Below are 223,770 nucleotides of genomic sequence, written 5' to 3'. Positions count from 1 at the left end.
TCATCTTTTTTTTCCTTTAATGAGGCACAAGAGAGGAAAACATTCAAGCAATTCCTTCAGTATTTTTGGTAATTGCTGAAAAATGCTGCAAAATGAAATGAGGACATCACAGATGACCTGACGTCATGCAGATAACACCCAAGTGGTTTATAAGTGGATTATATTGCATACAGCTCCAAAGGCACCCAAAGCGCTTCACAGTGAAGTCCCACACTGGCAGTAAACTACATCTGTAGCCACAGCTGCCCTGGGCTAGTCTGACGGAAAGTTGGCTGCTAATGCCCTCTCGGACCATCACATACAAACATTCATTGGCATTCATACACCTGTGTGGGCAGCCCTGGGAGCAAGTTGGCTGACGTGTCTTGCCCAGGGGCACAACAACAGTGACTGGGTGGGTGCTCCACCTCCTGAGCCCCTGCCGCCTTTGAACATGAACCTATTCATTATCTGACAAACCAAATGGACTAAAAAGTTGATGGTTTTCTGGCAAAGCTGGCTTACGTAACGTGGTGAAAAATAGCCTCCGTTGCAACGCTTTGTCCAAACAAACAAGGGTGAGCAATCACAGCAAGGCCTAATTCGGCTGTCAGGAGAGCTGATGTAGTGCTCCAACAATGGATTACTGTACGGGACATGAGACCTCGCCGCTATCCATCTACGAGACGTCCACACGCAGGCAGTGGTCTCATTCATCACTAATCTCATTTTAAAGGCTCTCTTTGCTGCAGGGCGTCAACAGGAACACTCACGGGTACGAGTCGCTTGTTCACGTGGTTCACGTCTGTCCTGCCTCGCTAAATGCAATTGCAGGACTCATGGAACGAGCGATGTCATGATGTATGATGATGGACGTTTAAAGAAGCACGTGATGCCGGTGAGACACTCAAGCGCTCAAGAAATGGCCCCTGGATTTGTGTACTTTATTGTGTTCCCGAGGTCGAATGCACAGAAAAGGGAAAGAAATATGTGTTCATACGTGTTCATGCAGTTCCCCTTTAACATGCATGACATCCAACGTTTGCAAGCGCATCAAGCCTGTTGGGGACCCAAACACAAAACTCACCTTTTTTGAAATTTAGAAAAAAATAGCCCATGACGGTCATCGCCTATCATGACAGGGTGCAGGAAAATGTCTCAGGAACCCATGTTGAAAAACATGTTTGGGAAACTAATTTCAACATCAAATATATATGCTGTATATATTTTTTTATTATTTTTAATTCATCAGGGGCTACATGGTGGACAAGTGGTTAGCGCGCAGGCCACACAGCTCGGAGACCCGGGGTCTCTGCCATTTCTGTGTGCCGTTTGCATGTTCTCCCCGTGCATGCGTGGGTTTTCTCCGGGTACTCCGGTTTCCTCCCACATTCCAAAAACATGCTAGGTTAATTGGCCACTCCAAATTGTCCATAGGTATGAATGTGAGTGTGAATGGTTGTTTGTCTACATGTGCCCTGGGATTGGCTGGCCACCAGTCCAGGGTGTACCCCGCCTCTCGCCCAAACACAGCTGGGATAGGCTCCAGCACCCCTGCCACCCTCGTGAGGATAAAATGAATAATTCATCAAGTTTTTGTCAGTGTCTTTGAATTGTCATGTGTAGGGGAAAAAAATCAAATTTCAATGTCAAATTTCAGAAATCTTGCTCTTCTGCAAAAAAAATAATTGAATGAATTGCAATTATGTCAAGTCTTTGAATTATGTGTGGAAAAAAAGGTTTAATCATCAAATGTCAGAATTGATTATTAAAAAATATATACAGTTTTTTGAAAAGCATTGCTATGTTATGCTGCAATGCAGGACAAACCCTCACTGGAGAATTTGAAATTGAAATTTCCATCCATCCATGGGTATGCAGGTCTGCTGGAGCCTATCCCATCTGACCTTGGGCGAGACTGGTTGCCAGCCAATCACAGGGCACATATATGCTAACCACTCATTCCACCGTGCGGCCCTTGGTATGAAGTTTTACAATTTTCAAGTACTGCACTTGTATTATTTGGAAGATGACTTACTTTACAGAGAGCATGAGCATCGGCGTATTGCACCCAAAAATACTCATTTTCATCTATTCATTAACTTAAGAAAAAATGTTTGATAAGTGTTCAGATGTAGCCAAATATATTTGGCTGCTGATAGCATTGCCTTCCCAGATGGCGCATGGCTGAACATGGATGTTTTTAACGAGGCGGTGGTGACAAATCACCCGGCTCTAACACTGACAGCGAGGAGGAGGCGCAGCAGCGTCCTCGTCCTGACAGAAATGTCCCCCTGAGTTGTGACTTGGTGAAGTAATCTGCTAATGCGGCCTCTGAGGAACAATCGTGGGAAAGTTAATGGTGGTAAGTGTCTGAATTCATGTCTTTTCCTGCTGTAGTATTCCCGCTTGGAACGCTGAAAAGCCATGTGGACAGAACGTCTAACCTGGGCATCTTTGGGGCATTGATCTCTCCAATTTGTCACTTTGCCGTTGGAATTCAGCAGCTCCACTCTATTCCAGTTTTTCAAAAATATATGAATGAATAAATAATGACGTTAGTGGTTAAATATGGTCTATTATTGAGCATAAAAGTGGCCGAATGAACTAAAATACAAATACAAGGAATTCAAAGAAGGTTGTGAATGATATGTAGTATTCTACACCGGTCACTAGGTGTCAGTAATGTTACTGTAATGTTTAGTGAAGCATGTGTGGCACACATGGAACAAACAGCTTTTAATGTAGGTTTGAACATCTAACAACAGGCACAGTAATCCATCATCAAAACACAGGCTACCGTTACGCCCATTACCTGTGCCAAGCTACAATTGAACTCTGTTTCCCCACCGTCACTTCCTGTCCACTAGTGGTGGGCAAAACCGTTCATTTCAGTGAAGCGGCTCATTCCGATAAGACAGTGAAGCACGCAGATTGTCCCGCCCTGCAAAAGGACGGGACGGTCAACTGAATCTCCAGCCGATCAAAAAAAAGTATTTTCAACTGAAGGGACCGAAGGGGTATTTTAGGGGCGGGGACCTCGTTCATTCCGTGACAAAAAAGAAGTAGTTGTTTTGACCCGTTAGTTGGTGACCGACACAACACTACTGTCCACCCACCACTCAGCTTTTGTAGGAAACTAATTCATAGCAACACACACAAAAGCTAAATCCTTTATTATGAGCCATTTGCTTTATGCCTCTGGTCAAAATAAATATGCAAGCAATGGTTGGCTTTGGTTTTGATTCCGGTTATGACAAAGTCAGTGAGCCCGTCCAAAGACAATGTATCAATAAAAAAGCAACGTAGCAGTATAACAATTTATCCACATACACAGACAGTGTATCAGTCAGTAGTGCATTGCTAATGGATGCCTCCATGTTCCCATTGCGCTCCATTGTGCTATTATATAATAATAAACACCCTCAGCGGACTCAGCCCACTGACGGGCCAACCAGCTTCCTCACGTTGCCAAATTTATCTCCGACCTCCCGGGATGACAAAAGCCTGGAAATTGGCTGCCTTATTTGTAAATGAGGCTACAAAATGTAGGCTATTCCCAGACAAAAGCAAAATGGATCTCAGTCTCTCGTTGTACACATAATGAGGTGGAGGAAACTAACAATCCGTTTGGAGCATTTTACCTCACCTCTTCATCCATTCTTTGCTGACCTTCATTCGTTCCTCCACGGTCACTGGTGTCATTCTTTCTTGGGAGCTAACCTCCATCCATTGCGTGGTGTTTTACCTCCATCCTTTCTTGGTGACTGAGCTTCTCCCAGCCCCACCCGGTACTAGAGACCCACGACTGCATCCATTTCAGGGTACCTTCCATCCCTTTCTGGTTCCATCCCTTGGTGTAAGCTTTTATTTCCCAAACGCTGCAGACAAAAGTGATTTTTAAATGACCAAATGATCAAGTTAATTAATCTATGCATCTATCTATTAATCTATGATTGATTCATCATGATTAATCACACATTCACCATGTCTAGGAGTCTGCATTGGTAGACTCCTGGCTGCTGCCATCATAATTCGAGCACTACCTGTCTCTATAGGGCATGGGTCTCAAACACGCGGCCCGCGGGCCAACCCGCAGGACACTAGTTTGAGGCCCCCGCCTTGATATGAAAGTTTAATGTTGATATGGATGCTGTATGGTATCATGTACCCAGAAAAATGATTACGTTTGATTCATGTTCATGTTAAAGGTTAAATAACTGTTAATAGTGATCCTCCCTATCCGTGTGGAAGTGGTACGTTTTTGGCTATTTAAGTTGAAAGGAAATAAGTTGTAGGCTAGCGTTTAGGTGGCTAGCTCTCTAGTTTGCGAGTTAGCATGTGTCTCAAGACCCTGCAGTTGCGCAATATGTTGTCAATAAAAAGAGTATAAATGTGACTATAGTTGTGTTTTGTCATGTCTACAGGGCTCTAATAATGCTTTGTTCATTTTCATCTGAAAAAAATCATTTGTCTACCCACCAACTATATGTGCTTTTCTCTAACATTCTGACTACATTTATAGGTCAGAAAAGTGGAAAAGCTTCTTGGGTCCCCTTTAAGATTTTCAGATTAATAACGAGGGTTAGTGGAAATGTGTCAAAACTTGCACCCCTACTGTATTGCCTGATGCACAGGGGCCAACATACTCCTCACCTGGTTTCCGCCACACATGCCTGACACGAATAAGTTTATCTTGTCGTCTTTAGAAAAGGCTTCCTTCATGCAGACCAGTTTGATGCAGAGTGTGAAATGTGGCCTGAGAACCGCTGCCGCAATGCTGGCAACACTTACACGTCTACTTTCCCAAAATAACCTCTTAGCCACTTAGCTCGGCACTCCACTTCTTTGGTGGACGCTAGTGAGCTCTGAGTGGAACCTGTAGTGTTAAACTGCTGTATGGTCTTGGTCGCCATCAATCTTGGCCACCAATGGTCTTCTAGCCTAGGACATCTTTATGCATGAAGAAAACGATTGTTTTTCCCTCGTCCTCCTGGAGTTCTTTGCCATGAGGTGTCAAACTCTCGGTCGTCGGTATTAGAGCTTGTGAGAGTGATAACGAGAGGGTGTTAACGCCTAATTTGACACACCTGCTCCCCATTCAGTCACATGACTCTACATCTTTGCATTGTTGATGTTCTCCCAACCTCACTAAGCTCTTCTGCCGATCTTCTCTCCCCTTCCATTCCCTTGATGATTGACCTACATGCATCCATTCCTGACCTCCATCTATTTCGGCCACTTAGTTCTATTACAGGTCTATTTCTGGCTCCGTTTGACCTCCATCCACCCCCCCCCCTTCCCGGTCACTTTTCCTCCACCCATTCCCGAGCACTTTAGCCTGAGCCAATATCCATATATTTCCAACTGACGTGGCCTAAAATACGCAGAAGGAGGTGTCAAAGTGGGTGATTGAGATATGTGGATGTTTGGAAAGTGTGAGGGTTGAAAGCCATTTTTCACAGCATCATGTTTGAGCATGAATCATCTCTCAGCGGCTTGTTTACAGTTTCATAGCAAAGACGAAGTGTATGGTAGCGCCGACGGCAACGAGCTGAGGCCCTGAGCGTCCTGCATCTTTCCTGTCCTGGATCCCGGCCAACCAGCAGCCTTTTTATTTCCAGCTCATTTGATTTGGCTGGGGGGGGGAGTAGTGTCTTGGTGTCCAGCCAACTCCCGACCAACACTGATTCACCCCCCCCCCCCCCCCCCGACCTCCAATAAGGAACGATGTGGTGCCGTTTAATATGGGGGGGGAAGTAGTGTCTTGGTGTCCAGCCAACTCCCGACCAACACTGATTCACCCCCCCCCCCGACCTCCAATAAGGAACGATGTGGTGCCGTTTAATATGGGGGGGGGGGAGTAGTGTCTTGGTGTCCAGCCAACTCCCGACCAACACTGATTCACCCCCCCCCCCGACCTCCAATAAGGAACGATGTGGTGCCGTTTAATATGGGGGGGGGGAGTAGTGTCTTGGTGTCCAGCCAACTCCCGACCAACACTGATCCACCCCCCCCGACCTCCAATAAGGAACGATGTGGTGCCGTTTAATATGGGGGGGGGGGAGTAGTGTCTTGGTGTCCAGCCAACTCCTGACCAACACTGATTCACCCCCCCCCGACCTCCAATAAGGAACGATGTGGTGCCGTTTAATATGGGGGGGGGGTGACTTCTGTGGGTAACCTTCACATCAATACATCTCGGGGGGGGGGGCATTGGGATGTCAGTCGCACAAACGGATGCTTTGTACGAGCATTGTGCATGCGGCATTCCCTCGGGAAGGTCGTTGGCGTTATCCGATGAGTTTGCACCACAGCACAAATGTTGGGAATGAATGTTGCAACTGCATAGATTAAAACACCCCCCCCCCACATATTTATTTATAAATACTACATACAGTATGTTCCTTGTCTAAGGCAGATTACATGAAGTCAGAAAACATTCCTCATTTCATACATTTACAGTGAATGTATTGACTCAACCATTTAGGTCCACTATGTGTTACTACCATATACGTATAAAGAGCTTACAAAGAAATAAAACAGCCACCTCATTCTCATTTATAACATTTCTACTGAATATATTGAAAATATTAGCACTTCCACTGTAGCTATTATCCCACGCACAAACGCAAACAAGAGCGATCTTGATGTGCATAACTACATCCCGTCAAAGCTAACTAGAGCTAAAGATGTCTTTAAAAAAGAGACATTGGAGGAAGGGGTGGGGGGGTGGGGGGTATAAATGTCAAATGAAATAAGCCATGTCTACAGCCTACATGTGCGGCTTTGCACCGCCTATTGGAGCACCACGACATCCATTAAGAGTCTAACTACATACTGCTAGTGTGTCAGAAGACATGCCAAGGAAGATCAACTAAGCCATTACGTGTGTGTGTGTGTGTGTGTGTGTGTGTGTGTGTGTGTGTGTGTGTGTTGTGTCACCAAGTGTAAATAATTCACCACAATCGTGTGTTACATCCCGGAGAGGATTTAAAATTGAAACATGTTCCAAGTTAGAAGAAGAAGAAGAGGAAGAGTAGGAGGTCCAAGAGTCAAAGCAGGCAAATTACAATGCGTTCTAGTACAAGTGTGACAATGCAAGGGTCCCCAACCAGCAGGTGGCAGCCAAGTCATGGCCCATTCCTCACTTGGTAGCGACCGCAGAGATAGGAGGTATTAAAAATCATATTTCATTTACATTCATTTCTTTTTCGAGCACTGTCTACATCACGAGTCGTAGTATATTCAACATGTTTAAGTGTAATATAAATACCAGGAACTAAGTGCATACATTAAAGTATAATGCCATTTCAATAATAATAATAAGTTGCTGTTTTATTGCAGTATTACTGTCTCTGACACTGCTTTTGAGCTCCTTTCACCTTTCAAATTTCTCCTCAAAGTAGCTGAATTGGAAAGTATATCGTATCCAACAAGACAAGAATACCCTAGCAACAGAATACAAATGATACTTTTGTACTTCTACTTCTGTTTTTCTGTCGCTTTATAGATTCTTCAATGATTTCAAGAGAAATCCCCTTAACTAATCACAAATAAACTAAAAACAAGCTACAGCCGCATGTTGCAAATTCACACTTTTACAGAAATGAATGAAGAAATGAAGAAATGATCGGCGTTTCCTGGTAAGCTATTGTCTATTATTAGTCAAAACATATTGAAAAACAAGTGATATGTGGTATTCTTACCTTACATTACAATACCTTAAAACTGCATGAAGTTAAGATGGCATGTCTGACATGACAGAGTGAAAAACGTTCTCCTCCCATTCTGTGTGGATGTGGTAAGTTTTAAATGGAAATAAACTTGCAAGCTACCGGCTGTGATGTAAACAATGACTAATAGGACAATTATTTCATGTCTACCGGGCTCTAACCGTATTAAGAACGTTTCTATGCTGTAAGACGAGACGACACGCAAGGCGTGTTGGCGTCAATTCTATCCAGTGACACATCGACAATTGCAGGTAAGCCAGCCAATGACAGAGCAGGGAGGCGGGACTTGCCAATATAGAAACCCAAGGAACAGCACTTGCCGACTGAGTTAATGAAAAGTGGACAAATTTGAAAAGTAAAGCCTTGCATGATGGCGTTACGGCAAAAAATGATACTTTTGATGGATTTCCCCTCACTGTGTTCCTTGGAATTGTGGTGCCAAGAGGGTTGGGGACCGGCATGTTAATGAGTGCTGACTATCCTACAGGCTTACTATATGCTCAGTATTCTGCATGAGGTCATCGATAAGCAGCAGCAGTGATGAATGGGAGTTCTTTGTGCCTTATTGCTTTTCCCGTTAATTCCACATTGTCTCATTCCCTGAGTTTAGCAATCCACAGAGGCGCCGTCGTCCCCCGGTTCCCCGCCACCGTCCTCTTCTTGCACGCCTCGCTCGCTCCCTAGCTCCGCCTGCTCCGCCTGCTCCGCCGCCACGCAGCGCAGCGGGCGTGCGATGACGCAGGGCCGCACGGGCACCGCACTGGCAGCACGCAAGGGGCTGCGACTGTCGCGCTCAAACTCCTCCTGAGCGCGCTGGATCTTGCGGTTCCGGAGCCTCCTCTTGTGGAAGTGGAAGGTGGCCACAGAGACGAGTACGATGCCCGCCAGCACGGCCACCAGCACCAGCAGCGCCAGCGTGGATGAAAGTGGCGGGAAGACGCTCAGCTGCTCCACGCAGGTGCCGTTGTTGGCGGGCGCCCGGAAGAGGCCGAGGCAGCGGGGGACCGGCGCCGACGGGCCGGGCGCCTCGGAGCTGAAGGGTGTCATCCGGCCCAGCCTTCCACAGCCACTTGCCACTCTCTCTTCAGCGTTTGTGCTGCTGGAGCTGGGGGCTCAGCGTGGGGACGTCGGGACGCGCATGGGCCCACCTATGGGGGAGGGAGGTGAGAAGCAATAGAACCATGCACTCCTTGTAAAACAAAACAACACTAAAACACGTCATTGCTGCCTTTGAAGGCAGGGGTGTCCGAACGTGTACCCTCCTCTCGCCCAAAGTCAGCTGGGATAGGCTCTAGCATACCCCCATGACCCCAAAGAGAACGAGCGGCATGGATAAAGAATGGATGGATGTTTGAATCTACTAATTTCATTTCTACGTTACCTTGCATTGCTCCTCTCATCGCCACACTGTTCTGCACTGTGTGTACGCTCGCCGCCCCGCCGCCTCCCACCGAGAGGCGAGAATTACAGTATGACTGACAAAAGGGATTCCTCCGTTCATGACGTTGTTTGATAGAACACGCAGAGGTCCTGAAACCTCTGAAAGAGTGACCTCTCTTCCTGCATGATATCTATATCTATATCTATATCTATATCTATATCTATATCTATATCTATATCTATATCTATATCTATATCTATATCTATATCTATATCTATATCTATATCTATATCTATATCTATATTAATTTATTTATTATTGTAAGAGTCCGAGTGCCCACAAGAACGAGAAATCTGACCACGTTTTAATCTTGTGAGATCTTGTGACAACATGACGGATGAACTATCATAGAAGGTAATTATGAATACTCAAGGAGCTATCACTCTTTGGCTGCAGATGACCACCGCTTACAATATGTATATACAATAGTATATATTTATATATATATATATATATATATAGAAGGTAATTATGAATACTCAAGGAGCTATCACTCTTTGGCTGCAGATGACCACCGCTTACAATATGTATATACAATAGTATATATTTATATATATATATATATATATATATATAGAAGGTAATTATGAATACTCAAGGAGCTATCACTCTTTGGCTGCAGATGACCACTGCTTCCAATATTTTACCGATAGTGGTTTAAAAGAACAGCTTGAAGAAGGAAATGTCAATATTAGCCACAATTAGACATGAAATATTTTGGTTTGGCCCAAATGAAATAACTGGTGTGCGTACTTCAGCTGGATCATTAGGAACTGAACTTTGCCAAAACTTGCCATATCTGAGCAGGAAGAAGGCGGGATATAATCCACATTTGAAAGTTAGCGCCCCCCCCCCCCCCCCCCCCATGCATAACCCAGCCAAACAGCAGCTTGTTCATTTAGAGCAGTGCTTCTCAAACAGTGGGTCGGGCCCCTCTGGGGGTGACGCCGTCAACTGTCAGGGGGGCCGTGGGAGGCAGGGAGAACTTTGAATATTAGTGCAGACCTGCCAACATGCACGGATTTGACTCTTCAATATGCATGTATGTTTTCAGTTTACAGTTTACCAATATGTATTCTCAATACATTGCAGTCCTCCAGTGGGGGCATGACAGGAAATAATCTGAATTTGAGTGACACTTTGGTGTCATAACCTTTTTTTCCCCTGTTCAGTACAGCCCTGAACCTGTTTTTGTGATGTTCTGATGTGGCCCATGTTTTACTAGATTCTTAGAATGTGCCAAAAAAAAGAGCTTTGTGACACAAAGAGCACCTGGGCCGCACTTTGGACATCTGTCATTAAACGTAGTAAAGTCAACTAAATGACTGAAAGGCATGATGGAGGTGAAGGAACAATAGAACAGAATCCATCATGTATTGTAACAGGCAGGCCTGCTCCTTCCTTTCTCCTGCAATGCTGCATCTTTAGGATCTTTACGACTCCAACTCCAATCACCGATTGAAATCAAAGAATCATCCAAAACAAAAGCTTACCTGGTGTAAGAGTCAGTGCAGGGAACAGTCCTCGCTGTTGTGTGTGAATGCAGTGACGCATTTCATACACTGATGAGGAGGAGGAGGAGCATGAGGATGGTGCTGATGCTGGGCTGACACCATCCACCGCCCGTCTCCTAATCGCTGCAATCCGCTGATAGTGCACGGGAGGAAGAAGAGGAGTGGGTCAGCCTGCTTGAGCACTCTCCTAAAATGCGCTCGGAGCTGAGCTGAGGTCTGATTTTTCCCAAGGAGAGAAAAAAACAGGTCCCTCCTCCCTCCTCTTCCTCGACTGCTCCCCTCAGTATGTGAAGGAGGATCTGCAGCTGCATTAAAGCAGGTCCCGTGGTGCTCATGCAGGTGGCGGTATGCTGCTTTTTTTACGTATATACACATTTACTGTATATATTTTTTTCTTGCTCCAGCAGTGTTTTATTACATGAATAAACTTTGCCCATTAGCGAAATGCATGCTAATGTGTGCGCCAGCTAAATTGGAGCACCATGCATGGAACGGAATTCCCACACAGGGGCGTGGTCAGTCAACGCCTGCCATTGTGTGCTTTTCAGTGAGGCCATTTTATAGTTTTAGGGATTCTTTCTTTCTTTTGATTACTTGACTTTTACAGTTTACAGCAATCCTCCTGTGCGTTGTAGCCTTAGAATAAAGCTACAGTAGCTTGGAGTCCAATAATTAACCCTGCACATCTGTCTCTCCAAATTATGATCTGTCTTTGCATTATGCATTAAGTCTTGAACTATCCAAGAAATGACAACTCTTTCTGAAGCTATAGAGTCTCTGAGCTTTCCAAGGATAAAACACTTCGTACTTCAAATTTTGGTTTTTCAAAAATATTCATTCATACATTCATTTTCTACCGCTTTTCTAAAGCAGGAAATACATGAAAATGCTGCACAAAGAGGTGCAGAATCTGGAAGACCTAGAAAGCTGTCTATGCAGGTTATCGTGTATAACTGCTCTGTAGGCGTCGGCAACCCAACGTAAAGTATGTTGGGTTGAAAAAATGAGCAAAATAGGTCCCCTTGAATTAAGTGTTACATATTGCCATTTGGGGCTGCACGGCGAACGGGTGGTTAGCGCACAGGTCTCATAGCTAGGAGACCCGAGTTCAATTCCCTCCTCGGCCATCTCTGTGTGGAGTTTGCATGTTCTCCCCGTGCATGCGTGGGTTTTTTTTCCGGGTACTCCGGTTTCCTCCCACATTCCAAAAACATGCTAGGTTAATTGGCCACTCCAAATTGTCCATAGGTATGAATGTGAGTGTGAATGGTTGTTTGTCTATATGTGCCCTGGGATTGGCTGGCCACCAGTCCAGGGTGTACCCCGCCTCTTGCGCGAAGACAGCTGGGATAGGCTCCAGCACCCCCGCGACCCTCGTGAGGATAAGCGGTAGAAAATGAATGAATATTGCTCTTCTACACTACCTCATTTTCAGACATACGGAATTGTGCAAGTGTGAAGATGATGTTCCACAATGTAACAAATAAGCCGTTCTATACCGGAGCATACTATAGCACTTTCAGAATTTGCTGTGTCTTTGTTGCATGACATTGTTGGGCACAACAGTACTCTCTCTGTGCTCATTTATTTTGCAGCACTTGAGTCCAAGTCATCATCATCATCACGTGTTTTTAAAAGTACATGCAGGATGTGGAGGCCAAGCGTGCTTGTTGGTATTACACAGCGCGGAGGAGGATTCTCACAGTCATTTCCTCGTCGTTCCTTAAGACGTTGCCAGCGGGGCAGCATGAAAAATGAATGGCCTTGGGAGTGTGTGTGAAGGTCCCACTATGATGAACTCACTGAAGATAAGTGCATGCTGAAACATTCATGCAACCATTCATGCCCAGTTTAAAGCCATAGGCAGATGTTTTAATATTCATGTGCCGTCAAAACATTATCTGCCATTAGCAAAATGCTTCTTTCAATCTCTGAAGTTTTTTCAGGCGATGACATGAAATGAGGGTTAACGTTTTTATCTTTTAATTCACAAGAGACATTTGCTCGGAAGCCAAGTGTAAAGAAAGGAATTCATTGAGGGCTAAAGTGATGCCCTCTAAAGGCCGTGGGCAGCATAGCTGGGATGACATGGGCGCTTTTTAATAGTGTGACATCATCCCGATGATCCAAAAGTCCAAATCAGTCGCCCCTTGCATGTTCAGTCATTGGTCCCTCACAAATATATACATAAACCATTTGTTTTCTGTGGTTGGCCTATTTTTAGTCCAAAAACATGGAATGACAAGTTATATGTAGCATCCTGGTTGCTAGGCAACAGTGATGTTACATTGATGAGACATGGCATTCTTTCACACTGCATGTCCGACATGAATGAAGGTTTTTGTCCTCTTACTTTGTCCTTCTTCCCCACTCTGTTTGAAACCCTTTCTTAAGGTTGGAATAAACAAGTTGGAGGCTAGCTAGTTAGCTCAGTAGCATGTTATATTTACATATTTATTGTTTCTGCAATGCAGATTATAGTTGTGCAAAGGGATGTAAACAAAGAATAATAGGAGTGTCTTATTTCATGTGTACAGGGCACTAAGAATGATAGAAAATGAAAATGTTTCTGGAAGGTGATGAATAGGTTTTATATATGAAAACATTCCATTGATTAATATTGAATACTACTTTGCAGAAATTAAGCTATCATGGTTGGGGGTTAGAACCAATAAAATGAAACTGATAAGCGTTACAATCTTCCCTCGCCATTTTGCGGTTCAGTTTTTCAAAAATACATTCATCAATAAATCATGCTATTTCATGGCTATTAGTCAGATTATTAGTTAGCCATTAGTTCTTCATAGTTCCTCAGTAACTGCTGTAGTTTTGTGTACCTTATTGTAAATGCAAGGAATAAAGTCATAATGTCTTATTTTCTCCTAGTTAAACTTTATGTATTGTATAGATAATGTATTGATTTGTATTTGTTTTCAACTGTGTACAATTAAATACAGTGGATGCCTTGGTTAACGTCTTCAATCCGTTCAAAAATGGATTCCAACCAAAGCAATTTTTTCAATAGAAAATAATGTAATCCAGTATAATTCAATTAAAAATGTTAACACAAAACACATTTCATAGACAATAATTGTAGTTTTACATGCAGAATATGCTGCAAAAATAATTCGAGATGAGCGGGCAGCAGGGCCGCATGGTGCATGAGTGGTTAGCATGTTGGCCGCACAGTCAATGAATGCTTAGATTTTGTTGTTGGAACAAGAAATGAGCGTTATGGATGTAAAACGAGACAGGCAGAAACACCGAGTGTCACCATCAATACGCCAACGGGTTTATCGACTGTTATGGAGGAACCACAGTAGATGATGATGGTCTTCTCTGTAAGTGGTCAAATTTGGATGTCTTGCACCCTTATCTTGGTATACGGTCCATGGCCTTTATATTTTTAAACAAACGCTGTTGCTTTAAAATGGAGCCCATGGCCAAGATTTAGATTTGTGTGTGTGATTCAAGATGGCGGCTTAAACAAACCGCACGCTAAACAAGCAGATGAATGAAACCATGATACAATTTCAGGGTACACCCTGGACTGGTGGCCAGCCAATCCCAGGGCACATATAGACAAACAACCATTCACACTCACATTCATACCTACGTATGGACAATTTGGAGTGGCCAATTAACCTAGCATGTTTTTGGAATGTGGGAGGAAGAAAACCCACGCATGCAAACTCCGCACAGAGAAACTCGGGTCTCCTAGCTGTGAGGCCTTTATTATTAATTGATTCATTTAATTTCCAAATGTATTCTATGTTATGACATTATTTAAATTTTATTCTTGTAATTTTAGTACTTTATTTTCACATTATTACTATGTATTTTATAAAGATTTTTTTCTATCCATAAGCATAACCAACTGTGACAAAAAGAGGTCAAGAATGCCCCAAAATTCGAACAATCCTGAAGACAAAACTATACTAGACTTGACAAAAGTGGTCCTACAGAACAGATGGAGGCTTTAGTTAACTAGTTGACTAGTTGAGGTGAAATTGAGTAAACACTAGTAATTGAAGTGAACTGTATGTTGCATCAGATCTCACATCAAGAAAACATGATCAGCGTTAGCAGGCTTAACTGAACTCCCTTCTTGTGTAGCCTGGTTAAATTAAATAAGCTGTGTGATCACATCACATCAAGTGCAAAATGTTTCCTAAAGCTAATAGTTGAAGGTGGTGTCGTCTTTGGTCTTACTGATGCTGATAATCCTGCCGGCAGGGCCGATGGCTGACGCTTGAAGTCAGCATCTCCTCTGAGGGATTTACAGCATAGCACATCCAAGAGCTGCAGACGGATGAAGAGGACGCAAACGAGGTCTTTAAGCTCGTTAAGGAGTTCACGATTCAGCAGCAGATTTACAGAGCAAAGCCTCCCCCTCCCCCACAAGGTCAGCAAAACATTCCAAATGTAAATCACCGTGTTTGGTGGTTTTTTTATGAGAATGAAGGTCTGAATTATAGTTAGAGTGTGCATATGTCAACATGCCCTTGACTGACTAACATGAGGCTCCAGGAACTGATTGTGAGGATTGTGAGCATCATCAGCTGGCCGTTTGATGGCGAGTCATTCTGATTTGCCATCCTTGCTGTATCAACTATTCCACAATTTGGCGTCGCCCATTTGTCTAGTATATGTGGATCAAATTAGTTAACCATTGGAGAAAATTGGGGCTGCACGGCTAGGAGACCCGAGTTCAATTCCCCCCTCGGCCATCTCTGTGTGGCGTTTGCATGTTTGCATGCGTGGGTTTTCTCCGGGTACTCCGGTTTCCTCCCACATTCCAAAAACATGCTAGGTTAATTGGCCACTCCAAATTGTCCATAGGTATGAATGTGAGTGTGAATGGTTGTTTGTCTGTATGTGCCCTGGGATTGGCTGGCCACCAGTCCAGGGTGTGCCCCGCCTCTCGCCCCAAGAGAATAGGCTTCAGCGACCCTCATGAGAATAAGCGGTAGAAAATGAACGAATGGAGAAAATTTGAAGGACTATTTCGGCTTTGAAGGACGCCTGGAAATGGCTATAAAGACCCGATGACGGATGCTTCAAATCGAAATTGCATGACCTCCTGTGTCTTTTCAAGCGTAGGTTCTTGAAACTTTTTCGTGACTTTACTCAAGACATGCTCAAGCACGCTCACTGAATTTCTGGGGCTGAATTTTCCAAAAGCTAATATTATGTTGCTTGGTGTCATTAAAGGGGAACTGTACTTAAAATTTTGCCCGTCATTCACAATTTTTTTATTTATTTCCTTTTTCTGTGCATTATAACGTGAGAAAGCGAGTTAATATGAGCTAGCGAACAACACACATCATTGGGACACATTGCGGAGTCATGAACACTGACCTTAACTGATGAAAGTGAGGCCTGCAGTTGTTTGGATGTTGTTGTGGGGTCTTTTGTGACCTCTTGGATGAGTTGTCGTTGTGCTCTTGGGATAAATTTGGTTGGCTGGCCACTCCTGGGAATGTTCACCACTGTTCCATGTTTTCACCATTTGTGGATAATGGCTCTCACTGTGGTTTGCTGGAGTCCCAAAACTTTAAAATGTTTTTATAACCCTTTTCAGACCGAGATCTCTCATGTGTCAACAGCGGGGGCAATTTCTCCCTTAATAATAAACATTTTCATGTGTTGAGTTGTGATGGCGTTGACTAACATTTAAGTGTAACTAACATGCAAAAAAAAGAAATTGGGAAGGGGGCAAACACTTTTTCACTTCACTGTGTATCCGATTTAATTTCTGAGGTGTGGTGTTTGAATGTGTGTGATGTACTCACTTTTTGTCCTTTAAAAGGCTGGGAAAGGCTCCAACTGTTAACAGCATTCCTCCCATTAACATTCCTCCCCTCACGACTGAGAGAAACATCTTCTCAGGTGTCCAAATGGGCTGCAAGTCCAGGTGGCCATTAATCAAACATAGCCACCATCTCTGTATGGAAACGTGACTTGAGTTGAACACGTGATGGGAATCAGACGTCGTCCTTCGTGACACCTTTGATGGATGTGTTAGGGAGTCTTGCGCCTTTTGCACGACTCCTCGATGAATGTTAAAGGCCTCCGCTTATAAAAAGCCTCATTAAGATGGTGAAAGTCCATTTTTCACACTATTTGTCCTCCTCCAAGGGCTCCAAAGGAGGAGGAACATTGACAGTCTGCAGGCTGCACCAATATATCGATGGACATTGTTGTCTAATCAGTGTGTGTGTGTGTTGATATCGTAGCACACAAAGGAGTTGCGGTGAAGCTGGAGGCCATCAGCAGCATTCCTCTTGATATTCCTGCCACGCACACACACATACACGCACGCACGCACGCACACACACACACACACATACACACACATACACACGGCTGCTTTCCCTGCAAGTCTCTGTCAGCGGAATTCAAATTAATTGCAGAAAAGCCTGTTTACCACACATGCACACACACACACACACACACACACTTACACACGCTTACACACGGCATTATGCTTGTTCATTAGGTGCGTGATGCAAATGGCTTTTTGGAAGCAATGAATAGGGGGCATGCAGAGGGGAAAGAATTCTCCACAAATGGATTTATTGTATTCCTTAATGACGCTGTCACGAGGATTACTGTGCCTGTGTGTGTGTATGTGTGTTTTAAATGCAGATTGTACATTTTTCCCTTATCTTAATGAAACGGCATGCAGGAAATGACCAATCTATGTTGTAGGGCTTCAAATGGAGCTATAACAGTGATGTGATGTAAAATAGCTGCAGACTCTGTAATCACACTACAGGAGCCACAGCTTCCTGGTTCGTGCACGGGAGAAACATGAACCCTTCCCACACTGTCACCCTTCACAGCATCAGATACTTTATATGAAATCTGGAGCGTTTGAAAAATATATTGCAGCAACATATAACATAGCACAACATTAAATGGCAAATGAAACGATCATGGTATTCAGAGGAGTGTTGCTGTGACACTTTTTTTTTCCTCAGTGAGATGGTAAACACAACACGTTACTTATGTTGATGACAAAGGCAGACGACCATAAAAAGGCACTTGAGGCTCTGTGATGCGAGCATTGCCTGCACATTAGCTCACACACAAGATATGACACCTAAGTTGTATGCATGAACAAAGCCCACACCTTACACACACGCACACGCAATGGCACCCACACATGATGAACAATGCTGTTCCTAAGCAACTGATCCTGGCCGCTGCGTGGGATTCATGTGTTCGCTCTGTGCTGGGGGGGTTGGGGGGGGGGGGTCTAGGATGTGGAATGCCAAGAGGGATCCCACTCACGCGGCCGTGGGAGCGCAAAAAGGTCTTCACGTTGTCCCCCTCTCACTGTTTACGATGAAGGCTGTTTAGTGTGTGGGATTATCTTCTGGCATAATGACACTAGTATAACAGAGGGAGGGGGAACCCGGTTCCGAAATCCACCCCCTTCTACAGGCACTGCTTATTATCCCCAGAGCCTTGTTTCTATCTCCTGCAAGTACTCTCTATTGGGTTCCATATTGACATTTATAGTGTAAACGTGTGTGTAATTGATCTTTTTATATAACGACAAGGCGGAAGATGAGGAACTATAGATAGTTGATACCCCCCCTAGTCGGGCTTTTGGAAGCTTTAAAGGCTTATTTTCAGCTCTGTGTTTTTAGCTGTTTTAGCTGCCTGGATGCAATTTTCTCGTTGATACACTCACTGGGCCTGATGGCGTACGCTACATGCATGAAATCACTGGGACATGTGGGCATCGATAATATAGCAATGGTGTCCGGTCTTTTTGAAAACCGCCTTCTTGCAGTTTTCGTTGTTCTGGGAAGATGGCTGCAAGATTTCGGACTGCGTCTCTGGGGGATGTGTCAAATAGCCTTCCACGATTCCATTTTTGTTACGTTGTGTGTGGGTTACACTGGTTACATTTGCAACACGGACACATATTGTCAGGAGTTTTGTTACATACATGGACTGTACATGTTTTGGATGTAGCAATGTTTGGTGCACTGAGGTGTTATACTTTGGGAATCACAGCAGTTGAAATCCTTTTTGGATTATTTATTTGGATTATTACTTTGTGACAAACGGCCGAGTGGTTAGCGCCCAGGCAAGTTTTTGTCAGAGTCTTTGAATTGTGATGTGTAGCGGAAAACAATCTAATTTCAATATCAAATTTCAGAAATCTTGCTTTTCTGCAAAAAAAACATCTTTAATGAATTGGAATTATGTCAAGTCTTTGAATTGTGTGTGGGAAAAAAAGTTTAATCATCAAATGTCAGAATGAATTATTAAAAAATATATCGTTTTTTTGAAAAGCTTCTTCATCAAGGATTGCTATGATATGCTGCAATGCTCAACAAACTCTCACTGGAGAATTTGAAATTTCCATCCATCCATGGGTATGCAGGTCTGCTGGAGCCTATCCCAGCTGACTTGCCAGCCAATCACAGGGCACATACGTATATGCTAACCATTCATTCCACCCTGTGATTGGCTGGCCACCAGTCCAGAGTGTACCCCGCCTCTCGCCTGAAGACAGCTGGGATAGGCTCCAGCACCCCCCTAACCCTTGTGAGGATAAGCGGTTGGAAAATGAATGAATGAATGCTGCAAAAACACATACAAACCCCAAGATAACTGCCTTAACAAAATGATGTAATGTCACAAAACAACCAGGAAGTTAGCCAAAAAACAAAATGATCAAAATTAAAACTCTCATACTTGTAGCTGTTTGTTTGTTTTAAGATATTTAGTAAACACTCTTCTTTGTCACAAAGTAGTGGGTTCATACAGAGGGTGGGCTCATTTGACGAGGGGCGGGTCAGAGGTGGTTTCACGTCCATCAGGAAGGTGGTTCTCCATCAAGACGTCACGAAAAGCTTGTTGGAGTGCCTCGGCTCTCTACAGTGGCAATCAAGCGAGGGAATTTTTTTCTTTTTTTTCACATTTGATGGAACACACATCACCGTTGGAACATCTTTGAAAAGTCACTTTTGCACAACCTTTTCAGAAAAATATTATTTTTCAGAAACATATTTAACATAATATGACAAAACAAGTGTCAGTTTGGAGTTTAAAAAAGTGTGAAGATGTGCTGTATAACAAAGTCTGTTTTTTTGCTGTTGTGTTATATCAACATACCATCCACATACATCCCATGCATGCTGTCATATGCTGCTACCTGAAGCGTGCACTGATCCATCACGGTGTTGGATCTGTCCTGACACCCTCTTGACAGTAGGAAGTGCAGGATGCCTCACCATTGCACAGACAGATGGAGCGTCCTCGGTGTGCATTTTTTTGTGTGTCCTCTGGCTGTCCTAGCTTGGCTTTTTTTTTTAACAGCTGTTTATATTTGTCTCTTGATATCTTGATCCCGGAGGCTTGGGTGTTTGTTAGGATGCACCACCCGCTCTCTTTTCTTCCCCGCTCTGCTATCAATTATATTAACAGCACCCTGAAGCTTCCTCCTAGCATGTTGCTCCATTTTGTGACAAGAAGCCTCTCTGGTGTTACTTTATGGCCTCCCCCTTACATTATTATTGCACCGCCCGTGTAATAGAGTGCACACTTCATTCCACTCCGACCTTTCCCTGGAATCTAATTTGTCTTTGCAACACAGAACACTTTCTGTTGACAATGAAATATTTTATGGTTTTGCTGATGTCATCACATTTCTGTTTTGTCCCCCCACATACCCACTATCCTCCGGGGAGCAGCGTACAATGGTATTGACCAAACACAAGTTGGTTTATGTTGGGCCTCCCACTACTTTGCTGTGTGCATTTTGTATCATAGCCGGGTCGTCATGCAGCATGTCAGGTTCACCCTCCACTGGCACATGGACCCAGAATAGCACACCTACATTCATTGTTTGTTACATTCCAGCGCCTATATGTGCCATGTCTAAGCACATGTCATGAGGATCCTTGGGAGAAACGCGGCCATAAATCATTCATCATTTCAAGTGAGCGGCTCAGGCACAAATACATTGGACAGGCTGTACTCATGCATGAAGGCTTCCTCCTCTGGGGGCTGCTGGACAGCAACTGTTGTTGCGCTTGTCGGCACAAAGTGGTCAGAATGTTTCCACTTGTCAGGCAAATGTGTTTAGAAAATGTGCTGATTCTGTTTCTACTGGTTTTTCTAAGTCCTAAAATACCGGGTATGGCTGATGTATTTCTATTTTAAAGTTGAGTGATTTGTTAGCATGTTTTAAATATTCAAATGAGGTGCATACTGTCTACAAAACAATTGATTGTGAAAGACTGTTAAGTCCGGAAAACCACGAAAATACCAAACGGTTTGTAGCTCCAGTAATGGTTTTAAATGGCTTGGCTCGACGTAATTGTGTATTTGAAAGTTAAAATCTGACTATGACTAGATATTCTAATGATCCCTAACGCAGAGAGACGTTCCACGAATATTCCCACGTTGGACCAATAGTAGCCCGTATTTACATTTGAAGAGCTTCCCGAAGACAACCGGAAGTACATCCGGTTTGTCGGTGTAGTCGTAGTGGATGTAATTGTGCATTTATTTCAAACATTAACATTTTTTAATGATTGAATAGCTAAATTTGTAATAGTGTATAGGGTAGATACGGTACCCTAAAATTTCCACGTTAGAGCAATGGTATTGCATTCGACATTAATGTTTTATTTTGAAAATGTTTCGAATGCGGAAAACAACCGGAAGTTTGTTCTCTATTTACAGCTACTCGGCAGCCGACTCTCTTGTTAAACTTGGTCGCTTTTGTAGCTCGGATAATGGCAACGTTTTTCGGCGAGGTCCTTTCCGTTTACTCCCGGGCTGTGGAGGATGACGAGGAGGAGTTTGACGAATACGACGAAGACGCCCAAATCCGCAGAGAGCTGGAAGAGAAGAGGTAAATGAGGTTAGCTCACGAGCATGAGGACGGAAGTGAGTAAGCAGAAAGTATGTTTGCATCCCAAATACGGTGGTATACATTAGCTACATTATGCCACATCCAAGCATCCATTTTGTAAATTTAAAGGGATTAACTATTAGAAGCACACTGGCAAATATTACAAACAGGATTGACTATGTCAGATATATGTAATCGATTAAATATTATTGTTGAACTATGGATACAGTTCTATTCATGTTGTGCAGATCTATTTTATGTTATGGCTGATGGGTCTACCAAAAATGTATGCTATTTTCTAAAGCTGTATCCCCCCTTTTTTTTATAGGGAGGTCCATCTGCATTGGGTTCCTGATGTATCTGATTCTCTTCAAGCAGGAAACAAGCTGCAATGTTCTCAATTACTCCTCGCTGTAGGCCACAATGCTGCTAGTAAGCACCCAATTCTTTTTATGCAGCGCTTAATTCTAACATGTCAACACAGACAAAACAAGCCTCCCACGCCATGTGAGCCGTGATTGAACACTGTTGACTTGTCTTCGCAGGGTTTCTGTCTGTGTACGTTCTCACCTCAGCAAAGTGGGATGTGGTGGGACACGCGTCCATGTGGAACGAGAGGAACCGGGCTGGTACCGGACAAAGTGCCGATCAGTCGGGCTGCGTCTTCTACCGACACAAGGATGACCCATCTGTGAGTTAACGTTACTGGTTTGGCTGACGATTTTATCAACCTCACAGCGAGGAAAATTCACATATGAAACAGCTTTACTCCCATCTTGGAGCAAAGCTAAAGCATTTGTTTATGATGGGAAAAGTCGGAACAGAAGCACTGACACCCGTGATGAATGACTCACCGGTAATCTGGTGCCTGATGCATAAACTGCTAAAACTGCTAAAACACTGATTTACAACCTGACAGTCTGCTGTGTGGGTGTGGGTGTGAGCAGGTTGTTTTGCAGCCTGCTGTTGTTTGCATGTGATTTAATAAAGATAAACCCACTGTGCACCTTGTGTGTAATAGCCCAACGCTGCTGAGGAGGTTCCTGATTTATCACTTTGTTCCCTATCAGGTGTGCTGCCTTCAGGTGTACTGCAGGGATCTTAATGACCTTAGATTTTTATACAGTTGTGCTCAAGCCACATTTACACTTGCACACGTTGTCCCGATGCAATTTTGTGTGTCAATGAGTGAATTTCTCGTAAACAGGTGTGAAGGAGGCTATGTGGAAACTGTGCTTGGCGTTATTTTCATGAACGAGTCATGAACACACCGTGATCTGTGTGAAAATAATGCAGGCGGTGTGTAACAAATTGTCATTCATATGAATGGGTTAACTTACTATGGAAGCGAGGGCAGATGCCTCCTCTTGTGTGGCCTACCATGGGACAAAGCGGGACCAAATAATGCTATGACCAGTAAGTGATGGGGACACCCATGCGGGAACAATGTGTGTCGCGTGTCGTACTCTAGACGTAAACAATACTAACAAAAGAATACATACGTCATGCGGGAGCATGTCAGTGTGCACCATTTTCGGTCATGAATTGCGTGCAAAATGTGTAATTTATACGCAAGGTATTCTTCACGCTTTTCATGCGTGCCATCTAAATGACACACATCGTCACGGTAAATTGAGGGACAATGCAGAGGCAAAATGCGTGCAAGTGTAAACACAGCATAGCAGATACTCTAATAGAGCCCTTTTTCTTATTTGCTGAATTTACAGTGGATTAAAGCACTATACATTCAAACGTATAATGCTTTAATCCAACAATGTTAATAATCATATCATATGGTCATATCACCTTGTACTTTGGTACGAGGTACATTATTTAAAAAAAACCTTAAACTGTATTATGGAAAGCAGGAAGTGAACAAATGTTACCGATTGTAAAAGTACCAGATGGAGGGGTAGGATTTAATAATCTTTGCTTCTTCCTACTCCTTTTGGACATGTGGAACTGTGAACTGATTATGTGATGCACTCAATTGTAATCTGATGCATGTTCAAATGAAATAAAACCATTACCATTACCATAATCATCTTGTCTGCTCCTTTGGCAGGTTCTAATCTGCCAGTTGACCTGCTATGTTGCAGAAGACCAGCAGTTCCAGTGGACTGAAAAGGTACATTTATCTCATTTTCAACTTTACAAAGAAGACATTTCCTTCTTCGTGTGGGTGGCATGGCTCAGGTGGTGGTTGCTGGTTCAATCTTCCGTCCGTGGCCATGTCGAAGTATCCTGGGACAAGATACCGAAACCCCAGTTGCTCCTAATGCTGCGTCATCAGTAGCTAAATGTGGTAACCACGTCAAAAGCACTTTGGGTACCTTGAAGGTAGAAAAGCAACAAAAATACTACCACCATAAATGCTAAGGCATTTATTTACCTATTGGTAGCAGGCGATAATTTAAGAGAGGCGTTTATTTCCTAAATATGGAAAACTCATTATATGATAATAATTAATTGGACAGCATGAGAAAGTAGAAAGGAAATATGGAAATATTGTATTGGGCTGATGAGTCTTACTATTACTCCTACAGGTGTTTGACTCCCTCCAGCAAAGAGAATTGAATGTAACAGTTCTGTCAGACAGTTTCATGGCAGAGTACAAGACGGCTGACTACCTTTGCGGCAGCTCAGCACCCTTCCTGCGCTCCCTCCACACCGGCTCTTTCACCGGGCCGCATGTCTGTCGGTCACTGGAGCAGCCCAACATACTCAGTGGACTTCCAGCTGCAGGTAGTATCACAAAAACACTTTGTCAGATTGTCGTCTCTGTAGAGGTCTGATGGACTTTTTTTCCCTTTGTGCTTCTTTTATTTTTAGTACTGAATCACTGCCAAGTCCACCGCATTGCCGCTGTTGTCTACCAGTGTTTCAGTGATGTCATCGGCCCAGACTCTGTCACCATGGAGACCTTCAAGCCAACACTAACCAAGCTTGGCAAGTCTGTACATGTGAGTTGTTGCTCTTTCTGGACACAAAAAAGAATAATGTGTCCTTCCAGGTTAATAGTCCATGTGTTTTGTTTGTCTCTCCTTAGTTGGATCCATCTCCAAGCTCAGACGTCGTCCGCAAGTTTGTCAGAACCAGCGACCTTCAGAGTAATCTTTACATCTGAAGCTATAAATGTAAAACTCTTGTTTGTATGTGGCAAAAAAAAATCATATTTTAATAATAAAAACGGTTAACAACAATGCATTTGTATGATGTCATGGCCATCATAAAGAGGTATGGCGAAACATCCATCCAACCTCCACACCAAAGGGGGCAGTAGTGCGCCACTGAGCCGAGTCGGAAAAACGCCAAGTGAGCGAAACTTGAATCTGTTTATCTTCGCCCACTTCCCTCATTTTATTACAATTTACAATTTGTAGAATTACAATTTAACATACAACTAGCTAAAGTTGTACCTTGAAACAACTAGAACGTCAAACGGTCTACTCCCAGAGAAAGCGTTATTCGCGACCATGTTTGGTTGCCAGGCGAAAACGGTTCGGGACAAAGCTCCGATCCGGCGAAGACAAGTGCACCGAACCAACCAGGTGATGGCCGAGAGAAACCAGGCGGTGGTGGCAGTGGGAGCCTGGGTGGAGGACGGAAAGGAGTTTGAGGAGCATCCGTGTGTAAGTGACTGCTGAAGTTTGTCTTCAGGCTCTCTCGAATAGCCGTTGGTTCAAGGCCCGACTGTCTTCCTGTAATTCTTTTCACACGTTTATGCAGTTAGACTGCTCAGAAACAACGTGGCTGTGTTGGCGTGGTTTCATAACTCTTCTGTCTTTGTTTCTCAGGACGTGGCTTATTTCACTGATGAGCTCCAGGCACAAAAGATGAGGGAGCGCGAAGAGAAGCTCCGTCGGTTTCAAGCGAAAGTGCGCCATCGTGTGGCTGCCATCTGCAGGCGGCGACACCAGGAAGCACAATCTGGGGTAACTTTGTCATAGAGATCATTTTGACTCACATCAAGGGTATGTTCACATCAGTCGATTCCGTTCTGCTAATCCGGTTCGTTTGGTCAAGCGTAAACACAGCCCACAACCAAAAAGTATTTATTTATTTATTTAATTAGGTCCGGAGCAGAGTACCGAACTCCCCAAGTGTGAACACACCCTTACACATGAATAAGTTTAAATAAATCATACAATCTTCTGAAATTATAGGTGAACGTTGACTGGAGAATCCCCAAACAGCATCACCCCTGGACTCAAAGGGAGACGGCCATTAAGGAGGTACAAGCATTAACTTTCTCTAGAGCCTTGGTTCCCAATGTGGGGCACACGTACCCCCGGGGGTATGCCAATGGTGATGTATGTGAATAAAAATGAAAAAGATTTGTGCCTAACTCTCACAATTACGAGTGCGCCTGAATGCCCCACTGGGCAAGGAGAAGGGGCAGAAAGTTGAATTGCTCTGTCTAGCATCATTTGATTGGAACAGCAATATAAATGAAATCATCATTGGGAGATTCAACACTACAACATAATCATCAAACTTACTGTAACTATTTGTTCATATGATTCACACAATGAGCATCTTTATGTTCTGTGCCGTGAGGCGTTCGTGCGCACTTGCAATTGTGAGTTAGTTGCTAATTGTCTTTCATTTTCATGTGTCCCCTATGACAATTGGTGAAAGTCTACACTTTCACCAATTAGAAAGATACAACAGCATAAGCCTTTTTTAGTCCCTCAATGTTTCACAGTAGTTTCCCCAGTTGGTGCTGATGCTGCGTCATCATAGCTAAATGTGCTAACAGTGTCAAAGTGCTTTCAGTGCCTTGGAGGTGGAAAAGCCAGAATGGATTTCTTCATAATTGTGATGATTGTAGATGACTTCTAATAAAACCCCACATTCAGCATCCAATTTGAAAAGTGGTACAAAGGTTCAGTTTTGCAAATTACCGGTTCATGTTCTAAACAACAAATGAACTGCAAAAACGTCCTGAGGCATTAATTGATCTCGATTCCTCAAACCATGTGAATGGCGACAGTACATTACCAAATACAGTCAGTATTTGATAGATAGGTGTGAGAAGTGATTTTCTGCCTTGAATTGCTTCTAAATGTGAATGACAGTGTCTGCCCATTTTTTTTAATGATGTCATCAATGTGTCTCACTAAAATGTAATGGCAACATCCTTGAACGATTAACTACCCAACATTTAACACCCAGAATGAGGGTGCTTAATTTGCATAGATAATCCTCCTAAAGCTCATTTGAACATTTGTAAGTTGTTTTTGGGGGAAATATCTGTTTGTCACTTATATAGGAGGGCCATTAGTAAGCATTTCTCACAGGACTGCAATATACAGTGGTGTGAAGAAGTGTTTCCTCCCCTTCCAGATTTCTTAATCTACTAATACTAATGTCAGTAATAGTCAGTGACAACACAACGAAACACAAAATGCAGTTTTTAAATGACATTTTTTATTATGTAAAGTGGCCCCTAAACCTAATACTTGGTTGGGTCACCCTTAGCAGCAACGACTGCAATCAAGTGTTTGCGAAAGCTTGCAATAAGTCTCTTAGAGCGCTGTGGCAGAATTTTGGCCCACTCATCTTGGCAGAATTGTTGTCATTCATTTCCAGCATGAAGCGCTTTTTTAAGGTCGTTATTGCAGAGCTGCTCACTGTCCTTTGTCAATCCAAAGCTGTGTCCTTATCAGTGTAGCCCAGCCAGGGAGTCAGGAATTGTTGCATTCTGTCCTTGAGGGACCTTTTTCGGAATAATGAGACAATGATGAATGCATCTCTGATGTTTCCAGCTCCATGACGGGGCGAGGCAGGTCAGACTCAGACTGGCAGCTCGTGGGACAAACCTATGTGACGAGGTGACACCAGAGCTTCCCGCAGACGACTGGAACATCACACACGTTAGACATGTGAGCTTAAAAAAACCCCAAAAACGTGCAAACACTTCCTTGATTGAAAGTTGTTATTTTCTGACAACAGAGTGCTGAATCCGATGTCCCGTGGGAGGAGCAGGAAGCACAGGAGGATTACAATGTTCAGGAGGAAGATGAAGATGAAGATGATGGAGATGATTTGCTGGTCCTCAGAGAAGAACACAAATGCCCGCTTGTTCGGCACCCAGCGAGCAGGAGTAGACGTGTCGTGGTGCGTGTGCATGTACAGTACATGACTCTACCTTTTAACCTCTTAGCATATAAATGGCCGCCTTCACTCACATGATAACCAAAACTTTGTGATTCATGCTCCACTCCACTCCATCACTTGACTTATGACTTGTTAAATATATCCCTGGAACTTCACTTTTTTCAAATAACTCCAAAAGAACCTAAAGACTTAGTTTAGAGATCTGCTTTTAAGTTCCTTTTATTATAGCATTTTTTTGTACTACAAGTACAAAATCATGTGTTAAGAAAAAAATCGGCTAGCATCAGAGCCATTCCTATTCCTATCCCAAATACACAATTAGGATTACTGCAAGAAACAAGATTCACAAAGCTGCCCCTCTCAAACCTAAACGCAATGGAACAGGCTATGTCTGATAATATTGGCCAATATTAGCATCAAAATAGATATTGGATCATGTCCAGATCATTTTTTCCTAATGAGACCTAATCAGGCTGCACCGTATGTCCGCATTGTGCAATTAAGATTATAAATACGCACTTTGTAATGGCTGTAAAGTGTTGCGTTACTCTTTGTGTGTAGTTATTTTCTGTCATGCCCACCATAAGGGACAGAAATCACCCCCCACCCCCAATTTGAAATACTAGAGAAAGTGATATTATTAATTTATCTGAATTGTACAGACTGAACTGGAAAATGAAACCAACAAAATGGAGAGCATTCAAGCGTTCTCGGGAGTCAAATGTTGAGTACAATAAATTTGTCTGCATTAAAATGAAAGCCTCCCATGACCTCCCCCAGGGGCGTGTCCTCCCCACTATTCAAAATAACCAAATAACCCGAAAAATAATTGAATTCATCAGACTAAATGACCAGCCCCTGTCAGCGGTGGAGTGACTGCTCTCTCACCTCACTGCATGGTACCTGAAAGTCCTGCTAGAGCCTCATCGTCTGTGAGTTTCATGAGTGCTGCATGTTGTCTTAAAAAGGTAGAACAAGTGTGTTTTTGTCTAAATGAAGGTCATTTAATGGTTCCCTTTTTCATATGGCTATTGGCAGGAGTGCAAAGAGGATGCTGGGCCCCGTTGGGTGCCCCACTTTTTTTTAACATTTATTCTTTGGGTCCTTAGTAGTCAGGGGACCTTGGAATGGTCCTAGCTTTCCCCCCTTGTACGGCACCATGGGCCAACAGCCCTCATCAGAAATACATTTGACAAATTGCACTTATGTGATCAATCAATCATGGATGATTTGTATTCTAATCGACAGCAAAAGAAACCCTGATTAGGGCATCCCTGGTAAAAAAATATATATATACGTATATATTTAAAAATGTCAAAGTAGTCCCTTGGTGCAAATGTTGGGATCCCATAGAGGTAGATGATAATGTGTTGTGATGTTTCAGACCAGACGTGAGCGGGATGTGGACACACCGGAGTCTGACGCTGATCTCAAGTCCAGCATCGGAGTGCCGAAGTTCCTGCGGCCTCTACCGGATCAGGAAGAGTTGAAAAGACAGGTATCGGCATCTTAATAACAATCCACACAATGCCATGTTTTCATATGCATCTGTCCTCCCTTACAGCGTTTGTCTCAGTTCCTGATGCACCGCCGCCACTGCATGAGCACTGAGAGGGAGCGAGTGAAAGAGAACAAGCAGCACAGGAAGCACCTGAAGAAGACGGCGAGGTGACGAGACCACAAGAGTGTTTCTGTTGTTGCTGTGGTGGTGCATATAAATTCACTGACTGGCCAAAACTGGCCAATCTTCTACATAGACACTTTATTCATCTCCAAGAGAATACCATACAATACAGTATGATATTATTCAGCTTTGATTGACACATTGGTTTGTATTTTAACAATAAGTTTATAATTATTATGGTGGACTTTTGGAGTGGGTGAAAATATTAGAAATAGCTCTCCAATGACGCTGATGTCGGTCAAGTTTAAGTTGCAACTCATACCTGAATTAGAACAAAATGACCACTGAAGTCACTCAAACTGTACACTGAACACGTGAAGGACATATTCATTCAACAAACTCACCACTGACTTTTATCCCTGTGGTTGTTTTGCACACTGACAGGGGCGTTGCAAATGAAGGGGAGACTGGTAGAGACTGGTAGGAGGATGTCTCAATAATGAGACGGTTATGTTGCATATTTATCACTGTCTATTCATAGGAGCACATCCTTTCACATGTCCCAGAATACCGTCTTCATCCCTGATGATGGTGGTGGTCATGGTCTTTTTACGGAGCTACTATACGGTATCTGCTAGGAGCTGTGTTCTTTATTTTGTGTGCTCATCAACTCTTGTATTTGAACACACAAAATAAAGCCAAAGATGTCCAGTGGGGTATGTTGTAGTCATATTTGCATGCATCTTTAGTTTTCTTTGTCACTGCAGAGTTTTTGATTGATTTTGACTCATTGAATGGCACAGGGGTACCTGAATTAGTGTTTTATGGTATTGCATACAGTACTAAAGTATTTTCATACTCATCGTTTATATCCCATCGTTTACATCTTCTTGCCTCTCATAGGATCAAAGCAGAGAAGGAAAAGGCTCGCCTGGAGGAGGAGCGCCGGCTGGAGCAAACACGGCAGCTGAATGAGGTCAGACAGCGGCTGGAGGAGCGAGAGACGCTCATCCTGGAGCACCTCAAGCTGGAGGAGGAGGAGAGAGCCGCCAAGCTGGAGAGGAGAAAAAGGTCGGAGAAGGGGAAAGTGACCACCAGGTAATCTGTCGGCCATCACCTGAGGATGTTACAATGTGTTTATTATATATTGCTAAGTTTATCATGCATTGTGACCTTATTTAGTTCAACGTTTTGATACATGTAACCCAGGGGTGTTCAAACTTTTTCCAGCAAGGACTGAAGCGCTATGGTCACTTGGACACATTTGTTTGTACGTTTAAAGATACTAAAACCAATGCGGTGTGTATTGTGTATAAAAATACCCATATTAGTTTTGTGTTATAGGTGACAAAGCAGTTTAGTCTCATCTAATATATTCATTCATTTTCTACCGCGGGCGTGCTGGAGCCTATCCCAGCTGTCTTCAGGCAAGAGGCGACTGGTTGCCAGCCAATCCCAGGGCACATATAGACAAACAACCATTCACACTCACATTCATACCTATGGACAATTTGGAGTCACCAATTAACCTAGCATGTTTTTGGAATGTGGGAGGAAACCGGAGTACCCGGAGAAAAGCCACGCATGCACGGGGAGAACATGCAAACTCCACACAGAGATGACCTTGGGTGGAATTGAACTCAGGTCTCCTAGCTGTGTGACCTGTGCCTTAACCACTCGGCCGCCATGCAGCCCATATTTAATTCATAATTAATTTCCTTTTTACAGTATGTGGAGGGCCAGAAATTGCCCCTTTGGATAAACGTCATGTACACGTATACAATACTGAAAAAAATGGAAGGATTCCCAGTGGGTAACATTGTTGTCACCCAAGATTGACAGTTCCTAAAATATTAGAAACAGCTTTCAGTATGATGCACCGCAGGTGTATACCACAATAAAACTATGATAATTACCTACAAAACCTTTGGAAACAACAGTATTTTTGCTACAGCTCTTATGAGAAGTAGATGTACGTAAATGTTATTATTACAGTTCATGTGGTTGTATACAGGTACATCGACGCCCTGAGAGCTCAACTGAAGCAGCGGATGTCCAACAAGAAACTGGACCTTCCTCCCCTCTGCTGCTGTGCATCCTCCTTCTGGGACTCTCACCCGGACTCGTGCGCCAACAACTGTATCTTCTACAACAATCCCAAAGGTACAGACCTTCCCCTTCTCGGATTGAAGTACTTTAAAAAAAAAAAAAAAAAGTTCTCACAGAATCCAATTTCTCTCTTCGCAGAGTACGCACAGACGTTACATTCAGCATTGTTGACTCTGGATCTACAGTAAAAGGATGTGAAGGGCTGACAACCACATTGGGTCACTGAGATGTTATTATTTGTTGTATAAATATGAATATGTGCCTTAAACCCGCAGTGTGTCGAATGACCTGGAGGGGGGCGACACCGGCAGTCACATTTGAAATTGACAGCACATGGATGTGGTTTGATAGATTTTAATAATCCTCCTCATGAAGGCAATCACCTTTTTTTTAAATAGTGGATTGCTTTTGTGATTAATTGTTCCATTATGATTTTAGTAATTATTTTTTCTCCATTGGTTAGGGTCATTTCTTGACAAACCCCCAAACCACTGAGTACTCAACATAATTGAATTTGTCATTCATTGAATCAAATTACAAATGATGTACATGTCTCAATGTCCAAGTCCATCTTTGCAAATGATCCATTCCAGTTAGCCTACATTTAGCACAGTTAGATCTGGTTCATCTAAACCCAGTTTTGATTCTCAGGTCTAATGGCTCTTCTCTCCAAACATGTCAGCATTTTTTCATTATATGAGTCATCATATGCAACAATAAAAAACAATATCCTGTAATACTGTATATGAATCTCTTGAAACATTAGATTGATTATTTGACAGTCTGGTGAAACTAGTAGGATAGAAAGACAGACACAAGTGTGAGAATGCCCAGGAGGGTGTTTTATTTCCAACTCTCTCGTTGACATATAATTTTACTTTGTGTGTGAACAAAAAAGACTTCAATGTCAAACCTTGGAGGCGACCGTTACCATGAAATGTTTCACTTTTATATACGATTTTGTGTTCTGTTAGACACTTGGGTTTGGTTTTGGCATGAATGAACCGTTTTGGGAGCGATATGAGCTTCTGCAAGTAAACTATGGTGTTGGCTTTAAGACTGTTTGGCCAAATGATCTTATAATTTTGAGAATGTAATTCCTGTTTCAAGGAATGAGCCAAAACAATAGAGGGAAAAGTAATATAATCTGATCATTTTACCTTGGGAACCTTGGTTAGCGTTAGCATTTTTCTCCAAGGCCTCTATAACATGACATATAACATGTAATGTCCCTCTGATGTACTTGTACCCGATCCTATCCATCCCGCTCACTCCCCATGAGAACCTCAGCATCCTCATCTCTGCTACCTCCAGTTCTGCTTCCTATCTTTTCCACAGTGACACTGTCTCTAGACCAAACAACATGGCTGGTCTCACCACAGTTTTGTATACCTTTCATTTTAGCTGAAACTCTTCTATCACTTTTCCCCACCCGTTCCATCCTACCTGCACACGCTTCTTCACCTCCTTTTCAATCTTTCAACCTTCCCATCACACTACTGGCATCTGTGAGTACACTTCCGTTCCTATCCTTGACCACCCTAACCTGCTGTATGTCCTTCTCATCTCTGTCTCTCTGCCTTGCCAACCTGTAGAGATCCATCTCTCCCTCTTTACTGTTCGACCTAGCGTACAAGTCATCATAAACCTCCTGTTTGGCCCTTGCCACCTCTATCTGTCTGTACTCCTGTCTACTCTCGTCAGTCCTCTCAATGTCCCACGTCTTAGCTAACCTTTTTCGCTGTATACACTCCTGTACCTCCTCATTCCACCACCAAGTCTCTTTGCTTGTTTTCCAGATGACACACCAAGTGCTCTCCTACCTGTCTCCCAGTTATCTGGAAGCACCTCCTGACCACCCAGAGCCTGTCTCAACTCCCGCCTAAAAATCCTACAACACTCTTCTTTTTTCAGCTTCCACCATTTGGTCCTCTGCTCTGCCTTTGCCCTCTTCATCTTCCTCATTGGGAGTCTTTCTACACACCACCACCCTATGCTGTAGTCAACCTAGGTACTCCTACCTCCACTCTTATATGTAATATGTTTCGCTTCTTTCACCATCATCCTTTACCATCCAAAGTCACCCACCATGGGTTATAGTTGAAAATGTACACACATATATATGCTGTAGTCAACCTAGGTACTCCTACCTCCACTCATATATGTAATATGTTTCGCTTCTTTCACCATCATCCTTTACCATCCAAAGTCAACCACCATGGGTTATAGTTGAAAATGTACACACATATATATGCTGTAGTCAACCTAGGTACTCCTACCTCCACTCTTATATGTAATATGTTTCGCTTCTTTCACCATCATCCTTTACCATCCAAAGTCAACCACCATGGGTTATAGTTGAAAATGTACACACATATATATATATGTGTGTGTGTGTGTGTGTGTGTGTGTATATAAAATCACAAAATATTCTTTATTAGCATCCTTTTAGTTAGCTAATCAAAATGGTAACCAGAACCGGAAGTTACATTGCTCATCTATGATGTCATCAGCAGTCGACTCAAAAATTTTGGATAACACAAAACATAGTTTACATGCATAAACAATTCAAAATGCATATAAATGACGAATGAGACTAACCACCACCTTCCTGTTTTCAGAAGATTCAGTGTGACCTTAAATGTTCCTTTATCCGTGTCGTCACTGGTATGTATTTATATACATTTGGGTTTTTTTTGTCAAATTGTCAAAACAATGTTTTAGAACAGTGTAAAAATGTTGGCTTTCTGGAACAGATTAATTGTATTTACATTATTCCTAATGAGAAAAAATGATTGGGTTAACGTCCCTTTCGGTCAGAGTCAGACCTTCTGGAATGAATGAATGACTCTAACTAAGGTTCCACTGTGATTAATGGGTGTTTACTTGAGAAATAAGACACATGTAGATTCAATACATGGAAGGTCTTCCGTCTTTCTTAAATAGGCTTGAACTCTTGCTATAATAATAAATTACATATAACGTGTAATAATATATCGGTGTTTCTTGGCTTATATGGCGTGTCATAGGGATGTTGATTTAATGTGTAATGTTTGAATAAAAATAAAAATGTGAATCAAAAAGTAATATATATATATATATATATATATATACACACACATGTATTTGTATATACAGTATTTTATAATAATGCTCTTTGCCAATAATACTGCAGTTTCCGACTCTCATGTTACAGACGTCGACTACTTCCTGTTCAATGACGTCACTGGGAGCTGATCACATGGGCTCCGGGACGCTGTCTGGAAAATCTTGTGGAATAACCAGGTTATTGCTAATAATAACTGCGGTACTATACTTCATTATTCACTCTGCGCGTCTGTGGGAGTTTTTTTTCACCCGTGAAAAGGCTGACTCTCCTGGCCGCGTATATAAGCTAAATCGGTCCATTATGGAGAAGTGCTGGATGTTTACGGACTGTTTCCCACACCAGGAAGCCCGGCAGCTGCTACCTAATGCCGGCAGCAGTTAACAAATATTTATTCCGTTGTAAGCCTGTGCCTCCACATTCGTTCTTCTCGGGGGAGCGAAACAAGTAAATGACTTTTTAGGACTACAACCGTACCTACACGGTCATTATCAGCAGCGACCACGGTGCCTTCACGGTTTAATATACGAGACGACATGTCCGGGACAAGACTCTGAGTGTTCCTTTGTACGCCTGACGAGAATTGTTTTCATCGACCATGAAGACGTCCCTGGCACCCGGCATACGGCTCATCACGTCCTTTTCTCGTGACAGCTGGTGAGTTTCACATTTCCTATTGTTCTCCACATTTCACCAGCGTGCCCATGAACGCCGCACTCGTCCCATACCGCCTCGGCTAAGAGAGCAAGGCAAGCTCGCCTTATAGCTTATCTCCAAGCGGTGAATGATTTGCTTAACCACATCAATAGGTCATCAATGTCTTTATATAATATTGGCGTAATAACACAATTTGTTATACCGACTTACAATGCATCGAGTGTTTGCTGCGTTGACGGGAGAATCCATTCTACCAAACATCGTGATTTTTTAAAAGCACCACTTTCAAACGGTTTACTCCTTTATCGGCACAGATTTAACCTTTATCGGATCGATACGCTTTGTACTCGTAGTATTTAGGGAATCCGGTCAGAACTGGAAGCTGTTTTAGTTTCTTCGTGGCATTTAAAACTCTTCATTTCACTTCTCGTCTTAGATGCCGGACAACACTGATCAAGCTAAACTTTTTGTAATGTTTAGTTCTAAGGACAGCAACGCGCTTTGCTATTGGTACTTATAATATTTAGCTATTACCAAGTTAATATAGTTATTACTACAATTTAGGAGGACTGTTATATTCGCATGTTAATATTGTCTCTGGGTATATTTATCAGTGACTTGTGTGTTTGCATAGCTAATAAATCACCTGAAGCGTTTCACAAGAAAGAATTTGATCGAGTTAAAAATACAATGGTACAAAGAGGAAAACAATGTGAACAAAGGACTTTCTATGAAAGTGGTGTTTTTTAAAAAAAAAAGGGGTGGGGGGGTGGGGGATGGGGGGACATAGATGGCTTCTGTTATTGAACCTCTGCAGTCATGGTTTGAGTCCATATAACAAAAAATGAAAAAAGCAGGCAAATAAGCAAGTCAATGTAATCATTATTTTTAAATAATAAGCCTGCAAGAAATCTCATCTTCCTTTTGCAATGTTTGTTAATTCAATCAAGTTCTGCTACTTTGCAGGTACCGGGGCTTTATTCTTTTCCTCACCTTCCTCTTCTACACTGCCTACCACTTGTCACGCAAGCCTATCAGCATTGTTAAGGTAACTGGGACAAGTCAGCTTGTGTTTTGCTTATCTTGTTGCACTTAACCCTGTGATTTATGTCACTAAAAGAACACATCAGCATCCAAATTCACACTCAACTGATGGGTCAACATCAGTGACTGTTGACCTCACAAATGGACCAATTGGAACCCAACTATTTCTCTTTTGACCCCTTGTAAGCGTCTAATGGATGCTAACTTGCCTGCCTCTGTGTTTCTCAGAGTGAACTTCACAGAAACTGCAGTGGCGTCATCCCACCACCAGGCTTGAATATTACCAACAATGTCACGTGGTGTAGCTGGGCCCCCTTTGGTGAAGTGCTTAGTCAGACAATGCCAGACAATACAAGTGGCTTTAATTAACAAGTTGCATCTCTCCGCAGACCAGGACAACTATAAAACACTCTTTGGGGCCTTGGATAACTCCTTCTTGGTGGCCTACGCCATCGGCATGTTTTTCAGGTGCGTATCTGCTGCTTTTAAGCTGCACACGTTTACAGCACACGTACTGTATGCTCTGCTCATGTCCATATAGCGGGATCTTTGGAGAGCGCCTGCCGCTGCGCTACTACCTGAGTTTTGGGATGCTGATGAGCGGCTTGTTCACCTGCCTGTTCGGCTTGGGATTCTACTGGAACATCCACTCGTTTGGGTACTACGCCTTCGTCCAGGTACACCCGCATCTTTTGTTGAGCAACACCAGAGCTGCGTCTTTCCAAAGACAAGAACGCTTAGTTTTTTATGTTTCTTATTGTGCTTTACAGTTTTCTAATATTTTTGCCCTTCTCATGAGGTAACCAAAATATTTGAAACTCACATCTCCGCATGAAACACAAGAAAGACCACAGCATTAAACAAATAACCCTCTCTCAGATATTAACTGACCGTTATTATTTTTGTAATGTAAGAATTTGGATTCAGCTGTTTCTTATAAAATGAAGACAAAATACAAAGTACACATTTTTATTAATATTAATTGAAATTATCCTAGAAATAAAGAATACAATCTCATATATTTTTCTAATTTTGTAGCGATTCAGCATGCTACAATAATGAATAATTGTTTTTTATTAGTAGTCGTAGCATTATAACAGTTCTGAATGGATTTAGAGGAAATTATCAGGAATTGTTGGAAATCGGATCTGGAAGAATTGATTAAATGTTGCAGGTGATCCGGGATGATCACTGTCTGGATTCAGGAAGTTTTTAGAAAAGATTTAACATTGCAAGATGGGACAATATTAGGTATTTGGTATATAACACCGACAAAAAATGGTCAGACTCATGGAAATAAAAATACAACATTCTACACACAGGTTCTAGAAAATTTGACTGATCCAGATAATGGAATAAATGTGGTTACTGTGATCAACAATAGGAAAAAAAAAATAGGGGACTTTGGGAATTTTCATCATAGGAAGACAACTGTTGAAGCTATAATTATGAAACTGAATGAATGAATATAAGTATATATATATATATATATATATACTATGGAATCTGGAGTGTGCCAACGGATTTGTTGTATCTTCAAAAGCTACAAAAGCGGAACTACAGACAGAAGAAAACCACTAGTACAGAAAATGCGATAACTACTGAGCTGACAATATTGATAGCATTATGAATCCAATTGCTAATGGTATATTTTCATAATAATAATAATAATCTAAATATGTAGACAAAATACATGTAGGAGTAATATTTATGGGGTAATCACAATGTGTTGCGCTTTCCGAGTGCTTTTCTAGTTGTTACTCTGTGTTACAAACATCGCCACGCAATAAGTTAGATATGGTAAAACCAAAGAGAGTATAACGTGATTTTTGATCAATTTTTGATCATTCATTCAATATTGACTCAGTTTAATTGTATTTGCTCATACGTGTTCTTTCTGCTATTACCAAATAGCATTATTTAATTTTACTTAGGTTCAGAGATAATATGTTTCTATCAAAGCATCTTTTTCATATAATCATTTGATCTGTAACTTTTTTTTAATGATGTGCCTTTCCCAGAACAAAAGGCAATAGTATCATCCACACATAATACCAATTTAAGTCTTTTGTCATGTTCCAGATGTCATTGATATACAAGTTGAACAGTTTTGGTCCCAGTACTGAGCCCTGGGGTACTCCACATGTAATATTTAAACTTACTGTTTGGTGGCGATAAAAACAAAGTATGATTTTGTTGTTTGAATTTTATGATAAGCGGCATAGAAAATATATGGATGGATGGCTGTGTCATTTTGATCACGAAGCCTCCTCATGTAGCATTGCTGTTAACGTTTAAACGGTCAAGAAAAATGAATAATGTTGAAAGATGTCATGGTCTTGGTCATCAGCTGACTCACAGCTGTGTCACATGACTACAGCAGGAATGATCGCTATTTTGACTCATCAATGTGTCGCCCCCTGCAGGTGATGAACGGACTGATGCAGACAACGGGCTGGCCCGCTGTGGTGGCCTGTGTCGGCAACTGGTTTGGAAAGGGGAAGTGAGTACGGGGGTGCGGGGGCTCAGTTCTGATGAGTCTGCATTGTCTCGGGTTTTTTTTGCATTTCGACATGTCAGTGCGACCAAGCAGCTCCAAATTCACACCCTGAGTGCAAACACCGCCCAACACATCCCGCACATTAGAATGAGCACACACTTCATTTCCTAGCATCCTTCTAATGATCCAAGCCGCATCATTACTCCGTTGAGCTCACACGCGAGTGAAGAAAATGCTCTTGTGTCTGTTCTAAATGAGTGAGATCCTAACTGGGACATTGAACTATGAGCTTAGTCAGCGCTTGTATGACCAAAAGCCAAAGAGGAACTCCTCCAAATGAGTCTCCAATGTTCAAAGGTCACAATTCCACGTAGCCTTAAAGCAGCATCATTGTTTGACACATGTAATGTTTGTCCAAGACTGTCTCAGGCAGTGTGTGTGTGTCTCGAAGAAACTCTATTGTCCATTTGATCAACATCCCACAATGTAGGACAAGAGGGCACAAACATGACTTTTTTTCTGCTTAATTTATTATGTGTTGGGTATGGACACCCAGCAGACTCCTCTCGCTGCTTGCATTATCAGGCGTGGCTTCATCATGGGCGTGTGGAACTCTCACACCTCGGTGGGCAACATCCTGGGCTCGCTCATCGCCGGCGTCTACGTCTCGTCGTCGTGGGGTTTGTCCTTCATCGTGCCGGGTCTCATCATCACCTCCACCGGCATCCTGTGCTTCTTCTTCCTGGTGGAGAGTGAGTTTGTGCTTTCCAACACTCTTTGGGAGTTTAACAAATATTTTGTTCATCGTCTTCCTTTTTTTTTTTCAGGACCTGAAGATGTGGAGTGCAGTCAACCTCAGCAACATGTAAGAAACCAAACATTAACCTACACGGCTGCATGTGCTGAAAATATCACACGCAAGATTGTATCTGTGTATTAGAATGACTTGGAAAGTGGTGAGACTGAGCCTCTCCTGCAGAGCTCGCCACAAGGTGATAATGGTTCCATCACCACAGTGATACCGGAAATCAACCCTGAACGCTCAGAGGCTATCAGTTTCTGTGGAGCTCTCAGTATACCCGTGAGTGTCCGTTTCCCCTATGATTTGATTCAATGTTTTTCAATCAATTCAACAATGTTGAGTAGGTTTTGGTCTCCATGTCAGGTGATTTTAGCAGTATCGCATGGTGGTAGCTGGAAGTAATGTGCTTTTTTTGAGGTTATAATTGTGTTCCTGCAGGGAGTGGTGGAGTTCTCCCTCTGTCTGCTCTTTGCCAAGCTGGTCAGCTACACTTTCCTCTACTGGCTTCCTCTCTACATCTTCAACGTTGGTCAGTGTTGACCCTCAAGCACTTATTTCAGTGCTTAATTACAGTCACTCACTGATATGTCTTTGCCTTTCAGCCAATTTTGATGCCAAAGAAGCCGGAGACATGTCAACGTTATTTGATGTAGGAGGAATTGTGGGTAAGTCGTGACCTCATTTTTACTTTTCGGGTGTCTTGAAATTGTATGCGTCTGCCATGTGTTGCAGCGTGGCCGCCATATGTATGGATTGTTGCAACATGTTGGTCAGCATGTCCATCAGGTGACGGCCATGTTTGTGGTGTACGTTGCATCATGTGTCGGCCATGTTTATGGTGTTTGTTACACCATGTCTGCCACGTTTGCTACAATTACACCAGGGTTGTTTATTGTGTTGCATCATTTTTGTGGAACATTATGGAATGGGTATCAGAATATTCATTCATACATTCATTTTCTACCGCTTATCCTCACGAGGGTCGCGGGGGTGCTGGAGCCTATCCCAGCTGTCTTTGGGCGTGAGAGGCGGGGTCCACCCTGGACTGGTGGCCAGCCAATCCCAGGGCACATATAGACAAACAACCATTCACACTCACATTCATACCTATGGACAATTTGGAGTGGCCAATGTGGGAGGAATCCAGAGTACCCAGAGAAAAGCCACGCATGCACGGGGAGAACATGCAAATGCCACACAGAGATGGCCGAGGGTGGAATCGAACCCAGGTCTCCTAGCTGTGTGGCCTGCGCGCTAACCACTCGGCCGGCATCAGAATATGTCCTTGATATTTGTGGCTTGTGTGGCAGGATGCCCACCATATCTATGAAATGTGGTACAGCATGTCCACCATGGTTGTGCAGTGTGTTGTATTGTGTGTCGGCCTTGTCATGTGTCGGCTATGTTTGTGGACTTAGGTGCGTCTTGTTTTGTCCGTGTTTGTGGAGTGGGTTGTACCACATGTTTCTGTGTGTTGCGTTTTATGCTTTTTGATGTCGTCCATGTTTGTTGTGTGCATTGCCGTGTGTCCATTGCGTATATCCACCTACAAATGGAACAGTTCGCCTCCAGATGTCAGCGTGTCAACCATGTGACTGAGTATGTTGTTGTGTTTCACAAGGCGGCATCATGGCGGGCCTCGTGTCTGACTACACCGGTGGTAGAGCCACGACTTGTTGCGTCATGTTGCTCACGGCTGCGCCCATGGTGAGTGCTATGGCTGGTTTTCTGCTACCTTCGTGGTCTCTTCATAAAATAAAGCTAAATCTTTTTTATATTGCAGCTTTTTCTCTACAATTCCATTGGGCAAAGGAGCCTTGGCACGACAATTGGTAATCCTTTTTCATCATATCCGTGCATCAGCAAACAACATTTTGGAATGTTTCTGTGGGATTTCCATGTCCATGTTATCTAGAAGAATCCATTTTCCCTTCATGTGCAGGCATGCTCCTTTTATGTGGAGGCCTGGTCAATGGACCTTATGCCCTCATCACCACTGCTGTGTCCGCTGACCTGGTAAGTCACCCATACACCGCTACAACCGCACGATGAAACATTTTTGTTATACTGATGCATTATGGTGATTTTTATCATTCAGGGCACACATGAGAGTCTGAGAGGCAACTCCAGGGCTTTGTCAACAGTGACGGCCATCATTGATGGGACAGGCTCAATAGGTATGAGCCTCCATCTTTTTCCTCCTCTTTTAAATGCAACTCTAAATAACCACTGTGTGTTCAGGCGCTGCGTTGGGCCCCCTACTTGCTGGACTGATCTCTCCCACCGGTTGGAACAATGTCTTCTATATGCTCATCTCCTCCGACCTTCTGGCCTGCCTGGTGAGAACACACGCGTCATGGTGTTACGGGTCATTGCATTAGCCTGGACCCACTCATAGTTACCCTGGAGCCGGGATTTCCAGGTTTTTCATAGTCATTTCCACCGTCACACTTTCTTTCTTTTCTTTTCTTAATTTATTTCAGACATGCATACTATGTTACATTATTCTTTCTCACATATACACTTACAATATCTATTTATTTATTATGTATATATATATATATATATATATATATATATATATATGTATATATATATATATATATATATATACACACACATATATATATACATATATATACATACATACTTTCTCATCCAGACGCACACATGCGTACATTGGGAGGTTTTTACAGTGCAGGGATTGGAACATCATTATAAGCTAAATGATGGCAATTGCGTGTGAATGCCCTAATAACCATGGGACAAAATGCTACTATGTTAAAGTTAGCATGGTATGTACAATATCTCCTGATTGTTGGAACGGTTGGAATATGTTGAGAAAAGCAGCAGAATTGTTTGTCATCGTACAGCAGTGATGGGCTCGAGAACATCGATGCATTTGCACATGTGAAGCACGCACAGCCCGTGTCACATGTCACATGATCATTTCAGCTGCTGTTTCGCCCGAGGGCGTTCACTCAAGGAACTCTTCAGGATGAAACACTCTTAATGTACAACATAATCATTTGAAGTGTGAAGTCACTCTGATAGACGTGTGCGTATTGACTCATTCAATCCTAGCCTTGATTTGGACTGATTTGCATAGTGCAGGGGTTGGCAACCCAAAATGTTGAAAGAGCCATATTAGACCAAAAACACAAATATGTCTGGAGCCGCAAAAAAATTAAAAGCCTTATAATGAAGGCAACACATGCTTTATGTATCTCTATGCAAATTTCACCACTGAGGGACGAATGAAGGCATATCTTATATTACTCTGAGTACTCTGCTGTACGATACCGTCTCAAGTTTAACTTCATCATAATATTAATCAATTATGCTTTGATGAAATTACAGAAATCCAATTTTTGATGTAATTTTTATTTTGAGGATTTGAAAAAATAACAAATGGAACGTGCATAACGTGCCCCTTATCTGGGCAACAACAGAATGCAATAAAACGCAACCTGCATTTATAAAAATAAAACAGCAGCCTTTTGAAAAGGTAAAGTATATCAAATCTAATTCATACAGTTCAAGTTGGATTTCTGTGCAAATGCCAAGCAAAGTCAGTGCAAGGGTAAAACGCAGCAGCTGTCCTCTTCCAACCTAGCTATCGTGGTGGTAACTTGTCGGGTTGGTAGGTAGATGAATAAAGTATCTACCTAACCAACGTAGCTATCCTGGTGTTAACTTGGTAGGTAGGTAGGTGGGTAGATGAATAAAGTATCTACCTAACCAACGTAGCTATCCTGGTGTTAACTTGGTAGGTAGGTAGGTGGGTAGATGAATAAAGTATCTACCTAACCAACGTAGCTATCCTGGTGTTAACTTGGTAGGTAGGTAGGTGGGTAGATGAATAAAGTATCTACCTAACCAACGTAGCTATCCTGGTGTTAACTTGGTAGGTAGGTAGGTGGGTAGATGAATAAAGTATCTACCTAACCAACGTAGATATCCTGGTGTTAACTTGGTAGGTAGGTAGGTAGATGAATAAAGTATCTACCTAACCAACGTAGATATCCTGGTGTTAACTTGGTAGGTAGGTAGGTGGGTAGATGAATAAAGTATCTACCTAACCAACGTAGATATCCTGGTGTTAACTTGGTAGGTAGGTAGGTGGGTAGATGAATAAAGTATCTACCTAACCAACGTAGATATCCTGGTGTTAACTTGGTAGGTAGGTAGGTAGGTAGATGAATAAAGTATCTACCTAACCAACGTAGATATCCTGGTGTTAACTTGGTAGGTAGGTAGGTGGGTAGATGAATAAAGTATCTACCTAACCAACGTAGATATCCTGGTGTTAACTTGGTAGGTAGGTAGGTAGATGAATAAAGTATCTACCTAACCAACGTAGATATCCTGGTGTTAACTTGGTAGGTAGGTAGGTAGATGAATAAAGTATCTACCTAACCAACGTAGATATCCTGGTGTTAACTTGGTAGGTAGGTAGGTAGGTAGATGAATAAAGTATCTACCTAACCAACGTAGATATCCTGGTGTTAACTTGGTAGGTAGGTAGGTGGGTAGATGAATAAAGTATCTACCTAACCAACGTAGATATCCTGGTGTTAACTTGGTAGGTAGGTAGGTAGATGAATAAAGTATCTACCTAACCAACGTAGATATCCTGGTGTTAACTTGGTAGGTAGGTAGGTAGATGAATAAAGTATCTACCTAACCAACGTAGATATCCTGGTGTTAACTTGGTAGGTAGGTAGGTGGGTAGATGAATAAAGTATCTACCTAACCAACGTAGATATCCTGGTGTTAACTTGGTAGGTAGGTAGGTGGGTAGATGAATAAAGTATCTACCTAACCAACGTAGATATCCTGGTGTTAACTTGGTTGGTAGGTAGGTAGGTGGGTAGATGAATAAAGTATCTACCTAACCAACGTAGATATCCTGGTGTTAACTTGGTAGGTAGGTAGGTAGATGAATAAAGTATCTACCTAACCAACGTAGATATCCTGGTGTTAACTTGGTAGGTAGGTAGGTGGGTAGATGAATAAAGTATCTACCTAACCAACGTAGATATCCTGGTGTTAACTTGGTAGGTAGGTAGGTAGGTAGATGAATAAAGTATCTACCTAACCAACGTAGATATCCTGGTGTTAACTTGGTAGGTAGGTAGGTAGGTAGATGAATAAAGTATCTACCTAACCAACGTAGATATCCTGGTGTTAACTTGGTAGGTAGGTAGGTAGGTAGGTAGGTAGATGAATAAAGTATCTACCTAACCAACGTAGCTAGCTTGTAGCTAACTTGTCGTCAGTGTTATTCAGTTCCAACCTGACTTCAGCAGAGAAGGAAAATGTTACTTGTTGCTTCAAACCAACTTTATTTAAACATTCCAGCCCGAGGCATTTCACACCAGACGAACTTCCTGGTTCAAAGGTCATGCAAGTCCATCCTACATAGCTGTCCAAGGCAAATGCCTGTTACACTCGGACCCGAGCAACAAAACACAATATCATAAGTGTCGTTCCAAATATATACTGACGAAAATCAGAAATGACTTATGGAATATGTGCCTATGACAGGATTGTGTTCTTACCGTTTAATGTGACTCCTGTTTTCGGACATGACTGGTCAGCTTCTCAACATCGGGCATGTAAGATGAATGCAATGAATACAAATGATTCGGTCCAAGAAACGTTGAATCCTTTGTTCTCCTCACTTTTTTTCCTTTGGGATCCATGGCCGCCGGTTAGTTTACAAGCGCCACATGCCTGGCAGCCCGCCATGCTGATAGAAACGTGTGTCGCACGCTATGACGCAAATCTTCGTGGACAGAAATGTGGACATTTATTATTGACTCTTTACTATTTTTGCAGCATTGGAAAACGTTAATTCCTTCTTCCATTTTCAAACATGTTTCAAAAAGCTCCAGGGAGCCACTAGGGCAGCGCTAAAGAGCAGCAGGTTGTCCTGCCGGGGGTCAGAATATTGTGTTCTTGGCTCATATAGACATTCTACTGAATACACCAAAAGAAAGATTAGACTCTCTTCTTTCAACTGAAAAAAATGTTAGTTTCTACCTTTTCCTGTTCTTTAGTCATCAGCATTAGAACATAGGTAAGTTTCAGCAAAATATCAATTCTCAACAATAAAATGGAGAAATAAAGCTTTCACTTTGACACAAACGTCGCCACATATATTTAGCCAAAACGTCTAAACAACAATGGCACAACATAAACCCCTCAAAAAGTTGTTTTATATGAAAATAACCACTTTCTAAACAAACATAACACCATGAACTATTTACAATTTTCACATTTGCACCTGAAGTTCCATTTCAATGTGTGTTTCCCTTCAATGTGTAACCTCCGTCACGCAACACAGCAAGATGCCTTTTCACTCAGTGCTTCTGCAGAGCATGTATTTCAATGGGAAATGACATTTACAGGTCGTGTTGTGGCTTTTCGGGGGGGCTTCAAACTGCAACAACCGTGCTCTGTTCTTTTGTGGCGTTGCAGCGTGACCTCTTTGTGCCGCTAATTGTTTTTCATTTGTTTCATTTCACTGGAGGAACTTCATGTTTTCTTTGTTTTTCTTCAGTTTTTGTCCAGGCTTGTTTACAAGGAGGCTCAAGTCTGGTGTGGACGTCTCCCCAGAATCAGAGGGTCAGTATCGCCTAAACTCCCCCGTGATGAAACTGGACACTTTTTTGGTTTTTTAGGGGTGGGACACACCATTGATAGAACACAGTAGTGCTATATTTTTTGATGCAGAAGTAATACACTAGTCCTACTTATTATTCATTCATTCATTCATTCATTCATTCATTTTCTACCGCTTATCCTCACGAGGGTCGCGGGGGTGCTGGAGCCTATCCCAGCTGTCTTGGGGCGAGAGGCGGGGTCCACCCTGGACTGGTGGCCAGCCAATCACAGGACACATATAGACCCTAATTATTTTATTTTTTTTAATATGCAAGTTGTATGTGTCACAATAATAGATTTCAATATTTTGCAGTCTTTTTATGCTCTCAAATTGAGGCACTCCTTATGTTGTTCCTTTCCCCCCAACAATGAGACACATACTAATGTTGGTGTCTTTTTGCAGGTACAAGGAAACCTAAACTGAGGAGCAACACAATGACCTTGCTTTACTTCACACGACCTCACGGCTAAATGGAAAATCAATCAAGGCACTAAAACTGACGATTGAAGCCTTCATTTTTTGTCAAGGAGAGAGTTGTCTTTGTAGAGACACCTTTTTTAATGTCTAATTGCTCATTTCAGTGTGTTTATTTGAATATTCTTTTATCATTAAAGTGTACATAGGCCTATGTGACAAACTGTCATCTTGGAGGTCCATCTGTGATCTCATAAGGGATGCCGAGTACATAGTCAGCCACTAGGGGGTGTACTTACATCATGGTAGCATTTTGGCCACCGCCGTGAACTACAAGCATAATATATTGTTAAATTAGTACAGCTATTATGAAATAGTAAGACATTCATTCATTCATTTTCTACCGCTTATCCTCACGAGGGTTGCGGGGGTGCTGGAGCCTATCCCAGCTGTCTTCGGGCGAGAGGCGGGGTCCACCCTGGACAGGCCGCCAGCCAATCACAGGGCACATGTAGACAAACAACCATTCACACTCACACTCATACCTATGGACAATTTGGAGTCCCCGGAAAAAAGCCACGCATGCACGGGGAGAACATGCAAACTCCACACAGAGATGGACAAGGGTGGAATCGAATTCAGGTCTCCTAGCTGTGAGGCCTGCACGCTAACCGCTCGTCCGCCGTGCAGCCAAGTAAAACAATCTAAATATATTTTAAAATCATGTGTTTAACTATTTGATTTAAAAGCAAAATTGAACTCCCATTACATCTGTAAGCATCTGTACCTCGTGTTTAAACGTCGTTTGGTCCAGAGGTATTGACAAGACAATTGATTAGTCCTTGTGAAATCCAGCTTGTTTTTGATATTTATTTTCACATAAACTTAAAATTGTTAAATGCTTATGACAATGGCGTCCACCAAGTTGATAACTTCTAAATGCAAAAAATGTCATTTGTTAAAACCCATTTGTCTATCGGGGCGTCCTTTAAATAACTACAGTGACCCTTTTTCTGACTACTCTGAACTGTGTGACTGCGTATTTATTTAGACAGGCCGGCAGATGACAATTTTATTGTAGACAAATCAACACCTGACATTCACCCATCCCAGGATAAAGACGGTGGAGAAGAAGCGCTTCTTAATGAATATGTACATTTCATCTGGTTAAATAGTGTGACAGTCACGGAGCTAAAAAGCTTATGAGCTGGACTGTATGCCTCTACTTCGTCTTCTTCATCCTTGTTTTCTTCTACAAGACAAAACTTCAAGCATCTTCTATGGGTGCTGCCTCCATAAACGCTTCATTGTGCATCCTTCTCGAGAAAATGTCCAAATGGTTGCAGTTTGTATTCCTCAGTGGGGATACGTGGTAGAATTCCATGTTCGGTACCAGGATCTGCAAGGGCAACAACACAATCACTCAAATAATTCAATTAGTGCATTCATTCATTGACTCTATTGTTATTCCATGATGGGATTAATGGTCCTGTGTTTCCTGGAATTAACACGGGAACCAATCAGGATGCCTTGCTTTAATCTGATCTAAATTATTCTGAAAGGGGACCTATTGTGCTCAATTTTCAAACCCTTTGAGTTGTGGTTTCTATAGAACAGCTATACGCAATAACCCGGACAGAAACTTTCTAGATCTTCCAGAATCTGCACCTATTCCAGCTATACTTCCTTGGATTTGTGCTTCCTGACAAAATAGTCTGTTTTAATTTATTCCACCCACAGCCCGCCTCCGGCCACACCCACTCCACTGCGATTGGTCCTAACTACAAATGAACCCCACTTTGTAATATAGTGGGTGCCAGAGGCACTCATTGTCGGACACACTTTGTCAGCGGTACCGCTGTTGCCGTGGCGCTCAGAAGCTGGATGTGAGGGCGCCGCGTTTACGAACTGCAGACAATCTTGCTACGGGACTACCGTATTCCATACAGTGAGCACTATGGTTCTCTCACACCTCCGTGGACGCACAGCGTGTCCGACATTATTGTACCTTTCCCGGCGAGAGCGTGCTGCTTCTGGCTTCAGCAACAGTTTGTCGGATATTTCATGTTCACGAAAGCGGCTGTTCACAGATGAAAATATTTTTCTCTTGCTCCAATAACATCTGCTTGAGCTTGCCTCGTAAACAGAGAAGCAAAGCTCGGGGGAGGGGTGACATCACAAAGGAACAGTTTTGCAACGCCCTCTGAAACCAAGCCTTTTGAGCTATCCCAAACTTTCACTTCCAAACGATGATATTGCTAATTCTAGCAGTACTGTACTTTTTCATAAAATCAAAAAAATCCTTATAATATATATAATATATATATATATATATATATTTGGTAGCAGTTTACATTTGACCCAGTTTGTATTTGTATAGTTGGCAAAGTTCATTTCAAGTCCCCTGTATTTAACAGCATGGAAAACAAAGCCTTCCAACGGTAAACATAATAAGGGTTCTCACCCTGGAGTGCTGTAAGGACCCTGGTTGACCTGAGATGTTAGCGAGGCCGCAGACAGGCTGTTGGGAGAAATGTCACGGCTTGTGCTGTTTGGTGATGAATTTGATGAAACTGTAATTTTAAAAAAAACACCATTTCTTATCAAATTCCCAGCACGCATGTTGAATCAAACTTTTACTGCAACTACACACCTCCACCTGAAGCCAGGGGGCTGTAGGATCTGGACACTGCGACCTAGATTAACACAAATCCATTGTTAGCAGTGTTGCCAGGGACAACAAAAAAATCCAATATGGTTACTAGTCTGCATGGTCACGAACCATCCTGGAGTTGTAGCCCTGCGACTTGACGGGTAAATTGGCCACAGGGCAATAGATCCTCTTCTCCTTTTGACGCCGGTTGCAGAACCAAACCCGAACTACTTCTTTCTCCATGGCCAGCTGCTCTGAGATCAGCGTTATCTCCTCTGAGTTGGGTTTTGGGTTCTGCATGGCAGTAAAAATCCAATCTTACAGTAATGTATGAATTAAATTATTTACACTTGGACTATGGACGGGTCGTCTCGACTCGACCTTCTACTCACATCAAGGAAGCGTTTTTCCAGCGTGAGCTTGATGTTGGTTTCAATGCTCGTTCTCTTTTTCCTTTTGCGTCCGTATCCCTCCATCAGAGGGGGCAGAGAGGTGGGGTTGCTCATGGAATCGGACGGTGAATTTTCTGAGGTATAAAAACGTGACTTTTAAAGGTCGTCAGTTACAAATAGTGCTAATCTATCAGTTCAGAGTACACTTTTTAGAATTCCACGTCCCCTTTTTACCCTCAAAGGCCACCGTACGCAGTCGGGCTGATACAGTCAGCACTTAGTTGGCTAGCCCTACCGAATTAGCGTTGTACTTTAGATAACAGGTTAAGTGGCATAATGAAACGACAGATTTTGCACTCACAACAACGTGGGTCGCTCCTAAGGACGCTAAATGAATAGGACTGGTGAGTCTGCTGCAAAGGATTGGAACAGTGTTGAAGTACGCGATGGAGCGAAAGTCCGCCATGATGGTGAGCAACAGAGCCGGGCTGGGTTAGGCTCCCCCTGAGCTGAGTGTAAAAGTTATGCAATGGACGTACACGACGAAACGACTGAATGATATTTACTGAGCTGTGGAGGACTAAATAGCATTGAAGGAAATCAATTAATGAATAAATACATCGTCCACCATGGACAGGGGTCTCATGTTTTTGATCAAGAATCAAAAAACGTCTGACTGTACAAACAAAAGGCTTATTTTTTAGTAAAACAAAACTGCACCAATTTAATAATCTCGTGCTTTGGCGCTAGATTCTGTAAGAATCAATATATTTTGGTCCTTCCTTTCACTTTTAAATGTTCTGTTTTCTTGATCAACTTCTTACTTTTGAGCAAGCCATGGTTCTAGTTGAAGATTAGGGAAACTGTTGGGCGGATCTTTCCTGGAAAGTAAACTAACGATTTAATTGGCTCATTTTGTGTGACGTCATGTTAACGTTGATAGTTGAAGTAATTAAACCCCCAAACTGCCTCTGTGAGCATGAAAATACTGTGTTCACATATTTTTTATTCACTTGAATATTTATTTAGCTATCACCTATTCACTTGGTCACGGGTCCATAAATGGCCATCACTGGGTCCGGATCCAGACCAAGGTCTGCCATTTGGTGATGGCTGCTCTACGGTATCACCAGTACAACATAGATGAATGACATTACTGCATACCTGCGTCACTCAGCCATTTCTCCAGCAAAGGTTTGAGTTTGCACATATTCTTGAAGCTCAGGTTGAGGGCCTCGAAGCGAGAGATGGTTGTCTGGCTGAAATCGTTGCCATACAGTTTTCCCATGGCGAGGCCGACGTCACCCTGTAACGGATGAGAAACTCACGATGGACTTGCAAACATGAGAGGTGTGGACTCGTCATTCACACTGAATTGGTAATAAATGATTATTATATTACCAATTATTCATTCATTCATTCATTTTCTACCGCTTATCCTCAGGAGGGTCGCGGGGTGCTGGAGCCTATCCCAGCTGTCTTCAGGCGAGAGGCGGGGCACACCCTGGACTGGTGGCCAGCCAATCACAGGGCACATATAGACAAACAACCATTCACACTCACATTTGGAGTCACCAATTAACCTAGCATGTTTTTGGAATGTGGGAGGAAACCGGAGTACCCGGAGAAAACCCACGCATGCACGGGGAGAACATGCAAACTGCACACAGAGATGGGCGAGGGTGGAATTATTATTATATATTATAATAATTGATGATTTATAAGTCCTAGAGCATAAAGTGTGCGGCCTAAAATAAACTTTCCTGATGAGCAGGCTAAAGGCTAGACCATGACTCAGATTCCATCAGTTCTAGTGATCGTTTGTCATGATCATTCATTAGTGGGGAGTACCTACTGCATATATTTACAATGTAGAATGCCACTAATAAGTGTATGAGGTATATTATATAGGGTTTGAGTGTTATGCGTGCGTCTTAATGGCTTTTTCCTGAATGCCTCCGAATGGCTGGGCTCTACCGTAATTGCAAACGTCCATAAAAGCACCACCACTAACATGGCGCGGCCTCTGGTACCTGTGTGAAACCCAGTTTGATGCGTCTCTGTTTGAATGCTTTGGCAAACTGCTCCAGTTCCTCCAGGTCACTGGGTTCCTCCTGAGGTGGCACCGCCATGTGCTTGGGCATCTGCAGGTGGGTCAGGTCCATGTGATTGTCCATGGACGGTCCGACCAGGCCTGAGCGACTCATGGCCTGGATGGTAGACATGACACAGTTAGAATTTTGGTTAGTCTCTTCAATCTCTGCTGGGCAAACGTGACGGTCGATCTATAGACATGTTTGATTAAGCAGATGTATCCCACAGTGGTTACCTTCATGCTAATGTTAACAATTAGCAGTTTTTCCTGCCTCGTCTTAAACATATATGTCTGTATGTTACACTTTGTGTGTATAACTGTTTCACAACATACCTGTGGAGTCAAAGCCAGTCCAGGCTGGTGCTGAAGTAGACCGCCATGGTTCGGTCCAGGAAGGGACATCAGATTCTGTTGCAGAAGAGCTGCAAAAGGAAGCCATTTATGTTAGTGGCATTGACTTATATCAACATATATTATTACGGCACACGTCCACGGTTGTACCTTGATGGCTGTTGGTGTTCTGCGAGAGCAGGTAGGGTGGAGGAGAGGACAGGTGAGATGGTTGCATCAGAACCAACTGCTGCATGGTGTGCAGCGATGTCAGGTCCTAGTAGTAGTCACGAATGAAAGGTACATTAGTCCTATCCAGCTTACTATACCAGTACCAGTACCATGTGCGAGTAGAATCTGACACCAGTGACTACAGCCCTCACATTCCAGCATGACAGCGGATGGGGTCAAGGTACAGTAAACCCGGGTATACTGTGGAGTAGTCAGTGTACAGCTTGTGTAGCAGTACAGATTAACTACGGACACCAACTCCTGGCAACCTTAGCAAGTAGCAAGTAATTGTGTTTTGTCTGCAGTCATGCATCGTGGTGATAGCGCCGTGGTCTGGACTATCATGGCGGATAAGGAGCCCAAACACACCTCCAAGATGATGAAGTACTTTGCAGAGGAGTGGTCAAATCCTGAATTGAGCACCTGTGGGGGGGTATCCTCAAGCGGAGGGAAGGAAGGTGAAGGAGCATAAGATCTCCAACATCCACCTTCTAGTCCCAACCATGCACCTGTGGTCAATTCCATGCTCAATTTTAGGATTTAGGATTAAGGCAGTGCTACATACGTAACAACGGTGCTCTTACCCAATATCCCAATTTGTACATGTTGAAGAGTGTTGCCAGATATTTCGACAAAATGTCAGTGTGTTGAGTCATTTTGGAGTCCATTCTCACAGATAACCACATCTCCCCCAGTGCTTGCAGCACTCCCACAGCTGCATCCAGACTGTGACGCGACCGCCACCATGCATGACAGGAGACACAATTATCATGCAACACCTCTTGCCAGCTTTTTAGACAATGATGGCTTTGTGATCATAGAATAAATAGCTGTACGTTGACTACTCTAAAGTATAGCCATTTCTATAGACTTGTCCCTTGCTGGCTGAAATGTGAGTCGCTGTAGTTTACTCTCATATGGTGATGGTTCTTTACCCCAGCCATCTGCCCTCCATGCATGGGAAGATTCTGTGTCAAGTGACATGTTTTCAGCGAGGAGTTCAAGTGAGGTGCGTCGTTGATGTCCTCGGTTTTTATCTGCACACGCGAGAACAACCATGCAGTGACATACACAGTCAAATGTCATATGAAGTACAGCGTGTTAGTGTGACGGGTGTACAGCTTATGTGACGGGTGGACAGCTTATGTGACGGGTGTACAGCTTATGTGACGGGTGTACAGCTTATGTGACGGGTGTACAGCTTATGTGACGGGTGGACAGCGTGTTAGTGTGACGGGTGGACAGCGTGTTAGTGTGACGGGTGTACAGCTTATGTGACGGGTGTACAGCTTATGTGACGGGTGTACAGCTTATGTGACGGGTGTACAGCTTATGTGACGGGTGGACAGCGTGTTAGTGTGACGGGTGTACAGCTTATGTGACGGGTGTACAGCTTATGTGACGGGTGTACAGCTTATGTGACGGGTGTACAGCTTATGTGACGGGTGTACAGCTTATGTGACGGGTGTACAGCTTATGTGACGGGTGTACAGCTTATGTGACGGGTGTACAGCTTATGTGACGGGTGTACAGCTTATGTGACGGGTGTACAGCTTATGTGACGGGTGTACAGCTTATGTGACGGGTGTACAGCTTATGTGACGGGTGTACAGCTTATGTGACGGGTGTACAGCTTATGTGACGGGTGTACAGCTTATGTGACGGGTGGACAGCGTGTTAGTGTGACGGGTGTACAGCTTATGTGACGGGTGTACAGCTTATGTGACGGGTGTACAGCTTATGTGTACAGGTGTACAGGTGCTGCACATGACAGAGACGCACGTTCAGTCTCTCCAGGACCAGTTTGGTCGCTAAACAAGATACAACGAGTGATAGACTCCCTCCCCTTGGGCGAGCCGGTATGCAAATACACCTAACCCCCCCCCCCGCCCCTCTCACCTCACACTCACCACCCCCTGAAAGAAAAGCATGGCACTTCCTGAGAAAACAAACACATAGAAACAAAAGTTCCTGCTGCCAAAAAGAATGTTTGGAGAAGTATCCAAATAGCTGCAAACTATTTGAGGTGATGCAGGAGCGCTGAGAGGAGAGTCATTATTGACATGGGCGGGGGTGGCAGCGGGAGGGTGTGGTGCGGTGTAGTCGGTGGGGTATGGATGGGGTGCTGGTGGTTTGTCCTGAGGATGTTAGCTGTCCAAAAAGACATTGTCGCTATCACGGGTGCTTCTCATTTTGCTGGATTTATTCATGTTGCTTTTTCTTTGTTTTCATTGACATTTACAATATAAAGAGCCCAAATGTATGCTGGTAGAAGTGATTTGCAAATTGTGGCTCGTGACCCTTGAATGGGCCATAGGTTTAAAGTAAATTGATTTAGGGAACAATTTCTTTTCTAAATATTACCTTCATTTTGCTGGTATGACTGGTAAATGAAATGAAAGAATTGGTACCATTGTACCAAGTATGAGGTCATTTTGCTACTATTACTGGTGAAGGAAATAACTTAATTTGGGGACAATTTTATTTGTAATTTTTAGAATAAATAATAAATAATGATTGGGGAACAGTTAAATTAATAAATTAATATTAGCTTATTTTGCTGGTATTAGGCCATTTTACTTGTATTACTAGATCAATGGAACCACGGGTAGCATCATTAATTTATTCTGGAAGGTCAAACTCTAACCAAAACACACTCTAACTGAACCAATTTAATAATGTAAATCTAATGAGTCCATTTCAGAAGGACAAAAACACACAATTCGTTTTTACAGTCTTACAATTATAATTTTACATGCAGAAAACAATTCAGTACGTATAAATGATGAAGGCAATTTCACTGTACTTTTACCTTTGCTGATTGTTGCCAAAGACATGACGTGGCAGCGAGATCAGCACAAACACCACTTTTGTGTTTTGCCGTGAGTTATTTCCTGAATTCACTGGAGACAAATGAAGTTTCAAGAGCTAGCATTTGATAAACGTGGTGAGAAACATTATCGAATTCTAGAAACAAGTCACAGCAAAACTGTCTGTCATTTTGCATCAATCACGTCTTCAATGTAGGTGAAAGTCACCTTAAATGTTCATTTACCCCTTTTATTCATCATTTATATTTATGTAGAATTGTTTTCAGGAATGTAAAACTATAAAAACATGTTTTGCAGTTTTTGAGACTTGTGGCGTAACTGTGCTAATTTGCAAAAAACTACAGTCAACCGCTGATGATGTGATAGACAGGTGATGGCGTTGACATTTTGTTTTCTAGTAGATGCAAGCTGCTAACCGACATTTTGTGATAAAAAATATATGAATATATATTATAGCGTATACGTATTATAGCGTAATAATAATATAGCGTTATAATATCTTAAGAACATAGACTCACACAGTGTATTAATAACATACATTAACCGAAAAACATAATAACACGCTAACCAAGTAACCAAGTTTCCACAGTTAATGAAATGAAATAATTGACTGAAGGGGCAATTTCATTTTGAAATGCAGCGGTACTTCAGTATTTGTACACCCCGGTTTCTGTAGGACAAAATTTTGACATGTCACTTGAATCTGGTTTATTTATGTGTGTGTGTGTGTGTGTGTGTGGTTTATGTGTTTATAGAATGCAAGCAGAAGAATGAACGGGGAAGTCTGTATATGTCTACTTTCTTCCTCCTAATAAGCACTGTGCCCCTTGCGCCAATGAGGCGTTCAAGCGCACTGTGCATTTCTGAGTGGCTTTCAGACAGTCTGTGCGTATGGCTGCAGATCTTGCAGCACGGTACCAAGGTAGAGTCGGTTACAATAGGATTGGAATGTAAATGTTCCTAGTCAACCCAGGTTGCAGAGGGAATGGTTTATGTGTGACACACAAGCGGTAAGGGTAGGATGAAATAAAGAGAACGAGAACCAAAGCAACATTTATGTCAGAAACAGATGAAAACTTTGCCCTCAAACACCAGGTTTTGACCAGATGAGTTTTTTTTTAATAAAAAAAAAGTGATTAGGTCATTTTTGTAGCATATCATAGTACCATGTAGTTTAAAAAGCAAATCACTTTTTTTTTTAAATGTTGCCCATCATTCCCAACCCTTATGTGAAACTTGAACACATATTTCTTTCCCTTTTCTGTGCATTATAACACAAGAAAACAAGGTAATATGAGCTAGCTAACAATGGACGTCATGGGAAATACTTTTTTTGACACTAAAAAAAAATGACATAACTGAGTTGTATATTAACCAAGCAAAAGCGCTATTATTATTGTGGCAGCTAACACGAAAAACTCAATGCCTCAACGCTAGTCTCAGCGTCATTCACAGATGGAAGGAGTTTCGCGACAAAGACTCAACAAGATGCTAGTTTGTCAGCATTTTTTATCTGAGATCCGAGGAGTGGAGCACACATCTTGTGCTGGAAGACACAGCAATCCCACTGAGAGTAGACATAGTAAGTGTCGCTAGTATATCTATGCTCATGTTGTTGACGGAAATGATATGAAAGTAATGAGGAAAGGAGTTCATTCATTCATTCATTTTCTACCGCTTATCCTCACGAGGGTCGCGGGGGGGCTGGAGCCTATCCCAGCTGTCTTTGTGCGAGAGGCGGGGTCCACCCTGGACTGGTGGCCAGCCAATCACAGGGCACATATAGACAAACAACCATTCACACTCCCATAGGAAAGAAGTTTCGGTAGTGTTTTAAATCATCACAATACGGCATGATACCATAAGTATTACATGTTATCATCAATGTACTTGTTGCATGATCATGTATATGTATGTACATGTATATCAAACAATAAAACGCATCATAGTAGAAATAGGTGCATTGTTACTTAGCTTATATTAACTTGTTTTTTGTGTTATAATGGACAGAAAAGGGAAAGAAAAAGTGTTTATGTTTGGGAATGATGGGCAAAATAAAAAAAAGTGCAGCTCCCCTTTAAATAATCCCCCCCCCCACACACACATGAAATATAATAACCATTCTGTCACTCACTTGTCTGTGAAATCCAAGTCCTTTTGGCTCTGAAATGACAGGAAAAATGTATTATTACAATAATAATAATAAACAACTCAAACTTCCTCTCTAATAATTCTGATAATTACATCACATCATTAAAATCACATTTGGATTATTATAGAGGTAAGAAGGTTTATTTTCCCATATGTTATTTTGATACACGAGAATGTCATAATATTAGAAACAGGCCTCCAACCATTTGATGTTACATTAAAACAAACCAAAAAACACACACCAACAGTCGAGTTTTCTTTTATTTTACAGAATGAAAACATTTGTAGTGCAGGGAGCAGCAGAGGTCAAAGGTGTGTCGCTTCAACTTGCCATCATTTGAATGTCAAATGACACTCTGTGTGCGTGTGTGTGCGTGTGTGCGCGTGTGTGCGCGTGTGCGAGAGTCGCTACTGAAGAAGCACCATCATGCAAATACCGTTACAACCCCGCCGCACCCCTACCTCTACCTCCTTCACCCCCCCTCCCCCCTCCACCCCCAGCACAAGCAGTGCCAAACTTCCAGTATGAAAATGACCGTGAAATGCAAATCAGCTCGAACTTCACATGCGCGTGCACACACACACACACACACACACACACACACACACACACGCACACAATTTCAGTGTGTTGTAAAGACTTGAACTTGAAATAAATAAACGGAGACCAGGTTATTATTCTAAAATTCATTATCATTATTATTCATTGTCTCATTTTTAATGACACCAAATGAATCCTTTTGTGTCACTTTCACAGCCTAATTAGTAGAATTATTATTATTATTAGCACTCACCGCTGTCTATGAAAATGTATTTTTTTCATTGAAATTGTACTTTTTATTTGTTTGGGATAATAAAATGGACATACATGTGCTCCATTGGATAGCAATTGTAATTTGTAATATCTAGCTATAAGTATAATATACAATATGGAATTATGAGACAATGTTTATGTTTGTTTTACAAGTGTACTTACTGTTGAAAGTCTTATCATACATGCTTTATTACAGCATTTATTTATTGCCATATGTGTTCTTTATTACTGAATAATGTCCAGTGTTAACCATGGCTTCCTACTCAGACATGTTGAATGATGTACCTGTAAATACGTACATGATAAATACATGATGTACTTCAAAGTAACCTTTGTATGCGCGTTGCGCCACCATTACCATAGCTGTACACTGTATGTCTTTGCATTTGTGTATTTACCTCCATAATAACGGCAGGTATGACTAACTATTAGCTGGGTGATTAAATTCACCCTTGGATCTGGGAGCCGTCCAACAACGATTAAAAATATTGTAAAACAACGCAAACATTGCGATCAAAGAAGACTCAATTAGACTGAAAGAAAATTCATTTGAAACGTCAACTCAATCGAGCCTTCACTCCAGGCGAGGGCTGGCACCTTTTTGATATTCTGAAATTGTTCCGGAATTGGGAGAAGAATACATATTTGATCTGAGGCCACGTTCCAAACAGCTTTGGCAGCAGCGACACTTTAAGCCACGCCCCTTGTCATCATTTCAACACCAAGTTCATCCATGCATTGATGTCCTTTGCTGTCCCAAATATAAACATGTGCTGTATGTTTTTATCTGCAGTATTACTATTTACTACCTGTTTAGCTACTAATTGACTATTTTTCTATTCATTTATTATTCATAGACCCATCGAGAGCCTTATTCATTTACAAATATCACTGGTGGAATTTTGACGTTAACATTATGATGCATGTTAACTTCATGAATAAATGTTTACATGTCCTTTCTAACTGAGAGGGAGGCGGCAAAGGTATTATTTATCCTTTTTTTTATCCTGTCTTTTACGAAGTTTGCATGGAACTCACTGCTAAGTCCCACGATGCATTGCAATAGTTAATGCCACTCACAATTGCACAAACTATGGGGAAGTATGGGGGCCTTTAAGGGTCAAAATGAATAAAAATGTCAATAAGTCAAATGTTAGTCACTATGTACGTACTATCTTCCTACTTAACATACACACATTGTACAGTTAAAAGTGAAATATCTGATTGGAGTTTTATTCATATCAATTTATACAATGGCTAAGATATGACTGAGAAAATGACAACTAATAGATGAGTGGTTAGCGCTCTGGACTTTGGAGCAAACACCCTGGGTTCGACTCTCCACTAGTAAGCATCAGCATTCGTCAGGAAGGGAATCTGGAATATAAAGTGATCAAGCCATAATCAGCATAATCAATATAAGACTCCGTAATCAGGAAAAAGCCAAAATGCCAGTGAAGCCTACGAGTGGAGATTCAAACCCCGGGCGATAGCTCCAAAGTCCAGAACGCTAACCACTTCACCACGGCATCTCATCAATGATATTTTTCATTTCCTCAGTCATATCTTCCTTTCACAAGGCAGTATTATCCATCGAGTTCGCCAGCAGGGAATCCAAAACCGCATTGTCAGTGAACACCTCACAAAATCCTCAAGAAAGCGCCAGACTCGAGGAAGCAGAAAGCTAAATGGAGGACCAGGAAAAGCAAGAGTGCAACCATCTACGTATATAAATATCAAAGATCAAACCACCATGATTGCAAATGGAGGATATAGCCAGCCCACAAAGAAAGAACCATGCCGATTACTCAATAATTACAGAGTTCAAGAACTAAATGACCAATTACGGGTACCTCGATTACAAAAAATAGTCAAGGATTTTTGTTTCTGCCTCCCGGAATCTAAATCTAGCGCAAATTATTGAGATTAAAGTTAATATATACCTCATTAACTTTAATTATGACCTCGGTCCGATCAATGTGTGGCAGTTTATTACAAAGGTAACAAGTCGCTCGCCAATGCCAACTGGCCAAAAAGCCCAGCGCAAATGAAGATCCACAAAAGGGGCTATCTTTAGACCATGGCTCATTTATCATTGTATCACTGCAGAATGATACACAATTTAAAATGGCAGCAAGAAATGGTAGAAATAGAGCAAAAGGCACAATGAGAAAAGACTGAAATGTTGACGCCAACAACCAAGAATAACCCAAAGGCAAAGCATTAACTACGATATCTAGCACTTTTTAATTTATTTATAAACAGTCTGGGATTGATCAATTGACCTACAAAAGCACCACGGTGTCATCCATCAGAGCCAAGAAAATACACTTTGTTCTTATGCACAATGGCAATTTAAGAAACAAGACGCTTGATTATGGAAAAAAAGAAAACCAATGGGTTGTTCATCATCAAGTCAAACGTCTTATTTTCTCTTGTGCATTAAAAACGGTTCTTTACCCAAGCAAAAATGTGTGTGTTTTATCCGATTCATGAAAGGAATATTCAGTAGAATACTCCATGACTAAAATATTCCATAGCCACAGTCCTACATTCGGTATCATTTGACATTTGATACCATTTTGCTCAACAAAATTCGGAGTCCTTGTGTCTCCAGTCAATGACACCCACAGTACAACACCAAAGTCGTCAGGACATAAAGACCTGGAAGTGGATCCGAAAGCAACCGGGACAGTAGGAAGAAATGTGTCTTTAGTTTAAAAACAATAATAATGATTATTATCATTATTTTTGCTTTGATTGTATGGAAGAATGAAGTAAATAGTGACTTGCTGCATGTTGTATAAGGAAGTGAACATACTGTATGTATTAGCTATGGATGGGATACAGACAGGGGGTGGGCTTAAATAATTATGGTGCTTCTTCCTACTCCTTTTCGGACATGTGGAGTTGTGAATTGTAACATGGAGCATTCAAGGTAAACTGAAATAACAACGTCAGTAAAAACTTGAATGATCGTTGCATGTCCCACTAAAGTATGAGACACCATGAGACACACAAGTATGAAACACCCAGCGGTTTCGGAAATGGCATTTTGGCAGCATTTAGTGGTGAAGATGTTTGTCAAGTCCACATTGCGCTACAGCAAGACAGAAAGCGGCCATATTTGTCTGTATGGCCATTGTTTGAGTGAATGTTCTGCATTTGTGTTGACTGTTCCCTTTTTCATGTTGTGTTTTGTTTTGTCGCTGTCCTCGGCCACGGGGCCCAAAGCATTTCTCAGCAAATAGCCTCAGGTGCATCCTGGTGTGGCCGCCAACTGCCACTACACACACAAATACACACGCACACACACACACGCACACACACGCAGGCCAAAATGATGCTTGCGTGTGAAATACGTATAATGATTGCATGCTAAAAAGAGATGCTATGCAAACTTGTAAGCGTCCTCCGTTGGTTAAATCTGTTATTTTAGTATCATTGTCATTTTTGGGTCATTTTTGACATTTTGAAATGCCAAACAGAACTGTGAGTAAAACCAATGCATTCAGGCAATCAGGCATGAACATACCCTCTGTCAATTTATCATACTCATAAATCCTTCAAAATATACCTAAAAAGACTTTCTCGCCCTTTTTCCAACCCAAAATCGTCTTAACAAAGCAGCTCCACAGCATGCAAAAATGACCATTACAATAAATCACAGATTCGACAGCATTAGAATAATGTTCATTCTTGCAGGACTGAGCTAGTTTTTGATTTCCCTGCAGCCACACAAGAGGGCAACAAATGTCCAATTCAGCCCAAAATATGGATTTCAGGTATATAAAGATATTTTTCCATAGCGTCCTCATAAATACAAGGTGCACATGAATGAAAATTGAGTGCGGTGTTCTCACCTTGCTGCTCGGCCTGAGCGTCCGACCTCTCCAGAGTGTCTGCGCTCATCTTCCTATCTGCAACGATATACACAGCTGATTTTCCTACACCATTGCTTACATATTAAGCAGGACAATGAGGGCGCTCAGGCCGGCCAGGAAAATCATTTTGACTTTATTCTAATGAGCCCTCCCCGGCACAAGACCACACCAATCTCCACTGGTGTTTATAATATTCATGGGTGAGACGCCACATGCGACGTAGAGGTGACTATTCGTTGTTGCTTTTCTGAGATAAAATAGAGGCTTACCTCACTCAGGTGGATGATTTGTGCCGTCTGCCTGGATTCTCAAGTGCAAACTGTGGGAATGGCCAAAAAAAAAGTTTGGGAAATCCACCGCTGCTACTACTTTGGCATTTTCCAAAGTGGAGGAGCGCTCACCTGTGCAGTACACTCCGCACTGGCTGGCTGAGAGGCTGATTTGCATACGCCGCCATGCACCCTATCCAGCCACAGACAGTTTGCATAAAACAACAATGGGACTTGCTGCCAAAGCGCACACACTCAAAGTCTCTCTCGCTGTCTCACCTGTGTGGAAAATACGATAACAACGTCGTGCTATCATCTAAATGAGTATTACTGATGACTTCTCTTGCCATGTTGAGGCCTCCGCACTTTGTGGCGCCACCAATGACCACCAATCCAGGACTCCCACCTGAAATGCAGCTTTTTATCAACATCATTCAATATTCAAACAATATGCCAATTCATGTGTTTTTTCGTGGTGAGCTGTACTACACTGTACTGTTTGGAATAGTTTGCCCCTTGCAGCTAAATAAGCTAATCACAACATTGGAAACCCCCTGTCCTGCGCTTTGAAGTGCACAACCACACTAATATACTTTACATACTGTATTGTTGAATTAGCACCCCTCTCTGCAAACTGCAAGCAAAGCAACTTTTGCAAAGTTGCCTAATAAAATGTCCAAGGGGTGTGTGTATACTGTATACATGTATGAATCTTGAAATGTTAATAACTGTGCGTAATTATGTCAATGTTTAAGTTTGCTCAAACGTTGCCAATTGAATAATGAAACAGAAGTCACATATGTAAACATTTTTTTAAACCTGTGGCAGAGCGATTTTAATAAATTGAAATTACAGTGCATTACAATAATAGTAGTTTTTTAGGAGTAATGAAATATTGAACTTAACATAAACAGGCAATCGATTTCAAACATACAGGCTTACAGACAATAGTAATGTAAACATAACTGTACTCATGGTCATTACAAAGAACAATACTGGAAATACAATATCAAATGAGAATAAACCTGTGAGGGGTAACTATATTGGGGTAAGAGAAAAATAAAATAATGGCCATTTCACATTTAGTCATTGTCAATTGAGTAGAGAGTAAAGTGCAAAATAAAAATGAATTATACAAAAAAAACGTTAGCATAAAACCGTTAATGTGTTACAATGTTACAGTATTGCTCCTCTTTAATGCCATCTACAGGCTGTGCACGTTACTACCACAAGGTGGCGATAGCGTTCGTTCAGCTGCTCGGTGCATGCAATAACAGCGAAGTGAAGAAAATGCAGCGCTCCGATTGGGCATTGCTAAGGGACAGGCGCCTTCGTTACATTGCGTCTGCAGTTGACGGCCAACTTGGGAAGGTTTCCATCCTGTCCGCTTTGACGTCTGATGGCCGACATTTTTTTACGTTTTCATGTAAATGCATAGCACCGCAGACGACGCTTTGGCTCTCCTACAAAAACGGAAGATGTAGGTTAAACTGTTTTTTTCGACGTCGTTTAAGCAGTGGGGGACGTAAGAAAGACGAGTCTGGTAGGTGGGCGACACCAGCTAGTAGCCATTAAGCTAGCTGGCCTCTCACTTGGACAAATGAATCTTTTATTAGCGGTGACCTCTCATGTTTCACCCTTTATGAATACACGCTGCCGTTTGATTGTATGCTAACCTTGCCGTGTGGGTTGCTAATGCTGGACATTCTATCGGAGCTGACATTGACAGCAACCGTTACACAGTTAGTATCTCACCGGCCACAACATTGGGTACACCTGCTTAATCTCATGCAATCCACAACTTCTATAATATAACCACGAGGGCTGATCTGCCATTGTAAGTACATTAAATTGATAACCTGTGTTACTTCAAGGCAAGTAAACACACAATATTTGCAAATCATTAGATTGTATCCTCTCTCTTAACCTCTGCTTCCCCAATTCACAACCAACCTTTACAGCAAGTAATTTATTATTTGTACGTGCAGTCTTTTATCATTTATGTGCTTTATGTAGCCGTACAACAGCCATGATACGGTTTAATACACATAAATGAAAGTATTTGTTCATAAATATGTATACAGTGTATTCAAGTTTACATTATACATTACGTGCATCATAAAAGTGAGCCTTTCCATACGATATCAAATCATTCTGTTTTCAAAATATATTACTTTTATCTTGGTGCTAATTGCATGGTCTGTCCCATAGAGATTTACAACCCTGGTAAGTTCAGGGGGTCCTGGGAAAAGCCTGAATAGCAGGGCCCGCTGGTCTGTCTGTCTGGCCTGTTACTGTACTGCCGCTGTTATCGTTACTGTCATGCTGATTGTATTTTGTTACGGTTGTGGTTTGTTGTCTCTGTAATGTTGTGCGTGACACTCGTGAAGGACCAATAAATGTACTTTAATCTATTGCTATACTGCAATGCATCTCACACACATGCATTGCAGTGGAAGGGCTTTTAGTGTGATTGCAATGGGGAAAAAGAGCTGTTATTCGCCATTGAATATTCAAGTTAAATGCACAATACTCATCTTGTTATTATTTTTTTTGCCCCCTAGACTACTGTGGTGGTCCTTCCGTCGGTTAGCATCTGAGATACCGGACTCAAACTGGCGGAAATGGATGAGCAAAGTGTTGAGGTATGTGTCAGGCAAACAATTCAGCTGTCGTATTTTAATAATAATAATAATAATAATAATAATACATTTTATTTGTATAGCGCTTTTCAAAATACTCAAAGACACTTTACAGAAAAATGGAGTTGAATAAAAACAAGTAAAAGATACGTTAAAATACAACATTCATTCGTTTATACACAGTTAAAAGATGAGTAAAAGCGGGGAGGGGCGGGGCACAGCAGTCAGCTATAAAAAGTTAGACATTAAAAACAGATTTAAAGAGGTGGGTTTGTTTTTTGAAACTGGGAAGGTCAGGGCAAGCACGGAGTGAATGGGGCAAAGAGTGCCAGAGGGTGGGGGCAGCGATGGAGAAGGCTCTGTCACCCCAGGTTCGGAACTTGGTCTTACAGGGGAGTGCCAGGAGGTTGGAGTCTGAGGAGCGAAGGGGACGCGGGGGACGTTGTTACACTGTTAACATCTTCATGCTTGCTTTTGTCTGCGTGCAGAGCATCGCTGAGGTGTTCCGCTGCTTCATCTGCATGGAGAAGCTGAGAGATGCTCGCCTATGCCCGCACTGCTCAAAACTCTGCTGCTTCAGCTGCGTACGAGTAGGTACCTCCAATTTTCCATTCAGTTGATACGCTTAAATTCATTCAACTGTCATCTCTTCCTGCTTTGACAGCGCTGGCTGACAGAGCAGCGTGCGCAGTGTCCGCATTGTCGGTAAGCTGCGAGAAATAGCCTCTGAAGGCCATTAGCATGTTGAGTATTCGTGCTGTTGAAATGTTGTTCTCGCACGTGATTGTGGTTGTGTTGTGCATGTGCAGGGCTCCGCTGCAGCTGAGGGAGCTGGTGAACTGTCGCTGGGCCGAGGAGGTCACACAGCAGCTGGACACACTGCAGCTCTGCAGCCTCACCAAGCAAGAGGACAACGACAAAGACAAGTGAGCCCATGAAATCATCATATCAAATGTTACTATAAACATGCAGTTGTGCGGAGCTTTAATGAAGGCCTTACCTTTTGATAAATGTATTATGTTACCTGTGCAGATGTGAGAACCACCATGAGAAGCTGAGTGTCTTCTGTTGGACCTGTAAAAAATGCATCTGCCACCAGTGCGCACTCTGGGGAGGAATGGTAACCACAACTGGAATAACTGCAGTCTATCCACCTTGCCCTCTGTATTGTACTCTGCTCTGCCGTGCATCCAGCATGGAGGCCACACTTTCAAGCCTCTGGTGGAGATCTACGAGCAGCACGTCACCAAGGTGAAGGAGGAAGTGGCCAAACTGCGGCGACGCCTCATGGAGCTCATCAGCTTGGTGCAGGAAGTGGTGAGCACACATGGTTTGCAGGGGTGGGTTGCACCATGACAATTCTCCATGAATGGATGGAATACACACTCGATTACTTCAACCTTTCTATTTGTTCATGTTGTCATATGCGACAAATAGTTTAATGGTTTATTAGTTGACAACATAATACAGGGGAACCTGGGTTAGTGTCATGAATTTGTTTCAGAAGATCCAACTCTTAACCGAAACGTATGTTAGCCAAATCAAATTTTCCTTTTTATTTTTATTTTATTTCCTTTTTTATTATTTTAAAAATAATGTAAATCTTAATTAGTCCATTCCAGACTTTATTAATTTCACATTTTGTTTGCTAACCAGAGATCAAGGCGACACTCAGATTCCACTGTACAGGGTGACTTAAAAGTAAAATACATATACTCATCGAGTATTATTTTAAGAAGTAGTAGTAAAGCGTTTAACATGAGATTTTTTTTTTTTTTTATTTAAAATGAATTTGCGATCGGCTTTTGAGCCACCCAATTGGTTTCAACTGGAATTCTTGTGGAATGGAAGACATAAGCTCTCTGATTTGTATTTAATTGGTTTATTTCACAACATTCTAAAAACATGCATGTTGGGTTAATTGGTGACTCCAAATTGTCCATATGTATGAATGTGAGTGTGCACTGCTACCATCCACTAGATGGCGCTAAAGTGTCAAATGGAGCTGTCAAATGACTATGATAAGAACCTTTTAAAACTATTTGAACAGTGTGCGTGCTTGTGTGTGTCAGGAGCGAAATGTGGAGGCTGTCAGGGGCGCCAAGGACGAGAGGGTCCGTGAGATCCGTAATGCGGTGGAAATGATGATTGCTCGTCTGGACAACCAGCTCAAGAACAAACTCATCACACTCATGGGTAGGATTTGAGGGCGTCTCACTCCTAGGCACCCTAGTTGGAATCTCACACACAAACATGCACACTGTTAGTGCAAGTCTCCCAGCCTGCCCATAGGCGTGCATCTAAAGTTCCAGTCAGCCGTCTTAACACAATGGTGCAGACTCCCTGCTGATAATAGTGAGAAGCTCCATTTAGCTGCGTCTGATATACACAGTATGAAATATTCATCCAGACTGCATGCACTCAGGCCCACATAAACACAAGACGAGCACCCACTTGCACGCACCCAGCCAGCCCTCCAGCCAACCTCCATCAGGGCTTGTGACGTTCTGCACTGAAGTGCTGCTGAAAATAGAAACACTCTCCTCCTCCTCCTTTCCTTTCTCACCCACCACCCCCCCACCCTCCATCAGGCCAGAAGACGTCCTTGACCCAGGAGACGGAGCTGCTGGAGTCGCTCCTGCAGGAGGTGGAGCATCAGGTTGGAGACTCCTCCTCCATTTATGTGGACCTGTGTTGTTGTTTACATACACAAAACTGTAGCATTAGACTGTATCCTTTAATAATGGATGGAACTGTCAAACTCCACTGAGATTAGGAACAATTTTGGGGAAAAAAAATTGTGTAATTGCACGACTCGTGTGACGTCATGCGTATTGCAGGATAAAATTTGTGTATTATGCGTTTGCAGTTTGGCATTTTTTCTCTCTGTCTAACTGCAGTAAATGTTTTACATTTGCACAACTGAAACTGTTCATGTACTACTTGAATTTTGTAGTGTTTACGGAATATAGGCATTGGGTAACTTAATTTTGCAATTTTTATGTCCGATGGAAAAATACCTAAAAATAAACAGCACAGTTGCGCTGTGTTGTTATTATTGTTTGATAATAATAGGTGTAGAAACAGCTCCAATATATTATATACATGTTTTTGGCGGTGTGTGTGTCACAGCTTCACTCCTGCAGTAAGAGTGAGCTGATCTCCAAGAGTCCGGAGATCCTGCTCATGTTCCAGCAGGTCCACAGGAAGCCCATGCAGTCTTTCGTCACCACACCGGTCCCACCCGACTTCACCAGGTAAAATGTCAATGTGACACCTTCCAACATCACTGAATAGTTTGTTGCTGCAAGCAATAATGGCCGGCCTCTGTGTGCTTCCAGCGAGTTGGTTCCCGCCTACGACTCCAGCACTTTTGTCTTGGTCAACTTCAGGTAAGCTGTCCAGCACCCTGACCTGTAATCCTGCAACAACTGTATGATGCATTCATACTGGCACATGAAAATGGTCTTTTTGTCATTGTGGATACACAATACACAATACTTTTATGGGCTGTCCTTAGGGTGTACTCACACTAGACCAATCATACCCTGCCTAAAGAACCGTATGCACTAAAACACGCTTCCCCTCTATTTTGGCATGATTGGACGCGGTGGGCCAGGGCCTTAGGTGATTCCATGAAATTGTATATACACTTGTGTATATACGACATAGCAAAGTCAGAGAATGACTGGAATGTGACCACACTGTGCACATTATTAATTAAAACAACACAATTCATAATAATACAATAAAAACACTCAAAAGTCAGACACTCACACTCACATTCATACCTATGGACAATTTGGAGTGGCCAATTAACCTAGCATGTTTTTGGAATGTGGGAGGAAACCGGAGTACCCGGAGAAAACCCAGGCATGCACGGGGAGAACAGGCAAAGTCCACACAGAGATGGCTGAGGGTGGAATTGAACCCTGGTGTCCTCGCTGTGAGCTCTACACGCTAACCACTTGACCGCCCCACGACTACATTCTTGTGCATAATAAAAGTGAATCATTGCAGTTAGTGACAGCAGAGTGGAATGAATCCACAAAGTCATATAAATTCCAGTTACACAGCAGAATGGAACAAATCATTTTAATGAATGCAATGGCCATTTGTTCCATGTACACCGAGTGGGAATGACATTAGTAGATACATTGGCTCAGGAGGTAGAGCAGGTCGTCGAGAAAGGTTGGTGGTTAGATCCTTGCTCCTTTCACCAAGTCAATGTGGTTTTGTCCCCGGGGCAAGACACTCCACCCACCTTGCTCCTGCAGCCAAAACCAGTTCCAAATTGTAACATATCATATTCGATACTGACAAACTAATGAGGCTCTTTCAGGAAAGTGAAAGTGTGAGTTCATTATGTTTGTGTTCTGCAGCACTCTGAGGCAGCGAGCCGACCCTGTGTACAGTCCTCCTCTTCAGATATCTGGCCTCTGCTGGCGACTCAAAGTCTACCCGGTGAGTTCCACCTGATGATATTTGATGATATATTCATTGTTAGATGGAAAGTCCGTTCTGTGCAAAACCTGATGCATCTCTCTCTGGATTCTTCTTCTGTCAGGACGGCAATGGTGTAGTTCGGGGAAACTACTTGTCTGTTTTCTTGGAACTCTCTGCTGGACTCCCTGAAACATCAAAGTGGGTCTCAACAGAACAGCAACTACTTCCTTCATCACGTCTCTCCTTGTGACGTCACCATGGTTCTGCTGTAGGTATGAGTACCGGGTGGAGATGGTCCATCAGGCCTCCAGCGACCCCAGCAAGAACATCATCCGTGAGTTTGCCTCTGACTTTGAGGTGGGCGAGTGCTGGGGCTACAACCGCTTCTTCAGGCTGGACCTCCTGGCCAGTGAAGGCTACCTGAACATGCAGACGGACACTCTGGTGCTGCGGTACGCTCCCATCTGTCATCCTGCTCGCATTGGCAGCATTGGCGTGGTTGTAACTCTATTTGATGTGTGTAACACTTCAGATACCAGGTGCGATCCCCCACCTTCTTCCAGAAGTGCAGAGACCAATACTGGTACATCAGCCAGCTGGAATCGGCCCAGAGTGGATACGTCCAGCAGATCAATAATCTCAAAGAGGTGAGACGGAGAGAGCATGAGTTGATGTGCTATTGTGCACGCTATTGAATGAGTGTCTAACGGTAGAGAATTAACAGGATCTGTGCTCGTATTCCACTTTTCAGAGGCTGGCCATTGAGCTATTCCGCCATTGCTCCTCACGCAGCTCCTCCCCTTCCGACCTGAGGCTGGCGCCAGCCTCTGAAAGGGACCCCCGTGCCGCCAAGAGCGACGGCGACATCCAGACCACGCTGAACAACGGCAAAAAGGGAAGCGAAGACAACGAGAGGGTCCAGCATCTTGATGACTCCAACGTAAGGATTCACACTCGACCTCGCTCTGTCCAGATGATTGCTGACGTTACTCCAAAGGCTTCCTGGTTATGCTCAGGAGCTGTCTGATGGTGACCTGGAGGTGGACTGTCTCACAGAGGAGGAGGTGAACCCGCTGGACCTCAGCAGCACCTCGGGGAGCTCCACAGCCACCAGCAACACCGAGGAGAACGACATCGATGAAGAAACCATGTAGGTGACAGTGCTGCAAATGTCACATCTTATTGTAACCCAGCTTGTGTTTCTCGACCTCATAAAATGTCCCTTCATTCTTATGGTTTGTCATTCAGGTCGGGAGAGAACGACGTAGACTTTATCGGGAACCTCGACACTGAGGAAGGAGAGCTTCCTGATGACCTGGATGGAGCCACTGGTAGAACCTTACTTCCATTTTCTCACTCTGTGTGCACGTGTGTGTGTGCATGTGACGTGTCCTCATAGAAATGTTCTGTGTCTCATCATCATCATCATCATCATCATCAGCACCCGATTGAGTGACTTATGTCGTATCTTATTTTTGGGCGAACAGCATTTAAGCAGTTAAATGTAACATCTCTAGACTGGCAGACCGACTGGACAAAAGCCTCGTTCTCCTCCTCAGCTGACTTGTGTTGGTGTTGAAGGCATGAAGAGTATGAGTCACTGTTGGCCGCCGATATAGAAACACTTGGTGTGTGCAACTGTGCATGGGGGGGCGGGGGGTGTGATCACATGTGTCCATCTGGAATCTGCAGTTGTGACATTTGTGGCACCAAGACTACACCAGTTCTTAAATATGATTATTAGCTATATTTGATTTAGTTTTATCAATGTAATAACATTATTTCTTCATGTCTTATTAGCCATATCATTGCTTGCTTTAAATGTGATTATAATGTACAGTGCTATTTAAAATGGATAGTTAACACCCACTGTAATGACATTTACTGGCTATCATGAACGCCACAGTTATAGGTGGTGCTGTAATTCACATGCGAGTGAGGGAAAAAATTCACATTTTTTTCCCAAATCTGGGAAAAGAAATGAGAGGAATGACCAAAGCACACGCTTAAAATGTGTGGACCTGTCGTCAGAAGCAACGCAAAGGTCGTATTGTGTTTAATCATCTTCAGGTGCCACCAGCACGTCTCTGCGCTCGTCTCATCGCAGCTCCGCCATTGGCCGCGGTGCCAGCGGAGGGGGTGGCGCCACCGCCACTGGAGGTGGTGTGAATGGGTCAGGTAGCCTCCTTGACATCGACCCGGCCGTCCTGATCCAGCTGCTGGATCTCAAGGAGCATAACAACGTGGAAGCTCTATGGGGGCTTCAACCTCGTCCGCCCGTCCCCCTCCTCCACAGCCAAGGTGCGGCAGGTCGTTCTTCATCTTGTTCATGACAACAGTAACTCGAAGAAGATCCCTTTTCCGTTCCAGCTGGTTTGTCCTCCAGGAAAGAGCGAGAGCGTCGCCCTCAGGTGGTGCGGCGATCCGCCCCAGACTCTGCAGTCCTCATCCGCCTCAAAGCTCAGATGGCCGAGGTCCGTAGCAAGATGTCGGACGTCAAGAGCCAGGTGCTGGAGGCTCGTGGGTCCGCCGAGCCCCAGCCGGGCCCATCTGGAATCTTCAACGCTGAGGAGGTGCCATCGCACCACATCGACCCGGAGACGTCCACCGCTCACAAACACGCTGAGCTGGCCCAGCTGGTGAGAGCGGTCCGATCCAGGCCCGGCCGCCCAGGTGAGAAGATGCAACTCTTCTGTTCAGATTTGCACCACAGACACATTTGTATTGCATGTACTGCATGTATTGCATGTATTGCATGTACTGCATGTACTGCATGTATTGCATGTATTGCATGTATTTCATGTATTTCTATTTCCAGGCAGGAAATCCTTGTCGTCCGCCCTGGAAGGCAGTGGTGCTCCAGCTGGGAAAGGCTGCAGTCCAGAGGAGACGGAGAAAGATGTGAGAGGAGCGGAGGCAGCCACAGAGATCAGCCCGCATCCAAAAGATGCTGCAGACGGTTAGTCGTTGTCTTGGCAACATCATATACTCGATGCTTTAAAGCATTTTTTGCCTTACCATTCAGTCCATTTCCTGTCTAGAATCCCCTGCTTTCCACACACCGCATGGCCCCCCAACATTTACATGTGTGTGTCTGCTCCCTGCCCACTGGTGTCGCTAAGTGGAAAAAGGGTGAAAAGGCTCTTTGGAATGACAACTAAAATAAAGGTGTTCTTCAGGAGGGCTGAAGGCAGCAGACGGTGCCCAGGTCAGCTCCTCAACAGAGCAGGTGTACACGCCCAACACCTCCAGCGTCAGGGACCTCTACTCCATGGTCACGTCCATCTACATGGCGGACAGCAAGAACTGCGGTATTCGGACCCCAGGGTGCGACTTCCCTGCTTTCCATCTCAGTGCAACCACTGCTTCAAGTTTCTTGGCTTAAAACGTCTTTTCTCCCACAGGTTGGATTCTGAATCCGAAAGCTCGGGAAACTCCCATCAGTCCTTGGAGGGACCCTCGTCCTCCCAGCCGCGGTCCAGCGATGACGTACACTTTTCCTCAGGTGTGTGTTTTCATGACAAAATATGTGATGGAGGCCACAAAATGTAGAGAAAGGAAAATAACAGGCTCTAGGACAGAGCCCTGGGGGACACCACAGAGGTAGCTTCCACTCAGTGCCATAAATATGCTTGTCTCTTATGTCCTATTCCCTATCTAGACCCGCCCCCCTCCATCCTAGTGGTGGCGACGACCAGCAGCGAGAGTGACACCGAGGAGGAGGAGGAGGAGGATGACGAAGTAGAGGCGGAGGCTCTGCAAAGCGCCACCTCACGGCGCTACGACACAGGTAACCATGGCGACACACTCACCACAACCAGCAGTACTTTACATCGCTTGGAAGTGCTAGTGTAAATGCTCTAATAGTAGCCGGGGGGGGGGGGGGTATTTTTGCTGAAATGCAAAGAAGTGAATCTTGTTAATCGAGAGCAGGCTGGTACGATTCTAAATATATATACATTTTTTGGGAACCTGAATTGCCTCCAGCCACAACTGTTGATGCAAGTATCTTTTGACCGACTTCCAAGTCCTGGCAGTTATTTGCTTTTGCAGACGCCGCGTTAATTGGAGCTTTTCCAGTATGCTACGTCTTCCACTACATTTCTAGCAAAGTGTCATAAGTCAGGCCTGATGGTGTTTTTTATCTTATGTACCTTCAGGGGAGTCCTTGTGTGACGACATGACTGACAGGTGATCCAAACCCCGCCCCCTCCTATCAAGATGTTTCAATATACAGCTGTGTATATATATATATATATATATATATATGGTTTATATACAAACCATCATCACTGGATGCAAATGTTACTTGATTGTTGTGTGTTACGTTTGACTGCATGATTTTCTGTCACACTTGACATAGTTTAGCCTCGTTTGGCCTCACGGTGCTTGCTAACTTTTGTGTGTGCGTGTGTGTGTGTGTGTGTGTGTGTAAAGCACACCGCAAGCTCGTCTTTTAAGAGTTATCTTCTGCAGGGTTTGATCCAAACGCCAGCAGTGACATTTTAAAAAGGCTAAACGAGCACTGAATCACGTTTAATAGCCAGCGTCTTGCTGCTTCCGTGCTGTTAACAAAGGTCGAGGTTGAAAAGTTGATGTTTCGGCATGTAAAAACATCACTGTGGAAGAGACGGCGCACACACGCTTTGTTGTCATGGAGATGGAAAATCAACATTCAGACAAACAAACATGGCCATTTTGGACAGATGGAAACGTCGCTGTTGAAGTTGTCTTCCGCTTCTTCTCTACTGGTTACGTAAACACTGTTGACTTTTTCTTCTTTCTTGGAACTTTTCTGCACTTTACAAGCATCCATTCCCCTCCTCAATGAGCCATACCACTTTGTCATCATCTTATTCTTTAGGATGCTCGCTTCATGTTTAAAGGTCCCAATGCTGTCATGTGCACTGCTTGTTTTGCAACACAAAGGAACAAAATGGCAGCCAGAAGCTTCATGTGTGTGTTGACAATTGAGCCCAGGGAACAAAGCAATCCCTTCATTGACTTTTTTCTTTTCTTTTAAGAGATGTCATTTTGTTTTTCATGTAATAAACGTCATACTTGAACAGCCTCCTTGTGCCCATTATGTGTATGCTGTGTGTGTGTGGACCACAGGTTTGATTCCCCGTGGCTATTGTGTTCTTTGTGTCATCTGACGTTGTAACGACGAGCAGTTGCAGTGGTCGTGGCAGGCAACACCACTGTCCTATCCTCAGTGCAGTCAGGATTGTAGCAGAATAACAGAAAGTAGCCTGGACCACTGGACTGACCGTGTCTCTTTTTACAGAAACAATGCGACTGCTGGCTTCTTCTAAAGCGCTTTATGTAAGTCACCTGTCAGCAAAAGTCATTCTCATTCTGCATTTAAATCACTGCTGAGTGACAAATGGAAGTATACCGTTCATACGTCCACGTCCGACACATATTGCTCTGAGATGTGTAACAGCTATGAATGGTTCACACACATCTATGTACAGATCTATCACAAATGTATCGCTATAACATGATATATCATAACTCATTGCTCTATAGAGCTCACATACTGCCGAGTTTAGTTAGGACATACAGGTGCATAGCTCTATCACAGCTCTATCTATATCAGTTGTATATAACAAAACTAGCTCAAGTGGATCTATACACAGCTCTATCACAGCTCTATCTATATCAGTTGTATATAACAAAACTAGCTCAAGTGGATCTATACACAGCTCTATCTATATCAGTTGTATATAACAAAACTAGCTCAAGTGGATCTATACACAGCTCTATCTATATCAGTTGTATATAACAAAACTAGCTCAAGTGGATCTATACACAGCTCTATCTATATCAGTTGTATATAACAAAACTAGCTCAAGTGGATCTATACACAGCTCTATCTATATCAGTTGTATATAACAAAACTAGCTCAAGTGGATCTATACACAGCTCTATCTATATCAGTTGTATATAACAAAACTAGCTCAAGTGGATCTATACACAGCTCTATCACAGCTCTGTCACAGCTCTATATCAGTTGTATATAACAAAACTAGCTCAAGTGGATCTATACACAGCTCTATCTATATCAGTTGTATATAACAAAACTAGCTCAAGTGGATCTATACATCTCCAGACTGATCTAACAATCTAGCCAACATAGATCTATGAAGAAAGATCAGGATGAACGAGTATGGATGTATGGATCATAGCTCAAACAAACGTATAAACGTAGAGGTAACATAGTTGTTATAAACCTGTCATATATGTATGAATCCCCCCCCCCCCCATGGCTCTGTCTAGCATAGATCTTTGTGGTGCGCAACGGCCTTTGTCACGTGGCAAACCCTTGCGCGCGTGCGTGGTCACATGATGAGCTGTCAATAAAAAGCGCAGTCATGCTAGTTGTAGTAGACTTTATATACATGATAGTTAGTCACCAGTTACATGTTACATGTATTAAATATTTGTACTAGAGAAACACATACACGTAGTTAACCTGCTTCTTCGTCTTCTTGTTCTTGTTGTCATGGTGACTTTGTCTTCAAGACAAGGGGCGCCGTACTTCTTGTCCAGCAGACAAACAACCCAGACAACCTTGATATATAGAATTTTTTTTTACATTTTAACGCAGTTATTGCTTACAGAGAGAAGGAAAAAATATTTTCTGTGTTTCACGGAGGGCTCTTATACAGGCAACACAAATGATATCGTATAAAATTGTGAACTGCCAATACAGTATGTGAATTACGGTAAAAAGAACATTTGATTTACTACATGCATCCAAAGCTTTTATCTCTCAACGTGAGCTCATAAATGTCCTCAAATCTGCAATCACGTAAGTAATTGATAGACGTTCTAATACATTTGTTGACAGATAAAAGCCTTTTGTTTGCGTCACAGGAAATATTACCGTAATACACGGGGTAAAGTAGCAATCACAAAATCCTTGTTATTTTAGTTAGACAGTGCCTACTGCCTACTGGCATGTCGGGGGGTTGAACACCACCTTACAGAGAGTGGATATTACTTAGAATTACCAATGGAAAGTCTGCTAGGAAACTTATTGCTCATAAAGTTGACGTTGTAAGATTACATTGGTAACCTGTCCATTAGTCGCACACGTGATAGATATCTGATTGGCAAGATGTTGTTTAAGGCGGCAACACGCTGCCGGATGTTTGTTATTCAACAAGGAGGAAAAAACACTGCACCTCTTTGGCAAACAGATGGCGCTCTTCTAATAATGACCTCCCAAACACACTTTACTACAACACTTTGTGGCTGCTTAGCCTAATACTGGTCTTTAGCTCGAGAGCTAAAGCTAATCATGTGAAATTCATCACTGAGGACAGGATAGCTTTTGCCCGTTTTGTGTAACAGTAAAGTCTAGAATTAGGAATCAAATATTGATTCATTTGGCCGCAAAACAGTCGATTGCGGCCAAACGGGAGCTAATTATTAGCTCTGGCTGGCTCGCCCGAGCTAACACGCTATCCCTGCAACTGCATGAAATGAAATGACGTTTATGAGAAAAATCTTCACACTAAATCAATGAAAGCTAAGCTGAACACGAGTGTAAACACGAGTGTAAACACGAGTGTAAACACGAGTGTAAACACGAGTGTAAACACGAGTGTAAACACGAGTGTAAACACGTGAAGGGACAATATTCATTTGAGGGAGTTAAGAGGTACATGAGTATTAGTACACGGCAATCGGTCCTTCTTGTCATGTTAAACACTGATGGCCGATTATGTGGTTATATTATTTATGGACGAGCATTCGAGGATGCCCCAAAGCCTTATGGCCGACCGCGACGTTAGCTCTGTGGTACGTAGCATCATGGACGTTCACATGGCAAGATTCTTTACGGACAAAACACGCCGTTTTCCCAGCGCAGAATACTTAGCGAGAAAAGAACTGGATATGGCGATGTTCCCCATCGAAGCCTCGCATGAAGACCGGAACGTAGCTTGGCTTGTTTTATTTCAATTGTTGTGTACAAACAACTAGCACTACACTGCCGCTCAAATGAAGATGCCAACAGTGATGTATTAGCGAGTTTCAGGGGAGAAGGCACGTGTTTGCAATTTGCAGCACTAATAGCATAACGTATCTATTGGATACCAGCCTTTGTCCTTGTCCAAAAAGCCATTAAACAACAGGACTAAGTCCGCATGAACGCATAATAATCAGGTAAGTGACTGCTAATCTTTTATAATCCAGCCTTTAAGTGCTTTTATCTGTGGACGAGCTGTGTGCGGATAACGGCCGGGGTCGGTGGTGCGGATAACGGCCGGGGTCGGTGGTGGTGGTGGGGCAGAATGGCGCATGCCCCTCAGTGTAAACAAACAAAACAAAAACCTGCAAGAACAAGAGGCAATGCCATTAGAAGCTTCATCGGACGCTCCGTGTGTTCTGCGGAAAAATGACAAATCGCCATCCTGACTGAAGAGTCCTAAAAGTGTGACGCTCAACTTAAGGAGGTCGCACTCGGAAGTGGAGCAGCTAGTGTTGTCGTACAATGATAAACACGTACCAAGTTCTTTGTTTTTATTTGAAATCTATACTATGTATATCTTTTGTAAACTGCTGATATTCAGAGATGCGGGTACATGCTTGTCATTGGACAATGAAAATGCAAAAAATGTCAGAACATAACGTATGAAAATTTAGCGCGCTGAAGCCAAACTGTTCCAAACGTCTCCCAGCGAGCCTGTAAACGAGCGATGGCATCGCTGATTATTTGATCATTGACCATTTGGCTGATGGTGCAAAGCCGATGGTGGTTTAAAATGTTCGCTCATGGTTGAGCTCCATCCACGCCGTGGCACAACTTCTCCACAGGCAACATGGTTCTGACTCAATATGACAATGGCTTGGAAACGGGAGTTCAGAACACTTTGGGTTGTATCCTATTAGAAGTCATATGTGGAGGAATGGATGATTTGATGGTTAAGAATGTGAACAATATGAAGTTGTAAAGTGGACTTTTTTTGGAATGGCCTGAGAAGGTGAGCCGAGCGCCCCCTGGTGGTAGCTCGACTGATGACGTCATGAAGGAACTTTGGAGCAAAGCTTGTTTGGTGTTGACAAACAGAACCACTCAATCTTCACGTTACGAATGCAGGGGCCACAAGCACCTAAACTACCCAAACAAAAACCAAAAAAAACGGTGTTGTTGAAGGCAGAGGCGGGTAGGCTGGATTAGGAGGCGGGGCTTGACTAAAGGAGGGAGGTGCTTCAGATGGTGGCATCACGGGGCAGTCGAGGCATGGCCCCGCCCGGCCTCCAGGCGGCGTAGCGCTGCACATGCGCCTTCAGGCGATCACGTGGAAAAAAATCTAGCGGCTCCATGAAGCTGTGCGGCCACCTGAGGCCACGCCTCCCGCCAGCGAGCCTGCGGTTCCGCCTGTTGACCCGGCCCAGCAGTGAGGCGGTCTGGGGCCACAGTGGGTCCGTAAAACTGGCAATACTGGACTCCTGGTAAGGAAGGCGGGGCCTGCGCGTGAGTGGGCGTTTCTCAAGTTGACTGGCGTAGAGGCCCAAAGAGATGCGCCCCCCCAGCGCCGGCCCCAGGAGGCTGAGGCTGGTTCTGTCCGTCAGGGAGTCTGTGCGGTCTTCGTAGCTGAGGTCGGCGGGGGCCGAGCACTGCTGCAGGGGCCAGCCGCCACGGCTTTTCCCCCCGTTGTCCGCCGTGCTGCCCCCTTCGCCGCCGCCTCGCTCGACCCTGCCAGACTCCTCTTCCTCTTCCTCCTCCTCTTCTGGCTCCTCCTCCGGCTCGGCCGCTGGCTCCTCCTCCACCTCACCTTCTGCCATGCCCTCCTCCTCCTCGTCCTCCGTGCTTGTGGGCGGCGGGGAGCGGGGATCACGCAGGAAGACCACGATGACGGTGATGTTATCGCTAGAACCTGCGTCGCGGGCCGAGGCCACCAGCTTGTGGGCCACCATGGAGGTGTCGCCAGCGTTCTCCTGGAGGTGGTCGCTGACTACCCGTACCGCCTCATCGGGACTGACCGTGTCCCAGAAGCCATCGCAGGCCAGAATTAGGTAGTCCTCCGAGCTGTCCAGAGGGAAGACATTATGGTCTGCATCTCCGCAGATGTAGGGCTTGTGCTCCGAGTCGCCTGGCAACAGCAGCGGGACGTTAGCTTGTTACCTCATTTGTGATTGGATCAATCTGATCAGTGATGGATTACCGATGGCTCTGGATACCGACAAACTGCCGTTAACCCTCCATGTCCCGAACCAGATGACGCAGCCACCCAGGGCTTCGATCCTTTGCTTCTCGTCCTGGATGATGGAGTGTTTAGTTAGCTGACCTCAACGGTACCATCCTGTGTGAAGACCTCACCTCACGGTCTGGTTTGTGTGGTTTCATCAACTCCACCACCTCTCCCCGGCGCACCAGAATGACCTGCGAGTCCCCGAGCCACGCCACATGCAATGTCCGGCCGCGAAGGAACGTCACCACTCCCGTCGTGCCGCAGCGCAAGTTCTGCCAACGTGACAAACAACAACTTCAGCAGGAGGAGGGGTTTTGCCACATCGCGTGACATCACTGCCGACGTGCTCACCTCCCGTGACGCCTTCTTCACAAAGTGCTCGTCTGTGATTTTGAAGGCGCGGCGGAGGGCCTCCCCAGGGTCCTGGCTTAAGGATTCCTGCCGTGCTAGGTTGACGTGGAGGTGGTTGGCAGCGTAAATGGCGGCGTCCACGCCACCGTGTCCATCAAACACGGCAAAGAACGCTTGTTCTTCCTGATCCTGGGGAACAACACACAAACATGACAGCCAACATACACACATTAACTCTTGAATGTTCTCAACTCCTGTTTCAACACCAGTGTTCCAGAGGAGTTGTGCCAAAGCTGATGATGTGCTTTGGCGGCACACCACAAACAGATTTGGTGCTACCTGTTCATCCTGGCTCACACCTGGTCTACCAGAGAATAAGAAGATGTAGCAGAAGGGATCAGTGATGCCAAGTCCACTTAGCTTGCCTGTTTCCTGGGATTAAACTGCTTTAGAGCGAGCGGCAAAGGTATATATATATATATATATATATATATATATACACATACGTATGTATGTTCAAGTTGAAGAACACAAATATATCTTCTATTTCTAGAGCTGTGGCAATGTCAGGAAAGTTACGTATTCTATTTATAGCGCTGTGGCAATGTCAGGAAAGTTAAGTATTCTATTTATAGCGCTGTGGCAATGTCAGGAAAGTTAAGTATTCTATTTATAGCGCTGTGGCAATGTCAGGAAAGTTAAGTATTCTATTTATAGCGCTGTGGCAATGTCAGGAAAGTTAAGTATTCTATTTATAGAGCTGTGGCAATGTCAGGAAAGTTAAGTATTCTATTTATAGCGCTGTGGCAATGTCAGGAAAGTTAAGTATTCTATTTATAGCGCTGTGGCAATGTCAGGAAAGTTAAGTATTCTATTTATAGCGCTGTGGCAATGTCAGGAAAGTTAAGTATTCTATTTATAGCGCTGTGGCAATGTCAGGAAAGTTAAGTATTCTATTTATAGCGCTGTGGCAATGTCAGGAAAGTTAAGTGCAGTCTTCACTTTTGCGTCTGATTGCATAGAAGTGTGGTGCATTCAAGGAACACCAAACAAAGTGCCAATTCTTAAAACATTATGAATGAAATGAAGACAAATGTGTAAACACTGGAAGCTTTCTAACAGACTGACATGAAGGCACGTATCGCTCTTCTCAACGAGCAACCAGTGCTGCCGTGGGCGCTTTTTATGTTTTTCACTCACCTTTGTGCCTCTTTCTTACAATTATATGCAAATGTAATCATGGTCAGTAGATGTCGCCCCAACCTATAACTGCCACACATAGATTGCACTCCTGTGAGAAACACTAGATAGATTAGATGCTGAAAGCCCAGTTACGCATCTTATGACCATTTAATGGAGCGGAAATCGAATCTGCTGCCAGTCTGCAACTTCTACTTTACTTTATAGTTATCATAGGTGGTTCTCTTCCACAGTAATTGCATTGTCAAAACCATAAGTTACGAGTTTGAGTTCGATAGACATTTTCCCATATGATTTTGTCACTTGTGGTGTTCCATCGTAGAATCATTAAAGCATGCATCACGTCATGCGTTTCTGAAACTTTCCCGATTCCAAGACATGGAAGTTGAAAAGCCTTTAAGGCAGGCGGACAGATGGTGGCCACTGAACAGCTTTGTTTGTACGGTTTTTAGGAGCGGCTACCTGAATGTTGAAGAGCGTGTTGAAGTCAGGGATGATGACGTGCCTGTCCTCCATCTTGCGCCTCATGTTCTTGATGGCATGGATGGAGGTCTCGTAGTACGGCTGCGGGCGGCGGCGGTAGGGCAGCTCCTTGGTCCAGAGGCCGCACGTATCGAAGAGTCGGTTGAAGATCAGCCGAGCCAACTTTACGGCCTCGATCTCTAAAAACGCACACGTTGAATGAATTAGTCCTATGGTGGCAGTCAAGAACCCTGTTATATAATATATACAGCTATATTTGACCACACAGTCATTTATTAAGTATATTTCATAACACAGCAGCAGCAGAACAAATGTAATACACACAGGCCAGCGAGGTGCCACTCTATTTGCCTCACTAACTTGGCCGCAGGAGAGGAACGTCCAAACAAACTCCATTTTTTACACTTTATAAAACTATAGAACACTACAATCTAGTGCCAGCCGCATGGTGGACAAGTGGTTAGCATGTTGGCCGCACAGTCAGGCGATTAGGAAAGACCACATCAGTTTGCATGTTCTCCCCGTGCATGCCCCCCGTGGGTTTTCTCCGGGTACTCCGGTTTCCTCCCACATTCCAAAAACATGCTAGGTTAATTGGCCACTCCAAATTGTCCATAGGTATGAATGTGAGTGTGAATGGTTGTTTGTCTATATGTGCCCTGGGATTGGCTGGCCACCAGTCCAGGGTGTACCCCGCCTCTCGCCCCAAGGCAGCTGGGATAGGCTCCAGCAGCCCCGCGACCCTCGTGAGGAAAAAGCGGTGGAAAATGAATGAATGTATTTTAGTTCCTTGTATTAAGTCTAGTAACGTAAGTTATGTTTTGATTATTTCTTATTTTTCAAAAGCAGTCACTCTGGGTACTGGCCATTTTTGATGATTTTTCAATATTGTGTTCTAGAGCTATATAGACATGCTATATACCAGAAGGAAGATTACACTCTCATCTTTCAACAGAAAAAAGGTTGTTTCTACCTTTTCCCATTCTTTAGTAATCAGCAGTAGAACATAGGTAAGTTTCAGTTCTCAACAAAAAAAGGGACAAACATCTGAAGCATAACTTTCACTTTGACAAACATTTTGCCAAAATATATAAACAACTATGTCAAAAGGTAGTTTTACATGTAAATAACAGTTTATTTACAAATATAACACTATTAAGTATTTGCAATTTTCACATTTGGAACTGAAGGGTGCTTGTGTATGCGTTTGTGCACACGGGTGAACGTTTTCAAACTACCCGCCAACGTGTACTCTCTTCAGACTTGGTGCCTTTTCACCTCCTGGTTGCTGTGCAGCGTGTATTTTCTGCATTTGGGAGGGATGCATGCTGGGCTCTTGGAAAATGCACTTCTGCCAGCTTAAAAGATGCTCACCCAACATGCTCTCTTTTATTGTGCAGTTGCATCATCACCTCTATTTGTCTCTAGCGTCTGCATCCTCTTTGGTTGTGAATGAGTTAATATTTGCTTCAGCATTTGTTTTTGAGCTGTTTGCAAATACTGTGCAGATAGATTTATTTATTTTTTTTAGTAAATACGACTAAAACTGGTACAACAAAAGCATCATAATGGAGGGAGAAGTTGGACAAAGCCCTGGTGGTAACATACTTGTGCATGAGTGAGACATAATTTGTGTCTGTGTGGTGGATGGTGCCTCACGTGGCAAGGGGTCGACTCCGTCTTCTACGCTCTTGATGAGGTGGTGGATGGTTAGGTCACTCTGCAGGATGCTATCCGATGTCGCTCTGGCCAAGGCCGCCGCCAGAGAGCACGGGCAGTTGCTGTGTGTAGGAACGGAGGGATGACACGGTTAGCATCTTCTGAACTTAGATCAGTTTATTTGTGAATGTATGGCAAGCATGAGGCTGACAATTTAGTTCCTTTGGCGACTTTACAATCAAGCCCAAAACAAGAAACAAAACATAACACAAGCCCAAGTAATGGGCAAATCTGGCAACGCTGGAAGACATGCTTTGTTTATATGTGATGCAATATGTCAACCTGAAAAGCCAAAACTTTTGGGAGGCACTCCCGCATGGCCAATAATTGCAGTGGACATCATGCTGAGGTGTGAAAACCAGAGAAACCAAATCATTTCAGTCATTTGACTAATTTGTGCATGCTAACATACTGACAGAGACAACCACCGACTTCAGATGTCTCCCAATGCTGCTACTATGTATACAACTGGAAATGAAGTCACAGTTAAACCCATATATTGGATTTTAACACGGTTGATAACCAACTTCCTACTTCATAACATGACATCTGATTTAACACAACCTGCCTTGGCTAAAGTAGCATTTCATGTTTTGCACAATAAGAGCACAGTCATATTTACAATAACATGATGCCTACTGTTGGCCTGGAGTGCAAATACAGTAGATGGCTGGATCCTTTATCTAATCTACTAGCACTATAAAAATCACTTCACTACACATCAGTCTCATAACCATGTGACAAAAAACATTGTCAACATTCTTAATTGTACACAAGTTCAAGCTAGGAATCACATTTGAATGCATGGAGGAGCAGCCCCGGAGAGAGAAACCACGATGAGCTTAAAAAAAAAAAGATAAGATACGAGGGAGGCAAGGCGGGTGGGGTCTCCTCCATCTTTCCATTCATGGAAACCCCCCTCCATTCTCCCCGTCTTTTTCTTGTCCTGACTCGCACCACCACTCGTGGTCCTTGTGGTGGGCGGAGGGGAGTTGGGGGGGTGGGATGCTGAGGTGAGGAGCTCTGATTGGCCAAGGGGGTCCCATCGGAGTGGAAGCCGGTGCACCAATGAGAGCTCGCTGACGCTCGTGCATCACGGTGAAGTCATGTGGCACGTAGGAGGATTAAAGAAGAGCTTAATCTCACTGCAACAGCTCTGCTGCTCGCAAGTAGTCACCAAAATAAAATCAAATAAAAAATCATATGTTTGTATCAAGTAAGGTTGACTCCTATATAAATACATGGCCTGAGGTAATAATGTCATTCGCGGCATAAATGAGAGCTGACATGTGTGAAAATTGAATTAATTATACTGGCTGATGTAGTGAAGCAATGGGGGGCGTTTGCATATCATTATCACACTACGAGCGGCACGAAGACGGCAGATGGATACCATGAAGCCACATACCCCTCAACTGAAGTCATACAACACTGGCGTGGAAGCAGGAGCACCTTTGGATGCTGACAGAACGTGAAGAGGGTTAGGAAAGCAGCATGTCAAACATAAGATGTTTTATACTTGTGTGCACCATGTAAAAACTATAAAAATACACCAAAATTGCTATAATATTGTACATACAAATACTAAAAATAAATGAAAGTAAAATGATTACAAAAAGATATATTTATTATTCATCATTTATTTGTATTGATTTTGATTGACCTCAAATTGCCGAAACCTATTCCTGGAGCATTATGACAATGCGCATCTGTTAGCAGTTTTTGCAGAAGTCCAAAACCAAAACCAAAGTCAAACAAATAAAGTTTGCCAAATCCGAAGGACAGCTTGCTGCATTATAACCAACTTGAACGTCACTCGGATAAAAACAGCTCATTGTTATTGTGCTTAAGCCGCGTTACCAAGGTAACCAGCCGAGTCATCTGCTGCGAAGGCCACAGTTGGAAGTCTTCAATCAGTTTTTTCTGCAATTGTTTGACGACTAATGCTTTTTAATGAACACCGTCATGTTACATTAGTATTTTATGTTTTAAGACAGATTCACCCAGCCAAGCCCTGCTTTCATTTAGAGTTCACCATATCTCCCATGATGCTTTGCTCTCCACTGGGGTCTCCTCCGCTAATGTTTGCCTTACAATCACGAGGGAGGCTTCAACAAGCTGGAGAGAAAAAGAAAAAAAAACGGGGAGCTCTGTCAGAATGTGTTAGGGGATGACTCATGCATGCGGCGGACGTTTTTCTTTTCTCTTCTTTTTTTTTAACCATTGCATGATTTTACCCTGCAATGGAGCATCAAGGTTGTTCCCATGGCAACACAGAACCAATTGACAGACAGTCCATGATGTCAGCTGTCCTGCTGCCAACCCCTTTGCAACAACACACTCCATTTTTCTTCTTCCAACTGAAGCTTCTCACCTCCACTTTATTTTTATAACAGCCTTAAAAAGACTTTCTTTGGAATTCATTATGCAAATACCAAATTAAAATGTGGTTTGAAAAGGAAGGACGCTGGTAATTTGTGTTTGTGGCAGAAGCAGTGTTGAGAGAAGGCGCTATTCTCAAGAGGGGAAGATTACATAATTTGCCGAGTGCCAGTTAGCCCTTTACAACAGCGACTCCCTTAAGAAGGCGGTTGGAGGACTTTGATGAATTCATCGGTGTACGCGCACGCCATGTGGCCCTTTGGTCTGTTACTGGGCCTTCTGGCATCTTCATGGTGACTGGCAGCAGAGCTTCAGTGGCGCTGCTACACGCACAGGCCAAAACATTAGGTACAGCTGCACAATCTGAATGCACCATTTATGTCTGAATACTAATAGTATTATAGTATTAATATAATACTAATAGTTTGGATTTATTTGTGTAACTCTTCTACACTGCCGCACAAAATAGGGTGAAAAGTTGTCAAAACGAGCACCCCTACTGTGTTGCTTGTGCTATTATTTTTCTAACAAATACGCCTCACCGTAGCACCGTTAGTAACCTCCTACAAGTTTGACTTGAAATTTCTCACACACCTTAACTCTACAAAACACTCTACAAAACACCAGCTGTTACTTAATGGTGTTTAGCCTGACAAGCAAGTGTGTTATGTTATGGCTGGATATACTGTCCATGCTATATAGACACAAATATAGCTGATTATTTACGCACATATTGCAAAGCCCCCCTAAAATGTTCTTAAGCCCTCCCTAAATAATTTGATATTTTTTATTGATTTGTTAAAAATATGGTATTTACAAAATTTCATATAATAGGGCAAAAGCAAGCTAATAAGGGGCTAATACTAGCAATAATAATCAGTAATCAGTAACAATCAGTAATAATAATCAGAAGAATAATGCTAGTAATAATAATAGACTAATTAATAATATAATAATGATTATATAATAATGATATATATTAGTAATGATTATTGGAGTTTGCATGTTCTCCCCGTGCATGCGTGGGTTTTCTCCGGGTACTCCGGTTTCCTCCCACATTCCAAAAACATGCTAGGTTAATTGGCCACTCCAAATTGTCCATAGGTATGAATGTGAGTGTGAATGGTTGTTTGTCTATATGTGCCCTGGGATTGGCTGGCCACCAGTCCAGGGTGGACCCCGCCTCTCGCCCCAAGACAGCTGGGATAGGCTCCAGCACCCCCGCGACCCTCGTGAGGAAAAGCGGTAGAAAATGAACGAATAATGATTATTACATAATTGATCTTTGTCCACTGGACAGAATGGTTGCAGAGGTTGAGCGGTGGTTTTGTAGGGTAGATTGTGTGTACTTGTGTAAATTTAATGGTGAGTATCTCTACTACATCTGTCCAAAAGTGGGAAAGTTATATCCCGGTTCTTGTTTGTTATTTGTGTTGGGGATTTTTTTTAATGTCTACTACATTCATTCATATCCTGTGCATCTCCAGGGGGCTCAGCCCCCCCGTCCTCAGAACCTAGTGACACCCTGAATGTAACTAATGGCTTTTGGATGAGTTCATATATTGAATATACTATATCAATATTGTCATTTGCAGAGCGCTCTGCTTCGTCTCAAACAAAAAGCTAATTTTTGCCCCCTTTGTTTTGCTCTCTCAGCAGTTCTATTTTAGGTGCACCTCTGGATGTTTGCACAGTGGTGCTGATGTGACACTTCCAAGCAGCGTGGAAGCAACGGGCCGACCACTGTAGGCTTTTTTTCGATGCCTCGTGTGGGGTCTGTATACATCTCATATTAAAGCATGTGTGTGTGTTAGGTGGTAGCTAGTCTACAGAACGGGCTCCTCCTAAGGGAGACCACCCATGTTTATTCCTCCTTTGGGGTTCTTGAGCAGGCAGAGTACTACACTTGAACAAAAGCCTGGAGGCAGGATTGCGTAATCTACCAGCTGGATTAACATGGAACTCGTAAAGCCTATAGGGAAACACACATCCTGTTCTGACCTGAACTCTGGCAGGACCTTCACCTCAAACTTAGTGATCACTTGTGATCAATGGTTCCGTCAGTGTCTTCTTCTCTTCTTGCAGTTGGCAAGACTAGTCATGAACATTCAATTCTGACCCTCCCAAAGCAGCAAGACCACTGTTACCAAATCCAAAATGAAGGAGTATGAAAATATTTTGGAACCTTCACAACAAAAATTCTACCAAATTTGTACTATCCAGAACCCAACAGTACAGTTTGGGGGAAATGAGGTTTGGGGATTTTTGAGAATTTTGCCCATTGTCCAAAGTCCTCATGTCAACACATATTTCTTTCCCTTTTCTGTGCATTCTAATGAGAGAGAACAAGTTAGTATGAGCAAGCTAACAATGTACGTCATTGGATGGGTGGTAGCTATTTTGACTCCGACTAATATGTAATACAGTATCTTGACGCATTTTGATTTAAAATATTACCGAAACTTCTTTCCTCGGTGCACTGATTTCACGTACTAGCCCAGGAGTTTACTCGACAACAGCAGCACAGAAACAGCGACAAGACTTACAATACCCGCTCTGATTGGGATGGCTGTGTCTTCCAGCACAAGACATGTGGTCCAATCCTCTAGGAGCAAAGAAGCATCTTATCGAGTCTCTGTCACGAAATCCACTCTTCCGTCTGTTCTATTGCCGTCTATGATGTCATCAGTAGTTGTTAACACAAATCAGTATTATAAATATGTTTATATGTGCATAAATCAATTGTAAATGAATACAAATGACAAATTAGACAATGTGGAAGCGATACACCACACGGACACCATCTTCCTGTTTTATTCAGTTGGAGCTTTCTTTAGTTCAATTTGGAGTACTGGGGTGAGAAATGAGTCATGACAAGTCATTACAGAAAGGAAGATGGTGTCTGTGCGGGAAAAACTATAAATATATGTTTTGGCTCTCTGGATCAGAGGTATTAGAAAGATAAATCCAATTTCTTGAAATCTTTTCTTAGAGTTCTTCTAGAATGAATTAATGATTCTAACTAAGGATCCACTGTACTCCATTACCTTCTATACACACAGTATATACATAGACATACGTACATATAGTACATATACTGTATATACGTATAGACACACACACACACACACACAATCCCAACAACAACCGTAGAAAAAAAGATGTTGACTTATGAAAGCAAGCACTGTGAAGTTGACTCATTTATCATTTATGGTACCTTGTGATATTTAGTGACGTAACCCAGGAACACTCAACAATGCAGTGAAGCACCTCCTGGTTGTCAAGAGGTACACGCTCGCTTGATCTCGACCATCTGCCCCCGCGCAGTATTACAGTCTATGGCTGTAAATAAGTAGAACTCCTCCTAATACTTTGATTTATACTTTGTGATTACAACCATAGAAAAAATGCATCTTATGTAATGTTTGGAGTTAGCAGAGAAGTTGCAGTCCGCTCAGAATAGCTCCCATCCAGCCATGCACTTAAGTGAAGCGTTTTTAGTCCACCCACACGCACGCGCACGTGCACGCGCACACAAACACACTTTGTAATTTTCTGCTTCCTTTTGACCACAACTTCCTCAAACAGCACAAGCGTTGCAGAGCGCACAAATGTTTCCTCACGATCAGACTGGTGGAGTCTGGTCTACGTATAAGCCTGGCTCCTTCGCATTCAGCTCACCTACCAGCGATGTAAAGCATGAGTCATCATTTGAATTATGGTCTTCTTTGGCAGCGTCGTGCGAGACCATCTCACGCTTAAATGTGTGCGTGTCCCAGCTGCTGCAGAATGGAAAAAGGAGGACACTGCACACTTTTTTTGAAGGTCACCACACTGCCAAAAATGGGGCCTCTCCAGATTTGAAGTTAATTATGGCGCCTCCTTCAGAGATGTCAATGTGAGTCACTGCTGCAAAGGCGAGTGAGGCTTTATTCTAATTATTTCGCAAAAAACATTCAGTTGAGCTTAGGCAGGATAAACGTGCTGTGTTTTATAAAGCAGCAGGACAGAAAGTCTCTAAATTCAAGTTTAAACGTTTATCTGATTTTTTTTAATCCTATTGCCTGTTTCTGCCACTCTTCCACAAGTCTAGACAGGAGAATCCTACATGCCTCAAAGGTGACTCAACAGCTCAAAAGAAGCAGCAGAAAAACGCCGTGCTGCACGCCATGTGAAGGTCTCCCATTAATCAAGTAGGCCCTACTGGCAACACGCCATTTTTGTATAGCTCTAATGGTAATTGCTGTGTTTTGTCCACGCCTTTATGATCCAAGAAGCAATTTTATGTATATACTGAAACTCTGCCCTTGTCCAATGTAATAGATGCCATATATCATGTACAACAATGTAACACAAGGTGTGGAAAAGGACGACACAAACATTAGCAACACCAGCATAGCCATGTGAGCTTCAGTGCTAAGATGACATTCATTATTTGAACATCATCATCATCATCTTGGATCAGACTATTCACTGAAGGGAAAATAATGAAACAGCTCCACATCTGTACATTTATCTTCATTCATTCATTTTCTACCGCTTAGCCTCACGAGGGTTGCAGGGGGTGCTGGAGCCTATCCCAGCTGTCTTTGGGCGAGAGGCGGGGTACACCCTGGACTGGTGGCCAGCCAATCCCAGGGCACATATAGACAAACAACCATTCACACTCACATTCATACCTATGGACAATTGGGAGTGGCCCATTAACCTAGCATGTTTTTGGAATGTGGGAGGAAGCCGGAGTCACCGGAGAGAACCTGCAAACTCCACACAGAGATGGCCGAGGGTGGAATTGAACTCGAGTCTTCTAGCGGTGAGGACGCCAACCACTCGACCGCCGTGCAGGCCTAGATTTATTTGAAGAAGTGTAAAGGCTGTCCTCTGTTAAGTGGCGGGTGTATACACCGGCCAGGCTCATCTAGCAAGGGGCGGGTCAGAGGCAGTAACATGCCATGAAAAGCGCCAACTTCAAAAATGAGCTTTTGAGTGTCCTTTTCTCTCTAAAGTGGAGCAAACGAGTGAGGGAGATAATCGATTTTTCCCACGTTTGGTGCTCAAACAGGCTCTAGGGACACATTACTGCTCGAACATCATGAAAAAAATCACTTTTGTATAGCAGGAAACCTTTAAGAGAGATAAAATGTAGAAGAAATGTCAAATACCTAATACCAGCAATGACTTTGGGCCTATGATATACCATGATTGTCCACCAAGTGTTGGAGAAAAGCTGCCTAAAGCAAATACAGAGGGCTCATCGATTGCCAGTGATGGAGGAGCAGGAACTCAGACTGCCCTTGGTGGTAATCCCAGCGAGACACTCTAATTAAGGGATTAATCCTGCCACTAATTTCAAAGGATAGCCCGGGATAGCCCGGTCCGGAAGTGGCCTGGAAGATTGAAATAACCCTCCCCCCGAAAAAAGAGGAGAGGATGGACGTCCGACATCCAAAAGCACACAGACGTCATGAAGTTCTGACCATTTTTTCCAGTATGGACTTTATGAAATGCTTTGAAAAGCGTCCATCAAAGTATTAACAGTCTGGAATATGCCCCCTTTACTCAGACTTTACTCAGGGTTAAAGTGGGTCGGCTTGTTTTATGTCCCGTTTATAAACCGGCCCAGAAATACCCCAGGGTATAAGACAGGCTAACCCACTTTAACCACGGACATAGTCTAAGAATGAGTCCACCCTCATCGTTGGTGCAGGAAAACTATAGGGGGTGTCTGTTTTTAAAAGTTGATCTAGGAAGGCGAACAGTGATTTCCCAGAAGCCTCGGAGGAGGTGCGTCTCTGTGGACCAAATCTCCTGGCTTCTTATCGCTCTGATTAAACCGTGAGAGAGCAAGCAGACAGACAGATGGCAGCATGAAAGCAACAAGACAGGACTTTGTGGAAGTCCTGTCTTGTTGATTTTGGTGTTGTGGACTCTCGCTTTTAGATCTGATTGTACTGCTTGGCTTAAGACTTTCCAAAGTGCACTGGACGTCTTATGTCTGAGTATGTGAAAGTAGTTCATCTTGAAAAGGAGGTCAGTTCATTGCGACACAGTACACGTGGGACCTGAGCGGATGGTCTGATTTGACGTCTGTCAAGTGACAAAATCAAGTCAGCATCCAGCTGCAGTCCAGATCACTGCTATGGTAATGCACATCCCTCATGACATTGTGGAATCCTTGCATCTGCCAGGTCTCGCCGTGACCTCTAATGTTCCGCATAAGCAGGGGAAAGGGCAGCCACGCCGTAATGGGGAATGTGCTCAAGAGGCTGTTCGGTGAATACCGCTTCATCCCACAAGCAGAATGCTAATGGGGCTTTGGGGGAAATAAAAAGCTCAGGGCTTAAGATGCTTACAAGGAAACAACGTTCCACCAATAGTGGGGACCTTGAATACAGGTGTGTCCCACATCTTTCTCACATTTCTGTAAAAATAACAGTTCTTATTTGAATGTCTGTGTGTGTTTCTGCCATAACTTTTTGGCACCCGGAGAGTACAGACGTCTGTCAACAACCATTGCTCCCCCAATATTGTGATTCACGACAAAACAATAATCTTACATTTTTTGGATCAGTCATCCTACATATTTTGTTGAACCTGTTGGAAATTGTTGACATTTTAATTCAGAACCTGCGTATTTTGAACACAAACGGCAGCAAAAACCATTACCCTCAACCTAATTTAAAATCCAAAGCCTAAATTGAAACTCTAGTTTCAACCTAGTTTGAAACCCTTACCCTAAATTTGAAAATAGGGATGTTCCAATCTGTTCATTAGGATCAGGATCGGCTGTATTTTGAAGATTGGATGAAATGGGCTTCCGCCCTGAGATCGGGCCGATCCAGTTGCCATACAAGGTTGGTAACTCTGGGCCAAACTAGGTGCGCTAATGTGCCTTAAAGCTGGTTGCCACTCAGCTCCCACCGCCTGCAAAAAGGACAAAACGCGAACCGTGGTGAAGTTAGTTTCGTGTTAGACTTTGGCTATTGTTAGACTTTGGCTCCGTAGCGACAGCAGTAGTTCCCTCCTCACTGTGCCCAGGCTGCTGTGCCAGGGTGCAGGGATCTCACACAGGAAGTGCTGCTCTCATCGCTGGATGGGACGATGAATAAATTACTTTTGTGTTAAAGAGAGTTTGTTATACATACATCCTAAAAACACAACAAATTGATCTATAACCATGTCAAATGATTAGTCCTATCATAAAAGGATTTTGCAGGCCCATATTTTCCTGTTTTCTCTTTTATTGGATTCAGGACCTGACTCAGAGGTCTGTTACAAAAGCCAAACAATATTGTTGGCCACCATGTGTAATAAAAAGTTAATGCTTTGAAGAGTTACTTTCAGAACCGTATTCAATTCCACAAATTCATGGGCAAAATCGGGAATACCAACTTGAAAGATTTATTTACGTCCCTGTATTAGCGGCAAGACACTGCAGCTTCCAGCAGCCAGCCTAAGGAAATCCTCATTAAAGAAGTCTGGTGGTTGTTTAACACAAAGCAGGCTAGTCCTTGAACGAGAGGACAACTTCAGGGGGTTGCCCAGTTGGGAGGTAGAGGTGCACGGGCCACTGCTGAATGCTAATAAGCTTGAGCGCTCAGTAAAACGGCTCCAAGCAGAATGACTCCTGCTAAAAATCAGTGAGGCTTTTCTTCCAATGCAAAACAGGGAGGTACATTATGATTGGTCAAATATCTTGGCCAAATATGGAGCCACTTGTTGTGCAACATTGTGGTAAGAAGACAGTTTTAATGACTCTATGGCTTACCATTCATCCGTGACATTGCAGGGGTTTTTTTGACAGTGGCCTTTAACGCGTCCGGCAGCTCTTTCAACTCAACCTACTTGCCTAATTGTAATGTGTGCGCGCGTGTGTGTGTGTGTGTGTGTGTGTGTGTGTGAGAGAGAGGGAACACCAGAGGAAGCCGGATCAACCCTGCTGTGTCTTAACAGCTGTGGGAGACGTTCAAGAGAGACTCTCCCCTCAATTACTATCTTTCAACTGTGCGTGAGCGTGTGTGCATGGTCTTTGTGGGAACAGTTTAGGATGGAGACTTCTGAGAACATTCTGGCCTGTTAATTAATAACAGCACAAGCACAAATTAAAAAACAGGAACAAAGTCTCTGCGTGGAGTGCAACTTCCCATTGCTAACACCCTCTTTCTGTTGTTTAGACTGGTTGAAACTGAATTTACAGTGCCTCTGCTGGTTGCTGCTAAGTAGCACGCCACTGTGTTCCAACTGCCTCACAAGGTCATTCATTCATTCATTCATTCATTCATTCATTATCCTCATGAGGGTTGCGGGGGTGCTGGAGCCTATCCCAGCTGTCTTGGGGCTTGAGGCGGGGTACACCCTGGACTGGTCCCCAGCCAATCACAAGGCACATATAGACAAACAACCATTCACACTCACATTCATACCTATGGACAATTTGGAGTCGCCAATTAACCTAGCATGTTTTTGGAATGTGGGAGGAAACCGGAGTAACCGGAGAAAACCCACGCATGCACGGGGAGAACATGCAAACTCCACACAGAGATGGCCGAGGGTGGAATTGAACCCTCGTCTCCTAGCTGAGGTCTGCGTGCTACAGATTCATCATGTGAACTATAATGTTCCTATAATGCAAAGATGTTCTGTCCAAACACTGCTCATTGGCATTAAAGCTGCAGACACACAAGTGGGGCGTACTAAAACCACTAAATTCCAGCACCAAGGTAATATTTTGGACAACACATTCCCAGTGCACTACTGGGGACCTTATTGGGACCTTACTTGAATGATTTCATACTTTCTCTCTGTGACTTACTACTGCGTCTTGCATAACAGTCATGCACAATAAAGCACATTGTCTCCTGCAGAATTTTCTTGGGCTGCTGTTGTAACGTGTGAAACATTTGGCTATAAAGCAGACTTTCTATTCACACGGCCTCAGTGGCCAAAGAAATATGCACTGGTTTGGGGCAACGGCAGCGCATGATCTTCTTTTCAGGTGGGACTCACTGCTCTCGAGAGAGGGGGAAAAAATTGATGAAAACTTGACTGGCCTCATTTTATGAAGATTCACCCTGAACTCCCTGAAGACCCAGAACACCCCTAAACTGATTCTAACAAGTCCATCCACCCCCCCCCACCATCCATTAAAACACAGAGGGGGTCTCTCCTCTCGCAAAACTCTATTATTAGCTGTTCATCCCAGAGACAAACTAATGACACGTTGGACGAATCACCAGACCTGCTGCCTCCGACTCTCATTATCACTCACTGCGCTGCTAACAGTAGACGGCCATGTAGGATGCTGGCCACAACAGCCGCACGCCGTCGGTCTCCTTCAGTAACTCCATGAAGCCGTTGCCAAAAACATTTTCAAGTATGAGACTGAGGCCCACAAGTTATCAGGAGTGCAGTACAATCAATCAGTGCAGGTTCAGGAGCAAAATAACAGTAATAGAAGTTGATTTCAAGAGACGCCAATCAAAGATGTTTTTATATTGGGAATCTTGCAAGGTCAAGTATGTCGAATGCCGAGAAAGTGTCACCGCTTCACTGTACTTCAAATGTAAATATGCTTTCAATATGAAAATATGCTTCAAAACTGCAAACACCTTACCTGATTTTGAGGCATCTTCAAAGGGTAGGTTTTATTTTATTTTGTTTTATCATGCAGCATTTAACTTTGCTTGTATGTTAAAACAGAACTTTAGAAATTGCTAGTATTTGTCGTCTCCCAGCTACAAAATAGTAATTAAATTGATTAAACGTTGTTAACGGGCAAAATTGGGGGTTGAATATTTTTGGACTTTGTCACTTGCTACATCGCGGTTGAAACGGGAGATCAGGAAGAGATGGGTCGATTTTCTACTTGGGCATCTCTGTGTGGAGTTCGCATGTTCTCCCTGTGCTTGCATGCATTTTCTCCGGGTACTCCGGTTTCCTCCCACATTCCAAAAACATGCTAGGTTAATTGGCCACAGGTATGAATGTGAAAAAGTAACTGATTTCATTTAAAAAAATCCAATGTTACAAATTGAAATGCTGTTTGAATTTGGTAAGCAGACGCCAGACTGGATTTCTCCTGGATCATGCTTCGCAGCAACACTGAAAAAGACGTTCAAAGGCGTTACTGCAGCCACAGGCAAATGAAAGGAGGATATTTCCCAGATCAAGCTCAGACAGTCAACTGGAGGAATTTGGTGAAAAGCCATTTCACAAAGCCAGACTGGGCACTGACGCCAACACGACTGATGCAAGTTCAGCCAAACCTGGTTTAGGAGATTCGCTGACATCAGGATTCCCCCTATCGTAAACAAGCTTTGTGTGGGTGGCTGCTGATTGAAAAGACAAATGGTTTTCTATGAACGAAAGAGCGGGACAAGACTAGACAAAACAAGGATATATGCAGCACATGTTGAAACAGCAAGTCATAATGAAAAGGGTTATCCCAGTTCAATAGCAATGCCAGTTAAAAGGTCAAATCAAACTATGACTTGGAGGAACAGGAAGAGGAAGTCCCCTGTCGTCCGGGGGCTGTCGTCATGCTAACGGAGGAAGTGAAGAGGGTGGAGTTGCGCTTTGGGCTTCCAACACACAATAACAAAATGAACAGTGGCGTTGCAAACAACACTGATGCTCGCCTTCAGGAAGAAACGCTTCTTCCTCAGGAAACTGACCTTTTCAGTGACATGTTTGAAAACAATATGTTGATTGCAGTAGTGTTTGCAGGAGACATGGATGTTGCCGCAGATTGTGATGTGATGAAGCAAAACTATCTTTGAGGAAAGCCCACCAGTAGAGCCGATGAAGGCAAAGTTTGGTTTTCCTAGAATTTCCCCCTTGTGGGACTAAAAAAAGGTTTATACATTTGGAATGTTTGTACAAAGTGCTTTCTTGTGATGGTTTTTGTTAAGTAAACAACCTGCTGCATGTGATTTTACATGTTTGGACTGACAAAAACACCGTACCAAAGAGGTAAGTACTTGGAGCACAAAGATACAACCAACAAACTTTATACATTTAGCACGTATGTACTTTAAATGCTCAACATGCATCAACACAACAAGGAACAGGACTGGCTTATGAATTGGCTGACCATAATTACCATTTCATTGACCTAACTCAGTCATAAGCTCAAAGTGATTGCTGCTGCCCCCGAGATTAATTGAGATCTACCAGTCTGGAAAAGGTTATCAAGCCATTTCTAAAGCTTTGGGACTCCAACAAACCACAGTGAGAGCCATTGTCCACACATGGCGAAAACATGGAACAATGGTGAACCTTCCCAGGAGTGGCTGGTCAGTGGCCGAAATGACGCCAAGAGCACAGCGACGACTCATCCAAGAGGTCACAAAAGACCACACAACATCCAAAGAACTTCAGGCCTCACTTGCCTCAGTTAAAGTCAGTGTTCATGAGTCTACCATAAGAAAGACTTCCTGGCAGAGTTCCAAGATGAAAGCCACTGCTGAACAAAAAGAGCATGAAGGATCGCCTCAATTTTGCCAGAAAACATCTTGATCATCTCCAAGTCCTTTGGGAAAATTGAGACAAATTTGAACTTTTTGGAAGGCGTGTGTCCTATTACATCCGGCGTAAAAGTAATGGCCGTAACAGAATAGCATACCAACAGTAAAATGTGGTGGTGCTAGTGTGATCTAGTGTGGTCTGGGGCCGGTTTGCTGCTTCAGGACCTGGACGACTTTGATAAATGGAACCATGAATTCTACCGTCTACCTACACATTTTTAAAAGGTGTGGCTGCTTTTATTTAGTCATGGCACTGCACCATCAATTACATGTAGCGGAAACCCTGAAATGATCAAATTTATATTGGTGAGGCCGAAGGCAGAGGTAGTTTTCTCAAAGCATTCCGACTAAACAGAGTTCTAAACAGTACAGCTGCCATGGTTCTTTGGGAACCTCGGGAACAGTTTACAAAGAATGAAAGCACATAATAACTACATCTTATTGGCAATTTGTTTACATGCTAATTGCGGTTTGGGACCCTGATAACAGGTGTCAGAGTATTTTTAAAAACAACACCATTGCCAAGCAAACAACAAGGGCAGATTACTAGACAGTAGTTGCGGTGTTTATGATACCATTCCATCAATGTGTGCATTTACTACACCGCTTCTATAATGCAAGCTACTTACGGCTAATTTTAAACATGCCTCGCCACAAGAGTTGCTTTATAAGACACACTGCCAACTATCCATTCGCATGTTACTGACTCACATTAGATAAGATAAACTTTATTTATTCCAGATTGAAGAAATGTCACACTTTCATATATGCGAAACAAGTGTGATTAGTGACACCTGGCATCCTGCTACCAACACATGCTCTCCAACACCCAAGTGCAGTTGTGGGCCACCCAAGCACGGTTGCACCCCCCCTTGCCATCGGGTGCCCTAGATGCTTTTTTTCTTTTCCCAGCACAGTTTCTGCACCTATTTTGGATTCTAAACCAGGCCAGCAGGCAGAGCATCTCATCTCACTTTTACAGTTTTTGTCACACACATTCAATTCGGCTCCACGCCTACAGTATATGAGGTTGTTCATCTGCATCACACACCCCTTCCTCCATGATTTAATGCTTAGATTTTGCAGACCCTTTGTCTCCGACGTTATGTGGTGGCAAATAACATAACCGGTGGGGGTTATTTTTAGCCTGCGAGAAGATGGTCAGGAGCGATGGCGCTGGCTTCCTCCCCCGCGCCTATGCAATGATGACGTAGGCCTGTTACGCAAAATCGGGGGTTCACCTTTTTTTTTTTTTTTTAAATTAAGTTGACCTCCAGTATAGCGGAACAACACAAACGGATACAGACGGTAAAAAACAATAGTTTGGACACACCCAGCGTGGTGTGAGGTTAGCGGGCATGTCAACCAGACCAAGTAGCAGCCCCTTCTTGCGGCTTTCACATTCGCGACTTCACACGGAGGCAGTAACAACAAAAGAATTATATTTATATCGATATAACAGAGAAGATGTCACTTAACTATTTGTAGAGGTGCTGCAGACACAAGTCGAGACATTCCCCCTCCACCTCGTCCTCACACACCAGGTCCGTCAAGGGGCGCGCAGGCGGCGGGGCGCTCTCCTGCACAGGCGGGCTCATCTCCTTGAGAAAGAGCTCCAGGAACCGTCGGAAGTTTTTCTCCTCTGCTGCAGAGCCGGCCATCCTTGCTCATTCCTGGACACAACACACTCACAGTCACTCACAGCTCCGCCGTCAGTACGTTAACTCGGCGCTGGTGGCTGGTTGTCTTCGGGAAGACTCGGTGCAAGCGGACCGAACTCGACGGTGGACTTTGGGAGGGAGCTACCGACCTAGCTAGCTAGCTAGTAGTACCAGAGTCTACCCGGTGGAAGGGGGTGGGGAACTAACGGCGTGTCTCGAAGCGACAAGGGAGGTACTACCGGACTAAAACGTTTCGAGTGCCACTTCTCCCATTCACTGCCGAGTGAAAGCAAGTGCCGCGTTATCAGGGATTTCGTCTATTCGGGAGGCGGGTACGTCACGGGTGACGTTGACGTCGGGGACGTGAACGTCGGGGACGTGAACGCGCGCGCACGCACTTCTGCAACTCTTTCAAAATAATCTACAAACACATCAATATACAATGAATTAACTCAACGTTTCATGTTTTAAACATTGATACATGAAAGCGCTTGTTCTAAAAAAAAAAAACAAAAAACGGAACATTTTACATGGGGCGGAACAGTATGTTGTATCCAGCCGAACATATTACTTTAAAAACCCGGAAGTGGAGTTGGTGCGTCGCTGTTTTGATTCCCCAATTGTTTTTGTCCAAGATGAAGGACAATATGGCTGTGAGTATGAAGTCTCTTCTACGTGTGTTGGAGGACGCCGAGCACCGGGACGATGGGTTGTGTGTGGTCGGCATCTTCGGGAAAAGCAACATGCAGGTCGGCGCTCTGAAGGAGTCTCTCGTCAACAACCTAGCAGACAAGCACATCTTCTCGGTTTTCGGCGGACCGGATGATGGCAGTGGCACGGCGGACAGTGGCATTCAGGCTTTCCACAACCAAGACAACCGGGTCCTGTACCTGCTGCTCTCTTCCGTGTGCGACAGCCGCCAACTGCTGCGGGCTTGTCAGTCTCTGAGTGCGGGGGCCGGCCACGCGGACTCCCACGACTTCTGGAAGGGCCTGGACAGGCAGCACTGCCTCCACCTGCTCTACATGTTCTCAGTGTGCCACGTCCTGCTGCTCGTCCACCCGAACCACACGTTCGATGTCACCTACGACCGGCTCTTCAGAGCTTTGGACGCCCTGCGACAGAAAGTGTTGCCTCTTATCCGAGTGGCCATCAAGGACTGCCCGGTGTCCAAAGAGTGGAAGGTGAACTGTCGGCCCTGCCCTCCAAGGCTGCTCTTCGTCTTCCAGATGAACGGAACTCTCAAGGTGAAGTATTTACTCATACCACCATGTGAAAATAGTTTTAACTATTTGAACACACATTTCTATTCAACTCATTAACAGGATCCATTCATTTCTTTGAAGGTGTCAAATGGTTCCGAGTTGGGCCCTCACCCTGACAAGCCCAAGAAGCACTCCCCCAGGAGGCGCCTGCAGCACGCCCTGGAGGATCAAATTTACCGCATCTTCCGCAAAAGCAGAGTCCTGACCAACCAGAGCAGCAACTGCCTGTTCACTGTGCCGGCCAACCAGGCATTTGTTTACGTGGTGCCGACTGCCGATGAGGACCCCGTGGGCTCCCTGCTGGGCCAGCTCCGCTCTAGCTGCACCGTGTGCGAGCAGGACTCAGGCACGCTAGTGTTGGGGCCCAGGCGGTACCAGCAGATGAGGCGTTCGGGCTCCGGGGTAGATCTGTTTGGAGCATCGGCGAGCTGTCAGCTGGTGGACTGCAGCTTGAAGGAGTTCCTGTGGCAGCATGTGGAGCTGGTGCTGACCAAGAAAGGTTTTGACGACAGTGTCGGTCGCAATCCTCAGCCCTCGCATTTTGAGCTGCCAACCTACTCCAAGTGGGCGCAGGTTGCCTTGAGACTCCACCAAGTCCTTGTGAGCGGCGCCGAGGAGGACATGGCCGAGTTGGCCGCCAAAGTGCAGAGCCAGCTGAAGGTGCTGGATGCGTTCCTTGATGCAGACACCAAGTTCTCGGAGAACCGGTGCCAGAAGGCGTTGCCCCTGGCCCACAGCGCCTACCAGTCCAACCTCCCCCACAACTACACCACCACTGTTCACAAAAACCAGCTGACTCAGGCGCTGCGGGTGTACAGCCAGCACGCTCGCGGCGTGGCATTCCAGCGCTACGCCTTACAGCTTCACGAGGACTGCTACAAGTTCTGGAGCAATGGACACCAACTGTGCGAGGAGCGAAGCCTTTCCGACCAACACTGCGTTCACAAGTTCCACCTTCTGCCACAGCCAGGTGAGCATATTGGACCAGGAACAAATATTTCATTGATTTGATATTTGATATTTACCTGAGATCCCTGCAGGAGAGAAGACAGATGTGGATCACAACCCCCCCATTCTGAACCACAACAGCAGGGGGCGCTCTACAAGCTCTTGTAACTGTGGAAGGAAGCAGGCTCCACGGGAGGATCCCTTTGACATCCAGACAGCAAATTATGACTTTTACCAGGTCTGGAATCCTGATCCAAGGACTTGACCTTCAATTCGTATTTGTACTCGCAACCCCTGCTTTCTTTCATAGTTGCTGGAGGAGAAATGCTGCGGTAAGCTGGAGAGGATCGACTTCCCCATCTTCCAGCCGAGTACTCCCGACCCAGCTCCAGCCAGTAACCGGGGACAGCGCCCTCCTTGCGAGGCTTCGGCATCAGGTGATGTGGACAGACTGAAGGAGTCCAGCACCGCCCAGAGCCACACTCCTGGAGACACCAGCCTGAGCCTGGCCCTCAGTCTGGGCCAGTCCGCCGACAGCCTGGGGCCTTACGGCGATGGGGACGCAGCTGAAAGCCAAGTCCAGCAGAAGCGGCCAAGCCTGGCGGATCGCCAGCCCTCCACTGTGGAGTACCTTCCTGGTATGGTGCACTCTGGCTGTCCTAAGGGCCTGCTGCCCAAGTTCTCCAGCTGGTCCCTGGTCAAACTAGGCCCTGCCAAGTCGTACAACTGCCACACGGGTTTGGAACAACCAGGTTTCCTCCCTGGCTCTTCCTTCCTCCTTCCATGGGACTTGGTGATCCGCTCTCGCTCAGAGGAGGAGTCCGGACTGGAGGCTTTGGACGGGGGTGCCTCCTCATGGCCGGCGCCCAATAAGACCCTTGTGAGCAAGCGAGGGAGTGCCGGGGGTCTCGGCAGGGGTCGCAGGAGGGATGACACGGCGCGGGCCTTTGTGGGATTCGAGTACGAAGACGGCAGGGGAAGACGCTTCATCAGTTCTAGTCCTGATAAGATCGTCAAGGTGCTGGGCCCAGGTGGTGCCAAAGACCCTGCCAGCAGGGTGCTGAACACCGACATGCCGCTGTACATCCCGACACCCTCCCAGGGGCGTGGCCTGAAGCCCCACTTTGCTCAGCTGATTCGTCTTTTTATTGTGGTTCCTGACGCTCCGCTTGAAATGAGCCTCAATCCTCAGGTGAGCAAAGCAACTCTCCTCAGGTAGCGACACGTTTTACTGTTAATCATTGTTGATCCCTAACTTTTTGTAGGTCCAGCCCGGTCCTGCCCCATGCCCGCTCTTCCATCCCGAGCAGGCAGATGTGGTGTTGCCACCCGACAGCTTCTGGGTGCTGCGCTTCCCTTTTGCCTACGCCACAGAGCTCGGCCCCTGTTACCCCCCCAAGGAGAACCAGCCCCTCAACAACTACAAGGTCCTGCGTGGGATCCTCAGAGCCACTACGGCTAACCCTCAGTGAACCCTGATGCTGACCCCCTTCACCGGACTAAACTCTCTCATAATGTTTCTGTGTATCACGACAATATATATATATATATATATATATATATATATATAATAAACGACAATATATCAATCATGACTTGAAGGAACTGATTGTGACGACTTGAACTCGCATTTATCGCTTTGATTTATGTACGTACGCTACGCCATCTTGCTCCTCGCCTTCACGCCATCTTGCATATCTTGACTGCCAGCTGGTTCGTTCATAGTAGAGGAGTGCCATGGATGCTCACTGAGTTAACTGTCAGGAAACACCCCCCCCCCCCCCCCAGCGTTTTGGTATAGAATTACCCATCGCTCACAGTATTCAGTATTAATAAATGAAATATTTTCACTGTTGACTTGTTGATGACTTTCTAAATGTTTTCAACATTATTAGAGCCTCGTATACATAAAATAGCACCCCCTATTATTCTTTGTTTATACCACATTGTTAATGCGCAGGCTATGGGATGACATGCAGGGACATGAGACTACCGCCGCTTTAAACATCGCAAAATACCAAGTTAATTAGTTTACCTCCAATTTATTTATTCTGAAATTAAGGAAAGGTTTCATACGGAGTGGAGAAAGACAAAACTTACCTGACCACTTCCACACGAAATGGGAGAAGAACTTGTTTTCACTGTCAATTTGGACATGCCAGGGCTGATCATGAAGTGTTAAGGTAATGTCTCATCAATGTAACATTACTCATGCCTGGTGACCACAATACTTTTCAATGTTTTTGATGAATAATAGGCCATAGTCAAACACAAAACCGTGATCATTTATGAATGAATTTTTGAAAAACACGGTGGGGTGAGTTCGAGATGTTTGAACCCCAAAGTGGAGAGGGTGACTGCATTAGTAAATGTGAACAGGGTTTGGAAAGTAGTATATTAGTATTGTGAATATAGTGCTAAAGTCTTAGACCACAACCACCTGTTTTGGTAACTATCGAAATAAAAGGTCCAACTTGCCCAAACCAGTTTTTGAAGTGATTAACAGATGCTACTCTTTACTGAGTCCTACTGAGAATTTCTTGTTTCTGGTTTGGAGAGGTTTTGGGGAATTTTGACCAATGGTCTGTTACTTTTTCACACTCCCCCTTCTTGCTTTTGCACATTGTCGCTCTACTTGAAACTTCACTAACAGCCAAATAATAGTAAATAATCCTAGCTATTTTTCAACTGGGTCAGGTCATGTACATATATCACATACCAACAATGTAACATGAAGGAGTGGGACACCAAGACACCACATAGCATATCTCTGTGAGCTACAGTGTCAATACGTATGACACCCATATTTTAACAGCAACATCATAAAACTAAATGATCAAACCCTCAACCTCTATAGCTGATTGACAGTTGCCAGAGTTCCAGGCTGGATTTTAATTCAGTCATTCCTTCATTTTCTACCGCTTATCCTTACGAGGGTCGCGGAGGGTGCTGGAGCCTATCCCAGCTGTCTTCCAACCCTGGACTGGTGGCCAGCCAATCACAAGACTAATATATCTATATAACAATAATTACGTCTGTACAAAAGCGTTTTCTGCCCAGAAACAAGCGATGATGAAAGGAAGGACCTCGCCATGCAGAACAGGATCAGGTTGGTGATGCGTTGGCTCAGTTTTCCACTATAAAATAAACTGTCTCTCTCTTGGTGCTGCAGAGCTCTACACTGGGTCAACATCCAGATGCTTTGTGTGCCGATGGATGAGGAAATCCCGGAAGCGTCAGAAAATGTGGTTAAAGCCATAACAGGTCCATTTTTTCAGTGCTCTTCAATACAGTCATTATGGTTGTGGAATTATTGTTATGTTTGTGTGTTTTTCCTTCACAATTTGTGTGATGACAGCATTTCCTCAAATAGTCGACTCTTCTTTAATCAACGCTTTGCCTCGATCATTCAGACTTGCAAGTCAAGTTTATTGATTTATATACACATATATTTATTTATAGGTATACATATATCGACTCAGTAAATCTTGAATGAATTAAATCAGTAAACTTATTCATTCATATCTGTTTGTACGAATACAATTATTCCATTCATTCATTTTCTACAGCTTGTCCTCACAAGGGTCACGGGGTGCTGGAGCCTATCCCAGCTGTCTTTGGTCGCCAGCCAATCCCAGGGCACATATAGACAAACAACCATTCACACTCACATTCATACCTATGGACAATTTGGAGTGGCCAATTAACCTAGCATGTTTTTGGAAAGGGGAGAACATGCAAACTCCACACAGAGATGGCCGAGGGTGGGATTGAACTCAGGTCTCCTAGCTGTGAGGTCTGTGCGCTAACCACTCGACCACTGTGCAAAACATGTCTATATTGATTTTTCTCAGTAATGGCATTAGATGTCATTTTGCTTAAGGAGAAGTAGAATGATCCCCAAGGCATGCATGATATATATATATATAAAATACTTGTTATATATATATTAAATAGTAACTTACCTAATTATTGTGCACAGAGTGTATTGTATGTTTTTGTTCTTCCTTATGTATATTCAGGCATTACAGGACATGTTGTTCCAGTGGATCTGATAAGCAACAAGGAAATGGGTCGCTCTAAAACCTGCGTGCCACACACACACATGCATAGCCTGAAGGAATGTGTGTAATAACAATACGGTTAATAACAAAGCTTCAAGGTCATAAAGTACTTTTTGTGTTGTTTTCCATACTGTTGCTTGAAAGTTCATCAAAGCCAAATTTACTGTACAAATAATTTGTCCACGAGTCAAAATGTCACCAACCTAAAACATTTTCAGATTGTCCAGTCTTGCAGTTAACCACCGTGCAACCCAACGAAAATCCGCTTGCGTTAACACTGCCTTGCTGTCATATCAATTTGTGGAAGTCATTGATATTCAATTGAATATCCTCATATTGCTTTGGGAAGCCAGATGTTTCCCCATGAGTTTCCTGTTCTGTGGTTATCATCACATCTTTTATAATCTATACCACTAATGGGGATTTTTAGCATTGCTAAACTTCACACAAGTGACCTTCAGAGAACAATTGTACATCCATAAATCTGGGCAAGTGTGTCAAGCAACAACAGCCGTAAAAGAAGCAAAAACAAGACTTGAGGGTGTTTTCTACCCCCCCCCCCCCAACCCCACAAGAGGACAGGTACACAAGAGGCGGTGATGGCAGGGGTGGGGGATGCACGCAAAGAAGCCAGCCCACTTCTGGAACAGAGTCTACTTCTACTTCTCATGTGCCAAAGTTCACTTACCAAGGCGAGACAACAGGAGGAGAAGGAAGACCTAAAAGGACTGGAGTAGATGATAGCGTTCTAAAGGTGGCCCAAGAAAGACCAGAGCGGACCAGCAAACACCTGACAGGATGTGAGTAGACTCGTTCATCATTGCAATGGTTTTACTACGCAAGGTTAACTTTCAACTTCTACGTACACCAACCTTTCACCTCGTCTCCTTTTTAGCGTCCTCTGCTCTAAGTGTCTTTTCAGTGACCTTCAGAAGACAACTTTGATTTCTCATGTTTGACCTACACACCTTAGGCCTCAAATATTTAGTTAGTTAAAACGTATGTTAAAACGGACGACAAGACAGTAGAACACTGTGTAGTGTGTACTATGTGTACTATACAACAATAGCAAAATAAGACAATTAAAAGTATATTGTATTGGTTCATCATTATTCATTCATTTTCTACCGCTTATCCTCGCGAGGGTCGCGTGGGTGCTGGAGCCTATCCCAGCTGTCTTCGGTGGCCAGCCAATCCCAGGGCACATATAGACAAACAACCATTCACACTCACATTGACAATGGACTATGGACAATTTGGAGTGGCTAATTGACCTAGCATGTTTTTGGAATGTGGGAGGAAACCGGAGTACCCGGAGAAAAGAACACGCAAACTCCACACAGAGATGGCCGAGGGTGGAATTGAGCTCGGGTCTCGTAGCTGTGCAGCCTGCACGCTGAGGTCAAACTACAGTGGCTTATCATATTAATAAGTTGTAACTTCAGATCAAGGCATGCCAATAACGTACGTAGCAACGCAGGCCGGAATGCATAAACCAGCTTCAGCTTCAGTTTTGGACTGACCTGGTCTTGTTCTTGTTCTTGGTCTTGTTCTTGCTCTTTGAACAGTCAGTCCTCCGGCGATGCAAAAGTGAAAGAGGTGAGAGGTCCCTGCGTAAGAAGCCAACGGTGTCATGGCGGTCAGGAAGGCAGAAGTAAGGCGGCGGATTGTGTCCAAAGACGGGCACAACAACGTTCGCATTGACAACGTGGAAGGCATGGTGAAGCTGTACCTCCACGACATCTGGACCACAGTGGTGGACATGAAATGGCGCTACAAGCTCACCCTGTTCGCCTCCACCTTCGTCATGACGTGGTTTATCTTCGGCGTGCTCTTCTACTTCATCAGCATGGGCAACGGCGACTTTGAGCCCATGTTGAGCTCCAATCACACACCCTGTTTGGAGAACGTCCAGACGTTCACCGGCGCCTTCCTCTTCTCACTGGAGTCGCAGACCACCATCGGATACGGATTCCGCTACATTAAGGAGGACTGCCCGCTGGCTATCTTCACCCTGGTGGCCCAGCTGGTCATCACGGGCCTGGCAGAGATCTTCGTCACAGGAGCCTTCCTCGCCAAGCTGGCCCGGCCGAAGAAGCGAGCAGAGACCATCAAGTTCAGCCAGTCGGCGGTAGTCTGTCGCCGCCAGGGCAAGTGGTGCCTGATGGTGAGGGTGGCCAACATGAGGAAGAGCCTGCTCATCCAGTGCCAGCTCACAGGGAAGCTCCTGCACTCCAACGTCACAGAAGAGGGAGAGAAGACCCAGGTTCACCAGACTTCAGTAGATTTCTTCATGGGCTCTAGCAGCGAGTGTCCGTTCCTCATTCTGCCGCTCACCTTCTACCACATCCTAGATGAGCGGAGCCCACTAGCAGGCCTGAGCGCCGAAAACCTGCAGAGCCGTGACTTTGAGCTGCTGGTGACCCTCAACGCCACCATGGAGTCCACGGCAGCCACGTGCCAGAGCCGCACGTCCTACGTCCCCCAGGAGATCTTGTGGGGCTATGAGTTCAAGCCCGTGCTCTTCAGCACCGCCAGCGGCCGCTACGTAGCTGATTTCAACTTCTTCGATAAAGTACAAGTGAGCAGTGACATCGCCTTCCGCAACAACGACGAGAAGCTAAAATTGGAGGAGGACTACAAGAAAGAATAGCGAATTGGGGACTTTGAAAATGTTATGCTAATGTTTGTTGCATTTGAGACAGCTGGCAAGTTGGAAATATCACGGCTCAGACTTCAACACATTCCAGTCAAATAACAAAAAACATATATACACAAATATTCCAGTTTTCTGGAATGCAGCAAAAGTACCCCCTTATTTGGAAGATATCTTCCTAATATGTCACTTCCAATTTTGATATTGGTCTGAATCTGGCTTTTGACTGCCAGAAGTCGGACATATCCCACAAAACCTTCCACATGTCAATAAAAACATGGCTGGCAACCACAGTACTGACAACAATCGGAATCTAACATCTAACATAAATTGAATGGAAAGGGAAATGTTATGCACATATCCATGGTATTCCAGACTGTATCCCACTTGGGAGCTTCCAACCATGACAATATTCTGAAATCCAACCATATTTTTGTGGTAGTCCATGGTGTAAAAAGCTTAAAGGGGACCTATGATGCTCATTTTTCACCCTTTGTATTGAGTTGTTGACTCCTATAGAGCAGCTACACACAATGACCCTCACAAAACTTTTCCATCTTCCAGAATCTGCACCTATTCCAGCTGTATCTCCTTTGATTTGTGCTTCCTGCCAAAAGGGTCTAATTTATTCCACCCATGACCCACTTCTGGGTATGCCCATATCGCTGTGATTGGTCAACGCCCAAAGTGCTTCCTAACTATGAACAAACCCCACTTTTAATATAATGGGTATAGTTGACAATAAATTCATGTTTTACCACGCTTTTTGAGCCAGCCCAAACTTCCCAAATACGCAAACCTCTGTAATTAATGTCATGAATTAATTACAATGTAATTAATTTATGTGATTAATTTTAAATAACATTTGTATTGGTCTGGAAGCGGTACACAAAATATTAGCAGTTAGCATTGCTGCACTGTCAAATGGCAAATAAACATGACAAAAGTTCGAGTAAAAGTTACTCACAATGCTAATTGCTAAGCTGTAGCAGCCTAGCCTCGCCTAGCATAGTGTAGCTTAGCATGTGGCAGAACGAAAAGGGCAACAAGCCTATCATAGGAAACTGACATCTTTTAACATCCCATCCCCCGTCTAGCGCTAAAAAGGACAGTTTAGGTCCATTTAGCAAACATTCATTCATTTTCTACCGCTTATCCTCACGAGGGTCGCGGGGGTGCTGGAGCCTATCCCAGCTGTCTTTGGGCGTGAGAGGCGGGGTCCACCCTGGACTGGTGGCCAGCCAATCCCAGGGCACATATAGACAAACAACCATTCACACTCACATTCATACCTATGGACAATTTGGAGTGGCTAATTAACCTAGCATGTTTTTGGAATGTGGGAGGAAACCGGAGTACCCGGAGAAAACCCACGCATGCACGGGGAGAACATGCAAACTCCACACAGAGATGGCCGAGGGTGGAATTGCCTGCGCGTTAACAACTCGTCCGCCAATTTTTGACATGATTAATAAAAATGTAGTAGCAAGTTATGATTGAATCCTTTTTGACAATTTCGCTTGTATTTCTACTTTTGATCAGCCTATTTCAGTTTGATGGTTGTTTGTATTCGGGATAGGCTCCACCATACCCCCGCGGCTCTTGTGAGCATGAGCGGCATAAAAAACGGATGGATGGCAAGAAATTGCTTAATCAACATTTTTTTGGTTTCCTTTGAAGATCTACGTAGAACCGCCTTAAGATCCAACAGTTGAAAATGTTAAATTCTTGCAATTTGTTCTTAAAATTTAGTCCACAGCAGAATTCACTTAGCCAAGCTTAGCACGTAACAGTGAAATGAACAAGCAATCAGGGAACAACAAAATGTCATTGGTCTTGTTTGGCAAGGTACCAGTTCCGTTTTCCCCATGCCATGTAATGAAACAAGAACGTGTCCACAGTTTTGACTGGCACTGACAATGAAACCATAGTTCTTCCACTTTCATTCTAAACAAATCAAAGCATGAATGTGTTTTGTCTTTATTGTATGAGAAACTAAATCTCTCTTTGTGCATAGTGTTAAGTGAAACATGATGAGTTTCGAGGCGTTGAATGGAACCAGACCGGAACTGGTTTGTCCCACTTTTTTTCTTTTGGTGCTCACCTGTTGTGGCAACAAGCTACTTTGTCCAGACAAAGACTGTATTCAGTTGAAACAGTCGAAAGTCCACAATGATCTTTTACTGACATGAAAGTAGACTATGCAATATATGTCGAAAAAGTCTCACTCGGAGTTTGGCTGTACGATTGATAAATCTGGACAGGATGGTGGGAATCGAGCGCAGGATAGAAGACAGTGTCAATGCTCTCCCATTCAAATTCTCAACTGAATTGCTGACATTTTACCAATGCTGGTCCAAAAAGAGAATTGTTTTTCACAAATGTCCGAGGTAGCTGAGATTAAAGGTCAAACACATGCACGGTTGTTCAGTCGCTGTTTTAGGCTGAGGTTCAAAGGTCAAATTGAGAGTCCATTGCTCAGCCCATCTTCAAGCCTCTTGTCAGAGCAAGAACCCTTTGCCTTGTCGTGCAATACTTAGCAGCGTCAGGGCTGGTCTACACAATGTGCTTGAAAGGGTTCAAGTGCTTCAATGTTCCTATGAAGGGATCATACATGTAGAACATCCATTTGTCCGTATGAATAAATATGAGGAAGTAAGCGAAAGGTGTCAGTGAAACATGGATGCTACATGACCGTACAGGTGCACTTCACCTGTCAGAGGTGAGTGTTGTTGGCAAGGTAAGATGTCCTAAAAGCGTCCTGGGAAGGAGAGGCCTTCACCTGGAGCCAAAGCAGAGCTTGGTCACAGACGAGAAGAAGCTCTGGCTCTTATTGGGCTCGGGCTGATCTCTTAAGGCGTCCAGGTGGACTTTTAGGTGCTTGAAAACGGCGTCATCGAAAGATGGCTCATTCGCCACCACGGCCTCAACCAGCTTGTCTGGAGAAGCATAGTCCACTAGGAGCTTCCTGACCACGGGCGTGATCACCTCCTCCAAGTTGGCCAAGGTTTGGATGTGGTCGATGTGCTGGGGGCTGATTTCCTCCATGGCCCTGGATGACAGATGCTCAATGACCGGGAGGAGGGCGTCTGTCTTCAGAGATTTCTTGGATCTGCTTGGGAGGCTCTGTCCCAGCTGCGTGGTCAGCGTGTAGGCCAGGAGTCGCGTCAGCTTCGCATTGAAGGAAGGGGTACGCTCCCACACAGGAGACAACTTCGACAATGGGCTTTTTGAAACATCTGTTCCCGACGTTGCTGGTATGTGGGGAGTGGCCAAACCCGACACTGCTGAAAAAGTCGTTTGAGAGTCCATTTTGGGAGATGTGGTGTCCTCCACCACATGGAGCCTATTTTTGGGGGTTATCACCTTCTCGGCATCTTCGTCTGTGTTGAGGGCGGTCACCACCAGTTGGTTGATCTCGTTGACGGCACCGGACACTTCGTCGGCGTACGTCTCTTCATTTTGCTGCTCCGTCTCCATCCAGAGAACCAGCTGCTGCAAGAACTTCCATGCAGCGTCCTCAGTCATGGCGTACAAGACTTCTGAAGAAAGGGTCTGACCGTCCCAATGTTTCTTACCCGGTCGCCCCCACAGGAGCGAGTCCATAAAAGGAGTGTTGCAGCGGCTGGAGGGCACCTCGTATACTTCACTGTGACAAGACATGATGTACTCGTACACTTGAGAGGTGAGTTCTTCAGAAAAGCCCTTCAACTTCTCATCCATATAGCGCTTGAGTTTGTCCTCACGAGCTTCCGGCTCCATCTGGCTGAACTCATCGAACAGCTTGGCCACCTTCTCCTGGATGGACTCGAACTCAAACTTTGGACGCTGCGACGACCTGACATGTAAGGTGCTGGTCCTGAAGGCACCTTTGGTGTCCCCTCTGGAAGACTGTGCGCTCTTCTCGTCTCTGCGTTCTGGCTTGAGGGCCACCAGACATGCGTCTTGGTTCTTAAAGGCTCGTTTTAGTCCTCCCAGCATGCGTGAAAACTGCAAGCGTGCAAACTTGAAGAAGCGGAACCTGCGCTGTTTGACCTGACCATCCACGCTGGGCTTCTCCTGCGACTTGAAGAAATTCTTGACTTTGTTGGCGATCAGCTTCAGGTTGAGGTTGAAGCGAGTCAAGCGGCTTTCCATGCAGCCAGATGTGTCTCCTGAGCCCGGAGAAGGTTCCTGGATGATGCTCTTGGTGATGTCCACTGCCGCCAGCTGAGCACTCTCTTGGGCCACCGGGTCCTCATCTTCATTGGTCATCTTGCCCTTGTTGGTGTTGCACCACTTTAAGAGGATACCCCTCACAGCGTCCGTCATGTCGTTGTTCTTCATGGTAGAACGTCCACACAGCACCACGCAAGGCGTGCGCGCCCGAGCAAACACCTGCCTCAAATACTCCACAGCCTGGCGAAAGATGGAGGACAGGGTGCCAACGCTGGACATGCTGCTGCGGATGAAGAGGGTGGGCTCCGACGGCCACTCAGTGGCACTCTGGGCCACGGACAAGGCTGAGGTCACCCGATGTTTCACCTCCGACTCCACCAGCGTGGTGAGCTCCCCAGCGCCCTCATACTTCTGGGGTGGGAGGTCGAGAGCGGCGGCGAAGGTCTCGGTGATGCACTCGCTCAGCTTCGGACTGCATCGGTCGATGGCGTAATTTACCTGAGCCTGAGACTCTTGTCCACGTAGGTGCTCGTTGAGAGCGGGCAGCAGGCGGTTCATCACCTCGGAGGAGATCTTCTGGATCACATCACTGATGGTGTCGGCCAAGATGGCCATGGTTTCAGAATCCGGAGTACCCGCCACCAGCAGAGTCCACTGAGCCGCAGAAATTTGGTTGAAGCGGGTTTTCACCGCCTCCAGAATGGCGTCTACCTTCAGCAAACTTTCATCCTCCATCACGGATCACGTCAGGGGTCCATTTGCACCGTAGAACCATACACACACACACACACACACACACACACGGGGCGGTTCTGTCAAAATAGTCCCCCGCTGCAGCGTTGGCCTTGAACTTTGTTCAAAAGGTGACGTCACTACACGTCTTGCCGTGGTCTCCTACGATGCCCCTGCTGACGTCACAGCGAGCACTGTGTTGTGCTTCTGTGTTTGCTCACCTACTCGGCACCTGAAACGATTACGTTGAAATGACTTTCACTTCTGAGGTAAGTCCATCCATCCATCCACCCATCCATCCATCCATCCATCCATCCATCCTCTATGCCGCTTATCCTCACCAGGGTCGCGGGCGAGAGGCGGGGTACCCCCTGGACTGGTCGCCAGCCAATCGCAGTCTAAGGTAAGTATTAGTTCAATATCCGTTCTAGTTCATGTGGAGGTTAATCCAGCAGAGATGTGACCGTTCGCATTTCGCCCTCAGAATCCACCTTTAACTGGTCAGACATGCAAGCCGCTAAAATAGTGAGGACACCATTTTTCCCCCAAAAGTCCCATCCGTCTGTCAAAATCGGTGCATATACAATATGAGACGTGCATTGTTGGCGTATGACGTCACCCTTGGTTGAAAGAATACATCGTTACACCCGAGAACCCGACAGAACTACAAAGAACTACATGGCCCACAGAGCCAGCCTGTGACGTCACAGCCGAGCCTTTCAAGTGATCCGTGATGGAGGATGACACTTTGCTTAAGGTGGACGCCATTCTGGAGGCGGTGAAAAGGCACTTCAGCCAAATCTCCGCCGCTCAGTGGGCTCTGATGGTGGAGGGGACCCCGGACTCTGAGACCAAGGCCATCTTGGTCGACACAATCAGCGAGGTGGTTCAGAGGGTCTCCTCGGTGGTTGTGAAGCGCCTGGTGCCCGCCCTCAGGGATCACCTGCGCGGACACGCGTCTCAGGCTCAGGTAAATCACGCCATCGACCGATGCAGTCCGAAGATGAGCGAGTGCATCACCGAGACCTTCGCCGCCGCTCTCAACCTCCCACCCCAGAAGTATGAGGGCGCCGCGGAGCTCACCACACTGGTGGAGTCGGAGGTGAAACATCGGGTGACCTCAGCCTTGTCCGTGGCCCAGAGCGCCACCGAGTGGCCGTCGGAGCCCACCCTCTTCATCCGCAGCAGCATGTCCACTGTGGGCACCCTGTCCTCCATCTTTCGCCAGGCTGTGGAGTATTTGAGGCAGGTGTTTGCTCGGGCGCGCACGCCTTGCGTGGTGCTGTGTGGACGTTCTACCATGAAGAACAGCGAAATGACCGATTCCATTAAGGGAATCCTCTTAAAGTGGTTCAGGTCCAGCAAGGACAAGACTATTGGCGAATACACCGACTCAATGATGGAAGAGCAAGCTCAATTGGCAGCAGTGGACATCACAAGGAGCATCATCCAGGAGACCTCTCAGATGTCAGGAGATGCTTCTGGCCATGTGGATGGTCAACTGACTCGCTTCAACCTCAACCTGAAGCTGGTCTCCGACAAAGTCAAGAATTTCTTCAAGTCGCAGGAGAAGCCCAGCGTGGATGGTCAGGTCAAACAGCGCAGGTTCCGCTTCTTCAAGTTTGCGCGCTCGCAGTTTTCACGCATGCTGGGAGGACTAAAACGAGCCTTTAAGAACCAAGACGCATGTCTGGTGGCCCTCAAGTCTGACCGCCGGGAAGAGAAGAGCGTGCTGTCTCCCAGAGGGGATGCTAAAGGTGCCTTCAGGACCAGCACCTTACATGTCAGGCCATCACAACGTCCTGCGTTTGAGTTTGAGTCCATCCAAGACATGATGGCCAAATTGTTCGATGATCTCAGCAAGATGGATGCGGAAGCTCGCGACAAGAAAATTGCACGCTATATGGATGAGAAGTTGAAGGGCTTTTCTGAAGAACTCACCTCTCAACTGTACGAGTACATCATGTCCTGTCAGAGTGAAGTATACGAGGTGCCGTCCAGCCGCTCCAACACTCCTTTTATGGACTCGCTCCTGTGGGGGCGACCGGGTAAGAAACATTGGGACGGCCAGATCTTTTCTCCTGAAGTCTTGTACGCCATGACGGAAGACACAGTGTGGAGGTTCTTGCAGCAGCTGGTCCTCTGGCTGGAGACGGAGGAAAGCGAGGAGACGTATGCTGATGATGTGTCCGGTGCCGTGAGCGAGATCAACCAACTGGTGGTTACTGCCCTCAACACAGATGAAGATGCTGAGAAGGTGAAGCCTCCTAAATTGCAGATGACACGTGAAAATGTGGACCCATCTGAAGAGGAAGCAAATCTAGAAGAGTACTCTCAAGAGAGCATTTCAGCACCTTCCCGAACACAAGACATTTCTAAACGCCGTACAGAGACATTAGACATGCCGCTATTGAAGGAGTTAACTCAACTCCTGGCCTACACGCTGACCGCCAAGCTGGCACAGAGACTACCGAAGAAAAGCAAGAAGTTGCTGAAGAGGGACACCCTCCTCCTGGTCAGCGACCATCTGTCATCCAGGACCATGGAAGAAATCAGCCCCAAGCACATAAACAAAATCCAAACCATGGCCCAGTTGGAGGAGGTGGTAACAGGTCTGGTCAAGAACCTCATGGTGGACTTTGGCACTTCGCAAAAGCTGGTGAAAGCTGTGAGGACGAACAATACGTCTTTCGATGACGCCGTCTTGAAGCATCTCAGAATTAAGCTGGACACCTTCAAAGATCTACCCAAGAAAAATCCATGTGTGTGCTGCTACCCTTGTCACCGCCAAATCATAACTTAAAGCGTAAATAGCTTCTAATATCAGCCCACCTTGAACAAAAGAAGCAGAATGAGCCAAGTTGACATAAGTGTGGCAAGGAGCGTGGCAAGGAGCGTGGCCAGGAGCGTGGCAAGGAGCGTGGCAAGGAGCGTGGCCAGGTCATTGAAAGCGGAGTACGCAGCACAAACATGCAAAAGTACCACATTGTTGCTGAAAAACTGCATCAATAAATGTTATTTGTCCGAGAGGAATCCTGCAAAAAGAAAAGCACATTCAATCATTAAATGACAGAAACCAGTCTTGAGAGGGCTTTATTTTGGTTTTTTAGTCTAAATCTTTACTCTTGCTGACACTAACCTCTGCACAGCTTCAGAGGGAAGTTCTCTGTGATTAGATGGTCGTCGTGTAGTACGATGACAACGTTGACTTCGAACTCTACGGGACAAACACGTGTTGGGAGGTGAGGGTGCAGCGGAGGCGTGTCAACAGCAAGTATCTTAGTATACAGATCAAAAACAGTTGACACGACCACATCAAATGTCCTGCACATGTGCCTTCCTCCACCTAGCGGATAAATGACACTCATGCTTTTTAATAATCCATCTACCCATTTTGTACCACAATGCGGGTGGCCATAGGCAATGCCAGCTGTTCTTCTAAAGTCTCCTGGTGATAGACCAAAACTTGATTATTGGATGATAGCGATAGCCTACCTGGGTCATCAAGAGGTCAAGAAGTAAACTTCCCGTCTTTAATGAAATTCATTCATTTTCTACCGCTTATCCTCACAACGGTCGAGGGGGTGCTGGAGCCTATCCCAGCTGTCTTGGGGCGAGAGGCGGGGTACACCCTGGACTGGTGGCCAGCCAATCACAGGGCACATATAGACAAACAACCATTCACACTCACATTCATACCTATGGACAATTTGGAGTGGCCAATTAACCTAGCATGTTTTTGGAATGTGGGAGGAAACCGGAGTACCCGGAGAAAACCCACGCATGCACGGGGAGAACATGCGTGGGTTTTTGTTTAGTGTTAAAAAAAAATATTATAGGACTCACACAAAAATACATTTTAAAATATGTGGCTTTGATGGCTGTCTTTGTCGAAAAGGTTCCCAACCTCTGTTTAAGCGTGACACAAACGGCGGACGAGTGGTTAGTGCGCAGGCCACACAGCTAGGAGACCAGAGTTTGATTCCACCCTCTGGCATCTCTGTGTGGAGTTTGCATGTTGTCATGTTCTGTGCATGCGTGGGCTTTCTCCGGGTACTCCGGTTTCCTCCCACATTCCAAAAACATGCTAGGTTAATTGGTGACTCCAAATTGTCTATATGTGGCCTGTGATTGGCTGGCCACCAGTCCAGGGTACACCACGTTTTTTTCCCCGCTGATCCAGCAGTAGAAAATGAATGAACGAACACAGATAAAATCAGTTTATTAAATTAGCAATTTAACGAGGAACCTGAAAAGTCCAGTTGCGATGGAGTCAATGCTGAATTTTAGCACCAGAAAAATAGAACACATTGTGTTGGTGACCTTGGGAGCTTTGAAGGAACATGTCATTTAACCTTGCTACATGTTGCCAGCTGAGAGGAACAAGCCCTTTTTTATATTTACACACCGACATACATATTTAAATATAAATATTTATATAATATATTATATATATTTAAGACACCGATATTGCTAACAAGTCCACTGACCGACTTTGAAGTTGGTGGTCTCCAGGGTGGGACAGGTGAACAACCTGGGAAACACCATGTAGATGGGAATGGGCAGTCCGCGGCACACATCGCCTTCAGCTATCTGGATGTTCTGGATCTCTGTGGCGTCTCGGGCGTAGCCTTCAGCGCAGCCTAAATCAAATGACGTCGACACACGAGGTTCTCGCAAGAGGGAGCTGGGGTGGGGGACTCACCGCAGGTCTCCACTCGAACAAGCTGTAGTTCGATGCTCTTGATGGGAACGTCAGAGCAGTCCACCACTACCTCGCCAGTCAACGGTTGGCTTATGATGCACGTGGTGGAGTCCAGGTGGCCTCGGATTAGAAACTTGGGGAGTAAACTCCGCTGTGGATAGAGACAGGAAGATGAGTGTACAGCCATGAGCTCTACAAAGTGACAACAAAAAATGTTTTTTTTTGTTTTTTTTTTTAATAAAAACATTTCTGGCACCTCACGGATGTTCTGCAGGGTGTCTGGAGTGATGGTGAAGTTGATCGGGGTGGCTGCAACCTTTGCTTTCTGTGGCTAAAAAAAAACAAGAGTTTGACACAACAAATACCTGCACACAGTGTCAAATCCCCCAGAAATTCAAAATATAAGAAATGTTATTGAATTCAAAACGACAACAAGCTACAATGCCAAGGATTTGGTTTATTGGCAGAATTGTGTGAAAACCCCTACGTCCCACATAACCTTATAGGCTAGAATACATGAGATTTTGCTGTGAATCATTTATAATTCAACAGAGAAGCAATAAATGTATATTAGTATGACGGTAAACTGTAGAAACTCTGAAGTCAAACAGCCCAAAAGTGGTACATTTTAGAGTAAAAACAAAATTGTTCTTAAAACATTTTAAGTTCAGTTTAAGTTTAAGTTGAAACCATCATCACAAATTTTGAGCAAATCTTGAGAGAATTCAGCTCATAGAACATCTAAAGAATTTTGTTTTTTGTGTTTTCTTTTCATGGAAAAGTGTGATGATAACCACAGAAAAGAAAGCAGGAAGATAAGGGTTCATAGGAGAGGGTGTGGTTAGGCAATAAACAATAAAAACAAACAAACAACGAACAATAAAAAAAAAAAAAGTCAACAATTTTGCCAGGCTCTATAAATTGACATGTGCACAGGCTGGATGACGGGAAGCTTGTGAAGTTAGTTGCATGTTAGACATTTGTCTAACCGTTGCTGTTAATTTCACTTTGGCAATTGAATATTCAACTCCATAGCAACAGCGGCAGTTCCCCCTCACTGTGCCTGGACTGCTCGCTCATGGTGCAGTGAACTCGTACAGGGAGTGTCACTCTTATCTTATCCAATTTTAGCTTTTATTGGATTTTATACGACTAAAAAAAAAATCAAAGATTTTGTTCAATAGTTTGCAGGTCATGTGACTGAGGCACTCCAAGTCACTTCGTAGTATCATGTACACCAGGTTTTACATGACTTGATATCGTTTACATTTTTAAAAAATCATGGAGTTTGTTCTAAGGCTTCAAGCGCATGTCACAACGCTAATTAAACCACTTCATATAGGTTGTATTGGTCTAAGAGTAATAGTTTGGACCGTGTTGGTTCTCTGTTGGAATGAATGGAGAGTGAACCCTCCTCTCAACCATTCAACCTCTTTTTTTTTTACTTTTAGATTATAAAGTGGTTTATGTCTCTTACCTGACTGTGCACAATGAACTCACAATTCCTGCTCAGGTCTTTGGCCAGCAGGGAGCGCTTCAAGTCACAGCGTAGGGTGTACTGTGCGGACAACACACGATTGTTTCTTCAAATGTTTCTTTATGTGGATGTATCCCTGTGCTTACCTGGATGTTGACAAAGACTCCGTGGTAGGTTTCGTACAAGGTTTTGTTGCCTTTTGTAGTCAGAGGGAACTCAAAGGGAATCTCTGTCTTGCCCCCTGGGATTTTCCCCGCCTTGGCCACCTCAATGTTACAACTGATGAGCGGAATAGGCTGCAAATGAGAGCGCAATATTAAAACAATGAGAATCGTTTTAAACACGATTTGATAAGCTCACTATTGACTTCAACATGTTTTAGAAATTGCCCTGCACAAAACTAACAATTCCCAATGTGCAACAGTGCACTACTGGGTATTTCACTCAGTTACTTTGTGCATTTTACCTTGACAGACTTGTAGAAAGCCTCTATGACGCCCACACTCTTGGAGCTCAGCTGCAGGTTGACCATGCCATCCATGCTGAGGGAGATGCCGTGATGTTGCACAGTCTCCTTGCAGGACAGAACAATGATGCCGGCCACAGACTCCTGCACAGGATGTGCAAATGTTTACCACCTTCAAATGGTCTTTTTGCAGCTACTCGCCCATACATACTACTGAGATGAAACCAGGGAGGCCCCTTCCAAAATGCAGAATGTGCGCTCTGTGCAGGGAGCATATTCTCTGCAAATGTGCAAAGGAGGTGCATCGGAGCACCAAATCAGTCCAATGAAGGAGGAGAAAAAAAGACGAGTAAGCTGACATCTAAGCGACGGTCAATTCTGCCACAGTCATTCGGAGAGTCCCTGGTCCCTCGGTTACCAATTCCTCTTCAATATTGTATCTGATTTACACTGTGTCTTTAACCACATTGATTCATAAGTCGAGTCCAACCTAAAGCCTTTTAAAATCATGGATCAGACCTTCAGGACAATAAGGTATGAAGGATGTAAATTCACTTTAATATCAATGGCAGATGAAATTTCCTAAAAATCTGATGGTGCGAAATATGTTGATTTTGCGCTGGAATTACTGTGTACATGCAATTTGTAGTGCGGCATGGAAAAGTATCCAATGTGCTACTGCATTGCGAGTGTGAGGCTTCCATTGGAATTTCTTCCCTGGACTTTGATGACCCCCAAAATTAATAGTTACTCTGCTGACCTTTAAACAAATGTCACAGCCTAAGTTATTATATATTTTGTAGTACGGTTGTACAGTTTCTCTTCATATAGTTTTATTTTGCAGTATTTTACGTACTCCTATTATTCCAAATAATACATCTAAAGAAATTCAGGTTAAAGTCAAATCCTATAGTCATACAATTTATGCGTGCAACCCAGAAAGTACCTTTAATGTACACACACCTTACAGGTCCAATACAGGAACCTATACAGGCACTGTTGTATTGTGTTGGGTATCTTACCGGGAATTAAAACCCTAATAACATTTTTGCAGCGACATTCACACAGTGCGGGTGTACCCAATACTTTAGCCGGTTAGTGTATGAGCAGAAGCTATTTTCAGTTTTCCAAAAAGCCAAGTTCAACGTTAAAACGTCAATTTCAGCGTAAAAAAGCCAACCAGCTGCCTGTCACGTGCCAGGGAGACGATACCTCGTCCGGCTAAGGTTGTTAGCTAGCCGGTTAATAAATGTGACATACTTACCCCCTCATGGTACACTTTGTTCGCTCTTTTAAGCCGTATGTCCAACGTGACGCTCATCTTCGGCGGCACGCGTCAACCACCTGGTTTAAATCGCTGGTTACATACTCTTTCGTCGGAGAGTAATTTGTTGGTTACTTCCGGGTTATAAGCGGAAGCAGCACATATCTCACCAAAAGGCTTCCTGTATGTTTGTTTCAACATAAAGGCACGCTTATGCAAATTGAGATTGTCTACTTGGTATTTCCTGGCACGAATTGTGTAGTAATGTAGGTATTATGCTTTTGTCGTAATGGGTCTACACTTGGGACTAAATACCGAACGCTTTCCGGAGACAAGGAGAAGACAAAATTGAGCCATAAGTTTATTTTTTTGAAAAGTAGTAGAGAACGTGTCATACCGAAAATGATGAACTAGGTAAACCTAACTTTGTAAATGATTTTTGAGTATCCTACAGAGAACGAGTGAATTACAAGTGGTGGACAGTGACTTAAGTTAATAATTACTAATACAAGGCGTGCTCGCTGTGACGTCATCAGGGGGTCGTGGACGACCACAGCCAGGAATCTGGCGCTGGCTTGTGATGTCACCTTTTGTACAAAGTCAACGGCCGACGCTGTAACGGGCGACACATTTGACAGAACCGCTGCGTGCGCTCCTGTATCTGTATGCTTCAACGGTGTGTAACGTATTTGGTGGATGAACGAATGGACAACTCGGCTCACCTGTGACGTCACAGCCCTGCTTGCAACAACCGAAGTCATTCGAAATGGAGGATAAAAGTTTTCAGAGGCTGGACCTCATTCATGAAGCGGTAAAAACACGTTTCAGCCAAATCTCTGCAGCTCAGTGGACTCTTCTGGTGGCGGGAACCCCGGACCTGCAGACCAAAGCCATCTTGGCTGACACCATCAGTGATGTGATCCAGAAGCTCTCCTCTGAGGTAATGCATCGTCTGCTGCCTGCTATCAGCGATCACCTGCGCGGGCAAGAGTCTCAGGCTCAGGTAAATCACGCCATCGACCGGTGCAGTCCAAAGCTGAGCGAGTGCATCACCGAGACCTTCGCCGCGGCTCTCGACCTCCCACCACAGAAGTATGAGGGTGCCGGGGAGCTCACCACACTGGTGGAGTCGGAGGTGAAACATCGGGTGACCTCAGCCTTCTCCGTGGCTCAGCGATCTACAGAGTGGCCGTCGGAGCCCACCCTCTTCATCCGCAGCAGCATGTCCAGTGTGGACACCCTGTCCTCCATCTTTCGCCAGGCTGTGGAGTATTTGAGGCAGGCATTCCTTCGAGCGCGAACGCCATGCATGGTGCTGTGTGGCCATTGTACCATGAAGAACAACGACATGACGGACGCTGTGAGGGGTATCCTCTTAAAGTGGTGCAACACCAACAAGGGCAAGAAGACCAATGAAGACGTGGACCCAGTTGCCATAGAAAGCGCTCAGATGGTAGCAATGGACATCACCAAGAGCATCATCCAGGAACCTTCTCCGGGCTCAGGAGACACATCTGGCTGCATGGAAAGCCACTTGTCTCGCATAAACCTCAACCTGAAGCTGATCGCCAACAAAGTCAAGAATTTCTTCAAGTCGCAGGAGAAGCCCAGCGTGGATGGTCAGGTCAAACAGCGCAGGTTCCGCTTCTTCAAGTTTGCACGCTTGCAGTTTTCACGCATGCTGGGAGGACTAAAACGAGCCTTTAAGAACCAAGACGCATGTGTGGTGGCCCTCAAGCCAGAGCACCAAGACGAGAAGAACGCACAGTCTTCCAGAGGGGACACCAAAGGTGCCTTCAGGACCAGCACCTTACATGTCAGGCTTTCGCAGCGTCCAGAGTTGAAGTTCGAGTCCATCCAAGACAGGGTTGCCAAGCTGTTCGATGAGTTCAGCCAGATGGAGCCGGAAGCTCTTGAGGACAAAATCAAGCGCTATATGGATGAGAAGTTGAAGGGCTTTTCTGAAGAACTCACCTCTCAAGTGTACGAGTACATCATGTCTTGTCACAGTGAAGTATACGAGGTGCCCTCCAGCCGCTGCAACACTCCTTTTATGGACTCGCTCCTGTGGGGGCGACCGGGTAAGAAACATTGGGACGGTCAGACCCTTTCTTCAGAAGTCTTGTACGCCATGACTGAGGATGCGGTCTGGAAGTTCTTGCAGCAGCTGGTTCTCTGGATGGAGACGGAGCAGCAAAATGAAGAGACGTACGCCGACGAAGTGTCCGGTGCCGTTAGTGAGATCAACAGACTGGTGGTGACCGCCCTCAACACAGACGAAGATGCCGAGAAGGTGATAACCCCCAAAAATAGGCTCCATGTGGTGGAGGACACCACATCTCCCAAAATGGACTCTCAAACGACTTTTTCAGCAGTGTCGGGTTTGGCCACTCCCCACATACCAGCAACGTCGGGAACAGATGTTTCAAAAAGCCCATTGTCGAAGTTGTCTCCTGTGTGGGAGCGTACCCCTTCCTTCAATGCGAAGCTGACACAACTCCTGGCCTACACGCTGACCACGCAGCTGGGACGGAGCCTCCCAAGCAGATCCAAGAAATCTCTGAAGACAGACGCCCTCCTCCCGGTCATTGAGCATCTGTCATCCAGGGCCATGGAGGAAATCAGCCCCCAGCACATCGACCACATCCAAACCTTGGCCAACTTGGAGGAGGTGATCACGCCCGTGGTCAAGAAGCTCCTAGTGGACTATGCTTCTCCAGACAAGCTGGTTGAGGCCGTGGTGGCGAATGAGCCATCTTTCGATGACGCCGTTTTCAAGCACCTAAAAGTCCACCTGGACGCCTTCAAAGATCAGCCCGAGCCCAATAAGAGCCAGAGCTTCTTCTCGTCTGTGACCAAGCTCTGCTTTGGCTCCAGGTGAAGGCCTCTCCTTCCCAGGACGCTTTTAGGATATCGGACTTTGCCAACAACACTCGCCACTCTATATGTAGTTTCACCCTGACACATTTGCTCTCCTTGCTTACACATCACTTGAAAATGTAGTTGAAGCAAAGACAACATGAGCTCTTTGGCATTTAAGTTTGGGAGAATATTTTCACTATTTGCATGTCACTGTAAGGTGGGCAGTAGTGCCCCCTGCATGACGCTGGACAGAACAAAGGAAACTCTGCTAGGGAAAATGTTGTCTAACATTAAAATAAATAAATAAAGAGGAATTCTGTGTGGTTGGGGGGGGGGGGGGGGGGTGACCACAGATGTCATACATTTTAACCAGACTTTTATTGGTCATAAATTGTAGTTTTAACTACAAAAGTGAACTCCTACAGTTCAAGGTTACACTACAACATAAAATAATAAAAAAAAAAAGTCATCACGGTGCTTGGCGCCTCCTACCAATCAGCAAGGGGAAGTCACTCATCAAGGTTCGCTTCCTGCATGTGGGACAGCTACTATTTTCCTTCAGCCACGATGTGATGCACTGAACACACAAATACAATAGTATACACATTTATAACAATATAGTACAGGTATTTAAGATTATTTTGTAACGGTGGTAAAACTAGTACACATGCTTCAACAGTGATAAAGATCGTATGCATTTAATGTTACGGTTTTAACCAAGCGCCCGTCAAACTACTAAAATGAAGTGTCTCCTTCCACTCACCTTCTTATGAAAGGTGTGTCTGCACTCCAAGACACAGTGGTCCAGCTGGTTCATTTCTTCATGGCAGATGATACAAGGGTCGTCCAAGTTCAGCTGCAAATCACACACATTTACAAACTAACATCAGCTTACCCGACTTTTGGACTTACCGCAAAGGTGTCCTGTGGTTTTTGGTTCTGGCCCCGCTGCCACACTGAGGTTGAGTCCACCGGAGGGGGCATAGCAGAACTTCCTTGCTCTGTTGTCTTGGATGTGGCGCCAGTTCTGAGCTTCTCCTGAGAGGACACACATACAAAGTTGGTGAAACGTATTAATCTAGCCTAAATCAGAATTTAAAATCTAAAGCTCTACCTGATGTTTCAGGATCAGCTGGCTCACTCCACTGACCACATCCTGTAAGCCCATGCTGCTAAGACTGCCACCATTGGATGAACGCAACTCCTTAAAAAACCTCATTAAATCCGGCCTAAAAAAAAACGATAACCTATTAAAAAGTGGCTGAAAAGAAAAAGAAAAAAAGAAAAAATGCTGAGGCCAGCTTTTATCACCTGGTGTAGTTGGGGAAGATGGTGGCCAGGCGCTCCATGGCCTTGTCGAACACTGTGTTACTTGCAGGTGGAACGGGTCTGGCCAGGTGTTGAGTGTCGGCAGGGGGAGGGGTGGGTGCCATTCTAAGGCCAGCCATATCAGATGAAAGCTGCGACGTTCACAAAAAGGCGGTAAGTCACTGCTCTTTTTAACATGTGATATTAAAATGTTATCTAAATATTACAAATTTTCATTAAAATGATTGAAAAGGTGTGTATAACACTAAGTTAAGGCTCCTCTCATGCGAGATCATTTATAAGTGTTCACGCTGCATCTTACCAGAGAGACTTGGGGATCAGGCTGACTGGTGTTACTGAGCACATCTTTAACCCTTTTGCCAGATTTGACTTGCTCCATTTGCTCCTTGTACTGAGTCTGTGGACAATAAGTCAAGTCTTTCAGCACGCCGGACGTCATATACAAAAACTAAGCAAAAGCACAACCCATTTCCATCTTTCAGTCAGAGGGAGGATGCACACACCTCAACTGTGGCGATTTTCTTTTCCAGCTCTTGCATGTTGGTTCGCCAGTTTTGTCTGCTCACTTCCAGGGATGGAAATCTGCCAGAGGAAACCAACGCCCCAGCATCACTCACATGTTGACAACTAGGACGTTATGACTAGGGATCGACCGATATGTTTTTTTTCTGGGGCCGATGCCGATACCGATTTTTTTTCCATCACCCTTAGCCGATGGCCGATTTTACTTGGGCCGATACTGCTTTTGATCCCTCAATTTACATGAAAAAATGACCATGATAACATATTACAGATCTCATGTTAAAACAAATATTTATTGAAATGTAAACACACTTATGAACACAGTAGGATTCAGCTTTCTTAAACACATTAAAACGGCATTATCAACTTTAAAAGGAATAAATATTCAACCATGTGCAAAACATTTCTGTCGTAGTTTAAATTTATCTAGCATCCATGTGATGACTACTCTTCCGCAGCGTGACGCCCCCCCGCCTCCACACACACTGACGCAATTTAGTACGATATATAAAATATTTCTCTCATGATTAAAGTTGGTGTTGTGCACGATAAAGACCTCTCATAAGCAGACACGGCTGCTCCAATTCCTTCTGTGTGTGTGTGCGTGCGTGCGTGCGTGCGTGCGTGCTCTGAGAGAGCGGATGCCTGACTGTAAATCATGCGGTGGAAAAATACATTGGCGAACCCCCGCGCGTATCAGCCGATACCGATACAAGGAAAAAACGCAAATATCGGCCGATCCTTAGTTATGACTTCTGCTACTTACCGCTGTACATTTTCATCCAGCTTGGCCAGCAGCACCTTGGCGTTTGCCCGCTGACTGTGAAGGCTGTGCAGACGCTGATCCCGGCCGCTCTCCAAGATGGACAACTAATGGAGGATAAATCATTACAGTTGAATTTGTAGTATCATACAATTTACTCTTATTCACAATGGTTAACTTATTAAAGATGGTGATCATGGAACAGTCTTCTCCAGTGGCGGAGACAGTACTCAATGTGGAGCTTTTCACTCTTTGACAAAATCCTTTTAAGTTTATACAATACACAATTCAATGTGGCTGATGAGCATATTTTACCTGAGCGGTGTGGGACCTCTTGGCAGCTGCGGCAACAGAGGCTTTGCGGCGCTTGACCTCATCCTCCAGACTCATCTTCTCTGCTGCCAACTGATTGCTTGAGGATCAACAAGACACCAGTCAGCGTGATCCCCACCAGTTTGGTCAAATCAAAACATGCTTACTATCATCACATTCAAAACAAGTTTTCACCATGGTACAACATGTACCTCAGCTCGCAGAACGCGTTTAGCTCCTCCTCATAGCTGGCCTTCTTTTTTCTGATGTTTTTGGTTAGACTGTAAGCAGACAAAGCAAAATAGGTCAGGGTATAGCAAACGGGGAAGCAGAGGTAAGCGACGCTTGCTAACACCGTATTATGGCGAAACGAATGGGACACATCCACTCAACTCACCAAAATAAATGTAAAAAAAAAAAAGAACGGCTTTTACAAGTGGACTGGCTGCCAGGACTATGCGGGTGAGATTTTCTCTTTTTCGAATGAGAAATGAAAAAGTGGGGGCCGGGGTTCGATTCCCCCCTCGGGCATCTCTGTGTGGACTTTGTATGTTCTCCCCGTGCATGCGTGGGTACTCCAGTTTCCTCCCCTATTCATGTTAGGTTTATCGGCGACTCCAAATTGTCCATAGGTATGAATGTGAGTGTGAATGGTTGTTTGTCTATATGTGCCCTGGGATTGGCTGGCCACCAGTCCAGGGTGTACCCTACGGCTTGCCCGAAGACAGCTGGGATAGACTCCAGCAGAAAAAGTGTGGATTGAAAGTGTGGTTTAACTGTAAATGTGGTAGATTCTTTTTTTGTGTATTTTCATTTAGACAAATACAAATATAGTGCCAGAACAGGCAGCAGCAAGAAAAGGAAACAGGGAAGTAGTGTGTGTGTCTGTGTGTCTCTCTCTCACACACACACACACACACACACACACACACACACACACACAAAGTAAAATACTACATAACATTGCGTATTGTGAATATTTGACTAATCTGCATTATATGACCACAAAACAGCATGATTTATTTATTATTTGAAAAATGTGAAGCCACAAAATTTAACCAGTGATGTGGCGAGGGATGACTGTATATCTAAAACACCTCCAATAAAATTATGACATGTGTAAAAATGACAGCTAGGATAAACCACATGAAAATAAATATAAATAAAAATCGGCACTACATATGGATGTAGCAGCTCGAGTGCCAGGGGAAGGCTAGGCCATTGAGGGATTTCAAAACAAAATAATTTCATAAAATGAATCCTAAAATGTGTGGACATTACCTGGCTTGCTCCTCCACCAGCTGATCTATCTCAAGCTTGAGTGCCTTCAGCACCTCCTGGTTGGCCTTCTTCTCCTTCTGGTCCTTCTTGATCTCCTCTTCCAGCTTCTGCTGGAACAGGGTCAACTCTTTGTCCGTAACCTTGAAGTGGGTGAGAAAACCACCAATGTTGGACTGGACACAAGTCACTCCAAGTCATTCATCTCATTGTTCTAGCCCAGCTGACCTGTATGTTGGCAGTGATCTCTTGGATCTCGCTCTGCAAGGCTGACAGGCACTCCTTGTGCCTCTGGTCAACTTCTTCATGGTCATTTGCCATTTTCTCCATTTTCTCCTTCATTTCCTTAATGATCTTGGCCTTTTTGTTGAGATCACCCTGGATTCATGGTGGGCACCGGGGTTTAAAAAGAACCAAATTCAACAATGTCGAGAGAATACAACACCCACTTACATGGCAGCTCTCATAACGTTCCAAAGGCTCTGTATTTATCGCCACACTGTCCTTAGTCACCGGACAAGTCTGAAGGAATGCAAAACAAAGCAATTTAAAAGACATCAACAGTTGCATAGTCAGTGACATTGAGCTGTTAAGTGAAGGGTGAAGTTTGATGTTGGCATTTTTCACAACTGAAGTAGTGATGCACTGCTCAAATGTGCGATGGTGGTGGATAATGAAACAGCTCTGACCTGTGTTTCAGAATGTTGCTTCAAAATGACCTCCTCAGTCGGAGTCAAATTTAATCCACTTGAACCGGAATATGTTTCCCAGGAATCGTCCACTTCAGTCGTATAAAGATCCAGGCAGTCAAAGTCGTTGGGGGAGAGCTTGGCATCATCCCAGCTACTAACATGGCCTCTACCGACGAGGGGGAAGAGGTCATCCATATCAACAGGTAAATGGCGAGTTGGGAAAGGGTCAACGTCATAAGGATGTGGTGCCGAAGTCTGAGTTGATGAAAATATATTCAGAGCCTCCGGTAGGTGCCGTTGACGCTGCTGCTGCTGCTGCTGCTGCAGGCTGACGGCATGCTTGGCTAGGCCGATACGACTCCCCATCTTTATGAAGCGAAGGGACTCCAAAAAGAAGGGCTCAAAACCGCCCGCCTTGTCAATCTTTGCATGAGCCATCGGTGGGAAGTTTTCCATCTCCTCAAGCAGCAGGGGATCGTCAGCGGGGAGGGGGCCGTGTGCTTCCAGAATTTGTGCAAAGTAGCTATATTAAGATGAAACTTTATTAGTGGATAGTAAAAATAGGTCCTCCGTTATACAAAATTGACTGACTAGCAAATTTGCTAATTAGCATTAAAGGGGACATATTATGTTTGTTCCCACTTTTCTGACCTATAAATGTCTTTACAACGTTGCCTTCTTGTGGTAAATGATGTCCAAGTTTCAGATAATGAGGTTAACGCATATGGAAGTGAGCCCTGAAAGAAGTTTGGGGCGGCTCAAAACGTTAGGTATCAGAGGGCGTGGCATAATTGCCCCTTTGTGATGTCACAAAGGAGCAGACCTCCTTATAAAAAGGTGTGGCTGTTAGCCAGTAGCTTTTCACTTAGCTTTTACACTTTTCAATTTGCGTTCCAAAGACTATCCATTTATCAGCAACCCCTATACCCACTATATTAGGAAGTGTGGTTCATTCATAGTCAGGAAGCACTTTGGGTGTGTGACCAATCAAAGCAGAGTGGGTGTGCCCAGAGGCGGGCCATGGGTGGAGTAAATTTAAATAGAACACTTTGGCAGGAATCACTAATCCAAGGAAATACAAATGGAATCGATCTATAAAGTTTTCTGTGTAGCTGCTCTATAGGAGTCCACAACTCAATACAAAGGGTTGAAAAATGAGCATAATAGGTCCCCCTTTAAAGCTAAAATGCTGTGTTCCCAGTAGGGCTTACTAAAAAAGCACTCAAAAAAAACTGTAGTTTCCAGAATCAAAGCTAGATTTTGGCCAACACACACACACAAAAAAGTGATGCTGCAACTTACTCATACATATTTTCTTCTGTGGGATCAGGATTGTTGTCCAGAAGCTTTTTGAAATCCCTCTTGTGTCTTTGGCCGCTATACTGGTCCTCAAACTCGGCCACCTGCGCTTGGAGGTGCCTGGGAATGCTGAAAGGTTCGCTGGGGTCGAGGCAGTATCTGTGGACAGAAAAGCGGGGCAGAGTAATGAAAACGTCTTTTTCACCCAGCCCGCCACTATCTGCAGTGCAAACTTACATCGGATCTTCTTGGTCCCACTGGTCTGTTGGCACTAAACTTTGCCACCCGGACCAAACAGGAAGACCCTGCGGAGAGAAAATCAGAGTTTCCCTACTGGAGATGACCTAAAACATGTGTGGGTGTTCTTGCCAAGACTTGGCAACGCAACACGTCCATCTTCAAACCTTTTGCTCTTTCTTCTTCTTCCGGCCTCGACTCTTTACACCCATGGGAAAACTCTGAAATGAGACACTTCATGTCAATTTCACTTTCAATAGCTAAAAAGACATCATCAGAATTTGCCACACTTCTTTGGGTATACTTGCACCATCTAATGCATTAATTTTTATAAAAATCTGAGGGACATTTTGGGCTGTTTGTTTTTTGGAATACAATTACATGGCAGGGTGAATTAAATGGTGTTTAACACAGGCTGCAACATCTACTGAGATCAGGAAAAGAACTGAAGAATTTGTGATGCAAGTTTTGTGGTGCAGGTGTACAGTAATGTGAACTGGGTGTCTTACACTTAGATTTTGATCAGACTTTTTAAGAACTGAACAGTGTCCATCTGGAAAACACAAACAGTAAAGTTAAAAATGTGAGACGTCAAAAAAAAAAAAAAAAGACGTAGATTGTAAATACATACCGATCATATCAAAATATTCATCCAGTAAAATGTTACAAGAGACATAAAGGTCCTTATGCTCCTCCAGAGTCCATATAAAGAGTCTCATCTCATGTGGTGCTGCCCGTCTCATGTATTTATTGAGGCCCTTGTTTGAAGTAAATTCTGGGTTTGTGACAATCCTCTCAGAAATCATCTCCTGCAGTGGAGCAAAACTCAACAGCAAAGTCAGGTCTAGCTCTTCCAGGTAGTCTGCGTTGCGCTCAATGAAGGATTTTGCGGCATTCAGATCTGTAAAATATATATGTATACACATGAAAAAAAAACAAAAAAACACACACCTGCTGGATGGTCATCACTCTAACTAAATTAATGTACCCGCATCGTTGAGCCGGCCCGCCCAGTGACTGAGGTCCACGCTTATATCCAAAGAGTTGGACAGCAGTTGGATGAAGACACGAGCCCAAACACGATTCTTCCTTTCCAGCAAAAGCGCCACAGCTTGATCCAGTGTCTCCAGCTTCTCCTGCTCCCAGTTCAGGATCTTCCCGGCCAGCTGGTTCCCCCGTACAGAGTCCAGTTCCAGCCAGGGCTTTAGGCACGTGCTCAGGGCCGACACGGAGAGGCCTTTTTCCTGGCGGAGCAGCTGCATCATCTGACTGATCTGTAGGAGTACTCTATCCCGGTACAGCAACCAAGCTGATCACACAAGAGAATGTTGCATAATGTTACCACGCTTTAGTGGCGCTGTAATATTGTACACGGCAGAAACAAAGCTGGGTCAGCTGTTTGGAGACAGCAAGCCACAATGATGCCGACTATGTTTTCACACTGTACCTTGTTGCTGGCTCTGTGCTACGGACTTGTTTTTGGCCGGTAGAATCTCTGCACCAACAGTCAGCTTCTCTTCACAAGTCAGCTTATTATGATTATTCTTTGTCTTCAGGTGACCCTCCTCCTTTGACTTAAAGTTCCTCACTCTGAAATTGAAGAAGGTGGGCTATTTTTCTCTTTTTATTACAGTGCAACACAAAAAACAAACAGTATGATATCATTTTCCTCTAATTGTGCAAAACTTAAATGGGAGAATTATTAACAATTATTTTAGAGAGACTGTTTTATGCAAGGATTGTGCATTCTTGTCTGCAATGCACATTCAACTGCCTTGTATAGTAGGTGTGCTCTATAAATAAAACTTGCCTATGTGGCATTTCCTATCCTTTTGTGGTTTGTTTTATTGATTTTGACAACCACAAATGTACAATACAGCAATAATGATAGAGTTAATGATACAACACATGTTGACATAAAGAGATCAATTTTCTGTCGATAAGGACTTAAGCGGTCACTTTACTAATAAGGTGGACCGCGTCTCAGACGAGTTCTTTACTCAACATCACCAGTAACTTGAAAAATGTGGAGGAAAAACCAGCTCACCGAGTACAAGACTTCTGATTCACTTTTGGTTTCCTCTGCGTCTGCGGCTTTGCAATGTCATTTTCAAACTAACAAGACAACCAAGAAGCTCGAGTCAATGCAAAATATGAATTAAAAAAAAAAAATCAAACAACAACTCCTGTAGACCAAAGCGGAATCCCTACCTTACATTTGACCAGGCCTGTTGGGTCAATGATTTTGATGCTACAGATTTGACCAAAGCAGTCTGGAGTCAGACATGGTTGTTCCAGAAAATCCTAAAAGTACAAGAACTGTGTTTAAAGAACATTTCCACCGGAGCCTTTAAAAAATGTTACCTTATCAGTCTTTTCAAAGGGCGATGAGGTCTTAAGCGTCTTCCAGCAAGCGCTGTGGTATTCTATCAGGCACTGCTGGCTGCACTTTATCTGAATGAAGCCCTGTTAAAAAACATTACAACATTTAACATGTCTTTTTTTTATATTTTAAAAGTAAATGGCTGCACTTACTTTAAAATCCGGGTCAGTGAAGTAAATATTTTTGCATGAGCCGAGGCATTTCCCAAGTCGACAAGTGGCATCGGGCATAGGGGGAAATTTGCATAAAGCTATAGAATCCTCCAACATTTTCTATAAAATGAGATCAGAGAATTCAGTTTAAAGGAGAAACCGCTGTGAAGTTCTAACGGATACATAGTTCTTAAGCAATACTCAGGTGGTAAAGTCACCATAAATGCTCCAATGAAAGCCTCTACTGAATGAAACACCTCCTCCTACAATCCACAAGAACTTCATTTGAAGGAGCAAGCCTGGTCAGCAACCAGCAGCTCGCTCTCTCTTTAGTTTTAGTTGGCGTTACATTTGCCATGAGCAGTCAGACCCTTACTGCTATTACAACATTGGTTCAGTTGGCTGCTGTGTTGTGCAATATAGTCGTTAATAAATGATCAAGTGATCCAAAAGATCTGCGTCTTTCTTCCCACTTTGTCATCTACTCCAAATCATTATCAAAGTAAAAAATTTTGAAGTAATTGGAGTATTTATGGTCTGATGATCTTACATTAAAAGGTTCCGGCTGGGTTTCTTTAACAATCTCTTTGGTTAAAGGCCAGGTGAGAATACCCGGGGTTATGCGATTCTTCACCATCTGCAGAGAATCCTCAAAGTATTCCTGAGCAACATCAAATCTGATTTGAGAGGAGAACAATATGAGTCGACATGGCTTGAAAGTACCCCAAAATGTAATGTTAGTAGTATGAGCTGTACCTGTTCTCTTTGAGATAAAGCCTCCCGTGGGCGTAGTAAACCAAACACTGAAAAATCCTCTCCTCATAGGATTTAATCTTCTCCAAGAGCCGTCGTGCTTCTGCAAGTTCCTGTTGTACAAAAGCGGAGACTTTCCATCGAGAATATTCAAAGTCCAAGGTATTTCCCGCACCCATTTCAATTTTTTTTTTTATGTTAAATCATCATAGTTGAAAAGATGAGTACAGGTGTATCCCAGTTAGTATTCCAAAATGGCTTAGGTTTCTGGAGTTACCTCAGTCTTGCCAATTTCTGTCAGGGCTGACACACGGCCATAGAGCAACAGCTGCACATCCAACGCGGAAAGACCAAGGTCCTATTAAAAATCAATAAATAAATATAGGGGGATGTTAAATACAGGTCTGGACTTGTCAGTGGTGCAGCATCCATCAGGCAGTGCAGGACAATATAGGGCACAAACTGAGAACACAAACGTTCCTGTTATCTACAGAGGCATCTATTTACTTTAAAAAAATTGTCATCAGGTGGTCCTCTGGTTATGCAGGAGTTTCTTAACTAGACTGATGTATGTAAGTCACCCACCGCATACAAAGAACACCATGACCCACAAGGGCTCACTCTGTTCGTTCTATGGGACAAACGCGCCAATGTACAGAATGAACCCTCTTCCTGTTTAGAGGCGGGAGATGAGGAAAACAGACACGCATGCACTTGGAAATATACACTTTTTCAGAACGAGAAATCTTGTGCGCCCTATTAAAGACAAAAATGAAACAATAATAAAAGTAAAAGCCATACATAAATCACACCATAACAAGGCAAGTAGGGCCCTGAAATGTTCACCTTGAGAGATTCGTAGAATTCGTACAGAAACTCTGGTGAAAATTGACAGTTTTAATGAAATGTCTTAATTGTGAGGATAGGGAACGTATGCGTGGAAATATTTCCGCAGTGTTCAATTGTGAGGACATCTCTCAAAAACGAATGCGCCCCCTTCACAAAGTAAACATGGCAAAGCAGCCACCTGAAACGTCGACAGAAAAAAATCTGAAATTCTGAAAGGAAGCTGGTTAGGTTGGCTTAGTTTAGCAGAGCATTCTAGTGCAGCTGTGTGCACGTAGCACTGTACCGAGTGTTTTTACACCATGCTGTGTTTTATCAGGTTAATGCAACAAAGCATTTAAGGATGCCGCTGATGTCGTCCAAGTTCTGAGTGAAATAAGGATGAGAGCCACGACTGGAGGAGGCACGTTTATTCTCGTCAAAGCTCGTCCCACTTAATACCCCACACTTTAAAACAAGAGTGCTGCATGGCACATTATGTCTAACTGTGCTAATAAAATAAGGGTGTCATAAACGGCTTATATTAATAAAGCGATTTGAACCATAAGCACGAACAGAGGCGGTTTGTAGGAATGTGTGCAGAGACTGACATCCCATTTGAAAAGTTAGCGAAGCTACAGCCGTTTCTGAAATACTTATTGTCCAATGATGTATCGCATCAATAACTAAGGATTTTTGCATTTAATTAACAGACATCTTATTCATTGACACAAATAGCACACTCTTTGGTGGTAAAAGACTAAGTGGAAAAAAAGTAAAATACTGAATTCTAAAACATTACTCAATTTAGGAACAGAATTTGAGTTAGCCATTTCTCATTTTACATTTGAATGTCTCAGTAATCAATTTTGTTGTACTTCTGCATAATGACAATGAAATTCTGATGACCTTGTGTGAGTTGGTGTCCAGTAGGGCCAGCGCCTGGCCAAAGCCTTGCTCGGCGTTGTAGCTGCACAGGTTGCTCAGGGCAGTGTGGGCGTCATGCACAAGAGATCTCAACTCTTTGCACATTGCAGCTTTATTTACCACTGGCTGCAAGAACAACAAAATCACAACATTATTTACAGTCGGGCTGTCATTTGGACTCTTAAAGGAAATCATTTTTACCTGCTGTTGGTTGGGTTGAGTCTCTCTGCTCTTGGGTTTCTTCTTGGGAGTTCCAGGCTCTTGCGGTGCTGTCTTTTTTGGAGTGCTGGGCTCTTTAGTTGTGGCGCTTGCCGTTATCTTTTTTGGGGTGCTTGGTGCTTTAGCCGCAGCTGGCGGTGGCATCATCTTTTTTGGGGTGCTTGGTGCTTTAGCCACAGCTGGCGGTGGCATCATCTTTTTTGGTGTGCTCGGTGCTTTAGCCGCAGCAGCCGGCGGTGCCATCATCTTTTTTGGTGTGCTGGGTGCCAAAGCCGCAGCAGCCGGCGGTGCCGTCACCTTTTTTGGTGTGCTGGGTGCCAAAGCCGCAGCAGCCGGCGGTGCCGTCACCTTTTTTGGTGTGCTGGGTGCCAAAGCCGCAGCAGCCGGCGGTGCCGTCATCTTTTTTGCCAAGCTGTGTTCTTTATCTGCGCCGGCTGGCGGTGCAGTCACCTTTTTTGCTATGCTGGACTCTTTAGCGGCAACTGGTGGTACTGCAGCCTCTTTAACTGTTTACAAGACAAAAGCCGAATGAGTGTATGTACTGTGAAGAGTGGAAAATATCCCATCTCCTAACTAAGAAAAGCAGACCGCCAAGGCCAAACAAAAAAAGCAGATGCTCCACTCAGTAGTGGCAGTATTAACCCTGCTAATGGGTCAAGGTTTTTGCTTTTCTAAAAATTTGAATGATTAAATTTTTGTAACTAATTAATCACGATTAACTAACATTGAGAACTGTCAAACATGCCCACTTTTATTGCATTTAATGGATAAATTATCATATATTAACAAATCCAAATGAACTGAATTCAAGCTAAAAACATGGCACACAAGTCAAAATATATTTGTCTAACGCTAGTCTCTAAGAGTAGAACATTAGAATCACACTTTAAACCACGTTATGAACAAAGAGGCATTGTATGTTTTCAGTGTAATTTCCAGCATACTTATGTTTAAGAAAATATTCAGTTTTGATATCACTATTTGAAACGGTTGTAGCTTGGAAATGGTTAGCGATAAAGGCATACTGTTGTCACTCATCTAATTTGCATATGATGACATCACCATGCAAAGATGTCAAATCCCTGACACCCAACAGCGTTTTGTTTTTCATTTTTTCCCTTTCCTTTGAACTGGAAGTTGGATACTCAAAAAATCCAGAAGAATAAACAAACCATTTCAAAACAACAACACAAATGTTCATACATACCTTGGTGGTTCTCCTTGTTCATTTGATCTGTCACCTGGAAACATGAAGGAAGGTTACGGTCAATTCAAACACAAGCAGCTTTGCAGATCACAAATATTGTTTGTTGCCAAGATGTGTATTCAAATGGATGTGTCATTTCACAGAAGGGCGTGCAAGTTTTGTTTTGAGTTAGTCATACATGACTATCTAGTTTCATTCCAGTGAGATCTCACTCACCTTTGTCTTATTACTACTACTCCCACCTCCTTTTCCCTTCACCGGCTGCTGTGGTTCCCCTGCATTTGACTTAATGGACTCTGCTTTACTGAAATGATAAAAACACGAATGATCATTAAAGGGCTGCAATTTGCGTTTGCACCATGCACTTACCTTGAACATCCACTTTTCTTTGGTGGTCCCGCTGTAAAAGAAAAATACAGTTTTGTCCAACCGCTGATTGCACTACTAATCCACATTGCAGACCAGGCGTGTCAAACTCAGTAGCACAGGGGGTCAAAACTCAAAGCCTACTTTAGCCTACTTTTCATGGGCCATACTGGACATTTGGCGTGGTTGTTCATTCCGATGAATTGAGTTTTGATGGGCCAACTCTTAGTCATTCTTTTAATGTCTGGGCAAAAGCTACTGTATTTATGTCAACACAAAAATATCACAATATGCAAGATGTGTAACCTGGAAGAGCAGCTGTGAAATTGGCAGTTTTAGCATTTCCCAGCATGCTTTGCTGGAGTTCAAATGACTCCACCGTCTAATGCCCCTTTAAATGTGTTATTTTCTACAGGGTGCAATAGTGCTGCCATTTTTACTCGTGTACTGTAATTATTTAGACTTTTGGTCTGAATCTAGCAGCCTTATTATGAATGGTTGTGAATTTCGTGCTATACACAATAGTTTCCACTTTTAACATTAAAACACCAGTGGAGGAGTTGCTCAATTACACAAAACGCTGTAAAGCACTGTCTAATATGGTCCGTATATAATGCCATTCCCCAAACGGTTCAGCGGGCCGGATGCAACTACAGTGGGGTCGGATTTGGCCCCCAGGCCCGAGTTTGATACGCGTGTTGTAGACAGATATGTGTACCTTTGTTGCCCATTGTTTCACTCATGAATTTCTGATGCTGCTGCGCCAGGTCTTTGACTCCCTCGTAGTCATTCTTGCACAGACTCTGAGCTGACTTGTTGGCTGTGATGGCCATGTTGACCTCACCCAACAGGAACAGGGCCTCGCAGTAGCGGTAATGACCCTGGAATCAAACTCAGCTCGTCAGTGTCGTTATGACAAGCACTAGAGAGGCTTACATGAAAAAGTGACTTTGTAATGAATACTGTTCTAAGTGATTTGTGTTCTAGGAGCCAACTTATGATCCCCAAATGTGACAAAAACCTACCTTTTCCCTCACTTGTCTGCTACACTTTTCAGACAAGAGGCGTCCAAACGCTCACTGTTAAAGTTATGAACACCCATCCATCCATTTTCTGTACCGCTTGTCCTCACAAGCGCGCTAATCCACTTGCGATCCACAGCTGCTGTTGGAAACTCCCTAAGCAATCACTGTCTTGTTGTCATGCTGCCAGTTGGCTGCAGAATCACTGTTCTTGGACCAGGACTTGAGCATTTGCACCTCCTCGATTCGCTTTTCATGTGGAGTATTGTGATGCAGATGCTTTTGTCACATTCCAACATGTTAAACCCCTTTCTCCTTGTCAGCATGTCGTTACAATGTTCCTATGCTCCTGCCAGTCTACCTCTGACTCTGAAGTTGGGCTTCTATCCAGTGTACACAAGACAAGGAAGAGTATGCATGTTGTGCCCCCACCCTTTCTAAGACCTTCAGGATTATACAGAGCCTCATCATTCAGCGGAGCAGTGAAATGTTGTAATGACATTGTAGCGTCACAATAGGTCTTGTGTATGTCTACATTTTGTTCATACGCATTCCTTATGTAGCTCAAAAGGTTACATATGGTCTTCAGTGTGCTACCATCAAATGTTGCCAAGTGTGGTATCAGCTTCTCCTGATTGGTTAAGAGGCCTGTTGTGCACACAATACTATACTGCAGTCATCCTAAATCGTCTGTGTTAAGACGCATACACATCTAATTGGCCCAGAGTCCCACCATGGAACTGTGATATTGTTTCGGAAAAGCCATATATGTTCAATGTCTTCTCATGACACTTATGCACAATGGCTGTCCCTCCTGCACAAAAAGTATACTGGCTTAGTTAGTTAGTTACCAAGGGGTCAAACTGAGGTTAACACTCCAATCACAGAGGCTACTTGGGGTCATCATTCAGGTATTAAAAATTATATATAAAAGTAACGTTCACACTGCAGCTAATATAGAAATGCTGACATTATTAATGGTCCTGTTCCTTAACATTACCTTGTGAAACAAAGCATAATTATAAAACTGACAAGCGTACCTTTGCCCAGAGCGGTTCTATCAAAACAGCTCGTTTTCCGTCGAAAGCAGCTTCTCTGCAAGAGCAAACCACCGTGCATGAGTAAAACTTGCCATTAAGGGATACAACCACTTTTGTTTGCTTTTTTTTTAACCAAGCTAATGTGTAATGATGTATATATTATATTATATGTACTTACAGGTATTTCTTACAGCGGATGTAACAAAGCGCCCGGTTAGCAAAGATGACGTAGTTTTCAGGGCTTTGAGAGAACAAATTTATTTTGACACTGTAAATAAAATATTCATAGATATGCCCACTACTTACCAACATCTGATGGCTTTGGAATAAATGTCCACTGCTTCTTCATACTTGTGCTTCTGAAACAGATCATTTCCTTGCTTCTTGAGGTCATCACTAGCCTGTACGAGGAAGGCAGCACATCACAACATCATCAGTAAATGGAAGCACAGTGGTCAGAAGTGGTTCAGATCTCAGCACTGTTAGGAAATTAATTGGATTTGCTTTGTAAGTCCATGCGTACATGTTAAGATGCCGGTTAGATGTTCCTACAGAGTTTGCGTGGACTTACCGCAAGGAAGGCCTCAGGAGGCTTGGTTCGCAACTCTGCCATGGTCCGCTCCAGGTTTTTTGCCATTCGGAAGATGAAATGGGCATCTGAAAACGTCACACAAAAAGGTTTTTACTGACTCACATTGAGAAGACCAGAAGCTCCCTTGTACTACCACATAAAAGCCTTTCAATCCTGGGAAAAGGAGCCTACATTAGCCCGACACATAGAAACGGATCAAAGAGATATGACAGCAATAGATGAGGTGTATGGGTACATTAATCTGCAATGGAATTTTTCCAGTACAGTACACCTTGAAGTAGGGGGAAAGGAAATGTAACTATTTTTCAATTAGACGGTGTCTCCTCTACTCCAAGTAAAAATTTAGGCTAACAGTGGTTTTTCTGCCATGCCCTCACTGGGGAACATAATTTTTTTCCCCACAATTGTCACACTTGACTGTTTCAGATCCAACATTCTTAAATATTAGACAATGATAAACAACTGAACACAAAATGCAGTTTTTAAATAACTTAAAAATCCAAAACAACAGTGTGGAAAGAGTGGTTGCCACCTCTATTAAAACATAACTGTGGTTTATCAGACCTGAGTATCATTTCTCTCGAAACAACCTGTCCTGATTACTGCCGCACCTATGAAGAAATCCCTTCAAATTGGACCTGCCTGACAACTTTAAGTAGACCAAAACATCATGCCGGGATATAAAGAAATTCAGGAACAGATGAGACAAAGTCATTGGGATCTATCTGGGACTGCAGCGAACCACAGGGATTTTTGTGTAAAAAAAAATGTGTGCATTTTGTGTTCCATTGTGTTGTCATTCACTAATATTTTAATTAGTTTGTTACATTTCAGTGCAACAAGCAAAAAATACAAATCAGGAAACGGGCAAATGCTTTTTCACACCACTTTATACTGGATTGAATAATTTTGGAATTTTCTGCCATATTATATTTATTATAATTTGTATCATGTTTTGTTGAGTGCTTAACGTGCAGGCCACTTAGTGAGGAGACCTGGGTTCGATTCTCCGCTTGGGCATCTCTGTGTGGAGTTTGGATGTTCTCCCCGTGCATGCGTGGGTTTCCTCCGGGTACTCCGGTTTCCTCCCACATTCCAAAAAACATGCTAGGTTAATTGGCCACTCCAAATTGTCCATACGTATGAAAGAGTGTGAGAATGGTTGTTTGTCTATATGTGCCCTCGGATTGGCTGGCGACCAGTCCAGGGTGTACCCCGCCTCTCGCCCAAAGACAGCTGGGATAGGCCCCGGCATAACCGCGACCCTATTGAGGTATAGCGGTATACAAAATGGATGGATGGATTATTCTGGATATGCCATTATGTCACCATAATTTCCAGCACAAAGGGTTGGAGCAGAGGGCTGGCCATTCAACTTGTCAATCACTGCCCACTGTGTGGTTTCACACAAAAATCTCAGGTGCACTAGCGAGCCTAGTTATTCATAATTTCATCCTTTTGAAAACAGAGGTTATGATCTTGGAAAATTTCCATACATTTCCAGACTTGGAAATGTATAAACTCCACACTTGCATAAGAACCCTGCTCTTTGCTTTTTTGTACACTTCAACATCATGCAGACAAAGCATCCCAGCGTAAGACGTACACTCTTTGAAGATGAAGAGCAAGGCTGTGTAGCAAATGTGGACATGACCCAGATGCATGACATGAGCTCGGATGTCAGGCTCTTCCGTCGACGCTAACCATTCCAGAGCTTCCTCGAAGGCACCTGGGCATTGCTGAGAGCACAAACATACAAAGTCTTAGAGACCACTTAGGAAATCGAATTAGCAAACCTCTTGGAACATAAGCTAAGATTTTAGAATTTTGCCCATCATTCACAAACCTTATGTGAAACATGGACATTTCTTTCCCTTTTCTATGCATTACAACATGAGAAAACAAGTTCATATGAGCTAGCAATGCATGTCATTGGGATATGCCCATTTCCACAATGAAGGCCTCGAAAAAAACCTCTAACAACGTTGAATCGTTTGATATACAAGCTGTGATCACGCAATAACACGTACACTATTGATAACATGCAATACTTACTGTATCTTGCCTTGTTTGATGATTTAAAACGCTATTGAAATGTCTTTCCCTTGGAATATAGACAAAGAATAGTGTACTAAGACTTACCTCACTAAACCTGGTACTTATCAAGATGAGATCTTTCGTGAAGTCCTTTTTAAACTGTAAAAAAAAAAAAAAAAACACATTTAAATGCACATTAGAGACAACCTTGACAGTTATCTAGACAGTGGGTGCACTTATCAAATCCACAGCACAGGAATGAAAAGCACCACTTGGGTACAACATGAAAACATACATTAACATCAATGGCATTGTTAGCATTATAGCAACGTTATATACAGTATATCACCATAGTAAGGGCCACTATTCCTCTCTTCTTCAGTCGCTAAAGTGCTTGCTTGTGTGGGTTTTTTGTTTGCCTTGAGATAACTTTTGCTGTTAACTGGAGCTAGGCACTGTGCACACAATGATTAGGCAACAGCGATGCTATGAGCCAGTGAAAAATGTTGCTCTTGATAAACATTTTGATCCCAGTGTGGCCCTGGAGGCCATTTGCGGCATAAAATAATCATGATTTAATTGGAGTTTTATTTGACATGTAAAACAATTAAGAAAAACAGCAAACATGAGGGGAAAAACTGGGAAAATTGTGTGTTATGACAACAAAGATTGAAATGTTGATATGAAATATTAAAGTTAAAGGGAACCTATTATGCTCATTTTTCGGCCCTGGGCTCCTATAGAGCAGCTACACATGATAACCAGCACACAATGCTTTATAGTTCTTCAAGAATCTGAACCTATTCAGCTGAATTTCTATGAATGCGTTTTTTAAATGCATTTCTTTTGCTGGTTGGGAATCAGGAACTCCAACCATTTGGTGCCTGATGGTGGCATCTTCAAGAATTGTAAACAAATGTGGCGTTGCCATTCGAGGCGCAGCGCTCGGGGGAGGGTAGGCAGAGACTGTGTGTGTGTATATATATATATATATATATATATATATATATATATATACACACACACACACACACACACACACACACATATACATACATACACACACACATATACATACATACACACGCACACACACACACAAAGAAGTCCACCCCTGTGACGTCACAAAGGGGCAGTTTTACCACACCTTTTGAAACAGAGCATTTTGAGCAATCCCAAACTTTTCAGGGCTCACTTTCAAATGTGCAAACCTCATTATCTGAAACTTTGGCATCATTTAACACGGAAATACTACATTCTCACAACATTCATGGGTCAGAAAAGTGGAAAAAGCATAATAGGTCCCCTTTAAGAAACGGAAATTTATAAAACAAGCCTTTCTATGGTGGCCAAACAATTGACTTTTCTACATAACTAGTGCTCCATGTGAAATTATAACTTTTGTTAGAGATATAGTAGGCACCGTACCAAAGAGTTAGTTCATCCATAATCGGAATAATAAAGATGAAAGTTGCATCTCAGTGTGTAGCTTCACACGGCAAGGGGGAGCATGAGAGAATCAGGGAGGGAGCTTCAGGTCAGCTGATGTCATATGACATCTACAAAGTAATGTTTACACGGGCCACCCAAACTACTTTGCCCATCTACCAGTAGCTCCCAATCAATGGCCACCCTTGGGCCACACACGCCATGGCTTTGTTATACTAATACACATCAGCAGATACTGCTTACATTCATTAAGGCCTCACATTTATACATCTTTTGGGAAAACATCCAGAATAATCATCATATGCTCCGAATACTCACAGTTCCTATCTCCACAGCTCTGAAGATAGCTTCCAGGGATTCAATCTTGAGTAGGTTCCTCAGATTGAAATGGGCGGGGTCCCTTTGCAGGACACAGGACATCAAATAGTTGCCAAATTACAAAAAATCTGAGCATGAAATAACATCACACACTTGAGAACATTTCCTCCTGCTTACAATGGATTGATGAAACCTAGACCTTTGGCCCAGGTGACAGCATTGTGGGGGCTGTCACTTCGTAGCAGAATGTGAACCCAGAAGTTGTGGAGCCTCATCAGGTGTGCTGCCTCCTTCCTGATATCGATGGGAATGCAGTCCCATTGTGCAAAAACAAAAACTACAAAACACACAAAAATACGTGCAAGGTACAGTTTAGCTTTCAGAATTTTGCATACATTTCACTCACTTAAAAGTGTCAGATTATGAAATGAAGAGGTTTGCATTCATCTGCATGAGAGTTGGATTTTACCTGCAGGGTAGGCTGTGGTGGTTGCAGGATCATTTCCCATCCCCTTAGTTGTCTGAGTGGAGAAAAATATATATATACTGTATATGGTAACAGACAAAATGGGCCATAGACATACAGTATGTCACAACGGTGACTACAGCCTTCACATTTCATTATATGCTCTCAAGAGACGGCTTCTAACATGTAATGTTGCTCTGATGTACTTGTTCCTGATTCTATCTATCCTGGTCACTCTCAATGAGAATTCCAGCATCCTCCTCTCTGCTACCTCCAGTTCTGCTCCCTGTCTTTTCCACAGAGTAGTCAGTGTACAGTTTGTATATCTGTGCTATCAATACACAGCCATTATAGTCTAATAGCTGGCAACACAAGCACCTGTGAAACTGCAGCTCCCCCAGTGCCTGCAATGCCGGCTATCCCTGTTTAGCATGCAGCCCCAGACCATGCTACCATAACTACGATATATATGTATATGATTGATTGGAGGCAAGACAATTATCGTGCTGTCCATCCCGGATAGTGTTTTTTTGTTAACAGTAAAAATTGAAGCCACAATTTTTGCCTCAGTTTGTGTGCATTCTCTGGTTAACATACAACATGGCACACATCTACACTGCACTCATGCAATGTATTAATAGCAAACATCAGAAATAAAAGTTATGTCACCTGTCCAAGATGTCATCAACAGTTGACACAAAAATGTTACTAAGTCAAACATTTTTATAGTTTTAGAAGTATAGATGTACGTGCAGAAACATTTCTAAATGGATATAAATTCAAGGGCTAAATCAACTTTCAAGGTTACTTGTACCTTCACAGTGTTGCAGCAATACATCACATGAACAGCCTCCTTTTGTCATAATTATTTCTTGATTTCAACAGTGTCATTTGTAACATTTTATAGCTCATTTTGTGTTAACAGTATTGATGTGAGAAACACTTGATTTCAAGAAGTAACTCGTGACAAAACAGGAAGATGGTGGCGGTAGAGCTCGCTCCCACATCACGTCTTCAGGGACAGTCACATTAAGAAATCACACTTTCAATTAAGTATCCTTAAGTGTTCATTTATATCCATTTGGAATGATTCACTGCATGTCAAATTGTAATTGTAAGACTATAAAAACATGTTTTGTGTTAACATTTTTGGCTTTCTGGAACCGAATAAATTGAGTTTCATTAGCTGCATGGCTCAGGCGGTAGAGTGGTGGTCTCCCAACCTGAAGGTGGCGGGTTCAATCCCCTCGTGATCATGTCAAAGTACCCTTGAGCAAGATCTTGAATGACTTGCTCCTAATGCTGGGTCATCATTCGGTAAATGTACTAACAGTGTCAAAGTGCTCTGAACGCTTTGAGGTGGAAAAGCACTACATGTGAAAGACCATTTAGCATTTATGTCTTATGGGAAATATTGATTGGGTTGATGTCCATTTCGGTTAGAGCCAGACCTTCAGGAATAAATTAATGACACCAACCAAGGTTCACTGTACTCACTTTAGGAAGAGTGTACAAACTGTATGTTCACATAATGCTTAATGACAACTTACAATCTCAATCTCTGTAATGGAATCATCGTCACAGTCTGTGTACTCAGAATCTGAGTCGGTCATCTTCTCAAAATCTGCAAGAAAACAAAATCACTTACAGCCATGTTGGTTATACAAAATGGGAATCTAACGCACACTGATCACACTTTTTTCAATTGGTGGACAACAGAAGCAATGCAGCTTTATGGTACTGATGTAACAATGACCAACTGGTTTGTAATATAAAAATATGAACCCATCAGACAAGAGGGGGCGGGGGCTATATCTAACCACCTATTGAAAAATTAACATCTTTAAGTACAACACTTCAGGTTGTCTGCTTGGGTCTCCTTTTTCAGTGCTTCAAGCATCTGGCAGTTGTGGTAAACTTTGGCATCATGCTCAAAAAACTGAATTTAGTTTTAAAGGTTTGTATTTAATGAGGCATCAGTTTGTAAATTAATACAATATTTGGAATGTACAAGAGGAAACACTGAACATGATGAGCATGTATAAGTCTTTCTTTGTTTACTTGCCCGACTTCATCACAATCAAGCAAAAATGTACCATGTACCACTTCTGTCCTGTATTGCATTGGTTTGCACCGTTTTGTTAAATAAATACTTTGTATATAAGTCTCATCTTGCTAGAGCTGCTGTGATTACCGTAACGCCCCCTATATGATTGTAATGCGCAGTTTCGAAACCGGGCAAGCCACTGGAATTAGATGGTTGGAGACTCAATGCAATTTTTAAAAATAACATTGTAAATCTTATCGCCAGCTACAGCTGCTATGTTGATGGGTCTAAAAAACTAAAGTGGAAACGGTAAGCGAGCTGGCTTAAAAAAGCTCAACGGACGGTACACGGCCCAAGGGAGATATTTTTCTGATTTGTCGTACAAGAAGCACACAAACTACACTGGAAATGGGGGGAAACAACCGGAAGAGCCTAATAGCGATCCCTTAGTTGCGCAGCATCCTTACGAATATCGTTTTGGAAGAAACGAATCTGATCTGAAAGAGCATCATTGACAAAGCAAATAGGTTCCCGAATCCTATCCGAAAAACGAGAGGGCCTCCACTGCGAGCCAAACAACTATATTTCCGATTATAGGCGAAAAGTCGCTTCGGCTAGTTTTGGCTAGCTTCAGGTGCTAGCAATTAGCACACAAGCTAATAACGCCCACCATCTTACAAATACAGTGTCGGGCTCTTTTGAAACGATGAGACACATAACCTAAAGTGTATACTATAAGTGGCTGATTGTTTGTTTCGTAAGCTTTTATGGTGTAACTACCAAATGTAGTTCAACACCATAAGACAATTCAACATCCTCTTACCGCTTTGCTCGTCGATTGAGAGCCACCCGGCCGTGCGGCCAAGAAACAATAAGGACAGCTAGGATTACCGATTAAGAATCTTGATATAAAATGCTTTAAAAGTTGAGAAAAGCGCTTTAGTGAGCTCAATGAAAGTGTAAAACTGAGCCTCCGTGGAACACAGGGCATCCAAGCTAACGTGCGGCGCTTTTTAACTGACCGTGACGTAACATAAATTTAAAAAAAATGGGAGGGGCGATGACAACACGGCCCTCAACTGTGACTTTTGTGATATTTTACATATATTTCATATTTTAAAAAATACTTGGAATACTTGGGATCTAATTGTAATCAACCATGTAATAATTATATGATTACAAAAACAAACCTCCGCGTTTTTCTTCTTCTGCTTCCGCTATTAAAAGGAGGGATACCGTTTGGTGCAGTACCGCCATCTACAGACCATCTTAGAACACTGTAGTCAGCCATTCCTGCCAGCTGCTCTGTTTGAATTCCTCTATTACAATAATAATAATCAAGGAGGAGGAGTATAAGATAGGAGAGCCGAGTCAGCAGCCACTTCCGTAACATGCCCTATGTTGGTTTGGACGCCATTTTAGAGTGCTGAATCCAGAAAAACATGCACACTGCTCAGCCACTAATTGTTCAAATAGAAGGACCAAAAGTCAAGTTCCCCTGAAACAAAAACAGGTATTGGTGAAAAAAATGTTGAAAATTTATAACACTGGTTGTTGTAAATAAACAACAATATATATTTGTATGTGTATGTGTATATTGTATGTGACTCCCACACAATAGAGCTTTCAAGGGGACTTATTATGCTATTTTTTTTGTCCCTTTTCAGAATTGTGGACTCCTGTAGTAGAGCAGCTACACACGATAACCGGCACAGAAAGCTTTTCTAGATCAATTGTATAGCCTTTTAGTATGTTTGACACAAAAATGGTTTAGGATTTTTATTGATAAGCCTCTGAGCTTCCACAGCTTTCACACAGTAAAACAATGAATCATTTGTCGTTCAGCTCAAAAGCATCCCTCTGCCCAAGAAGGCGGTGGAAGATTTTTTTTGAATAAAGGAAAAAGTTTCTGCTCTGTTCCAGGTACTGTGCATTGACAATACGTATCACCAAAGCTCGTTGTATGGCGGGAGACTCGCAGGGGTGATGCTGCACGTCGTGACTAACGTTTCTCCCTGCCTCGATCACCAGCAGACCCTGTGTGGCACCGCCATCACTTCTGTTACCAGCCCACACAATGTCATCTCCGTGACCCCCTTTTGAAGCGGACTCATCTGTTCTACAACCTCCTCTTGGGTTGGTCTCATTTAAAGTTTCTCCTAGAGGACCGGAGCAGGTCTTGTTGGTTACACTGGAGATGTTGGCTGCTTTTCTTAGATTCTGTGGTGCTGAAGGTGCAGTCTCTTGAATGTTCCTATGAAGGTAGATCGTGTAGCCCTGCACCAGACGGTTAAATGCTGTCTTATAAGACAAACGAAGGGACTCCGCTGAGCCTGGTGGCACAGAGTGAAGCCGAACCTGTTAAAACAGAAACACAAAGGACGAGAAAAAAAATCAACTCCCAGTCACTGAAAATACACACATTCCAATTTGCAGACTTCATTCATTCATTCATTCATTCATTCATTTTCTACCGCTTATCCTCACGAGGGTTGCGGGGGTGCTGGAGCCTATCCCAGCTGTCTTGAGGCGAGAGGCGGGGTACACCCTGGACTGGTCGCCAGCCAATCACAGGGCACATATAGACAAACAACCATTCACACTCCTATTCATACCTATGGACAATTTGGAGTGGCCAATTAACCTAGCATGTTTTTGGAATGTGGGAGGAAACCGGAGTACCCGGAGAAAACCCACGCATGCACGGGGAGAACATTCAAACTCCACACAGAGATGGACGAGGGTGGAATTGAACCCTGGTCTCCTAGCTGTGAGGTCTGCACGCCAACCACTCGACCGCCGTTCCACCCAATTTGCACACTTGACTGCTGTAAAGTATGTACACTTCGGTTTACAAAACACACAACCTTCCCAGTTGTTCCTACTTTCCAGTGCTTTTTTTCTGATTGTGTACACTCACCAGTTGAATAGACTTCCCATTTTAACCATACCACATACATACTGCAGACATACCAGTGGTCCTGCACTCCTGAGCAGGCATGGAGACTCAACTGTCATTTGCAACACTGCTACTGCCTATGTGTGATGACACCGCTAACTACTGGCTCGGCATGCATAGTACAGTGTTTTTTTAGTGTATTTATTGGTTATTGTTCTTTCAGCAATTTATACCGGACTTGGACATTGGACTACATTGGAACAAAAAAAATATTTAGTTTTTATGTTTGTACCGACCTGGTGGATCCTCATGTGTAGATGAACAGCAGCCCCAGTCAACCACTGCTGCATGGACACAGAGCTCATCCTCTTCTTGGTGGTCATCCTCTGGAAATGGTCCAGCAGCTCCAGTTTGAGCCAGTTGTCGTAGATCTCCGTGGTCTCAGCCATGGTGTTGTGGTCGTTGGCAATACCAGGAATTAGCCTCAGGTAGTTCTGAATAATCAGGCCGATTCTTGAAGAAGCACTGATGCCAAAAATCTTCTTGGTTGTCAGGGGCAATCGGTTGGCCTCTGTTGATGAGGCGTTGTGTCGAACCTGGTGGAGGAAGAGAAACACAGTCGAAACCTCCAAAGGTTGCACGATTTTACTGACTTTGACCAACCTGTTGGGCAATGTGGTCCAGCAGCAAGGACAGGGCCAGAGCAACAATGCCGACCCCCCCGCGGCTGACCTTGCTCCCCCACAGCTCTCTGTTCAGACGGAGGCCAAACACCTCCTGCTGCTCATCGCTCATGCCCCGCTGCAAAGAGGCATATTGGTGCTGCAGTGCCACCGCCGAGTCCAGTGACAGAAAGGTGGTGAGAACGGGATCCAAGGAGATGTATGGGATGGTATTGGCGTCTCGGGCGATGAGGAAAAGCTCCTGGACGGTGGCCTGTGAGGGAAGGCACAGGCTGGGGCCCAGCAGGATCATGGTGTGTGTGTGCGTTTATGTGTCGTATGTCTGTGAAAACAAGTCCACAGTATTTTTGACCTTGTGTTTGTTTGCATAGTCAGAATGACGTGAACTTTTCTCGTAAACCATTGGAAAATAACACAAAAGCAGCTAGAAAACACTGTCAATTGTCCAAACATTGATAGTATTAACACCAAGGGTTAAGGGTAGTGTCAGTATCAGATCTATACTATTTTTCTTCTAGATGGTCTTCTCTTTGTTTTTTTAAGATAAATAAGTGTGTTGAATATTTTATGCCAATAATATGTATCCAGTATTTTATTGTGATTAAAATCATGATTATGATCATGATGCAAAATCACACAATCATTAAAAGAGCTTGAAAAAAAGTAAAAAAGTATCCACATCGGGTCGCCTCATTTGTGCTCGCTCACGTTCTATACAAGGTGATGACCACTAGATGGCAGTGTTGACCTGCTTCCCCCCACCGCTTTTGACAATTGTTTCTTTGTCATGAATAACGACGTGTTTTGCTCCAACTGACTGACGAGTGCTTGTTCCTCCAGCTAATACTATAATCAGACCAACGAGTACTCACTCAAGGACTGTTGCAACGTAGTAATATTAACATAACAATAATAAAAAACTCAACATTACCATAGTAAGATAACATAACCACAATTTTCAGTATCGCCCACCCCGACTAAAGGGTTCACTTTTCAAAACTGTTCGTAAAAACAAACAAACGCTGCTTCCGCCAATCACGTGACCTTGGTTCGAAATTCCCAAACGTCCTGGCATTCCTGTGCTTGGTGACGTCACGGATCAATGTTCCGCCTCTTCTTGTGTGAAGAGGAATAATGCATTCATTCAACAAGTACAGTGGGGAATATTGTGCCACATTCGACATTTATCAATATCACAGGATCCATTTTATATGATTGAGTAAAATTTTCCGTCACATCCACTTCCGGTTACTCTCGAGGAAGACGTTCGTTAGATTCTCGTCGCGTCACCACGACAGGAGAGGAAAGATAATATATTTTATAATATTTGTCTACATTGGTGACGGCGGTGAAACACATTGAAGGTGAGGACTTTAACGACAATAATTACAACTCAATTGAATGGTACAGTCCTACGACGAATTCATGTCCCGTTAACATGTTAGCTAACGTTAGCAACCTGGTACCGTCAACGTTATAATTAGCAATGCCCTCCAAAATGTCGAGAAATGTGGATAGAATAGATATATACAATTATATAATGTAACAGAGAAAATAAGCATACCTAGCAATCTTAAGCATGTTACATAATGATATCTGAGTGAGTCAGGAGAGTAAGGCAGGAGTTACAGAGACTCTGTGGCAGTAGCACGTCTGACTATAGATTAGAAGATATTTTGCGTGGCGTGAACAGGGAGGCCATCAAAACATTAAAAGCTCATTTTTATGGCAGCATGAGTCAGAGGACGGAGCGTCGTGGCATCCATGTGGACCAGTCGGAGCTCCTGTGCAAAAAGGGATGCGGTTACTATGGCAACACGGCCTGGCAGGGCCTGTGCTCCAAGTGTTGGAGGGAGGAGTACCAGCGGGTTCGGCAAAAACAGATCCAGGACGACTGGGCCCTAGCTGAAAAGTAAGCAATTAGGTGTGTGACATACTAGTACAGTTGAAACCACTTATATCAAAAGCCCTGTTTTTATGTCGACATGTGATGTAGTATTGTCCACTTCGTCATTATTGCTAAGCAGGGTGAAACTTAACACAACTACTGGCTGATTGCACAGCATTAAAACATGTACACCAAACAAAATCCTTTGTTATTGACTATGTTATTGCCTATGATTACCTGTGCATCGCCAAAAATGGGATGCAGTGAACAGCGTATTTCTTCAACTAAGCTTCACATCTTCCTTCAGGCTGCAGCGAGAGGAGGAGGCGGCCGCGTACGCCAGCAGTCATGGGGTGCCAGCCCAGACCCAGTCCACGCCAACCACCCATTCCTCTCTCGGACCCTTCTCAAAGTTTGAGGAGAAGAAAACCAACGAGAAGACACGGAAAGTCACGACAGTCAAGAAGTTCTTCAGCCCGTCGTCACGCACTGCTTCCAAGAAAGGTACGTTGAGAATAAAAAGCAGTCCAGTCAATGATTTACCTACAAGAAGGCAACATGCAAATATACTAACTCACAAACTGGTATAAAAGTCTAGACACTGAAAAGAGATGATATATCCACATTTGTGCACTTAAAATGTTCTAATTATAGCAGGGGTGTTTATTTACCTGAAGGGGTGTCAGTTGGAAGCAGGCCATTTTCTAAATGTGAAAATGTACTTTAATAATGATATGGAGTACATGCGAGAGTGGAAAGGAAAAGATAGCACTTTTTGAGCAAATGGTGATTCAGTCATTCATTCATTCGCCAGCCAATCACAGGGCACATATAGACAAACAACCATTCACACTCACATTTGGAGTCACCAATTAACCTAGCATGTTTTTGGAATGTGGGAGGAAACCGGAGTACCCGGAGAAAACGCACGCATGCACGGGGAGAACATGCAAACTCCACACAGAGATGGCCGAGGAATTGAACTCGGGTCTCCAAGCTGTGAGGCCTGTGCGCTAACCACTCGTCGGCCGTGCAGCCCAGCAAATGGTCATTGACTGTATATATAAGTATATTGCACCACACAGCGTTCCCTGGTGGTTTAATGCAGATGGTGCATGTCTGATTCCCACCCAGCCATTACCAGTGTTGGTAATAGTGATGGTAGTAGTGGTAAGGAGCAAACTGCTCAGCCATTCATAGTTCATTTTAAAGGAAACGCAAAGGTAAATAAAGTTGCCGTATGCCGACTACTCTTCAAATGCAGCTACTGCCATCTTGTGAAGCTAGTATTAAAAAAAACTACATCTGGAGGTTGCCTACAGCCACAGCTGTTAATGTTATTATGTTATTCAGACCAAAGACATGTTTTTTTTTCTTTTTTTTTTGTCAGAATCTCCTGAGGTGAAGATGACCAGTCCGTCCATGAGCCGCCACGCTAGACTGGACTTTGACTCTGACCAGGTCTCCAGGGACTTTGTGGAGTTCTTGAAGAACTTCCAGCGGCCCGGCCGGGAGATCCACAAACAGTGTCGGAGCTTCCTTCTCAGCATGTCCGGCAAGAAGGTGGCTACTATGAGACTTAGGGTGACCTCTCATGGACTTGACTCCTGTCCTCGAAATATGTTTCAGGACTTGAATGCAGAAGAACTATCAGAGTGTGTTCAGGACTTCTACCAGAGCATGGCGGACCGCCTTACCAGTCACTTCAAAGGTGGGCAACAAAAGCGTCTTCTCATCGTCTTCATGAATGTCAGCAAGAGCTGTAAATGTTGGTTGGGTTCTCCAGGTTCCTCCGAGGCCGTAGAGCAGGTGATGGACCAGGTGGAAAAGTACATCATGTCTCGTCTGTACAAAAGCGTTTTCTGCCCAGAAACAAGCGATGATGAAAGGAAGGACCTCGCCATGCAGAACAGGATCAGGTTGGTGATGCGTTGGCTCAGTTTTCCACTATAAAATAAACTGTCTCTCTCTTGGTGCTGCAGAGCTCTACACTGGGTCAACATCCAGATGCTTTGTGTGCCGATGGATGAGGAAATCCCGGAAGCGTCAGAAAATGTGGTTAAAGCCATAACAGGTCCATTTTTTCAGTGCTCTTCAATACAGTCATTATGGTTTTGGAATTATTGTTATGTTTGTGTGTTTTTCCTTCACAATTTGTGTGATGACAGCATTTCCTCAAATAGTCGACTCTTCTTTAATCAACGCTTTGCCTCGATCATTCAGACTTGCAAGTCAAGTTTATTGATTTATATACACATATATTTATTTATATGTATACATATATCGACTCAGTAAATCTTGAATGAATTAAATCAGTAAACTTATTCATTCATATCTGTTTGTACGAATACAATTATTCCATTCATTCATTTTCCACAGCTTATCCTCACAAGGGTCACGGGGTGCTGGAGCCTATCCCAGCTGTCTATGGTGGCCAGCCAATCCCAGGGCACATATAGACAAACAACCATTCACACTCACATTCATACCTATGGACAATTTGGAGTGGCCAATTAACCTAGCATGTTTTTGGAGTGGGGGAGGAAACCGGAGTACCCGGAGAAAACCCACGCATGCACGGGGAGAACATGCAAACTCCACACAGAGATGGCCGAGGGTGGAATCGAACTTGGCTCTCCTAGCTGTGTGGCCTACGCGTTAACCACTCACGCACCGTGCAGATCTTGCTAAATTATCACAATATACCACGAAATATATCAATTTTTTTAAATACTGCGCTACAATATACATTATGTAATATTTACAATAATACAGTAAATGTATTTCAATAACATCTATGGAAAGAATTCATGATTAAGTATAATAAAAATACTAATAATGTACAAATTAAATGCTGAAATAAAACTCTTTAGTGTAAATCAGATAGGTGGTTGATTTGAAACACTAAATGACTTAGACTTAGATAATGGTTGTGGTAATGTTAGAGGAGCTCAGGACTGTCAACCTGACTATATAGAATCTTCCAGCATCTTGGTTTAAGCTTAAACGGTGATGAACGCTGATGAGGTCTGGGCTACCACGTTCAACTATAAATGGTCTGTAATAAAACGAGAAAACAGAAGATGGCAGTGTTGTAGACCAAGATGGAGGAAGCCTGATATATGACTCTATTTGGGGGCTGTCTGGTGGGTTACATGATGGTGGTCAGGAACCATATATATGTAGTTACAATAGTGCAATCACCAAAAACTATTTTGGATTGTCTGCTGCAGACATTATCGAGATGGACTCCAAGAAGGTTCCCCGCGACAAGCTGTCGTGTGTCACCCGCTGCAGCAAGCACATCTTCGCTGCCATCAGGAACACCAAAAGCGAGCCGGCGTCGGCGGACGACTTCCTCCCCGCCCTCATCTACATCGTGCTCAAAGCCAACCCGCCAAGACTCCAGTCCAACATCCAGTACATCACGCGCTTCTGCAACCCCAGCAGGTTGATGACAGGAGAGGACGGATACTACTTCACCAACCTGGTCTGCTTTCATTTTTTGACATCATTATTCCCATAAACCACAACAATCATGTAAACAGTATTATATATATACATATATATATATATCAAAAGCAAGCATTCGTCCAGAAAAGATTTTTGTTGCATTAACCGTACATTGTGGGCGTTTAGAACACTTTTTGATAATGCGTCTCAACATAAGCCAAAAGCCGGAATACCCGGAAAAAACCCACGCATGCACGGGGAGAACATGCAAACTCCACACAGAGATGACCGAGGGTGGAATTGAACTTAGGTCTCCTTGCTATGAAGCCTGCACGCTAACCACTAGACCACCGTGCAGCCCCACATAATATATCTATTCATTTTCTACCGCTTAGCCTCACAAGGGTCGCGGGGGGTGCTGGAGCCTATCCCAGCTGTCTTCGGGCGAAAGGCGGGGTACACCGTGGACTGGTCGTCAATCACAGGACTAATATATCTATATAACAATAATTATAATGGAGATCATCATCATAATAACACTGCGGTTACAAACAAAAAAAGTGTCTCCTATGTTGTTTCAGTGCTGTGCAGCAGCCTTCATCGAGAAGCTGGATGCTCAGTCCCTCAACCTCACCCCAGAGGAATTTGAGTGCTACATGTCAGGCCAGGCCTCGCCACGAGTTCCCAACCCGGGGGGGAACGATTGGCACCACCGCGACACCCTACCGTATCCCGCAGAGCCTCCAAGCCCCGCGCTTGCCCAGCTCCACCGCAACTTGGAGCTGCTGTCGGGCCTCTGCAGTCGCCAGGAGACCCTGATTGGGGAGGCCCAGAGGCTGAAGGCCGACCTGCTCTCCTGGCCCGACAGCGTGCAGCGCGAGGTTCACGGCGTCATGGAGAAATACCCCCTGAAGGTGCTGGGCTGCACCGTGTCAGCCATGGACGACAATGCCGACAACATAGACAATGACCTGCTGCCCTTACCGCTCACGCCGCAGGTGTTTGCCGGGTAATGTTGTTCACACACACACACACACACACACACACACACACACGCACACTCCTGCTCGGAAAAGTCCACACGTCAGCTGTGTTTCGTGTTAAATGATTAACTCCTACTCCTACTGCATTTGAAGCCGAGCTTCTTCACGACCTTCCCTACTTTCAATCCAAAGTGAAGAAAGCTGGAGAAGTTCAGGTGGTTATTTTGACATTTTACACACTAGGAAAAAACACTATTTTTTAATGAACGTAAATGTATTTAATTAATGTACCGGAGGTGGACTAAGTACGGAACACTCCTACACAAGGCCACAACATTAGGTACACCTGCATAATGTAAAAACCTGCAAACTTGTGCCTTTAAAGTCTTGTTTTCTCCAACCAAAGTATTACAAACAGCTCCAAGTACTGCAGAGGCTGCATCACTAGAAGTTTGGGGGGGACTGGTGTACCTAATGGAGTACGCACACGCACACGCACACGCACTTAGCATACATAATCCTGATACTTGTCACAAGAGCATGACCAAACTCACTCCAAGAGTGCTTTTTAAAAAGAATAACTTGACTACACCTGCACACCTCCAATCGTGTTGGAACTTGAATGTGTACATACGTATGTTGAATTCAGACAGTATTTTAGCGGGGCGATGTTCACTGTGGGAGGAAGTCAAAGGAATTGCATTTTGAAAAATGAAAATAAATCCACAAAACATGAATGCTTGTGTATTTGCTGCCCAATAATAAGTCTTCACAAATGTGCAATGTTACTGTTTATTTCGGATATTTATGATACTGTCGGGTGATGTGAGGTTTTTTTAGTTATTTACTGCAACATCTCTCTCCAGCCTCTCCCAAGTGCAAAACAGTGAGAAAAAAGCAGTTTTAAAGGGCCGTCGAGTGAAGTCAGCATAAAGCAAAGTCATGGCTTACCTTGTGGAACTTTCCACAAAGCTTCAAGGGAAGGGCTTGTGGTGGTGTGAGTGGGTGGTGGGGCTGGACTTGAAGAAGAACTCGTCATTGGTTTCAACTGGAGCTTTGCATCCTTTTCGTATGTGCTTCTCCTCACAGTATAAATAAATACATCTTACAGAATAAATTCATGTTTGTACATGCTTATACACACCGGACACTTCATTAGGTACATCTGCACAATCTCATGAGATTCACTACAAGAGCTGTATCATACATTTACAAAGATAATAATTGATGTTCATTTTCATCTAATATACTTTTGTTATAATCTCTCTGACATGACAAGAATGCTGGTCAAACATCTTCACACTGATGTTTTTAAGGACTTATGTATGTGCTGGTCATATGACAGGAGCACTCTGCTGTTTTTCAGGATCTACAACAAAAATGCCCTTCAAAGAGCCACTTTATGCGACCGGAGCACTCTGCTGTTATTAAGGACATCCTACAAAAACGCTTGTCAAAGATCCTCTATCTAGAAGGAGTATTCTTCTGTTTTGAAGGACCTACTGCAAAAAAAAAAAATAGTCAAAGATCCTCTATATGACAAGACACCTCAGTTGTCTTTAAGGACCTGTTACAAATGGTCATCAAAGACCCTCTTTGTGACAGGAGGGTTGTTGTTGTTTTCAAGGATCTACTACAAAGATCCTCGATACGACAGCAACGCTGTTGTTTTTAAGGACCTAATTCAAAAACTCTTCAAAGGGTCCTTATAGGACAGGAAGGCCCTGCTGTTTTTAAGGGCCTCCTACAAAAACACTCGTCAGAGATCCTCCAAATGACAACAAAAATGAACCTACTACAACGGCCCTCTGTTGTTTCTAAAGGCCTACTGCAAAAACGCTAGTCAGAGTTCCTCTGTAGGAAAGGAGCTCTATCCTTTATTTGTGATTATTACCTCTGTAAAGTCTGAATTATTGATGCGGCTCTCATAACGGCCGTCATTACCTGGTGCAAGTGTTCCTAATGAGGTGTCCTGTCAGTGTATATTCTGAAAAAGAAACAAACCAAAAGGTAAACAATGAAAGCTTGATAGATACAGTAAGGCATAGTATTATTTACAGGCCTAGCCTAAGAGAATTAGTATCAAACGTGTCAAATCTTCACTCAACCAAAACATTTCATCTTATGTACAAAAATACTTAATATGCAAATGCATCTATAGGAATAGTCTACTAGAAAAAATAATAGGGATCTTGTCAGGAGAGACATGCATGTTGCACAGTCAGGGTGTCACGGTGTTGTTTCCTTGCTGAAATACGTCACCTAACGTCGCTCCGCACATCCCGGCTACACTTTGGACTCGCTCTCCATGTTGCCGATGTCTCCGTTCCTCTCAGTCTGTGGGGTGCTCTTAGTCTCCGGCGCCCCCTCTTGTTCAGCCTCGGGCAGGCCCTGCTGGCTGAGCTTGCTGGCCAGCGACCAGGTGAGGGGCAGGCGGGCGCGGCTGCTCATGTCGGCCAGTTCCTTGGCGCTGCAGGCGGGCGTGTTGGTCTCGTAGATGTCGTGGAAGCTGTTGTAGTCCACCTCGTAGAAGCCGTCCTCCAGCGTCAGGACAGGTGTGAAGCGGTAGCCCCACTTGATCTCGCTGCTCACGTATGAGCTCCTGGCCTGGCACGTCATGCCTGCACACACAATAAATTGGAGGATACCATCCATCCACCCCGATACCTGTTTGTCCATTCGTACCACTTCTCAGTCAGTTGGTCCATCCCTGTCTTTGTCATAATGTGTCCATCTGTCCCTATGTGTCAGTCAGTCCCTCCATCTGTAGCGATGTATCAGTCTCCGCCTGTACCAATATTACAGTAACCCCGCTGTCTTTGTCCGTCCGCCAACATTACATGACGCATTATGACGTGACTATTGCCTGTAATTTCACCCATTAGATCAGTCAAGACGGACTCACCAGTGGCCTCCACCATGCCTTCCAGGATAACGACTATTTCCAGCTCCTCCTTGGCCAGGTGTGCAGGTGAGACGTCCCAGAAGGGGCTGTTCTGGTTGATCTCGTGACAGATGATAAGCGGCGACACGAGGAAGAGCCTGTCATCTCCCGTGTTGTAGCCCACGTTAATGTCTGTCTGGTTGAGGGGGATGAACTCGCCCTCCTTGGTCTGCTTGGACTTGATCAACTTGGCCCGGATGGAGGCCTCCACAATGTGCGAGTTCCGGAGGTCCCCGACTCGGAACATCAGGCACAACCGCCCATCTCTCATGGAAATGACAGCGTTGGTGGAAAACACCAACGTCTCGGCACGTTTCTTGGGCTGCGAGATCTTGACGAACATACAGCCCACCATGAAGGCGTTGACGATAGATCCCAGCACCGACTGGACCAGGAGCAGAACGATGCCCTCGGGGCACTTGTCCGTGATGACCCTGTACCCGTACCCAATGGTGGTCTCTGTCTCAATGGAGAACAGAAAGGCGGACACAAAACCGTTCAGGTTGTTGACACACGGAGTCCAAAGGTTGTCCGCTATGTGGTCCAGATCCCCGCGCAGGTACGCAATGAGCCACCACATGAAGCCGAAGAAGAGCCATGTGACCGTGTAGACCAGGACAAAGATGAACAGATTGAACCTCCACTTCAGGTCCACCAGCGTGGTGAAGATGTCCGTCAGGTAACGGTAGGTCTCGCGCACGTTGCCGTGGTGGACGTTGCATTTGCCGTCTTTCTGAACATAGCGCTGGATCCTCTTGGCCCTGTCCATTTCCACCAGCTGTTTGGGCAGGTCCTCGCGGGCCTGCTTGGGCAACTTGGGCTGTCTGTTGATGGCTGGGCTTTCCACATCCTGCTCCATCAGGGTTCTGGATGGATTCAAGCCTAAGACAGGGCCGGGAACAGCATTAGTGGATATCAGCTGTAGGTCCAGTCATCCTCCGAAGCTGCTGAAAGACATTATTAAAGTCATGTAAGTAATAACAGGACCTGCCACGCAGAGGATTCATTTCTATTTTGTGTAGAGCATGTCTAACTAGTGTAGCTCCATCAAAACAGCAGAGCAATTCTATTTATGACTATTGGTGAGATAATTGACTCAAATATCTTTGTTTGCTTCCCCCATGTGGCAACTAGTAGCTAAACAGCCTGAGCACTTTCTGCTTCAGATGTGATTGCGTCAACCTGCCACTGATATTCTTCACCATATTGGATAGTTTGGGGGCTATTTATGTTCAGCGGGTGAAAAAAAACAAGTCATTTTTACTGTTTAGTGTTGCCGTGCCCCCAGCCCGGAGGTCATTTCCGCCCCAGTGCCCCCTTGAAGCCGCCATCAGTGTATTTACCAGTGGAACAAATGGCGGCCGTTGATGCCGTTCTGCACTCCTCGCACTCACAGGGGAATATTATGAGCTTGAGCAGCACTGGTATCCATGGCAACGCACCGCTCAGGCTATCAAGTGCTGGCAATAGAGCAGGTTGTACTGAAAGAGGCAACAGCGTTGGACGAAGCCATTGTTTACATGACAAATACCGCTAGTACCTGCCCCTGGACTCTAAATTAGCATTTTAATAATAATCAACAAACAGCTACTGTTCCAATGAAATAATTAGTCTGGCTGATGGTCAATAAATAAGGGAACTTTAGCAAAAGGCATTAGTTCTCACAGGCCTCCAGCTCCATGGAGGCTAATGAGTAGCATGGGACGCTGAAGCAATCAGCTTTGGAATGTAATCATGTGAAAGCAGAGACAATCTTGCAGCAAACATATTCAGCAAGCATGACAAAAAGCTATTGTGTCATGAAATGATATCATTAGTTGCTAAGGAAGTTCGCACCAAAAGCCTCCAGGCTAACTAATAGCATCAGAAGCTAAAGCAATAACCTCCATGAATCTGTGTTCATTAATTGTGAACTTTAATCATGTTTGAGTGACTAAAAGCAGAGTCCGTTTTATACTAATTTAAAACAAACATAACAAAACCTACAGTCACGAGAAATCATGAGCAGCTAAAGAGGCTTCATGGATGCTAACGGGCAGCAGCAAGGTCATGCAATCTCTTTCATCTTTGTTCATGAAACACCATAATATATGATCATGTTTGAGTAACTAAAAGCAGGGCCAATATAACACTTACTTGTGTTCATCCAGGTGAAAAAGACATGCATAAAAGTCATTGTGACAAGGAATATACGTAGATACAATTAGTAACTGAAGATGTTAGGGCCTACGTGGAGGCTAACTAGTAGCATGGAATTTAACCATGGATCATTAACAATACAATTGAATGTTTAAACAACTATTAGACACGATTATACTTATCAAGATGACACATCACACCCAGAAGCTAATACAGTAATCCCTTGTTTATTGTGGTTAATTAGTTCCAGAAGTGAATTTCTGCGAAGTAGGATTCCTTATTCATGCATCCAATATTTTCACAGTTACAGCATTGAAAACCATTTCCGACCTTCTTAGTACTGATCGTTAACATTATTAGAGCCCCCTAGATATGAACTAACACCCCTATAGTGAGCTTTACACATAACCCAATATAGTAAACACAGGAGTAAATAAACCATTCAATATATAAATAAGACCTTTGTGTGCTGCTATAAATGTTTTCTCCTGAGGAGTGCATAGGTTCAGGACATTGCAGGTTCAGAACTGATCGCTTGCCGTGGGTCATGGCCACAACATTATCCCGTGGTTTTTTTTTTTAGAGATTATTTTAGAGACTGTTTGCCTTTGGGAGATAAAGCAAACCTGCAATAAAAGCCTGTTGTTGCGGCAAACTCAACCAACATTACAGCAACATTACTGACACCTAGTGGCAGGTGTAGGGTATTACTACCAACGTCTCGTCTTTAAATGCCTGATATATGCATTTTAGTTCATTTAGTCATTTTTATGCTTGAAAATGTTTAATTTAGGCAAAAGGTATGTGACATTTACTTCAATATGAATATTTTGACTGATGTATTCAACCACGAAATGGCATGATTTACTCAGACTATTCATATAAAAAAACGTGACAGACTCATGCGGTTAGCATGTTAGCCACACAGTCAAACTGGTGACGCTAAATTGTCCATACGTGTTGTTTGTCTATATGTGCCCCATGATTCAGCTGGGATAGGCTCCAGCATACCCCGCGACCCTAGTGAGGAGAAGCAGCATAGAACACGGATAGAGGGAGTAAAGCCACGAAATTCAAACGGCAGTGAAAGTGTAATACTAGACTGTATATGCTAGCACATTAGCCATAGCCACTTATATAATTATTATTAGTATTAGAGGCAAAACACAATCCAAATTCTATGAAATGAAGATGAACCTTGTCACCAGTGAGCCTGGCATGCTAACGCTAGCAGACAGACACAGATGGACATTTCCAATGCAGATTTATTTGTAAAGATGTGTAAACAATGCTGTACATATATTGATTTGTGCAAAGACAATGGGCACCAATGGGCACCAATGGGCACCAATGGGCACCATTGTGCTGTGCCATAAAAACTCCTAAAGCCCGACAGACCGGCTCGTCGTGGTTGCTAGGCTGCCATTGTTTGGAGATGGGGGGGGTTTAGCAAACAGAAAATGGGATTGTTTAAGCAGGTGTAGCACAATGGCTCCTCGTTGGCATGCAATGGAGACATTATCATTATTATTATTACTATTATAAACATCATTATTCCCCAGTTTAATCTTCAGCGGCTTGGCTAGATACAAAAGTGGCCAAAAGATTGCAAGAAAAAGTCAATTTGATGACAATACAGGTGGCATTTTCAATACAAAACATAGCATAATGACCATAATGTTTCACTTTGAAAGCCTCTTGGGAAACATTGTGTCTGCAGACGTTTAGTGTGAAACATGGTTAGGGGGTGTCTGGCTAACCATTTAAATCCTAAACCAATAATCACAACAGAAAAAGTGTGCATTGCATAAATGTGTGCATAGTAGCAAGTGTAACGCTAATTAGGATCATATTTTACACCTGATAATGTACTATTGGAGGGAAAATGGCTTTTTATTGTAAGGTAACGATTAGGCACACTTCTATATAAGGTATAAGGTGCACTTACACAATAAGAATGGAATGGCCTGGAATGGAATGGAATGGAATGGAATGGCCTTTATTGTCATTATACAAGATGTACTCCTTTCAGTGCAGTAGTCAAGTTTTTTAAAAAAAAAAAGTATATACATAAATAGTAATGAGTGCTTGGTCAAATTCTGCCTTTAGGAATCTAATAACGATCCCAAACGTATTCAACGAACAATATATCTATTATTAATACGTATCCAGTAACACGCAGCTGAGATGTGGATGTTTTCTTCAAATATCTTAGCAAATATTGATCTCCGTTGGAAAAAGTTTGGACACCCCTGGCTTTGCCTCTGGCACCGAGCCGCTATTGCAAAATGGCTAATTGAAGAAGTCCAAATGAAAAGTGGGCATTATTGTGTATTAAAAGGAACCTTTTTCGCACTATGCTTTTGCTTTGGATCTCATTAGAGTGTTCGGGTGTGCCTAATGAAGTGTCCAGTGAGTTATTTTTGCTCCCAACCACACTTTAGAGTCACAGGCTCAAGTATTTCAGGTGGGGGGAGGGGGGCTGCTTGTACGTGTTGTCATGGTGACAGAGGCGAGGGAACGTATCCAATAATACTGTTATATGCTAGTATCAGGCAGCAGCGTGTTATGAATTGTACTCCTTGTTGCGCCACACCGGCCTGCGGGAGTGCAGAACCGGGAACATCTTTGCTACCCCCCCCCCCCCATCCTCCATCCTCCATCCTCTCATCACGTCGCAAGGTTAGCACTAATAAGAGGTTAGTCTTCTTATGTAACCACACCCCCCCCCCCCATGCCGAAACGAGCACATGATCGCTGCCAGTGGTGGGGGAGGAGATGTTCTAAATCGTAACGATGCTAATAATATTATAAAAGGTGCTTACCTGCGGCAAATGGACGTCCCGCATCATCCTTTCCTTCCCATCCGTATTAGTCCAGATTGATCCCGACTGAAGATGACAGGAGAGGCTATAAATCGCCCTTTTCCTGTTCCTCCATCCTTCCTCCTTCCAAGGCTCTGAAGAGCTTGCTGGGCCGTCAGCCTCCTCCCACCTCTCCCTCTTCTTCCAACACCACCGGCAGCACCAGCAGGCAGCATCAGCCCTCCTCCTCCTCCTCCTCCTCCTCCTCCTCCTCCTCTGATGGGAGAGAGAAAGCAGGATGTCCACATACTCCATACACATACTACTCCTAAATGTCATTTGACATTACTAGCTACTACTACTAGTTACTTTCGCCAAAACGCCTGCGCTGCCAATGATGATGCCAATGATGTCACATCTGCTATACCGATCTCCTAAAAATGACTTTATGTCCTCATACAAACAACAGTAGAAAGCAAACTAGTAGAAGTACAGTGTACAGCAGTATACATTTACTCATGACTCAAAGTCATTATTGATAGTATTGTCTACCGTCAAGCATGCACGTGTGCATGAGTGCTTCTGGCACTGAGGGGAAACATGAATATTGCAACACAGATCATGATCTTTTCTGAGGCATGAACAGTATGCAGCATATCATGCATTGTCCTCCTGACATCCAAAACACTATTTTCCCCGGATGTTGGTCACTTGGTGTTCTTTTGGCAAGATAATTGTGTTTTGCCTCCAGTCGTCGTGGCGTCATGGTCTGGGGCTGTAGAAGTGCTGTGCAAACTAGGGGAGCTGCGGTTTCCAACACGTAATGTGACATTATGACCCGTGTCTTCCCGATAGCAACATCAAACCCACTATGTTCCTGGCAAATAATTGTGTTTCAGTGTGGCGGTGACATTCTGAGACTGCTCGAATGCTGCCAGCACCGGGGGAGCTGTGGTTCACTGAGGGCAAACATGAATGCAGTGTGACATTGTGAAGCAGAATCTTGGCAATCTTGACAGTTTTCCAGATGAGGAGTATCTTGCTGAAGGTGACGGAAGGTGGGGAGGCGCGAGGTGCGCCAATGTTGTCATCATGGAGGAGGTTCCAGCAACAACCTGTGTAGCTCTGCTCAATTCCATGCCAGAGAGGGTGAGCATGGCGATAGAAGGCGCCTGCCTGCTCACTGATGAATCAAAGCACATGAGACATTTTTATGCAAATGCACAGCAATTAAAAAAACAATCCTGGTTTAAGTATTTCACAAACAACTCCACAAGACGGCGCGCATTGTGATTCATTACTGTAGTATCAGTCATGAAAGTATAATATGGTGCTTTATTTCACTACAAACAAAACCACCACGCCTTGGGAGCACGACAGCTTCCTAGAAGCCAACACATTCATAAGAAACATAGAATATAAAGAAGTAGTGCTCCATCTATTATTATTATTACAACATAAATATAGTGAGAAGGTAGAAAATACAGTTCTACATTTGGACTATAAAATCACAAGGTGCTGACAATTCATCAAGTACAAGGACAACATGTCCAATAAGCTTAGCTTTAGCTCGACTTCACAACATTAGATTTACGGAAGCTACTATTGAAATAAATAAAAGAGTGGAATGTTGCTTTAAGTAAGAAGCACGCGTGAAGTTATCTTGGCAGGGATGAGCATGACCCACGCACCCTTTGTGAAATTCATGATGAACTGAAGCATCAATGAATGGACCCATCCCTACTAGGAAGAACATCAGACTACGAGCAAACGTCAGCATACGAGGTTCAAGTGTACATTGTTGTGATGCTTTAGCTCATTTTACCCTGTTGCAGCCGAGTGGCGGACCCCCATTTCTTAGTCAGAGCCACCCACTCACCCACACATTTTTTAACCAATTAGAAGAGAGCTGCTTATCCAGCTCACCCAGTCACGGGTCCCCAGGGTCACAAGGGGGGCATCCGTGTCAACTGAAACCAATCATCTTTTTTTTTCTTTGCTGGCCTTGAGCGGTCATTAAAACAGATCAACGACTTCTTCCCCTTTGGCAAGTATTTCCATAGGTTTGTGACATTTCACCTTCCAAGCAAAGAATGCATGAATGACAGAAATCAGGCATATACTGTTGAGTATCTGTAAACGCATACAAATTAGTCAGGAGCTGCGGGCTGAAATCTTCGTTGGCATATTGCAGTGTGCTGTTTTATGAGAAGTCCACGCCATCATTATCCTTTAACCAAACATTGTCCGCTAATAATAGAGATGGGGAGTGTTATTGGAGCTGGAAATAATAGTTACGCAAAATCAGAGGAGGCGGTGATCGAGAAGGTGGGCGTTGCACCATCTTAATGAGTCATACACACAGGAAAAAAGACAAGCGTGAGGTCATGCAGGAGGATGACTGAGCTGACTGTAGTTTATGCAGACCTGCCAATCAACTTTCTGTGCGCACCCACCCTTCTATAATGTGTGCAGGCCAATAAAGAAATGAGCCATGCGCTGCACTTTGGACACCTTTCGTTAAGGTTGACGGCGTGACGTGACATGAACTCTTTGAGCAACCACATCACTGGTTGACTATTTAGCTTGTTAGCTCGTGAGTGAACGATAGTGATTAGAAGGGGAGGAGTCAGCGGATGCGAAATCGGAGAAGGCGTTTACGGCGGTGGGCCGTCCGACCTCTGAATGAGTCACGTTGACCAATCTCAGCCTTAAGGGTCAGCGTCGCCACAGCTTGAGAATTCTTCTGAAGGGCACAAGAGGCTACATACGAAGACTGAATGAGGAAGCTAAAACCAATGAAATGCGTACCTGAGACCTGACCGTACAAGCGTATTCAAGGGTCAAAATGTGTGCTATGTATGAAGAATTCGTACATGTTGGCGGGCTGAGGTGTTCACAGCACAGGAGAGCATAATCCAAGATTCAGAAACAGATCCAGAACTCTGAACAGAAACCGGCGAAATGCAAGAAAATGCATACTTGAAAAGCAGCGACGCATACAAGCGTATTCAAGGGTCAAAATGTGTGTACATGTTAGCAGGTCTCGGTGTGTGGGTTTCCGGCTTTCTCCCACATTCCAAAAACATGCACGTTAGGACAAATGGTATAGAGAAGGGATGGCTGGATGATGTCAGTGGAAATATCTGCATGAGGTTATGCTGGAAAGAAAAAAGCATGTGAAATGGTTATACTTCAATATTGGCTAGTAAAATATTTTGCCTGTTGGTCCAGTGTCACCACCACGTGATCTTGAACTCGTAGATGGGTCTCTTGCAATAGTAATGGTTGATGAGGTGCTTGTCGCACACACCGATGCATTGCTGCTCGGCTGCGATGCCGCGCTCGGCCAGGTCGCCCACGATGCAGTGCAGCAAATCGTAGACGTCGGCCACCGCCTCCCAGGGCCCGAAGGACACGTCCACCTCGCAGTGGTGCTCGAAGAGCTTGGCCTCCCCGTCTGAGCGCTCAAAGCGCAGCGAGTTAAAAAGCGGGCGCTCGTACGGAGTGATGGGCATTTCCTCCTTGTAGACACACACCTTCAGCTTGGCGAAGCGCGCCTTCTTTTGCATGGCTCTCAGCTTGGCGATTTCCACTATACGCTCCAGATTGTCTGAAAGAACAAACCACTGATTTATTTATGATCCGCTTCTGCTTTCAAAGTGAATTATTCATGTCATTCAAACATTTCAACTTCATTCGTGGTACATTGCTTAGTCATCATGCAAAATGGCCTGTACTGGTTTACATTATGTTTCCAGGTGTATCTCATTGTATCAGTCCTGTAACATCTTGTTTGTCGAACGAGATGAGATTGTTTTAATCACATGCTACAAATTGACCATTTGTAGGACTTAATATGTGGACCGTCAAAATCTAATACCAAACCATCATAATAAAATCTTATATGACAAATAGCAGGAAGTCGCACTCACACACTCATGCAACCTGTCGTCACCTTTGTAATAGGGCAGCAGGTCGAGGAAGGCTTGCCGCACTTTCTCCCCGGTGAGCGGCTGAGTGTCTTCCAAGCGGTCCAGCAGGGGTCCGATGGAGTAGTACTGAGCCTCCCTGTGCACCGACCTCACTCGCTCCCTGTGAGGTAGTTCGCCCTCACGCAGGAAGTTCAGGATGTCCCTTTTGCAGTAGAGGGAGACCACAGGCTACAGAGTGAGTATTCTCTCTTCCTATTTGGGTTTTTTTTTATAATCCACACTGTTTACCACATTTTTAGGGACGTGAATGCTGAATCGCGAACATGTGGGTCTCCACCGTAAATCCAGGGAAAAAATATTTGAGGATTGCATGCTGCATTGTTCTACTCAAGGAGGGAACTATGTGAAACTGTGTGAGCTATGCTGAACTGCAATGGGGTTCACGGTCCCAGTAGACGAGATTACAAGCAGTGGGGGCCATTATTTCCGATTTCCCCTGGCATTCTGCAACCCCGTAAGGGTGGAGAACATTGCGAGGTCACTCTGCGATTGCACAACAGGCAGCAATATACACAAACACAAGCAGCATTGTGCAAGTGTACCGGTACACACACACACACACAAAGCACTATTTACCCAAAGTATGCTCCATCCCGATCAATGAAGAACCGCCCCTCTGCGTCACGTGGGATGTGATGGCGCCCACTGAACATGGCGGCCAGCATGGTGTCATCATAGCGCCGCAGTGTGGAGAGGCGAGTGGTGAAGTAGGTGCCGCCCACATTCAGAGAGATGACCTCAGGAAACTAAAGATTACAATGAAAGAAGTCAAATAATAATAATAATAATAATAATCATGTTTTTCATGCAGTTTTTAAATGAAACTTTTTATTATTCAAAAGTTTGGCCCTGTGTGAAAAAGTGATTGCCCCCTAAACTCAATAACTGGTTGGGCCGCCCTTAGCAGCAACAACTGCAATCTAGCATTTGTGCTAACTTGCAATGAGTCTCTTACGGCGCTGTGGAGGAAATTTGGCCCTCTCATCTTTGCAGAATTGTTGTCATTCAGCCACATTGGAGGCTTTTCCAGCACAAGGACTTTTTAAGGTCATGCCACAGCATCTCAATAGGATTCAGGTCAGGACTTTGACTAGGCCACTCCAAAGTCTTCATTTGGTTTTTCTTCAGCCATCCAGAGGTGGACTTGCTGGTGTGTTTTGGATCATTGTCCTGCTGCAGAACCCAAGTTGGTTTCAGCTTCAGGTCACCAACAGATGGCCGGACATTCTCCTTCAGGATATTTTGGTAGACAGCAGAATTCATGGTTCCATTCATCACAGAAAGTCTTCCAGGTCCTTAAGCAGCAAAACAGCCTCAGATGACCACACTACCACCACCATATTTTACTGCTGGTATGATGTTAATTTTCTGAAATGTGGTGTTACCTTCCAAAAAGTTTAACTTTTGTCTCGTCAGACCATCAGAGTATTTTCCAAAGGTCATAGGGATCATCAAGATGTTTTCTGGCAAAATTGAGACGAGCCTTGATGTTCTTTATATTCAGCGGTGGTCTTAGTCTTGGAACTCTGCCATGCAGGACGCTTTTGCCTAGTGTCTTTCTTCGGGTGGAGTCATGAACACTGATCTTAATGGAGGCAAGTGAGGCCTGTGGTTCTTTGGATGTTGTTGTGGGGTCTTTTGTGACCTCTTGGATGAGTTGTCGCCGTGCTCTTGGGGTCATTTTGGTTGGCTGGCCGCTCCTGGGAAGGTTCCGCACTGTTCCATGTTTTTGCAATTTGTGGATAACGGCTCTCACTGTGGTTTGTTGGAGTCCCAAATCTTTAGAAATTGCGTTATAACATTTCCAGCTCCAGACTGATCTCAATTAATCTCAGTTAAGTTATGTTGTAACGGTGGGGGCAAACATTTTTTCACACAGGGCCATGGCAAATATTTAAATCTATTTGATGATCTAAAACATAAGATCTGGGTTTGTTTGAATGTTCTCCCAGTACTTGCGAGTTCTCCAGACACTTCATATGTATTTCAAAAACCATATATGCTTGACCAAAGTTAGTGTCAATGTGAGTGTTGATGGTTGTTTGTCTTGCTTTGTGCCCTGTGATTGACTGGTCTTTCCCATAATCAGCTGGGATAGGCTCCACAGCCTAACCCTAACCCTAACCCACAGCCTTCAACAGGATAAGCATATACAAAATAGATGAATGGACATGTGGCATCGTAGTACAAATAAGACACATACAATAAGGTCCAGGTGTGATGAGAATTTTGCAAAAACAATTATGATAACATATGTCACACACCTAAAGCAACTAATCAGTGTTAAACGACACGAGTAAGAAGGGAATTATGCTGCCATATTTAGGTCCAACAGGTTGGTAAATCAGAGGACAACATTGATCATGTGACTCAGTGCCAGCCAATCAATTTCAAATGTAATAATTATTACTGCATTAGTAGCAGGAGTTGTACATTTGAGGCCGGATGTTCATACAATAGTGTGAATGTGGGCCGGGGGGACCGGGATCTACCTCCTGATCCTGTCCAGCGTCCAGCGGGGAGCGGGTGGGCTTGCTCCGGGCGAGGCTCGCCGCCGGGGAGGCCGTCGGCTTCCGGAAGTCATCCTCAGTAGCGTCCGAGCCTGCATCCATGGCATCGCTCGGTCTTTCGGTGTCGCCCGGCGCAGAGAACACCACCATCACTCGAGGTAGCGGCAGCGTCCGCCGCTCCTGGATGAAGCGTCTCACCCGAGTAGTCGCGGCGGGCAGGGGGCTCCGGGACGGGGACTGTCTGTCCCTGCCGCCGCCATCAGAGACGCTGGAGCCGCTCGCACCATTCTGCTGCATGCGCTTCCGAGCGAGCTAGTAATGCACGAGCAGATTACTAGCATCAACAACAATATTACGGCTGTAGCGCCAACGCTACTAACAAGCTAGGCGACTACTTTTGGTCTTACTCCGTTGTTAAACACGCTTATAGTGAGCCTTTTTTCAAAATATTTCCCCAACCTATTAAAGAGTTGATGTGTTTCATTAGAACGTTAGGATTAACCCAGGGTTGTTTTCGCTCGTACGTACTACGGCGTCGCTAATTAGTGACGTCATCACGCCTTGGCACGCTAACTCGGAAGTCAAATCAGTGCAACGATTTTGAAGAAATATCGACATTTCGCAGAATTAATTTTAAACATCATATCTGAACTGTAATGTTGTTGTTCTATCGCTTTAATCAAATATTTAAGCATCTTTAAGTTGGAGATGAACTGAATGAATGAATTGAATAACTATAGCAAGCCAACAAGCCATAAATGATGCGGGTGTCCAAAGTGCAGCACGGCTGCCATTTTAAGACAATAGTTTGTTTTCATTGCCATTTTGTCAAAATGTAATTAATTCCTTCTTAATGTGATATTACACTAATTTGCTCTGTCGTCTATTACACAAAGCTGAGCTCTATATTTTTTTGGTACAGATACCATATGGCTACCTACATTAATAATAATAATAATACATTTTCTTTGTATAGCGCTTTTCAAAATACTCAAAGAAGAATGGAGTTGAATAAAAGCAAGTAAACAGAGTAAAAGATACAGGAAAATACAACATTCATTTGTTAATACACAGTTAAACATGAGTAAAAACGGGGCGGGGCACAGCAGTCAATTAGATTGGTTTTAGCATCTTTTAGCATGTACAAATGTATGTTGGAAAATGTTTGGACACCCCTGTCCTATAACGTCCAATGCAAGACTTGTGTTGTATATGCCTTGAGAATAATAATGAGTTCAGGAAGGGATTAATGTAACAATATGTTTATGATTGTAGTTTGTAGTTTGGCGTAGAACTGCACTCTATATGCTGAGCCGTTTCTAATGATAGCTGAAGCTAGACCCGAGAGAAACAAAGTGTATTGTAGCGATAACCAACACGTATCAACTCATAATAGTGTTCATATTTTGGACCAAACAGGAATGGTAACAAAAAAATCTACCAACTGATTGCAACAATAATTTGTGTTAGGTGTCAACATGACAGTTAAGAAGAATAGTGACAGCCAAATGTTGGCATCATTTCTTGTGAGTTTGAATAATGACCCGTGTAATGACCATTTGGTCTGTTGATACGTAGACCCGTGAGATCACACTACAGAAATGACCTTTAGGTGTTTCACACAAGGAGAGTATAAACCACAAATGTGTCCACTTACCACAGCACAGTACTAGATCGCTGCTTCGTGTCTTGTCTCGAGTGTGACGGATGCGGCAAAAGTGTTGAGAAAGGAAGTGTACACAGTTCACAGCTGATGTTGTCTCAGGGTGGTCGTGGCAGGAAGGAGAGCAGCCGGACCACTGAAGGTAACAGCAACATGTCATCATCGTAATATGCAATTTTGTGAGTTGAACATGTTCATGTCAAATTTGTGGCTTTTTAGTGTAGAATAATGTTGTATAAAATACAGATTTATCTAATTGAGCAGACCTGTATTCTCACATGTTGGATTTATTTTGTCTGTGATGCTTGTTGGTTCATATGGATGCTTCATTGGAGACATTGGTGAGATATGAAACATTCCAAATATTCTTTTTGGTTTTGAGCATTTATTAGAACACATAGAAATACTTTGGTTCATTGCAATGATTAGCAATCACCAAATATGATACAACATTGTCAACTTTGGATTTTATATACAGTATTCCAACCAATATTCTGTATCTACAGAGTATACTGCTATTATATTATTATTAATATTAAAGTCAAGCATTTGAAGTATTTATTTTAAAACTGCATTTTATGTATTTATAGTCATCCAAATGGATTACATGTATTATTTTATTTTATTTGTATCCAAGTGGTAAATCGAAGGCTCAATGTTTTAGGTGACTACAAAATCATTGAAATTCTTGGAGAATAGCTGAGGATTATGGGAAGTGCAACACAATTCCTACGAGTGTCTCATTCCAATTAATTGGTTAGGGGCCTGTCAAATTGGATCACAGTCATTAGCGCTTCCTGCCTTCTACAGTATATGCAAATGATTCGTTAGCCAGAGTGTAAATGAATCATGTGTGCTCCATTTTTGACTCATTAAGTTTAATCATGTCCGGTGTGTGTAGACGTCAGTTCATATTATGCCACTGCAAACTACAACCACGATAATGAAGATATTTGTAAGTATCTTAAGTATAAGTATCTTTGCAAAGACAAAGATAGAAGGGACAGGTGTTCCCAATGAAGTGCATGTATCTTTTAAATGGTTTACCGCCATGCTATTGCTTGAAGATGTCTGACCACAATCTGTGGAAAGTTTTTTTTCGGCCAACCACATCCTGTGTCATCTGCAGAAAATCAGCACATACTCTTAAGTACGTCAAACGTCCACCTCTTGTGTCCTGTGCTGCTTTCAGGCATGCTGGGAAGTTCCAGTGTACAGTGCACGGTTCTGACGGTTGTTTCGTTGGCCTCGCTGAGTCTGCTGTGTCTTCTGTGCCTGCGATGTAAAAAGAAGTCCAGTAAGTGAAGCTCTAATAAGCACTAATACTTGGTTGCTTCGACATGAGGTACGTGTAAGTACTGTATCTTTAAGAGAACTGTGCCATTAAAAAAACTAGTCATCCCTGTGAGATGACTCCCGCTTTAAATTCAATTGGCATCGAGTATGTACGTCGACTGCCAGAGAGAAATAAGAAGGTGGAACACTGCCGGTATTTTTAAATGGTCATTTATACAGTGGTCCCTTGGCATAGCGATACCTTGGTTAGTTCGTTTATTTATTTTTTTTGCTTTGAACTGCGAGCTCAAATTTGGGTTACTAGCAGCTAATTACCGGCAGGATTAGCCAAGGACAGCTATTTGGGGGCTTATGTCAATGTGACCACAGCTGACGACGAGAACGGATGTAAATAGCATTAGCAGCGCACTAGCTCGTCACCTGGAAAGATTTTCAAAACATGCATACATTGTAGCGATGTAATTAATGTTACTTATCAGGTATTGTATTAAACAATGGCAGGAACAACATTACATTAAAAGCACTAAATGAATACAGAGCCACCTTCCGCCAGTACGAGCCTGGAGTTTGTTTTCAGACAGGTACGCACAAATGTGTACATTAGCACTCAGTAAGGTCACTAAATCTTACCTTTCCTTCCCGATTTCCTGACTGAGTGTGGCCAGCATGCTAACCACTGAACCATATGCTACTAAAATCATGTTTTATTTCCTCATAACGTTGTGTCATTATTATTTGACTTTTCCATTTTGTTTTTTGGTTGTGTTGTACATCTACACTTGTATATGGAAATACACATAAATATGCACGTATACACAGTATGGATATGTTTGTGTGTATAAATATACACAAACATATGTGTATACACATATTACAAATTTCCCCACTGAGGGACGAATAAAGGCATATCTTAATCTTAATATTATATACATACATACTGTACACACACACACACACATTTATTTATTTCTAGTGCAGCTCAAAAGTTTCACTGGCACAAGAAAGTGTCTATAAACATTCAGTACATTTCCCCCCATAAAATGATTCTAAATACAAATAATCTTATACAAAATCTCTCTATTTCTTCTGCTTATACCCCCTACTGTGTTTGATAGTTCCTGCAGACACGATACATGAAGAAACTCAAATATACAACTCGCAGACATTGTAAGTATGGATTGTTTTCATCCCACATTCTATCCTGGGCACCTTCATTGTCTCATCACTGATAGATGGACATTTGACAACATTTCTGCAGCCAGAGTGGGGGGAGCAGGTTTACTGTGATGCGATCAAAAACAGGTACATTCTTTGATTTGATTGATTTGTACTGATGTATTGCATTTTTCTTTGGCCAATTATGTTTGTTTTTTTTCAGTCATCAAAGCCAACCAAATTCCCCCATGTGCCTCCAAGTATGTATTATATATATATATATATATATATTCATCTAAAACCAAAGATCAATAGTTGTGTCATGGTTGTTTCCAGTGAGGACTTTAATGCTGGTGAGTTTTGCAGAATTATTTTCAAATCTACCCTCATCACATGTATCACTAATTAGCCACTCTATTTATGTTGGCAGCTACAGGTATGTATTCAATGGCTGCATCTCCACCCAGAGGTTGGGAGCATGTATATGTGTAAGTGTGCCATTTTCCACTTATACATGTGCTCATAGACAAACAAGACATTTCATTCATTCATTTTCTACTGCTTATCCTCCCTCATCGAGGGTCGTGGGCATGCTGGAGCCTATCCCAGCTGTCTTGGGGCGAGAGGCAGGGTACACCCTGGACTGGTGGCCAGCCAATCCCAGGGCACATATAGACAAACAACCATTCACACTCACATTCATACCTATGGACAATTTGGAGTGGCCAATTAACCTAGCATGTTTTTGGAATGTGGGAGGAAACCGGAGTACCCGGAGAAAACCCACGCATGCACGGGGAGAACATGCAAACTCCACACAAAGATGGACAAGGGTGGAATTGAACTCGGGTCTCCTAGCTGTGTGGCTTGCACGCTAACCACTCATGCACCTTGCAGCCTACAAACAAGTTCATGTTTGCATTTTTTTTTGCTTTGCAGAGCTCCACTCCCCTTCACGGTGTATGAAAATGACACAATCTCACCATTGAAGATGAAAGGTGGGCTCATCCTGTTTTTTTAGACCTCTTCTGCATGATTGTGTTAATCATACGCCATTGTGTCCCCAGATGCTGACCCCTTGATGGGCGACTATGCAAACATTCCCGCAGCGGCCCCAAAAAACGAGGGTATGAGACGCGACAGCCCTGACGGGATTAGCTTCACTCACGCTAACACAATGCACTTTCAAACCAGACGATGAAGACTATGAAAACTCTGAGTTCCTGGCACAAAGAACTCTGGAAGTGGAGGATGGTGAGGGCACACTTGTTTGCTTTTTTTGGTTTGTTATTGATGTGAACACTCCCTTTTCTCTTTTGGCCCACACATCATATCACATATGAACAAAAAAGGGATTTGCAAGTGACGTGGACGACGAAAGACAACATCATTAATAAACACACTGAACTTGTTGCCTGATGTGTTGAGTTTGACAAGTTTGGCATGCTGGGAATCACATGGACATTTAATGTGCATTATTTGTGGAACAATGGCCGCCACCTATGAATTTGGACCACCACAAATAGATTTGACGCTACCCGTTCACCCTCGATCATAAGAGTCATGATAACGCTGTTTTTTTTTTAATTTTTGGACTGGATCTGGTTAGCTAACGTGTTCAAGATATTTAATGATATTGTTTTACATCAATTGATAACTGTGCTGGTTAAATCAAAACTTTACATCAAAATCACACCAGTTTAGTCGTTAGATAGACATTTTTGCTTAAAAATAATAATTTGGACATATTTAAATTCCACTTCTTTATCTGTCAAGACAAAAAAACACTTTTAATGATATGAACTACTCTGATGCAAAAGTCAGTTTCTGCTCCCGTTCAACTGACTGCATAGGAATGTGCAGAGTGGCTGCTTGTAGACACAATGTATGTTCTCAAACTACCGTTTTTGCATCAATTTTCTTTTTTTGACCCAATACTGTATCTTGGAAACAATTGCCAATCTGCACTTCTGACACTTTTCTTTATTAGTGACCTAAACCAAGAAAACCTTCACTCCAGATGCATTTTGCTTGTGGACCAGTGCAATGCAAATGTAGCTTATCGTCACAACTGTGTCCAGTAAATGCAGTGCGAATGCTTCTTGACACACCTCATACCCACTGCGTCTGCTCGAGAACAAGATGTCGAAGATATCCTTTTCCAAAAAAGTGACTACCGACAAACCTAGCCATTTTACTCGTCTTTATTGAAAACATGTATCACTCTTCTCAACTAGCATCTGGTGCTGTTGTGGCCCCCTTTCCCCATTAAAAAGCAGGTGGCTCAGTCTTGTTTGTGACATAAAAAAAAAAAAAGACTACTAAAAGGTCCTCTACAACCCACAACTTCCAACACACTAGTGTGGAACCTCTATTTAAATGAGTGAAAACTAGTGCAACATGGGACCTTTGCTAAAAGTCTGGTAGGAAGAAGCAGCAGTGGAAAGGCATGTTGATGTTTTTATAGACATTTATTAACTTGTGACCAGACAGACAGTGAAGGTAACATCAACCATTCTTATACTGCATGTTTAAACCAATGTGACTTTATTAGTAGTGATGTTATGAAGCAACATCCACTAATACAACCTACCGTCAACTAATCAGGGAATGACTGACTCGCTAAAGAGAGCAAATAGTCCGTGTAGTTCAGCAGGTTAACAATCCATCTGCTCTAACACGAGTCTTTGAATTGAAATAAGGCAGATGCTCTACTTGTCACAGGTGAGTGATCTGCGATAAAGCTTAGCTACTACTCACCTGTCAATCACACACACTCAATCTCACACAGTCACACACACACACGTTAGCGGGCTGATGGGAAGGAGGTTTAGACGTTGCTCAGGGCATCCACTCCAGGCAGAACTTTGCCTAAAGAGAGAAGCAGTCAGCAGTGTTAAAGGTACACACTAAATGACAATATAACATAGAGTTTGGTTTCTATGAGTGAACTAGTTGGGCCTGAATTAACGCCACCCTCTGCTGGCCAACTTGCATAATGTGCAGCGCCTGTCCCATACAATAGTGCAAGGATTTCTTTTTCTTCTCACCTTCCAGCAGCTCCAGGCTGGCTCCGCCTCCTGTGCTCACGTGGCTGACCTTGTCCTCCGTGTTCCACTTGGCACAGCAGGTGGCAGTGTCACCCCCGCCTGGACGTCACAAAACGTATTTCACAATATACTTGATGTGCGGAGTGTACGGTTTCACATGACGTCACAACCGGTTGCTGTCGGTCCCGCCTCAAAGAGATGGGGGGGGAGGGGGAGGGCAAATAAGGGTATTTGTAACTAGATAACTAGAAGTCATGTAAAATTGGAGTATCACATACTTGCACTGTTTTCACGTGTGTATATCTTTCAAATACATGTTTCGGAAAATGCAGCTACTAAGATAGCCCATCATAATGGGGCTGCACGTGGTTAGCACACAGGCCTCACAACTAGGAGACGCGAGTTCAATTCCACCCTCGGCCATCTCTGTGTGGAGTTTGCATGTTCTCCCCGTGCATGCGTGGCTTTTCTCCGGGTACTCCGGTTTCCTCCCACATTCCAAAAACATGCTAGGTTAATTGGCCACTCCAAATTGTCCATAGGTATGAATGTGAGTGTGAATGGTTGTTTGTCTATATGTGCCCTGGGATTGGCTGGCCACCAGTCCAGGGTGCACCCCGCCTCTCGCCCCAAGACAGCTGGGATAGGCTCCAGCACCCCCGCGACCCTCGTGAGGATAAGCGGTAGAAAATGTTTCTTACCGATGATGGTGATGCAGCCCGCCTTGGTCACCTCCACCACTTTGTCCATCAGGTTCTTTGTCCCCTTTGCAAAGTTGTCCCACTCAAACACGCCCACCGGGCCGTTCCACACGATCTGCTTGGCTCTGGCCACCGCCTCGCCGTACGCCTTGGAGCTCTCGGGTCCGCAGTCCAAACCCTGCGAGGACATGTCGATGAAAACTGCAGCCCTTGGTGGAAACGGGAGACTCATCTTTGCCTCTCACCATCCAGCCAGCGGGGATGCCGGCGGCCACGGTGGCGGTACCCGTGGTGGCTTTCTCGTCGAACTTGTCAGCGGTGACAAAATCGACGGGCAGCGTGATCTTGACGCCGTTCTTCTCGGCTTTGGCCATCAGGTCCTTGACGATGGCGGCGCCCTCCTCGTCGTACAGGGAGTTGCCGATCTGAATGACACAATCCAGAAGAGGTTTATTGATGGAGGAGCTCACAAAGGCCAGCACAGCTCACATCTGAACACTTAGTATAGCTCGACAAAACGGCGTATAAAGTAGTATGGATTTACTGTCCACTGACAAAAACAGATGAGTAGCAAGAAATTGTGTCTCGGTAGTGGTGGTGGTGGTGTATGGTCTGGGGGCTGCACAAGTGCTGCCAACACTCTGGGAGCTGTGGTTCAGAGGAAAGATGATGTAGTCTGACATTGTGAAGCAAAACCTTGGACTGCGTGGCACTTTTCAAACACACCACCAAGACGATCAGGTGTCTAGCTGAGGAGTGTCCAAGAGTGCCTGATGGTGCTCACACCAAATACTCACACCAAGGACACACTTTCAACTAATTCCCTGTGATGTGTATCAACTTGTGTTGCCGCATATTTATACAATAATGCTTGTGTGTTGCCTCACGTTTGGAATTGATTGATCATTGCTCCCCTCAATGAACCGCATCTCCCTCAGTGGCAGTAGCACTTGTGCAGCCCTGGACTGTGACTCTCCCACCATTGTGCAGCCAGCTATTTGGGCAGCAATGGCTGTGGGTTGACTCATTTTCATGGCATAGTAAATTGATACTGTTGTACAAGCCATATACTGACTACTCGGAAGTACACCATATCCATTTCTATAGTATTGTCCCTTAAGATACTGTATAGTAAAATAGTGGCTTGTCCACATGTTGCAATCCTGCATATTTAAAGTCACAAGCACAACATTATCTCGCTAGTGTCTTGCGGGGTTTCAGAGTCACGTTCCTACGTTACTTATCTGGCCAAGCAAACAGTCTGCACAGTTCAGCCTTTGGGGCGACACAGCGGAGGAGAATGGATTTGACGCTTTCAGCAAATGTCATTGCCGTTTTATTTCAGACAGGTGTCACAGTGTTGGCGCCAAGGGGTGAAGGCTGGACAATACTGACTGGTTTGCTGAGTTGAAGTCTACTGGTGTTTCTGGGGGGGGCGCTGAGCAAGCAGAGGTTCATTAAGAGGTCATTGCAAATCTCATTTGGCTTTAAGTCTAGCACAGATTTGGTTTTGTTTGTCTCCGCTCCTAGATGAAGGTCTTCAAGAGTTTCCTGCAGTTGCAACTCAGGCTACACGCCAGAAACACGCCATAGATTGTTCCCTGCCGCCCATCACCTGCATGTTGTTGAGGACTTTGAGGAAGGTGAAGGCCATGCCGCCGCCGATGATCATCTCGTCCACCTTATCCAGCATGTTGTTGATGAGCTGGATCTTATCTTTCACCTTTGCCCTGAGGAAAAAAACCGCAAAGGAGGCCACGGGACAGCATGTTAGCAAAGATAAGAGGTGTAGCCAGTTAGCTTTGCTGAACATACAGAGCAAAAATAGGGGAAGGCCGCCACTAGTTAGTTATATGATGACAGCACACAGGCGGCTCATGTCGAAATAGACACTTGCACGGGCCACAGGGTTCAAAATGGACTCCATGACAAACAGGTAGCAGTGACAGCCCTTGAACCAAGGAAATAGAAGTGTGATTTTGAAAACAAAAAAGTGACAGTGTGTGAGGACGCCTGAACAAGGGAAGTGCAAATTGCGTCTCTCACCCTCCGAGGATGGCCAGGAAAGGCCTCTGAGGTTTCTCCAGAGCCATGGCAAAATAGTCCAGCTCCTTCTTCATCAGAAAGCCGGCTGCCTTCTGGGGCAGGTTGACGCCCACCATGGAGCTGCATGGATCATCATCATCATCATCATCATCATCATCAGGCTTCCTGTAAATCATCAGTGTATCCATGCAACCTGCATCCAGCTCACCTGTGTGCTCTGTGAGCTGTGCCAAAGGCGTCGTTGACGTAGACGTCTCCCAGTTTGGACAGAGACGCCCTGAAGGAGTCAATCTGCTCCTGGGACGCTTTTGTCTGATTTCAAATGTATTTAAAAAAAAAAAAAAAAAAAGGTCAGTATAGCGCTCACATTTGAACAAGCACAAAAATGACTAATAATACAATCTAATGATATAATTCTAATTTATTATTAATTAGATAAATTCTATAATATATAATGAAGTGTGATAGAGAAGCTAGTACAGTAATAATTAAAGCACACGAGCTGCATGCCATGCAGGCCGCTCAGGACAGAAAAAGCAACAGCCTGCTGACCTTCAGGATAAATGTCAGCAGGTCCCAGAAGCAAAGCCCATCTGAGCCCAGTCCTTATGATTTAGCTCTAGAACTCTCATTCATAAGTACAGTATTAGATCACCTTGTTTCCTGACGGGTCCTTGCCCTTTCCCTCCTCGGCCACATGGAAGCGAAGGTTCTCCAGCAGGATTACGGCTCCTGCGGCGGGGTTAGCGCAGGCGGCTTCCACCTCTGCACCCACACAGTCCTTCAGGAAGGTGACATCCCTGCAGAGGACCAGTGAGGGATGCTTGACATGCTTGCTGGCCACAACTGCATCGTTTTAGACACATATTTGATGCCTTCAGATGAATGAACTCGTGGACTCACTTCCCCAGCAGGGACTTGAGCTCAGCAGCGACAGGCTCCAGCGAGTATTTCTCTGGCACAAAGTTACCATCGGGGCGGCCCAAATGGCTCATCAGTACCACTGACTTGGCACCGTGATCCAGGCAGTGTTGGATGCTGGGAACGGCTGCCTTGATCCTAAAAAACACAAGATGAGGAAGATTAGGACGGCCTGCTCTCGGTTCTCCTCGCTGCTTCAATTACCTCACATGGTGGCTGCACTGATGGGGACGTTACCTCTGGTTGTTGGTGATGTGCTTGTCCTTCATTGGAACATTGAAGTCAACCCTTAAAGGAAGGAAAACAATACATCCATTTGAAAAAAGCCATGTAATGGGGTGCATGTTGGAAGTAAATATACAGCTTGCTATGTTCACACTGAAAAGAAAAAAAATACTATGAAAATGAACATTTTAAAAGTTATGAGAAAAGCGTTGTAATGTTACTTCATTTAACAGTTGTTCCATCACTGTTTTTCAACAATTAATAGTCAAAAGATATTGAAAGACAAAAAGGTTCGTATACCTATGTTGTATTCTGGCCACTAGGCGTCAGTAATGTTCCATTATTAAGACATGACTTTACCATCACATGCATGGAGTCAGCCATGGCATGTCTGACAAGATGACGCGAAAAGAAGTTATACTCCCATTCGGTGTGGAATTGGTAACTTTGTCCTGCTTCCCCACTCAGTTTTAATGAGAGGTTAACTACTTAGCTTGCCAATTTTAGTTAGCTGCCTCTTGTGTCCCTGCCGTGATCCCGTAGCCTGCACATTACAGTTGAACAATGTGGCGTAAAGAAAGAAAAATAAGAGTGTAAAGGTGATGACTATATTTTTTCCACAAAGTGAGCTTAGACAAAGTGTGCAAAGTTGTTTCATTAAAATGTTTAAAATCTTGCCACTAAAATAAAATGTTCTTTTTGAAATAAATGTAGAAAAAGTAAAATATAATCTTCAATCTTCTAGTGATTTTCATATGGTGGGTCTCCAATTTTTGTAATATTAATAGTATTTTCCTAGAAAAAAAATACAACTTAATTATTGTAATATTATGAATTTGCCCTCCACGTAATTGCATCATTGTTTCCTTGTCAGTCCTTCTATACTTCTCAATGTGCCAACACAGGCACATTGAAATATTAATGCATGCAGAGCTACTATGCTCATAAAGATGGCGGACGGCTCATGTGTACATGCTGCATCCCTCGTACGCCACTGTGTTGCATAACTCCCTCCTCCCCACCTGATGCACGATGAGCCAACACACACGCAATACCATAATAGAATTGTATTCGCCTGAAACCCGAATGGTCAGCTTTTCAGCAGCTTAGCAAGAGCCCAAGAGCGTGCAGATGATGATCAATTGTGTTACCAACACAGCACATTTGATAGTGACACATCGCGTAATGTCATTGTGCCTTCTGATCCCCGGCCTTAGAAATTACACACAGACGTTAGCTCATTTAGGGGGGTGTTTTCTGCAGCCTGGCAGATTCTTGCTGTGCTTACTGCGTGGCTTCAATTCACTCATCTTCCTGGTGCAATATGCCATGATAAGACACTGTACAGAGTACATTTTGACCTTTTAACACAGTAGTGAACTTTGACCTATGGCGTCTGGAGCTGCAGTATGAAGTCAAGATGGGACTCTGACATTTGCACAGTGGGTGGGTGTCAGGTTCAAATCTATCAGTGATTTTTCATCATCAAAAAAGGCACATATCTCTATATGAAAAGATGAATTGCTGCGCTATTCAAATACATCGGTTCCTCCATTGATGAATGTGTAATTGTTTCCCTCCTGTTTCTTCTTTCTGTAGTATTTTAGCATCAAACAGGATTTTGCATATATGGGCATAACTTTACCCTTTTCCGGTCCAAACAGGAAGCTCAATTAATGTGCCAAAATGTAAGTGTTGCTCCATTTCAACCTTCAATAAATCACTGTTACCGTGACGTGGAAGACCACTTCATTTCTAGTTGTCTGTGTGCTGCCCAACGCTTCAATTACAACCACACCGATACGCACAATCTGTTAGCAATAATGCTCAAACACTGCTAGCGAGCGAGCTACCCATTAGCCGGTTTTCGTGTATGACCTGCTAGGCGACTCACCTCATGATGACCCTCTTCCCCTTGACGTCCACCTTATCTAGTGTGAGTTTGTTAGACAGAGACATGGCGGCGGCTGTTCACTGGGGGTTCCTTGCTGTGTCTCCTCCGCTGCTGTGGGGCGGCTGGCTGGCTTGGCTTAGCTAGCTCACGAATGACAGCAGTGACCTTAACAGTGCTGGAGGATAGGGGGGCGGTGGAGGACACACCCCAAGCAGCTGATTGGCCATTGATGGAAGAGGACGTTGCATTTGATTGGACTTGGTTGGTCCATAATGTGACGTCAGCAGAAGGTGCATGTAAAGGTGAGTGTACTGTAGGGTTAGCCTAAGCGCAAACGACCACTGACAATTTATCAAAAGTCCCACTGCACATCATTTCACCTTTTACTGCACGGTTTGGCTAAATAGAATAACAATCTTAATGGTCAATTTTAGTTCATTTCAGAATTGTAATAACCAAACACCTGTTGTTCAAATCAAATAACATACTCTCTTCATTCTAATCACAAATGTAAATGCTAAACTGTTAGGACTTAGTAATAACACACAATTTTACCACCTCTTTATTGAAATTTCTCCATCTCTCATCCCTACTTTACTGTATAATCAAAGTTGTATACATAATATTTCAACATTCTATACACTTGCACTTTACATTGTACTTGCATTGTCCTGTTAAACCCCCCCCCCAAACAAGCTGTATTCACCAGGAGTTGCCAACATACACACAGATACACTTGCTAATTGCAACAAAAACTAAGGCTGTAATGCAACCTTCAGTGCAAACACCTCCGTTTATAATTCTACCAACTATTTTTAAGTTATGTATTTTAATAAAGGATATTTTACTTTGAAGAGTGACTGTAGATCAGTTTGTGTAATTATAATTAAAGTTTTGCATAAAAAAACGTTTGTTTTTTCAACAATCCTCGATTTCAGCAAATGATTCTCAAACATCCATACTCGGCCATCTTTGCGGAGTTTGCATGTTCTCCCCGTGCATGCGTGGGTTTTCTCCGGGTACTCCGGTTTCCTCCCACATTCCAAAAACATGCTAGGTTAATTGGCGACTCCAAATTGTCCATAGGTATGAATGTGAGTGTGAATGGTTGTTTGTCTATATGTGCCCTGGGATTGGCTGGCCACCAGTCCAGGGTGTGCCCCGCCTCTCGCCCAAAGACAGCTGGGATAGGCTCCAGCATCCCCGCAAGGATAAGCGGTAGGAAATGATTCTCAAATATTATTTTACAAACTAAAAACTCCAAGTCCATAGCTTGCTTCTCCTTTCGTTGTATGCAATACAATGACAATAAAGGCGATTCTGATTCTATCCCAGTGTTTACATGTCATGATAAATACAATTCTTGACAATCTGGAGAATCATATTTTAATTTATTTGGACAACACAGAATGTTGGGATTCACACAAGCAGATATTCACTGTTCATCTGTACAGTCAGGTTTTTGTTTTAGATGGAAACTGGGTCGAGAATGGCAGTTTTTCTTTTCTTGTTTTACTCCTCAGCCTCCCGCCACTCTTTGGGCATGACCTTGCCAACCGGTGACAGATTCCAGGTGATGCCAGTCTGAGTCAGCACCTGTGCCAACATAGGAAACCTTTATTAATTAAGAGGGACACCAATGCAATCAATCTCTAAGCAAGATACAAGGGTAAATAGTAAGGGTGTGATGACATTCAAATGTGACAAGATGTCTTGTTTTGAGAAAGATTTACCGTGAGAACACGGCAGCCAGAAGCCAACCAAGACTGAACTATGGCACGGCAACTATGAATGATAATACAGTAATATGGAAGTGGCAGTGTGTAAGGCATTATTGAAAGTGCTTTAAGCACACTTTAAACCCTGCAATCCAACCTACCGTGGTGTGTGAGGTATGGCTGTTAAAAGGCTGCTTGCTATTTGTTGATGTCCAAGCAAAATCTGTATTAACTCTACATTTGATCAACTTTAGAGTGGTCAAAGCAACCCACATAGATGTCCGGACTTGTCCCCACCCGTACCCACAGAGCGCTTCTATTGACGCTCATTGCATGTGACTCGGTGCTAATTTTCCAGTACTGGCAATCATCTACTTTGTAATGCACCATATACACAGAAGAGATAGTTGACAATTTGGCAACTTAGTTGCTATATTCAGCAAGTAAGAGTGTGCATATAAGGGTTTCGTTTGCCATGCATTTACAGCACTGATTTACAGCACAATGATCAACAAAAGGAGAAGAATCCGCCGAGCAGGAGTGAGCTCTAGCTCCGTAACGCGGTGTGATGGATATCTGCAAGCCACTAAAACCTCCGCAATGTAACCCATCCCCACAGAAACAAAAGTAGAGTTTGGACACAATCCTCTGTCACTTTGCTGCACCATACCATCCTGGCAAAACACCTGGGTGTCCAAAGTGTGGCGCAGGAGTCATCTTTGCAGAAATAAAACAAAAACCCAGCAAACATGACAAAAATAAAACAAAAAGGCATAAAGTAACTTGAAAAAACTAAAATGTTAATACTAATACCTCAAAAAAGACAAAGATTTGTCTTCAAATGTTTATGCATGTACAATGTATGCAAATGTAGTGTTTTTAAAATCATATATTGTTCTTTTTGTACATTGTTTCACAGGGCAGAATTAGAATTGTATTATACATAAATTATATAATACAAAGGTTTATTTAATCTCAAACCATGTGGGACAATAGACACTTGCACCTGCATTGTTTTGTAACAAAAAAGTTGTTTGTCCATACATATTTTCTCATTGTACTTTTATGAAAATTAATGTTAAAATCTTGTCTTGTTCTTGTGGACCCAATCGCGCCTCGTGACACCTCAAGTTAATGATGTGTCTTGGTATAAGTACTTACATATGACCACACAGCTGTGCAGAACACCATCCCACCAAGCAACACTCCGGTGCCATACTTGGCGTGGAAGTTCTGGGGGGCGGTGGAGCCATACCTAACTTGCCTTGCCGCCTGACCTACAACATAGCACAAGTACACGATTTGATCAGTACTTGTGTAAAATATCAACAATACACGATAAACACTTACTTGGAAACAACGTTTTAAACCATGATATGATGAAGCAAATTACGACTGGAGCCTCAATGTACATGTATAATCCCAGTACAACTTCCACATAAAAGTAATTAATCATCAGTCAATTTACAACATAATTTTGCCTTTCATACACGTTGAATTGTAAGTGCCAATGCAACGTTCTTGACTAACTTTTTCCCCCAAGCATCATGTTCGAAATTGCGAGTGGCAGTGTGCACAGTCCTAGCAATTGACGACATATTAACAAATGTCAAAGTGACTACAGCAGGAAACAAGATTTAAACTAACAGTTAGCAGTTGGAAGGCACAGCACAACGTCGCTGCTCGCAATAACATGCTAACGGTTAGCTACGAATGCTGGCACGCTGACCGCGGTGACTCATATGAGACCTTCTAAAATCACATACGCTTACTGTCTTAATGTAGTACAAACAAAAACAAACAATAAGGATGGAAAAAATTGTGTTACCGGTGATGTTGACAGCAGCTTTCGCAAACCTGTACATGTTTGATTTCTTAGACTGGTGTCTTCTGATACCCTTGAAGAACGGAAGTACAAGTATGGCCGCTGAGCGTCAACCGCAGCGGAAGTGACGACAATTTGCAAGAGCATGCGCACTACGTGGCAGCAGGATGATCGTCAAATAATGCACAAATGTACGCTTCCGCACATGAAAACGTAGAAAAATAAGATGTTATGTTACGCGTTCGTATCGACGAAAGAACAAAATAAGACAATTGACAACCTCCAGCGCTTGTAACATGTTTAAGTACTTAATTGAATCGTCAGTTATCACTCGTGTCAGGATGGCCGAGTGGTCTAAGGCGCCAGACTCAAGGACTAAACTCCTTCCACTGAGCGGGAATTCTGGTCTCCGAATGGAGGCGTGGGTTCGAATCCCACTTCTGACACATACTTTTATTTATAAGTTAAAAATTAGTGTTCATCTGATTTAAGTACTAGCATCGACATTGAAAACACTGAAAGGAAAAAAAGATACAGTGCCTTTTCTGAAAGCTCATTTATTAAATTATAGCTTATAGCGTGACATAATTATAATATTTTGACTATATGTACATGCACAAATTATAGACCTACATGTAATGAATTTACGGAGCATATGTGGTGTATTTTAACTGGAATGCTGGCATCAAAAGAGAAACATCTTGCTTTGGTCCGTCTCTCCAAAGAGTCTTCTTCTTCCTGAAGTTTGTCACATATACCATCTCACATACCTCTCCAGAACACTTAGTGCTAAGTCATTCATGACAAGCAAACAACTTATTCGGACCGCATTGCATTTCATTCGGAGTTCCACTTGTACAATTATAGAAACCATTCTAAACTTTACAACATTACACAGCTCTATGCAGTAGAAATACAAGGCAGTATATGTAAAAACCCTCCATCCCCAACTATAACCTTCAACTGAGGTGGTCCAAGAAAAAGCCAGAAAGTACAACATTAAGGCATCCACAACTTTCCCTCCACCATGTTTTTTTTCTTCTATTCTTCAGTCTGCTTTCTTGTCCTTTCCTTCCTCATCGTCTGTGTACTCCGTGGGCTCCTCCCCTGGCTTCAGAAGCTTGCCGATGTAGTCGTATTTAACTATGATAATGGGAGTATAACAAACATGCAATTGTGCCATTAGTTCAACTGTTACAATGATAAACACGCACACCATTTTTTTTTTACTTAATTGCCAGTTAAATACTTGGACTTTTCTGATGTACCGTTAAAAAAAAAAGACCTTTAATAGCTAGAAACAACTAAATCATGATAAGTAAAAACACAAGGAGCAATGAATGGAGTTAGTGTATCCGGAGAGTTGCTGCTAGGCTCTCACCGACAGGTTTTTTTTAGAATTATACCAGCCTGCACTTGAAAAGACTGAGAAGATCGTAGAAGATGCTTTATCAACTTGACTAGAGTAGATTTTCTTGAGTTTTACTGCACAATTCAGCTATTTACAGAAGCACAGGTTAGGTTGATAACCTTTGAATCAAAAAGGAATAGCATCAAATTATTACTCATTTGTACACAGTTGTATATGTATTTGTGACAATTATATTAGAAGTCTTAGTAGTACTTTCTGTTGTTTCTAGATTTGGGTATTCAACAAGTCAGAATTTGCATCGGGGGTTGAAAGACATTCACTTTTAACATCATCATCAAAACAATTCTCATACTCCTTCATGAATACATGTACAGTCATGTGGTGCTTATTTTCTAATCATCTCAAATGAGCTAAATTTCACCCAACACTCACATGTGAACTGGGCCTCCCACTCGGACAGGCTCTCCTGCTGGGCTGCGTTCAGGTCGGATAAGTCGTCGTGTTCGTCTTTCAAGGCCTCTTCGCCTAGGCAGAAGGTAGCAAGGCCTCTGGATGCGTCTCGGCCTGCAAACACTCCATATGGCCCCTCTGGAAAACACCATGGAGAACATTATAAACCAGTACGGTCGTCTTATTTTGGTCTTTATTCAGAAGAAATCCTAGTCACACATTTCTCTATAAACAGGTGTTTTTTTTTTACCCCAAGTTAGCAATCATTTCCACAATAACTAATAACATATACATTATAATAACGCAGCATACATGTGCTATATTAGTACGTAAGTGTAAGGTGACATAAGGGTAAGGGTTAACACCACTAGCTCCCGCTTTGCCTCAAAACCTGGAGCAAGATGAAGACTAGCTAAAGGGGTGGATGGGATTTTTTGACGTTTGTAGTATATCAACAGTGACTAGCGTATCAAAAATAGGCATTTCTATTTTATTCGAGGGGAGGTCAAATAGCAGGGATGTACTGCAGATATAATGCCTGCACATAAATCATAACTGCGTGTTATGTTAAGGTTATGCAACGATAGCTGGGGCGTGCGGTGCAATGAATGAAAGGGAGAGAGCTCTCATGCTGGTCAGAGGTTACAGGCAACAGAGGTTCTAATCTTTGATGAGATACTGAAGGTGAGGTTTAACTCTGTGCCACTTTTCAGCAAGATGGAAAACTCAAAAGTTATACGACGTATGATGTGTTTTCACTTCATTGTGAGTAGTAAGCACTCACAGTGAGTTGTTTCTAATATTACTCAGTAAAATACTTAGTAAATGTGTACGTGTGTTTTCTTGGATTTCAGCCAACAAACGAAGTCAAGTTATCAATTAACGGAAATAAAGCAGCATGGATAAGCCAACGTTTTCAGGAGAAACATATGGGGGCGTTAGACGTGTTCATTAGACGACCTTTGGTTTCAAGGCTACACTGTTGTGATTAAGCTAGCAAAAAAACACTGACAAACGAGGCCATTTTGTTTGGTTAGTTCAATTTGTCTGTCAGAGAGACTTTCAACTAAATATTTTCTAGAGCTACCTGGCCCGTAGAACTTCTTCCCCCTGGTCACGTCGAACACTTTGCCGTTGACAGCCATAAGGATTCTCGGATCCTGCAGCCCATTGTAAGGCTTCAACTCTGCCAGGGTGAAGTCTCTCTTCTTCAGTTTGGATAGAGGCGGCTCCGCCTCGTCCACCTCCGGGGGTTTGTCTCCGCGGAAGATCTTGTACAGTAAGTACAGGGATAAGCTGAGCAGGGTCAAATTCAAAGGGGACGTGAAGATCTCCTGGAGGATTCCGCCTGAAGTTGAGTCGCGATCCTCTGCTTCTGCCATGTTGAGTCTGTGCTGTTTTTTTTTTTGTATGTGCGGCCCGAGACGGACAGAAGTGACGCTTTGTCAGCCAATCACAGTGCTTATCTTGGTGACGTCAGATTTACATTGCCCAATCAGGTTACTCCGCCTGCTTGCCAAAAAGTTACACAAAATGAAATTGACATTGAATTGAAAAGAATAAGAAATGACGCCACGTATTTGGACAAATTGTTGTTTCTATGCATACATACACACACAGTATATCTATAGTTGCTCCTGCCACTAATAAATAAGCAAAATGACAGGGGTGATTATTACTGGTGGTTTATGATGTAGCACTTGCATAACACACTTGGTCAACAAACATGGGTTGTGAAAGAGTAAACTGCCTTCTATGTATGTGCAATTCTATTGAGTTAAACCATTAGGAAAACTAACTTATTAACATTAAGTTCACCTTTTAATTGAATCAACATTTTCCTGTTTTATAAAACATGACTACATCATAGCTTGAGCAAATTTACAGGACCTTCCATAATTAGATTTATAATTTATAATAAAAATATATACAATAAATATATAGCCCTTTTCACTTCCACCTTCCTTACCCAGCCTCCTCCACATGCCCAAGGCCAAAGGTCATGTAAAATGGATGCCCAGCCTCTCCCTTACTATTCCTTGCAGCAGCAGCAGAGATGCTGGCAATTCCCAATGGATATGACACTATTAAATCTAGAGTCGTTTTAGGGTGTTTTTTTTCCATACACAAAAATAGATTACTAAAGACTACACCAAGCTTTATTGCTTTCCACAAGGTTTCATCACTGAAACACGTTAAAAGCAGCTGTAAAACTCTTCTAAATTAGTCAGGCTCATGGATAATCCCTCGCACTGTGCATAAAATGGAACTTTATGAATATTTTATTTATTTTTGTTCATCTATAATTTATTTATTATACAATTATACGTCTTATTTCTATCCCCTTGTCATTTATGTTGTTATTTGTACTTATTTTGTTGTACTTGAACGCTTATTGGCCCATGTTTTGACTGTTATTGAAAAAAGGCACTTCCGCTAATGATCACAATAAATTCGGTCACTTCCTCCGTCCGAAACAAGCAATCGTGTTGGTTCCTAACCTTTGACAAAAACATTGACACATTTCAACTGCCGTGCACTTTTTTTTAACGAAATTAACTATTAACTAATTCTACAAGTTAAAATATTTCTATCGTCGAAACTATGTTTATTTTGCATTTCCCGGAACAACTTTTAGTTGAACACAACCTGGTATTTTCCTTCCACCATTGCGCAACAGGGGCACGCTGACGAATAGCAGCCAGCCAGTCAGCCCGGCTTTAGCCAGCTAGCTAGCTAGTGAGGCTGGGCTGAGATGACAAGCGGTTTTTCTGGCACCTTCACCCCCGTAAAATACTTCATCTCGACGCCGATGTTTACATCGCATTGATTGCTGGTTGCTGCCGTCGTGGAGTGACTTGGGTGCTGTTCAAGATTCCCAAGTAGCTGCTAGGTAAGCTCCTAAGCATCGCCGCCATCGTGTCTTTATTTCCTGTTTTTTCAAGTTAGCAAGCTTCATCTGAGGTGCTATCACAAACTCAGAGGGGAAAAAATAAATACAAAATATTGGTGACAATATAGTTGGTTTCAAACAAGAACATTGAAAAAAATTGTTTACAGGTACACAATTCAGTGTCCGAAAAGGAGTAGGAAGAAGCTGATTTAATATTTTCACTTATTGTGACACAGAGTTTGCAGGTTTTGCAATCATCAACAAAACGGTAAAGTTGCCTTGAGTGAATAATCATAATGCCTTGGGATAGTGATATCGCACGCTGGTTCGGTGTTCATCTTTGTCCTGACACTTTAGAAGTATTTAGCAGGTGGTTTTATTCCACTGCGGAAATGTTTTCTATATTTTTGAAAGATATCTTTTATTTTCACAGCACTCTTCCCTCCTCCTCTGCTTCCCACCGTTTTATCCCGGTCCCAAACCCCGGGAACATGAGCGGCATGCGTGTGGATGCCAAGGTGGTGATGCTGGGAAAGGAGAGCGTGGGCAAGACCAGCCTGGTGGAGAGATACGTTCATCACCGCTTCCTGGTCGGACCTTATCAGAACGTGAGAGTCAGCTGCTCAAATTGTTGTTTCTGCTTCCATACATGGATGACAGGCACTATTCTGTATTCTACTTAATATGGTGCCCTGAGGGAGGGGGCATGTAGTCATGGCGGGTTAGTCAAGGATGAGCTTTGATGGGAATTGCCAATGTGTGACAAACTATTCTGTCCTCTTGACAGACTATCGGTGCCGCATTTGTGGCCAAGCCAATCCAAGTGGGAGACAAAGTCGTCACCTTGGGAATATGGGTAAATATGTAAATATGGGTACATCTGTCAGCCTTTTACCATGCAGTGATGTCACATTTAACCAGAGAGAAGAAGCCAAATGAATGAACAAGACTCTTCAAGTCACATGATGATGAAAGTTTGTTCTCTCTTGCACAATCAGGACACGGCCGGATCAGAACGCTACGAAGCCATGAGCAGAATCTACTACAGAGGAGCCCGAGCAGCCATTGTCTGCTATGGTAAGTGGCACATTTTTTGAAAATTGAAAACAATAGAAAATATCATTTGTACTTCATTTATTACTTAATGTATTATTCCTCTAAATCCTTAAAGCGATTTTTGGACATTTCATGTATGACTTCCCTTTCAAGTGTGTAGGCCAACATGGAAGAAAATGCACTGATCCATACATAACAATGGACAGGCCACAGCGTGCAGTGATATGACCCGGTGATAACGGCCATGTGGTTTGCACCAAAGGTCAATAACATTACACTGTACGGGTTCAGATCGGGGTGGCCGTCCCTCCAAATGACACCCCTCCAGGTCCCACAGTCATGGCTCACATGGTTGTTGAAGTTTCCCAGTAGAACTACGGAGTCAGAAATTGAACGTTTTTTGTAGTTATGGCATAGAAAACCTGTTTATGACCTTTTAAATATGGATTCACTCTTACATTTGTTTTAGCCCTTTGCGACTGTTTTACGTTGTAGGGCAGAAACGATTCTTGTAGAGCAGAATCGATGGCGGACAGGAAGTGACGTCGGAGGATCAGAGCTGAGTTTTAGCTTGTTGTGGACTACTGCTGCAACAGCACCCTGTGTTTGAATGATTATTGTTAGTATTATATTATTGTTATTGTGAGATAATTTGAACCTGCAAGAAGTCTAGTGATTCGTTGGTGGTCTCACCGAACAATGACTGACACCTAGTGAGCAATGTAGAATACTGCATTCACATGTGGTCTTAATGGCATATAATGTATTTGCATTTTCATTAATTTAGCCATTTTCATGCTTGAAAATGCTCAATTGATCCAAAAAATCACGACGTAGCAAGGGACAGCATGTATATGCACGTTTCATATCTAATCTATGCTTCTGGACTGTAGATCTGACGGACAGCAGCAGCTTCCAGCGTGCGCGTTTCTGGGTAAAAGAGCTGCAGAACTGCGAGGAGGTATGAGAGCTTCTCCATGCAGAGTCCGTACCGTGCTTCTTCCACGTGTGTTCTTTACAAATCCCGCTCTCCAGCACTGTAAGATCTACCTGTGCGGCACCAAGAACGACCTGGTTCAAGGAGACCGGAGTCTGCGTCAGATCGACTATCACGACGCGCAGGACTTCGCCGAAGGTGACACACCAGTCCAGCTCTCACATGGCAAATAAATAGAAATACGTCCATAATAATGTGTCTGACCCAAGTGAGGAACAACCGATATTACCGCTACTTCAGTTCTTGTCACAAACGTGACATCTTTCCTCAGTGTGACTGACTCACTGTTCTGCTCGTAGAGATTGGCGCACAGCATTTTGAGACCTCTAGCAAAACGGGAAACAACGTCGGTGAGTAGCACTCATGGTCTGCAGGCTCGCTTGCTCATCTTGCGTCCGCTTTGCCATGTGGCGGTGCCTGCAGCCTCCACGAGATGGTAACGGCTGTATTTGACGTCAGCATCCAGATTTGGTCGGCTTTAAACTCTTGCTACTCAGTTGGTGTGAAAGTCATGCCTGTCACATTTAGCGTACGGCTTGTCGCGGTTGATTGGTTCCAGACCTGACAGTTATAAGCCAATTTCTAAACAGTAGGATTCCTCATTTTATGAATCAAATATTTGTAGTTATGGTATATAAATCCTTAACATTAGAGCCCGATAGACATGAACTAACACCCCTATAGTCACCTTAACACTCATTACCCTTTATCTGAAACTCTACAACATTCTAACTACATTTATAGGTCAGGAAAGTCCCCGTAGCAACCATGAAACTTGAGAGTGAAGCCACGCTATAGGGATGATTGCACTGTTGTTTATGATGAACTATAATAATGCTATCAATGCTGGCTGGGCACTTGGCTCCAACATGGTTGTCTTGCTTTTGTGTTGTTACAATATACTTGTTCATGACCGTGTGGCCAAAGGGTGCTACTTTTTCCTTTCCACTGTGACATGCGCTCCGAGTTATTCCTAAAAAATGACGTCTTTGCTATAAATGGAGTATTTACAGTAGTTACTGTAACAATTACTACAGACTGGCCTCAGGATCACCCCAACAGTAAATGTAATGAAAAGCTAAAGACTTTTTCACTGCCTCTGCTTGCCAGATGACTTGTTCCAAAAAGTGGCTGAGGACTACAACAATGCCGCATTCCAGTACATGACAGGTGAGTCTACTGTTGACACACACACACACACACACACACACACACACACACACACACACACACACACACACTGTGTGTGTCACAAGTGAGGAGGGCAGCTGCGGTGCTTGTGTGGAAACGGCTACATTAAAAAGCAGAGATATGGCTCATGACTCGGAAATGTCCACAGTCAAAATTACGATATGGGGAATTATGCTTGTATTGGAATACTGATACTGGCTGGGAATGGGCCCATTCCTAGTTTAAGTGGGTAAATTATCCGGTCAAATCTGCTCTCGTTGACAAAGTTAAAAAAAAAAAAAAAGTATCTGTCACTGTCTGAACTGAAAATGTACAAAGTACGTTTGTTTTTAAGACATTTTCACAAGCTGCTGCTCCTTCCAGCCCCTTCTAACCTGTTTTTAGTACGGATCTCTGGGTTTTGCAGTCATGACTCATTTACTTAACCTGGGTTTGAACCATTGTGGCCATTGCATTGAGAAAGGGATATTTTCATGTATGTACTGCTTCTGTTTCAGCAGAAGAAACGGGTGTCGACTTGGGGCAGAAGAAAGACTCGTACTTCTACATGTGCTGCAACACCAACTGACGATGATGGTTGCCAACGGGGACGAGGAACACGCTGGATGGGAAGCGGCAAAAGACACTAGGTGGTTGTGTGGCATGAAGAACTGAACGTCTAGGTTGGTCCGCCTACTGAGCTGGGCCACCTTCAAGATGGCCAACTGAGCTGCTGAGACTTGTTTTGGGATCCATGTACAAAAACTCTCGATTTCACTACAAAAGCCTTTTTTTCTTTGGTTTTTTTTGAGAATGTGGTTTGAAGCCAGAGAGCTCTGCATGGCCTGGTGGTCCACAGTGATGGATGCTGTGCCTGTTAGTGTGTCTGCATCACATGATCCTGTCATCTACTCGCATGGATGGGGAAAACGACTCATTTCTTCCTTTTTTCAGTCCACATGTTGAGGTTTTTTTCCCTCAAGACAGGAAGAAGTCGTACAGCACAAACGGTCGTCACCTCAGAAGCTGTCTTTCACATTTGGTTACACTTATTTATTGTTGCCTTTTTTTCCCAAAATGCCAGATGACTCTTTCGCCCCCTTCAAAAAACTGCTTGAATGTTTTTTTTTAAATGAAATTGAATAGTGCTCACAAACTTGACATTATAACAAGAATGTTTGCTTTTGTATAGGTTCATCCTTGGCAAAAAATGTCAGAATAAAGTGGAAATGTGTGCTTTTGTGTAATCACAAAATGGGTTTAATTCGATTTTTTTGCTAGTCCCATACATCTCCACCTCGACTGTTAAAACTGAAATAAAAGGATCCTCATGACAAAGCGGTACAGGAAGTACTGTTGGGAAGTACTGGAAAAGAGTTAACTGACTTGATTATTAAGTAATAACTTTATAGCAACACTTGTTGGCACGTAGGTAATCTAAATGGTCAGGTTCTCTCAGCCAAAATCGCTTTTGTAAGAATAAATGACGTCATGGCTTTGCCTCGAGGAACGGCCCTGTCACCTTGACCTCGTTCGTATTCCTCTCACAGCCACGAGGGGGCACATTTTCACATTATACAAGTATGACACGCTGACGTCACAGCAGGGCCTCAGACAGCAACGGGCACTTTGTTCATATTTTAGAATAAACGCTTTCAATATTTTGCCTTGGAGGAAAAAGTGGAGTGGAGAAATACATTTTTAAAATACAAAATAAATTACAAGATTTAAGATAAGTCATATTTTTTTGTAGCAAATGTATTTTTAAATATCAAATCAGTTCAATTTTTCGTTTCCATTTAATCAACTCATTTTCAAATAAGTTAAAATGGAATTACTTTTCAATGTGATACTTATCTGGGACAAAAAACATGGTTCCACTATTTGTTTGAACTTGGATTTAAAGGAAAACTGCACTTTTTGGGGGTAATTTTGCTCATCCACAATCCTTATGTGAAACATGAACGAGAAAAACATGTTAGTATGAGCTTGCTAACAATGTACGTCATTGGGAGGTACCTATTTCGACTAACAAAAACCTCTAACAATGTTTGCATTCGCAAGTACATTGATGACAGCATGTATTGCTTACAGTACTTTGCCGCATTTTGATGATTTTAAACCCTACCCAAACTTCTTTCCTATATGTGCACTGATTTATCCCAGGTGCTTATGCTACTTTGTTAACATCAACCATTGGGATGGCTGTGTCTTCCAGCACGAGGCTCCAGGTCTCAGGCCAGATAAATATAGTTCATGTTAGCTGCTACAGTAACAAAATCGCTGTAGCTTGGTAATATATAAGTCAGTTATGTAAGTGGAACACTGTTGGCTTGTTTTTTAGGCACCTCCCATGACGTCCGTTGTTAGCTAGCTCAAACTAACTCGATTTCTCGTTAGGATGCACAGAAAAGGGAAATAAATGTGTTCATCTTCCACCTAAGTTTAGTAATTGTCTACCCTGTTGGATCTCGAGACGTGTCATATTTTAGCGGTTCAAAAAGACGACACATACGTAAGAGAGTAATATCATTGGAATTTGCCACTTGCAGATGTACTACTTTTATTTGGCTTCATGTTGGAGCAGGGAGGAAAAACAAGAAAAGAAATGATGCTGGTACAAAGTGCTTATTTCACATCTTATATATACTGTATATATCTGTACTGTATACTGTTGACTAGTACTCTTGTGTGATGGAAGCGCTGCTAATTACAATGAGCAATGAGGTGTGACTGGGCCACTGTAAAAAGTTTAGAATGAATGGGCTTCAAAATGTCTCAGGGGAAAAAGACACTTTAAGGCTGTAAGATGACACACGCACACACTAAATACTTATTTAGGACAAAACACACGTTGGACACATACACACATACACACATACACACATACACACATACACACATACACACTTAGAAGCGCCATGGTTGTTGTGTGGTCACGTCACAGTAATATATAAATAAACCGACTACAGCTTACACACAGCTGCTGCGTTTCAGTGTCAAGACCGCGGACTGTCTGTGAAAACATCCTTCAGTTTGGGGGGGGGTGAGACGCTGTGTGGAACAAAAGTATTGGGACACATCCAGGAAGTGAAACATATGATTGCTCCCAGTCTTCTGAGCGTGACTTTTGTCCCATATTGAGTCAGTCAATAATGGCTGTGTCCCAAGATTTTTGTCCACAAGTGTATTCCGACCCAAAATAACCCAACAATCCCGAGAACTGTCCTTCCTCTGGCGTTGAGTGTTTCACTCCGACGCACGTGGATGGCATGAGAAGTTGGTCAGGTGTGAACCTGCGGTCCAAAACGTCCACTAGTGTTGTCGTTACTAAGCATACGTGGAGTGTCCCGTAACAATGACACGTAGTCTCTAAAAAAACAACAAAAGTGTGATTGCTACTTGATGAATACACCTTCTCATCCAAAGCAGGGATCCAATACAAGAGCCGTAGCACCGTACCTTAGACAGCTACACATTAGTATGATGCAATGCGCTTCAGCACTACAGTACTGTACAGCCACAATAATAAAACTAAGCATATACTTTTACTTCAATGAATACAATAAATATAGTGATGTTTTAAACTTAAAATAAACATACTCATTTAGCAACTTCAATCATTTTTATAATAAGATAAGATTTCATAGAAACAAATCCATCCATTCTCTCGACCGCTTAAATGACTAATGATGGTGGGGAGCTGGAGCCTATCCCAGTGGACTTGCAAATGCTTCAATGAATGCCCCTATTCAATTATAGCCTATGTGGTCTGCAAAAACTGCCAGGATCTTTAACCTGCGAGTGGCAAAAAACATGAGCATTAACTGCTGTGGTTGTAGGCAACCTTTTTTTTGGTGGTCAAATGCGGCTACTGCCATCTTGTGGCGTTCATAAAAAAAATGGTGCTACCTGTTCAACTTCGCTCTTAAACACACTATAATGGGACTGTCCGTAAATGGAAGTTGTCAGTACAATTCTGTACAGTACAGTACAGTAGGTGAATGTGCGCATTGTAACTCTGCTGATTAACACACCAAATATGCACCCGACATCTGCCAGGGAATAAGATAATGTAGCAGGAAGGATGAGCGTTGCCACCTTAGTGATTTTGTCGCTATACTTAGCTAGTAATGAAGACCATAGGACCAGATACAGAAAGAGAATACAAGAACTAGATACTCTTCTTCTTCGAAAAAGAGAGTTGTGAAGACTGACATGAGAGCATTTATTGCTCCTCCCAACGAGCAGCAGGGGATGCTGTGGGTTTCTCCCCATCTAAAAGCCCTCACAGGCGGCCGTGCTGGGACATTATGAGAGCCCTCTTGGATAAGTGGTTAGCATGTTGGCCACACAGTCAGGAGATCTGAAAGGTTTGAATGTCCGTCGGGAAATGTGCATGTTCTCGCTCCCACATCCCAAACATGCTAGGTTAATTGGCCACTCCAAATTGTCCATAGGTATGAATGTGAGTGTGAATGGTTGTTTGTCTATATGTGCCCTGGGATTGGCTGGCCACCAGTCCAGGGTGTGCCCCGCCTCTCGCCCATAGTCAGCTGGGATAGGCTCCAGCATACCCGCAACCCTTGTGAGGATAAGCGGTATAGATGATGGTTGGATGGACAGAACACCCTCAACATGAAATCATCATCTTTACACTCATATTTCCCAAGTATAATATTCATATTTTAGATCACTTAGTCATTTTTATGCTTGGAAAATGCTGAATTTAGGCCAAAAATATGTACAAATTACATACATTCATTTTTTAATAACTAATAATAGGCCCCAGTCAACCACAATAACGATGATTCATGACTACATTTTTGAAAAAACATGATAGTGAAGCCGCAAAATTCAAAGCAAGATGTGTGGAGGGACCCAACATGCAAATGCAACATGGCCAATTATGCAAACGACATGCCGATGTCATCGTCATGTCACTCCGCTACAATTAGATTGCAGTCTGTGGGAAATGCTGTTTGAAGTATCAAGAGGGGTCAACATCTGCCTCTTTGTGCGCTTTAACATGTTGCCACTCAGCTGTGGGTGTGAAAGTCATGCACGTTATTTACCGTACTGTACGATGACCTGCTGGCTGCTGACCGCCATTACAACGATATTCTTGTGAATAAATCGACCAGGAGACAGCCACGTTGTCTCATGCCCTCCAAATGATGATGCAAGTTAAAAGATAAGGCCAATAAAAGCCCCGGCTGGAGGTATTTCTGGTAAACAACACTTCCAAGCTCTTGTACTGGATCTGATGAGGTGTACCTAATGTTGTGAGCATGTTGAAAGACCATGCGGATGAAACTATTTACACTTGAGGGGGTCAAAGGTGGCGTAGAAGGAAGTCTGTAAAGGAACCAGAAGAGTAGAAGCAGAGATTGCATTGTGGTCAATACACACCTGCTAGTCATCCTCATCCTCATCTTCATCCTCATCGTCTCTGATCTCAAGGTATTCCAAAGCTGCATCCTCCTCTTCTTCTTCCTCCTCATCCTCCTGCCTTCCTGCTTCTCTATCCCCTTCCTCCTCGTCCTCTTCTTCTTCTTCTTCATCTTCTTCCAACAGCTCCTCCTCCTCCTCCTCCAGGACGTCCCTGTCCTCCTCATAGGAGGAGATGGGCGAGTACTGCGGGAGGTCAAACATGCTGCTGGATGGAGGTGAGGTGGCAGGTGTGGACACAGGAATGGTGATGGGTACCGGGATGGAAAAGGCAGGAAATGACTCGGAAATGCAGCCTCCAGGGGCGCCACGGACATCCTGAACCCTGCTGGGGGCGGGGCTCGCACCCGCTGAGACACCGGGAGCAGATGGGGTGATGACGGCCATTCCCAAGCCCGACGTCAGGCCCCTGGACTGGGGGTTGTACTCGCGGATCTCCCCCGGTTCCAGGGGGTCTGGTCCGCAGGGGTCGTGCTCGCTGCAGGACAGCTTGCCGTCCAGCTTGGAGATGAAGAGCAGGCCCTCACGGTGCTGGCCGCAGTACGAGCTGGGGCACATCTCGCAGAAGGACGCCGCCTCCTTGCCGCAGACGTCACACTGGTGCCACGGACATTCCCAGCGTCCTGCCATGAAGACATTTAGGAAAAGAACCTTTCAATGTGGTTCATCAGATATAAGCCAGGCATGGTCGTCTGCTTAAATCTGGTACGCATGTTTGGATGCCTCCACTGTTCCAGGCAAACTGTACAATTATTTTCTTAGTCGATTCATCTGAAAACAATCAACCAGGAGGTCCCAGACCACAGGTTGTCAAAGTAGGTCCCATGCATGTTGGGGTGCCAACCAGTGGTATGGTACTCCTTTCGCCCACGCTGGACAGTCAGATCCTGAAGTGAACTGTGACGCCTTACCCGCAGGCCTCCTGGTGAGGTTGAGGCAATCGGCGTGGTAGACCTTGGGACAGCCGGGTTTCTTACAGGAAACCATCTGTCCCCCGTCTCCGCAGCTGAAGCACTCGTCCTCTCGCTCTTTGGTCACCACCACCTTCTTCTTCCGCTTGCCGTGGCCACGCCTTTTCAGCTTGCGTCCTTTGTCGTCTGAAGGCGGGTTGTTCTAATGGTGGTGGGTGGGGGCGGGGGGGGGGGGGTATGTTTAGAGATGGCTGGATGTTGAAGTACCAAAACACAGAAAGCTGAAAGAGTCAAATATCTGACCTTTGGCCTGACACCGAGAAAGCCGCTACAGTTGGACGCGCCACATTTACAAACCGTCTTGCCGTTCCCCAAACACTCCAGGTTGTAGTTGAAGGTGAGTTCAGTGCCTGAGTGCAAAACGTCTTATTCATCTCCATCCATCTACAAATCAGAATTTGAATTCTTAGCGGGGCAAAGAGCGTACCCGCTGGCACGTCGACGAGGGCGAAGAGACCAACGCGCGTGTCGCCGCTCACCGTCCACTTCTGGGTCTCACAGTTGGGTTGGCAGCAGTGGTTCATGAAACGAGCCTCGTTGCCCTTCGGTCCAGCATCGATGATGCGATCCTAAGACAAAAACTCAGGTCATACTTGACACGCAATGCATTGGTGACTATCTGTCCATCCAGTAGGTATTTTAGATTTCATCCAAAATTCGACACTGTTATATTTCAAATCCTTTACGGTGGCGTATACAAGCAAAATCATGAATCTGAGATGTTTTACCTTGTCCAAAGTTAGCATGTAGAAGTTACAGATGTCGTGTTCCTGTGCGTGTCTGATCCTCGACCTGCACTCCTCCTCGTCGATCACCTCCCCGACGTACTCGCTCACAAACTGACCCTGACGGGGAAAACAAAGCATTCAGCCAACTCCTTCTGCCAAACAGTTGGGAGGTTCACAAGGTTGTACCTTCTTGATGTCGTGGACACACCGTAGACCCCAGCCTCGAGACAGCGTCCTGAAGATCTCCACCTGGCTGTACTGACGCCTGCTGAACGCCTGGTTGAGGCACTTCTCGCCTGCTGGGCACACCTGGGAGGTCATAGGTTGTTAATGACAAAACTGGTAAATCAACTACAAGTAGAAGGTTGGATGGTTGGAGACCACCACAATGTATCTCTTCTGAATTTCAACATGTAATATTTTTGGTATAGAACAGGATAAACGTGCCGGTTGATACATATTTACGCAATTGTAATCTCGTCTCCAGACCTCAAGCAGAGGTCCCTTAAGTTCAAAATTGCAGCAACCCCCCTCAAGTCATACCCCAAATTAAAGCGTGGCTAGTTATTTTGTCAATATGGGAAAAAATGGTAGTTCTAACATAAATGGGCTGAGTTGGTAGATGTGTTATAAGTTGTGGTGGCAGGCTGCTAATTCGTTGTTGGGGCCAATTGTTTTGGCCCTGGAGAGGGAGGGAAAATGGAAACGTGTGGTTGCTCCGTGAGGTATTAAGTGTTTTCATACCTGCGGGTGACATTCGTACAGGAGCATGCGGTTGATGCACTCCGAGTCCATCCCACACGGGCTCTCGTCTGTGGCCTTGCAGTTGCAGCGTGGGATCTCTGATAGGTCAGCAGTGATTATCTGAACCTTCCCTATTGGCCGATTCACCTGGAGGACGCAAGCTAACTGTTAGTTAGCAGTTAGCTTGCTTGTCTTTGTTTTAATGATGGATGACCAAACAAATACATGGACAAAGAGGACAATCCATCCCATGAAGATGTCTGACCTTGATGTGCTTGTACGGTGGAGGTTTCCTGTCATTCTTTCTGTCCTCCTGAAGCTGCCGAAGCTCCTTCTCAGCTTGAAGCTCACGAAAACGCACCGCCGCCTCTTCCAGAGCTGCAAAAGCCCACACCAGCACGCTTACACAAAGTTTGATCGACAGGAGCCATTTTGTGGCAAACATACCTTTCTTATAGGTGGCGTCGACACCCTTGCCCATCTTCTCCTTGCTGTTGGCATCCACGTCCATATAAGGAAAGACACGAGCCTGGTAGGTCCACAGGTAGTCGTTGGAGCCAAAGAAGTGAACGGGGAACTCGCCCACGTCGTGTCGCATACGCTGGATGTTCTCTGGGATGGTTTTGGGATGGCTAACCTCGGCAGGCCACCACCTTGGCCAAGACACAAACACACAACACCAATTTTGTTATGTCATGTGATATGCTACTACTATTAGCGCTTGTTTATCTCTGTGAGTAATGCATGTACAGACTTTAAAGTACAGAGGTCACCACTGACCTGTAGCGTCCGACCTTGACCCACAGAATGTCGTTGTAGTGAGGTTTCTTCCCGGCCTTGCAGTCGTTGCAGTACCAGCTGCCTTTGGGCATCTCAATGTTCAGACACTCGCGGTGGAAGGCGGCGGGGCAGGACTCGCAGCACAGCAGACTTCCCCCTGTGGCATGATCCCAGATCCCAGCACGATATGTACATTTGATATTAATAATTCATCATTAGAGCCCCGTAGACATGAAATAACGCCCCTGTAGTCACCTTCACACTCCTATTATTCGTTGACACAAGAGACGGCTATGGCTTTAACCATTAGCAAGCTAGTGGGCTAACTAGTCAGCCTCCAATTTATTTACTGCATTCTCAACTTAAAGGATTTAAAACAGATTGGGGAAGAATGATAAAGAAGCCCAAAATGTACCACTTCCACATGGAATGAGAGGATAATTTCTTATCACTCTATCATGTCGGACATGCCACGGTTGCCTCCATACCGCATGACAGTAATCTACTGTCACGTTTCAATAATGGGCCATTACTGACACCTAGTGGCCAGATTACTACATATACTTTTGTCTTTCATATTTTTCAGGAATATTATGCCAATAATGTATAATATGCCATAACAATATGCTATGTTTTTAAATATATTTGTGAAAAACAGCGATACAGCAAGGGAGCGATAATTGAACCGCAACTGCGTATGCTTTTGCTTTAGATTACCTCCAACAAGGAGGCTCTTCTTGATAGATTTTTTTCCACTTTTTGTTCAGTGTTCCTGTAAGAATACTAATGCCAAAATTCAGGAGGCGTGTTTTACCCAAATTAGGGTATTTTGGGCTTTGGTAGAGGATCTGCTCCCATTATACTTGCTTTGTACTTGTTTGTGCTACTTCCTGCCAAATTTGGATAAAATCCAAACATTTTTTGAATCTATTTTGCTGAGAAGCCACAAACAAGTTTGTTAAATGGGTAAACAAAGCTGAATTCCAATTTTCTGAGGTTCACTGAATTATATAATCTAAATTTCAAACCCCCAAAATCACACAAACAACATTGTTTTGTTTCATTTTAAAAACTTAAATAAGTAATAATTGTTATTATACTTAAATAAGAACATAACTGTTGATACACTTTTATGTTATATTAAATGTAAACTTCCATTACATTTGTTTGTCAATTGGCACTAAAAATGGTTCAACTGCCGCATCGTAACCACACCAACAGAACAGAGAGTATCCAAGTGAACTTGCACCCTGCTATTTATATTTACTATGCGTGGTTTTAAAGGAGAGACGTGTCCTTACCTTCCGTGCAAACAAAACACCAGCTGACATTGACGTGCTCATGGTTCTTGACACCCCGTCGCGGCGTGAAGTGGTTGGGACAGATGATGCTATTGCTGGAGAGCACCACGCAGCCGGCCGCCATACAGATGTCATTGGCGTGGTACGCGATCGGGCAGCGGACACAGCGCACGAGACGTCCTGTTCACAATGCAGCACAGTTAGCCTTGGGGACTCGGCTATACAAAGATGATGTGAGTGGACAATGTACCTTTGGAGCTAGAGGGACTGGTGGGATTGGCGATGACGCACGTGAGACAAACATGGATGGAGCAGCGGAAACCTCGGTTGACTGGCACGGTCGGGGCGTAGGCGGCGATGCACTCGCCGTGGTAGAACTTGCCGCAGATGGGGATCATGCAGCGCCGCACGTCCTCGCTGCGCTTCTTGCAGACAAAGCAGGTGTGGATTCCTGGAAACATTTGCAGAGGTAGAATTCTGGGGACAACTTTCCTTCAATTAGACAGGTACTATCCCCAGCGTTGAGGCATTATGTGCTGTTTTTTTGTTATTAATGTTTTAAAGCTTACCTGATTTGCACTCCGGACACACAAACTTCCCTTTGGGGGCCTCGGCCAGAGAAATGCAGGCAAGGTGAAAGGCTCCACAACATTGACCCTCACACAGCAGCAGCTCCCCGGTCTTCTCACACACCTGACACACACACACACACACACACACACAAGCTGCCTTTAGTAACCAAAGTAGCAACATACACAGCTGAAGAAAAGCATACCCACTGCGACAGATAAATAGTATCATTGTAGTATCATTGTATCTGTATAGGGGGGATAGGGGGTAGTAGGGGTCTTGTTAGTACCCTTAAATGTTCATTCATTCATTTTCTACCGCCTTTCCTCACCACGGTTGCAGGGGTGCTGGAGCCTATCCCAGCTGTCTTCGGGTGAGAGGCGGGGTACACCCTGGACTGGTGGCCAGCCAATCACAGGGCACATATAGACAAACAACCATTCACACTCACATTCATACCTATGGACAATTTGGAGTGGCCAATTAACCTAGCATGTTTTTGGAATGTGGGAGGAAACCGGAGTACCCGGAGAAAACCCACGCAAACTCCACACAGAGACGCCAAGGGTGAAATCAAACTCAGGTCTCCTAGCTGTGAGGCCTGCGTGCTAACCACTCGACCGCCATGCAGCCCCCTTAAATGTTCATCTGCCCTTTAAAAAGGTACAGACTATTACCTCCTGTGTCCCTATGTGATAGTTTAGTGCAACAGTGAAACGGACAAGAGTCACCTGGCAGACATTCTCCTTCATGGAAGCGGGGCCTCCTCTGTCCCCGATGATCTTCCTGGAAGGTGCGAGTGGATCATCACACAGCGACGAGTCGTCTTTAGTGGAAGAGAAGCTCTGATCCAACATGGATGCTTCACCCTGAGTATTACACCCCGAACACAATGTGTTTATTGGTGCTAAATAAGGTGACTAAACTATATAAGCTGACCTCTGACTCTGTTGTGTATTTCGCATCTTCTAGTCGAGTAGCATCAACGTCTGCTATTGTCGGGTCCACCCGTTTGGGTTCAGATGCCGTTGGTACCAGTGGAGTGCTGGTTGGTGTCAAAGTGGAAGGGGTGGGCGAAAAAGTGGAGACTTCCGGGCTCGCAGGCGAGGGAGATTGCCTACTTTTTGGTTTCATGGGTGGTGGAGTAGGATCTGGATAAGCTGTAAGGAAACGTTATTTAGCACAAGTCCTGTAGGAGAGTATTGACAAAAAGCAAGAAAGGAAATTGTCAGGTCACAATGAAAGGCTTGTTACTGACCTGCTTGAGGAGCAGGACTAGAGCTGTTCTTCACTGTTTTGACCTGTGAAGAACAAAAGAAACATGGCATTTATAAATCGAAGCTGCAAAACATACACAACACCATACAAGGTGGGAAAGTATAGTTCCACGAGCCACATACACTCAAATCATACAGCACCTTCTTCTTTGGGCCCACTGAGGCCTCAGCTTCAAGGGAATATTCCAGAATCTTGGGCGTGGGTTTCCTTTTGCGCTTCTTCTGTAGCAATGCACCGTGTGCTGTGAAGGAAGCATCACAACCAGAGAAGACAGAAACTTTAAAAGGTACAGTTGGTAGGTTACTGGTACTGATTGCAACTTGGCTTAAAACTGCCTCACTGTAGTCTTTGACAGGGTCTGTAGACAGCAATGGTTCAGCTTCGGTTTCAGGAGGTGGTGTTAGCGTGTCGATGGAAAGCACTTGTGCTTCCCGTGGGGACGAGTTTTCGGCCCTGGGGATTTGTAGCTCCGTGGTTAGGGTGATTTCTTCTGGAGGTGGCGTCTGTATCTCAGGTAGTGCATTCAAGGAAGGGGAATCAAGTGCATTCTTGGCCAGTGCTGACGTTTTGGACGTGGGCGAAAGTGCTTGGTTGGTCTGAGAGGGCCAAGTGTAACTTCAATGACGGATCTTCATGGAGAAAGCATTAGGATTGATGAAGATATGACATGTTTTCTTACCATTGTAACTGATGGTAGAGGCTTTTTATTTTTCTTCCTTGAGAATATCTGGTCGTATTCTTCAGTCCATTCCAGGAGCCTCTTGCTTGGTTTTCTAATTCTTTTATGTGCTAAAAAATATGAACGAAGATTTAGAAAGTCATTTCAAAAGGGAGAAATGACAGCGGATTTTTGAGTGAGCAACAACATTGTTACAATGGTCACAGGAGCACCACAGGGATATGTACACGGGCCCCTTTCTTTTTTACCCTTAGAGCACTTCATACCCTCAAGCTGTAATCTAATCAGTCCTACCTGATGAAGCATCGTCGCCTTCTCCAGTGTTGCAGCTCAGGCTAGATTTGGCGTCTGTACAGTCGGAAACGAAGCCATTCATCTCTCCAAAGTCTCTGCTCCACCTCAACATTCCTTCATCACCCCCAGCCTGCCCTTCCCACTGGCAGGCCTGCACGCCCAGCAGGGACTGGACCTTGGCAGAGTAATCCAGGACAGAAGAAAAGTCCATTCCTAGCAAGTCTCTTACTCCTGGGTAGCCCGGTCCGGACCTCTCAGGGCGACAAGGCACTTTACGGTTAGCTTTCTTCTTCATCCAGGAAGAACTACCCATTCTGTTGCAAGGCCCTTTGGAGACATGCCTTTGACTTGTGTGTTTGTCCAGGCCATTCACGTCTCCATCCACGTCTCCATCCAGGCCTATGAGTGCAGCCATGCCAGGCATCACGGAGGGCTCTTCCTTGACATGCGAACTCGGTGGACCAATCTCCAGTTCTAAAGGGGCCCCATCTCTCTCCCGGGTATCATGCACATCTTTGAGCATCATAAGAAAAGTGCTGAATTTGTAGTTCATGTCTGGCTTGAAGGGGAGGGGCTTGCCGTTAGCCTTATCCGTCAAGGACTGGAAGGACACCTCTTTCACATTTTTGAAGGCATTCATAAAAGAAAAGGGTGAGAGAGGCAAAGATAAAGAGGTCTGATGCACCTCTTTTGCCTTCATGTTGGAAGTGAGGGGTATGAAGTCCATTGGAGACGTTGAAGACAGAGAATGGTCCTCCTCTTCACTCTTGACTCCAACAGAATCCTGGAACATCAAAGGCGGGGTACAACAGCTAGAAACGGTGTCTTCATCGTTGGCCTCGTGATCGGACTTGGACTTTGCTGTGGTGGTGCAAAGGTCCAAAATGCTTTCTGGATTAAAAGTGTTCTGAGAGGGGTCTACCACGTTTTTGGTACGATGGAAGAGTTTTTTCTGCCCAGCCTTCCTTCTGGCTTTTCTCTGTTTCTGCTTTTGCAGCACCCTCAGGGTCTTCAGCGCTCGCGTCATCAGCCGATTGCTGGCTGGAAGGTGAGCCGGTGGATCTTGTGATAGAACTTCAGGCAACGTTCCTGGAACAGGCTTCGATTTAAGAGTAGTTGTCTCAGGGGATGGTTCTTGGGGCACTCGGTTACAGAGAGAAACTGAAGATTGATCTAACCGAGAGGATGGGGGGGTTGTGTTTTGAACCACAATTGAGACAGAAGTATCTTGTTGATGTGGGTTTTGCGAAGGTTCGGAAGAAATGGTTTTGGCTGCTGTAACAATCGCTCCCTTTTCTTCAGAGACTTTCACTGACACAGTTTCGATTTCTGAACCGTCAACATTCAAAGCATTTTTGTCTACTTTATTTATGCCACTTGACCCTTTGTCCAATATGTCTGACTCAGCGGACGTGTCAACAGTCTCATCTGAGGTTTCCTTACTTTTTGCATGTCCAATTTGGTCATTGGGACCAGTCGTTACTTTGGAATTGAGGATTTTCCTGATGTCTATCTCTTTGCGTATCAATTTGACAAAGGGCATCTTACATTGGGCGATCAGAGATTTTTGGAGATCCAATTTTGCCTGGAGAGCTGTTGATTCAACGTTTGATGTGGCCTTGGTCTTGGCACGGCTTTCCTTTCCTTCTGCCTGCTTAGAACTCGGGACGGCAATCTTTTTAACCTCCCTGACTTTACAGTGGTCAATTTCACCGACGTTCTTGTAATTGGCCTTCCTGCTGGAGCTTTTACCATACGCACTCTTTGGTGGATTAGACTGTTGGCCACTAGCAGAGTCTGTAGAATTAGGACTGACTTGCCTACCCCTTAAATAGTCACCGTTCTCAGATGGTCCGTGAGAGTCCACAGATTCCAGCTTCTGTGACAGCCCTTGAGGCACAGAACAAGTTGCAGACTCCTGCTTGTGCGACAGTCCTCGGGTTTTTGAAGAAGCAACCAACTCCTGCTTGTGTGACAATCCTTGAGGCCCAGAAGAAGTCACAGAGTCTTGCTTTTGTGACAACACTCGAGGTCCAGAATGCTCTATGACCTCCTGCGTCTTTGACAATCCTCGAGAGTTAGACTCTTTCTGTTTCTGTGACAATACTTGTGGTTTTGAAGAAGCCACTGACTCCTGCTTTTTAGACAATCCTTTAGGATCAGAAGAGGCTATGGTCTTCTGCTTCTGTGACAAACCTCGAGGTGTCAAAGAAGCCACAGATACCTTCTTTTGCAATAATCCTCTGGAGTCTAAAGAACCCACAAAACCCTGTTTCTGTAACAGGCCTTGAGGTTCACAAGGATCTGCAGATTCCTGCTTCTGTGAGATTCCTTGAGGTCCACAAGACACGGACACTTGTTTCTTTGATGATTTTTGAGGTTGACAATTTTCCATGGACTCCTGCTGTGACAATCCTTGAGATCTGAAAGACTCCAACGACTCCAGTTTCTGTGACAAACGTTGTGATCCAGAGGAACACACAGACTCCTGCCCTGATGACACTTTTTGAGATTTAGAAGTAGCCACTAATTCTTGCTTTTGCGACAATCCTTGAGTTTCAGAAGATGCCACAGACTGCTGCTTCTGTGACAGTCTTCCAGATCCAGAATAACCTACTGAATCCTTCTCTGACAATTGTCGAAGTCTGGAAGAAGACACCGACTTCTGTGACAACCCTTCATACGTTGCAAACACCACAGACTCCTGCTTTTGAGACAATCCTCGAGATTCAGAAGGTTCCACCAACTCTTGCTTCTGCAACAGTCTTTGAGGTTTTGAAGAACACACGGTTTCCTGCTTTCGAGATAATCCACAAGAGCCCAAAGAATCAGATTCCTGTTTCTCTGAGAAACCTGGAGATCCAGAAGAAGTCGCAGACTGTTGCTTCTTTGACAATCCAGGAGAGACAAAAGAATCCATGGCTTCCTGCTTTTGTGAAAATCCTGGAGATCCAGAAGAATTCATGGACTCCTGCTTTTGCGACAATCCTCTGAGATCAGAAGAATCCACTGGCTTCTGCTGTTTTTGTGACACCAACTCAGCAGGGCTTCCAAAAGGTGTATTAACTCCAGTGATGTTTTCAGAGTTCATATGCTCCAATTTCTCAGATGTAAGCTTTGTTTCAACAAGTACCGCCTCAGACTGACCACCCGGTGCCCCATTGGAGGCAGGACCACCAGGGGCCACAATCTTTTTACTACTAACGGAGGTCTTTTTCTTACTGAGCACCTTGGTGAAAAGGGTACGATCTGGCACGGGACCAACAGTTTTAGGTCGCCTGTCTTTGCCCGATTTGCTGAACCACAGACCACTTTGTATTTCTGGATGTTTCTTTTCCTCTTTGGCGACATTAGTCGGCAGTTGAGTCAACTTAGACTGACGTTCAAGTGCTTTAGGACATAAAATTTTAGGGACCGAGTCAAGATCTGAATAAGGGCACTCCACATTTCTATATGATGGGCTGTTATGGTGTATCTTTTTAGACTTCTTGGATGAATCACCATCTTTTCTCTTACTAGAAGATTTCTTTAAAGTGCCGTGCTTGGTTTGTGTTTCTATAGGAGAAGATATTGATCCATTGATTATGTGCGATTTCTCAGGAAGATTGGTCACTGGCAGCATGGAAGGAGAAATATGGGGGCTGGCCTTTTTAACTGCAGTAGAACTCTCCTGGAAGGCATTGTCTATAGACAAAGAGACTATGTTGGGTCTCTGCTGGAGAATAAGTTCAGCTTCATCCACACTGGATTGCCAAGACGCCTCAAACCGTTTTGCAATCTGTAGTGAGACAAAGGCAGTGAAGACGCATATCAGCATTTTAAGAGGGTATGCAAGTAGTAATCAGTCAAGGCATTACAGTGTATTTGTGGTTGTGCGCCCTTTGTTTCCCCTTACGACGCAGTTGAGCTAGCTGTTCGAACTGGAAGCCTCCATGGAAGATATGAGTTGATTTATCCTCCACCCAGGCTTGCTCCTCCGGCTCCCCAAAAGTCCTGACATGGTAGAGTCGACAGGGACGATCGCTGGGCTCTAAGACAGTCAGTAAGTCAGAACGATTAGTTAGCATTAGTTAACAATCAGTTTTCGGTAAGTCAGTTACAATGTTGTTGGCCCACCTTTGACCCTGTGATAGACTCCCAGCGCAGGGTCAACGATCACCTCGCAGGGCCACCACGGTCGTCGGTTGAACTTTGCCCAAATGAGCTCGCCCTCTAAAAACTTCACGGGTGGCACGGAACTTCTCTTCATATCGTTCTGCTGTCAACGACACAAAAACAGTCAAAAGGATTTCCTTATCAGATAAGACAATGTTTAACATTAGACATTGCATTACTAATGCAGTGGCTACTCTGAGGGTCTCAGCTGAACAGCTGAGGCGAGAAACATGACCCAGCTGAAGGGCTGGCTGAAGGGGAACCATCACACTCTGCACTTACGAAATCCGACATCAACAAGATTCCAGTCAAACATAAACAATAAACATAGCTGACAAACACAATAAGCTAGTATTTGGGACAATACTTGCCGTCAAATGTCTGGAGGAGATATCTTCAAACAGGAAGAGCTCAGTGTCACTCTCCCACTCGTCCTCGGAACCATCCCAGTACCTTCGTCGCAGGCCTGACGACTGTGATCGAGTGATGACCTTTGCTGATGAAACATTTAGATCCTTAGAGTCGGGGGGGATGGATTGGATCTCACTCCTTGTTGTCTCGTGTTTATTGCACGAGTCAGAGATGGTCGGGAAAGTCTCCTGCTGCTCTTCAACGTTGTTGTCCTCATCCTCAAACAAGGAGGACTCAAAGTGCAGAAGACCATTTGCAAACGGGCTGTTGCTATCCAGAGAGAAGGCTGGACTCGGCGGACAAGACAAACAACCTTCCGTTTTCCTCTCGGACGTGCTAGGACTGCTGCAGCTAGCTAACGGTGCATCCTTAGTTTCACCACTTTGGACCTCCTGTTGTTTCTCCTCTCTTCTTGTGAAGGAGGCACCATAATAATCCCTGCTACCGGCCCAGGAGTCCTGCTCCGGTGCCTTCTGATTGGATGCCCACTCCCAGCTCTTACCCGACTGGGCCGGCAGGACCAGGTCGGGCTGGCTGACCATGGTGGTGAGATGCTGCAGTCTCCTGAGGGGGCTGTAGGTGGAGGAGGGGGGCGACGGGTCCCCTTGCACAAATCCAAAGACACGCTGTAGGGACGAGGTGGCAGACATGGTTGGGCGGGAGTTATTGTTATGGGAGCAGGGAGAGAGGTCACGGGCAGGGGTCAAAGGGCAGCTGGACGTCTGGCTTGGGCCTGCATGGGGCCCACTCATGCTGGCATTGTCCCTCCCTGGAACAGGACCAACAACAATCAGCATCAACAAGTTTCAATACATACTTGTACATGACATTAGAATTGTAGTACACACTTCTATCTTACGGTAGGGATTTCCAAAGTTAAGCTCTGCGTCCAAAATGGGGCTACTAACAAATACTGGGCCATGCAATAAGTCATTTAGTTGATCGCAAAGCAGCAAAGACATTTTTGACATATTTTTGTACAAAATCCAAGTCATCTATGTTCATGACCGTTAGTTCACGTACAGCAGGCCTAAGATGTTTCTTCCGTTTTTAGTGGCCCGCTACCCACGGTATCTTAAAAACAAATGGATTCAAGTGTTGGATGAAAAAAAACATGAAAATGATCAAAGTCACCCAATTCATCCTAAAATTTTGCAGCATGTGTCTAAAGTGTAATTCGTGGGTATTTCAGGCCTTAAGATTTTTTTTTATTGTCCCACAACATTTTTTTTATAACAAAACAAACAAAACTCTGAGGAATACCAGAGTTGCCATATGCATCCTTTCATTTTTCTTTTCCATAAAAATGTTTGGTGTACATTATGTTTTACTTATGGCGGTACGTATTATTTTGGTCTTACTGTAATACCAGAAAGAGAGGAGCAAGGGCTTTTTTCTGCATTCATGACACTGAAGGCTAAAATCAAAACTAAAACCTGTCATGTGTCAGACGACAACACCGCTGGTTGACATTTTGGGGGAGCCTTTGCGTGATGTGATGAAGATGCGTGTCTCCTGCATGAGGAGGACATTGTCAACGGTCCTAAACGCGCGCGTGCATGGGGGCGTGCGTGTCTGACGGTGTGTGCATCTGCGCGCGTCTTTACACTGTGTGTGTCTGTGTGTGTGTGTACGTCGTCCGTGTCTCTCCATGTTAAAATGGAACATAACGTGTAATGAGAGGAGGACGACGCCAATTTGCACACGCGTGGACACACACGTAAACACACACATGTACACGAGACTCCCACAGGCTTGTGGTTTCAGGGTTTGGGGAGGAAAAATGACGCGCAAAAATGCGTCCGGACGCGTCATTCGAGGCGAAATTCTTACCATTCCGATGTCGACCACCTTCAAGAAGAGCCTCGCCGTCCGCATTTTGGCCCCCAAATGAGGCAAATCCCAGGTTTTTGACAGCGGATGAGGGAGAGTCCTGCCGCCGGCACTACTAGGCCCGGATCCTGAGCCGAGAAGCACTCACCCCCTCCACCTCCTCTCTCACTCCCTCCCTCCCTCCTCTTCCACCTCTTTTACATGCTCCTGCGGCCCCTGCAACCCAAACCCCCCCACCCCATCTACACACCCATACCCCAGCGAGAACCACTTCCCTTTTTTCGCACAACTTTTAAAATCTACCTTTTGGATTTTTTTTGGTCTCTCTTAAGCGTCTATTTCCTGCTTGTCTGCTGTGCGCACTACCAGGCGTCACCCACCAGCCCCGTCTCACACAAAAAACTGACTTCTCTTGCTGGGGGGCGGGGGGGGGGTCGTCAATAATACAAAAAAGCACCTTCTAAGAAGACCTCCCTCTTTATAATTAGGCATCAATTATCTTGTCAGCAGCCGTTACGTCATACGTCAAACTTAAAGTGTCAGCTTCCTCCATGCGACACGAGCATGTACTACGTCCATTAAAAGGCTGCATGAAAATGATGCATGTTGCATTATTATTATTTTTGAAAACTAAACAAAAATCACGCGTGGGTTCGTCTTCCCCCCGCCCTCTCCCCGTGTAGAATCAGTGGCCGCTGCTGCTACTTCTTCAAAATGGAGTCCTCCATTCTCAGCTCAGAGCAGGAGAGGCGAACAAGGGGAGCAGATAAAGGCCACAAAGTGTTAGAGCGTGGGTTTAATGTTGACCCGCAACTCTCTTGTCCACGCAGCGTGTCTGGAACCCACGAAACACACACCCAGAGTATTATTCGTTATATGTTTAAAACATACGGCGTGAGTGAAATAAATGTGTTTACTTCCGGTGTTGCTTCCCAGGTTTGCCGCGTGTAGCAACAACAAACATGGCGGTAGGGTAGTGCATTGTTTTTATTGTATTGTGTCACGTCCACGTTACTATGAAATGGCTGCGTGGGAAGGGGACCAGAGTGGGGTTAAACGCCCCTTAAAACATACACATACACACTAACCGTTCCCCCACACAACGCTGCCACCAGCACAAGCACGCCAACTGGACACGAATGGATCTCGCTGTATCTTAATGCAGGAAGCGGCTTGGATCGCAAAATGGCAACCTTCTCCGGTCAAATCAACGTGAAAAAACAACCACCAACGAGTGGCCGAGACGACACGACACACGAGTCAACACAACCAAGTCACGATAGGAAACGCCACTCCCTCGTTTCTACCAAAGACATTTTTGGTTGTTTTTTCCCCAGGTGGATACGACGAGGAAAAAGTGGCGGACCTCTAAGGCGGACAAGAGCGGGCCTAGCTTGGCTGTGGTTTTGGTGCAAAACAGAGACCCCTGATGGTAGACGATTGAAACAGCAGGCAGTGAGTGTCCATTTGTTATTTAGGTCAAACTGCAGCTGCTTATTTTAGGCGACACTGTTTTTTAATTTGTAGCATTGTTGTGGTTTTATAATTAATTAATAATTAATTAATAATAATTTCTGTGTTTGGAGCCCTTACACCTTGCTGCACGTTTGCCCCAAACAGCTACCGTAAGACAACCAATGCAAGAGCTGTATCTGTTGACACAGAACTACTTAAAGTGGAAGATAGATATTTATATTGCACTTAGGACCATACATTTTATGTCTACTGAGCCTTGATACTTCAAAATGTCATATCAGCATCAATGTTGCCATGACGACAACAACACGTAACTTCATTTGTCACATTAAGTGTAATCAGTGGAGAAATTATTCCTAATTTGAAGTACTTCAGTGGCGGCGATAAAGGTAAACTAGCCCTTGTGACAGTTTTATTTGCTTTTTATTTTATAAATACAATTCAATCAGACTAGAGCATGAGTAAATGTTGTTTTACTGTTCTAAAATGCTATAATTTAAACTTAAAGTATACACCAGTGTGTAACAATACAAAATGATGCCCATTAATATCAGAACAAGTGCAGGAAATACATCCATAGCACATTGTACAAGAATGTAAACAAATAATTAAGCTTTATAATTATATACAAGTACAAGGTTTATACACTGAAAATATTTACCCAGATTAAAAGGAAAATTGGCGTTGAGAAATAGACATTACATAGACATTTGCTGACGAATAGACATTATATAAGCAAAAATGTAAAGATGTATGCAAATAATGCGGTTTAGAAGACGTACCTCTGTTGTCCGCTAGAGGGAGGCAGAGCACCTGTATTAGATTGAAGCTTTCGTTGCATGATTGTCAATTCAAATACTTGCCGTTATAGAATCCATGCAAGACCATATTAAAAATGTATTACAAAAATAGTAGTGCATAGTAATATAAAATGTTATCAAAATCTACTTCAAAAAGGCGAACAAACCATGTGTGTGTGTACTTGTACAGCAGCAATAAACTCTTGGTTGTCATGGTTACAAGCAAATAGTCCTCGCAGCGATGGCTCCCCTTAAGACTGTTTTGTGTGTGCTTCTTCCTCTTGTTCTAGATTCCACGTCTCTCCCCCCTCCCATCGCCAATGCCTGACCTCTGACCTCAGCTGAACCCAGCTGTCAGCTGTTCTGGCCTCGTGTGGGGGACCCCCTCCCCGCCAACTTTCACTCTTTTTCACTCACTGTCACGCTATTCCACACGAAGTCATACAGAAATTAAAATATTGTGAAAAAACGCACCTGAATGTCAAGAAAAAAATCGAACCTCATGTACAGATCACAGTATAGTCGAGCATGAACCGGATACGGTACAAGTACGCCCCCTAGTGGCTCTAAGCAGAGCGGTCTCCAGTTTCAATGACATTGCTTTAGTGAGAGGGAAATGCTCAAATGAACGTTACATTTAAAAACATTCGGAAACATTTATTTTACATAAATATATATCGAAAATGATAAAAATATGTAATATAGTAAATATTTAATAATGAAAGGGAAAGTAATCCAAATGACATAATATTGTGTACAAATAAATGGATATAAAAAAATATTAAACAAAAAATAAAAGCAATTTTATTTTAAATGTGGCTGAATCAGCCAAGTCTTCTGAATGACAAAGGAGATTGCCAAAAAAAAAAAAAACAGGCATATACAACAGTGGTAGTATGAGTATTAGGAATTGAATTTGATATTAGCACATTTTGATATTACACATGTACTGTAACTGGACTGTTGTCTTGTCTGAGAGGGCTTCATCTTTTCATGCTCAATGACTAGGTAGGACAGCTCTAGTCTATTTATTATTCCTATTTTTTTAGCTCATTTCTTTTAACTGTATTGTATTTAATTTTTTAAACCATTGCACTGATTTTGTGACAAATAAAGACAGTGACTTGCGTAATGACCACACAGCATCACTGTAGCAGCAAACCCATGACATAAGTGCATTATATTCCCAAATCAAACCACTCTTCAATGTTTTGTCCCTCACTCTGGCATCGAAAATGGCGCCAAAGTAGAGCGCCAGAAACAGGAAAAGTCACGAGCGGCCAAATGTTGTGAAAAGTGGCGGCTAAATATGGTCTCATTAGCTCGCCTCATATACATAATCCCCATTAAGCCCACTTGTAGTCGCCAACAATGCGTGAATGAGAACATCTTTGAAAGGAGAATCTGCTTCATCTGTGCTGCCTGGGGACACAAATATCTCAGGAGACTATTATTATGAAACAAGAAAAGAGAAATGTCAAATTCAATTATGCCCCTCTCTTCTTAAAGAAGAATGAGACAAAAAAGTTGTGTAAAAAGTGAAAGAAGGGAAGAGGAAGTGGCCGCAGGCTTTGAAAGCGGGATTGGGAGAAAGCTGAAAGAGAGAAAAGGTGAATAACGGGCGAGAGGGAGACCCCCTCACTCAAATCTACGCTTAATGAGAAATTCCTGGGGGTTTAGAGGGGGCGCAGAGGTCTTCGTTTTCTCACTGCGCCCACGGGCCCCCGGTTAGAGCCGAGGCTTCCCTTTCAGGCCCCTGGAGGAAAAGGAAGAGGAGCGTTGGGGAGGATTATGTATATGAGAGGACACAACCGGAATCCTTTTGTATTATACGCAAAAACACGCAGTCAATTTAAGTCAATTTAAAACGGCACCTGCTTGCACTTCACTCAGGAAGGCACCGAATGGCATGGCAATAAATTCTAATTCAAAAGCTATGGTGAGCATTTTTCGGTACAAAATTGACACCAAAATATGGTATACATTTTCCAGTGAGTGTACAATGCAGTGCATGTCTTGTCATGTTATTAATACATAGAGTAAGTGCCACTCTTATGAAAGTATGTTTAGCGCAAAACTTCCTTGTTAGCAACCTAGAAACTTGCTAATATACGTACATAGCGATCCCAAACAACAGCAAAATAACGGAATAGGAAAAGCTGCCGTAATCCCAAGGGCTGAAGGAAGAACCAGGTCAAATGTGGGGTGTGAAGGCAACAGTGGTGCCAGTAATGATCGGGGCACTGGGAGCAGTCACTCCCAAGTTGGGTGGATGGCTCCAGCTAATACCAACATCTGACATCTCCGTCCAGAAGTGGACTTTATTCTTGTGACTTTTTTTTCTAATCAGAAGCCTGAAGACAGACACAACTGGAAAAGTAATGGCAATCCGTTACTCCTGAATATTACAATAAAGTACAATATATGTTACTATACTAATACCATGTTTATTTAATCATTAAACATATCTGTTGATAGAACTACTGTAAGTACAAAGTTGCTGTAACATGCACAATATGTACTTGAAACCATAACCTCCTGTCCTCGCCCTGAAGATCTAAAGTAGTCCACTTGAAAACTTAGCAGCTCTTCAGTGAAACGTTCCTTTCAAAAACACTCAAATGAACCTCAAGTGTTTCTGGTCCACTCTGCTGAAGTTCTGCAAGGTCACGTCAGGACCATGCAGGGCTTCATTCTCCAAGTGTCCCACCAGAAGAAAGGGCCGAGTGTTGAGGGGCTGCGGGATGCAGCTACCCCCCCCCCACCCCCCCGGCGCCCCAGCCCTCATACTCTGGCCCCCGGGGACCCAGGCTGAGACGCTCTCACAGCGGGCCCTCTCAGAGCTGGCGGATCCGGGCGTGGGGACATTGTGTGGGGAGGACGCAAACAAACTCCATTTAGCAGTTTTTTGACGGCTTCCCGGTGTCCTTCCCTACTCCTCCTGGTCTGGGTTTCACTCAGCACACATACAACTCAACCTACTAAAAGTACATCTGGATCAGAAAGAGAACCGACTCCTTCAAACAAACTTTCCACCTCAGCACAGAAGGAACAACTTTGCCTTGTATTATGCTTCTGTTATTATGTTGACTGTGGCTCCATGGAAACCTGAAGTGGATCAGAAAGTGAACTGACTCCTCCTTCAGTTCAGTTCAGTTCAATTCAGTTTATTTGATCCAGATTCACAGTTCAATTTGGCCCCAATACAAATCAAGTGGATCAGAAAGTAAATTGACTCTTCTTTCCAAAGACATGTGAACACAAAGTGGTCCAGATTCACTTTGACTTGCCATTCTAGTGACAGTGTCCCCGTTAGAACTTAAAGTGGATGAGAACATCTCCTCCACTCCTCTTTCTAATCAACTCACAACTGAACTGAAGTGGCACCACCACATCATCAGTGCAGTGTGAACAGAAAGCGGTCTGCATGCATGTGGACCTATATTTTCATTCTGCTCACTTTGCCCCCACGAGAAGTGGATCCGAAAGAGAAGTGACACCTCTTTCAATAAACTCACAAGTGAACCAAAGCGAGACAACTTAGCCAAACCTATACAATGTGAACACAAAGTGGTCCAGATTCATATTGAGTTATATTTTCATGATGTTTGGTTTGGCCCCATTAGAAAATATGAATCTACAATGTGAATGCAAAGTGATTTTGGTCCACTTTGCCTAGTATTGCCATGAAAAGGACTACGTACCCTTTACAGCTAAAGTAGTTTAGAAAGTGAACTGTGACTGTGAAGACAAAGTGTTCCAGATTCAATTGACTTGTATTTCCACATCAGACTTGATGTGGATTAGAAATGAACTTGCAATGTGAACTCAAAGAGAAGGGAATCCCCTTTCTGGTGAGGACTGTGAAAACGTTTGTGAAAGCACCCACACGTATATTCAGTTTGAACCCGCCTCCTCCATGTTTGTGTGCCAACTCAGAAGCTTCTAAACATCTCGAACAGGGGTCGGAAACCCGCATGCGGCTCTTCATCTCAAATGTCAAATCATCTCATACTCACATGTTGGTCAGCATCACTTTGGGAGCCAAGCGCTTCTTTGTTCAAAGTGCAGCTGGAATCTTTTGGCAGCAGGAACAATCTTCTCAGCAGGAGCAGACGACTGAGTGGACACGCTTGGACAATTAACTTGGGTTGGCTGTCTTTCTAGTCTGGTGGGGAGGGGGGCATCTATTATATAGTATTATATATGATGTATGATATATTATATACATGAATGCATCCAGCAGGATCAATATACAGTAAATGTGGCACTGCAGTCCTCATGAGGACTTTGGATGGATGAAGGGGAAGAAACCATGCCTTTCTTTTGGGAGCAGGCAGGTTAAACATGCCGCTACGTCCATTCACATGCAAACATGGCGGAGGTGTACGTGACCCATGTTCACACCCCCAATTGACGGGCACTAAAGCGTGAAAATGTGCCCTCCTCTTATTCCCTTTCCTCGCTCTCTTCCGTGTCTCCAACCATGCTCGGTCCGACATGATGGCTTAATTCCGCAATTCCGTTTCAGTCCAGTAAACTCGCATTGACTTCATTTGGGAGGCATTGTCCCACCAGATGGCACTCTTTTTCCTCCTATGGACCTGTTTATATATCATGCAGAGCAGAGATTCATCTGTGAAATGCATGTGAATGCATTTGCCAACTCTTATCATGCTTTTGTTCAGCAATGTCACCACCACGATCTATTTTCTTCATGGGTTTATGGGGCGGTGGGGATTGAGCCCAATGAATTTTGCCTAGCAACAACAAGTGGCAAAACGTGTGACAATTCCATGCAAAATTTCTATGGCGTTTCTTTTTCTTTTGGCTTCAAAGTTACGTTTGAGCTGCTCATGTGACGTCAACGTTGCAAGATTTGAACAAAAAAAGACGTTTGCGAAAACATAAAAATGTGGGCCAGTTTGACAACACGTCCTCCTCTTATTGGCTTTCCTTGCTTACTTCCGTAGTTTCAAACTAGCATTCATGGCATTTGGGAGGCACTGTCCCACCAATTGGCACCATCTGGTTTTCCTTCTAAAATGATTTATATGTAATGCAGAGCAGAGTGGTGATCCGACTGTGAAATGAAGGCATACAGTGTACATAAACGTGCTTCACAATGATTATTATTATTATTATTATTATTATTATTATTATTATTATTAATGTGCTGTTTTGGGAAGAATTTCATCTTCATCAGACCCCTTTTCATTGGCTTATGATTGAATTCAGCAAAATGTTTTATATGACAGCCGTGTTTAAATGCTAAAAACAGTCCAAAAAGAGAAGTATGGTAAAAATGTGTCCTTTGGGGTCAGCATGAAAGGGGGCACGTACTGGAGGGGATGTGGAGTGGCGCCTCGGCGGGGGTGGTGGCGCTGCATTTTTTGCCCCTCAAGGGCTGAAGCCGTGGTAAAAGCCCGCCGCTGCTCGTCTCATTGAGTTGTCAATCGGCGCGGCGGGTCCTCGCTACGATGAGACCTGTGGCGGGGCGGCGGGGGCGGGGGCGGGGGCGGGCAGGATGACCTCATGTTTAATCAGCTCCTGTGCTCCTGCGGCGCCATGGCAGCCAACGAAGCAGACCAATCAGGACGGTGGACATACGTGAGGAGAACGTTTGTCTCTGGTCCAGTCTGGAATGAACCTGTCAAAGGGAACATCACAACCTCCAGCTTGGCCCGATGGCCTTTTGTCTGCGTCACCTCAAACTATGCGTCTTTGTGAGGAGACACATTGTCCCTGCTGATGGCTTGACATCTCTGTCAGCCACATGACACGCTAGCACGACCGGGTCACAGTCTGCATGGACGCCCCCTTTTTTATCTCCAGAGGTTACATGTCAATCTTCTTTGACTTCTTTGAATCGCCAGATGCGGACCATTCCTTGCAAGATGTTGTTCCAAAGCGCTGAAATAGCAAAATAAATGACTTCTGTCTGAAAAGTTCATTTTTGTGTCCTTAGTCACATTTGAATAATGCACATATTTAACCTGACCATATGTACGTACTTCTTTGTGTAATTTGCACAATTGGTCAAATCACCGCCAAATTTGCTACAGACTGGTTGATAATGATGGCCGCCATCAAGCAAGACACACGTCTTTGACTTAGCAAACCATTTGTCCAATGATTATACTTTTTAAGGACTTTGCTTGTCCCTTCTTGGTCATATGATTTGTTTGAAATGTAAAATAGGATCGTCAACGCAAATTTGTGAGTCAAAGTTAGTGGACAGGCGGGATCATTTGCATGTGGCGTGGAACACACAGATGATCTCAGCACTCTTGACAGGAAGACCATGGAAGAAGGAGAAACCACGTTTACAATGACTCACTTACAGTAAAACGACTAAATGTTTTGTTTCATTTGATTGTGGCCGCTCAATGAAAAAACAAACTGTGGGCCGCACATTGGACACACTGGTTGTACACAAGCCATGTATAATAGGACCCACTGAAGATGCTTCTTGTTCCTCAGGTTTGGAAACGTGTACTTTTAGGAACTGGGTGTCGGCTGGAGAGTATGCGGCTGAAAGTCTCATCCGACCTCATCAAAAGCAAACTGGGAGGCCTTTCTGCTGTCTGGCCGTGTCCAAAAACACTAAAGCTGATGAATGGTGGACACGCCAGACCCACAGCATCCAACTTGAAGCCGACAAGCTGTGCTACTGAGCGCTTATTTTGACTGATGGAGGTCTTTATGTATCGTTATGCATATGGCTTTCGATGTACCAGAAGTCTGCTAAACATCCTCATTAAAGACCAGGAAATTCATGCACTTTTGTCAGTAAAAAAGCCGTCAGTGAAGCCCCGGTCACAACCGGCTGTTCTTGTGTGGGCAAATTTGGGGACGGGTACCGTAAGATATGCCTTTATTCGTCCCTCAGTGGGCAAATTTGTAAAACGGGGTTATAAGGGACGGCGGGGTAGTAAGGGACAATTTTTGGGAAAAAGGTTTTGAATGTAATTCTGCCTTTTCATCTTAAACAGGAAGCTGCTTTGTGTTGTTTTTTTTCAAAGAACCATATATTCTTGAACAAATCGTTCAAAAAAATGACCAAAAATTGTCCCTTATAGTAACCCCGCTTTCCGATACCACCTCAGTACGGATTTGAGAGCATGCAGACACGATTTAGTGCAGGAGAAACTTTTGTTGCGTCGGGCTGTGCAACCACTTCTAACTCTGTGGTGGGGGCATGCCGGTCTTGGCACATGCCCATTTCGGCTGTCCAATGAGCACGCACACCTCTTGTGTTGAGTTGTGCACACCGATTTCAGCTGTGGTGCCAAGCTGATGCATTTTTGTGATGAAATAGACAATCTTAAATAAGGCCTTTTCTTCCAGTCCTTCCAGCTCCAAATGTGAGCTAATGATGATCATCATCTTCATCACCATCCACATTATGGACAAACGTGTGCTTCCAACTTTTTGGGGACACTTTTTGCTTCCCGTATACTAGTACAGTGTAGTACAGTAGTACAGTGTCACCGTGTTCTTCCTCCTATTCTGATGTTCTGTTTTCACTCACAGTGGGGAACTCTGCTGTTTCTTTTGTCCGAGGGGATCATTAGTGTCTCCTGCTGGAGGTCCCCCACAGGCCCCGTCCACCTGTCTGCAGCCGCGCTGCCGGCTGACCCGTAGCTGTGTGGCGAGACGTCGCTCGCAGCTTTAAGCCTTGCGGTCACCGGGGCTCTAGCCACACTGTCTCATGCCCACGCTCTCATGCTTGGCGTGGGAAGGCGGGGGACAGACGGGGACCCTGTCGTCTGTCTAGCGAACGTGAACCCGGAAGTGACGACATGCTGCTTATTGTTTCATTTGGCGATGGGGGAAATCACCTTTCTTGAATCTCAT

At 43.9% G+C, this 223,770-nt stretch overlaps 23 protein-coding genes and 1 non-coding gene across 41 annotated transcripts; 12 read left to right on the top strand and 12 right to left on the bottom strand.

Annotated features, from left to right (window-relative positions):
- Positions 1 to 6,700: 6,700 nt before the first annotated feature.
- LOC131138649 (uncharacterized protein C11orf87 homolog) lies at positions 6,701 to 10,967 on the bottom strand. Its single transcript, XM_058087746.2, has 2 exons — positions 10,650 to 10,967; positions 6,701 to 8,863 (listed from the first exon to the last, which is right to left on the bottom strand). The coding sequence occupies exon 2, from the start codon at positions 8,760 to 8,762 to the stop codon at positions 8,322 to 8,324; it is 441 nt and encodes a 146-aa protein (XP_057943729.2). The 5' UTR covers positions 8,763 to 8,863; positions 10,650 to 10,967; the 3' UTR covers positions 6,701 to 8,321.
- A 10,383-nt stretch (positions 10,968 to 21,350) lies between these two features.
- psmg1 (proteasome (prosome, macropain) assembly chaperone 1) lies at positions 21,351 to 24,759 on the top strand. The gene is made up of 7 exons (XM_058087745.2): positions 21,351 to 21,558; positions 21,887 to 21,990; positions 22,104 to 22,249; positions 23,624 to 23,686; positions 24,105 to 24,303; positions 24,391 to 24,521; positions 24,608 to 24,759. Exons 1-7 carry the CDS (start codon positions 21,440 to 21,442, stop codon positions 24,683 to 24,685), a joined length of 840 nt encoding a protein of 279 aa, XP_057943728.2. The 5' UTR covers positions 21,351 to 21,439; the 3' UTR covers positions 24,686 to 24,759.
- Positions 24,760 to 24,876: 117 nt separating this feature from the next.
- ccdc15 (coiled-coil domain containing 15) lies at positions 24,877 to 32,545 on the top strand. Its single transcript, XM_058087742.2, has 10 exons — positions 24,877 to 25,190; positions 25,356 to 25,493; positions 25,725 to 25,793; positions 27,330 to 27,446; positions 27,517 to 27,681; positions 29,066 to 29,179; positions 29,246 to 29,349; positions 30,209 to 30,403; positions 31,320 to 31,468; positions 31,553 to 32,545. The coding sequence occupies exons 1-10, from the start codon at positions 25,035 to 25,037 to the stop codon at positions 31,600 to 31,602; spliced, it is 1,257 nt and encodes a 418-aa protein (XP_057943725.2). The 5' UTR covers positions 24,877 to 25,034; the 3' UTR covers positions 31,603 to 32,545.
- Positions 32,546 to 34,620: 2,075 nt separating this feature from the next.
- Positions 34,621 to 47,521, top strand: slc37a2 (solute carrier family 37 member 2). Of its 2 annotated transcripts, none has more exons than XM_058087739.2 (18): positions 34,621 to 35,177; positions 36,144 to 36,225; positions 36,450 to 36,540; positions 36,611 to 36,689; positions 36,763 to 36,898; positions 38,648 to 38,724; positions 39,307 to 39,473; positions 39,549 to 39,586; positions 39,662 to 39,802; positions 39,962 to 40,052; positions 40,126 to 40,188; positions 41,145 to 41,230; positions 41,307 to 41,355; positions 41,466 to 41,539; positions 41,622 to 41,700; positions 41,765 to 41,862; positions 46,092 to 46,156; positions 46,599 to 47,521. In XM_058087739.2, the coding sequence occupies exons 1-18, from the start codon at positions 35,119 to 35,121 to the stop codon at positions 46,612 to 46,614; spliced, it is 1,491 nt and encodes a 496-aa protein (XP_057943722.2). In that variant the 5' UTR covers positions 34,621 to 35,118; the 3' UTR covers positions 46,615 to 47,521. The 2 variants fall into 2 exon arrangements, with proteins under 2 accessions (XP_057943722.2, XP_057943723.2); XM_058087740.2 differs by having other exon boundaries at positions 34,622 to 35,177; positions 39,701 to 39,802.
- A 147-nt stretch (positions 47,522 to 47,668) lies between these two features.
- Positions 47,669 to 62,413, bottom strand: pou2f3 (POU class 2 homeobox 3). 2 transcript variants are annotated; one of them, XM_058087744.2, is made up of 14 exons: positions 62,393 to 62,413; positions 62,261 to 62,310; positions 61,971 to 62,027; positions 57,277 to 57,305; positions 53,247 to 53,348; positions 52,252 to 52,357; positions 52,084 to 52,172; positions 51,689 to 51,865; positions 50,820 to 50,961; positions 49,656 to 49,789; positions 49,393 to 49,557; positions 49,264 to 49,306; positions 49,075 to 49,183; positions 47,669 to 48,009 (listed from the first exon to the last, which is right to left on the bottom strand). In XM_058087744.2, exons 3-14 carry the CDS (start codon positions 62,017 to 62,019, stop codon positions 47,967 to 47,969), a joined length of 1,188 nt encoding a protein of 395 aa, XP_057943727.2. In that variant the 5' UTR covers positions 62,020 to 62,027; positions 62,261 to 62,310; positions 62,393 to 62,413; the 3' UTR covers positions 47,669 to 47,966. The 2 variants fall into 2 exon arrangements, with proteins under 2 accessions (XP_057943727.2, XP_057943726.2); XM_058087743.2 differs by lacking the exon at positions 62,393 to 62,413 and having other exon boundaries at positions 62,261 to 62,370.
- A 1,167-nt stretch (positions 62,414 to 63,580) lies between these two features.
- Positions 63,581 to 74,418, top strand: trim37 (tripartite motif containing 37). Its single transcript, XM_058087732.2, has 25 exons — positions 63,581 to 63,803; positions 64,825 to 64,905; positions 65,391 to 65,492; positions 65,567 to 65,607; positions 65,712 to 65,828; positions 65,935 to 66,022; positions 66,097 to 66,219; positions 66,975 to 67,098; positions 67,494 to 67,561; positions 68,035 to 68,159; positions 68,244 to 68,294; positions 69,285 to 69,366; positions 69,470 to 69,546; positions 69,621 to 69,800; positions 69,881 to 69,995; positions 70,100 to 70,288; positions 70,365 to 70,498; positions 70,597 to 70,679; positions 71,419 to 71,649; positions 71,719 to 72,021; positions 72,167 to 72,307; positions 72,528 to 72,675; positions 72,753 to 72,853; positions 73,010 to 73,138; positions 73,509 to 74,418. Exons 2-25 carry the CDS (start codon positions 64,885 to 64,887, stop codon positions 73,541 to 73,543), a joined length of 2,808 nt encoding a protein of 935 aa, XP_057943715.2. The 5' UTR covers positions 63,581 to 63,803; positions 64,825 to 64,884; the 3' UTR covers positions 73,544 to 74,418.
- Positions 74,419 to 78,169: 3,751 nt separating this feature from the next.
- ppm1e (protein phosphatase, Mg2+/Mn2+ dependent, 1E) lies at positions 78,170 to 99,231 on the bottom strand. 2 transcript variants are annotated; one of them, XM_078787814.1, is made up of 8 exons: positions 98,696 to 98,845; positions 84,718 to 85,427; positions 83,250 to 83,371; positions 81,570 to 81,769; positions 79,908 to 80,096; positions 79,685 to 79,828; positions 79,530 to 79,623; positions 78,170 to 79,457 (listed from the first exon to the last, which is right to left on the bottom strand). In XM_078787814.1, the coding sequence occupies exons 2-8, from the start codon at positions 84,732 to 84,734 to the stop codon at positions 78,574 to 78,576; spliced, it is 1,650 nt and encodes a 549-aa protein (XP_078643940.1). In that variant the 5' UTR covers positions 84,735 to 85,427; positions 98,696 to 98,845; the 3' UTR covers positions 78,170 to 78,573. The 2 variants fall into 2 exon arrangements, with proteins under 2 accessions (XP_078643940.1, XP_057943719.2); XM_058087736.2 differs by lacking the exon at positions 84,718 to 85,427 and having other exon boundaries at positions 98,696 to 99,231.
- A 67-nt stretch (positions 99,232 to 99,298) lies between these two features.
- Positions 99,299 to 103,553, top strand: smg8 (SMG8 nonsense mediated mRNA decay factor). The gene is made up of 5 exons (XM_058087735.2): positions 99,299 to 100,124; positions 100,224 to 101,112; positions 101,183 to 101,328; positions 101,401 to 102,282; positions 102,356 to 103,553. Exons 1-5 carry the CDS (start codon positions 99,408 to 99,410, stop codon positions 102,560 to 102,562), a joined length of 2,841 nt encoding a protein of 946 aa, XP_057943718.2. The 5' UTR covers positions 99,299 to 99,407; the 3' UTR covers positions 102,563 to 103,553.
- A 2,223-nt stretch (positions 103,554 to 105,776) lies between these two features.
- On the top strand, positions 105,777 to 110,457 carry kcnj15 (potassium inwardly rectifying channel subfamily J member 15). The gene is made up of 2 exons (XM_058088074.2): positions 105,777 to 105,954; positions 106,723 to 110,457. Exon 2 carries the CDS (start codon positions 106,788 to 106,790, stop codon positions 107,805 to 107,807), a length of 1,020 nt encoding a protein of 339 aa, XP_057944057.1. The 5' UTR covers positions 105,777 to 105,954; positions 106,723 to 106,787; the 3' UTR covers positions 107,808 to 110,457.
- Positions 110,458 to 112,764: 2,307 nt separating this feature from the next.
- Positions 112,765 to 115,836, top strand: LOC131138801 (uncharacterized). 2 transcript variants are annotated; one of them, XM_078787968.1, is made up of 3 exons: positions 112,765 to 112,969; positions 113,045 to 113,103; positions 113,185 to 115,836. In XM_078787968.1, exon 3 carries the CDS (start codon positions 113,434 to 113,436, stop codon positions 115,501 to 115,503), a length of 2,070 nt encoding a protein of 689 aa, XP_078644094.1. In that variant the 5' UTR covers positions 112,765 to 112,969; positions 113,045 to 113,103; positions 113,185 to 113,433; the 3' UTR covers positions 115,504 to 115,836. The 2 variants fall into 2 exon arrangements, with proteins under 2 accessions (XP_078644094.1, XP_057944024.2); XM_058088041.2 differs by having other exon boundaries at positions 112,941 to 113,103.
- Positions 114,923 to 120,777, bottom strand: vps26c (VPS26 endosomal protein sorting factor C). 2 transcript variants are annotated; one of them, XM_078787969.1, is made up of 8 exons: positions 120,613 to 120,777; positions 119,349 to 119,492; positions 119,029 to 119,178; positions 118,883 to 118,963; positions 117,662 to 117,736; positions 117,406 to 117,556; positions 117,191 to 117,331; positions 114,923 to 115,917 (listed from the first exon to the last, which is right to left on the bottom strand). In XM_078787969.1, exons 1-8 carry the CDS (start codon positions 120,667 to 120,669, stop codon positions 115,835 to 115,837), a joined length of 882 nt encoding a protein of 293 aa, XP_078644095.1. In that variant the 5' UTR covers positions 120,670 to 120,777; the 3' UTR covers positions 114,923 to 115,834. The 2 variants fall into 2 exon arrangements, with proteins under 2 accessions (XP_078644095.1, XP_057944025.2); XM_058088042.2 differs by having other exon boundaries at positions 115,678 to 115,917; positions 117,191 to 117,343.
- A 108-nt stretch (positions 120,778 to 120,885) lies between these two features.
- Positions 120,886 to 123,742, top strand: LOC131137817 (uncharacterized). Its single transcript, XM_058086150.2, has 2 exons — positions 120,886 to 121,615; positions 121,703 to 123,742. The coding sequence occupies exons 1-2, from the start codon at positions 121,379 to 121,381 to the stop codon at positions 123,491 to 123,493; spliced, it is 2,028 nt and encodes a 675-aa protein (XP_057942133.2). The 5' UTR covers positions 120,886 to 121,378; the 3' UTR covers positions 123,494 to 123,742.
- Positions 123,743 to 123,833: 91 nt separating this feature from the next.
- ttc3 (tetratricopeptide repeat domain 3) lies at positions 123,834 to 146,688 on the bottom strand. 3 transcript variants are annotated; one of them, XM_078787966.1, is made up of 46 exons: positions 146,533 to 146,688; positions 145,213 to 145,286; positions 143,666 to 143,717; positions 143,374 to 143,533; positions 143,197 to 143,278; positions 141,535 to 141,588; positions 140,999 to 141,131; positions 139,372 to 139,457; positions 139,107 to 139,201; positions 138,979 to 139,041; positions 138,801 to 138,855; positions 137,457 to 137,619; positions 136,742 to 136,772; positions 136,589 to 136,676; positions 136,373 to 136,406; positions 135,405 to 135,671; positions 135,148 to 135,305; positions 134,929 to 135,072; positions 133,472 to 133,552; positions 133,198 to 133,307; positions 132,992 to 133,118; positions 132,442 to 132,561; positions 132,271 to 132,372; positions 132,118 to 132,210; positions 131,954 to 132,021; positions 131,354 to 131,496; positions 130,895 to 131,215; positions 130,538 to 130,807; positions 130,416 to 130,459; positions 130,074 to 130,127; positions 129,907 to 129,974; positions 129,673 to 129,828; positions 128,368 to 128,893; positions 128,132 to 128,200; positions 127,907 to 128,056; positions 127,682 to 127,821; positions 126,613 to 126,681; positions 126,404 to 126,500; positions 126,092 to 126,195; positions 125,307 to 125,385; positions 125,105 to 125,200; positions 124,786 to 124,934; positions 124,589 to 124,703; positions 124,387 to 124,512; positions 124,238 to 124,330; positions 123,834 to 124,051 (listed from the first exon to the last, which is right to left on the bottom strand). In XM_078787966.1, exons 2-46 carry the CDS (start codon positions 145,273 to 145,275, stop codon positions 123,944 to 123,946), a joined length of 5,406 nt encoding a protein of 1,801 aa, XP_078644092.1. In that variant the 5' UTR covers positions 145,276 to 145,286; positions 146,533 to 146,688; the 3' UTR covers positions 123,834 to 123,943. The 3 variants fall into 3 exon arrangements, with proteins under 3 accessions (XP_078644092.1, XP_078644093.1, XP_057942129.2); XM_078787967.1 differs by having other exon boundaries at positions 135,148 to 135,411; positions 135,514 to 135,671; XM_058086146.2 differs by having other exon boundaries at positions 135,148 to 135,671.
- Positions 146,689 to 147,473: 785 nt separating this feature from the next.
- Positions 147,474 to 149,623, bottom strand: LOC131137820 (uncharacterized). The gene is made up of 3 exons (XM_078787908.1): positions 149,272 to 149,623; positions 148,905 to 149,204; positions 147,474 to 148,067 (listed from the first exon to the last, which is right to left on the bottom strand). Exons 1-3 carry the CDS (start codon positions 149,581 to 149,583, stop codon positions 147,540 to 147,542), a joined length of 1,140 nt encoding a protein of 379 aa, XP_078644034.1. The 5' UTR covers positions 149,584 to 149,623; the 3' UTR covers positions 147,474 to 147,539.
- Positions 149,624 to 150,400: 777 nt separating this feature from the next.
- On the top strand, positions 150,401 to 156,718 carry rabgef1 (RAB guanine nucleotide exchange factor (GEF) 1). Of its 2 annotated transcripts, XM_058086152.2 has the most exons (9): positions 150,404 to 150,655; positions 151,024 to 151,203; positions 151,487 to 151,683; positions 152,570 to 152,742; positions 152,809 to 152,890; positions 152,966 to 153,098; positions 153,162 to 153,253; positions 154,413 to 154,669; positions 155,214 to 156,718. In XM_058086152.2, the coding sequence occupies exons 2-9, from the start codon at positions 151,025 to 151,027 to the stop codon at positions 155,643 to 155,645; spliced, it is 1,545 nt and encodes a 514-aa protein (XP_057942135.2). In that variant the 5' UTR covers positions 150,404 to 150,655; position 151,024; the 3' UTR covers positions 155,646 to 156,718. The 2 variants fall into 2 exon arrangements, with proteins under 2 accessions (XP_057942134.2, XP_057942135.2); XM_058086151.2 differs by having other exon boundaries at positions 150,401 to 150,655; positions 152,809 to 153,098.
- kcnj6 (potassium inwardly rectifying channel subfamily J member 6) lies at positions 155,657 to 163,735 on the bottom strand. Of its 4 annotated transcripts, XM_078787905.1 has the most exons (4): positions 163,524 to 163,735; positions 158,521 to 159,441; positions 157,878 to 158,236; positions 155,657 to 157,602 (listed from the first exon to the last, which is right to left on the bottom strand). In XM_078787905.1, the coding sequence occupies exons 2-3, from the start codon at positions 159,416 to 159,418 to the stop codon at positions 157,902 to 157,904; spliced, it is 1,233 nt and encodes a 410-aa protein (XP_078644031.1). In that variant the 5' UTR covers positions 159,419 to 159,441; positions 163,524 to 163,735; the 3' UTR covers positions 155,657 to 157,602; positions 157,878 to 157,901. The 4 variants fall into 4 exon arrangements, with proteins under 4 accessions (XP_078644031.1, XP_078644029.1, XP_078644030.1 ...); XM_078787903.1 differs by having other exon boundaries at positions 155,657 to 158,236; positions 158,521 to 159,506; XM_078787904.1 differs by having other exon boundaries at positions 155,657 to 158,236; positions 158,521 to 159,503.
- A 23-nt stretch (positions 163,736 to 163,758) lies between these two features.
- Positions 163,759 to 170,552, bottom strand: kctd7 (potassium channel tetramerization domain containing 7). Of its 3 annotated transcripts, XM_078787906.1 has the most exons (6): positions 169,990 to 170,552; positions 168,074 to 168,243; positions 167,461 to 167,639; positions 167,042 to 167,115; positions 166,725 to 166,962; positions 163,759 to 164,685 (listed from the first exon to the last, which is right to left on the bottom strand). In XM_078787906.1, the coding sequence occupies exons 1-6, from the start codon at positions 170,302 to 170,304 to the stop codon at positions 164,459 to 164,461; spliced, it is 1,203 nt and encodes a 400-aa protein (XP_078644032.1). In that variant the 5' UTR covers positions 170,305 to 170,552; the 3' UTR covers positions 163,759 to 164,458. The 3 variants fall into 3 exon arrangements, with proteins under 3 accessions (XP_078644032.1, XP_078644033.1, XP_057942140.2); XM_078787907.1 differs by having other exon boundaries at positions 164,550 to 164,685; positions 166,725 to 167,115; XM_058086157.2 differs by lacking the exon at positions 163,759 to 164,685 and having other exon boundaries at positions 165,628 to 167,115.
- A 146-nt stretch (positions 170,553 to 170,698) lies between these two features.
- Positions 170,699 to 175,534, top strand: LOC131137823 (uncharacterized). Of its 3 annotated transcripts, none has more exons than XM_058086158.2 (10): positions 170,699 to 171,812; positions 172,863 to 172,967; positions 174,082 to 174,133; positions 174,225 to 174,268; positions 174,345 to 174,381; positions 174,458 to 174,474; positions 174,552 to 174,609; positions 175,061 to 175,119; positions 175,189 to 175,248; positions 175,316 to 175,534. In XM_058086158.2, exons 1-10 carry the CDS (start codon positions 171,761 to 171,763, stop codon positions 175,462 to 175,464), a joined length of 633 nt encoding a protein of 210 aa, XP_057942141.2. In that variant the 5' UTR covers positions 170,699 to 171,760; the 3' UTR covers positions 175,465 to 175,534. The 3 variants fall into 3 exon arrangements, with proteins under 3 accessions (XP_057942141.2, XP_078644036.1, XP_078644035.1); XM_078787910.1 differs by having other exon boundaries at positions 171,812 to 171,849; XM_078787909.1 differs by lacking the exon at positions 170,699 to 171,812 and adding an exon at positions 171,880 to 172,011.
- A 1,039-nt stretch (positions 175,535 to 176,573) lies between these two features.
- On the bottom strand, positions 176,574 to 183,128 carry pgk1 (phosphoglycerate kinase 1). Its single transcript, XM_058086899.2, has 11 exons — positions 182,959 to 183,128; positions 181,077 to 181,127; positions 180,822 to 180,977; positions 180,574 to 180,718; positions 180,127 to 180,230; positions 179,919 to 180,038; positions 179,488 to 179,602; positions 178,118 to 178,297; positions 177,873 to 178,050; positions 177,172 to 177,270; positions 176,574 to 176,992 (listed from the first exon to the last, which is right to left on the bottom strand). Exons 1-11 carry the CDS (start codon positions 183,021 to 183,023, stop codon positions 176,952 to 176,954), a joined length of 1,254 nt encoding a protein of 417 aa, XP_057942882.1. The 5' UTR covers positions 183,024 to 183,128; the 3' UTR covers positions 176,574 to 176,951.
- A 1,202-nt stretch (positions 183,129 to 184,330) lies between these two features.
- On the bottom strand, positions 184,331 to 186,633 carry cox7b (cytochrome c oxidase subunit 7B). Its single transcript, XM_058087332.2, has 3 exons — positions 186,505 to 186,633; positions 185,838 to 185,953; positions 184,331 to 184,554 (listed from the first exon to the last, which is right to left on the bottom strand). The coding sequence occupies exons 1-3, from the start codon at positions 186,539 to 186,541 to the stop codon at positions 184,471 to 184,473; spliced, it is 237 nt and encodes a 78-aa protein (XP_057943315.1). The 5' UTR covers positions 186,542 to 186,633; the 3' UTR covers positions 184,331 to 184,470.
- Positions 186,634 to 186,836: 203 nt separating this feature from the next.
- Positions 186,837 to 186,947, top strand: trnal-caa (transfer RNA leucine (anticodon CAA)). Its single transcript has 2 exons — positions 186,837 to 186,874; positions 186,902 to 186,947. It is a non-coding gene; the product is annotated as a tRNA-Leu (tRNA).
- A 95-nt stretch (positions 186,948 to 187,042) lies between these two features.
- pgrmc1 (progesterone receptor membrane component 1) lies at positions 187,043 to 189,744 on the bottom strand. Its single transcript, XM_058087203.2, has 3 exons — positions 189,411 to 189,744; positions 188,306 to 188,461; positions 187,043 to 187,644 (listed from the first exon to the last, which is right to left on the bottom strand). Exons 1-3 carry the CDS (start codon positions 189,703 to 189,705, stop codon positions 187,550 to 187,552), a joined length of 546 nt encoding a protein of 181 aa, XP_057943186.2. The 5' UTR covers positions 189,706 to 189,744; the 3' UTR covers positions 187,043 to 187,549.
- A 1,063-nt stretch (positions 189,745 to 190,807) lies between these two features.
- On the top strand, positions 190,808 to 195,775 carry rab24 (RAB24, member RAS oncogene family). 2 transcript variants are annotated; one of them, XM_058086908.2, is made up of 9 exons: positions 190,808 to 191,216; positions 191,650 to 191,824; positions 192,004 to 192,072; positions 192,215 to 192,293; positions 193,166 to 193,233; positions 193,308 to 193,407; positions 193,569 to 193,619; positions 194,380 to 194,439; positions 194,961 to 195,775. In XM_058086908.2, the coding sequence occupies exons 2-9, from the start codon at positions 191,708 to 191,710 to the stop codon at positions 195,026 to 195,028; spliced, it is 612 nt and encodes a 203-aa protein (XP_057942891.1). In that variant the 5' UTR covers positions 190,808 to 191,216; positions 191,650 to 191,707; the 3' UTR covers positions 195,029 to 195,775. The 2 variants fall into 2 exon arrangements, with proteins under 2 accessions (XP_057942891.1, XP_057942887.1); XM_058086904.2 differs by having other exon boundaries at positions 190,812 to 191,216; positions 194,958 to 195,771.
- A 1,210-nt stretch (positions 195,776 to 196,985) lies between these two features.
- nsd1b (nuclear receptor binding SET domain protein 1b) lies at positions 196,986 to 213,790 on the bottom strand. Of its 2 annotated transcripts, none has more exons than XM_058086900.2 (24): positions 213,635 to 213,790; positions 211,762 to 212,570; positions 211,352 to 211,493; positions 211,093 to 211,265; positions 207,236 to 211,013; positions 206,942 to 207,051; positions 206,603 to 206,858; positions 206,403 to 206,503; positions 206,243 to 206,285; positions 205,924 to 206,144; positions 205,716 to 205,853; positions 204,984 to 205,107; positions 204,665 to 204,865; positions 204,415 to 204,594; positions 203,114 to 203,270; positions 202,781 to 202,986; positions 202,599 to 202,711; positions 202,334 to 202,480; positions 201,776 to 201,898; positions 201,590 to 201,706; positions 201,289 to 201,430; positions 201,105 to 201,211; positions 200,802 to 201,003; positions 196,986 to 200,513 (listed from the first exon to the last, which is right to left on the bottom strand). In XM_058086900.2, the coding sequence occupies exons 2-24, from the start codon at positions 212,551 to 212,553 to the stop codon at positions 199,855 to 199,857; spliced, it is 8,232 nt and encodes a 2,743-aa protein (XP_057942883.2). In that variant the 5' UTR covers positions 212,554 to 212,570; positions 213,635 to 213,790; the 3' UTR covers positions 196,986 to 199,854. The 2 variants fall into 2 exon arrangements, with proteins under 2 accessions (XP_057942883.2, XP_057942886.2); XM_058086903.2 differs by having other exon boundaries at positions 211,352 to 211,490.
- Positions 213,791 to 223,770: the final 9,980 nt, after the last annotated feature.

This window comes from Doryrhamphus excisus, linkage group LG21, assembly GCF_037039965.1.
Source record: "Doryrhamphus excisus strain RoL-2023G ecotype Guam linkage group LG21, RoL_Dexc_Guam_v1.1, whole genome shotgun sequence".
Taxonomy (NCBI): Eukaryota; Metazoa; Chordata; class Actinopteri; order Syngnathiformes; family Syngnathidae; genus Doryrhamphus; species Doryrhamphus excisus.
The sequence above is the reverse complement of the archived record's forward strand: the minus strand, read 5'-3'. Positions and strand labels throughout refer to the sequence as shown.

Excerpts from the sequence above, each read along its gene's own strand:
- LOC131138649 (XM_058087746.2), bottom strand. The coding sequence starts at position 8,762 with ATGACACCCTTCAGCTCCGAGGCGCCCGGCCCGTCGGCGCCGGTCCCC.
- psmg1 (XM_058087745.2), top strand. The coding sequence starts at position 21,440 with ATGGCAACGTTTTTCGGCGAGGTCCTTTCCGTTTACTCCCGGGCTGTG. Across the intron at positions 23,687-24,104 it reads AGTTCCAGTGGACTGAAAAG|GTGTTTGACTCCCTCCAGCA; the intron begins GTACATTTATCT and ends TTACTCCTACAG. Across the intron at positions 24,522-24,607 it reads AGCTTGGCAAGTCTGTACAT|TTGGATCCATCTCCAAGCTC; the intron begins GTGAGTTGTTGC and ends GTCTCTCCTTAG.
- ccdc15 (XM_058087742.2), top strand. The coding sequence starts at position 25,035 with ATGTTTGGTTGCCAGGCGAAAACGGTTCGGGACAAAGCTCCGATCCGG. Across the intron at positions 29,180-29,245 it reads AGGAAGAGTTGAAAAGACAG|CGTTTGTCTCAGTTCCTGAT; the intron begins GTATCGGCATCT and ends CCTCCCTTACAG. Across the intron at positions 29,350-30,208 it reads CACCTGAAGAAGACGGCGAG|GATCAAAGCAGAGAAGGAAA; the intron begins GTGACGAGACCA and ends TGCCTCTCATAG.
- slc37a2 (XM_058087739.2), top strand. The coding sequence starts at position 35,119 with ATGAAGACGTCCCTGGCACCCGGCATACGGCTCATCACGTCCTTTTCT. Across the intron at positions 36,541-36,610 it reads GTGTAGCTGGGCCCCCTTTG|ACCAGGACAACTATAAAACA; the intron begins GTGAAGTGCTTA and ends ATCTCTCCGCAG. Across the intron at positions 41,231-41,306 it reads TGCTCACGGCTGCGCCCATG|CTTTTTCTCTACAATTCCAT; the intron begins GTGAGTGCTATG and ends TTTATATTGCAG.
- pou2f3 (XM_058087744.2), bottom strand. The coding sequence starts at position 62,019 with ATGAGCGCAGACACTCTGGAGAGGTCGGACGCTCAGGCCGAGCAGCAA. Across the intron at positions 53,349-57,276 it reads GACTTGGATTTCACAGACAA|ATAAAAACCGAGGACATCAA; the intron begins GTGAGTGACAGA and ends TCGCGTGTGCAG. Across the intron at positions 52,358-53,246 it reads ATGGAGGGCAGATGGCTGGG|GACCTGACATCGCTGCACAC; the intron begins GTAAAGAACCAT and ends GACTACTACTAG.
- trim37 (XM_058087732.2), top strand. The coding sequence starts at position 64,885 with ATGGATGAGCAAAGTGTTGAG. Across the intron at positions 65,608-65,711 it reads GCGCAGTGTCCGCATTGTCG|GGCTCCGCTGCAGCTGAGGG; the intron begins GTAAGCTGCGAG and ends GTGCATGTGCAG. Across the intron at positions 70,680-71,418 it reads TGACCTGGATGGAGCCACTG|GTGCCACCAGCACGTCTCTG; the intron begins GTAGAACCTTAC and ends AATCATCTTCAG.
- ppm1e (XM_058087736.2), bottom strand. The coding sequence starts at position 98,877 with ATGGCCGGCTCTGCAGCAGAGGAGAAAAACTTCCGACGGTTCCTGGAG. Across the intron at positions 81,770-83,249 it reads CGGAGTCGACCCCTTGCCAC|AGATCGAGGCCGTAAAGTTG; the intron begins GTGAGGCACCAT and ends GTGCGTTTTTAG. Across the intron at positions 79,624-79,684 it reads CACACAAACCAGACCGTGAG|GACGAGAAGCAAAGGATCGA; the intron begins GTGAGGTCTTCA and ends TCCATCATCCAG.
- smg8 (XM_058087735.2), top strand. The coding sequence starts at position 99,408 with ATGGGGCGGAACAGTATGTTGTATCCAGCCGAACATATTACTTTAAAA. Across the intron at positions 101,113-101,182 it reads CCACCTTCTGCCACAGCCAG|GAGAGAAGACAGATGTGGAT; the intron begins GTGAGCATATTG and ends AGATCCCTGCAG. Across the intron at positions 101,329-101,400 it reads CAAATTATGACTTTTACCAG|TTGCTGGAGGAGAAATGCTG; the intron begins GTCTGGAATCCT and ends TTTCTTTCATAG.
- kcnj15 (XM_058088074.2), top strand. The coding sequence starts at position 106,788 with ATGGCGGTCAGGAAGGCAGAAGTAAGGCGGCGGATTGTGTCCAAAGAC.
- LOC131138801 (XM_078787968.1), top strand. The coding sequence starts at position 113,434 with ATGGAGGATGACACTTTGCTTAAGGTGGACGCCATTCTGGAGGCGGTG.
- vps26c (XM_058088042.2), bottom strand. The coding sequence starts at position 120,669 with ATGAGCGTCACGTTGGACATACGGCTTAAAAGAGCGAACAAAGTGTAC. Across the intron at positions 118,964-119,028 it reads GAGTCTTTGTCAACATCCAG|TACACCCTACGCTGTGACTT; the intron begins GTAAGCACAGGG and ends TTGTCCGCACAG. Across the intron at positions 115,918-117,190 it reads GACCACCAACTTCAAAGTCG|AGTTCGAAGTCAACGTTGTC; the intron begins GTCAGTGGACTT and ends TTTGTCCCGTAG.
- LOC131137817 (XM_058086150.2), top strand. The coding sequence starts at position 121,379 with ATGGAGGATAAAAGTTTTCAGAGGCTGGACCTCATTCATGAAGCGGTA. Across the intron at positions 121,616-121,702 it reads GGCAAGAGTCTCAGGCTCAG|AAGTATGAGGGTGCCGGGGA; the intron begins GTAAATCACGCC and ends CTCCCACCACAG.
- ttc3 (XM_058086146.2), bottom strand. The coding sequence starts at position 145,275 with ATGACCGACTCAGATTCTGAGTACACAGACTGTGACGATGATTCCATT. Across the intron at positions 135,073-135,147 it reads CTCAACCCAACCAACAGCAG|CCAGTGGTAAATAAAGCTGC; the intron begins GTAAAAATGATT and ends TTGTTCTTGCAG. Across the intron at positions 125,201-125,306 it reads AGAAAATCGCCACAGTTGAG|ACTCAGTACAAGGAGCAAAT; the intron begins GTGTGTGCATCC and ends TATTGTCCACAG.
- LOC131137820 (XM_078787908.1), bottom strand. The coding sequence starts at position 149,583 with ATGATCCTGCTGGGCCCCAGCCTGTGCCTTCCCTCACAGGCCACCGTC. Across the intron at positions 149,205-149,271 it reads TGGACCACATTGCCCAACAG|GTTCGACACAACGCCTCATC; the intron begins GTTGGTCAAAGT and ends TTCCTCCACCAG. Across the intron at positions 148,068-148,904 it reads TACACATGAGGATCCACCAG|GTTCGGCTTCACTCTGTGCC; the intron begins GTCGGTACAAAC and ends CTGTTTTAACAG.
- rabgef1 (XM_058086151.2), top strand. The coding sequence starts at position 151,025 with ATGAGTCAGAGGACGGAGCGTCGTGGCATCCATGTGGACCAGTCGGAG. Across the intron at positions 153,099-153,161 it reads GCCATGCAGAACAGGATCAG|AGCTCTACACTGGGTCAACA; the intron begins GTTGGTGATGCG and ends TTGGTGCTGCAG. Across the intron at positions 154,670-155,213 it reads GATACTACTTCACCAACCTG|TGCTGTGCAGCAGCCTTCAT; the intron begins GTCTGCTTTCAT and ends ATGTTGTTTCAG.
- kcnj6 (XM_078787903.1), bottom strand. The coding sequence starts at position 159,418 with ATGGAGCAGGATGTGGAAAGCCCAGCCATCAACAGACAGCCCAAGTTG. Across the intron at positions 158,237-158,520 it reads AGGCATGGTGGAGGCCACTG|GCATGACGTGCCAGGCCAGG; the intron begins GTGAGTCCGTCT and ends TTGTGTGTGCAG.
- kctd7 (XM_078787906.1), bottom strand. The coding sequence starts at position 170,304 with ATGCAGCAGAATGGTGCGAGCGGCTCCAGCGTCTCTGATGGCGGCGGC. Across the intron at positions 167,640-168,073 it reads CGGGATGGAGCATACTTTGG|GGACATCCTGAACTTCCTGC; the intron begins GTAAATAGTGCT and ends CTACTGCAAAAG. Across the intron at positions 164,686-166,724 it reads TGGTGACACTGGACCAACAG|TGAGCAGGCAGGCGCCTTCT; the intron begins GCAAAATATTTT and ends TTGATTCATCAG.
- LOC131137823 (XM_058086158.2), top strand. The coding sequence starts at position 171,761 with ATGTTGTCTCAGGGTGGTCGTGGCAGGAAGGAGAGCAGCCGGACCACT. Across the intron at positions 174,134-174,224 it reads ATATACAACTCGCAGACATT|CCAGAGTGGGGGGAGCAGGT; the intron begins GTAAGTATGGAT and ends ACATTTCTGCAG. Across the intron at positions 174,610-175,060 it reads GGTTGGGAGCATGTATATGT|AGCTCCACTCCCCTTCACGG; the intron begins GTAAGTGTGCCA and ends TTTGCTTTGCAG.
- pgk1 (XM_058086899.2), bottom strand. The coding sequence starts at position 183,023 with ATGTCTCTGTCTAACAAACTCACACTAGATAAGGTGGACGTCAAGGGG. Across the intron at positions 181,128-182,958 it reads GGGAAGAGGGTCATCATGAG|GGTTGACTTCAATGTTCCAA; the intron begins GTGAGTCGCCTA and ends CCTTCCTTTAAG. Across the intron at positions 176,993-177,171 it reads CAGCCTGGAGCTGCTGGAAG|GCAAAGTTCTGCCTGGAGTG; the intron begins GTGAGAAGAAAA and ends TTCTCTCTTTAG.
- cox7b (XM_058087332.2), bottom strand. The coding sequence starts at position 186,541 with ATGTACAGGTTTGCGAAAGCTGCTGTCAACATCACCG. Across the intron at positions 185,954-186,504 it reads AGCTGCTGTCAACATCACCG|GTCAGGCGGCAAGGCAAGTT; the intron begins GTAACACAATTT and ends GCTATGTTGTAG. Across the intron at positions 184,555-185,837 it reads GCACAGCTGTGTGGTCATAT|GTGCTGACTCAGACTGGCAT; the intron begins GTAAGTACTTAT and ends ATGTTGGCACAG.
- pgrmc1 (XM_058087203.2), bottom strand. The coding sequence starts at position 189,705 with ATGGCAGAAGCAGAGGATCGCGACTCAACTTCAGGCGGAATCCTCCAG. Across the intron at positions 188,462-189,410 it reads GAAGAAGTTCTACGGGCCAG|AGGGGCCATATGGAGTGTTT; the intron begins GTAGCTCTAGAA and ends GGTGTTTTCCAG. Across the intron at positions 187,645-188,305 it reads GTGGGAGGCCCAGTTCACAT|TTAAATACGACTACATCGGC; the intron begins GTGAGTGTTGGG and ends CCATTATCATAG.
- rab24 (XM_058086904.2), top strand. The coding sequence starts at position 191,708 with ATGAGCGGCATGCGTGTGGATGCCAAGGTGGTGATGCTGGGAAAGGAG. Across the intron at positions 191,825-192,003 it reads TGGTCGGACCTTATCAGAAC|ACTATCGGTGCCGCATTTGT; the intron begins GTGAGAGTCAGC and ends TCCTCTTGACAG. Across the intron at positions 193,620-194,379 it reads CAAAACGGGAAACAACGTCG|ATGACTTGTTCCAAAAAGTG; the intron begins GTGAGTAGCACT and ends TCTGCTTGCCAG.
- nsd1b (XM_058086900.2), bottom strand. The coding sequence starts at position 212,553 with ATGAGTGGGCCCCATGCAGGCCCAAGCCAGACGTCCAGCTGCCCTTTG. Across the intron at positions 205,108-205,715 it reads TGAAGGAGAATGTCTGCCAG|GTGTGTGAGAAGACCGGGGA; the intron begins GTGACTCTTGTC and ends TGTGTGTGTCAG. Across the intron at positions 201,899-202,333 it reads TGTACGAATGTCACCCGCAG|GTGTGCCCAGCAGGCGAGAA; the intron begins GTATGAAAACAC and ends ATGACCTCCCAG.